At 43.2% G+C, this 288,358-nt stretch overlaps 6 protein-coding genes and 1 long non-coding RNA gene across 13 annotated transcripts; 6 read left to right on the forward strand and 1 right to left on the reverse strand.

Annotated features, from left to right (window-relative positions):
• The first annotated feature begins 225 nt into the window (after positions 1 to 225).
• Positions 226 to 22,482, forward strand: LOC124126033 (sushi, von Willebrand factor type A, EGF and pentraxin domain-containing protein 1-like). 3 transcript variants are annotated; one of them, XM_048392800.1, is made up of 13 exons: positions 227 to 365; positions 10,202 to 10,256; positions 10,828 to 10,986; positions 13,955 to 14,113; positions 15,486 to 15,653; positions 16,025 to 16,192; positions 17,074 to 17,238; positions 18,099 to 18,260; positions 18,409 to 18,676; positions 19,026 to 19,122; positions 20,112 to 20,202; positions 21,938 to 22,013; positions 22,345 to 22,482. In XM_048392800.1, coding segments are annotated over exons 1-13 (1,665 nt in total). In that variant the 5' UTR covers positions 227 to 269; the 3' UTR covers positions 22,346 to 22,482. The 3 variants fall into 3 exon arrangements, with proteins under 3 accessions (XP_046345417.2, XP_048248757.1, XP_048248758.1); XM_048392801.1 differs by lacking the exon at positions 22,345 to 22,482 and having other exon boundaries at positions 21,578 to 21,949; XM_046489461.2 differs by lacking the exon at positions 22,345 to 22,482 and having other exon boundaries at positions 226 to 365; positions 20,112 to 21,991.
• Positions 22,483 to 22,767: 285 nt separating this feature from the next.
• LOC124126034 lies at positions 22,768 to 24,515 on the forward strand. Its single transcript, XR_006859731.2, has 2 exons — positions 22,768 to 23,813; positions 24,130 to 24,515. It is a non-coding gene; the product is annotated as an uncharacterized LOC124126034 (long non-coding RNA).
• An 11,473-nt stretch (positions 24,516 to 35,988) lies between these two features.
• Positions 35,989 to 139,737, forward strand: LOC124126022. 3 transcript variants are annotated; one of them, XM_048392802.1, is made up of 68 exons: positions 35,989 to 36,109; positions 37,067 to 37,121; positions 40,738 to 40,819; positions 41,138 to 41,241; positions 41,790 to 41,939; positions 42,114 to 42,209; positions 42,820 to 42,944; positions 43,132 to 43,336; positions 43,461 to 43,612; positions 43,844 to 44,048; positions 44,483 to 44,664; positions 44,813 to 44,981; positions 45,555 to 45,746; positions 47,153 to 47,329; positions 47,658 to 47,843; positions 49,425 to 49,604; positions 51,633 to 51,755; positions 52,296 to 52,484; positions 53,134 to 53,313; positions 56,686 to 56,898; positions 57,667 to 57,864; positions 58,199 to 58,390; positions 68,785 to 69,030; positions 69,831 to 70,058; positions 70,908 to 71,108; positions 71,407 to 71,636; positions 73,179 to 73,407; positions 75,546 to 75,701; positions 75,947 to 76,105; positions 76,748 to 76,915; positions 86,951 to 87,040; positions 92,491 to 92,604; positions 93,000 to 93,245; positions 93,716 to 93,854; positions 99,537 to 99,670; positions 103,479 to 103,694; positions 104,069 to 104,302; positions 105,128 to 105,258; positions 106,818 to 107,011; positions 108,489 to 108,616; positions 110,359 to 110,475; positions 110,814 to 110,954; positions 111,128 to 111,275; positions 111,389 to 111,613; positions 111,961 to 112,220; positions 112,544 to 112,681; positions 113,181 to 113,276; positions 114,196 to 114,381; positions 114,706 to 114,934; positions 115,251 to 115,353; positions 115,764 to 115,851; positions 115,987 to 116,145; positions 117,296 to 117,451; positions 118,378 to 118,539; positions 119,298 to 119,456; positions 120,667 to 120,837; positions 121,325 to 121,480; positions 122,309 to 122,455; positions 122,618 to 122,782; positions 123,232 to 123,393; positions 124,380 to 124,541; positions 125,653 to 125,920; positions 126,066 to 126,162; positions 128,260 to 128,344; positions 129,018 to 129,179; positions 131,237 to 131,359; positions 136,557 to 136,653; positions 138,494 to 139,737. In XM_048392802.1, the coding sequence occupies exons 1-68, from the start codon at positions 36,056 to 36,058 to the stop codon at positions 138,669 to 138,671; spliced, it is 10,992 nt and encodes a 3,663-aa protein (XP_048248759.1). In that variant the 5' UTR covers positions 35,989 to 36,055; the 3' UTR covers positions 138,672 to 139,737. The 3 variants fall into 3 exon arrangements, with proteins under 3 accessions (XP_048248759.1, XP_048248760.1, XP_048248761.1); XM_048392803.1 differs by lacking the exon at positions 120,667 to 120,837; XM_048392804.1 differs by lacking the exons at positions 120,667 to 120,837; positions 121,325 to 121,480.
• A 6,618-nt stretch (positions 139,738 to 146,355) lies between these two features.
• LOC124126020 (chitotriosidase-1-like) lies at positions 146,356 to 156,262 on the forward strand. 2 transcript variants are annotated; one of them, XM_046489448.2, is made up of 10 exons: positions 146,356 to 146,650; positions 147,550 to 147,612; positions 147,906 to 148,082; positions 148,919 to 149,160; positions 150,628 to 150,752; positions 151,775 to 151,904; positions 153,531 to 153,716; positions 153,834 to 153,968; positions 154,661 to 155,591; positions 155,960 to 156,262. In XM_046489448.2, exons 2-10 carry the CDS (start codon positions 147,561 to 147,563, stop codon positions 156,145 to 156,147), a joined length of 2,166 nt encoding a protein of 721 aa, XP_046345404.2. In that variant the 5' UTR covers positions 146,356 to 146,650; positions 147,550 to 147,560; the 3' UTR covers positions 156,148 to 156,262. The 2 variants fall into 2 exon arrangements, with proteins under 2 accessions (XP_046345404.2, XP_048248762.1); XM_048392805.1 differs by lacking the exon at positions 146,356 to 146,650 and having other exon boundaries at positions 147,460 to 147,612.
• Positions 156,263 to 160,888: 4,626 nt separating this feature from the next.
• On the forward strand, positions 160,889 to 172,567 carry LOC124126021 (acidic mammalian chitinase-like). The gene is made up of 10 exons (XM_048392807.1): positions 160,889 to 160,950; positions 164,613 to 164,840; positions 165,010 to 165,183; positions 165,479 to 165,720; positions 166,394 to 166,518; positions 168,191 to 168,305; positions 169,515 to 169,700; positions 170,146 to 170,277; positions 171,054 to 171,771; positions 172,241 to 172,567. The coding sequence occupies exons 1-10, from the start codon at positions 160,890 to 160,892 to the stop codon at positions 172,420 to 172,422; spliced, it is 2,163 nt and encodes a 720-aa protein (XP_048248764.1). The 5' UTR covers position 160,889; the 3' UTR covers positions 172,423 to 172,567.
• A 1,897-nt stretch (positions 172,568 to 174,464) lies between these two features.
• On the forward strand, positions 174,465 to 200,141 carry LOC124126019. Of its 2 annotated transcripts, none has more exons than XM_048392808.1 (7): positions 174,465 to 174,682; positions 189,967 to 190,072; positions 190,850 to 190,980; positions 194,195 to 194,213; positions 194,626 to 194,650; positions 196,932 to 197,154; positions 198,646 to 200,141. In XM_048392808.1, exons 1-6 carry the CDS (start codon positions 174,625 to 174,627, stop codon positions 197,136 to 197,138), a joined length of 546 nt encoding a protein of 181 aa, XP_048248765.1. In that variant the 5' UTR covers positions 174,465 to 174,624; the 3' UTR covers positions 197,139 to 197,154; positions 198,646 to 200,141. The 2 variants fall into 2 exon arrangements, with proteins under 2 accessions (XP_048248765.1, XP_048248766.1); XM_048392809.1 differs by lacking the exon at positions 174,465 to 174,682 and adding an exon at positions 182,564 to 182,587.
• A 65,771-nt stretch (positions 200,142 to 265,912) lies between these two features.
• LOC125378133 (P cell-type agglutination protein map4-like) lies at positions 265,913 to 268,213 on the reverse strand. The gene is made up of 4 exons (XM_048392998.1): positions 268,115 to 268,213; positions 267,456 to 267,749; positions 266,545 to 267,036; positions 265,913 to 266,413 (listed from the first exon to the last, which is right to left on the reverse strand). The coding sequence occupies exons 1-4, from the start codon at positions 268,211 to 268,213 to the stop codon at positions 265,913 to 265,915; spliced, it is 1,386 nt and encodes a 461-aa protein (XP_048248955.1).
• Positions 268,214 to 288,358: the final 20,145 nt, after the last annotated feature.

Here is a 288,358-nt window from a genome sequence, read left to right on the forward strand (position 1 = left end):
CGCGGTGTAGTGGAGGTTGTTGTGTGCACCTGGTGTAGTGGAAGTTGTCGTATGCATCCTGTGTACGTAGTGGTGGTTGTTGTGTGCACCCGGTGTAGAGCGGGATTGTCGAGTACACCATAAAGCAGAGCACCACAAAAGACAGATCACACAAATATCGCAGTAAAGCTAACCTCAGTCAGTCACGGGTGGGAGAACCCCCTCGTTCCCTACACAGACTAAACTGAAACTCCTGTTGCCGCTCTGTCAACTCGAGGCAATAGGAAAGGATGTATCTGGATGGCTTGGCGGACAGATCCTTCCCAACCATGGAGAGCCGTACACGTCTTCTTCTACTGGTGCTGGGGATGTCAGTTTTCACTGCGGTAAGTAGATCAGTACTGATATGCTCCCTAGTTGTCTTCCTTTGTTTCTCTGAACGAGGAAGGTGGGCATTAATAGCCAGCTATTCTGCACTGTAAATAGGGAAAATGCATTAACTAAGTTATACATTTGATTTACTCTAGTTTGGAGTGCTCCAGACTGTTGTACCAACAGTGTAATGTACTCAAATGTGATGTACCCATGTGTCATGTTTTCCAGTGTACTCGAGTATGATGTACTCCATTGTGATGACCTCCAGTGTAATGTACTCGAGTATGATTTACTACAGAGTTATGTACTCCAGTGTAATGTACTCCATTGTAATATACTCTCATGGGATGTACTCCAGTGTGATGTACTCCATTGTGATATACTCTAATGGGATGTACTCCAGTGTGATGTACTCCATTGTGATATACTCTAATGGGATGTACTCCAGTGTGATGTACTCCATTGTGATATACTCTAATGGGATGTACTCCAGTTTGATGTACTCCATTGTGATATACTCTAATGGGATGTACTCCAGTTTGATGTACTCCATTGTGATATACTCTAATGGCATGTACTCAAGTGTGGTTTACTGCAGTGTGATGTATTCCAGTGTAATCTTTTCGTGTGTGATATACTTCTGTGAATCTATTCCGTCTTTTCGGAGATACCGCCTTTCTATAAATACCGGGTGTTAGGGATACCTTTCGGCGTGATACGAAGACAGCAATCTTATTTTGAAACTTATTTCGAATAAGCTATTCCTCAAATTATCTGCCAATCCTCCGCACACACAATCTTCACTACCGTAATCTTTTTCACAATATTTCACAAAAATTTCTTTCAATTATGTATGAGTTGTATGTCGTTTGGAAGACGACAAAACTCATCCCCTGCGCTGAGTGAGTGAGTGAGTGAGTTGGGTTTAACGCCGTTTTTAACAGTAATCCAGTTATATCGCGGCGCGCCAGCTTATTGTAGGATGAAAGCCCGAAGTGATGCAGGTCTCAGACGTTTACCTCTTCTGTGAAACCCACGAGCACGGGTATGGTGCTGACAAACACAGAAACATAATCGGGGCGAACCGGGATTCGAACCCACAATCATCGGTTCCTGGCTCGCCCGAGGGACGAAACCCTGCACAGCGAATCGGGTCACGAAACGTCTGGGCCACCCGTGCCCACCTGCGCTGTACCTGGTTATGTTGTTTTCAAAACCCAAACCACACATTCATCCACTGAATTCCTGGAATCTTCTGTTACTGTTCTGGTGCGTCTCAGTGAGATAAATCCCCAAAACATGACACGTTTGATCAAAATGAAATGGACTCTTTTCGTGATAAGGAAAACGTATCCAACACTCATTCAAGGTGGTCTACCAGAATGCATCTATGAATGCATGTTAATTAGCAGAAGTGTTCTTAAATTGAGCTCCATGTCGACGACGCCCAATATGGCCTTGGTGGTAGTATATAAGTTCTCAACAACACCCAAGATGGCTTTGGTGGTAATGTTGCAAACTACTACCGATGTCACATGTGTGATGTCGAGAACTGATATACTACCAGCAGTCATATTGGGCGTTGTCGACCTGGAGAACTGTCGTATTACCACCAATGTCACATGGAGTGTTGTCGAGAACTGATATTCTACAAGCACTCATATTGGGCGTTGTCGACCTGGAGAACTGTCATATGACCACCAATGTCACATTGAGTGTTGTCGAGAACGGATATACTACCAGCAGTCATATTGGGCGTTGTCGACCTGGAGAACTGTCGTATTACCACCAATGTCACATTGAGTGTTGTCGAGAACGGATATACTACAAGCACTCATATTGGGCGTTGTCGACCTGGAGAACTGTCATATGACCACCAATGTCACATTGAGTGTTGTCGAGAACTGATATACTACAAGCACTCATATTGGGCGTTGTCGACCTGGAGAACTGTAATATGACCACCAATGTCACATTGAGTGTTGTCGAGAACTGATATACTACCAGCAGTCATATTGGGCGTTGTCGACCTGGAGAACTGTCATATGACCACCAATGTCACATTGAGTGTTGTCGAGAACTGATATACTACAAGCACTCATATTGGGCGTTGTCGACCTGGAGAACTGTCATATTACCACCAATGTCACATTGAGTGTTGTCGAGAACTGATATACTACCAGCAGTCATATTGGGCGTTGTCGACCTGTAGAACTGCCATATTACCACCAATGTCACATTGAGTGTTGTCGAGAACGGATATACTACCAGCAGTCATATTGGGCGTTGTCGACCTGGAGAACTGTCGTATTACCACCAATGTCACATTGAGTGTTGTCGAGAACGGATATACTACAAGCACTCATATTGGGCGTTGTCGACCTGGAGAACTGTCATATGACCACCAATGTCACATTGAGTGTTGTCGAGAACTGATATACTACAAGCACTCATATTGGGCGTTGTCGACCTGGAGAACTGTAATATGACCACCAATGTCACATTGAGTGTTGTCGAGAACTGATATACTACCAGCAGTCATATTGGGCGTTGTCGACCTGGAGAACTGTCATATGACCACCAATGTCACATTGAGTGTTGTCGAGAACTGATATACTACAAGCACTCATATTGGGCGTTGTCGACCTGGAGAACTGTCATATTACCACCAATGTCACATTGAGTGTTGTCGAGAACTGATATACTACCAGCAGTCATATTGGGCGTTGTCGACCTGTAGAACTGCCATATTACCACCAATGTCACATTGAGTGTTGTCGAGAACGGATATACTACCAGCACTCATATTGGGCGTTGTCGACCTGTAGAACTGTCATATTACCACCAATGTCACATTGAGTGTTGTCGAGAACTGATATACTACAAGCACTCATATTGGGCGTTGTCGACCCGGAGAACTGTCATATGACCACCAATGTCACATTGAGTGTTGTCGAGAACGGATATACTACCAGCAGTCATATTGGGCGTTGTCGATCTGTAGAACTGTCATATTACCACCAATGTCACATTGAGTGCTGTCGAGAACTGAGATACTACCAGCACTCATATTGGGCGTTGCCGACCTGTAGAACTGTCATATTACCACCAATGTCACATTGAGTGTTGTCGAGAACTGAGATACTACCAGCAGTCATATTGGGCGTTGTCGACCTGGAGAACTGCCATATTACCACCAATGTCACATTGAGTGTTGTCGAGAACTGATATACTACCAGCAGTCATATTGGGCGTTGTCGATCTGTAGAACTGTCATATTACCACCAATGTCACATTGAGTGTTGTCGAGGACTGAGATACTACCAGCAGTCATATTGGGCGTTGTCGACCTGGAGAACTGCCATGTTACCACTGATGTCACATTGAGTGTTGTCGAGACACTAACACCGAAGTCATACTGAGACTTGGTGAGAACAGCGATATTACAACATAATCATCGTGGATGTTGTCACTGGAACTCCAATACTAACACCAAAGTCATAGAGGGTGTTGTGGAGGACTGCGATATTACCATGAGTCATGTTCTTGTGGTGGTGGTTTTACAGGTAATGACGACATCCAACACGACACTGATTGTAAAACAGATTGTGAGAACAACCATGTACCTGACAATACAGTCGTTCAGGTACAATCTGAAAGGTATATAAGGGTTTCAAAAATATACAACATTATATAGACAGAATTCCGTTACATTGTTGTATCTAGTGACAGGTAGTAAACTGGATACAAAAGCTGGAAATCATCAGAGCAGCACGAAAGGGATATTACCCACGTTACAACTCCCAGCTCTTACTGGTGCAACACGAGGTCAACACGACTCAGTCATAGTGCGGCATCGTGGTTAGCCCATGATATACCCATGTAACATAAAGTGCACTTATATTCTTACGACCCTAAACGGCGCAACAGACATGCACTAACTCAGATAAATCTACTGAATCACAAACGATGATCCAACTGTGTCAACAACGTGTTGAAATTTCTGGGAATAGAGTTGGTAGATAAGCATAGGGAGAGCACATTAACTCTCTTTGCCAGGCGCACCTTTGTCGTGCATAAACTTGATAGAGGTGGGGAGATTTCAGACAATAAGCTGTATCAGGTGGTCAGACAGGATTTCCACTCCCTTGAGTTTTATCTCCCCCTTTGTCCGTGAATGTTTTCTGCAGTCTACTATTACTCTTCCTGGTCAGAGCGATCGTATTTAGGCTAGAAGCATGACATTTGTCAAATGTTCAAGTGCTCGTTGTAAAGTATTGTTGGTTGGATATAAATGAGTGAGTGTGCTTTCACGCTGTATATTTGTTGGAGTCGTTGCCTCAAACCACACACGTACATGTGTTGGTTTAGTGTACAAATGTTCTAGTTGCAAGTATTGTTTTAGTGTACATGTGTTGTTTTAGTGTATATGTGATGTTTTAGTCTGCACGTTTTGGCATTAATCATTTTTGTTAACTGAAAACATTCAGAGGAATTACTGAAGCATTCTCAAAATAACAAGAAGACCCAGCAAGTCTACATGTCGATGGTATATGTTATAGTACCATGGGATGCATATTGGATAATTAATATGCAGCATGGCATGTAAACTAAGAATTACACAGATTAGAGATTTTACTTATTTTAAAATGTATCAGAAAATCAGTGATCAAGATGAAAAGGGGGTGATAATTTAGTGTGTAGTGAGCGGACTGATGAGTTGAAACGGAACACAGTCAAGGCCGGCAATTACGAACCATTCCCTTTGTTGTGAAAAAAATCATGCATGAAGATACCTAGTTTTACCTACCGGTTAGCAGATTACTGTGTCTGTAGCAGAGGCACGTCTTCCGATAGGTACAGAAATGCTTCTGACTCCATTACAATCATGGTGTGAGCTAATCAGACAAGAAGATGACTTTCAAAAACCAATATGAGGTAATGAACACGTATTTGCGGGATGTAGATAATAATGTTTAGCGACTAACTGCTAAGAGGGTTTCAGTAGTCCTATCTCTGAATATATGTATTTGAGTGCAGCTGGATCTAAAACACCAGTGCCTTTTGTGTGGGTAAAAAGCAGATGATAGCAAGCATTGGAACATGTCTCAAAGGTGAAGACTTAAACAAGAGTAAAGTGGAACACAGTGGCCAAGTTGTACATTCGCTGAGTAGAGTGCCTGAAACTATGGTCGTTGATTCTAATCCCAAGTTCACCCTGATTACGTTTGTTTTGACAATACTCTTGCACGGAGGTGTCACCGAAGAGATAACTCACGCATTGCAGAGAAAGCATACGCCACCATGTACAGTGTTTTGAGAGCCTGAACATCTGTCGCACTGTCTGATAGCAAGCTTGTCTGGAGCTCAGATGGCAACTCGGCGGTTCGTTGTGGTGGCTTTTAACCTTGGGGAGACGCACATACACAGTTCCTCATTCCCAGAACGAAATGGACACAGTGATAGCCAACACACTATACGTGGACTCAGTGAAATCACTTGTAAACATGAGTGTCACTCCATCCGACATCACATGTGGGGATAGTTGTATGATAATTCCAAGGATATTGCTATAATTTCAATACCTTCTTTGTGATCACATCGCGCATATGTAATCCCGATATGGACCTTCCAACTTTAGAATTAGATCAAATTGATAAACTGTTAGCAAATGTAATTTTGATGGAACATGAAGTTTGAGATATACTACTGTCCGTGGAAACCACAAAGGCAACTGGCCCTGATGACGTTGGGTATAAGATACTTAAAAGTACAGCTTACGGAATAGCGCCAATCCTTTCTAAACTATTCAATTTCTCTCTTCAACCCGCAAGATATTCTAATCACTATGGAAAAAACTTGAATCTTTCATATTCATAAAAACAACAGCGTCAATGAATGTACAATGTATGTAATCATAGCAGATCCTGATATAGCGGCTCGTGATTTCAATAATGACTTGGACAGAATTTCAGAATGGGCTGCCATATGGCAAGTTAAATTTAGTCCCCAAAAAACTGAATCTATTCAATTTACCCGTAACGTAAACCCTAGTCGTAAACCTAACTTAAATATGAATGGTACAGAAATCGAAGATGTACAATGTCATAAGCATCTTCGTATGACGGGGGGGACTTCCTTTTTGAGCGCAGTCAGCGTCGGGTGACAATATCCCCCATCAAGCCGCTCGCCGAAGCGTAAAGTCACGATTGGCGGAGCTTGGCAAATGAAAGGCCCTGGATTTGAACACAAACTGCTTGTTAAAGAAATCACGTGAAGGACATGTTATCGTCAAATCAACGAAAATGACAAAAGCTGAATTTACTTCGTGGTATTTAATATTGTGAAGTGTAGTGGACATGTTTACTTCTGCGCAGATGTATTAACATGGCGCGTGTTCCCCGTGACCGACTTCAGTGATCTTGTTAGCACACACTCACATAGAAAGGACAAGGTTGTTGGAACATTGTTTACTTCAAATGAAAAAGAACACCGCTCTTGTATTTAATCACCTCCCGCCTTTCTCCCCGCCGTCTGTCCCACCCATCTCTGCCCCACCCATCGCTGCCCCACCAAACCCTAAACCACCCACCCCTGCCTCACCCATCGCTGCCCCACCAAACCCTAAACCACCCACCCCTGCCTCACCCATCGCTGCCCCACCAAACCCTAAACCACCCACCCCTGCCTCACCTATCGCTGCCCCACCAAACCCTAAACCACCCACCCCTGCCTCACCCATCGCTGCCCCACCAAACCCTAAACCACCTGTCCCTGCCTCGACCATCGCTGCCCCACCATACCCTAAACCACCAATCCCTGCCTCACCCATCGCTGCCCCACCAAACCCTAAACCACCCACCCCTGCCTCACCCATCGCTGCCCCACCAAACCTTAAACCACCCATCCCTGCCTCACCCATCGCTGCCCCACCAAACCCTAAACCACCCACCCCTGCCTCACCCATCGCTGCCCCACCAAACCCTAAACCACCCACCCCTGCCTCACCCATCGCCGCCCAACCATACCCTAAACCACCCATCCCTGCCTCACCCATCGATGCCCCACCAAACTCTAAACCACCTGTCCTTGCCTCACCCATCGCTGCCCCACCAAACCCTAAACCATCCACCCCTGCCTCACCCATCGCTGCCCCACGAAACCCTAAACCACCCATTCCTGCCTTACCCATTGCTGCCCCACCAAACCCTAAACCACACATCCCTGCCTCACCCATCGCTGCCCCATCCATCCCCAAACCACCTGTCCCTGCCTCACCCATTGCTGCCCCACCAAACCCTTCACCACCAATCTCTACCCTACCCATCTCTACACCACCCGTCTCTAATCCAGCTATCCCTACACCACCCATCTCTACACCACCCGTCTCTACCCCACACATTCTTACACCACCCAACCCTATCCCAACTATCTCTAACTAAGCTATCCCTACACCACCCATCTCTACCCCACCCATTTCTACATCACCCATCTCTAACCTAGCCATCCCTACACCACCCATCTCTACCCCACCCATTTCTACACCACCCACCTCTACTCAACCATCTCTACACCACCCATCTCTAAACCAGCCATTCCTACCCCACCCAACTCTAACCCACCCGCTCATACTCCACCCAACTCGACACCTCCTCCCTCTTACCAAGCTATCCCTACACCACACAACTCTACACCTCCCATATCTAAACCAGCCATTCCTACACCAACCAACTCTAACCCACCCGCTCATACAACACCCAACTCGACACCACCTCTCTCCTACCCAGCTATCCCTACACCACCCATCTTTAACCCACCCATTCCTGCACCACACAACTCTACACCTCCCATCTCTAACCCACCCATTCCCTCACCACCCAACTTTATACTACCTATCTCTAAATACACAAGAAAGCAATGCGGCCATCATCCAGTTGCCCACCCAGTTGCCCATCTCTTACCCACCAAGCCTGACACCACCTAACTCTACACCACCAATCTCTAAACCACCCATTCCTACACCACCCAACTCTACGCCACCTATCTCTAAATACACAAGAAAGCAATGCGGCCAACACCCAGAAACACGCCCTCCCAGTTGTTATCTGGAGAATAGCAAGACAGCTGATAAACACCCCACTGAATTCCACTCCGCTGGAGTTGATTAACACAGTGTGTCTGCTGGGAGGGATTTCATTGTTTGATTTCAGAAGATACCAAGTTTTCTGTTTATTTTTATCATGGTGGGAAAGCGTGGTTAATTGCGGGCAGGAGCTCCCTCAACATCTTAGCGCCCATCACCGTCATACAGCTGCAGTACACTGAGCACGACGTCCACGGTAACTGTTTTCATATACACCACAACCTGTCAAATGGATGGTGAAGTGCCGATGAGAAGTTGGCATGCCGAACAAGAGAGACAGTGCTATGGATACACAACTTCTTTAAAGCAATGAATGCGACTTTGTGTAGATACTAACCCGTTATTAAGCATGTACTAGTATCTACACAGGAATGTCGCATTCATTGAAATAAAATAATCATATGTCCACAGAACTATCTCCCATACTTGATGGCGGAGTTGAATTTAATATCTCAATGTGAAAGTGAGTCAGGGTGTGCTCCAGATATACTGAGGTTACCGTTATATGTTGATGCCAGACACTTATATCCCTTCTTACAAATGAACTCATCCGCCTTCTTCTGTTCTTTATACAACTTGTTTGGTTTAGGCCAGTAGAAAAATTGAAACACCTAGACATTTTTGATAACAGACAAATTTTATGTTAAAATGAATCATATACATATTCTGTCACACCATACCAAACCCAACCAAAATCAACCTCTGGCAAATATATTTTTAGCCATTTTATTTATTGGGGAAAATATGGTAGAAAAAGGGGAAAATGATTTCTTCATGCAGGCTTAAATCAGGATGTTGGTGATTATTTGCCATATTTGGTGAACAAATACAGATTATGATGATAGAAAATTGAATTGGGATTAATTATTGGGAAAATTAACAATTAACGAGGTGATGTGTGGCAACGCCATACTTGAGTTGTCTCCCTTTAAACATACTTGCATCAACTGTCAAATATGTTGGTATTCTTCATTCCTACTTTTTTTTTGAGGGGGGGTGGGGGGGACGGGTGGCCCAGTCGCTTAAGGCGCCGCGATTCGCTGTGCAGAGTTGCGTCCCCTGGGCACGCCAGAAAACTATAATTGTGGGTTCGAATCCATGTTCGCCCCTATTATGTTTCTAGGTTTGTCAGCACCATACCCGTGCTCGTGGGTTTCACCGAAGTGGTAAACGTCTGAGACCTTCATCACTTCGGGCTTTCCTCCCACATTACGCTGACACGCCCTGATGTGACTGGAATACTGTTAAAAGCGGCATTAAATCCAACTCACTCACTCATTCCTACTTGAATGTTTACTTCAACTTAATGATTTAAGTAAATATCTAGAAACAGCATAAGGTCCATTCCAAATTAAGTCAAGTTGACATATCCATTTTCAGGTAGACATGCTCCCATAATCATAAAAATGTCAATTCTTTTTATCAGTTTTGATGATCAAAATGAAATGTCCACCATAGAGTAGTTGGTAACAACTTGATATCTCTTCCAACAGTTTCACAATCTGTGCATGTATAAATGCTGTTCACACTTCCTGTTGTAGCAGATGGAACTGTTAATCAATTATAGACTATCATCAACAGGAATTCACGCACTTTGCAATGTCTAGGTGTAATTAATTTAGGGGATTTTCCTACTGGCCTAGTCTGTATGTTCACGAAATAATGCAGTCAATAACAATCATATCATACTTGTCTATATTTCAGAGTCGCGGCCAGACTACCCAGAAAATAGGCAACCTGACGCTCGTCTGTCCTCCAGGTGAGTAAGTGAGTGAGTTAGTATGGTTTTACGCCGCTGTTAGCAATATTCCGGCAATATCACGGCAGGGGACACCAGAAATGGGCTTTATACATTGTACCCGGTGACCAATAGTTATGAGAGTGAGAGGAGTGGGCTACTTCTTGCCATCTAACCGGATCGGGTGGTCAGGCTCGCTGACTTGGTTGATGCATGTCATCGTATCCCAATTCCATGGATCGATGCTCAATATATCAATCACTGGATTGTTTTGTCCAGACTCGATTATTTACAGGCCGCCGATATCTAGCTGGAATACTGCTTAGTGCGGCGTTAAACAGCAAACAAACAAAAAAGGTAAAACATTCCTTGTTGATATGACAATTGATATATCAGCCACGAACAGTAATCATTCAGTGCGTGCGTGCGTGCGTGCGTGCGTGCGTGTGTGTGTGTGTGTTTTGTGTATGTGCATGTGCACACGTGTATTAGTAGGTTATGGGATGTGATCCTGAAATATTATCATTATGGAGTCAAGGTCGATATTTATACAAACAGGATGAGACTTATGGCAGGTGTTGGTGTATTTCAGCGGTGTGTCCTGCTGGGCAGTACCGGTCAGCGGACAACACCTGCCAGATGTGTGCAGTCGGGGAGTACCAGCCGGCGTCAGGGCAGACAAACTGTACAACATGTGACACTGGATTTACCACAAAAGCGACAGGATCAAATATGGCAACAGATTGCTTAAGTATGTGTCAGAGATATACGCCAGTAGAGGTTCCGCCATATTCCTTCTGTGGTTTTATTATCACAGAGAGCGTCATTATCCTGCAGAGCGCCATTATCATGTTACTGACTGACTGACTGACTGACTATGGTTTTACGCCGCTTTTAGCAATATTCCAGCAATATCATGGCGGGGGACACAAGAAATGGGCTTCACACATTGTAACCTTGTCAGGAATCGACATTATCATGTTAAGTGTCATTATTATGAAGAATGCCATTATCATGTATCATGATTATCATACAGAGATAATGCCATTATCCTGTATCATGATTATCATACAGAGATAATACCATTATCCTGTATCATGATTATCATACAGAGTGTCATTATCATGAACCATGACAGTATCCTGCACAGCGTCATTATTAGTTAGAGCGCCGATTTCTTGTAGAATGTCATTATCATGAGGAGCATCATTATCATGTACAATGTCATGAAGAGCGTCATTATCATATAGAGCGTCATTAGCATATAGAGCGTCATTATCATATAGAGCGTCATTATCACCTAGAACGTCATAATCATGTAGAGCATCATAATCATGTAGACTATCATTTTAATGTAGGGCGTCATCCCCATGTAGAATATCATTATCAGGTAGCGCGTCATTATCATCTTAAGCCTCCTAATCATATAGACCGTCAATATCATGTAGAGCGTCATTATCATATAGAGCGTCATTATCATGTAGAACATCATTATCATATAGAGCGCCATTACCATTTAGAGCATCATTATCATATAGAGCGCCATTACCATGTAGAGCATCATTATCATGTTAAGTGTCATTAGCATATAGAGCGTCATTATCATGTAGAACATCATTATCATATAGAGCGTCATTATCATGTAGAACATCATTATCATATAGAGCGTCATTATCATGTAGAGCATCATTATCATGTTAAGTGTCATTAGCATATAGAGCGTCATTATCATGTAGAGCATCATTATCATATAGAGCGCCATTACCACGTAAAGCGTGATTACCATGTAGAGCGTCATTATCATGTAGGGCATCATAATCAGGTAGAGTGTCATTATCATGTGATTGTCATTATCATGGAGAGCATCATTATCGTATAGAGCGTCATAATCATATAGAGCGTAATCCCCATGTAGAGCATCATTATCATATAGAGCGTCATAACCATGTAGAGCATCAGAATCAGGTAGAGCGTCATTATCATGTAGAATGTTATTACCATAAAGAGCATCATGATGATGTATGGCGTCATAATCATGAAGAGAGTCATTATCATTTTAAGTTTCATTATCATATAGAGCGCCATTATCAAGTAGAGCATCATTATTATATAGAGCGTCATTACCATGTAGAGCATCATCATAATGTATGGCGTCATAATCATGAAGAGAGTCATTATCATGTAGAATGCCATTATCACCTGAAGCGTCATAATCATGTAGAGCATCATTATCATGTAGAATATCATTATCAGGTAGAGCGTCATTATCATGTAGAATGTCATTATCATTGAGAGCATCATTTTCTTGTAGAGCGTCATTACCACGTAGAGCATCATCATAATGTATGGCGTCATAATCATGAAGAGAGTCATTATCATGTAGAATATCATTATCAGGTAGAGCGTCATTATCATGTAGAATGTCATTATCATTGAGAGCATCATTTTCTTGTAGAGCGTCATTACCACGTAGAGCATCATCATAATGTATGGCGTCATAATCATGAAGAGAGTCATTATCATGTAGAATGTCATTATCATTGAGAGCATCATGTTCGTGTAGAGCGTCATTACCATGTAGAGCATCATCATAATGTACATGTATGGCGTCATAATCATGAAGAGAGTCATTATCATGTAGAAATTATCATTATCAGGTAGAACGTCATTATCACATGAAGCTTCATAATCATGTAGAGCATCATTATCATGTAGGGTATCATTATCAGGTAGAGCGTCATTATCATGTAGAATGTCATTATCATTGAGAGCATCATTTTCTTGTAGAGCGTCATTACCACGTAGAGCATCATCATACTGTATGGCGTCATAATCATGAAGAGAGTCATTATCATGTAGAATGTCATTATCATTGAGAGCATCATTTTCGTGTAGAGCGTCATTACCATGTAGAGCATCATCATAATGTACATGTATGGCGTCATAATCATGAAGAGAGTCATTATCATGTAGAAATTATCATTATCAGGTAGAATGTCATTATCACCTGAAGCGTCATAATCATGTAGAGCATCATTATCATGTAGGGTATCATTATCAGGTAGAGCATCATTATCATGTAGAATGTCATTATCATTGAGAGTATCATTTTCTTGTAGAGCGTCATTACCACGTAGAGCATCATCATAACGTATGGCGTCATAATCATGAAGAGAGTCATTATCATGTAGAATATCATTATCAGGTAGAAATCATTATCATGTAGAATGTCATTATCATGGAGAGCATCATTTTCGTGTCGAGCGTCATTATCATATAGAGCGTAATCCCCATGTAGAGCATCATTATCATAAAGAGCGTCATAACCATGTAGGGCGTTATAATCAGGTAGAACGTCATTATCATTGAGAGCATCATTATCATGTAGAGCGTCATAATCATGAAGAGAGTCGTTTTCATGTAGAGCATCATTATCATGTAGGGCGTCATTATCAGGTAGAGCTTCATTATCAGGTAGAGCGTCATGATCATGAAGAGAGTCGTTTTCATGTAGAGCGTCATTATCACCTGAAGCGTCATTATCATGTAGAACGTCATTTTCATGTAGGGCGTCATTATCGGGTAGAGCTTCATTATCAGGTAGAGCATCGTGGAGAGTGTCACGGTGCATTATTTAGTAAACCATTGCAGACTCAAGTCACTTACAATAATGGTATCCTGACAATGTCAAAACGATGTTCACCAATGTGCTGTTGCAGTCGTGTGTTCCGCGGGGAAGTATCGGAGTTCCCGCACTGTCTGCAGCGTCTGTGACGTAGGAACATACCAGCCCAACACCGGGGCCGAGTCCTGCATCAACTGTACCACTGGCTTCATCACCTCCAACAACGCCTCGACGGCGGAAAGTGACTGTTATAGTAAGTAGAACATGCAGCCACCGCTCCACCCACCTTTTCCCGCGCACCGGAAAGGTTGTTGTTGTTGTTGTTTAACGCTGGACTCAGCAATATTCCAGCTATGTGACGGCGGCCTGTAAATAAGCCTAGACCACACAATCCAGTGATTGATATAATGAGCATCAAACCATGAAATTGGGACACGATGGCATGCATCAACCACGTCAGCGACCCTGACTACTCGATCCCACTTGTTGCCTCTAACGACTAGCGTGGGTTGCTAAAGACCTATTCTTACCCGGATCTTCACAGGTCGCACGTGGAAGGATATACGTAGGAATATAATAATGGCAAATCGATCAAATGTTATGAACCACGACACTAAAAAAAGATACGCATTTCCAAACCACACAAATATCGTCTCATTCATGAATAAGTTTACTTCATGGCCAATTATTTATTGAGTGAATAAACACAGATGTTGGCATTCTCACCTGGCAGGTGTAAAACAAACACCCTGAATGCATTACTGGTACAGTCCGAAACTAACGGTGCCCAATGAAGGTCTGTCTTTGTACCACAGGTGATTGATCGCTTACGTAGCCTGGTGCATGGGCCGTCTGCCCAGAGAGTGATTGAACGCTTACGTAGCCTGGTGCATGGGCCGCCTGCCCAGAGAGTGATTGATCGCTTACGTAGCCTGGTGCATGGGCCGCCTGCCCAGAGAGTGATTGATCGCTTACGTAGCCTGGCTCATGGGCCGCCTGCCCAGAGAGTGATTGATCGCTTACGTAGCCTGGTGCATGGGCCGCCTGCCCAGAGAGTGATTGATCGCTTACGTAGCCTGGTGCATGGGCCGCCTGCCCAGAGAGTGATTGAACGCTTACGTAGCCTGGTGCATGGGCCGCCTGCCCAGAGAGTGATTGATCGCTTACGTAGCCTGGTGCATGGTGCCCAGAGAGTGGTAGATCGGTGGTTCGATCCCCGTACCGAAAGATGTTAAAAATAATATTTTCTCCCTAGGCGTTAAGGGGATAAAACAAGTACTGGTCGGCTCAGAGTCAGCATACTTTCTCTGAGTATTGTATTCATGTCAAACTGCGGCATGGTATCTGAGTGGGATAGTACTATGAATCCGTCATTAACTGGTACAAGCAACCACACACACAAGTGCATGCACGTCGATGATATAAGTGCAATAATCCCGAACACGACGTAAAATCCCATTTCACCTCAACTCCATACACTTGCCTTCATTTCAAACGTTTTATTACACAATTATGTACGCATCGTTTGGTGGCAGATCGTGTGATAATGTCAGTGATGACAGCTTTGTCTTCATCGGATGATAATACATCTTTGTCATGTCTTAATCTTTGTCAATTGCTTCCAGGGCTGTGTCCGGCTGGTCAGTACCGTCCAGCCAGTGACCGCAGAGCGTGCAATGAATGTATGCTGGGCACCTACCAGCCGTCAAGTGGCAAGACGAGGTGCATCACCTGCACGCCCGCTGGTTATATCACATTACAGAATGCCTCTACCAAGGCGGACGACTGCATGCGTGAGTGTTTCTCCTCCAACTGTGCAGCAGTCGTATAATTTGTATAAGTTGTAGTCATGGTGTATGAGAAGCATACGGGATATATTTTAACAAAGTGAAACTTTAGAAAAAATATTGTTATAACTATCTTCTCCTATAGACAAAGAGCTGGTAAGTACGTCATTCACATATATAGCATTACACATTTTGATATAAGCACAAGGAAATTTCGTTTTCATCAATAAATGTCGTTATGTCAAAATAGTTTTGTAGGACATGTTTAAATACTAACACAGCCATTCACAAACCTTGATTGACACTTTTCAAGATCAAATGTTGAAAAAAAATGTATGATGAATCAATTGCCCAAATCCATTGTGATGTCCTTCCAGCTTCGTGTGGCGCAGGGAAATACCTTAATGTGACGTCACGCTCGTGTATCCCGTGTCCCCTTGGCACCTTCTTGCCCACAGCAGGAACCACCACTCAGTGTCGCCTGTGCCCCACCGGCAGGACAACGACCTTGACGGGTGCAACTCAAGAAGCCAACTGTGACCTTGGTACATCCCCATCAATCAATACTTGCTTCATATTATGGCATCATCCAATAACGTTGATCGACCAGAACATTTACAAAATGTGCCACAAATGTAACATATGTTATATTCGGGGTAACACTTTCCTGGTAAAATACACATTCTCGTCCTTGTTTTGTGTTGAGTCCAGTCCGGGATTCGAAACCACACCGCCAGAGTGAAGCACCTAATCGCACACAAAGTCAGCGATCTAACCCACTAAGCCACTGAGGCTTCCACAAAAAATTAAAGTCCGACAACTGGTAGTCTAGATCAGTACTCAGTACTCAGTACCTACCAACCATCAGGACTTCACAAAAGGAAAACTCCCAGAAGCTTTAAAAATACGTTGTCACAAACCGTCGATCAGCAGAGATCAAGGGTATTACACATCGTATGCCTGTGAAGAGCTTATCAAGCAATAGGCCTTTGTAATCAGCTTGTCTTGTTAATCCTTATCCTAACTGTACATCTGGTTTCATTACCTGTCTGTTACTCGTTAAGCAGTTATTAACGTCAATCTACTGCTGACCACAACTTCTTTTGATTAGTGTATATTGTCCTCTTTTCATAAAATTAAAAAATAAACATTTATTTTGGATTGTGTAACTATTCTTTGTAGCCAAAACAAAGTTATATGACAAGAAATACATAAGGATGTTTATGTCGCCTGTTTATCTGCATGATAATACGAGTGGCATGCGGAGTACTCTTGTAGCTCCATCTACTTGCTTGAAAATGCAGAGCAATAAAGTCTCAGTTTTATTAAATATTATATTATCAAAGGTATGGTACTTATCCTTCAAGTATTAGAAGGACGCATTTGCCATATATTGCCACATATCGAATGTTTTGTTCTGTTTTAGTTGACTGTCAGCCAGGTTACTTCAGGAAAGAGAACCAGGGTTGTCAGACATGCGGCAAGGGGTTCTACCAGCCGACCAGAGGACAGACATCTTGTATAAAGTGTGACGTGAACACGACTACATTTCTCTCTGTTACTAATGCCACAGACAAAGCCCAGTGTATCGGTAAGAAGTAACCACATGTATCCCTTGTAGATATATAAGTATTCACTGAAGAGGATTTCGAACTGTCGAGTTCTGTTATTGATATATTGTTTGAAGCGACCGTTAGTTTCATTTGTTATTGCAATGTTATGATCACAGTGTCATTTCTAGTTTTTAGTATTTCTGTAGCTGTCAACATATGATCACACTGCCCTCATACTGACTATGGCATAATGCAATATTGCTGCCTGTATTGTCCAATTTTCCATGATCTTACCCTCTCAGATTGACACCCTCTTGGGGGTCACTCGCCCTCATATAGTGGTTTGTTTGTTTGTTGTTTAACGCCGCAATCAGCAATATTCCAGCTATATGACGTGGTCTGTAAATAATCGAGTCTGGACCAGACAATCCAGTGACTGACATAATGAGCATCGATCATATAGTGGTACTTCCGGTATACAACAAGCAGGTGGTCTCGAGATCTTGTAATTACGGTTCATTGTTTACAAAGCTGTATCTTAATATGTTCTTATATTTTGCCAATTCCATTGCAAAACAAGCTTTGATGAACATCAAGACAGATGTTATATTTCGCTCATGAAGATACTTGTGCATCTTCCATAAAACATATTGGCAATTCCATCCCCTTGGCTGTGTCATTAATGTAAGCTCCTTTCATCTGACCCTTCAATCCCGCTGTGAAAGGTTGTACTTCAGTCACTTTGTAAATTAATGTCTAGAATTTCACATATATTATACAATCATAATCAGGATTATGTTTGAAAAAATCTACTAAACATTTAGTTCCTATATTTCATTAAACACAATGTCAAATAAGCCCCAAACTCACCATATCATCACGACGGTCTGTTCTTCAGCTGACTGCGCTGAGGGAACTGGATATAATCGACTAACAAAAGCATGTGACTCCTGCCCAATCGGTCAGATCCGGAAACCCAACATCAGCGACTACTGCTACTTCTGTCCTACTGGTCAGACTACGGCATTTGCAGGATCAAAGACATGCTTGGACTTCCAAGGTGAGATATGGAAGTTGGCTCTACACATTGAAATTTCCTTAGATGTGACATAGAGTGTTTAGCTTCTCCATCAAGTTCTATTTTCTTACACTATTTTCTTTATCGTATTGTGTATACTGTCGTAATCTGTGTTTTCTTCCTCTTGAAGCTACTACACGGGCACCTGTGTTCAAGACAGTGACAGTACGGATGTCATTCTTTGTAACGTCATGCCAGAACCCGACTTTGATTCATAACACGATCACAGCACAGATCAGGTTCTTAATCACAATCCGTGCAAGCGTGTTCCCGGGCCTCTGTCAGGGCAGTTCCTGTGGTAACATTGCGATCATCATCATAGTTCCGTGCGGAGGGACCCGCAGGAAGAGGCAAACAGGAGAAACAATCACTGCTGAAGTAAAAGCGTCAAATCTCCCGTAAGTGAAAAACACTCAACCTCCAATTATTATTTTTGCAAATGTATGAGGACAATTGTAAATATCCAATAACTCTACGGCTTTGAATAGATATTATGTCATGTCCTTTTTCATATAACACGTGAGTTCCACAGCAACACATGCTTGTCATAAGAGGCGATTAAATGGATCGTTGTTCAAGCTCGGTGACTTTGTTGATTGTGCAGTAAAGCATCCCTGTAGCATGAATCGATGCCTGTGATGTCAGTCGCTGACAGAATCGATTATTTACAGCCATCCGTCATGTAGCTGTTGCGTTGCTGAAACCGACAGACAAACAAACAATAATATAGTTGTATTTTGGTGACAGAGAGCAAATACCCAACACAGACAACACTCTTTCAAGAAGTCCTGAATCGCTGCTGGTGCAGGCTCTGGACGATAACGCTGCTGCCACCCCAGTCCTGGTAAGTCTGTACATGTTTCAGGTTCAGTGATCACCTTGGTGTGTGAGACCGTCGTGCATTCATGAGAATCTGTCTCATCGCATTGCATGCAAGATAATTTATCAACCTTCAGGGACAAATATTCTTTATAAGTTTGTAATGTACCAGGCTTAAATATGTAAATAAAAGCCATAAAACGTTTTCCAAAATCAGAGTCCAGTGTGCGAGTGGATTATCACTACCTACTATCACTAATGTGGTTGAAGCTGTCACAGACTCAATTCAGTACGTAGAAACTGCAGTGTTTTATGAACTCACATGTTGGTCTGGTGCTTCAATGTAAAAAGTTGAATGTTTTGGCCTTTAATACTCCAAATTTTTTGATTGCTACTTTGATAAACAGATGACAAGTAAAAGGTAATATTACTCACAGATACCCAGCTATTGTCTTACTGTTCTAACTGATAAATTATATTTGTTGCTTCCTGAGGATTAGCGTGTTCGGGACTGTTGTTCTCTCATTGATTCATTGTGCCGGATGCCATAGGTGTCGTTATGTTAAAACAACAGATGCGCTTACCATATCGTCCCCCTTTGCTATTCTGATGTTATGATCCGACTGTGCAATTTAGAGAGTGACCGACCCTGTTGGGACTTACGTGTTGTCCGTACGACAGGTCCTCTCCTTCACATTTCCCAAAATAATTCCACGATAATCTGTAAATCCTCGTATTTTCAGAATGTAAAAAAAATGGTTTCAGTCACGTGTTGGTTAGCTCAGTACTCAAGTACTCAAATGCCTTTGTCATTCTTTCAAATATATGACCAGAAAGAATCCCGGATGCATGATATCAAGTGACTAAAAATGTTGGAGGCAATGGTGGGTAATAAAGTGGAGTAAGGACAGTGCATGTACCCATGAGATAGGGGTGTAAGTGTATATCAGTGTAAAGGGATGATATACATACATTGTAGCAGAATTACCTCCTGACCTCTGTATTGTGTTTTAGGCTCCGACTGGCATAACATCCGGTCCGATCAATCTTGAAGGTTCATCGACGTCGTGCGCACCGGGCTCAGTGTTGAAGTCTGGATCTTGTGGTCAGTACACATCAAAACTGTATATTCCAGACACAGTGGTGCCTGAAGATTTCAGGACATCTATTTCACCTTATCATACAAATTACTTACCTTATCCCATTTCCAAAGGTAGTGGAAAAGTCTTTTGCTGTGTTCCCGGAGAAGAGAAACATATATCTCACCCAAATGCACCCCGAGCTGCACATGCAAACATGAACCACGTCACTTTGCCGATAACTCGTCTCTCTTTTATTTTCGCGGCAACGGAATAATTAGGAATGTTTGCTTGGTGCTCTGTCATCCGAGAGATCGTGTCGAAATTAACCGTTTGAAAAAAATACATTTAAGAAGTTCGATCTTAAGTGTTCATCACAATCTTCGTCATCCTCATGACGTGAGGTAACACCAATGCCTCCTTCAGAGGAAGCGGGGGGCACGGGTGGCCCAGTCGTCCAAGGTGCCGCGATTCGCTGTGCAGAGTTGCGTCCCTTGGGCACGCCAGAAACCTATAATTGTGGGTTCGAATCCCGGTTCGACTTCTCCCAGTTGAACACTGTACCATTTATTCCCATGGTCAACTGATTACAAGTAATAGTAACACAGTAACATTTCCCAATTACTGACTGGCAGTGAATCAAGTTCTTCTCCTCCAGTATAGCGTACCTGGCAGATACATAGTGGGCATGGTTTAATAAGAATATTCGAAACTATCATATTTTAACAAGCTTTATTCTTGTTTTATCGAAAATATATTATCGAAAATGTGCAGTTTAATGTGTTTGTAACTCAAGATGAATAGCACTAGCAAGTGAGAAATTATTCAAATATTCATTATTGGACTCAAATGAATGCTTTAAATCAATATGGTGACGAGAGCGTGTCGTGAGAGTGATGGGAACGTGATGGAAGGGTGAGGGATTTGCCTTGCTTTGCTTTGCTTTGCTTTGCTTTGCTTTCCTTTGCTTGCTCAATACCTTTGGACTTTACACATACTTGTTATGGAACACTTCTGCTTTTCGAGCACTGCACATCAGGCCTAATGGCAATAAGAACTTCGGGATAGAATGACATGTTATGTTTACCGCATGTGTTTTCTCCATATGAAAACAATAAGTGTTTGAATGTGTTAATCTCCAGATAATTGTTGTATTATTATTGATAAAGTGTGATCTTAACATGATAACCTTAAACTATATATACATTAAAGCGACAATGTACAATGTCCATAATTATACAAAATCTCCATTAAAAGCAGAGTCCATTTTATGATTCTGACTACATCATAAGCAAGTGTTTATGAATCACGATATAAAGTTTGGAAAACAGCTATAATTCTTATATTAACAATCTCATTTGTTACCCAAATCTGGTCAATATGTAATATTCCATGTTGCAGATGGCTGTTCTGGCACCATGTTGCAGGACGATTCATCTTTTTACAAAGTATTCGTCAATCTGTATTCCATGTAGCAAAGTGCTGTCCTTCTGGCACTCAGTTGCAGGCGGATGTCATTTACTTCCAAGTATTGGTCAATGTGTATTCCATGTAGCAAAGTGCTGTCCTTCTAGCACCGAGATGCAGGACGATTCCATAATTATACGAAATCTCCACTAAAAGCAGAGTCCATTATATGATTACAACTACATCATAAGCATGTGTTAATGAATCACTATTAAAGTTTGCGAAACAGCTCTTATTCTTGTTAATATCAGTTGTTACCCACATCTGGTCAATATGTAATAATCGATGTTGCAGATAGCTGTCCTTCTGGCAGTCAGCTGTTTTGTCTGTCTCAAATGAAAAAATTACTAGATGACCAAGGATTGGAGTGGTGCGTATGAGGAGACCTACTACTTGCCAAAATGTCCAATCTTCAATTTCACACTAAGGTTATCAATGAGGAAGTCCAGAATTCTTCATATTGTTTTCTTAAAATATTTCATATAACATTTGCTTTCATTTTCAACAAATTGTCCGGAACCTTTGACGAAAGAGAACTACATCTATGGTTGCAGTGTTAAGTCTGACTGTAGATGTTGAAGGAATGTTGTTGTCATGTATTGTTGGTGTGTTAAAGGGAGACAGGTGAGCACGACAAAGAACCCCTTTACTTCTCCTCTGTTTGCATGCTGCTGAGCACAGGAACTTTTAATGTTTTCCAGACAAATGTCCAGCTGGTCAGTACTTTCAAGACAGCAGCTGTAGCCCATGTCCACGTGACAAGTACCAGGAGGAAGAGGGCCAGGCCCCTGCTCAAGATAACAAAGGAGAACGGCATCAATAATGCAACTAAATGTTTCAGTGAGTAGAGTTCAATGTAAAATCAACCTGTATCTAAGGGCCCTGTAAGTTCATTGTGTTTATTTGTGCAGAAGAAACACAGATTTCAGTAATCGCTGCGGACAAAAGTATGTGTTTTAACAACACAGTATATATTGATATCTGAACTTATTAACACACCACTTTAAATATGCACACCAAACTCACTTACATTGGCCAAAGACAATGTGATTTATTTTCATAGGAAAATGATTAATTTTTGTAGTAGATGTTGATTTTAGAAAATTTCATAAACTAACTGATAGTTTACAGGCCAATGATGATGTTGAAGCTGATGTGAGTGCCCAGGCTGATCCCAAGATGACATTGTTATTCCTCTACCTCCCAGACTGTAATCTACATGCTCTACATGATTGACCGTGTGCAAACGAATCTTTGAACTTATAAGCCATTAGAAGACCAAACCAATTCAACAAAAGTATGTGGAAACATTGGAAAAGCAAGCCGATCTCACCCAGACACATGCACAGTCCTTACAAGAAAATATAAGACATTTGGCAGCAGAAGTATCTGAGCTAAAAATCATAACAACAGAGTTTGCTGTTTCATTAACATGGTCAAAAATCCAAACAAAGTGTCCTAAACAGGTCTTCAAAACCGTGATGTATGCCGAGACATTTTAAGTGAAACTTCACATCATGAAGACAAAGTTAGCTATTTTCTGAGGATGAACTACTACTTACTCTGATGAAACTCAGGAGTATCTTGTGTATGCAAGTTGTAGCTTTCAGATTTGGAAAATCAAAATGATCATTCAAGTCTTGTGCATTCAACTGGGAGGCCTTGTCTAGTGGCCAGAATCAATGGACATTAGCTTACCGACAGCATTTCACAAGACATTCCGAAGAGAAAGGTGTAAAACTGACTGTAACGTGGTCTTCAATGAAAGGCCAAGCAACAACACTGCCAGGTCACAGACACTCCGGGTACAACACAACACAGTCAGGTTTCTGATAGAGCCGTCATCTTCCTTTCTCTCGTTTGTTTGTGTGTTTGTTTGTTATTTAACGCTGCACTCAGCAATATTCCAGCTATATGACAGCGGTCTGTAAATAGTCGAGTCTGGACCAGACAGTCCAGTGATTGATCATCGATCCACGCGATTGGGATACGAGGACATGCATCAACAAAGTGAGCGAGACAAGCATAGTCGCCTTTGACGGCAAGCATGGGTTGCTGAAGACCTATTCTATCCAGGATCTTCACGGGGACCTTTCTCTTGTGTGGGGTGGACGAGTCAGTGACAAGGTCGTCTCTCTTCAAAATGACATCATTGAGAAATTTGTACCAGGTAATACAGATACCCATCTGTTTTATCGTATTGTGTAAAACGGGCGTCAGAATAGCTCAATGGATAACGTGTCGGACTAATGTGTGACAGGCCCAGATTCGGGTAGTCAGCACATTTGTCTGAGCTGAATTTAGTTACTAGGTGACATCAGATTTAAAACTACTTTTCACTCACATACTCATTATAGTCTCAGTGTAAGATCCACAGTGAATTTATTTTCAGAATTGCTATCCACTTGAATTCAGTCGCATAGGATATCCACCCAAATTGACCTTATTTCTGTATTTTTACAACTAAATCACTAATTTATCTGCAGGTGGTGTAGTTTTGGCTGACCGAGGCTTCTTCATCAACACTGAATTGGCAACTGGGGCTGCAAAGCTATACTCCAAAAGAAGAATCTCATGGCAAGAAGTAGAAACATCAAGGATGTCAAGGACACTGGTTGCGAGTCATGGTCACTGGTTGCAAATCATCAGCTTCCTCAAGGACAGGGCTGTTGTAAAGTGTCTCCTGTCTATCAGTCTTGTCAAGAGAATGAAGAACTCTATGAAATGCACTGTGGGCAAGATAGTACACGTGCGTGTTGCCTTGGTGAACCTATGTCCTCCAATCATTGAGTAATTACGGCAATTGCAAATTGTACAAGGATTAGACAAGGAACAAGACCAGTGTTCATCAAATAAATTGTACTTAATCGTCTCCTGTTGATAACTACAATATACTTTTAAACTTAATTGAAAAATAACAGGGTATATATGCATAGATCAGAAATGAAAATAAAAAAACTGACAGAAACAAGATAAATTATTTTGCAAAATTATCTCCCCTTGACCAACTATTAACTTGAATACTTGCAACTGTAGCAACTAGAATATACATAAACATCTATTACGATTAGATTAATCTTAAAACGTGAAAAAGATGCTTGAAATGGATGATTGTAAGTGTATCTGTAATTACACAATACAGCATATGTAAATACAATTTTCAACACTCAATGCATTAGCAGTGTTTTGACTCATACATGAGTTTGTTGCTTTTATCTGCTCTTGCTCAACTGACTTCCACTCCCTACTCAGATTGTAACCACGTGATGAAAACTCAATGATGGTGCTTATCGTTAGCAAAGTGGATATTTCTCGTGCAGTACTCTTCGCAATTTCTTAAATCCATCTCAATAAATCATTTAGGAGCCGATGGTCGCATGACAGGGCTTATACTAGTCCTGACTAATACTGGTTTCATAGTGCTGGTCGACCGAGATACTACAGCTTAACGTGGACACCATATGCATGCTCACATACTGCTTTAAGGTGCAGTGCTAACCCATGGATTCCTGCCCAGCCAGTACATAAGTGTAAAAGCAAGCACATACCCAGCTCACACGAACATGTCATAAAAACATCCCTAAAAACATTTCACGAAATGTTCCGGAAAAGTTTTTAAAAACGTTTTGTTCACGTGGTTTTATATGGTTCCAGAAACGTATTAGAAACATTTTCCGGAAACATTTGGTCATAACTTTTCTAAAATGTTTTGATAAAATATTCCAGAAATGCATTTAAAAACTGTTTTATTTACGTGATTTTGTATGGTTCCAGAAACGTGTTAGAAACATTTACTGTAAACATTTGATTATAACATTTCTAAAATGTTTTTGTAAAATATCCCAGACATGTTTTTAAAAACGTTTTAATCACGTGAATTTTTATGGTTCCGGAAACGTTTTAGCAACATTTTCTGTGAACATTTGGTCATAACGTTTCCTAAATGTTTTTAAAACGAACCAGGGCGTCAGAAAAGTTCAGTGTTTTGCTGCCAATATTCAAAACGTACAACACCAACTGTTAACACGATACAAATGATTATGACAAATGTCAGGGACAGTACCCCTTCAGAGATGTACTGCATAAAACACAATATCAATGACCAAAACTAATCCATGCCATGTCTTCAACATTCAGTCAACAAAGAACATCAAGACTCAGTTCTGTGGAGATTTTAATATTTTTAGAAAACTATTACATCTTTCGAAATTATTGATTGTCAGAATCGGCTTCTAAAGACGGTTTTTCAAATATATAGTTAAATATATATATATTTATATATATTTGTAGGTGTTTGGTTGAAACATATTCTAATATTCATTCAAAAACATATAATTGCTTGCGGTCACTATAATAGAATAATAGTGTCATGCATCACATTGAATATAAAAGGTGGTACACCAGGAACTCACATAATGGTCATTGGCTGAGTGCAGATATAAATTCAATTCTTACCATTCATTTATAGCCACAAAACCATCAAAAAATACTCGATCCAGTAGCTCATGGTATTTAACAACAGTTTCTGCACTTCCGTTTCCATCATTCACAGCCCCTGGTGTATTCCTCAATACATCCAACATTTCCGTGTGTATCTCCTGGAATGCTGGTGTCTCCTTTACCCACTAGCTGCAGCGAAAACAATGTTCCACATTATAACGAAGTAATAACTTTAACTATATTCAGATAGCATTATATAGTTAACCGAAAGATGAAATATATTATATAGGTTCATAACATTGTTGGGGAAAAACATTTGTGCACATTTAATATCTACAGAAATAACATCAGCATAAATAACATAACGTCTTCGAATAACATCAGCCTTCAGATAAGTACTGTACTATAATTAAGAAATAATTTAACATTTTGTTTCCACATCATACTCCAAGTCGCCCGAAGTATGGGCGAGGCAAACCAGTGACTGACTGTGAGCAACATCCTAGGAACTCGAGGCACCAAGACACACAATCAATCCAGCCATCTTGTCACCCCTTGGCTTACGATAAACATGGATTAGGGTCTGGAGAATTATTCTAAACTGATATCCAAACGGGAAAAGATGTATCAAACACCCATCGTAACCTAGCAACGAATCAAGCGGTCATCGCGGAACAGTTTATATATTGAGAGCAATTTCGTAGCATTATAACCAGCTGGTAACCAGATTCGTTCAGTCTTTCTTCTTTTTTCCTCTCATTGTTAAAAACAGTGAATGAAGTATATGAACTTTATTTGGTCCAATATTTACTGAACAGAGCCAAATCAAGTTCAATATAATTCTGTATCATGACAAAACATGGTGATCGAATACTGTTGCAATCATTTTTAATGAATCATTGATTTTATAAGCCTAAATTGTGTACCCCAATTTCCTTGTTACAAAAGCATTTACGATCACTATTTTGATGAACGATAACAAACTCACTGAAAATAAATATAGTGTGATACCTTTTGACAACTGACACCCGGTTAGAGCGTGCACGTTACAGCGCCTGATACGTTTTAATTGGAAGGGAAATATATCCGAAATGATGAATTGATTATGTTTGGGGAATATTATAAATACACAGTGTAATCACCTTGCTTCAATGTAACTGCAGCAATACAGTTTAGAGGGCGCAGCTTCGCACGCAACCAGCAGCTCAATATTACCGACTGTGTCGCTATACCGTTACCGCGGCTCACGCTCGACCGCATTTATAAATAAAACAACCTGAAGATCGACATATAGTTCAGTCAGTGCCAACTCACAAGAATGTGTCTCTTATTTCTTCTCGAAAATACGGGTTTATTAACCTAATATTACGCTTAAGACGTTGACAGTAACTAGTAGCCTACAGTACTAGTCGACCGGAAAGTATTTCCTTTGTTTTGACTGTTCCTCTTCGAATCAACTCGAATATTTCCCACGGACTGGAACGAGCGAAATTGCTGATTGTTTCAAAAGAATCAAAGTTAGTATTACAGTAAACTCTAAATAATACACTTTAAAAATAACAAGGACGAAATGGCGATTGTAGTGGCTGGTAGGCCGTTACGCTATACACTTACGATCGAAAACCGAACACCCACAATACAGCCTAATGACCGGCAAAGTACAAAGTTTCTTTCATAAAAAACGGACCCAAGGACACGAAACATTGATATATTCGAAGCATGCGATCCATTGACGTCACAATGACGTTTGACAATCGTCCTGATAAGCTCTGATAGATGTGGAAGTTCTTCTCCAATACTTACGGAATGGTGACAACAAGAATTGCTTGCGAAATGAATCATATTTCTCAGAACGTTGGACAAATGTGAACGTCAGATTAACAGATTTTAAACCAAGATGAAATATGTCTTGGCACTTACTCACTTATGACGGGGATGTTCGCAATAAGTTTCATCAATCTAAAATAGGATGTTATTGTCCTACGTGATCCGGTCTTACACAGGGATGAAGACAGATGTGAATGAAAAATCACAGAACGTAGACATTACATGGTCATGTGACTTGTGATTACACATTCCTCGGTAGTTCGAATGCTAACGTGACTGTACTGAAGTAATGTATTCACGTAATCTCTAGCACCAGCTACCGTCGAGAGTTGCTGGGTTAGATCGAGGGTCAGAGGGTCAGATGTCAATAGCAGGCACCCGAGTCCCTTTTTTAGGGGCCATCATCTGCAGCAGGAAGTTGACAAGGTCTTGGTTGTCCTTGCAGATGTTATACAGAACAACGTTTTGGAGTGGAAAGTCGTCATGACTGGGACATCTAAGTCCGAACCAGGGTACCCAGGGTAACCAACCATCAATTTCGGGTGTACCCACCTGAGATCTGCAGCGTAGTGGTTGTCGCAGATGTTGTAGATAAATTGATTCCTGATGCTGGCACCTCCGTGCAGGATCATGTTGACCTGACTTAACCCGTCAATGTCCAGCTGGCTGGAGTGTCCCCCTGCTATGTCCAGTAACGTAGGATACCAGTCCACAGCATGGAGCATGTCAGGGTGGGTGTAGTCTGTCTTCTTCAGTAGAGTTTTGCTGTAGAAGAAGCCCACTTCACTGGTACCTCCCATAGTGTGACTTATCCGCCCCTCAGTGGCCAGTTATTAGCGCCGTGCGTAGGAGGTCCACGATTGTGTGTTGTAAATACAAGAGGTAGGTTGTCCATGAATTCAAGGTCCTCGATGACAGTAATTTGTCAACCATCATATTTATTTCATGAATGCGTCTGTATCGGCTTAGCGGGCACCTGCAGTGGTCCATGTACAGCTTGGAACGGCAGATATAGATACATCGGCTTGGATTTGTCATGGTTCATTATGATATCAATGGCTCTCTTCGCAAACATATGTGTAGAGTACTCTCCTTGGGCGCCCTTGTACACATCTGTCATGTTCCTGAAGTCATAACCATAGTAATCAGCCACCTCGTCCCTGACATGTGTGAAGTAGTCCTCCATACCTGCATAGTAGCCAATGAAGGTGTCAAAGCCTCAGTAGGTGGGCGTGTACTTCCAATCACAGAAGCCTAGGTGCCATTTGCCGACCATGTGGGTATCATACCCGAGGGTCTTCAGCCTCTGTGGGATGGTGTTCAGATCAGCTGGCATGTACTTGGGCTGTTATATGAAGACCACACCATCCTGGAGCCCTGTGTGGTAGGAGAACTTGGCAGACATGAAGCAGTCTCTGCAGCGGCTGGACGTAAGAGGAGTTTAGGATGAGGATGAGGCGGTCAAGTGTCGGTGTCTGGATGTCAGGTTGATCCAGCCGACGCGTTCCAGCCAAGGCCATCTGCCACGATGAATAATATGTGTGGTTTGTCTGCAGCAGTGCTGATCTTTAAACACGAAACGACCATAACAGCGAGGACAGCTTTAAGGAAGTAATGCCAGTGAGTGTAACGATATGATAGGTATACCTAATGAAATGGCCTGATGTGTTTGATCAGGTCATGCTACATGTGCAAGGTTACGTTCTTCTCATATTCTTACTGAGCGTTGACATCACAGGTAACACATATATAAGACATGTATCATTGCAGTACGTGTAACAGCAACACAACACTTTTAACACGTGTAACAACAACAACAACATAACGCACCTAGCATCACTTGTTTTGTTTCAAGAGGGGGAACACAGCGGCTGGACGTAAGAGGAGTTGAGGATGACGCCGCTATGGGCGAGGCGGTCAAGTGTCGGTGTCTGGATGTCGGGGTTGATCCAGCCGACGTCGTTCCAGTCAAGGTCATCTACAACGATGAAGACGGTGTGAGATTTGTCAGCAGACGTGCATAAGTTTAAACAATAAACGACCATAACAGCAAGAGCAACAGAAAGTTCAATTTTATGAAGTAATACCTGTACATGTAATGAGCTGGTATTGCCTGATTTACTTATCCTTCAGCGTTAAGGTAAATGTCTTTCTCAGTCTTATCAGGTCACGTTACATGTGCAAGGCTACATTCTTGTCGTTACTTTGTTACTGAGTGTTTAACAGAGAAAACGTACGACCATGAAATTGTTTCTCAAATGTTATAAACGTGTGTGTGTGTGTGTGTGTGTTTGTGTGTGTGTTTGTGTGTGTTTGTGCGTGTGTATTCTGTAACCGAGAAAACACAGTTTCATAAACATAAGCAATCTCTTAGGGAGTCCATCTTACAATTCCGAGTGTGTGTTTATGAATCAATAAACGGGGCTTTTATTACAAAACATGGTGACCACAGATACAGTTCAGAGGTTCAGGAAATTTTGTTGAAAACAAAATGAAAATATATATCGTCAATGCATTAGAATAACCGGCCTAGATTTTCTGCCAAACACCAGGTGTTCACGAAAAGGTAATATATCCTGCCCTACCGGTAGCATCCATCATTCATACAATCTGCATTAAAAAGTAAGTATTTACCAGACAATCCATTGACATCAATCTCATTAAAATCAGATTTAAATTGTTGCTGCCGCTAAACACAGATCTCAGGACATCAGCCAATTAGAAAGCAGCTTTCTCGAGCTTTACAGCACTCGTTTAAACCTGGCGACTTCTATTTCAGACAACGCTTGAAAAATATGCTGACACAGTTCTCGAATAATATTGTGAAACTGAACAAATGAACCTTCTTGAATGTCTAGTATTTGGTTGCGATTGTATTGCAGTGCTTCTCACGTACTGTGCATCCCCTCCTCCGTTTAAATATTTATCCAGTGGAGGCGAGAGACGAAAGTTTTGACAGAAGTCTAGGGCCGTAAGTGTCGTTCGGAATACCCCGTGTTAACGTTTTCGAGGTTGCATGATTAGAAAACACATTCCGACTGTCACTTTCATGATCTGGTAAGTGATTGGTCGGATAAAAATGTCGTTCTGACTTGTCCCGTTATGGGATGTCCTCAGATCTTTGTTTTGCGATAGCATGAACTAAGATCTGATTTTATTGCTGACTTTGTTGATACTGATGAAAGCGGTATGTTAATTTTAAATTACATCTGCTGTGTGCAAGTGCAGAGGTTTGGCTGCTTTTGATTAAAGAAAAACGTAAAGAAGGTAATCTTTTTGCAACACATTGGCGGGCCGTGTTAATGTCTGGGCACAAACTTTTCATATATATTAACTCTGCTGATGCTAGTGACCTTATAATGAAACTCAGGAACATCAGCCGACCAAGTAAACATAAATTGTCAATGCAAGATTTTGTCTGTTGTTAAACGCCGCACTATTCAAGCTATATGATGACGGTTGTGTAAATAATCGGGTCTGGACCAGACAATCCACGTAATTGGGATACGATGACATGAATCGACCAAGTCAGCAGGCCTGTACACCTGATCCTGTTTGTTGCCTCTTACGACAAGCATTGGTTGCTAAAGACCTATTCCACCCCGGATCTTCACGGGTGATCACAAGAGAAAAAACAGCCTCAATTTTTTTGCCGAAACAGATTCCACTTGACCTAAAGGGCAACTACCTGTGGAAATGATATGAATGGACCACTGAAAATAAGGGATGACACCAGGTGTTCGCAAAAACGGAACGCATGTCCTGCCCTACCGGTAGCACCCGCCAAGTTTGAATGAAAAAGTGAGTATTTATTTCTTCCTGACGCAGCACAGCAGTACCCCTGTCTTGTGACGTCAGCCCGTAAACAAACCTGACAATCAAGTGATTGATGAACCAGAAAATCTAGTGACACGAGTGTACCATTACTGATTTTAATAACAACGTATGTCATTTTGAATTAGTTCTGATGTGTACAAGAGCATCTGAAGTTTACTGAGAAAACAATATGTGAAATGCTGGACTTCTTCCTTGATAAAGGTTATTCATATTTTGGGGGAAAGACATTTAAGCAAGAAGTAGGCATCCCTGTGGGCACCGATTGTGCACTCCTTCTTGCTGATCTGTTTATTGATGCACTTATAATAGAAGGAGACCCGTGTGACCTCATCGGTTTCCTATTTAGATGCATGCATATCATTTTAGAGTGACAAACAGTGACTCTCCACAAGACTGTATGACAAGAGGGATGACTTCAACTTTCCAATTGTCAACTTTCCCTTTGATTTCAAGAGATCGCCAGGATGACCCAAATTGTACTTTAGATGGTTCAGAACGTTGCAAGATTTTCCGGATAAAGAACATATATAGACAAACCAAGAGTGATATGGACAGGCTGATAAACCGTTACAAATGAAACTGTGTTCCAAATGGAAACTGAATAGGGATCAGAGCCCATTTTGACCACTTGGAATAAAATTGAATCTTAATCTTCATGATAAGATAGATATAACGTTAACGATACGCTGAGACAATGAGAGTCGCTGATGTCCATCTGGTGAACTGCTAACCTATCACCTCTTGGCAGAATCATTCTTCTTAAATCGCTTATCATTCCATTTGCAGCACCCCAGTGATACATACAATATCCCAACCCCGAGTTTAATGAGGCCTACGACTTCTATAATTCAGGGGGCAGATTTTCAGACCAATAGAGTGATTCGACCTCTCTATACATATTTCTTGCTGCGTCATCCTGCTATTGTATTTAATACATACGTGTGTATACATACGCTAGTGTAATGTTCGTTTTCAGTTTACTTATTCTGTCAATATAACTGCCAAACCTTGATTATGATGGAAAATAAATACACTTTAGAGGCTGAGAGTCACTGCAGGCACTGCGTGTAGCTGTACACATACGTCCATCAGTCACTACATACTGTCATTGTAGATAACATGCAAGTATATATACCCATGATGCCTCCCATATAGCATTACTCACGTATGTTCCATTGATATATCCTATAGAATAATCTTGATACAAATAGGATAATAGCCTGACTGGCTGGTAATACAGCCAACGTCTGTCTAATCGTTGTTATTGTATACAATCAATGACAGAAATGAGTCTGCCAGGCGCTCGGTAGCCATCTGTATATTTGCAACATACAACCATATACCATGCAATGACGTCTATTGATCCTTTAATCCCCTGTTTGTGTATAATGTCATTATATTTGAAAGGGTACATATATATTCAGTTTATGTTGTTTCTCTTTTTTCGAGGTATTAACATACGTTTTGTGGAATTTTAACCTAGCCCTTGAATTTTCCAACTGGGCATATTGCAATTTCATTGTAGGGATGTATATGTGTTGTTCTTTGCTGTTACAAAGCCTGCATATTTGATAAAAAATTATAAAGAAGTTACATATGTTGTTCTGGCACAGTGTTTGTTTTACTTTATTACCATAGCAATGTGTAGTTAAGTCCTGTATCCACTAGTAGGCTTCTATAAGTGCCATGAGCTGCCAGGCCCACGTTCTGAAGTACGACTCTATAATTTAACAACTTGTACAAAATGGTGTTCGTATAGAAAACTTTAACTGTTCCTTAAATTTGCTTATTGTGGAACATTTTAGGAAAATGATTTTTGTCTCATAATGTTATGGCATCTATTCTCTTTTATTTTCAAATTTCAAATTAACGAACATGCAGCAGTCTTTGCCTGATTAAGGCAGTCTGTTCTCGTTTGGTCAAACGTTTCAAAGTGCTAGCCTATCCTCTCAAGTATAGTAACAGACTTATACTCTACAGTCGACAGTGTTAGCTCCATCAATCAGCACAAGTTGCTGGAGGCGCCAGATTTCTTTCATGACACAGTGTATCGTCTTGATCTCACTTTGTGCTGTCCCAATGGTTCCTGAAGGAAAGGCAACAAATCATCCGAATGAATGGTACAAAATGTAATATTTGGAATGACACTTTCTTAGTACAAATTCTAGTACTCTTATTGGGGGGATGAGTCCAATCTGGGATTCCAGCCCACACTCTCAGTGTGAGGCACCTACAAGCCAGCACACGAAATCAGGGATCTAACCCACTCAGCCACAAAAACGGAATTCTGACAACTGGTAGTCTAGATCAGTACATTGTGTGCCCCCCTGACAAGTGGAATGGTATCATTTGATCTTCATCCTGACATGTTAAATGTTGTGTTTCTTGCAGTGAATGTAATTTACAACACACGAGATAATAAATACGTCAATGGTCAACGATCCCATTGTGTCAAGCAATATCCCAGCATCGTGTGTATACCTACATGTATCATATTTGTTTAGGTACAATTAAGCATGCTCGTAATGCGAGGATTTCAAAGAAGACAATATGAAGACGGGGAAAAGACTATATTTATTCAATACTCCCCGACTGCTAACGAATTCACGCTTGATAATGTTATAATTGTATCCTATGATTTTAACAGGGGCGTAGCTGAGACTAAATACTTGAGAAGGCACCACCCACTTGAATACCGTTAATATGAGACGTCAGTGCCTGAGTTAACTAGGGGGATCTGGGGGCATCTATTTCTCTCGCAAGAGCCTAATCAATGGGATATTCATTTATAATGTAGGTATGCGACCGTCGCTAATCATAAGCATAAATACTGTACAACTCGGAGAGTATATATTAGTTACAATATGCTTCTCCCATAAGTAATGGGACATTCCTCGTTCCGGAATGCAGCAAGTATTTGAGTATATAAGGCGTTTTGAATGAACTATCAGTGTTTCCTTAATTCAAATCAGTTCTCTGGATATTACGTGAAACCTCACCCCACGCGTTCCGATCCAAATTAGTGTTAACATAGCTATACATTGCAAACACGGTATGGTGGGAACATCACCACGGTTGTAGAAAGTGAGTGATTGTGGTTTAACGCCGCTTTGAACTGAACAGTATTCTAGTTATATCCCGGCGTGTCAGCTAAATGTGGGAGGAAAGCCAAAAGTGATTCAGGTCTCACCCGTTTATCACTTTAGCGAAACCCACAACCATCGGTACGGTAAGGAGGAGAATTTACGGATGTCAACTTCTTTATTATGAGGAACACAACGTTTCGAAGTGTATGCTTACTCCCCCACCAGGTGAATGAATGCTATAAAACAGAGAACATAAACATGTATCTGTAACAACACATGTAATACGGTAACAGAGGTGGAACATTTACAAGGGAAGCCAACAGTTGATTTGCGCCGATATAGGTGATTAGCAATGAACAAATCCTCTTCCTTATAAGTCTCACTCAAAGACATGGGTATGGTGCTGATAAACCTAGAAACTTAATCGGGGTGAACCGGGATTCGAACCAACGCTCCTAGGTTTCTGGCGTGCCCAAGGGACGCGACTCTGCACAGCTTATTGTACAGCCCCGCCCCCCCCCCACCCCCCCCCCACACACACACACACACCCTCACCTTCACCCCCTACACACACACTAACATACACTAACACACCACCCCCTGCCAGCAAGATCAGAATTCAGAATTGACTTAAATGTGCTTTTGCGCGTAACCCAACATTAGCAACTTCACAGATTGATCACTGAATCAATTACGTATATATATATCATGCATGATAACATTACGAAATCAGTGGCATTTGTTCAACGCAATAATTCAACACACGCCCCGCCCATTCTAGTATCAGCCAATCAGGAAACTGTAATGAGTTACTGGGCGTGGCTGAGTATATTTTCTACTTATGAAATTGCTTCGTTAGCCAGTCAATCAAATACCACTGTATCACTAGCAAATTTAAATATTCTAGAATAACCATCTATAGTAACTATAGCAACTATTCTTCAGTTGGCTGTAGGTAGAGTGGGAATTCACAGTGAGAGGTATTCTACACTGCCGTGACCTGTTGTACCCTACTATACTTCATGCTCATGTGGTCTTGCCATAAGTCGGTCATATTCATTTTTGAGTCAGCAGATTATATTTCGGTTCCCCTTGAGGCTGTGTGCTCTTCAGGGAGAACACCCTCAATCCGGCGTTTATGACACGGGCGTGACTGAAATCAGACTGCCCCTGCTGTCACCTCGACGGTCTGGTCTCCCGCAGGTTCACTCTCGTCACCACCATGGACGGTCATATACGTCTTCTTATCACCGTGGGGATGTCAATTATCGCTACGGTTAGTACAATCATTGTAGATCGGCTCTATGTGTTTGCTTAATGACGTTTTTTCCGATCTCCAATGAATGAAGTATTGGTGTTTTTTTTATGAAGATCAGTTTATTAAGGGGTGGGATTTATCAAGCTATTTGTTGACCATCAAGTATTGTAAGCATATGATGTGACATGTCTGGTACAGCAAACGCGGGGTGGCTGCTAATGTCGAGGTGACATGATTTATCGACGTTTAGATTTACTACAAACCATCATACATTGATATAGAATTGATGGTTCGCTAGCGGGTGGGTCGGGTGGGTGGCTAAGCTGTGGCCGGGTGGCTGGATGTCTGGATGGGCGGATGGCTAGGTGGTCGGGTGGTCGGGAAGATACGAGATGGTCGGGTGCCCGGGTAGTAGGGTGGCCAGGTGGTCGGCTAGCATTGTGGTCGGGTGGTTGGTTGGTCGAGTTGCATGATGACCGGGTGGTCGGGTAGTCGGGGATTAAGATGGCCGGGTAACATGGTGGTCGGGTCGCATGGTGGTCGGGTGGTAGGGTGGTAGGGTGGCCGTGTGTTCGGGTAGCTGGGTTGTCGAGTTGTAGGGTGGTCAGCTGGCATTGAAGTCGGGTGGTCGGGTAGTCGGGGATTAAGATGGCCGGGTTACATGGTGGTCGGGTGTCATGGTGATCGGGTAGTAGGGTGGCTGTATAACCGGGTGGTCAGGCAGTAGGGTAGCTCAGTGGTGGGGTGGTCTGCTGGGCGGGTGAACGGGTCATCGGGTGGTGTGTGATAGGTGGATTGGTGATTGGGTGGTCGACTGGTGAGCTAGGAAGGGTAACTGTGTGTGCTCATCCTCATCACAAGGTGTCATGTCGACGTGAAAGAACGACGCATTGTCTTCCCACAACTGACTCCACTTCGTATGCGACTTCGTATTGACGTTTAATCCTGATTTGGTTTTACTTATTTCTATTTTAGAGTCACGGACAAACAACGAAGACATTAGGCAATCTCACGCTTGTCTGTCCTCCGGGTGAGTAGCTGGTATTCTGCAGATCACACTCACAGTTGTGTGTGTTTTTTGCTGTTGGTTTGAAATTAATATTGTTTAAACTAACTGGTAACAAAGAGTTTAACATCCGTTGTGTACAATGTCAATGGCAAGAAAATGTGTTTCTGAATGAGTGTGTCAATGAGTATGGTTTTACGCCGCTTTTAGCAATATTCCAGCAATATCACGGCGCGGGACACCAGATATGGGCTTCACACATTGTAACCATGTGGGGAATCGAACCCGGGCCTTCGGCGTGACGAGCGAACGCTTTAAACACTAGGCTACCCGACCGCCCCGTCTCTGAATGACAAATCCAATGGTTTTGAAAAAGTGCAATGGATACTATCTTCCATGGTTATGTCGAGGCCAATGTTGTATTACAGAGATACCTGAGGTATACGCTTTCACAAGACCGGTTAAACAAACGAATATTGAAGGCATGCAGATGTCGTGAAACAATATTTACTTACAAAAATGTACGTTACATGATCTCCAGATGTGTGGAGTTTTATTGATCCATGTTTTGTTATATCTAAAATCGTGGTCCAATATTTGTTTTCGTTTCTGAGCTGATTAATAAGTGCTTCGTCATATGTGCGAAGGAAGGTTACACTTTGTCAATAGAGGACACGCCTAGACTATGTATCACAGCGCATTTTAGCGTGTGTGCAATATACACGGTGCCGCTGTTAACATGTCAAGAATTAATGTCAATATTTGTTGTATTATAATCCTTCCCCGACATAGTATTTTTGTTTGTTTGACGTCGCCCTCACCTATAGTCCAGCATATGGCGGCAGTCTGTAAATATTCGAGCTTGCATCAGTCAATCCAGTGGATGATATAATGAGCATGGATCCACGTAATTGGGATACGATGACATGCATCAACCATGTCAGCGAGCCTGATCATCCGACCCCGTTAGTCGCCTCTTATGTCAAGCAGCGTCGCATCTTGTGACAAGCAGAGATTGCTGAAGACCTTTTCTCACCCGGGTCTTCACGGGCCGACGTACCCGTGTGACGGGCCGTCTTACGCGGGTCTTCAGGGGCCGACTTACCCGTGTGACGGGCCGTCTTACCCGGGTCTTCAGGGGCCGACTTACCCGGGTCTTCAGGGGCCGACTTACCCGTGTGACGCGTGTATACTTATGCCATGAGGCACAGCCTATTGTTGTTTACGTATACGGCTACGAAACCGCCGAAAAAGTGGAAAAATAACTATTGTCGAGCTACAGTAGGAAAATGATTTCTCACTTTGTACACATGTATGGCATGTTCATCTGACTGACGCAAAGTTTTCAATATACTAAAACAGTAAAAAAAAAATATCTCCACTACATCGGATAACCACGCGCAGAGTCGTTGTCGTAGCGCGGAGAGAGTGGTTTGTGTGGCACTGAGAGAGTGGGTTGTTTAGCGCGGAGAGAGTGGTTTGTGTAGCGCGGGGAGAGTGGGCGGTTTAGCGTGGAGAGAGTGGTTTGTGTACCGCGGGGAGAGTGGGTGGTTTAGCGCGGAGAGAGTGGTTTGTGTATCGTGCGGAAAGTGGGTGGCTTAGCGCGGAGAGAGTGGTTTCTTTAGCGCGGGGAGAGTGGGTGGTTATAGCGCAGAGAGATGTTAGTTATAGAGCGGAGAGAGCGGTTGGTTAAAGCGTGGAGAGAGTTGTTAGTTATAGCGCAGAGAGAGTGGTTGGTTATAGCGCGGAGAGAGCGGTTAGTTATAGTGCTGGTTGGTGTATTATCAGCAGTGCGGGACATCCCGGTCAACCCTGTTAACCCCAGATGTAGGATGTTTCAGCGGTCTCACTTTTCCTGTAAGTTGTTCTGAATTGATTTCTTACCACAAAACCACCTAGCGCACAAGCGTTCTCTAACACATATGTGATGCACTAACCTATTAAAATCGAGAAAAAAATAAATTACTCAGCTATTTACGCATTTCAAAAAACACAACCCGTCGAAATACTGACAACCTTTGGAAAAAAATACTGTGTTTCCTAGATATACCTGACATAGGCTGACAGAAATACTTATATTAGTTGTAAATCATACCTTACTCAGTGCAGTTATAGGACTTCCTTTGTTATCTTCGTAGGAGCAATCGTGTTGTATTTTTGCAATGTTACTAAGATACACAGGGCGGTGATATGAAAAGCAGGTTCTAGTGTTACGGATAGACTGACTGTATTATTTACGGCACATTGAGGTATGAATCGAACCACCGATGTGCAAACTGTATGAATCATTCAATTTTCTGTCGAAGTGTAAACACTAGGTTTTATGGTTTATGCCTCGATACATGTTCTGTCTGTCCTCCTGCTCGTGAATCATAGTTTAGGTTTTCTGTTTGTGAATGCCAATTCCAGTCCGAGGCTGAGATCACGTTGGCATCGAGAAGTGCTAAAGAGTGCATTCCTGTCCATTAAACACCGGAGAATCATCTCATTGATTGCATGTCCGTGCTATTCCCTTTGCTGTTGTATCTGGTTGGCTGCTCAATGAGAACACTCTGACCAGAACTGCCATGCAGTATTTCCTCCTCCGATACAAGGAGTAAACGAATGGAACACCCCAGTTACTTTCCCTTTCCGTGTTACAATGACTGATTTCCGAGACGTGTCCTGGATTCAAACTCGAGTTCATGCTTTTCTGTGTCTTCTGTGCACCGTGAAAGTTCCTCATCCGCCCTAACTATTGTGACAGTGACAACTGATTGCAAGCTCGTGACATACTGCCGGGGTGAATGAAGTGATTCCTGTCTCTGTATTGTAAAATACAATGAAAAGAAATCGACTCTAATGGGCAAGCGTGTGCATATGGTCGTTATCACGTCATTGTACCTAGTTGCGGCTCAGTGTCAGGACGTCATTAGTCCGACTCCAGCATCTTCCTGGATGAGACGCAGAGAAACTTTATGTAAGACAGTTGCAGCTGGAACTTACCCCCCAAACCCCCCAGTGACACGGTGATTTGTCATTGTAATGTTTTAATGCTGTGGTTCTGTTGACCTCTACAGTTTTTTAAATCTTCCATACTGATGTAAGAAAGATCATTGCCGAGATAAGCAGGAGCAATGGGGATCAGGAAGGTATCTGGATACATTTGTACAGAATGATATGAACTCTAAACCTTTAACATGGACCTACCATGGTTGTTGCGCCAAGTATGCTGTAAAACGCAAACACCATCGACGAATCCAGATTATCCGCCGATACATTTGGTACAACAGACAAAACTCATTTAAATTTAACATAGATTTGTAACAGTTCCTGTGATAAAACTGTTTGGTGGCTGGATAGTGACAATAGTAATATTAATGATAACAGTTACTGATAGTTGATATCATTGATATTTACTTCCCAATATCCAACAAGTGCGTATACTATATGGAAAACTAACAATACTGCTCCCGCCACATGAGCAGTGGAGAAGAGTTCTAATTCTGTCCAGGCTGTTCACGTGAGGCTGGAGTTACAGTACATGGCGTCTGAGTTTCAGTGCAGAAAGCGAAAACTGTTTTTAATGGTTGTATCACAAGCATTATGTCATTCAACACCCGTTGTCTAAAAATATTATTTAATATGTTCTGTCTTGCAGGATGGACCTTTTATGGAGCCAGCTGTTACCTCAAAGTATCAAAGGCGATGGAATGGGAGGAGGCAAAGGAACTCTGTGAAAGGTAGACTGAGGGATGTTTTCAACTTTAGAAATATTTATATAGGCTTTGCCCTAAAACACTTTGACCTATCTCAGGCTTCTAGCGTCGTCCTGGGGTGTATGTGACGGTATGTATGTAGTTGTGCTGTAAATGCAATATATTGTAAACATTATTGCAGACACATTGTCTCAGTTGCATAACACATTATACGAGACCAGTCGAAACAACATCAAGGACAGGGAGGTGTTGACACATGTGTTTTCAACAGAGAACAGTAAGGTTTTGACATACTTGTTTTACAACAGAACAAGAGGTTTTGACATATGTGCTTTATAACAGAGAACAGGGAATGCCTTTGGAGATACACGATGAGGTAGAAAACAAAGCTTTGGTTGATATGGCTGCCGACTGGGACATGTTTTGGGTCGGAGAAAAGATTAATGGTAAGCAACAGCAAGTGTAATTGTCACTTATCAATGTTCTTTACAGATCAAGTAAACCATGTGTTAGATAGTATCCTGTCTTGTGTTTCAATGGTGTGTTGGTATAGCTTTCTGATTAGCCTGCTTCGAATACGAGAACAAAAAACATAAGATTACAGTATGATCTGACACATTAACGATCTGTGATGCTGGTATAATCGCGTGAACGACTTTAAAACATTGAAATGTACAAGTTGCCATCAGCAGAAATGCAGATATGTTAGAACAAGTAAAAATTGGAAATGAATTTCTCCTGATCCAAGATTACTGTAGTTAAGGGCTATTGAGAAGTTAACATGATGACGTGTTTCTCCTGAGATCAGATTCCTGTCAGGGCTACGGGGAGGTTTAGTAAACATGGGTAACGTGTTTCTCCTGATCTCAGATTCCTGTACGGGCTACTGGGACGTTTAGTAAACATGGATAACGTGTTTCTCCTGACCTCAGATCCCTGTCAGGGCTATTGGGAGGTTAAGTAAACATGGTTAACGTGTTTCCCCTGACCTCAGATTCCTGTAAGGGCTACTGGGAGGTTAACGAGCCCCCAGCCAGTGTCAGGGCAGGAGATTGTGCAGCTGTACAGAAGAACGGTCGCTGGAAGGTTGTCCCATGTCAGAGACGTCTTCCTTTCTTTTGCAAGAATCCATCATGTTTAGAAGGTATGTTTCCTTCCGTACTTAAACAATACAACATTTGTTCTCTCTATTAACGTATACCCTCTAATCCAAAACACTTTTCCAACACATAACCATAGACATGTCTGCAAGTCTGGTCAATGAGCGGTCAAACTCCATTCTAGGAATATAGGCTAAGGTGTTTTGTGTAAATTGCAGGTTCTTTCGATTGTGGACGTGGCAGCTGCCTGAACAACAAGTGGAAGTGTGACGGCATCAGTGACTGCGACAACAACAGGGACGAAATGAACTGCAGTAAGTGACACTAACTGTAGATACATAAAAAATAATCCCTTGACGTTCCTAGAGATTGTATGTTTTGATGTATCGTGCAGGGTGTTGTGTGAAGCAAGAGTTGGCCATGGAGTCCACCTGTTGCGCCCCTCCCTGCGTCTTCCATTGTCTCACAACATTATCTGTTTCACCAGCATAAACACATCAATAAGCAGACATAATTTACACTTGTGGTAATGACACAGAGGCAAATGTGGTCGTGATTGGGCTGCAATGCAAGTATGTGTTTTCCGCTATTCATCAGAGACATAATAAATTTGAAACATGTCAACAGGAAACCTGCAGGCACCATGAACAGAATGTACTGCAACTACGTCAGGTGTTACATATATCCACTTAGCATAGATGCAGTGCCACTCACTAGACGCCTGGACACATCTTCGAATTTATGCACGTCATGTGACAGACTCTTTAGGAACAATATGTTCTGATAACTGATATAACACATTGTAAGGTTTTCCTTTGTAAGGCTTACAATAAACTAGTTTTCTTTCACTGTTACATTATACAATAAAAAATGTTAGTTTCTTATGAGGTAACATTTTGTGACATTTCATCGATTATGTTGTAGGTTCCAAATGTACATTTACAAACACCGGCACTAGTGGCAGCATCAACTATTTCAGTGGCTACGCCAACAACGCTTACTGCATGTGGACCATCATCTCTCCTCCTGGAACACAGATTGGTGTCACGGTAGGCAAGAGTTTGTAGTCAATGCTGGTGGTGAACTCAGTGCATGTTCTTTAATGCTCTTGTTATGAAATATGGTGAACATGTTGGTGCAGTGTGCAGCTTAGAATCGCCAGGTACCTTTTGTAATCAGGCAAAGTGGAGATGCATGGCATGAGTGATTTGCATCCTGGTGTGTTTCATCCTTCAGTTCCGCTCTGTGCGCCTGGAAGACAAGGTGGATTTGCTGGAAGTGAGGGTTGGAGGCCACACGATTCAGGATACCCGAGTGTTGGAGACACTGACAGGCAGTCTGGACAACAAGGTCATCTACAGCACCAACAACATGATGCTGCTGCGTCTTACATCTGACTCTTCCGTTACAAACTTTGGTTTCGACCTCACCTGGTCCTCGTGTAAGTCTTGTGTGGATAATACGTCAAGGATTTGTGCAGCAATGTGTATAGCATTCACACTACCTAATGATTTATGAAATACTTGCGAGATCAACTGTACCAGAATTCTGAATTCTGTTCGCAGCAACCAGTGCCCTCTCTACGGACGTCCGCCCTATCACAGCTGGGTCATCGTGGACAGACTTGACGTCCCCATTCTTCCCCAGCACCCCGCCCAGCGGCTTCCGACTGGAGTGGTTGGTGTCCAGCTCAGACAATACCATTGTCACTCTCATGGTAAAGTTGATCACATACACAACAAAATCATCAACGTAATATGTAAACAGTGTGTACGTCGGTGGTTTACGCTCAAGTTATTTCAAAAGGAAATGATGAAGCACAGTTGTATCATTTTGGATAAGAAAATAAACAATATCTATTTCAGCATGATATTGGTGAACAAGTTCGTCTGAAGGAAATCAAGGACATTATTGAAAATGATATATATATATAAATTGTTTTGTTCAGGTGGAGGAAGTTGACCTCGCCCCTGACTGGATGTTGATGGTGTACAATGGTGAAGGGTATGACGATACTCTGCTGATGGCCTCCAGGCGTGCGGATCTCTCTTCACCAGCCATCTATTTCTCCACCGCTAGTAAAATACGGATTATCCTGAAAGGGAAAGACACATCTGGTGGAGGAAGTGGCATCAAACTAAGGGTTAAGAATGGTAGGTTGTGTCCAGGGTCACATTAAACATTGTGTGCATATCAGTGAGTAGAGTAGGCGTATACTACATTCACGACCATTGAATCTATTATCTACTCTATATCCGTATTCTGCAGGATGCATGGTTGAGACGCGAGCAGCTAGTGGCACAATAGACACAGCATTGATTCAGATTCTAACCAAGAAGTAAACTCTAAATCTATGTGACATTCATCTGCAGGGTGCTACGTTGAGATACGAGCAGCTAGTGGTACAATAGACACAGCATTGATTCAGTCATGTTCTAACCAAGAAGGAAACTCTAAATCTATGTGACATTCATCTGCATATGCGAGGTTGAGACACAAGCAGCTAGTGGTACAATAGACACATAATTGATTCAGTCATGTTCTAACCAAGAGGTAAACTCTTAATCTATGTGTCATTCATCTACAGGATGCAACGTTGATATACGAGCAGCTAGTGGCACAGTGACCTCACCTGGATTCAGCAGGAAGAGGTACCCGACCTCACTGACCTGTTCCTGGAAGATTCAGGCCCCGAGTGATGCAAACAGGAACCTCATGGTCAAGTTCCTCTACCTTGTTCTGGAGACCGTTGGCAAGGATCTAATCGAGGTACGCCCTTCTTATATTGAAATTGATTTCACTTTGGAAATAGCAAATATTGTAAAACTATAACTGCACAATGATACATGTTTTGTGAACATGGATGGGACGTATGTACTTTTTCAAAACCATAATGAAAGTTCTCACTATACGCCAGATATACAATGGTTCCAACGCCTCGGCTGGATTCCTCCATACGGGCAGCGGGTACACAGGGGATCTAACGTCATCTCTTCCCAGCGTCAACGGAGGCAACACTCTCTACATCAGGTTCAAGTCTAGCCTCATTCAGGACAAGGGAGGATTCCAGTTTGAGTTCTCTATAGGTGAGCATCATTTACAAACATTACGTTTCTTACACACCTGATGGCGAGAAACACATTTGGGAGAGCTGGTGAGAAACATGTGTGAGATGTCTGTGATTGGCTACTCCATGGTGATGACCTAGGTCAGATAATGACGAACTACTTTCCTGAAAGTAATACATTGATACGTTGCTCTTGCTCCAGTCAAATTCAGGTACCTCTATTTACTTATTTATCATCATCACCTTGATCATTTTCAGATGTTTTCACAACGATCTTGAGATTAGACAGAATATCGATTCGATACTAAAATGGTGCGATTTCAATTAATTGTCCCGCACATTCTTGAAGACAATATTTATGCTTTAGAATGTTGAATTGCCTGCTACTAAAATACATTGTAGCAAATATATTAATGCTCATAGTTACAAATAATAAAATAATCTGCTTTTGTAGCTGCAGCTGAAGAATCATATATTTAATCTCTACCTTGCGTTCCCCAGGACTGTGCATGCATTCCCCACAGTGTGAATCACATACCAAGTTTTGGAGATTTCTTTAAACATCATTGACCCTTAATTTGTATTTTGCTAGATTGCCTGGCTGTCCCTGATTCGGAAAATATGGTAAAAACATCATCCGCTACATCCTATCTCAGCTCCGTGACTGTCAACTGCATCACTGGATACTCGTTCCAACAGGAGGAATATTATCAAAAAGATACTGTTTCTTTCGTATGTGAGAAAGGAGGAAAATGGGACAAACCAAGATACCCCACCTGTCAGGGTAAGTAACACTGTTGGGGTAAGTAACACTGTGGTGTGAGTGTAGGTAACCCTATAACACATAGTACCTGTCAGAGTTGGTAACCCTATAACACATGGTACCTGTCAGAGTTGGTAACCCTATAACACATAGTACCTGTCAGAGTTGGTAGCTCTATAACACATGGTACCTGTCAGAGTTGGTAACCCTATAACACATGGTACCTGTCAGAGTTGGTAGCTCTATAACACATAGTACCTGTCAGAGTTGGTAACCCTATAACACATAGTACCTGTCAGAGTTGGTAGCTCTATAACACATGGTACCTGTTCAGAGTTGGTAACCCTATAACACATAGTACCTGTCAGAGTTGGTAGCTCTATAACACATGGTACCTGTCAGAGTTGGTAACCCTATAACACATAGTACCTGTCAGAGTTGGTAGCTCTATAACACATAGTACCTGTCAGAGTTGGTAACCCTATAACACATAGTACCTGTCAGAGTTGGTAACCCTATAACACATGGTACCTGTCAGAGTTGGTAGCTCTATAACACATGGTACCTGTCAGAGTTGGTAACCCTATAACACATAGTACCTGTCAGAGTTGGTAACCCTATAACACATGGTACCTGTCAGAGTTGGTAACCCTATAACACATGGTACCTGTCAGAGTTGGTAGCTCTATGAGACATTACCTATCGGGGAAGGCAGCCGTATCACACATTATATCTGTCAGAATAGATATCTCTATGACACATGGTGTCTATCAGAGTAGGATTCAGCAACACATGATTGTCGTAATAGGCGAATGATTGGATTGGGTGGTCAGGTTCGTTGACTTGGTTCATGCAAGTCATCGCATCCAAATTGCATGGTTCGATGCTCATGACGTAAATTTCTTGATTGTCTGGTCCAGACTCGATTATTTACACACTGCGTCATATAGCTGGAATATTGCTGAGTGAGTTGTTAAACAAAAAAATACCAAAACAAACCAAGCAGCGTAGGCAGTTCCATGCCGTTCCTAATGTATGCTATTCACCAAACGGAAATTTGCAAGAATTAGATGTCCTGTAGTGTCAGCCTTAACCCTGTCGAAGTTAGAGATGTATTTAATTTACTGAATTTACTTTCGAAACTGAACTGGAATACGATACTTGACTACATCGCCCCATTTACAATTACATGCAAAATTGTTTGCAACCCTCTTTCTGTATGTAGTAGAAGTTTACAAAACGTAGTTCCTGCTTGGAGACCTCCATTGCACATTTTGTTACCAATGTATCTGATTGGTGTGTCGCATCAATAACACTTTTGATGAATTGGTAAATTGTCTCATTCGCGTCAGCATGTCTTGACGTCTGCAAGATATCTCCCCCCCCCCCCCTCCCCCCCTAATGTTTGTTGACTGGGTCTATTGCAGTGGTATACTGTGAAGCCCCGGATGCCATTGAGTTTGGGTTCGTGAAGAACTACAGTGGCGACGTTATTTATAACAGTACAGCTGTCTATGAATGCTACAATGGCTTCACGATGAATGGGACACCGGAAGTGACGTGCAGTACATCCGGAAAGTGGATGACGCTACCCACGTGTGAATGTACGTATCTGTCGAAATGATACATAATGTTTGACTAATAACAACAAATCTTTGTTTGACACATCTTTGCACATCCTTCTACAGTTAGGTGACATTTGGTTGTAAATATTGGCATCTATACGAATACCATTCATTGACACATTCATTGAAATGGTACCTACTTCAATTCTACAGGTTGACAGGGTAGTATCGTTACAATAGTGTACACAACATTGACATATATAATTTCATAATACATAACTGATGCAGCATGTTCAAGCCCGGTTGCTACACCTTAACCTATTGACGCCACTCACTACAATACAAATGATCCTGTGTTCCCCCTCAGCCGCCAAGTGTGGTCCAGCTCCTCCTGTGACGGATGCTACGTCCAACATCATCACCAGCACAGAAGCAACCTCCTACGGGGCAATCGTGGAATACACGTGCAGGGCCGGCTTTGAGATTAAAGGATCATCCCGCAGACTCTGCAACACCACCAACACGTGGACCAATACCGCCCCCACTTGTGAGAGTAAGTACAGAGTATATCAATACTACCCCCACTTGTGTGAGTAAGTACAGAGTATATATCTATACCGCCACCACTTGTGACATTAAGTATGGAGTATAGCAATACCGCCCCCACTTGTGAGAGTAAGTACAGAGTACATCAATACCGCCCCCACTTGTGAGAGTAAGTAAGTGTATATCAATACTGCCTCCACTTATGAAAGTAAGCATATCGGAAGCGTCCCTACATGGGAACGTACTATTGACTATGTCGACAGACAAATACTGGAACTTTCACGTCAAGCCGTGTCAGTATTTACCGCTGGTGTGTATAGATAATGACATTTTAACACCATCTGAAGCTGCAGTATGAATATCTCCCCATATCTTATGCAAGTACGTGTTCCCAAGGGATTTCCAAATTGAGAAAAACTGAATAGTGACATTAGTAAACGACTACAGAGGTTCAATGAATAATATATATATATATATATATATATAAAATTGAAACTATTTTGAAATTGAGTTTCGAATCTAAAAGGCAACAACACAATGGTTACAATAAGTGGTAGCAACAGTAAGTAACAAGACCTCATATTAACAATGTAAGTGCACTCACGACTTTTGTCTCCGTGGATGTTTTGAAACAGCCTTGAGTCCGGTATAGTGTTGGGAACTGGCAGGAACTTAGAGTTTTCAAAGACGTATCTATTCCGAACTTGGCAAGAAGAGAAGATAAGATCCTTCGAATCGCCCTCTTCTTACACTTGTATGGGTACAGCCAGCCTTCTAGAAACAATCTCATCCTGAAACTTCTCAAATGATTAAGGCTGCCATATCCATGTATACAAGAGTGGTGACTCTAAACTCTAAACTCGTTACGTAGAGAGCACACGTAATTTTATAAGCACTTCAACCATTTGTTGCGATTGATACTTACTACAATACATTTACCACAGTCTCTACTGCCACCTTTGTTATCTTTGATAATACCCATAGACCAGTTTGTAAGTATTTAAGGGTAGTGGGATAGTGATCACTGGTGAAGCCAAAACAATAGCTTCAGCATATAAACACCAAGCATTGTCACGTGTCAACAGGTGCGAGTTTATCAACTGCGCAATGATGCCAAATCAAATGGAACCAACTAAATCAGAACCACATTATCAATACAGCTGTTTTGATGTACGTGATCAGTAAAAACAAACCACGGAGTAAAGAAGAGAGGTTAAGCTTCCGAGAAAGGTCAAGGCAGGGAATCTAGGGCGAAAAATGACCTTCACACGAAAGTTGTTCTTGGTGAAATGTAATATGAGCGATACGAGAGGCACATCACAATATCATCTAAAACTTCTTCACCACTGTTTATAATAAACAGTACTACATTCCTGACAACTAATCATTGTCCAGATACAATGCAGTTGGCTTCTAGCGAATCTCAACAGGAACAAGGTAATACAGTTGCAATCATTGTTTAACAATACAATGCCATATAACGCTAATCACCGAATATTGGTCATTTCCAATACATTTAGACATGCCACACGTTGTCACAATCTGATTATTGATGTAAATCAAGGTATATCTTATATCTGTTTTTCAGGGATAAAATGTCCTCTTCCACAAGTTACAATGGGATCACTGAAAGTGGAACAGCCAGCTGATTTCGACGACAATGTGACCTTGACGTGTTCCACTGGCTACTGGGCCTCCACGACAAACACAACCACCGCCCTCCTTACCTGTAACGCAAACGGCGCGTTTGATGACGTCACGTGTGTGGGTGTGTATGGAGGATACCGTTATCTTGTGACAGTGGTTCTGATGAAAACAAAAATAACATCTGTGTTCATCCATATTAAGTTACACGGGAAAGCGAATATTCCAACAAGCAGACAGGCACACATATTTGAACGTACTGAAACAAGATGCAACGCAAATATAAAAACCACTGAATCAAAATCAAGGGACCAATGATCGAACACATACTGTCTGAAGCACAAACATATATTTATTACATCCTATTAGAAAGATATATATATACTCCGTACGATGTTTTTGTTCCCACAAATGCTTGGTCAGAAGTTAAGAATACCTACCCACATTATTACTCCTCATTCCTCGGACAGTTACGGAATCACACTATATATCAACACTTACAACCCGTATCTGTCAACAAAGGTAGTTATTGCATGTGCGGCCTCCGTTCCACATACAAAAGAGTTACAAATAAGTAGTTTTACACATTTGGATACATACTCATGTTTAACAATTTGTTTCTGAGGGAAATTGCATTTTTAACATATATAGCCAGTTTTAATATGACAGCATCATCTTTCGAAGAAAGAAGAGAAATAAAAGCAGATAGCGTTCTGGTATAAACTTTCTTCTTAGATCACAACAATAAGGACATACAAAAGTAAAATTAATTTCATTTTCAATAGCTAAATGACATAATGGGCACAGCCTCTTCGACTTTTCAGTGGAAATTTTTCTTCCTTATTTGATCATAAGATATAACAATCCGTCACGGTGCCTAAATTGAATAAATGTACTTCGAACGGTTCTTGATGTTAATGTAGATAAGTATTTTTCTGGTTGAATAAGAATCTTAAAGGTTCTATACAAGTCATACGTTGAACTGGTTTCTAAAGTAGAATGCCATTCCTGATAAAACATATTTATAGATTGTTCACGAAATTGTTTGACATCACCAACTGTTTGGTTTAACCATACAAAGCCGGGATGTGATGCCCATGTGATGCCCATGTCGTCTAAATGTTCAAACATATTACATTCTGCAATTCTACATGTTCTTTCACAAAGCGTCTTTTTCCTAATTAGGTGAGCGAGTTTAATGTCATTGGAACACTACGTCAGTTATATTACAACGTGTCAGATGATGAGTGTGTTGAGGAGGGGGAAAGAGGGAGGACAGGGAGTGGGGAGGGCGTGATGAAGCTCTTGAACGTTTACCACTTTGGTAAAAAGAACAGACCTGTGATGACGAATCCAGAAACATATGTTCGTTCACAGGTGTCTTGCATTGCTAAGGGACACAACCCTTCCTGATTACAGAGCTCCTATAAAATGTGACAAGCAGACCTTGCACAGAGACATCAGTTATTTTTTATCGTGAACTCTTTCTGCACATCATTTATATTGTATCGTGCAGAAGCTGGCCATCAGGGAAACCGACCCGATTCTAGACATGCGTAAAAACTTATTTAATCCTAAATAAACAGAAAGAAAATGTTGGAAAAAATGTTTTGTCAGTTCTCAGCTATACCAAGAAGACTCTATGCCTTGCTGATTTGTCAAGGGCATCACACATTCCTCACCAGAGTATACGTATGTCAGTACCTTCGGACAAAGATTTCTCCGAATCATCCCATTGTGTCAAAACTAGCAGACACAACGTCAATTCAGCACAACAAAGCATTCATACATACAAACTCTACATCTCTTCTGCAATCCATCAACTTAAGGTATATGTATGTTCCTACGCCTTGCAGAAAACCTGCTGACCCCGAGTCCATTGTACAATTCCGATTATGTCATTAAGTAATTGTGTATGAGTCCCCAGCAAATAGTGATGAGACCAGGTATTCGCAAAAGACACCAGGAATTCTGGAACAAGAACGCAGTGAAAATGTATATATATACACACATGTGCGGAAACATAACATTTTCGTCTCTAATATTTCTATACATGTCTTTCACGGGATGACATTTTTTGTTCAAAGGGGATATTAATGTTCATTGCCTTTTTCGAAACAGCATAATTCCATTTGTGACCTGTTCACTTCAGATGCTGATGAGTGTACTACGTCTCCTTGTGATGCCTCCTCCCAGAGGTGTGAGAACACTGTCGGCTCCTACAGGTGTGTGTGCAGGCAGGGCTACAGGCCTGGAGACAGAATACTATGTGAAGGTTCGTGCACATTTAGGAATGTACATAATTTAGTTACTTCGTTACCATTGAAGGTTTTTGAAAACATTGCTATTTAGTGGACATGTGTAAATGTGAGTCTCAAACATTTCAACCGTGTTTCATTTCAAGCATTTGCTGCTTATATGTGAAACCAACATGTCTTCATTTTTCCATTTCCTTGACCGAATGTGTTATTGTCACCGACAGTGAATACATGCTGCGTGTGTGGGTATGTATCCTAGTGTCCAAAGTCCTACAGATTCAACGTCCTTGGACTACTACAACAATACCAGTACGAGCCTAGGAGTCCAAGACTGGACTGCGTGGCCTGCTACACTATGTACACCTTGTCCAAGTCGTTAAGTACTATTAGCAACGTCAACACTGACACTATGTTGCATTATTATCATGTATATGTTTTAGCGTGTCACTGTAAGATGATGAATATCATGCATTTTGCCCATATGGTATTAGTCATAAGTAGTTAGGTACTGGCCTTTAATAACACATGTGACAGTGTCTGCTCCCCGTCCTCGTCAGATATCAACGAGTGCAGTGACGGTAATGGCGGCTGCCAGCACGACTGCCAGAACGCCGCCGGCTCCTACACCTGTACCTGCAACCCCGGATTCAAACTGTTTGAAAATGGAACCAACTTGGTGTACATCGTGGAGGGCGAGACAGGCCTCAGGCGACAAGACGTGTACCGTGTTGGCCACTCCTGTGTCCGTAAGTAGCTTCTCTGGCTGTCCATGCAATGCTCGATCGTGATTGGAAGAATCACAATATGGGAGCAATGGAAGATTCACACGATTTATTAATGCATCTGATGGTCATGCATCGATAGCGAGTTAAAACCTCAATAGTTATCGGCAATGGTGTCCTGTGTTAACGAAAGTATTGGTGGAAGGTTATAAGGTATTGCTGGACAGTATACAGTATTGCTTGACGTTATAAAGTATTGTTGGATGTTATGAAGTTTCTGGTCGTTATAAAGTACTGTTGGACGGTTACCAAGGAATTTCCGGATGTTATATAGTATTGCTGGACGTTACAAAGTATTTCCGGATGTTATATAGTATTGCTGGACGTTATAACGTATTGACGGATGTTGTGAGGTGTTGACGGACGTCAAAAAAGTATTGATTGACGTTATAAAGCACTTTTTACTTTTCAGTTTGTTGGATCTAATACCCAGTGTCATTGATAAAGTGAAATTAAGAAAATGTTAATATTTTATGTATAGCAATATGATTAAATTAATTCCATCAATTCCCTCGAAATGTCTTCTGATCAACATATTTAAGAAAACATGTACAAGTGATATCAGCAATGGCGTCATACACACATTTTTATGTCCACATCATCCGTGTTTCAGGGAACCCATGTCCCCGTCCAAGTGATATCAGCAATGGCGTCATACACACTTTGAAGCAGACCTTCTTCTACGAGGATGAGATCATGTACAGCTGCAAGCTGGGCTTCTCCTTGGGCGGCAATGAGAAGAGGACATGTCAAGCAACTGGCACCTGGTCTGGATCTGATCCTACTTGCAATGGTGAGTAGTTGGTATAGCTGTCTCTGCACCAAAATAGTCAGGTAACATATTGACATAGAAACCCTGATGATAGACTAAAATATATTTGTTTATGGTAGAAGACAAGTGTTTAAATTTATGCCGAACATAATGTCAGTCGTTTTCACATGTAGGGATATTGTATATAATAGTGTACTCTCATCCTTACAGCTATCACATGCCTGATGTAATGATATACATTAATTGTTTATTGTTAGGCAAGTTTATCTCTGCAGCCGTTGTACTATCCCAGCCGACTCGTCTCGCATTAAAAGCCGGACTGTGTACTCGCGGGCAGATGACCACGGAGTACGCGTATCACTGTGTCGGATTAACGATTTCGTTAATTCATTGCAAATTAGGTGTGTCGGAGTCGGGGTGGGAGACTGTCGGATTAACGGGTTAAAATAGCACTGATTTAATCGGTTCCAATCATTAGTGCCGGATAAATCTGATGGTCGTATTAACGAGACTTGACTGTAGTATATGTCAGTCAGCTCTCATCCTTACAGCTCATCATCGTGATCATCAATATCATCAGCATCTTTATTCATCATGGATGTCGGCCACAGGCCCATACAACATCAGTTACAATGCAGAAACTAACAGTTGGTGTTTGACATGTGAACACTTTTGTATCTTACTTGTATTGCATAGAATATAAATATTGCCAAATGTCTAACAATATCAATGTTATCAGCAGACATAAATGCATAATAATTAACGTAGGATGAATTTAGTATTCCTTAGGAAGCCTATATATCAAATATATAAAGACAGTATAGAAAGATGATTTAAACTATGACTAGGACAATGTTTTTGTCCCACCCTTTAGTGAAGCTTGTCAGTCTACTTCATCTATTCATTTTAATCGTGGCTTCAACTCTGTTATAAAACAACCAATAGGCTGTCGCTGCTGATTATCCAAAATTTCACCAAAACCTACCCCAAGGGACATTTTTGTAAGTTTTGAAACCCAATTAATTTTACCTTGGGTTATGTCCAACAGCATCATATTATAACATTTTTGGGACAAACGTAATTCCTCCATACATAAAATGAACGTGAACGTCTTCTAGGTTCTAGCAGTTTATCAATCCAACACAGAAAGGCACAGTCCAAATATTGGACAAAAATGAGATTCCATGTTCAAACTTTATTACCTTTGTGCACGTCAGTGTGTCTGTACAGGAAAATCTGCATGGATGTATTTGGTAAAAGCCTTCGGCAAGAAAACAAAAAAACAATTACTCCTCATGCAAAACACACATGTACGAGTGTTCTTTTATCACCGTGTGATAGACTATAACTTTGTGTACAATCATCCAAATCAAACAGCAAACATCGTGGGAATTTTACAGGCTCATCATAAAATTTACACATTGTTTCGGATACTACATTACACTACAATTTTCACATTCTGAATAAACACAAAATACAGCATAATTTACATTCAATACATATTAAAAAAGGCTCTGCACGATGTAATTGATAAACGTACACTATGGATGGCTGAGATTCGACCTGATATCTGATGCAATGCTACAAAAACCCACAAAACCAATGTCTCTGTTGCAACAGACAAACGTAGAACGAACGTTCTAAAACTATGAGTGCATATCACTAATTAAAATATTCCTGTTACTAGTTAACGGTACACCGATATTTGATACTACGTTTATAAGAATAAATGTATACTGCGTATCTTCGACATTCGCCACGACAAAGATGGTTAGAAGTGGACATTTTAATACAAAGAAAGGACTTGCTGCAACCATATTAACAATTTCTAGTTTTGAATTATATTTGAAACCAATGCCCGTGCCTCAGCACGTTGCAATATTAGTGGACGGACTTTGTTATAAAAAACCTTGAAGAAAACAGCATGTGGCAAAGGTGTAAAGTTTCATAAACTTCTTAAAATACTAAATCACGATGTTTTGGTTGGAAAATAGCACTGTTAAAGTTGTTATTCTAGTGAAGGTTATAAATATCTATACCAGTTAACACATTCAATAGGAATTTTCCTAAAATACCACATCTCCCATGAGGAAGGACACATACATTTTTGAAAACAACAATCTTACTTTTATCTAGATTAACACTAAGATTATATTTATTGCAGTGTTCCTGTAATGCGTCTTTGAAGACGTGTTACAGCATCAAAAATAAAAACACATATCATCGACAAAGAACAAAAGAAAAAGATGAGATAAATCAGGATGCAACTGAATATATTTGAAAATATTGAAAACCTAAAGGGACTTAATACACATCCCTGACGAACAGACAAACATAAATTCATAAATAGCCTTAAGACCCTGTAACATTTTTGGGGAGACTCCTCTCTGTTCTATGACGAACCATAATTTAGACCTATTAACCATATCGAATACATCAGATAAATAAAAAAAATCAGAAACGTTACCCTCTTTCTACCCCAAAAGGCGGTTTATTACAGACTGAAAAAATAAATACATTATCCTCGGTAGCATAACTATGGCGAAAACTATGAGTGAAACATTTCCGAAAACACCACACCAAAGGTTTAATCTTGTATTCAAGACCGATATATTAAGTCTGCTTAAGTATATGTCTCCATTATTATTTGTAAATCTCTCTTTCTATGTAATGTGACAATCAAATCAAGAGATAAAGACGTAGGGAAACCACCACAATCGAACAACCTGTTGAATATTAATGTGAGAAAAGGCAACAGAACATTTCCTGAATGTTTCAAGAACTGAATTCAAACTATTCTTATTTTATCTTGAAATCCAAAATTCCTGCAGAAAATGAGTCAATAGTATGAGTACTATATCCGAAAGTATCAATATAATCAGATTTATAGTGGGAAATATATATACTTTGGAAAAAGATCTTCCATTCCTGTAATGTTCTGTTAGATTTGATAACAGCTGGTGTACCCCTAAATCTCTTCACAGTATAAACGACCTACTATTATATGGATCAGCCATCATATTCATATACACGCGCCTCTTTTCTCTTACAGTACATGTAAAACGATTTCTTGTTGATAGACAATACTGTAAAAAATATCACTTCTATATTTTCTAAAGAGTTTAAAATAAGAAGTCTTTCACGTTCTTAGCAAACATAATAATTCACAATCCTTGATCAAACCATGGCTGGGATCCGGGACAATAGATTTCATACAGTCAGCAGCATTAGAAATGTCAGTCAATGACAACATTATTATCACTCATCATTGCCTCTTCTTTTTCCAAAAAACTAAATATATTATCTGAAAACAATTTTGGTAGACAGACATACACAATACCCTCACATCAGCAATGTGATACTGTATATCTCTGTCTGCTCTCATCATCACAGCTGCCACTTGTCCAGGACAGACAAGACAGGGAACTGACGTCCAGAAGCAGAGGGTTGTTCGCATTCATCCGGATACTGCAGTGGCGTTCAAGGAGAAGGTGGTTGTAGAGTGTAGGAAGGAGGGTGACTCCACCTTCAACAAGACCCTCTACTGTGCTTATGACAGCAAGACGAAGAATTATACCTTACAAGGCGACTCACCCATCTGCCCAGGTGAGATATAGTATGACCGTGAGACGAAAACATATGCCTAACAAAATGATTTCCAAAACTGTTTAAGTGAGATGGAGTATAGCATATTTTTTTCGCTGTGACAGCCCTGTAACATAGGCGGTTGTCAGTGACCTTTGGCAATTGGACAAAGTTGAGGAACAATGTTGTGATGACCGACCGGTGAATGACTCGTCATATTGTCAGTTCAAGAGGCATTCCCAGGATAAAGTATATTCCATTATCACATACACTTTGACACAGAAGCAAGAATCAGCTCGTTGAGTTCCAAAGCTTCTGACATCTCATCAAAAACGCAACAGGCACAACATGTTCCGTGATAATCTATCTCTCTTTGAAGATGATCCAGGTAGGTTCTTGCAACGATTTGTGACTCTGGATGAAACCTGGGGTCACCACCATCAACAATCAAAGCAGTGGAAAGTTTTGACACCCTTCATGATGGACCATCTTGCAGAAGGCCATGCAATGAGCGGAGCATATTATGATGCACTTATAGAGAACATAGAAAAAATAGAGAACCTGCTCACGCGAATGATCGTGAAGTGATGGTGATGACACCAGGTGTTCGGAAATAACAGTGAATTAATGGCAATGACCTCATGTCGTCGCAAATCACTGAATATCTTGCCCTCCTTGTGGTGAGTGGAGTTTGAGTTAACAACAGTCGGCCCTGATCAAGTCAAGAGGATAGTTTTCTCGTAAGTAAAGGTAACAATATACATGAATGCATGTTTATTCATGTTTCAGTTGTTGACTGTGGACCTGTGGACGACATCGCTGGATTTCAGAAACCAGACCTTGCTACGATAGGATCAACGTTCGGGATATCCTTTGAGTTCAGTTGCAGTACAGGGGCGACAGCATCAGGAATATCGACTGACAATAACAACACTGTGAGGTGTTTGCAGAATGGTCGGTGGGGGTTTGGTAATCTCACCTGCAAAGGTAAGTTCTCCCCACTGATGCGTTGATTATATCTGGTAGTGCAGTAACTGAAAAATAGTCATACGAAAATATACCTATGGAATTCAGACTGATTTGTTTCTCCGTGTCGGCGTTTTCATTTTAGCTCTTTATGAAAAAAGAAAACTTCTTGGGATACAAATAAATCTGTTCAAGTGTTAAAGTCGTGGAATTTATTACATTCTTACTGAATTGTATATGTGTTCGAGACTGTTCATTAGTGGAATACGCATGTGCTTGACATGTCCCCCGAGATCTAATAGTTCCTACATGTAGCTAGGCACAACACATCTGACTGTCTTATTTGATTCAACAGCTGCGAAGTGCCCGGATCCAGGCACCCCCAGGGGATCGGAGCAGATATTTGACAGCTACGAGCAGGGGAAGGTTCTGGCTTACAGGTGCACAAGACCTGGATTCACACCTGTTCCTGCTGACAACCGTACCTGTGTCTACTCAGCCGCCACCAGGTCGGCATCTTGGAGTGGAAGTGTTCCTGTATGTGAAGGTAATCACTGAGTGGAAGTGTTCCTGTATGTGAAGGTAATCACTGAGTGGAAGTGTTCCTGTATGTGAAGGTAATCACTGGGTGGAAGTGTCCCTGTATGTGAAGGTAATCACTGGGTGGAGGTGTTCCTGTATGTGAAGGTAATCACTGGGTGGAAGTGTTCCTGTATGTGAAGGTAATCACTGGGTGGAAGTGTCCCTGTATGTGAAGGTAATCACTGGGTGGAAGTGTTCCTGTATGTGAAGGTAATCACAGGGTGGAAGTATTCCTGTATGTGAAGGTAATCACTGGATGGAAGTGTTCCTGTATGTGAAGGTAATCACTGGGTGGAAGTGTCCCTGTATGTGAAGGTAATCACTGGGTGGAAGTATTCCTGTATGTGAAGGTAATCACAGGGTGGAAGTATTCCTGTATGTGAAGGTAATCACTGGGTGGAAGTGTTCCTGTATGTGAAGGTAATCACTGGGTGGAAATGTTCCTGTATGTGAAGGTAACCACTGGGTGGAAGTGTTCCTGTATGTGAAGGTAATCACTGGGTGGAAGTGTCCTGGGTGGGAGTGTTCCTGTATGTGAAGGTTATCACTGGGTGGAAGTGTTCCTGTATGTGAAGGTAATCGCTGGGTGGAAGTGTTCCTGTGTGTGAAGGTAACCACTGTGTGGAAATGTTCCTGTATGTGAAGGTTGCCACTTGGTGGAACTGGTTCTGTATGTGAAGGTAATCACTGGGTGGAAGTGTTCCTGTATGTGAAGGTAATCACTGGGTGGAGGTGTTCCTGTATGTGAAGGTAACCGCTGGGTGGAGGTGTTCCTGTGTGTGACGGGAATCAATGGGTGGAAGTGTTCCTGTAGACGAGTTACGCCCCTTTGGAAACACACCATCGTCTAGAATCTGATCATTTACCTTTGGAATTGACCTGTAAGTTCCCTCATATGAATCAAACACATACCAAATTAAAATATGAGGGTGTCACTGAGAAGAAACTAATATGGAATGACGAACTTTTCGAACAACTTTCTAAGCAAACTACAAGAAAGTATAACATATTTTAAACAGTTACTTCTAGATAAACTTGATAACAATATTGAGGAGGCAATTGATGACTTTGTTGAAATTATGCTAACTTCAGCAGCTTGTATAAGAAAAAAATTAAAACTGAACATGGATAAAACTAAAACTTTTAATACTGGATGTAGAATTGCAAGGCGTAACGCCCGCAAAGCGCTGCGAAGATTTAGAACAACCCGTACTAGTATTGACAGAAAAAAAATATTGCGAAAGAAGGAATAAATATAAAAGTTGCTGTTGGAAATACAAATTCGATATGCGTAGACATAGACAAGACAAACTGAAAAAGTCTATTAACGACCCTTCTGCGTTCTGGAAACAAGTACGATCTCTTCAGAATAGATCTTCTGCTACAGATGACATAACAAAGTCGCAGTGGCTTAGTCATTTTAAGAAGGTTTTTTCAAATGATGCAATATTCACTATGGCAACTGATGATATGCAAAATTATTTTAGTGAATGCTACACGGATGTTGATGAAGTTCTGTTTGATTCACCCATTGTTGAAAACGAAATATTAGATGCGATAAATCACCTCAAGAAGGAACAGCAGCTGGTCCTGATGATGTAGTAATCGAAATGTTGAAGTGTTCTAAGTTTGAAGTTATGCCTTTTCTTTGCAAATGTTTTAACAAGCTATTTCAAAATGGAGTTTTCCCAAGCAATTGGTCATGTTCTATAATAATCCCCCTGCATAAAATAGGAGACAGGAGTGACCCAGATAACTATAGACGTATTTCATTAATAAGCATTTTAGGAAAAGTATTTACTACAATATTAAACAATATAATTTCAAAATGGGCGACCCTGCGTGATAAGATTCCTGAATTTCAAGCTGGCTTCAGAAAAAGTTATTCCACCGTAGATCATGTATTTACACTTTATGCACTTATTCAAAAAACCTTGTCACGGCGTAAGCATAAACTGTATGTAGCATTTGTAGATTTTAAAAAGGCTTTTCATTCTGTCAATGGCTTTAAGCTATGGGTGGGTCTACGAAAAGCTGGTTTACGTGGGAAAATGTTTACTATTATAAAATCAATGTATTCTAATGTGAGACCATGTGTTCGTTGTGGGGATAGTTTAACAGATTTCTTTGATTGTCCTTTGGGCCTATATTTTGAGTCCGATCTTATTTTCATTTTTCATTGATGAATTATATTACGAAATAGCTGCCAGTAGTAAACATGGTATCCAAATGTTCCCAGATTGGATAGAAATATTAATGCTACTTTTCGCAGATGATGTCATTCTAGTGTCAGATACTGTTATTGGTCTTCAAAGGCAATTAAATATTTTAAGTACGTACACCAAAGAATGGAAATTATCAATAAACTTGGAAAAACTAAAATTGTGATCTTCAGAAAAGGTGGTCCAATAACGTCGAAAGAGAGATGGTCATTCGATGGTCAGTTAGTCAATATAGTAGATCACTACTCATATTTAGGAATCTGGTTCTCACACACAATGAATTAGAAAAAATGTGCCCTTGACTTGTCCTTGACTTGACTTGTCCCAAAGAAAGCTTTAATAAGTGTAATGTCTATTTCTCATAAAGTGGGATCGATGTTACCTAATATTTTCTTTAAGCTTCTTGATACCAAGATACAACCAATTTTATTGTATGGTTCTGAAGTATGGGGATTTCAACGTTATGACTGTTTAGAGAAGGTTCATTTATTAGCATGTAAAAAGTTTCTTTGTGTTGGATCTTCTACACCAAATTGCATGGTTTATGGTGAATGTGGTAGATACCCATTATATATTAATTCTCAGATCAGATGTTTAAAATACTGGTTTAAAATTCTTCATATGCATGAACAACGTCTCCCCAAATTAGCTTATAACATGCTTCTACATTTAGATAACATGGGAAAGAATACTTGGACATCGCATATAACAAATCTTTTATTTTCGCATGGTTTTGGTTTTATATGGCTATGTGAGTCAGTTGGAAATGTAAATATGTTTCTTAATGAATTTCGGAATCGGTCTATAAATATGTTCTACCAAGAATGGCACTCCACTTTAGAGCATAGTTCACGTTATGAATATTACAAAACTTTCAAGACTTTACTTCAACCAGAAATAAATTTATCAGTACTCACTACGGAAAACTTAAGAAAACAGTTAATTAAATAGCGACTTGGTTTGCTAGACCTACATGTATTTGTAAATGAAGGAAGAAAACTGTCCATTGAAAAAATGAAAAGAATTTGTCCATTGTGTAATCTAGAGATAGAAAATGAAATTCATTTTGTGTTTGTCTGTCCATTTTACAATGATCTCCGAAAGAAATATATAAAAGATTATTTAATAGCAATGTCACCGATAAACGCCTTTGTAGTTATGCTGACGACAAAGAACGAATCAAATATATTAAGTTTTTCTCTTTATATTAAGCATGCATTAGCCGAATGAAATGAATTAATCAAACAACGTTAACGTGTATATCCCAATGTGTAACAAATATAACTAGTAACTGGGTGGAAGTGTTTCTGTATGTGAAGGTAATCACTGGGTTGAAGTGTTCCTGTATGTGAAGGTAATCACTGGGTTGAAGTGTTCCTGTATGTGAAGGTAATCGCTGTGTGGAAGTGTTCCTGTATGTGAAGGTAATCACTGGGTGGAGGTGTTCCTGTATGTGAAGGTAATCACTAGGTGGAAGTGTTCCTGTATGTGAAGGTAACCACTGGGTTGAAGTGTTCCTGTATGTGAAGGTAACCACTGGGTGGAAGTGTTCCTGTATGTGAAGGTAATCACTGGGTGGAGGTGTTCCTGTATGTGAAGGTAACCACTGGGTGGAAGTGTTCCTGTATGTGAAGGTAATCACTGGGTGGAGGTGTTCCTGTATGTGAAGGTAATCACTGGGTGGAAGTGTTCCTGTATGTGAAGGTAACCACTGGGTTGAAGTGTTCCTGTATGTGAAGGTAACCACTGGGTGGAAGTGTTCCTGTATGTGAAGGTAATCACTGGGTGGAGGTGTTCCTGTATGTGAAGGTAACCACTGGGTGGAAGTGTTCCTGTATGTGAAGGTAATCACTGGGTGGAGGTGTTCCTGTATGTGAAGGTAATCACTGGGTGGAAGTGTTCCTGTATGTGAAGGTAACCACTGGGTGGAAGTGTTCCTGTATGTGAAGGTAACCACTGGGTGGAAGTGTTCCTGTATGTGAAGGTAATCACTGGGTGGAGGTGTTCCTGTATGTGAAGGTAACCACTGGGTGGAAGTGTTCCTGTATGTGAAGGTAATCACTGGGTGGAGGTGTTCCTGTATGTGAAGGTAACCGCTGGGTGGAGGTGTTCCTGTATGTGAAGGTAATCGCTGGGTGAGGTGTTCCTCTATGTGAAGGTAACCACTGGGTGGAAGTGTTCCTGTATGTGAAGGTAATCACTGGGTGGAAGTGTTCCTGTATGTGAAGGTAATCACTTGGTAGAAGTGTTCCTGTATGTGAAGGTAATCACTGGGTGGAGGTGTTCCTGTATGTGAAGGTAACCACTGGGTGGAGGTGTTCCTGTATGTGAAGGTTATCACTGGGTGGAGGTGTTCCTCCATGTGAAGGTAACCACTGGGTGGAAGTGTTCCTGTATGTGAAGGTAATCGCTGGGTGAGGTGTTCCTCTATGTGAAGGTAACCACTGGGTGGAAGTGTTCCTGTATGTGACGGTAATCAATGGGTGGAAGTGTTCCTGTTTATGAAGGTAATCACTGGTTGGAAGTGTTCCTGTATGTGAAGGTAATCACTGAGTGGAAATGTTCCTGTATGTGAAGGTAATCAATGGGTGGAGGTGTTCCTGTATGTGAAGGTAACCACTGGGTGGAAGTGTTCCCGTATGTGAAGGTAATCACTGAGTGGAAGTGTTCCTGTATGTGAAGGTAATCACTGGGTGGAGGTGTTCCTGTATGTGAAGGTAATCACTGGGTGGAAGTGTTCCTGTATGTGAAGGTAATCACTGGGTGGAAGTGTTCCTGTATGTGAAGGTAACCACTGGGTGGAAGTGTTCCTGTATGTGAAGGTTATCACTAGATTGAAGTGTTCCTGTATGTGAAGGTAATCACTGGGTGGAGGTGTTCCTGTATGTGAAGGTAATCACTGGGTGGAAGTGTTCCTGTATGTGAAGGTAATCACTGGGTGGAAGTGTTCCTGTATGTGAAGGTAACCACTGGGTGGAAGTGTTCCTGTATGTGAAGGTTATCACTAGATTGAAGTGTTCCTGTATGTGAAGGTAATCACTGGGTGGAGGTGTTCCTGTATGTGAAGGTAATCACTGGGTGGAAGTGTTCCTGTATGTGAAGGTAATCACTGGGTGGAAGTGTTCCTGTATGTGAAGGTAATCACTGGGTGGAAGTGTTCCTGTATGTGAAGGTAAACACTGGGTGGAAGTGTTCCTGTATGTGAAGGTAGCCACTGGGTAAAAGTGTCCCTGTATGTGAAGGTAATCACTAGGTGGAAGTGTTCCTGTATGTGAAGGTAATCACTGGGTGGAAGTGTTCCTGTATGTGAAGTAAGTAACTGGGTGGAAGTGTTTCTGTATGTGAAGGTAACCACTGGGTGGAAGTGTTCCTGTATGTGACGGTAATCACTGGGTGGAAGTGTTCCTGTTTATGAAGGTAATCACTGGTTGGAAGTGTTCCTGTATGTGAAGGTAACCACTGGGTGGAAGTGTTCCTGTATGTGAAGGTTATCACTAGATTGAAGTGTTCCTGTATGTGAAGGTAATCACTGGGTGGAGGTGTTCCTGTATGTGAAGGTAATCACTGAGTGGAAGTGTTCCTGTATGTGAAGGTAATCACTGGGTGGAGGTGTTCCTGTATGTGAAGGTAATCACTGGGTGGAAGTGTTCCTGTATGTGAAGGTAATCACTGGGTGGAAGTGTTCCTGTATGTGAAGGTAATCACTGGGTGGAAGTGTTCCTGTATGTGAAGGTAAACACTGGGTGGAAGTGTTCCTGTATGTGAAGGTAGCCACTGGGTAAAAGTGTCCCTGTATGTGAAGGTAATCACTAGGTGGAAGTGTTCCTGTATGTGAAGGTAATCACTGGGTGGAAGTGTTCCTGTATGTGAAGTAAGTAACTGGGTGGAAGTGTTTCTGTATGTGAAGGTAACCACTGGGTGGAAGTGTTCCTGTATGTGACGGTAATCACTGGGTGGAAGTGTTCCTGTTTATGAAGGTAATCACTGGTTGGAAGTGTTCCTGTATGTGAAGGTTATCACTAGATTGAAGTGTTCCTGTATGTGAAGGTAATCACTGGGTGGAGGTGTTCCTGTATGTGAAGGTAATCACTGGGTGGAAGTGTTCCTGTATGTGAAGGTAATCACTGGGTGGAGGTGTTCCTGTATGTGAAGGTAATCACTGGGTGGAAGTGTTCCTGTATGTGAAGGTAATCACTGGGTGGAAGTGTTCCTGTATGTGAAGGTAATCACTGGGTGGAAGTGATCCTGTATGTGAAGGTAAACACTGGGTGGAAGTGTTCCTGTATGTGAAGGTAGCCACTGGGTGGAAGTGTTCCTGTATGTGACGGTAATCACTGGGTGGAAGTGTTCCTGTTTATGAAGGTAATCACTGGTTGGAAGTGTTCCTGTATGTGAAGGTAATCACTGAGTGGAAATGTTCCTGTATGTGAAGGTAATCAATGGGTGGAGGTGTTCCTGTATGTGAAGGTAACCACTGGGTGGAAGTGTTCCCGTATGTGAAGGTAATCACTGGGTGGAAGTGTTCCTGTATGTGAAGGTAACCACTGGGTGGAAGTGTTCCCGTATGTGAAGGTAATCACTGGGTGGAAGTGTTCCCGTATGTGAAGGTAATCACTGGGTGGAAGTGTTCCCGTATGTGAAGGTAATCACTGGGTGGAAGTGTTCCTGTATGTGAAGGTAATCACTGGGTGGAAGTGTTCCTGTATGTGACGGTAATCACTGGGTGGAAGTGTTCCTGTATGTGAAGTAAGTAACTGGGTGGAAGTGTTCCTGTATGTGAAGGTAAACACTGGGTGGAAGTGTTCCTGTATGTGAAGGTAGCCACTGGGTAAAAGTGTCCCTGTATGTGAAGGTTATCACTAGATTGAAGTGTTCCTGTATGTGAAGTAAGTAACTGGGTGGAAGTGTTCCTGTATGTGACGATAATCACTGGGTGGAAGTGTTCCTGTTTATGAAGGTAATCACTGGTTGGAAGTGTTCCTGTATGTGAAGTTAGTAACTGGGTGGAAGTGTTCCTGTATGTGAAGGTAATCACTGGGTGGAGGTGTTCCTGTATGTGAAGGTATTCACTGAGTGGAAATGTTCCTGTATGTGAAGGTAATCAATGGGTGGAGGTGTTCCTGTATGTGAAGGTAACCACTGGGTGGAAGTGTTCCCGTATGTGAAGGTAATCACTGGGTGGAAGTGTTCCTGTATGTGAAGGTAATCACTGGGTGGAAGTGTTTCTCTATGTGAAGGTATTCACTGGGTGGAAGTGTTCCTGTATGTGAAGGTAATCACTGGGTGGAAGTGTTTCTCTATGTGAAGGTATTCACTGGGTGGAAGTGTTTCTCTATGTGAAGGTATTCACTGGGTGGAAGTGTTCCTGTATGTGAAGGTATTCACTGGGTGGAAGTGTTCCTGTATGTGAAGGTATTCACTGGGTGGAAATGTTCCTGTATGTGAAGGTAATCACTGAGTGGAAGTGTTTCTCTATGTGAAGGTATTCACTGGGTGGAAGTGTTTCTCTATGTGAAGGTATTCACTAGGTGGAAGTGTTCCTGTATGTGAAGGTATTCACTGGGTGGAAGTGTTCCTGTATGTGAAGGTAATCACTGGGTGGAAGTGTTCCTGTATGTGAAGGTAATCACTGGGTGGAAGTGTTTCTCTATGTGAAGGTATTCACTGGGTGGAAGTGTTCCTGTATGTGAAGGTAATCACTGGGTGGAAGTGTTCCTGTATGTGAAGGTAATCACTGGGTGGAAGTGTTTCTCTATGTGAAGGTATTCACTGGGTGGAAGTGTTTCTCTATGTGAAGGTATTCACTGGGTGGAAGTGTTCCTGTATGTGAAGGTAATCACTGAGTGGAAATGTTCCTGTATGTGAAGGTAATCAATGGGTGGAGGTGTTCCTGTATGTGAAGGTAACCACTGGGTGGAAGTGTTCCCGTATGTGAAGGTAATCACTGGGTGGAAGTGTTCCTGTATGTGAAGGTAATCACTGGGTGGAAGTGTTCCTGTATGTGAAGGTAATCACTGGATGGAAGTGTTCCTGTATGTGAAGGTATTCACTGGGTGGAAGTGTTCCTGTATGTGAAGGTAAACACTGGGTGGAAGTGTTCCTCTATGTGAAGGTAAACACTGGGTGGAAGTGTTCCTGTATGTGAAGGTAATCACTGGGTGGAAGTGTTCCTGTATGTGAAGGAAATCACTGGGTGGAGGTGTTCCTGTATGTGAAGGTAATCACTGGATGGAAGTGTTCCTGTATGTGAAGGTAATCACTGGGTGGAGGTGTTCCTGTATGTGAAGGTAAACACTGGGTGGAAGTGTTCCTCTATGTGAAGGTAAACACTTGGGTGGAAGTGTTCCTGTATGTGAAGGTAATCACTGGGTGGAAGTGTTCCTGTATGTGATGTTAGTAACTGGGTGGAAGTGTTCCTGTATGTGAAGTTAGTAACTGGGTGGGAGTGTTCCTGTATGTGAAGGTAATCACTGGGTGGAAGTGTTCCTGTGTGTGAAGGTAATCACTGGGTGGAAGTGTTCCTGTATGTGAAGGTAATCACTGGGTGGAAGTGTTCCTGTATGTGATGGAAATCACTGGGTGGAGGTGTTCCTGTATGTGAAGGTAATCACTGGATGGAAGTGTTCCTGTATGTGAAGGTAATGACTGGGTGGAAATGTTCCTGTATGTGAAGGTAATCACTGGGTGGAAGTGTTTCTCTATGTGAAGGTAATCACTGGATGGAAGTGTTCCTGTATGTGAAGGTATTCACTGGGTGGAAGTGTTCCTGTATGTGAAGGTAAACACTGGGTGGAAGTGTTCCTCTATGTGAAGGTAAACACTGGGTGGAAGTGTTCCTGTATGTGAAGGTAATCACTGGGTGGAAGTGTTCCTGTATGTGAAGGAAATCACTGGGTGGAGGTGTTCCTGTATGTGAAGGTAATCACTGGATGGAAGTGTTCCTGTATGTGAAGGTAATCACTGGGTGGAGGTGTTCCTGTATGTGAAGGTAAACACTGGGTGGAAGTGTTCCTCTATGTGAAGGTAAACACTGGGTGGAAGTGTTCCTGTATGTGAAGGTAATCACTGGGTGGAAGTGTTCCTGTATGTGATGTTAGTAACTGGGTGGAAGTGTTCCTGTATGTGAAGTTAGTAACTGGGTGGGAGTGTTCCTGTATGTGAAGGTAATCACTGGGTGGAAGTGTTCCTGTGTGTGAAGGTAATCACTGGGTGGAAGTGTTCCTGTATGTGAAGGTAATCACTGGGTGGAAGTGTTCCTGTATGTGATGGAAATCACTGGGTGGAGGTGTTCCTGTATGTGAAGGTAATCACTGGATGGAAGTGTTCCTGTATGTGAAGGTAATCACTGGGTGGAAATGTTCCTGTATGTGAAGGTAATCACTGGGTGGAAGTGTTCCTGTGTGTGAAGGTAATCACTGGGTGGAAGTGTTCCTGTATGTGAAGGTAATCACTGGGTGGAGGTGTTCCTGTATGTGATGGAAATCACTGGGTGGAGGTGTTCCTGTATGTGAAGGTAATCACTGGATGGAAGTGTTCCTCTATGTGAAGGTAATCAATGGGTGGAGGTGTTCCTGTATGTGAAGGTAATCACTGGGTGGAAGTGTTCCTGTATGTGAAGGTAATCACTGGGTGGAAGTGTTCCTGTATGTGAAGGTAATCACTGGGTGGAAGTGTTCCTGTATGTGAAGGTAATCAGTGGGTGGAAGTGATCCTGTATGTGAAGGTGATCACTGGGTGGAAGTGTTTCTCTATGTGAAGGTAATCACTGGTTGGAAGTGTTCCTGTATGTGAAGGTGATCACTGAAATGAAGTGTTCCTGTATGTGAAGGTAATCAATGGATGGATTTGTTAAAGTCATATTGTATATTAAATTATTGTACTTTTGATGCAGATACCTAATGCAAACCGGATTACTGTTTATTGTCATACAGATACACACTCAAAGTCCAAGTATGTATTGACTAACTGTATGATGTAATGCAGATATAAACTTCAAATCCTGACATATTGAATTACTGTATGTTGTAAAACAGTCACACACGTCGCTCCCTGATGCATATAGAATTATTATATATTGTTATACAGTCACACACGTGATGTCCTATTGCATATTGAATTACTGTTTATTGTTTTACAGATACAAGTCCCCCGGTGTTTACCAACTGTGACGGTGACAGGACCATTACTATAGACAAGATGCAGGCACCAAGCATCACCATCCCCTCTGTTCAAGACAACTCAGGTTTTCTGAGCATGACAGGTTTCACCATCCCCACCGGCTTCAATCCTGCAGACCCAGTGTTCAGGAACACGGAAGTGACGTATGAAGTAACCGATGGCGCTGGTCGACATGCTCAGTGCAAGTTCCAGATCAATGTCAGAGGTAGAATGTCAAGGAGCTCTCCATCAAACACAGTTATCACTTATACACGGATCTCTCGAGTTCAGTGTGTTCCTTCAGTGTTAAATACGCATTTCACGCACCCTGAAAAAACACACACACTCACACACCCACACACTCACACACACTCACAAACTCACAATATCAACAGCACTCTTTTGTTTGCTCAGCTTTAAATATCCATGATAACGTACATACATTTAAACACACACTCATACACACAGATTTACACTCACACACATACTCACACAACCACAATCAGAAACACACACACACCACTTAATGTAACAAATGTTATATTTGGGATAACACTTTTTGAGGAAGGTACAATTTCGAGTCCTTTTTTGCGTTAAGTCGGGGTTTGAAGTCCAAATGTTACTAGAATCTGTACAGTGATTACAAGAACATGTTATCCCAAACGTAAAATGTGTCACATTTGAGCACTTTCTAAATGGCATTGTGTGTTCCTAGCTTTTGGCCATGGGAGCCGTGCTAATTTACACTTGTCAGAGGGGAAGATAGTTGTCGGAATTTTAGTTTACCCGGCAAGGACTCAACCCCAAAATGTACTAGTGTCTTTACTTTTAATACTAAGAAAAGAGCTATCTCAAAAATAACATTTTTTTACATTTGATAGCTTTCTAAATGACATTGTATGTTCCTAATCACCAAATGTGTTCTTTCTTACACTAATATGTAAGACGAAGGTAGATGTAAGTTATATTTTCATAAACTAGTTATTAAAGTTGAAAGGTTAATCAAAATATCTTATGACTTTTCAGAAAGAGGTTCCATCACTCTGGACTGTCCTAATGTGACATACAATGTGACAACAACATCTACAACTCACAAGATCACCGACATCATCAGCCACTCTGGCGGAACACTGACCTCCGACCCTACAATCACCGCCAGTTTGTCCAATGTGGGGACATTCCATGACTACAGAGTGACGCTACGCACCGACCAGGGATTTGAAGAAACATGTGCCTTCCAAGTTCTAATCAAAGGTATACTCCCATTATTCTCAAGCTCGTGCTTTATTCTTCGACAAAACGTTTAAACTCGAAACAATTGTTTGTGTCTGATAAGAGTGTTGTTTAAGAGGATAATATTATTCAAATATAATGCACACACACTTTCCTTCAGAAGCGTTGTGGACTCAGAACAATAAATACATATTTCAAGTAGGATTTCTATTGATAGCGCTAATCATACTAATATATGTACCAATCCCTAGCAATGACAGAGCACGAACAGGATAGTAGGTGTTTAAGAGGACTTGCAAGTGATTGTTGGGAATTAAAGCCACAAAAAAAACATGTCCATTATCATCAGAAATCTCTACTAAATGCAGAGTTCATTCCACGACTCCGACTACATCATAAGCATGCGTTAATGACTCACTATCAGTTAGTGATGGCACCAGGTGTTGGCACAAGGGTGAGCGTATCCTGCCAGTCACAAACACATGCAAAGACAAGTCTATTGTTAAACCGAAAACACACGGGATTATATGGTGCAAGTCAACATAAGGAATTGCATCTGACATACTGTCATTCACTGATCCGTCAAATTTGAAACTATCCTCCACGGTTCTACCATAGAGATGTTTGAAAGCTTTACTGGGGCCTACGATATTGTAATCCTGATCAAACAACTTTGGTGCAAGTGTTGTGTGACGCTATTTGAAATCATTGACGAAAGAGCATGTTCGATTCAATTGTACCTCAAAAGTTGTGAACTGTGCACGTCAAAGGCTGCAACTGCTGGAATATTGCTTGACTTAATAAAGAGAAAGTTGATATAGGAAAATGGAAGTCTTGTCACACATTTAGTGCTTGCCTTTCTTGTTTAAGCTGGACAATGTTTCCGTGAATTGACCAACACTCCACAGAACGCCGACATTACTCGCTCCAACAACACCGACGGCAGCATCCTCTCCTACGTCGTCACCTGCAACAGTGAACATGCGTTTGCTGACGGCTCCACAAGTCGGACATACAACTGTTCGGGCGGAAATGTCTGGTCACCATCCCTCCCCCTAGAGGACTGTTTACGTAGGTGGAACTGCTACTGGATAACAGTGACTAGACCATAAACCAAGTTTTATAACCTGAAGGGTTTAGTACACATTTCTTTCTTGAAATTTACACTTACCGGTTTTTACAGGCTAAAGACGAATCTTTCTCCTATTTTCTCTCTTTCTCTCTCTCCCCCTCTATCCCTCCCCCTCTCTCTCTATATATCTCTTTCGCTCTCTCTCTCTCCCCCTCCCCCTCCCTCTCTCTCTATCTCTTTCTCTCTGTGTATATGTTCATGTTGACATTTCCACATCTTGTATACCTTCTCCTGCAGCCACCACAACAACTGAGTACACGTACAGTGTCAGCTTGGATCTGAAGAGTGATGGTCCGGTTCCCTCAAACACTGCATGCCGTGACAACCTGAACCAGTTTTACAACGATGTGATATCCCCTGCATCATCCGGCATCAACAGTCTGTGTCCGATTCAGGGACAGCTGCGCGACTATTACCGCTTCACTGTCGCCGAGGCCATCTTTGTTGGTGCTCTCAGTCTCTTTGATGTACGTGAACATGTCTACAGGGATTTTATTCTGTGTTCAAGTATTGAATCGGTATATGCTCTAGCGGTGGGGCTACAAAGTGATAGCATTGCAATCGGAGTTTGTAAACTAAGTTAATTAATATTCAATTATCATTAATATTAGAAATAGAAAAGATCCTGACAAACACAGTTGCCACGAATAAAGTGTTCTTTTAATACCCCTGATTCTTGAAACCTCGTATCAATTAATTTCAGTCCCCTGATGCTTTCACGGTGTACAGTGTGCAGTACATGTTCAGTACACTGATGCTATCACGGTGTACAATATGAAGTACATGTTCAGTACACTGATGCATTCACGGTGTACAATGTGAAGTACATGTTCAGTACACTGATGCTATCACGGTGTACAGTGTGAAGTACATGTTCAGTACACTGATGCTATCACGGTGTACAGTGTGAAGTACATGTTCAGTACACTGATGCTATCACGGTGTACAATGTGAAGTACATGTTCAGTACACTGATGCTATCACGGTGTACAATGTGAAGTACATGTTCAGTGCACTGATGCTATCACGGTGTATAGTGTGGAGTACATGTTCAGTCCCCTGATGCTTTCACGCTGTACATCGTGAAGTACATGTTCAGTATACTGATGCTTTCACGGTATACAATGTGAAGTACATGTTCAGTATACTGATGCTTTCACGGTGTACAGTGTGAAGTACATGTTCAGTACACTGATGCTATCACGATGTACAATGTGAAGTACATGTTCAGTATACTGATGCTATCACGGTGTACAGTGTGAAGTACATGTTCAGTATACTGATGCTATCACGATGTACAATGTGAAGTACATGTTCAGTATACTGATGCTATCACAGTGTACAGTGTGAAGTACATGTTAAGCATACTGATGCTATCACAGTGTACAGTGTGAAGTACATGTTCAGTACACTGATGCTTACGCGATGTACAAGGTGAAGTACATGTTCAGTATACTGATGCTATCACAGTGTACAGTGTGAAGTACATGTTCAGTACACTGATGCTATCACGATGTACAATGTGAAGTACATGTTTAGTATACTGATGCTATCACGATGTACAGTGTGAAGTACATGTTCAGTACACTGATGCTATCACGGTGTACAGTGTGAAGTACATGTTCAGTACAATCATGCTATCACGGTGTTCAGTGTGAAGTACATGTTCAGTACACTGATGCTATCACAGTGTACAATGTTCAGTACATGTTCAGTACACTGATGCTATCACGGTGTACAATGTGAAGTACATGTTCAGTACACTGATGCTATCACGGTGTACAATGTGAAGTACATGTTCAGTACACTGATGCTATCACGGTGTTCAATGTGAAGTACATGTTCAGTACACTGATGCTATCACGATGTACAATGTGAAGTACATGTTCAGTACACTGATGCTATCACGGTGTACAATGTGAAGTACATGTTCAGTACAATCATGCTTTGACGGTGTACAATGTGTGTGTCCAGTACACTAATGCTACCAAACCATGTCTCCCTTTCAGCACAAGGTGGAACTGACACTCAAACTGGAGAATAACGATGGCCGGATTACAGCTCTGGAACATTGCGCCGGCACAATCAACCTGCAGAAGAAAGTGTTGTTTGGACTGGTAGCCGGAGGATGTAACTTCACTGTGCAGGACACTTCCACGGGCGTTAATCTCACTCGGTCCGGACAATCGTGTAGTGTTGGATACCAGCTGAGGGACGTCGGGGGAAGCAAGAAGTGTTGTAAGTGTGCTGGTTTACTGGACTTAGGATGGAGGGTGTCTTGCTTCCGTTGTCCCTCCTGCAGTTATGCTATGACGTCAACGATAAGATCTTGTCTGTTCGCATAGTAGGTCATAATCCTTATAACCTACTAATAACAGCCCATACTGCCACAGTCACAGCTTTAACCATCAGTCATAATACTATTACCTCACTATGAGGACCTTAAAAATCTGTAGGGGGCACGGGTGGCCCAGTCGTCTAAGGCGCCGCGATTGGCTGTGCAGAGTTGCGTCCCTTGGACAGGCCAGAAACCTATGATTGTGGGTTCGATTCCCACTTCGCCCCGATTATGTTTCTAGGTTTGTTAGCACCATACCCGTGCTCGTGGGTTTCACCGAAGTGGTAAACGTCTGAGACCTGCATCACTTCGGGATTTCCTCCCACATAAAGCTGACACGCCGCGATATAACTGGAATATTGTTAAAAGCGGCGTTAAACCCAATTCACTCACCCACTAAGAATTTGTAAACTATATTACTAGACGAGGCTTCGAATGTCACTGTTCCCATTTTGAGCTTAGGTTAATGTTGTTGATATCACAATAAATACGCAAATAGGGTACTGTCACTGGAATAGAGATAACTGTACGACTGTCTGTCAGAAACCATTCATCTTACAACGAGTGAATGAACTCGTACATTCTACTCTTTGTCTCGATGACGACATTCTACTAGCTTGTAGCTATATCAAGAGATCGAGGACTGTTTCATTCTTTCACGATAGGGTGACATTCCGTTTGATGACGCTCATTCTAGTATACATCTGAAGATATCAACCCCGACTACATTCCACCTAGCTGGCATTCCTAAAGAATTCCAAATAGCTGGAATTCCCAAGGAATTCCTCAACTATGACATTTTTTAACAAAGGCCGCATTCTTCACATTTTAACAAAGGCCGCATTCTTCACATTCTTAACATGTATGCATAATGACGCCGTTTTCTTTGTGACGTCCTACAGTCTATTACCATAACAATAGGCTCATGAATATTCATAGGGCACCTTCCGCGGAAGGTGCTGGACATCAACATTTACTCCCACTAACATGTAAATGCATTTGTTGTATGTTACATTGGTAGTGAAACTCTCGGGGGCTGTCAGTATATTTGAAGTTTTGATGTTGATTGGGCCATGTATTTTGACCACGATCTTAGTTCTCATTTTCATTTCGAACACTGACACTGGAATTCGTTGACTTGAGAAATGAAACTTCAAATGGTTTTTCACCAAGTGATGAGACCTGACTGTGTTTTAGTCAATGTGACAGGAGTTAAAGTTACCTTAGCTCTCATTGGTCATTTCTCGGCCATTATTGTTTAAAATGAAATAGCATTCGGTTTGTATATAGTGGTAGGCCTAGGCACATCGGTTCGGTGTTTCAAGGTATTTAAAGGTTTGACCGTGTTTATAAATCTTTATAAAATGCATGTTCCTCAACACCATATTTATCAATTAGCCCTCTCTATCTAAGCCATGGGGAACAGCCGCCTTCCCTGATCATCACGTTTGGATGTTTTTGTATTTGTATCTTAGTTCACAGTCAGATAGACGAGTCATGTTGAAGTACCTTGCCACTGTTCAGATATAGATATGTGTTGTCTACCAAATACACGTTGTCACTAATGCACACCACCACGTCTCAACATTTGATCCTGACATGTGTTGACTTTGTATGCGCGCTATTTCAAATGTACTGACAGTAAAGGTTATTTCCATTTACCTTTCATTGATTAATTATTCGTTTCCATCAATATATGATTCTACTTATCAGTTATTGTATCTAAGTAACAGGTGTTTCTATCTAAAGGGTTCTACTCACCAGATATATAATAATGCTGATAATATAGTGAGCGTGGCGGGACCAAAGTCAAGTGTCTACATATGAGGATTTCCCAATTTAAAGGTTTCGCCTTAGTGAGAATTCACTGTGTGTCTGTCTGCTTCAGTACTGTGCTACTGTCTATCGCTACATATGTCTCTCTACTAAATGTCCTTTCTGCTATGATAAAACGACTGAACAATCTGCAATTGAACAGGCCAGGATGAATTTCTACAATGCCTTATTTCAAAACACACTATTTGTATACATGTTTCAGTACCATGCCCCTACGGATACTCGTCCTCTCCCAGTGGAGGTTGTGTTGAATGCCCTGACGGTCAGTATCAGGACCAGTCCGGACAACCCTCTTGTAAGAACTGTGGAGCCAACATGTACTCATTGACCCCGCGGTCCAGCAGAGCAAGATGTGTCAGTAAGTGCTTTTTTATTGTGGAATGTCTTTAATATACCACACATCATTGAAAACGTTTTTCGTGATACTTCCCTAGATACTAACATGTTTATAATTGTGTTACACACAGCGAGGACTTATTGTTTCAGGCAAGTGCCAGTGAGTGTATTTTGAATACGCCAACACCAGTAGTTATGGTGCATGCTTGATGTGATTGTGGTGGTTATATGATTGTGTGTTCAAGTGATGTAACTGTATTGTTTCAGGCAAGTGTCGCCCTGGGTTTCGGTCTTCAACAGGACAACAACCATGCGACAAGTGCCCTGTCAACCATTACTGGGTGAACTCTTCCCACTGTGAGCCTTGCCCAGGTGATGGCTCCACTCTTTATGTAGAGGGATCCACGAACATCTCTGCATGTAGAGGTGAATACAAAGTGTTCCACTTGCTTGGTGTTTCAGTGCATGTATAGGTGCATATTCACCTTTGAAGATCTGGGTAAGAATAGGTCTTCAGCAACCCATGCTTGACGTAAGAGGAGACTAACGGGATCGGGAGGTCAGGCTTGCTGACTTGGTTGCTGTATGTCATCAAATACCAATTGCTTGATCGATGCTCTGGATTGTCAATCACTGAATGTCTTGTCCAGACGCGATTATTTACAGACCGCCGTCATATAGTTGTAATATTGCTGAGTGCGGCAATACAATGAACTCATTTAGCAATAATCACTTATCCTGTTAAATTGGCTTCATGTCCAATTGGCTTCCATCAATATGCTCTCTGTCCATCATGGTGTGACGGTAATAGCCTTCTGTTGTCATTACCTACTCATATTATCCCACTCACGAGGGACACGATTGTGTCCTCTCTCTGTTTCAGCACCATGTCCTATTGGCCAGTATCCCATGTGAGACTCCATAGTGTTCTCTCTCTATGTTTCAGCACCATGTCCTATTGGTCAGTATCCAATGTGAGACTCCATAGTGTCCTCTCTCTGTTTCAGCTCCATGTCCTATTGGTCAGTATTCCATGTGAGACTCCATAGTGTCCTCTCTCCCTTTCAGCACCATGTCCTATTGGTCAGTATTCAGTGACCGGCTACTTCCCGTGTACAGCGTGTCCTCTCCATTTCTACCAAAACTCCACGGCACAGGACCACTGCAAGGAGTGCAACACAGACCAGATCACAGAACAAACAGGCTCAACGAATTCAAGCGACTGTAAACCTGGAAGTAAGACAACGTTATTTTGACAGACGGTATTACACACTGATAACAGTAGACTATAAAGATAATCCCAATTTCTGATGTTGTTATCCATGTTTCCTCCAAGACAAAAACAGTTGGATTCAGTGGAGAATATTAGACCTTGTCATTTGTTGACAAGATCTTATAATTTTTTAATTTGAAGTTTACACGATATACAGCTTTTCCATTGGACGAGAGGTCGGTCACGTGACCGCGAAATTGACGTTCATAAGTGTATGAACGACACAATTTGACGTTCATACGTTTTTCACGAGACCGTGTTCTTGAAATGACGTAAACACTGACGGACTACTTCCACATTCCGGGGGAAACCGCTGGGAATTCCCTAGCACGGAAATATACATAAGCGTTCTTTCTGATCATTTAGAACCTTTATTCTTGGTGACAGCGTTTCAGTATACATTGAGAAATGTCAGAGAGCGCGACTGCATGATTGTTCATGAATATCCTCGCTGCGGCCTATCCTAATGAACAAACGAAGAAAGGCACATCTAAACTATCGTATTATTGACTCGATCCGTGTCTGGGCTGACACTGACCGTCTCCAGCAATCTAGGAATTTACCTTCGTGTCTGTTTGACGCATTTTTATTAACCTTTCAATGATCGGCCAGTTGATCAATGATGACTAACACATGTAACCGCCACAGGTTCATTAACAACTTCGGAAATCTCTCCCGTCACGTTTATCGTGTCGGCCATTTTGACGTCTTGTACTTGATGTAAATGTATTACGACGCGCTGTCATTGTGCCTGACTGAGGAAGTTCTTTACAGAACTTTCTCATCTAATGAGGATATGATTTGAATACATGTGCTGCGTAGGATGTTTGTGAAGAGCAAGTTGTGCATCCACATCCATTGGCAAGTTGTGAAGGCCAAATATTGTATGAACGTCGGAGCAAGCTCCGACGTTCATACAGTTTTGCCCTCAGTCTATGAAGGTTCACACTCCAATGAACTCACACAAAGTGAAGGTCAATTCTTAAATGATCAGCATTTTGTAAACTGAAATGTGTTTGACTGAACATTCGATATATCGCCTTTCTTCCCATGGAATTAATGTAGTAGCGGGTAGGGCTCCGGTAAAGAGCTACTGGGGTGCAAGGTGGCAGCTGTATCTTTATACGCAGTTGATAATGCACATACGCAGTTGGTTCTAGCTCTAGTTTGTTGTTTAACGCATTCAACAAAACACGTCCCATTTTAATTCTGGAAACCCAAAAGTCCAGAAACTCTACGCTCTTTGCCCAGTCTCGGTTAAAGGTATTTACAAAATTAAACATGCCGTTTTCATGGGAACATACCAAGGAAGAAAAAATGAAAAAAAAATTGTTTAAAAACTCAATATTTAGACTATGTCGCCCATGGGCCTGCCCATGGGCGAAGTGTGGCCCATGGGCCTGCCCATGGGCGAAGTCTGGCCCATGGGCAGGCCCATGGGCAGGCCCATGGGCGAGAATATGTTCCTTTACTTAAAACTCATGTTTTTGTTTCGCAAATACATTTAATGTATTCATTGAAGTATCATGACACAAAATTTAACTCATTTTAACTTAATTCAACTATTTTATAGCGATATTGAAATATTTCGCCCATGGGCGAGAAAAGGTTTGGCCCATGGGCAGGCCAATGGGCGAGAACATGTTCCTTTACTTAAAACTCATGTTTTTGTTTCGCAAATACATTTAATGTATTCATTGAAGTATCATGACACAAAATTTAACTCATTTTAACTTAATTCAACTATTTTATAGCGATATTGAAATATTTCGCCCATGGGCGAGAAAAAGGTTTGGCCCATGGGTAGGCCCATGGGTAGGCCCATGGGCGAGAATATGTTCCTTTACTTAAAACTCATGTTTTTGTTTCGCAAATACATTTAATGTATTCATTCAAGTACCATGACACCAAATTTAACTCATTTTAACTTAATTCAACGATTTTATAGCGATATTGAAATATTTCGCCCATGGGCGAGAAAAGGTTTGGCCCATGGGCAGGCCCATGGGCGAGAACATGTTCCTTAACTTAAAACTCATGTTTTTGTTTCGCAAATACATTAAATGTATTTATTCAAGTATCATGACACAATATTTAACTAATTTTTACTTAATTCAACTATTTTACGGCGTTATTAAAATATTTCGCCCATGTTTTCGTCAGTCCCTTTCAAGCATCAACTAACTGTTTGCAAAGTATATTGTATCATGTGAAATATACTTTATATTATATCATTACATTACTATTTAAAAAGGGCATTTGGTTGGATGTTTCCTTTAGTTCTACAAATTTCACCTGTTTTACATATTGCAGCAATCTTTAATGAACCCGGCCTTACCTCTCAAAACGTTTTGACAGTTTATCATACGAATTCATGTGCGTGTACTCCAATTCATTGGAGTTGTTTTCCACAACATTAAATTTTAGTTAGTTTCTATTTCATTTCCCGTTTTTTATGTCCCGTTGATACATCACACTGGGCAATTACGTGACACTAGGTATGCAATATACAGGTACGCGTGCGCGTATTTTAATGAAAAAAACTATTCGTCTTTTATTGCATAACGTTTGGCTGAATATCTTACATTCTAACGAAATCTCGAAATAATTATTTAATTACATGCGGTTTCGAACTGACCAGTGGGAATTATGTTTTAATGCGATTGAGGAAAACGTGAGTGAATATTGTGACACTAAAGCAAATTTTAACTGCATTGTCACTTTTGGTATGAAAATGGTAACAGTTCAGAAAAAACAACAGCCTTCTTATGATAATTCTCATTAGTACGTTGTATCTAATTACAGTGTCGGCCTTATTTACAGGTGATTCTACAATACCTGCTCTCGGTCAATTACGATCTACCACACCACGCGTGAATAAACAGTTCTGCAGGTGTTGCGGTGGGCAAATACCTAGCCTGAAAATGTTTATTTTTTTTAGGATACATGTTTTACAAATGTTCGTTGATATGTGGATATATTAAGCACAAAGACAAAAAAATGTTTATGAAAGATGAATTAGTGCCTTGATATATTCATCGAGATGTGTATCATCGTTTAATGGGGTCATTCAATAAACGTATGTTTGGAGGAGATATCAAAGGAGCCGCCCAATATACACAGTGTCGTCCGGTGAACTACCAACCCACCCTGTCCATTAGAGTTATGTAATCGGTACACAAATATATTTGATGCGGTGTCAGTGCGGAAGGAGTTTGAATTACGTCCGCCACTTGCCACAGAAATCCTCAAAGTATAGAAACAATAAACAAGGTCAATCCGTACTAATTACCTAGTGACGCACGTAACAACGACTGTCAATAGGGAAAATGGTGAAAACAAATTGAAATAGATTTTAATAAAACATTATTGTACTAAATAACTCGCAAAAGCGGTGCCTAAAATTGTTTGACCGTGTTATGTGTGTTGTAAACTGACGAATAGCAAGTAATTGTCATGCTGTACGCATGGTTCCATATGCAAATTCAGTTATACAACCGGTATGAAACTGAGAACTGAGATACCAAGTACAACCTGCATTCACACACGGAAGCAATATACTTGTGTGTATGCCCTCTCCTCTACAAAATCTATCACTAAAGTATCTGCATTGTAATAAATATAGTAATGATAAAACTTGGTAATTTGGTAGGTCTCCTACAGATATGATTTTCATTTTTTTTACACCTTTGATTGATACGGATTACGTACCTGTAGTCTAGTCACTGTCTCTAATGTATCTGCTTGTTAGAAATTTCAAATGTCTTGTTGTAGCACTGTTCCTAAAATACGGCAGTTTCTTTTATCGGGTATAAATAGTTGATTCGTCTTGTCACGCAGTCATTTTTACTTGATCGAATGATTTCCACAAAAAAATTACGGCAGAGAGTTTTGTATTTTATTATATTTTTAGAAGATTTTAGAAGATGCTTACATCACTGTATCTCAGAACGTAAAACTGATAACATTCAAACATGTAATTAGTACACAGTTAATTGTTACATATAATTTCCTGCATATTCCTTTTTGAACAAAAAGCCTACATGTATACTGATATCGGTGTCCACTGTTAAAAGGGTATTAGTGCAGTCAGCCATGGTAAATAGAGAGACAATAATAAGGTGATTAATTATAGTCTGTTGCAGAATATGCGGTATAAGTGTAGTCATTGATACATATACACATTACACATATACAGATGAAATACACGATATGATGCAGTGCAAGAACAAATTAAGATACGGTTTCTATTAAAAATGATTATACGATTTTGGATTTAATTAGCATGTTTAAATTTTCAGGCCAACACGGCTGAGATACAGCATCGGCATACTCAACTGGAGTTGTGTTCTGCCGGTCGTAAGTTCATTGTTTGACTGAGCACACTCGTGTCGGGGTTGCGCTATTTTCTTCTCTTTGTTGGCAGCCTGCCACCGGTCTGAATTTTGAGAAAGGTCTCAGCATGGGACTGTTAATTACTTCTTAATGATGTCTATAAGCTTACAAACTTGTAGATGTTGGGTGCGGTTAGGACCAAACTTTTTCAGCTCAGAGTGTTAGTGGTCCTGGAACCCATAGTGTCAAACAGGTTCTGCACAAAACGTCCATCACATTCTACTGTTCAGCAACATTGTCACTGAATTTCAGAACTCTGGCATGATATAATAATCAAGGATTTCGAAGGTGAACGAGGGGAAAGGCAGTCGCACGTGGATTTACCCTCAGGTTATTATTGTCTGGAGTTCACATTTTGGGGCATTTCATATACTAATTGAACAGAGTTCACCTGCACATGTCCACTTTAGTGATACAGACTGTAACCAAAAATGCAATGAGCCGTAGCTCTTAATCCCTTATAACAACGGTAACAACAACCAGGGTGAGGACACAGCAAGGTTAAACCGTGTCCAACAGACAAACTGAGGTGGCTATCTCCCATCAAGTCAGCTCTGTTTTTAAGCGCATAGTTATGTTTTTACATATTGAAATAAAAGGAATTTAAAAAATCATATTTAACAAACCTACACATTACCAAATACAAAACTTTATAACCCTTTCTAGACTTCGTTCCAATTAACCTGGATCATTCAACTCGCTCGCGAAGGTCGTATGCGACTTTAAAGTTAATACGTCTACAGTGTACAAGTAACTTTTAACTGTATCATATATACTCACGAGAAGCAATTATTTTCGTTCCTAATTCGAATGAGCACATTCTGAGGCTAAATCTGCAAAAGGACAGATAAAATATTTCTTTGTACAATGCAAACGATCGGACGTAGCGGCTGATAATAGAGACAATGATTTAATAATCTGCAATATATCAAGTGTTCTCGTTCAATCTATTGTACATATTGAAGTGATTGCAAAGTTTCAAGGAGTACTAAAATGTTGTGGTATTATGAATGTATTTAGAATATGAATAGCGAAAAACAGTCACCATATCGGATGTACATGTATAACTTGTCTTCCAACACCACGCTTGTGCCGAGGCCCATGGTCATAAAACTAATCGGTCCCATAAAAGGAGCAAATAGTTTCGCAGATACTTCTTGCTATGGTTCACTCCCAATTGTCAGACGACCTAATCATCAGTCAGACCAGTCAAGTGTGACCAGCGTACCTGTCTGGTTTTGGCTCCTAATTACTGAACTGCCCAATACTGTCATACTGTGGGCAGAGTAAGCGGCCTCGTTGAGTGATACAGACTAACCAGATTATGATTGTGTTTGTAAGTTGCGTTTAATCTGTGTCGGGTTGCAGTTGTTTTATTAGTCAAGACTAGGGGTAGTTTTTTCAATGAAACCTTTTAGCCGTTGAGTTTATTTTGCATTCATTTCATTAAATACATTGTTAGGTAGAATAATAACACGTTATATGGATTAAACATCTCCCTAATCTGAGTATAATCTCACATGTACTCTAAGTACCGTACTATATTACTTTGCGGAGACACTGAGTATAATTTTTAGGTGGCATTGTATGCTGTCTGATGACTTTATACAAATCCCTGCATTCAATAGACCCGTGAAGATCTTCAACAAACCATTCTTGGCGTAAAAGGGCGACAGCGCTTGTCGTAAGAAGCGACTACCGGGATCGGGTGGTCAGGCTCGCTGACTTGGTTGATGCATGTCATCGTATCCCAATTGCGTGGATCGATGCACATGATGTCAATCACTGGATTGTCTGGTCCAGACCCGATTATTTACAGACCGCCGTCATACAGCTGAAATATTGCTAAGTGTGGCGTTATACAACTAACAAACAAACAAAACACAAAAAGAGAAAGTGTATGAGTACTAAAACTTGCAATAGATATGCGTACGCTACGTACACACATGAGTCCCATTCGACAGTCTACAACACACGAATAACTGTCAAACAAGTTTGGGTACCCCTTCTGTTCAGGCAAGTTATTTAGTTCGATTAATTTTGTATTAAAATCCTTTTCAATTTGTTTTCATCCTTTGTCCCTATTCCATGCATGTTTATGTTGCTACATCTTATTGCTCATGTTTCCAAGTATTGTAAAACACTTTAATGTTTCTCCTTCTTAATCTAACGTTATAACATTTCCGGTCATTGCCATCATCTAATACACAAGAGATGATACCAAGACATATTTTGTTCCGTTTTATGGTCTATGCGGTCTTACAATTGATTTTATTAGTCTTTAAATCTTATGTCTAGTAAATATTTTCACAAACAGGGCTGTTAACTGATATAAGGAATGTGACATCCAGTTGAGGACTGAATACGACGTACGTTAGTCTGGTAACGACATTTCTACAATAATTTGTTGAATAAACCGTTAATACGCCAGTTGTGACAGGGATGATGGTATGGTAGATGTAGCAGACATATTGACAGCCGTTGTTACGAGAGTCACTAGGTTATTAGTACGGCATTGGCCTTGTTGATTGGTACTATACTTTCTGTGGCCACTGGCGGACGTAATTCAAACTCCTTCCACACTGACATCGCACCAAATATATTTGTGTACCGATTACATAACTCTTACTGACAGGGTAGGGTGGTAGTTCACGCGAAACGGACGACACTGTGTATATTGAGCGGCTCCTTTGATATCGCCTCACAACATACTTTTAATGAAAGACCAATTAAACGATGATACACATCAGGATCGCGGAGAAAATACAAGCATCGTTCGCGTTGAATATATATATCAAGGCACAAATTCATCTTTCATAAACTTTTTGTGTCTTGGTGCTTAATATATCCACATATCAACGAAAATATGTAATACATGTATCCACAAAAATATACATGTACAGGCTAGGTATTTGCCCACAGCAACACCTGCATAACTGTTTATTCACGCGTGGTGTGGCAGATTGTAATTGACTGACAACAAGTATTGTAGAATCACCTGTAAATAAGGCCGACACTGTAATTAGACACAACGTACTAATGAGAATATGAGAATTATCATAAGAAGGCTGTTACGTTTTTCTTAACTATTTCCATTTTCATACCAAAAGTGACAATGCAGTTAAAAGTTGCTTTAGTGTCACAATATTCACTCACGTTTTCCTCAATCGCATTGAAACATAATTCCTACTGGTCAGTTCGACACTGCTTGTAATTAAATAATTATTTCGAGATTTCGTTAGAATGTAAGATATTCAGCCAAACGTTATGCAATAAAAGACGAATAGTTTTTTTCATTAAAATACGCGCACGCGTACCTGTATATTGCATACCTAGTGTCACGTAATTGCCCAGTGTGATGTATCAACGGGACATAAAAAACGGGAAATGAAATAGAAACTAACTAAAATTTAATGTTGTGGAAAATAACTCCAATGAATTGGAGTACACGCACATGAATTCGTATGATAAACTGTCAAAACGTTTTGAGAGGTAAGGCCGGGTTCATTAAAGATCGCTACAAAAACATGAGTTTTGAGTAAAGGAACATGTTCTCGCCCATGGGCCTGCCCATGGGCCAAACCTTTTTCTCGCCCATGGGCGAAATATTTCAATATCGCTATAAAATAGTTCAATTAAGTTAAAATGAGTTAAATTTTGTGTCATGATACTTCAATAAATACATTTAATGTATTTGCGAAACAAAATCCTGAGTTTTAAGTAAAGGAACATATTCTCGCCCATGGGGCAAACCTTTTTCTCGCCCATGGGCGAAATATTTCAATATCGCTATAAAATCGTTGAATTAAGTTAAAATGAGTTAAATTTTGTGTCATGATACTTCAATAAATACATTAAATGTATTTGCGAAACAAAATCATGAGTTTTAAGTAAAGGAACATATTCTCGCCCATGGGCCAAACCTTTTTCTCGCCCATGGGCGAAATATTTCAATATCGCTATAAAATCGTTGAATTAAGTTAAAATGAGTTAAATTTTGTGTCATGATACTTCAATAAATACATTAAATGTATTTGCGAAACAAAATCATGAGTTTTAAGTAAAGGAACATATTCTCGCCCATGGGCCTGCCCATGGGCCTACCCATGGGCCAAACCTTTTTCTCGCCCATGGGCGAAATATTTTAATATCGCTATAAAATAGTTGAATTAAGTTAAAATGAGTTAAATTTTGTGTCATGATACTTCAATAAATACATTAAATGTATTTGCGAAACAAAATCATGAGTTTTAAGTAAAGGAACATATTCTCGCCCATGGGCCAAACCTTTTTCTCGCCCATGGGCGAAATATTTCAATATCGCTATAAAATCGTTGAATTAAGTTAAAATGAGTTAAATTTTGTGTCATGATACTTCAATAAATACATTAAATGTATTTGCGAAACAAAATCATGAGTTTTAAGTAAAGGAACATGGGCCTGCCCATGGGCCTGCCCATGGGCCTACCCATGGGCCTACCCATGGGCCAAACCTTTTTCTCGCCCATGGGCGAAATATTTCAATATCGCTATAAAATCGTTGAATTAAGTTAAAATGAGTTAAATTTTGTGTCATGATACTTCAATAAATACATTTAATGTATTTGCGAAACAAAATCATGAGTTTTAAGTAAAGGAACATATTCTCGCCCATGGGCCAAACCTTTTTCTCGCCCATGGGCGAAATATTTCAATATCGCTATAAAATAGTTGAATTAAGTTAAAATGAGTTAAATTTTGTGTCATGACACTTCAATAAATACATTAAATGTATTTGCGAAACAAAAACATGAGTTTTAAGTAAAGGAACATATTCTCGCCCATGGACCTGCCCATGGGCCTACCCATGGGCCAGACTTCGCCCATGGGCAGGCCCATGGGCCACACTTCGCCCATGGGCAGGCCCATGGGCGACATAATCTAAATATTGAGTTTTTAAACAATTTTTTTTTCATTTTTTCTTCCTTGGTATGTTCCCATGAAAACGGAATGTTTAATTTTGTAAATACCTTTAACCGAGACTGGGGAAAGAGCGTAGAGTTTCTGGACTTTTGGGTTTCCAGAATTAAAATGGGACGTGTTACAATGTTCCAACTATATGACGGCGATCTGTAAATAATCAAGTCTGGACCAGACAATCCAGTGAATGACATCATGAGCATCCATCCATGCAATTGGGATAGGGTGACATGCATCAACCAAGTCAGCGAGCCTGACCACCCCATCCCGTTTGTCGCCTCTTTCGACAAGCATAGTCGTCTTTTTCCGGCAAGCATGGGTTGCTGAAGATCTATTCTACCCCAGATCTTCACGGGGCGGTTACAATATTAAAGGCCCCAGTAAACTTTCAAATATTTTTCTGATAGAATTATGGATGATATGTTCCCCGGATCTTCACGGGTCTACTTATTGTTACCAGGCTCATCCAATCTAACATGCTAGGTACGTAATGTGTACCTTCCCGTAGATTAACATGTTATTACAGGTTGTACTAGATATGTGTTTGCTGCGGGATATACTCGTAATTCACAGTCGCAAAGCTTCGTTGCCTACCCGTCCTGGGGAATATTTGTATTGAAGGTATATACTTGTCTATCTTGTAGATACAACGATGTGTTCTGGAGTCTGTTCTGAAAATGGCACAGGAAGCTGTTCCTACATGTACCACCGACTCGTGTGTTCCTGTAATCAAGGTGAGTTGTTTATGGATATTTCATAGACGGGTGTACTTGTAAACGAAGTGAGTTGTTTATGGATATTTCATAGACGGGTGTACTTGTAAACGAAGTGAGTTGTTTATGGATATTTCATAGACGGGTGTACTTGTAAACGAAGTGAGTTGTTTATGGATATTTCATAGACGGGTGTACTTGTAAACGAAGTGAGTTGTTTATGGGTATTTCATAGACGGGTGTACTTGTAAACGAAGTGAGTTGTTTATGGATATTTCATAGACGGGTGTACTTGTAAACGAAGTGAGTTGTTTATCGATGTTTCATTGACGGGTGTACTTGTATACACATTAAGTGGTTTATTAATATTTCATAGACGGGTGTACTTGTATACACATTAAGTGGTTTATTAATATTTCATAGACGGGTGTACTTGTAAACGAAGTGAGTTGTTTATGGATATTTCATAGACGGGTGTACTTGTAAACGAAGTGAGTTGTTTATGGATGTTTCATTGACGGGTGTACTTGTATACACATTAAGTGGTTTATTAATATTTCATAGACGGGTGTACTTGTAAACGAAGTGAGTTGTTTATTAATATTTCATAGACGGGTGTACTTGTAAACGAAGTGAGTTGTTTATGGATGTTTCATAGACGGGTGTACTTGTAAACGAAGTGAGTTGTTTATGGATATTTCATATACGGGTGTACTTGTAAACAAATTAAGTTGTTTATGGATGTTTCATAGACGGGTGTACTTGTAAACGAAGTGAGTTGTTTATGGATATTTCATAGACGGGTGTACTTGTAAACAAATTAAGTTGTTTATGGATGTTTCATAGACGTGTGTTCCTGTAAACGAAGTGAGTTGTTTATGGATATTTCATAGACGGGTGTACTTGTAAACGAAGTGAGTTGTTTATGGATGTTTCATTGACGGGTGTACTTGTATACACATTAAGTGGTTTATTAATATTTCATTGACGGGTGTACTTGTATACACATTAAGTGGTTTATTAATATTTCATAGACGGGTGTACTTGTAAACGAAGTGAGTTGTTAATGGATGTTTCATAGACGGGTGAACTTGTAAACAAATTAAGTTGTTTATGGATATTTCATAGACGGGTGTACTTGTAAACAAATTAGGTGGTTTATTGATGTTTCATTGACGGGTGTACTTGTAAACGAAGTGAGTTGTTTATGCATGTTTCATTGACGGGTGTACTTGTATACACATTAAGTGGTTTATTAATATTTCATAGACGGGTGTACTTGTAAACGAAGTGAGTCGTTTATGGATATTTCATAGACGGGTGTACTTGTAAACGAAGTGAGTTGTTTATTAATATTTCATAGACGGGTGTACGTGTAAACGAAGTGAGTTGTTTATGGATGTTTCATTGACGGGTGTACTTGTAAACGAAGTGAGTTGTTTATGGATATTTCATATACGGGTGTACTTGTAAACAAATTAAGTTGTTTATTGATGTTTCATAGACGAATGTACCTGCTATACAGAGGCTGGATAACCAAACACGAGTCGTCCCCTCTTAAGCATATAATTACGTCATAGGGTATTGTCACATGTTTGAAGAAATTGTGGTACTGTATTCTAAAGGTATAGAATACAGTACCACAACTTCTCGTGAGGACGATCTCTGCCGTAGGTCAAATGTCTCAAAGACAAGCAAACCAGTTATTGTGAGAATCCGTCAGACGCGAACTCGCGACCTTCGGATTGTTAGCCCGACAGCTATCCGACTGAGCTACGTCCACACTGTGAAACAAAGTGCAAATTAACCTAGTCATGCCTACGACGTTACGGAACTGAACGAAAAGGGTCGAATAGGTGACGGACCCTTACGAAGGTTGGCCTACCTTTAGAATACAGTACCACAAACTTTTCAAACACGTGATCATACCCTATGACGTAATTTGTAGTATTTTGTTGCCAGTCACACCGGCGAAACAATGCCCTGTGACGTCAGGGGTCATCGAGTGTGCATAACCTCCTCCTAGTGATCTATCATCTCTACACGAAATGTCATTGAATACGCCAAGCGCTGTGGAGAGTTTTGAATATTTGTTTACTGAATATAGCCTGCGGCGGCGTATTTTATAGCAAGCGCTAGTTTACGAAAGCACATTTATTTTTTATAAAATTTTTATTTCGTTTTTCTCGTTATTCAAGTGGCTAAAAGGGTTATAAATGGGAACTAATATACATATATTATTTTTCGGTGCATTAATTTTCATTATTATGCACAATAATGTAGTTTGTTAGGGATATTTAGTGGTGCTGAACACATCCAAATGTCGCCAGTGTCATTAGGGTTAGGAACCCGTTTAGTGGCTATTAGATTACCGTAAGTCTATCCTTAACCCTTGGATCCCCTGTACGATCAATCACCCCTTTACGATCATTAGGGTTAGGGGCTAGGTACTCGTTTAGTGGCTATTATAGATTATATAGCGGCTCCTTATATTCTTCCCACAAAAACGTCGAGTAAAAAGAATGAAATGGTTTTGTGTCGAATATTTTGGCTACTGGAAACTGTCCTGGAACATTCACACAAGCCACTTTCACCGGCTACATTTTTCAGTACTGATTCAAAAGCGAACTCACCGTTGTGTCGTCACTAGTCATGCTTATTCCTCCATCGTTCCTTACTATTATCCACATCATCCTTACAGTGTTCCCTACCACACTTTTCTGTCACAAAAATCACCCGACGAATTATTAAATACCATATCATTCATGCGCACTCGCTAGTTCGACGTCTGACGTCTGACGCCTGGAGCCGTTTTCAGTTCGCGGCATATCGGCTCATTCCTCACCACTCGGTATCTTGTAGATTACGGAATGGGACGACTGTGCCAAATGGCATCGGGATCATTCGTAAGTGTCCGTAGACTAAAGTCACGAGACACCACGCCTACCCGTAACCTTCGTAAGTGTCCGTCACCTATTCGACCCTTTTCGTTCAGTTCCGTAACGTCATAGGCATGATAAGGTAAATTTGCACTAAGTTTAACAGTGTGGACGTAGCTCAGTCGGTTAGCTGTCAGGCTAACAATCCGAAGGTCGCGGATTCGCGTCCGACGGATTCTCACTAAAACTGGTTGCTTGTCTTGTGACATGTGACCTACGGCAGAGATCGTCCTCACGAGAAGTTGTGGTACTGTATTCTAAAGGTGCTCCCGAAGGTTACGAGTAGGCATGGTGTCTCGTGACTTTAGCCTATCGACACTTACAAATTATCCCGATGCCATTTGGCACGCTCATCCCATTCCGTAATCTACAAGATACCGAGTGGCGAGGAATGATCCGATATGGCGCGAAACGAAAACGGCTCCAAGCGTCAGAGGTCAGACGTTGAACTCGCGAGTACGCATGAATGACGTGTTATTTAATAATTCGTTGGGTGGATTTTGTGACAGAAAAGTGTGGTAGGGAACAATGTAAGGATGATGTGGATAATAGTAAGGAACGAGGGAGGCATGTGCAAGGCTAGTGACGACACAACGGTGAGTTCGCTTTTGAATCAGTACTGAAAGAATGTAGCCGGTGAATGTGGCTTGTGTGAATGTTCCAGGACAGTTTTCAGTAGAATCTAACCAAAGTATTCGACACAAAACCATTTCATTCTTTTTACTCGATGTTTTTGTGTGAAGAATATTAGGAGCCGCTATAGAATCTATAATAGAAACTAAACAGGTGGATTTACCGAACCCTATATGATCGTAAAGGGGTGATTGATCGTAAAGGGGATCCTAGGGCTAAGGACAGAGTTCGGGTAATCTAAAAGCCACTAAACGGGTACCTAACCCTAATGATCAAAAAGGGGTGATTGATCGTAAAGGGGATCCAAGGGCTTAGGATAGAGTTCGGGGTAACCTACCCTAACACTAGTGATATTTGTATGTGTTCAGCGCCAATATACTACATTCTTGTGCACAATAATGAAAATGTATGCACCGAAAAAATAATATATGTATATAAGTTCCCATTTATAACCCTTTTAGCCACTTGAATTACGAGAAAAACGAAATAAAATTTTTATAAAAAATAAAAGTGCTTTCGTAAACTAGCGCTTGCTATAAAATGCGCCGCCGCAGGCTATATTCAGTAAACAAATATTCAAAACTCTCCACAGCGCTTGGCGTATTCAATGACATTTCATGTAGAGATGATAGATCACTAGGAGGAGGTTATGCACACTCGATGACCCCTGACGTCACAGGGCATTGTTTCGCCGGTGTGACTGGCAACAAAATACTACAAATTAAGTCATAGTGTATTAACACGTGTTTGAAAAAAAATTGTGGTACTGTATTCGAAAGGTAGGCCCAGAAACACTTCAGAATTATTAACAAGGATGAGCTGGTGTTCACAATTGGTTGATGTGTTCTCGTGTTGACTTTAGTCACAGAAAATGCTGTCTTCATGGGACAGAAGCAAGTATATGATTCGCTTTTTTTACCCATTTGTTAGCAACTGAACCTTCGTGTAAGATCCATTACGTCTCACCAGGATTTACACATGCCTCTCAGTTCAAATACCTAGGTCACATGTCCTTGTTTCTCACCACATCTCACCTATATTTACATGTGTCTTGTGTGACTATGTGTTGACCTGAGACACGTTTCCTGCAATACTTGTGCCTGGATAATATCTGTGGCATTGAAACACTATTCCCTGCAATATTAGTCCCTGGACAATATGTGTGGCACTGAAACACTATTCCCTGCAATATTAGTCCCTGGACAATATATGGGGCACTGAAACACTATTCCCTGCAATATTAGTCCCTGGACAATATGTGTGGCACTGAAACACTATTCCCTGCAATATTAGTCCCTGGACAATATGTGTGGCACTGAAACACTATTTCCTGCAATATTAGTCCTTGGACAATATGTGTGGCACTTAAACACTATTCCCTGCAATATTAGTCCCTGGACAATATATGTGGCACTGAAACACTATTCCCTGCAATATTAGTCCCTGGACAATATGTGTGGCACTGAAACATTATTCCCTGCAATATTAGTCCTAGGACAACATCTATAGCACTGAGGTACTGTTCTCTGCAATTTTACTTCTTGAGCAATATGTACAGCATCGATACGCCGTTCCCTGACACATGTGCCTGTCAAGCAGCTCAGATGTACAGTCGCTGATTTCTCAAAATGTGCCAGAATTGATGTATCTACACACATACATACAACTGTTCCATTGTTTTCAAGTGCTAGAAACATTTCTCCTACATTTACTAAACATGCCGCTCTTCCAAAGGCCATATCGGTTGATCAATATTGACCTTGCCCCTAACTGAACCTCACCAACATAAGTATTACAGTCCTGTCCTTGACGTCTTTGATAGGCAATTTAGAAGTTTTAAGAACGTGAATGCATAAAAAAGTATTTCACGTATTCAAAGTATTCGCTCTGTATTTGCAGGCTATACCGGGGACGGGTGCGAGTCTGAGATCGACTACTGCAGATCTAACCCCTGTCTGAATGGTGCCACCTGCAAACCCAAACTTGGGGGATTCGACTGTGAATGTATCGCTGGTGAGTGGCCCAATTATGTTGATGTATTAATAGCGGATTCATTGCTTGGACAGGCGTCACGTTACCATACGTTTTAAAACAAACATGAATGCTAATGTCCACTGAGTCTCGTGCTTGTGTCTGAGAAAACAGAGATTTTTTAACAAGACATTGATCGTGCTTCAACTCTTTATCCGGACCACGTACCACATTCAACGGACAGAGGGACAACGTACCATAGCCATAGCACCAGTGTTTTAATCTCATAGTCAGTAAAACCTATTCTGCAACACCACGACCCCAATCATCGTGTAACAGTAAATAACGGGGAACCAAAGAGAAAAGTACCTATGTCTTGATACAATAGTAATACCGATGAAGGTGTATGCGAACTTCACAACAATTATATGTTTAAGCCACGGAATGCAAGATGGAAAGGAGCGAAACAGACTTCAATCCTGGTGCTGAGTACATCGCATACTTGCCCAGCACTACTGTGGCTGCCTGCAGTGCTGAATGTATAAGTAACTCAGCCTGTGTTGCCATGGCGTTTTACACGCACAACAACGCGTGTATCTTACTCAATGAAGAACAAGCTGGAATGAAAAATACAACCGGCGCAACTGAGTCATACTATGAAAAGCTGTGCGACAGAAAGCCATGTATGTATCTAATATGTTCACGCATGTCCACTGTCCACTTTGGCCGTGTCTAATACAGGTGTAACTAAACAATACAGGTGTAACTAAACAATACAGGTATAACTTAACAATACAGGTATAGTGGTGCACCAGGCTACAGATACGAAGGTTGTGAGTTCGATTCTTGGTAATGTAATGAAAACATTTGTCATTTGATTTTACATTTCATTACATTGTGTTCACATGCAAAATAAAGTACTAGCGATAAACATTTATATTCTACAATCTAAACGGACGTATTTATAAAAAATCTTGGGATACAATGTAAGGTCCCAGAGATATTGTAACGTCCCTGTTTATGATATTTAACCCAACTGGAGAACAGAAGGATGATGGCACTGCAGGTTTATAAGTGACATAGGTAACAATAAACGACTCTGATTGTAGAATTGCCGGTCTAATGTTATTGTGCATGCACATGTTTACCACAGACTTCAACGGCACATATTGCCAGACGGACCTGAGGAATGACTGTTCAACCAATGACTGCCGAGGCGACAGCGTGTGCCGGGATCTGATTGGTGGACACGAGTGTGTGTGTCCCTCTGGCGGCCAGTACACACAACCACAGTAGGTCACATGTAACACTATTCTTGCGTGTGATGGGGGAACTGAAGGGAGAACGTATGGGGAACAGATGGGGGAACTGAAGGGGGAGCAGATGGGGGAACTGATGGGGGAACTGGAGGGGAAACTGATGGGGGAACTGAGGGAGAACTGATAGGGGAACTGATGGGGGAACTGAAGGGGAACTGATTGGGGAACTGATGGGGGAACGGATGGGGAACTGAAGGGGGAACTGATGGTGGAACTGATGAAGGAACTGACGGGGAACTGATGGGGGAACTGATGGGGAACTGATGGGGGAACTGATGGGGGAACTGAAGGGTGAACTGATGGGTGAACTGAAGGGGAACTGATGGGGGAACTGATGAAGGAACTGATGGGGAACTGATGGGGGAACTGATGGGGAACTGATGGGGGAACTGATGGGGAACTGAAGGGTGAACTGATGGTTGAACCGAAGGGAGTACTGAAGGAGAACTGGTGGGGGAACTAATGGGGGAACTGTAACATGCGTCTTGCGAATGCATTTTCCGTTTTAATAAGTTACAGTAATAACCACCAGGTGCTGGTTTACAGAAAGGAGCAGCGTGTTACAATAGACGAACCTAAATAAAATTAGCTGTTCATTCATCAGATGTATCATAAACTAATGGCATTTTTGTTCATATCCGAAATCACCTACACTTAATTTCTAAACATGAAGGAAAGGACGAAACGAAGGTGAACTGATGGGTGAACTGATTTGTGAACTGATGGAGGAACTGAAGGGTGAACTGAAGGGGGAACTGATGGAGCAACTGAAGGGGGAACTGATGGAGGAACTGATGGGGAACTGATGGGAAACTGATGGGGAACTGATGGGAAACTGATGGGGGAACTGATTGGGGAACTGATGGGGGAACTGATGGAGGAACTGATGGGGCAACTGAAGGTGAACTGATGGGTGAACTGATTGGGGAACTGATGGGTGAACTGATGGAGGAACTGATGGAGGAACTGATTGGTGAACTGATGGGGGAACTGATGGGGCAACCCGGAGGGGAACTGATGGGGGAACTGATGAAGGAACTGATGGGGAAAAGAAGGGTGAACTGATGGAAGAACTGAAGGGTGAACTGATGGGGGAATTGATTGGGGAACTGATGGTGAACTGATTGGGAAACTCATGGGGGAACTGATGGGGGAACTGAAGGAGGAACTGAAGGGTGAACTGATGGAAGAACTGAAGGGTGAACTGATGGGGGAATTGATTAGGGAACTGATGGGGAACTGATGGGGAAACTGATGGGGGAACTGATGGGGGAACTGATGGGGAACTGATGGGGAATTGATGGGGGAATTGATGGGGGAACTGATGGGGAACTGATGGGGGAACTGATGGGGAACTGATGGGGGAACTGAAGGGGAACTGATGGGTGATCTGATGGGTGATCTGTTGGGGGAACTGATGGGGGAACTGATGGGGAACTGAAGGGGAACTGATGGGTGATCTGATGGTGGAACTGATGGGGAACTGATGGGTAATTGATGGTGGAACTGATGAAGGAACTGATGGGGGAACTGATGGGGCACTGATGGGGGAACTGATGGGGGAACTGATGGGGAACTGATGGGGAACTGATGGGAAACTGATGGGGGAACTGATGGGGGAACTGATGGGGAACTGATGGAGGAACTGATGGGGCAACTGAAGGTGAACTGATGGGTGAACTGATTGGGGAACTGATGGGTGAACTGATGGAGGAACTGATTGGTGAACTGATGGGGGAACTGATGGGGCAACCCGGAGGGGAACTGATTGGGGAACTGATGAAGGAACTGATGGGGGAAAGAAGGGTGAACTGATGGAAGAACTGAAGGGTGAACTGATGGGGGAATTGATTGGGGAACTGATGGGGAACTGATGGGGGAACTGAAGGGGAACTGATGGGTGATCTGATTGGGGAACTGATGGGGAACTGATGGGGAATTGATGGTGGAACTGATGAAGGAACTGATGGGGGAACTGATGGGGCACTGATGGGGGAACTGATGGGGGAACTGATGGGGGAACTGAACGGGGAACTGATGGGGGAACTGATTGGGGAACTGATGGGGGAACTGATGGGGAACTGAACGGGGAACTGATGGGGGAACTGAACGGGGAACTGATGGGGGAACTGATGGAGGAACTGATGGGGAACTGGTGGGGGAACTTATTGGGGAACTGATTGGGGAACTGATGGGGGATCTGAGGGGTGAACTGATGGAGGAACTAAAGGGTGAACTGAAGGGGGAACTGATGGGGGAACTGATGGGGAACTGATGGGGCAATTGAAGGCGAACTCATGGGGGAACTGATGAAGGAACTGATGGGGAACTGATGTGGTAACTTAAGGCGAACTCATGGGGGAACTGATGAAAGAACTGATGGGGCAACTTGAGGGGAAACTGATGAGGGAACTGAAGGGAGAACTGATGGGGGAACTGATGGGTGAACTGTTGGAGGATCTGATGGATGAACTGACGGAGGAACTGATGGGGAACCGATGGGGGAACTGATTGGGGAACTGATGGGGGAACTGATGGAGGAACTGATGGGGGAACTGAAGGGGAACTGATGGGGGAACTGATTGATGAACTGATGGAGGAACTGATGGGGATCTGACGGGGGAACTGATGGGGAACTGATGGGGGAACTGAAGAGTGAACTGATGAGTGAACTGATGGGGAACTGATGTGGGAATTGATGGGGGAACTGATGAAGGAACTGATGGGGGAACTGATGGGGAACTGAAGCAGCGTGTTACAATAGACGAACCTAAATAAAATTAGCTGTTCATTCATCAGATGTATCATAAACTAATGGCATTTTTGTTCATATCCGAAATTACCTACACTTAATTTCTAAACATGAAGGAAAGGACGAAACGAAGGTGAACTGATGGGTAAACTGATTGGGGAACTGATGGAGGAACTGAAGGGTGACCTGAAGGGGGAACTGATGGAGTAACTGAAGGGGGAACTGATGGAGGAACTGATGGGGGAACTGATGGGGAACTGATGGGAAACTGATGGGGGAACTGATGGGGGAGCGATGGGGGAACTGATGGAGGAACTGATGGGGCAACTGAAGGTGAACTGATGGGTGAACTGATTGGGGAACTGATGGGTGAACTGATGGAGGAACTGATGGGTGAACTGATGGGGCAACCCGGAGGGGAACTGATGGGGGAACTGATGAAGGAACTTATGGGGAAAAGAAGGGTGAACTGATGGAAGAACTGAAGGGTGAACTGATGGGGGAATTGATTGGGGAACTGATGGGGAACTGATGTGAAAACTCATGGGGGAACTGATGGGGGAACTGAAGGAGGAACTGAAGGGTGAACTGATGGAAGAACTGAAGGGTGAACTGATGGGGGAATCGATGGGGGAACTGATGGGGAACTGATGGGGAATTGATGGGGGAACTGATGGTGAACTGATGGGGGAATTGATGGGGGAACTGAAGGGGGAACTGATGGGGGAACTGAAGGGGAACTGATGGGTGATCTGATGAAGGAACTGATGGGGGAACTGATAGGGCACTGATGGGGGAACTGATGGGGGAACTGAACGGGGAACTGATGGGGGAACTGATTGGGGAACTGATGGGGGAACTGATGGAGGAACTGATGGGGGAACTAATGGGGGAACTGAACGGGGAACTGATGGGGGAACTGATGGAGGAACTGATTGGGAACTGGTGGGGGAACTGATGGGGGAACTGATTGGGGAACTGATGGGGGATCTGAGGGGTGAACTGATGGAGGACGAAAGGGTGAACTGAAGGGGGAACTGATGGGGGAACTAAAGGGTGAACTGAAGGGGGAACTGATGGGGGAACTGATGGGGAACTGATGTGGCAACTGAAGGCGAACTCATGGGGGAACTTATGAAGGAACTGATGGGGAACTGATGTGGCAACTTAAGGCGAACTCATGGGGGAACTGATGAAGGAACTGATGGGGCAACTTAAGGCGAACTCATGGGGGAACTGATGAAGGAACTGATGGGTGAACTGATGGGTGAACTGAAGTGTGAACTGATGGGGGAACTGGAGGGGAAACTGATGGGGGAACTGAAGGGAGAACTGATGGGGGAACTGATGGGGGAACTGTTGGAGGAACTGATGGATGAACTGACGGAGGAACTGATGGGGAACTGATGGGGGAACTGATTGGGGAACTGATGGGGGAACTGATTGGTGAACTGATGGAGGAACTGATGGGGAACTGATGGGGGAACTGATGGGGCACTGATGGGGGAACTGATGGGGGAACTGAACGGGGAACTGATGGGGGAACTGATTGGGGAACTGATGGGGGAACTGATGGAGGAACTGATGGGGGAACTAATGGGGGAACTGAACGGGGAACTGATGGGGGAACTGATGGAGGAACTGATTGGGAACTGGTGGGGGAACTGATGGGGGAACTGATTGGGGAACTGATGGGGGATCTGAGGGGTGAACTGATGGAGGACGAAAGGGTGAACTGAAGGGGGAACTGATGGGGGAACTAAAGGGTGAACTGAAGGGGGAACTGATGGGGGAACTGATGGGGAACTGATGTGGCAACTGAAGGCGAACTCATGGGGGAACTTATGAAGGAACTGATGGGGAACTGATGTGGCAACTTAAGGCGAACTCATGGGGGAACTGATGAAGGAACTGATGGGGCAACTTAAGGCGAACTCATGGGGGAACTGATGAAGGAACTGATGGGTGAACTGATGGGTGAACTGAAGTGTGAACTGATGGGGGAACTGGAGGGGAAACTGATGGGGGAACTGAAGGGAGAACTGATGGGGGAACTGATGGGGGAACTGTTGGAGGAACTGATGGATGAACTGACGGAGGAACTGATGGGGAACTGATGGGGGAACTGATTGGGGAACTGATGGGGGAACTGATTGGTGAACTGATGGAGGAACTGATGGGGAACTGATGGGGGAACTGATGGGGAACTGATGGGGGAACTGAAGACTGAACTGATGATTAAACTGATGAGTGAACTGATGGGGAACTGATGTGGGAATTGATGGGGGAACTGATGAAGGAAATGATGGGGGAACTGATGGGGAACTGATGGGGACCTGAAGGGGGAACTGATGGGGAACTGATTTGGGAACTGATGGGTGAACTGATGGGTGAACTTATGGAGGAACTGAAGGGTGAACTGAAGGATGAACTGATGGGGAACTGATGGGAGAACTGATGGGTGAACTGATGGGTGAACTGATGGGTGAACTGATGGGTGAACTGATGGGTGAACTGATGGGGAACTGATGGGAGAACTGATGGGTGAACTGATGGGTGAACTGATGGGTGAACTGATGGGTGAACTGATGGGTGAACTGATGGGTGAACTGAAGGGGGAACTGAAGGGAGTTCTGAAGGGAGAACTGATGGGGGAACTGAAGGAGGAACTGATGTGGGAACTGTTGGGGGGAACTGATTGGGGAACTGATGGAGGAACTGAAGGGGGAACTCATGGGGGAACTGATGGGGGAACTGATGGGGAAAACCTGCAGTGAACATTCACATTCATATATCAGACTTTTTGACCCATCGGTGCAAGAATTGTGACAATCGTTGATCAGTTGGACAATCTCAACGCTTATTGGCTGAAATGCTGTGACAGGTAATTATTCTCCTTATAGTTGCGAAAGTAAGAACAACTCCTGCAGTGAGGACCCGTGCAAGAACGGTGGCACCTGCAACTCCTGGGGGGATGTTCGGTATCAGTGCACCTGTCGCCCTGGCTTCACAGGGGTTAACTGTGAGACTGACGTGGGTAAGTCATGTGTAGACAGTGTAGTAACATGTATATGGGGTGTTAACTGTGAGACTGCCGTGGGTAAGTCGTGTGTAGACAGTGTAGTAACATGTATATGGGGTGTAAACTGTGAGACTGCCGTGGGTAAGTCATGTGTAGACAGTGTAGTAACATGTATATGGGGTGTTAACTGTGAGACTGACGTGGGTAAGTCATGTGTAGACAGTGTAGTAACATGTATATGGGGTGTTAACTGTGAGACTACCGTGGGTAAGTCGTATGTAGGCAGTGTAGTTACATGTATATAGGGTGTTAACTGTGAGACTGACGTGGGTAAGTCGTGTGTAGACAGTGTAGCTACATGTATATAGGGTGTTAACTGTGAGGCTGCCGTGGGTAAGTCGTGTCTAGACCGTGTAGTAACATGTATACAGGGTGTTAACTGTGAGACTGACTTGGGTAAGTCGTATGTAGGCAGTGTAGTTACATGTATATAGGGTGTTAACTGTGAGACTGACGTGGGTAAGTCATGTGTAGACAGTGTAGCTACATGTATATAGGGTGTTAACTGTGAGGCTGCCGTGGGTAAGTCGTGTCTAGACAGTGTAGTTACATGTATATAGGATGTTAACTGTAAGACTGCTGTAGGTAAGTCGTGTGTAGACAGTGTAGTTACATGTATATAGGGTGTTAACTGTGAGACTGCCGTGGGTAAGTCGTGAGTAGACAGTGTAGCTACATGTATATAGGGTGTTAACTGTGAGGCTGCCGTGGGTAAGTCGTGTGTAGACAGTGTAGCTACATGTATATAGGGTGTTAACTGTGAGGCTGCCGTGGGTAAGTCGTGTGTAGACAGTGTAGTAACATGTATATGGGGTGTTAACTGTGAGACTGACGTGGGTAAGTCATGTGTAGACAGTGTAGTAACATGTATATGGGGTGTTAACTGTGAGACTACCGTGGGTAAGTCGTATGTAGGCAGTGTAGTTACATGTATATAGGGTGTTAACTGTGAGACTGACGTGGGTAAGTCATGTGTAGACAGTGTAGCTACATGTATATAGGGTGTTAACTGTGAGGCTGCCGTGGGTAAGTCGTGTCTAGACAGTGTAGTTACATGTATATAGGATGTTAACTGTAAGACTGCTGTAGGTAAGTCGTGTGTAGGCAGTGTAGTTACATGTATATAGGGTGATAACTGTGAGACTGACGTGGGTAAATCGTGTGTAGACAGTGTAGCTACATGTATATAGGGTGTTAACTGTGAGGCTGCCGTGGGTAAGTCGTGTGTAGACAGTGTAGTTACATGTATATAGGATGATAACTGTGAGACTGCTGTAGGTAAGTCGTGTGTAGATAGTGTAGTTATAGGTATTTAGGATTATAACTGTGAGACTGCTGTAGGTAAGTGGTGTGTAGATAGTGTAGTTATAGGTATATAGGATTATAACTGCGAGACTGCTGTGGGTAAGTCGTGTGTAGACAGTGTAGTTACATGTATATAGGGTGTGAACTGTGAGACTGCCGTGGGTAAGTCGTGTGTAGACAGTGTAGTTACATGTATATAGGGTGCTAACTGTGAGACTGCCGTGGGTAAGTCATGTGTAGACAGTGTAGTTACATGCATATTGGGTGTTAACTGTGAGACTGCCGTGGGTAAGTCGTGTGTAGACAGTGTAGTTACATGCATATAGGGTGTTAACTGCGAGACTGCTGTGGGTAAGTCGTGTGTAGACAGTGTAGTTACATGTATATAGGATGATAACTGTTAGACTGACGTGGGTAAGTCGTATGTAGACAGTGTAGTTACATGTATATAGGGTGATAACTGTGAGACTGCCGTGGGTAAGTCGTGTGTAGACAGTGTAGTTACATGTATATAGGGTGATAACTGCGAGACTGCCGTGGGCAAGTCGCGTGTCAAGACAGTGTAGTGACATGTATATAGGGTGATAACTGTGAGACTGCCGTGGGTAAGTCGTGTGTAGACAGTGTAGTTACATGCATATTGGGTGTGAACTGTGAGACTGCCGTGGGTAAGTCGTGTCTAGACAGTGTAGTTACATGTATATAGGGTGTGAACTGTGAGACTGCCGTGGGTAAGTCGTGTGTAGACAGTGTAGTTACATGTATATAGGGTGCTAACTGTGAGACTGCCGTGGGTAAGTCATGTGTAGACAGTATAGTTACATGCATATTGGGTGTTAACTGTGAGACTGCCGTGGGTAAGTCGTGTGTAGACAGTGTAATTACATGTATATAGGGTGTTAACTGTGAGACTGTCGTGGGTAAGTCGTGTGTGGACAGTGTAGCTACATGTATATAGGGTGTTAACTGTTAGGCTGCCGTGGGTAAGTCGTGTGTAGACAGTGTAGTTACATGTATATAGGATGTTAACTGTGAGACTGCTGTAGGTAAGTCGTGTGTAGACAGTGTAGTTACATGTATATAGGGTGTTAACTGCGAGACTGCCGTGGGTACGTCGTGTGTAGACAGTGTAGTTACATGTATATAGGGTGTTAACTGTGAGACTGCCGTGAGCAAGTCGTGTGTAGACAGTGTAGTTACATGTTTATAGGGTGTTAACTGTGAGACTGCCGTGAGGAAGTCGTGTGTAGACAGTGTAGTTACATGTTTATAGGGTGTTAACTGTGAGACTGCCGTGAGCAAGTCGTGTGTAGACAGTGTAGTTACATGTATATAGGGTTTTAACTGTGAGGCTGCCGTGGGTAAGTCGTGTGTAGACAGTGTAGTTACATGTATATAGGATGCTAACTGTGAGACTGCTGTAGGTAAGTCGTGTGTAGACAGTGTAGTTACATGTATATAGGATTATAACTGCGAGACTGCCGTGGGTAAGTCGTGTGTAGACAGTGTAGTTACATGTATATAGGATGATAACTGTGAGACTGCTGTGGGTAAGTCGTGTGTAGACAGTGTAGTTACATGTATATAGGATGATAACTGCGAGACTGCTGTAGGTAAGTCGTGTGTAGACAGTGTAGTTACATGTATATAGGGTGTTAACTGTGAGACTACCGTGAGTAAGCCGTGTGTAGACAGTGTAGTTACATGTATATAGGGTGTTAACTGTGAGACTGACGTAGGTAAGTCGTGTCTAGACAGTGTAGTTACATGTATATAGGATGATAACTGCGAGACTGCTGTAGGTAAATCGTGTGTAGACAGTGTAGTTACATGTATATAGGGTGTTAACTGTGAGACTACCGTGAGTAAGCCGTGTGTAGACAGTGTAGTTACATGTATATAGGGTGTTAACTGTGAGACTGCCGTGGGTACGTCGTGTCTAGACAGTGTAGTTACATGTATATAGGGTGTTAACTGTGAGACTGACGTGGGTAAGTCGTGTGTAGACAGTGTAGTTACATGTATATAGGGTGTTAACTGTGAGACTGACGTGGGTAAGTCGTGTGTAGACAGTGTAGTTACATGTATATAGGTTGTTAACTGTGAGACTGCCGTGGGTAAGTCGTGTGTAGACAGTGTAGTAACATGTATATAGGGTGTTAACTGTGAGACTGCCGTGGGTAAGTCGTGTCTAGACAGTGTAGCTACATGTATATAGGGTGTTAACTGTGAGACTGCCGTGGGTAAGTCGTGTGTTGACAGTGTAGTAACATGTATATAGGGTGTTAACTGTAGTAACACGTTGATGGATTGTCACCAATGAAAGTGACGTTTTTGTCTTGAATACTGTTTGTTTACATCTACATCTAGTGTTAACCGGCTCTGTGAAGTCCATCGATTTTTTTAATAAAATTTGGTATCGTCATTGATTATCACTTGTCGCTCTATGTCCCCACAGATGAGTGTGAGCAGAACCCGGATGGCTGTCTGTACGGCGGCAGGTGTGTCGATGGCTCCGACTCCTACTCCTGCTCGTGCAAACCCGGCTTCGGAGACGACCACTGCCAGAATGAGGCGATTTTGTGTACAGCAGGACGCTGCAGCAACGGCCTCTGTATCAGCAATTACGACAACGTCACCGCTGACTGCATCTGCGAGGATCCCTTTGAACAATGTAAATTGAGCTGTTGATTTCCAGTGTATTAATATGGGGGAATTGTGAAGCACGGTTTTTAATAAACACGTTCCCCATACAGATGATAGGCTTCAGATGCACCAAGTACCCTATGTTTGTGGTAGGAGCCGAGTGTTTGATGGTTTTAATGTATGAACTATTTGATTGTATGTTATGGTATAGGCAATGACTTGTCTGTGCCTGACCTGCTCACTCGATGGCCACAGTGTCGCTAAATCTTCTTATACTCCTGATTAAAAGGTTATCCTCTATGCTTTTTTCAATGAATATATATCAGCTATAATCACTAGAATGCAGGTGGGCCATAGAAACCTAATACAGGGAAAGTCTAAACTGAACAACTGCTTCTCCAGCTTCCAATGGCGAGTGTACCAGGATCAACTTCTGTTCCTCATCCCCCTGCACCACCAACAACACTGAACGCTGTGAGAATCTGTCAGACGGCTACCGCTGTGTGTGCATGTCCGGCTACGAGGGATCACTGTGTCAGCACAACATCGACGACTGTGCCAGCAGCCCGTGTGTGCATGGAACCTGTACAGACAAACTGACCACGTTCTCATGCCAGTGTGACGCAGGCTGGACAGGTAAACTGACCACGTTCTCCTGACAGTGTGACGCTGGCTGGACAGGTAAACTGACCACGTTCTCCTGCCAGTGTGACGCTGGCCCTGACAGGTAAACTGACCACGTTCTCCTGTCAGTGTGACGCAGGCTGGACAGGTAAACTGACCACGTTCTCCTGCCAGTGTGACGCTGGCCCTGACAGGTAAACTGACCACGTTCTCATGCCAGTGTGACGCAGGCTGGACAGGTAAACTGACCACGTTCTCCAGTCAGTGTGACGCTGGCTGGACAGGTAAATTGACCATGTTCTCCTGCCAGTGTGACGCTGGTTGGACAGGTAAACTGACCACGTTCTCCTGTCAGTGTGACGCTGGCTGGACAGGTAAACTGACCCTGTTCTCCTGCCAGTGTGACGCTGGCTGGACAGGTAAACTGACCCTGTTCTCCTGACAGTGTGACGTTGAATGGGCAGGTAAACTGACCACGTGATCCTGTCAGCATTGGGTAGATGTATTTCAGATAAAACAGAAAGGCTTTTGTAACTACATATCGAACTGTACAGTCTCGTCATGTCAATCAGCATTAGATAGATGTGTACAACATTTAAGATTATTGTACTGATATAGCGAGGTGCATGCAGTATATTGCCAGCCCAGTGAGATACCATGCTACAGTGTAACAGCAGAAAGGCCCTTGAAACTGCATATAACACTACGAAGGAGCTCCGCGAGTCAAGAAGAATGAGTATGTTTAAACATTGAAGTTGCTTCATCCGCCAATAGATATGCTGTGAAATGATTGAGACCTATTGGAAAGCTTAGTCTTGTGCATTGGTTGTTTGTCAGGTACAACATGTGAGTCTGACGTCGTGGACTGCACAGATCAATGTCACCAAGAGCAAACAGATCGCTGTGTGGATCTGAACCAGGACTACAGGTGTGAGTGTAAGACTGAATACACCGGTAAAAACTGTACAGTAAGTACTGATCTTAAATCGATAACAGCCTTCTACCACTGTACACATTACACTATCCTGTCACACCCGTTTTGTACACATCACAGTATCATATCACACCCGTGTTGTACACATCACACTATCCTACCACATCCGTGTTGTACACATCATACTACCCTACCACACCCGTGTTGTACACATCATACTATCCTATCACACCCGTGCTGTACACATCATACTATCCTATCACACCCGTGCTGTACACATCATACTATCCTATCACACCCGTGTTGTACACATCATACTATCCTTTCATACCCGTGTTGTACACATCATACTATCCTATCACACCCGTGTTGTACACATCATACTATCCTATCACACCCGTGTTGTACACCTCATACTATCCTATCACACCCGTGTTGTACACCTCATACTATCCTATCACACCCGTGTTGTACACATCACACTATCCTGTCACACCCGTGTTGTACACATCATAATATCCTATCACACCCGTGTTGTACACATCATACTATCCTATCACACCTGTGTTGTACACATCATACTATCCTATCACACCCGTGCTGTACACATCATACTATCCTATCACACCCGTGTTGTACACATCATACTATCCTTTCATACCCGTGTTGTACACATCATACTATCCTATCACACCCGTGTTGTACACATCATACTATCCTATCACACCCGTGTTGTACACATCATACTATCCTATCACACCCGTGTTGTACACCTCATACTATCCTATCACACCCGTGTTGTACACACACCCGTGTTGTACACATCATACTATCCTATCATACCCGTGTTGGACACATCATACTATACTATCACACCCGTGTTGTACACATCATACTATCCTATCATACCCGTGTTGTACACATCATACTATCCTATCAAACCCGTGTTGTACACATCATACTATCCTATCACACCCGTGTTGTACACCTCATACTATCCTATCACACCCGTGTTGTACACACACCCGTGTTGGACACATCATACTATACTATCACACCCGTGTTGTACACATCATACTATCCTATCACACCCGTGTTGTACACCTCATACTGTCCTATCACACCCGTGTTGTACACATCATACTATCCTATCACACCCGTGTTGTACACATCATACTATCCTTTCATACCCGTGTTGTACACATCATACTATCCTATCACACCCGTGTTGTACACCTCATACTATCCTATCACACCCGTGTTGTACACCTCATACTATCCTATCACACCCGTGTTGTACACACACCCGTGTTGTACACATCATACTATCCTATCATACCCGTGTTGGACACATCACACTATACTATCACACCCGTGTTATACCAGACTCTGGTAGTCGACTTCATCACTGACCCTTCCAGTTTTAATCCCCTGTGATGTTTCTGCTACTCTGTGTGTTTCTGTTACTTGTCTGTATGTCTACGTCCTACCAAATGTAACACCTGCTGGATAGAGGGTTAAGGATATTGAATAATGTCTTTATTATACAATATCTCTATTTCTGATAAAACTGTGAGTGTAATAATTCCCTAGGAGCTGATCAACGAGTGCGACTCCCTGCCCTGCATGCATGGTGGCACCTGTGTCGACCAACTGGCTGACTACTCGTGTAACTGTACTCCTGGCTGGGAGGGCAAGAACTGCCAGAACATTAGCAACACGTGTACCGGCATCTCGTGTCAGAATGATGCCACCTGCTACCCTGTGTTTGAGGACTACTTCTGCAGGTGCGTGATGGCGCAGTAATGTTGATCTTGGTCATAACACAAATATGACTTTGTTTGACCGTTTAGATTAAGAACGGATAGATTAGGACATGTGCTAGATGTATGCATAGTTTGGGTAAGTTACATTATCCAGAATATATTGTAGGGAGGTATTTCCAAATAGGTACGTTGAAGGTAACCCTTTTAAACTATGTATGAAATGGAAGCAAACAAAAATGAGACGGTTGTGTCAAATGTGCACATTCCATTTGTCATTTTAGGGCAATAACTTGTAAACATAACCACATACAAGTGATACACGAAACAGGGAACACGTAACAGCTGTGAATTACTGTGGTGATTGACCAGCAAGTAAGGACGGACAGAAACGTCGTGAAGAGCCCCTGCTGGAATCAATCTGACGGTGACAGGTTTACAGATAGTGACCAATAAAGATGAAGCAAAAATGATTGATCATCTCAGAATATCCTGTGGTGTTGTCGCTGGTTTTCAGTGATCCATTCGTGTGGTGTTATCGCTGGTTTTCAGTGATCCATTCGTGTGGTGTAATCTCTGGTTTTCAGTGATCCATCCGTGTGGTGTTGTCGCTGGTTTTCAGTGATCCATCCGTGTGGTGTTGTCGCTGGCTTTCAGTGATCCATTCGTGTGGTGTTGTCGCTGGTTTTCAGTGATCCATTCGTGTGGTGTTGTCGCTGGTTTTCAGTGATCATTCGTGTGGTGTAATCTCTGGTTTTCAGTGATCCATTCGTGTGGTGTTGTCGCCGGTTTTCAGTGATCCATTCGTGTGGTGTTGTCGCTGGTTTTCAGTGATCCATTCGTGTGGTGTTGTCGCTGGTTTTCAGTGATCCATTCGTGTGATGTAATCTCTGGTTTTCAGTGATCCATTCTTGTGGTGTTGTCGCTGGTTTTCAGTGATCCATTCGTATGGTGTTGTCGCTGGTTTTCAGTGATCCATTCGTGTGGTGTTGTCGCTGGTTTTCAGTGATCCATTCGTGCGATGTAATCTCTCGTTTTCAGTGATCCATTCGTGTGATGTTCGCCGCTGGCATGCGCCCAGTGGGATATGCTTCGGCAAGGGTCAAGGCTGGTTAGCCGGCTTTTTTTGATGTGATGACCAATCCTTGAACCTGGAGACTAATTGATTATTTCGAACAATACTGAAAGGTTCAAAATGAGTGAGTGAGTGAGTTACACCTGCATTTCGCAATATTCCAGAAGTATCACGGCGGTGGACACCACTTATTCAACCTATGTGGGGAATCCAACCCGGGATTTCGGCGTAACGAGCGAACGCTTTAACCACTAGGCTATCCCACCATCCCCGAAGAGGTCAAAGGATATCAGAGGGTAGATAATTGTTTGATGAATATCGATCTTGGCAAAATGTAATGTGTAGCTTGTTGACAACACATGAACAGTTTTAGCACTAATTAGCTTTCCGGTGTCGGGGCACTAATTGTAATTTCACTGACTTCAGCTGCCAGAAGGGGACCCAGGGACGTATGTGTGAAAACACACCCACAGTGTGTGATCTGGTCAAGCCGTGTACCACCCAGGGTACATGCCAGCAGTCGGGCGGGTCAGCAACATGCAACTGTCAATCATGTAAGTGTCTGGTATCAGTTGTAGTCCACATATTACCTCAGTGTCTGATGGCAGCTGTAGCCGATATTACCTCAGTGTCTGGTGGCAGTTGTAGCCGATATTACCTCAGTGTCTGGTGGCAGTTATAGTCGATATTACCCCAGTGTCTGGTGGTATCTGTAGTCGATATTACCTCAGCGTCTGATGGCATCTGAAGCCGATATTTCCTCAGTGTCTGATGGCGTCTATAGACCATACTACGTCAGTGTCTGGTGGCAGCTGTAATCAATATTACCTCAGTGTCTGATGGCAGCTGTTGCCGATATTACCTTAGTGTCCAGGGTCAGCTATAGTCGATCATACCTTAGTGTCCGGCGGCATCTGTAGCCGATATTACCCTAGTGCCTGATGGCAGCTGTAGTCAATATTACCTCAGTGTCTGATGGCAGCTGTAGCCAATATTCCCTCAGTGTCCGGGGTCAGCTGTTTTCGATCATACCTTAGTGTCTGGTGGCAGCTATAGTCGATATTACCTCAGTGTCTGGTAGATTCGTTTGTCAATATTACCTGAGAGTCCGGATATTACCTTAGTGCATGATGGCAGCTGTAGTCAATATAACCTCAGTGTCTGATGGCAACTGTAGCCGATATATATTACCTCAGGGTCTGGTGGATTATTTTGCTAATATTACCTCAGTGTCCGGCGGCATCTGTAGCCGATATTACCGTAGTGACTGATGACAGCTGTAGTCAATATAACCTCAGTGTCCGGTGTCAGCTGTAGTCGATCATACCTTAGTGTCTGTTGTCAGCTGTAGTCGATATTTCCTCAGTGTCTGGTGGTATCTGCAGTCGCTATTACTTCAGTGTCTGGTGGCAGCTGTAGTCGATATTACCTCAGTGTCTGGTGGTATCTGTAGTTGATATTACCCCAGTGTCTGGTGGTATCTGTAGTCGATATTACCTCAGTGTCTGGTGGCGTCTATAGTCGATATTACCTCAGTGTCTGGTGGCAGTTGTAGTCGATATTACCTCAGTGTCTGGTTGCAGCTATAGTCGATATTACCTCAGTGTCCGGTGGCAGCTGTAATCGATATTACCTCAGTGTCTGGTGGTATCTGTAGTCGATATTACCTCAGCGCCTAATGGCATCTGTAGTCGATATTACCTCAGTGTCTGGTGGTATCTGTAGTCAATATTACCCCAGTGTCTGGTGGTATCTGTAGTCGATATTACCTCAGTGTCTGGTGGCGTCTATAGTCGATATTACCTCAGTGTCTGGTGGCAGTTGTAGTCGATATTACCTCAGTGTCTGGTTGCAGCTATAGTCGATATTACCTCAGTGTCCGGTGGCAGCTGTAGTCGATATTACCTCAGTGTCTGGTGGTATATGTAGTCGATATTACCTCAGCGCCTAATGGCATCTGTAGTCGATATTACCTCAGTGTCTGGTGGTATCTGTAGTTGATATTACCCCAGTGTCTGGTGGTATCTGTAGTCGATATTACCTCAGTGTCTGGTGGCGTCTATAGTCGATATTACCTCAGTGTCTGGTGGCGTCTATAGTCGATATTACCTCAGAGTCTGGTGGCAGTTGTAGTCGATATTACCTCAGTGTCTGGTTGCAGCTATAGTTGATATTACCTCAGTGTCTGGTGGCGGCTGTAGTCGATATTACCTTAGTGTCTGGTGGCAGCCATAGTCGATGAAACCTGAACAAATTCTACTTCTGATGTGTGTATGTTTATATTTCTGTGTTCTAGTATACAGTGGGGTGTCCTGTGAGCTGATCAAGGATGGTTGTTCCGACAATGTGTGTAGCAATGGTGGCAACTGTTCTCTCCTCGAGCCAATTGGATACAGTTGTGCCTGCCCAGAAGGTGGGTTTACTGACCCTCACTGTATAATGGGACCAGATCTCTGTTAACATTGGGCACCTCTGCTACAACCGACACCTTCTAACCATTTAAATGGACGTATATGTCACTGAACACTTGCCTTTCCATTCTACACTAATACTGCCAATTTAAGTCATCCTAGATGGACCCAAATCTCTCAAGACATTGGGCACCCCTGAAAAATGTTACACATGCAAGGCCACTGAATCATATACACTTATACACAAGTCAGTCAAGGTGGCACCAACTTCACTCATTTTTGGTTGCTCTGCGATAGTCTGATTTTCCTTGTATCCTTTACTCTCTCCATATCTGTCCAGGATTCAGCGGTGATAATTGCGAGAATGAGGACGATATTTGCCAGAACAAGTGTCCATCTGGCATTAACTGTGTTAAAGAGGGACGCAAGGCGTTCTGCCTGTGTCCGCCACCAAAGATTCTCTCGGGACCAACATGTAAAGGTAAGAATATAAGGTGAAACTAGAATTAAATTAAACATTTGACATTTGACTGATTACTTTATATCTTTATTATTGTGTTCATCTATATGGTGATTTCCGATATAATTAGACATCTTCTGCAATTAATTTGTTCACGTTTTCACCCAGATCAAACATAAATGTTCGGTTCACAGACACATCTCCTGACTTTGACCTGTACCTTGACAACCGTTTCGCTTCCACCGTCGAGTCGTACAGCCCGTTCCAGCTATCAGGCGACCTCTCCATCATGTTGTGGATTGGCTACCTCAACTCCGGCAGATCGGTCGTCATATCTAACCTGTAAGACTTTCTGCTTCTTGTGTATGAACATTATATGTAATGCCTCCTGATTTCGTGATCATTCATGTTCTGGTTTCCCGTCAGTTTCCTTATTGTGAGGGTGTCTCTTGCAGTGACGGCAGTGAAAAGTATTTCGAGCTGTTCCAAGACCGTATCCAGTTTTCTGCCGCTGGACAGGTGGTCAATAAGACGCTAGACAAAGCAGATCTGGAGACAGTCAAGGGTCAATGGGATCACGTGGCAGCCACGTGGACAAGAAACGGATCAATCAGTGTGTATGTTAACGGAATCAAAGTCACATCAGGAGATATTAACGTCAATCTCACAGGCAGTAACAGGTAGGTTAAATATACTCGATGTTGAACATGTTGTGTGGTGTGCTCGTGTGTTGACAATACGTCGGTAATGATGGGGGTTATAGAAGCAGGCAGTAAACTACATAACACCCGATTTCCTTTGATCTGTTCGTCGAGGTTTAGGATAAGATAGATACGAGGATACACTTATTTGCATCGACCTTTGAAGGAGTTGTTGGATGACTGGAGAGTTACTGGATGCTCTGCAGTAATTTACGTACTGACATGGTTACAGAATATGTCTATACATCCAGTTACTGAGGTACACTGCCGTTCCATACTGCTGTCATTAATACTTTGTATTGTGTGTGGTACACCCGTACTTTCAGCCTGAAGATTGTCTGGTTCGACCCCAACTTCAAAGGTTACATCTCCCGCCTTACTGTGTGGAGAAGCATCCTAACCCACAGTGATGTGTCCAGTGTTTTGGGGAACTTGAACTACCAACCTACTGGTGACCTTGCCCTTGGCTGGAACCTCTACAAGATGGCGGGAGGAAGTAGAACGTACTCCCCAAGCAAGGCAGGTCCCGGTGTTACACTGTGCGAGTCGGGACGTGTCATGGCGGAAACATGCACTGGACAGCCAGGTAACAAAATATCTGATAATAGAATTACAAGTTCAAGGATACATAGAACCCAAAGATGATGACATTGCATAAATATAAAGGATATACCACTGATGTTCATAGTAGTTCGTCCTTAAGTATACCTTCGAAAATAAAAATTGCGTCTATGCTCTCCCGACACATGAACAGTATGTTCTGGGAATGACTTCTGGGAGTATTGGTGACATGAGTTTGTTTTCGGTAAAGACTTTACTGTCAACAAATGCTCACCTTTTGTAATTATACGATTATCTTGACGCCTGTTGTTTGTGACATCTTTAGGTGTTATGTGTCATCTTCCACAGACAAGAAGACGCCCAATTTGTACAACTGCCCAACCAATAACATCGTGTACAACTCGAGCACGCGAGTCGTGGAGGCCATTGCCGTCTTCACAGCGCCCTCTACAGACGGTAACGCCACAGTAGCAAGTACATTCACAGGTGAATGATATGGTTATTAAACAGTCCATACACACATGGTGCATTCTGTCAGACTGTTTCTTTAGAGGAGTCTCCCATGACAAATACAATGTCAAACACGGGTACAGAGGTCCACATATACATGAATTGTATGTATGCAGAACAGGTGTACATGCAGGTGTGTGTGCAGGTGTATGTGCAGGTGTATGTGCAGCTGTGTTTGCAGGTTTATGTGCAGGTGTATGCGCAGCTGTGTGTGCAGGTGTACGTGCAAGAGTATGTGCAGCCATGTGTGCAGGTGTATGTGCAGGTGCATCTGCAGGTGTGTGTGTGTGCAGGTATGTGTGCAGATATGTTCAGGTGTGTGTGCAGATATTTACAGACGTGTGTTTTGGTGTGTGTAGGTGTAAGTGCAGGTGTATGTACAATGTCTGTACATTATATTTGACGGAAATTTCAAATTTCTGTTTCAAATGAAATAATTTTCGGATCATTAACAATATTGAATGACATGTTCCAGATGAACTCATGATGCGAGGCAGGTATGATGTTGTTTATGCCACCATGGACACCGAAGGAAACACTGAACTTTGCAGATTCAAGGTCTATATTACAGGTGAGGTATTAACGCCCATTCCACTGTCATATGTAACTTGAATAATTCAAGGGAAATTGAATATTTTAAACTTTAAAGAGATGAGCGCGTCACGGTTGCCTTCAATCAGTTTTATTACAACGAAATAATTCAAAACGTATCTAGCAAATGATTATTAGATGTACAGTTGTACCAAACACAGACTACATTAGAGACGTCACACATCGTATGGGCATTATCACAAACGTAAAGTTCCCAGCCAGTGACGGTGGTGAATAGGCTGTTCATGTCTACCCGAACGAAGACAAGTGATCATATGTTTCTTTTAATAAAAGGCGTGGTGTGTCCTGTTACATCATCTGTTTCGTGAATCTCTGAAACCTTCGGACTTCGTAAAATGTCCCAATTTTGGTATTATGTCAATACACTGTTGAGTTGCCGTCCTCAAAAGAATCATGCTCGTATCCACATCAGTTGCTACTAAGCGCGATACGATTCTTGCGCCACATCTGTTTTGGTTTCAACAGTCAAGGCCTTCGCAAATTGTGCAAAATAGTTTGTGGTAGTCATGTGGAGTATAGTTCCAAACTTGACACATATATCGGTTTTCTTTTAGGTGAACAGTTGACTTGCATTTGCATGTGTGACGGGTAGCACCGATAGGGCATGATACGCTCACCTGGTATCATCACTATTTGATAGTGGTTCATAAACCGATGACTCATGATAGAGTCGGACTCGTACAATCGACTCTGCTTTTTAGCAGAGATTTTCTTATGAATTTGGAAATGGGTTTTGTCGCTTGTATTTAATTCTACGAGTGAGTTATGATGAAATCAGTGGTGGCTGTATTTATTACTGATGAATACGGGTGACAATGATTCCATCATGCTAATCCAATCACATTGACTGGCTCATTGTTACCCAATGATTCTTGCAGGATCAAGCACGTGCAGCACAGAGGGCTTCCTGAATACCGCTCATTGTGGCGCGACTGCTATTCGTGACTTCTGCCCCGCCGGCCAAGCCCCTTCCATCCCAACGCCAAATATTCTTCGTTGTGGTAAACTTGGTTCTTACAATCTGGACAGTCCCTTGGATCTGTACACAGCGCCTGCTTGTGGAGGTAGGGCTACATAGAGGGAGGGATAGGATTTGATGTTTGTTTGTTGTTTAACGCTGCACTCAGCTGTATTCCACCTGTATGGCGGAAGTCTGTTATTAATCGAGTCTGGACCAGACAATCCAGTGATTGACATCATGGGCATCGATCCAAGCAATCGGGATACGATGACATGCGTGTCGCCTCTTACGGCAAGAATGCGTCGCTGAAGACCTATTCTTCCCCGGATCTTCAATGGTCTGCATTTGAAGTGTATTACACAAGAGAGACTCTATCGTATATATCTTGTAAATTGTGAGGTTTGATCATACGTTGCAATATTTTCAGCAACATCGGCGCAAAAGTATTCATTGGAGTTCACCCTCACCTACAACATGACTTTAACCTGTTCCAACTTCCTGAAGGACAGCTTGTTGAGGGAGTTGAGTAGCAAGTTTGTGAATACCCTCTCTGTGAGGTGGCCGGGGCTGTGTGTTGACGGCTGCACAAACTTGGTTACTTCAGGACGTTGCGAGGCGAGACAAATAGTTGTCAGTGCCACGTTGACAAAACTTGAGTGAGTGCGAGCATGAACACTAATGTACCATATACTAACTAATGCAATATATATTGACATGCCAAGCCAGTCATAAGAAGTCTAAAATTAATCTGCTTTCGTTAATTTATTATTCCAACCACAGTGAGTTTTGATAATTCTGTTAGGAGCAGGATTGGTAAGACATGTGGAATGTGAAGAACAACGTGTGAATCATTCAGTTCAAACCCAGATGTGTTTGCTTTATTGGAGGAGAAACGCTTTATTGTAAGAGATAAGTGACAAAGAAAGAAGAGAGAAAAGCATTATTATTGGAAGCGCACCCCTCTATTGACAGAGAGACGATAACCAGACAGGATAATAGTATGACACTGTCGCCGGATGAGATCATCAAGATTACAGCGATTGAGGGTGATGATCTGAGTGACGAGGCCTTCACGGTGAGTAAATACAGGCGACAAAATCCTTTCCATATTCATAAGAAATACCTGCCCAAAGCAGTTGATTGTACAATTTTGACTATATAACATGTGCTTACGAAATCATTATCAAACAGGTATTCGCGAAAAGATGAGCGTATCCTGCATCATTGGTGCCACCCGTCTCAAACACATGCCAATGCAATCAAATCAATTGTTCTCCTGAAAGAAAACGGGAATTATGGTACATGTCAAATTAAGGATTTGCATCGGACATCATTTGGAGAACATCTATGGTGTTTCTGAGGACATCGGTAAGTGTGGTACTTGACTGTGGTGTTATTTGTAGGACATCGGTCAGTGTGGTACTTGACTGTGGTGTTATTTGTAGGACATTGGTCAGTGTAGTACTCAACTCTTGTGTTTTTCAGGACATCGGTCAGAGTGTGCTACAGAAGGACCTGGTGGTTGTTGTCCTCAAGGCATCCTGTGATGAAGCAGTCGGTACCAACAACTGTGGTGAGTAGCTGCATTGCATGTCTGTACCATTCTTAGCATCTGGTAGGGGAGAATGATCTAACTCCCACCTTATATTTGCTATTTGCGGGTTGCACGTAAGTAGAGAATGAACTGACCACCTGTTGTAACTTCCAGTTGCCTGTGGTCCTGGGTCCTTCTTCAACTCCTCCCTCGGCATGTGTGTGCTGTGTCCAGTAGGCTCTTACTCAGACATGTCGTCACAGACCTCCTGCAAGTCCTGTGGAGGAAAGACCACTCTCCGACCCGGTGCAAGGACGCTGGCCAGCTGTGTCGGTAAGTACGTGAAGTGTGTGAAGACAATACCACCTAAAGACACGATTGAAGGACGCTGGCTAGCTGTGTCGGTAAGTATAAGAGTAAGGTCACCCCTGCCCCAAGTCCGATACAAGAGCACTAGCTAGCCAGCGATATCCGTACATCAAAACCCACCACAAGTTCCATTGAAAAGATCCGATGCTGAGCTGTGTCAAACATTCTTTGAAGTACCCACCAACTCTCACATTTTAGGGGCAAGACGATCCAGGTTAAATTGGTCTTCAACAACCCATGTTTGTCAAACGGAATCGGGTGTTCGGGCCTGCTGATTTGGTTGGTGCTTGTCGCCGTGTTCCAGTTATATAGATCGGTGCTCATGATGTCAATCTGGATTGTCTGGTCCAGGATCGATTATTTACAGACCCCCCTCATATGGCTGTTATATTGCTAACAACAATAGACTGACAAACAAATCCAGCAATAGGTTCACATTATAATATCAATATATACAGAAAGTGGGGCATCGGACAGGCATCCTTGCCAACATGTCCAATCCCCATATTTCACACGGAGGAAACCCAGTATTTCACATATTGTTTCCTCAAGATACTAAATGTGACATTTGCTTTCATTTTCAACAAACTGCCCAGAATCTATGAAGAAAGAGTCGTAACTATATCTAGGGTTACCGCGTCTTGTAACAATCCCCATAAACCGGGGAATGAAGTTTTCCTTACTTTTGTCGAGTAGAATGTTTAGAAATCAAATTGACAAAATTTAACTTGGTCCTTTTCCAAGACTGCAAAACTGTGGGAGCATCTGCTGCATCCAGCAATATTATCACTTTGAACAGATGTGTATGGAGCTATGGAATCCAATACAAAAGTGTCATGGACATATCTGCGTGGTTTAGAGTCAAGCCAAAAGTCTTGTAACATTCAATTATGGGTTTCTTTTGGAGCATTCATCTCTCATCTTATCCACAAACATTCTACTTTAGTTTGGATTACATTGCACAACACTGGTGTGTATGACTGTGGATGTTGAAGGAATGCTGTTGTCATGTATTGTTGGTGTGTTAACGGAGGACAGGTGAGCTCGACAAAGCCCCCCTTTACCTCTGATCTGTTTGCATGATGCTGACCACAGGAATATTTTGTATTTCCAGACAAATGTCCAGCTGGTCAGTACTTCCAAGGCAGCAGCTGTAGCCCATGTCCACGTGACTACTACCAGGAGAAGGATGGCCAGTCGTTCTGCTACCCATGTCCTCCGCTCAAGAGAACCAGCGTGGAGGGAACAGACAATGCAGCTCACTGTGTCGGTGAGCTTAATGTGGACGTTTGCTGTGTTGATGCAGGAATGAGGCTGTCATGTTTGGTATAAGAAGGAAATTGAAACCCGATTGACGTTTATACGTAGTGTAGGAGTATACTCTGTGACGTGTTGTGGTTGTGATAGTGTCGTGAACTTGGTCTATGTCACCAATCATAGTTTAAGAAGAAAATTGGAAACCTATTATCATTCTCCCGTCTTAATGCTTGTTTTATGCTGCGCGGGGAACGCAGACCTTAGGTTTCCCCCAAACTACGGATTATGTTTGTGGGTTAATGTGTTTATAACGTCAGATCGGTAGCGTGTGCATGTGAGAATTATTCAACTCAAGTATATGCTGTTAACAAGATGGTGACGATAGAACGTCGTGAGAGTGGCGGAAACATGATGGAAAGGTGAAGGGTTTTGCCTTGCTTTGCTTTGCTTGCTCAATACCTTTGTACTTTACGCACACATGTAATTGAACACTTCCGTTTGTCGAGCACTGCATATCAGGTATAATGGAAATAAGAGCTTCGAGATAGATTTACATGTTGTGTTTACCGCATGCGTTTTTTCATGTGAAAACAATAAGTGTTATAATGTGTTAATCTCTCGATGATTGTTATTGATGTCAGTGTGATCTAAATATGACATTAACATATATGTACATATATATTTAATGAAGCCACAACGCCATTTACATAATTATACGAACTCTCTACTAGAAGCAAAGTCAACTGTATGATTCCGACTTCATCATAAGTATGCGTTTATTAATATTAATCACAATGAAAAGCTTGCGAAACGATTCTTAACAATGTCACTAGTTAACCAAATCTGGTCCATATGTGATATTCCGTGTCCTCCTGGCACCAAGTTGCAAGAGATACCATTTACTTCCAAGCATTGGTCAATGTGTATTCCATGTTGCAGATGGCTGTCCTTCTGGCACTGTGCTGCAGGATGATGGATCATGCAAGGATTGTGCTCAAGGCTACTACAGAACGCGCAATTTACAAGACAACTGTACGAAATGTCCGCCTGGAAAAAACACTAGAGGAACCAAGACAACCTCGTCGTCCGGCTGTAGCTTACGTCAGTAATACGTTGTGATGGAAATTGTACTCCACGATCTTTATACTACTACTACTACTACTACTACTACTACTACTACTACCACTACTACTACTACTACTACTAATAATAATAATAATAAAACTAACAATACGAACATAAGCACTACTACTACTACTACTACTACTGCTACTGCTACTGCTACTGCTACTGCTACTACTACTACTACTACTACTGCTGCTACTACTTCTACTACTACAACTACTACTACTAATAATAATAACATGACTCACATAAGCACCACCTGAACATTACTGGGCATCAATTATTCTCAACATATGAATAGTGGTAATCTGTCTGTCAAACGAGTCGAGTTCGTATTGTTGGCTGTCATGCATCACGTCAGATGTACTCCCCGCCATGGTGCTGAATAGTAAGTGATCAAGAACAGTGCGACAGGATTGACCGGAAGTTGCCTCAACTGTAAAGATATTCAGTCTGTATAAAAGTAATCACATTAAAACACAAATAGGCAAAAACATTATTTTAATGTTGAATATGTGTACTCACACGGCGAATGTGATAGTGACAGGAATACCATATCTGGGAGGAAATTTCCACTTACCTCAAAAATATTATCTAAAATATACCGATCTATTGGCAAAAGACAAAATTAATCTGACACATTTGCTTTGAGTTTGAAATGTGATACCATTTTTAGTCAAATCATAATTTACCGGTTCATTCATGAATATGAGATTAATATTTTTGCTTGCTAGCCGAGTGTCCCCCTGGTAGGTACATCAATGACAGCGACGTGTGCACGACGTGTCCTGTAGGGACGTTCCAGTCGAGACAGCTGCAGAGACATTGCATCAAGTGTGAGGACGGCTACACAACTGAAGCTGAAGAATCCACAAACGCTTCTGACTGTAAAGGTAACTGGCGGGATGTTGTGTACTCATGTCATCCAGTGAATCCTGTAAGATGTTCCTACCTGTGTGGGGGCACGGGTGGCCCAGTCGTCTAAGGTGCCGCGATTCGCTGTGCAGAGTTGCGTCCCTTGGGCACGCCAGAAACCTATGATTGTGGGTTTGAATCCCGGTTCGCCCCGATTATGTTTCTAGGTTTGTCAGCACCATACCCGTGCTCGTGGGTTTCACCGAAGTGGTAAACGTCGGAGACCTGCATCACTTCGTCCTTTCCTCCCACATTAAGCTGACACGCCGCGATATAACTGGAATATTGTTAAAAGCGGCGTTAAACCCAACTCACTCACTCACTCACTCACTCCTACCTGTGTGTCACTGACATGCATTCACCATCAATGGTAGGATATACGGAATAAGAAATGCAGTGACCTCTACCTGAAATGCGACCATGTGGAGACTGTTGCTAACACCTGACTAATGTATATACTGTCCTGGTGCTCGTAGTGCTTCACCTGACAGGTTCGTGTTACTTAACGTTACAGCCGATGTCCATAGATCGCCAGGGCAGGCTGTCAACATTTGCCATACAGGAGGCAGGCGTACTGTGATATGTCATCGGTGTGATTGTGAGACATACTGATCTCAGAGCCATCATGAAAGTCATTTGCTTTCAGTTAGTGTATTTGCTGTACTTTGTATGTATGCAACGTCTTGGTCGTATTAACGCAGTCTGATCCAAGATCCCTTTCTATATTGGTTTCATATAAGTAGGAAGTTCGTCACTTCTGTTGTTTTCTCGTATCCTGCTGACATACTGTCTAGGATGTTCGTCACTTCTGTTGTTTCCCCGTATCCTGCTGACATACTGTCGAGGATGTTCGTCACTTCTGTTGTTTCCCCGTATCCTGCTGACATACTGTCGAGGATGTTCGTCACTTCTGTTGTTTCCCCGTATCCTGCTGACATACTGTCGAGGATGTTCGTCACTTCTGTTGTTTCCCCGTATCCTGCTGACATACTGTCGAGGATGTTCGTCACTTCTGTTGTTTCCCCGTATCCTGCTGACATACTGTCGAGGATGTTCGTCACTTCTGTTGTTTCCCCGTATCCTGCTGACATACTGTCGAGGATATTCGTCACTTCTGTTGTTTCCCCGTATCCTGCTGACATACGTCAATCTACTCACACACTCTCGTCCCTATGTTTATCTCACCAGCATTCTGTGCTGCGGGCCAGCAGGTCAATGGCACTCAATGTGAGCAATGTCCTAGAGGGACCTGGAACGATGGGTCATCTCTGATGAAGTTCTTGCCATGTGAAGCCTGTTCTGATGCCAACTACACTACCCCCGCAGCTGGTGCAAATCACTCCAGCCAATGCACACTGAGTGAGTTCCGTTCAGGGGACACGTTTATCGGTCAAATAATAGAGATAATTATAATTCCCTGGGGAATATACAAACCAAGCGCTAGGAGGTTAACAGTGACATTACCATGTCATCCTACTGAGTACCCATTCATCCTCACAAGGAACAGAGACATGTGCTTTTCTCATGCATATACATATTATAATCGAACTTGTTGAGGATTATACAAAGCTTCAAATATATAATAGTTGATTTCAAGCGAAGGTCGACTATTACACGTTCATAAATCAGACGATGCGAGGTCGACTCACGACGAGGACACTGTTTATTGACTTAATTATGAGTAAACATTCTCATGAGTGACAAAGTAAAGAAAATAGTTCCTTCTAGTCCAAGGTGCACTAATTAAAAAAGTCCATATGTGACAAAATTGAATTGTTTAAAAAAGTATTTTACGTCACAGGTGTTTCAATAGTCATAATGGTCAATGTGTTTTCTTTGCCTCAAGGAAACTGTTCACCTGGATACCAAATTAATGGAAGCAGCTGTGAACCTTGTGGACATGGAGAGTATCAGCCTCTTCCGGCACAGGACACATGCGAGCCTTGTGGCCCTGACCAAAATACATCAACAACCGCCTCTACGTCCAGAGATCAGTGTACAAGTACGTGGCATCCACTGTTAATAAAACAAAACCTGTTTCATTTTCAAAAGAAACTACTGCCAAAAGCAATCGACTGTACGATTCCGACTATATGATGAGCATGTGTTTACGAGTCAATGTCGACTGGTGCTACTATCAGGTGTTCCCGAAAAAGTGATTACATTCTGCCCCATCAGTGGCACTCATCACAAACACATGCAAAGGTAAGTCAATTTTTCACCTGAAAAAAACCACACTGGAACATATGAAAGCTTTACTGGGGCCTTGAATGTTGTTACCTTGATCAAACAACTTCTGAGCAAGAGTCGTATGACGCTCTTTGAAATAATGATAGAAAGAGCATGCTTGATTTGTACCTCAAACGTTAATCACTTAACAGCAGAAGCTATAACTTTTGATTTCTTAGAACAACATGGTCGCATGTTACACGGCCAATCCTTCAACAGGCTGGTGTAGAACAATATTTTACGGTAATCCCTATCGGTTATTGAGTGATATCGAATCGGCTACATGTACAGGTGATGATGTTGTTATGCGATGTTCCAATGGAGTAGGCAAACGGGATGTTGTATTTTGACGTTGATGGTGCAGATCACTGAAGTATACATTGTAAGTGTAATTTCTCTGATTGCCAATTATTTTGATTCACCAATTTAAACTGATTTCATTTCCCTGCTCGATGTAGAAAGTAAAGCTGTTAGATCGACACCTTCTTCCGCTATGGCTACACTGATAATGATGGGTGGACGTTATCGATTAGATATCGAAGAGTTATGAATGCCACATTTAATTAAACGTCAACGCATCAATTTACCATTTTTTGTTCAGTTTCTTGTGGTCCCGGGCAACAGGGACAGAATGGCACGTGCTCCCCTTGTCCCGAAGACACATTCAAAGACCAGTCTGGGCACTCCGTCTGCACGGCTTGTGCCGGCAACGTCACGTCTGTCGCGCCGAGAACCAGTTGCAACGTCAGTACGTAGGTCACTCCATACCCGTCAGAATGGCGGTGTTCACTACGTCATGAACGGCAGTTACAGACGATCGTCTGGTCAGAAACAACGTTCCGTACAGTTAAAATTGTAGTTGACGACAGCCGATTGTAGTTCTGGTCAAAACTATACCGTCATGTTTCAGTGTTCTGTGACAGTGGTGTTGGTTATGACTCGGTCGAGATGACGTGCACTGTCTGTTCCAAGGGCTTCTACAAGGACACCAGAGGCAACACCTCCTGTACGCCTTGTCCAAGGAACTACACCACAGCGGCCACTTATACTGGAGATGTAAAAGACTGTAATCAAAGTATGTATGCAATAGTCAGTCTATAAATGTCTAGAGGTGTACTGTAAGGATTTCAGTTTAAACCCGTCGTGTGTTGTCATCTAGCTGTTACTCTGCTACACTTCATTTAGACACACCCTGTTGCTTCTTTGAGAGGCACTTAGAAGTTTGAGTACTAAGTAAGGATAAGATATATGGATGAACAACTTCATCACTTGATTGAACCTACAGCGAAACGTCGCTCCAGTTGTAATACAGTTGTTCATCCATATATCTTATCCTTACATAGTACATCCTGTTGTGGCTATATATCCAGTTCCCAGGTCCTGATAGTGATCAGTGTACATTAAAAAGCCGTTGTTTGATAGTTTGATTCTAATTTGGACGCATGTACCTTCAGTATTGTCTACAGAACACTATTTACACATTGATGACCCTACCTGAGAGTATGCGTGCTGTTTACCCTCCAGTGAACTGTGAGCCGGGATTCTTCGCCCATAATACAGACACGTGCACACCATGTCCTAGAGGTTACTACAAGGCCAGTATTGGCACAGAGAACTGCACCAAGTGTGATGCTGACAAGACCACACAAGCAGAAGCTTCCACTAGCCAGAGCGCCTGTAATCTGAGTAAGTGATATGTTAGAGTGGTCAGAGGTTTTTCTTGTACTTATGTACTGAAAATATTTACCATCCAGTAGTGCTTGTCATATTCATGATGCTCCCCACCTTGTATATTACAATCTCTCAAAAGACAAAATGCATCCGCACTTTATATTTCATTATAAACTGTCGATTTTTATCGATAAAATATATGTAGTATTTTTAATAACCCGTGAAGATCCGGGGAAGAATAGGTCTTTATCAACCCATGCTTAATGTAAAAGGCGACTATGCTTGTCGTAAGAGGCGACTAACGGGATCGGGTGGTCAGACTCGCTGACTTGGTTCATGCATGTCATCGTATCCCAATTGGATTAATGTCCTGGATTGTCAATCACTGGATTATCTGGTCCAGACCGTCGTCACACAGCTGTAATATGTCATGCGGCGTTAAACAACAAACAAACCAACAAGACATTTCATCATTATTTGCATTATCGCTTTGTGATAAGTATAAATGCCTCATGAAAAGATAAGCTAGACAATGAACCGTGTACTTAAAGTCAGCCCTACTTCGTTCCAAATGCTTCTGGTTTCCGATGCTTTGAATATCCAAAGCAATGTTCACTCACGAACACAAAGAAAAGCCACACAGATGTAAACACCATGCCACCGTAGAAGCGAGCAGCTCAAAGTGTACTTTAGGCCATGAGATATATGATGGAAAGTAGGGAAGTCAACTAAACTGTTCTGTATAGTGATGTCTCGCTGTGCATCGATTACTTCCTCAAATTACGCCATTATGGAAAAAAAACTCGGCAAAACCATTTCCATAATTATTAGCAGTCTCTGATAAAAAAAACATTGACCATTTAACGATCCCGACAATATCATAAGCATATGGGGGTGAAACACTAGCAAATGCATATGGTGATGGTACCAGGTTGTTTTTGAAAATGTGGGCATGTCCTGCAACTGATGAGATTGTAAGTGAATGAATGTTGATTTCTCAGTTGACTGTCCCGAGGGAAACAGCTACAATCTGCTCAATGACACGTGTTACCCATGTCCAATCGGTCAGATTCGGGAACCAAGCGTCAGCGACTTCTGCTACTTCTGCCCCTCTGGTCAGACTACGGCATCTACAGGATCAAAGACATGCTTAGACTTCCCAGGTGAGTGAGCGTTGCATGCAGGTGTGTAGGTGACGTCCCAGGTAAGTGTTGTTTAAAGGTGTGTAGGTAACGTCCCAGGTGAGTGTTGTATGCAGGTGTGTAGGTAACGTCCCAGGTGAGTGTTGTATGCAGGTGTGTAGGTGACGTTCCAAGTGAGTGCTGTATGCAGGTGTGTAGGTGGCGTTCCAGGTGAGTGTTGTATGCAGGTGTGTAGGTGACGTTCCAGGTGAGTGTTGTATGCAGGTGTGTAGGTGGCGTTCCAGGTGAGTGTTGTATGCAGGTGTGTAGGTGACGTTCCAGGTGAGTGTTGTATGCAGGTGTGTAGGTGACGTTCCAGGTGAGTGTTGTATGCAGGTGTGTAGGTGACGTTCCAGGTGAGTGTTGTATGCAGGTGTGTAGGTAATGTCCCAGGTGAGTGTTGTATGCAGGTGTGTAGGTGACGTTCCAGGTGAGTGTTGTATGCAGGTGTGTAGGTAATGTCCCAGGTTAGTGTTGTATGCAGGTGTGTAGGTGGCGTTCCAGGTGAGTGTTGTATGCAGGTGTGTAGGTGACGTTCCAGGTGAGTGTTGTATGCAGGTGTGTAGGTGACGTTCCAGGTTAGTGTTGTATGCAGGTGTGTAGGTGACGTTCCAGGTGAGTATTGTATGCAGGTGTGTAGGTGACGTTCCAGGTGAGTGTTGTATGCAGGTGTGTAGGTAATGTCCCAGGTGAGTGTTGTATGCAGGTGTGTAGGTGGCGTTCCAGGTGAGTGTTGTATGCAGGTGTGTAGGTGACGTTCCAGGTGAGTGTTGTATGCAGGTGTGTAGGTGACGTTCCAGGTGAGTGTTGTATGCAGGTGTGTAGGTGACGTTCCAGGTGAGTGTTGTATGCAGGTGTGTAGGTGACGATCAAGGTGAGTGCTGCATGCAGGTGTGTAGTTATGACCCAGGTGAGTGCTGTATGCAGGTGTGTAGGTGATGCAGCACACAAGGCACGCACAAGGCGGCCGACGGCCTACAGTCATACAGAGCTTGTGATGTAAAGCATTTAGCAGACTACACTCCTGATCCAACTGTGTTACATAATGGCGTTCTACTGTGTTACTACAGAGTGTTGCCTTGTTTTGCTTCAGGTACTACCCCCGCGCCAGCTCAGGTGACAGTGAAGTTGCAGATTATGTTCACAGTAGCAGACTGCGTCAACACGGCCTTAATACATGACACGATCCTTCTCCAGATTAATGTCTTAGTTCTCGCCCGGGACAACGAGTTCCCGGACCTCTGCCAGGACAGTTCCTGTGCCAACATTGCTGTCAGCATCCTTGTTCCGTGTGGAGGGACCCGCAGGAAGAGACAAACAGGAGAAACAGTCACTGCTCTCGTAACAGCGTCAAATCTACCGTTGGTGCCAATTCTCTTCATTCTGATATCCGGTCAAAATGGCAAAATGTGCAGAACTGTTCAGATATTGTCTGTAACTGGTAACTATTTACATTTTGTTGTTGTCATGTTGATATGGTGTCGACAATCGGTGTTCCTTTTACAGGGAGAAACTTCCCAATAAGGACAACTCTTTGAGTAGAAGTCCAGAATCTGTGTTGTCGCAGGCCCTAGCTGATAATGATGCTGTCACTCCAACACTGGTGAGTACATCTGAAAACAACGTTCTTGAAGTCGATCTGGCACGCTTTTTCTGTAGTAGATCTAGACACATAGTTCTAGTTGTAGACCAAGACACTGTTATAGTAGTACACTCTTCAAAAAAAAGAAACGCATAGGTGTTTTGAGAATTCCAATAAGATTTTTTTCACCAGCAATCGTCATAAAGACAATTCTTATGTTTGATTCCCGTTGATCATGTCATCTTAAAATGTTTATTGTAAATGTTTATCAGGAAAAGTGAAAAGGATGCACGGAAATTGCTTTCAGAAAACGTTTTCAGCACAATGCACGTGCAAAGTGTTGGAAACAAGAGTAGAGACACTGACAATAAAAGCCCGTACAAAATTCATCAGTTCATTACGAATTTTCCCAAGTGAACGGAGATCGAAAAATGCCAATGTTAACTGCAGCTGACCGCAATATCGCCATTGGACGTTTTGAAGCAGGGAAGTCCCAGTCTGCCGTTGCAAGACACTTCAACGTTCACCAAAGCACCATATCTCGACTGTGGGATCGATATACCCGCACTTATTCGACTCAAGATCATCCCAGAAGTGGAAGACCAAGCATGACCACCCCTGCTCAGGATCGGTATATCCGGTTGCATCACCTTCGGAATCGATTTGCTACAGCAATGGACACTGCAGGAAAAGTGCCTGGTATGTGAAGAATTTCCAACCAAACGAACAGAAATCGTCTGAGGGAAGTGGGAATTCGAGAGAGACGACCAAAAGTTGGACCTGTCTTGCGACGTCTACACCGTCAACGACGTGTCTGGTGGTGCAACAGAGTACAGGTATGGGATCTCAGGAACAGGCGACGCGTTTGGTTCAGCGATGAGTCACGTTTTCTTCTTCAACGACGGGATGGAAGACAACGTGTATACCGACGTCGACATGAACGTTTTGCGCCGAACAGCGTTCGACAGATGGACCGATTTGGTGGAGGAAGTGTCATGGTGTGGGGAGCCATATCCTACACGGGTAGCTCACAGTTAGTGGTTGTCCAGGACAATTTTACAGTAAACCGATACATAGACCAAATTCTGCGTCCTCACCTCCTCCCAACTTTGGACCGCCAGAGGGAGCTGTTCCAACATGACAACGCTCGGCACGTGCAACAGTTAATTTCCTTGTTAATGAGAGCATCACTGTCCTTCCATGGCCATCCAAATCGCCTGATCTCAACCCGATTGAACATTTGTGGGACGAACTTGATTGACGCGTCCGTCAACGTCACCAGTGTCCCCACACACTAACACAACTCGCCAACGCCTTACAGGAGGAATGGCGAAAAAATCCCCACGAAAACATCCGACGACTTGTGCTATCTGTGCCAAGGAGGTGTCAAGCAGTGACGGCTGCAATAGGTGGTGTGACCAGGTACTGACTATGACGCCCCCTTGTGGCTACACATGTGCAATGACTGGACTGAATTAATGCTGACAATGTGAAAATGCTTTTGTCGATCACTGTGTCTAATTTCATTTGATTGTGTTCACGCATATTCTATCAGCTTCCGGGATAGGCCTAGGCAAGGAGTCCGGGATGATGAGTGATCTTCACAAGAAAGCTGATCTTGATTTAATGAAATGTGTGAGAGATACGAGAGACACGCCCTCATTTACAGTTTGACTAGCTACTAGACATTTCCACATTGTGCCATCACAACACATCCATATGTTTCTATACCACTCCATCAAGTCCATGAAGACTTCCATTAAACAGTACTTCATTCCTGACAACTAATCACTGTCCAAAAACAATGCTATGAGCTTCTACCGAGTCTTAACAGAGACACTGAAATACAGTTACAATCACTGTTCAGCAATAAAATACACTGCCACAAACACATTTGACACACTGTTCTGTCGTGTCGTATTTTAACAAGGTCACGTCGACCAATCAGATCTCATTCTGAAATGGAGGTATAGAAAATAGATTTTTCAATCCCACCTCGGCCATTGAGACACAAAGTTACAGTTAGGACTATGTATCCCACAAGTGCTAGTAACAGCAGCAGGCTGACCTCCTTTCATAGATGTTGTGTTATAGTGTGTGTACATTCATGTATTGTAGGTTGCGGCTGGGATTAGGTACCACTCAATCACTTCCCTGACAATATCATGTGCATCTGGCTTTGTGATGAAGTCCGGAATTTGTGGTAAGTGATCGCCAAATATATCTAGTGATATGAGTGGCACATGGCATTAACACGAAGCAGGCCCACGTGCTAGGATCTCCCTGTCATGATTAATCTGAGACATTGACGAGGTATCGCAGTAAAGTGAGTGAGTAAGTGAGTATGGTTTCACGCCGCATTTAGCAATATTCCAGCAATATCACGGCGGGGACACCAGAAATGGGCTTCACACATTGTACCCATGTCGGGAATCGAACCCTGGTCTTCGGCGTGACGAGCCAACGCTTTAACCACTAGGCTACCCGACCGCCCCCTATCGCATTAAAGATCATTAGCATGTAAAAGGCAACATTACGACCATACAATCCCTTATAAAAGCGAGCGATGTGTCCTCCACGATCATTAACGGGTGACTTTTTCTCCTTCGAAAGATACAATACAGCCATTATGAAAATGTCATCAGAAGGCGACTCGTTTAGTGATCCATGCTACTTCACGTCACTGAATTGTAAGGGATGATGTGGTCGCCTCATACATTTTCACAGTTTTTAATTCACAATAGTTGGCACGATCTTACAACATACTTGTACCCTCCAGGACCACGTGACAGGCCTAATTGGTCGTAGTGAGTGCAGGCTTAGTAGACATGTCCCGACTTAATGAATAACAGTCGTATCCTCTGTGGTTACTACAGAGCCCTGCCCAGCCGGCACAAGACACAACACAGCCACGGACGCCTGCCAGGACTGTGACATCGGTCAGTACCAGGACCAGACAGGGAAGACATCTTGTAAGGTCTGTCTTGGTGTGCGCTCCACAGACACCACCAGGAGCACCAACATCTCGGATTGCGTTTGTGAGTAGATCTGTATTTCTTTTTAATTCAATGGCTACAATAGATTGGTATTTGTGTACATAATTGACGTATAATCACCGAACATGCTTATGATATCATTCACTTATTTCTCATGTCCATTATTGATTATTTACATATATTATATATAAAATAATTCTGTACATACATAATATATATATATATATATATATATATATATAAAACACTTGCAATGTATGAAATACTACAGGAATATCCAATGTATGAAATGTGCATATTCTATTTTTGAAACGTTATTTTGAAATTTATTTTGTCTTTATATATCTTGTTGATTGAGCATTGTAGGTACAAAACCGGTACTTCTGGTCGGAACCGATGCATATTATATATATATATATATATATATATATATATATGTGTGTGTGTGTGTGTGTGTGTGTGTGTGTGTGTGTGTGTGTGTGTGTGTGTGTGTGAGAGAGAGAATAGACTTTGACTTTATATGCTTTCATTGGAGTATGAACCTTCATAGAGTGAGGGCAAACGGAACGTCATCCTGCTTTAATAGTTACTTCAGGGCAAAACTATACTTTATCATAATACACATGGGGGTCGAGCAAACTGTGTAGGAAGGGGGAGAGAGCGAGGGGTGGAGAGGACAAATAGACGTTTGTAACACACGCACATTGAAGACTGTTACATCCGTGGACGTCACCTCCGCAACCGCCTTATCTCCGGGACAGTAACGGCCTCAACGGAATTTGGACATCATGTCGCCCACAGACAGTGTTAACGAGATTGAGGGAACATGGTTGGCAGGTCCGAGAGTGGGGAAAAGTCCTGCCCTCAAACGCCTTTTTCGAGCTGTACAGCGTGTGTACAGACGCCAAGGTGAAAGCCTTACGCAGAACTGTTCCAGACCAGGAAGTTCAACCCTTTGGAAATGGTTGTGGCGTGGTCCGGAAAGGAATCTGTGGAAACATGAAAACCATACTGGTTAATACTCAAGGCAATGTTACTGCGCAGAGATGTCAGGATGAAGTTTTGTGCCATTTATCCAACAACAGCCATACGGTATAGTCAGTATGATAACGCTTGATAGCCAAACTGCAAGTATTTCATGAACAACATGAACGTTAATGTTTTGCCATGGCCTGCATTGCTTCCTGACATGAACCCAATCGAGCATTTGGGGGATCATCTTGAAATAAAACCCGGAAGCCGACCAGAACCACCAGTCCACCACCAGGACCTGGAGCGACGTCATCCCTGCTAACTTCAACGGGCATTTGACGTCATCGGTGACGCAAGGGATGGGGCCTGCACTGATGCACGGAATGGACATACTCAATATAAAGCCGACGATTTACGATTATGTAGTGACTAACAAGTTTATTATTATCCCCCACACAACAAAGTTGGCGGGGGATATAGAAACGGGCTCCGTCCGTCAGTCCGTTCGTCCGTCCGTCACGTTTCGTTTCCGGAACATAACTCATACACCGTTCAATATATTTTTTCATCAAACGTTGCAGGTCTGTCAGGTACATGCTGAACTGGTGCCTTTTGCTATTTAGAAATTTTAGAAATTTATATTTTTTACGTTTCCATGGCAACAAGATTGACGTAGGTTCCAAACTCTTCTTTTTTTTACAAGTTCCATGACAAGTTCCACCTCGGTTAAAAAAGGTTAGGGTTTGTTTAGATTTAATTATGTTTTAAATTCTGCAACAGGGTCGGGGGGTATAGCCACGTAAGTGGCAAACTCTTGTTTCACCTGTGTTTTGACAAGGACAACGTGAATAATCTCTCTGTGACCCCTATATGTTTGTGTCATTGTTACTAGTAAAAGTCTGCTACTTTTAGTGTGCCATTGTGTTCATATGATACCGAAACGCCAAACGCCATATATTGAATGTATGTAATAATGCTAGCATTCTCAAGCTTTGTTTCAGTCGCTCCCAAAGTCTTTCGGACTTTCTTTTGTACGTCAACAAATGCTTATACCAATCACGCAACGTATACTTAGTTCTGTAACACAATAACAATAAATGTCACAGACTTTTCTATACTCTTTGCAGCCAAGTGTAAACTGGACGAAGGATATTGTAAAAATAGCGGCGTTTGTAGGGACGGTACAGATGGATTAGTTATCTGCGACTGCAATGAATACTACACCGGTGACACCTGCACTGTCCGGCGATGTGAGTAACTGTTGAACACACCACACATAGAACATACCACACTGGTGACACCTGCACTGTCCGGCGATGTGAGTAACTGTTGAACACACCACACATAGAACATACTACACTGGTGATACCTGCACTGTCCGGCGATGTGAGTAACTGTTGAACACACCACACATAGAACATACTACACTGGTGATACCTGCACTGTCCGGCGATGTGAGTAACTGTTGAACACACCACACATAGAACATACTACACCGGTGACACCTGCACTGTCTGGCGATGTGAGTAACTGTTGAACACACCACACATAGAACATACTACACTGGTGACACCTGCACTGTCCGGTGTTGTGAGTAACTGTTGAACACACCACACATAGAACATACTACACATAGAACATACTACACATAGAACACACCACACATAGAACATACTACACCGGTGACACCTGCACTGTCTGGCGATGTGAGTAACTGTTGAACACACCACACAAAGAACATACTACACCAGTGACACATGCACTGTCCGGTCATGTGAGTAACTGTTGAACACACCACACATAGAACACACCACACATAGAACACACCACACATATAACACACCACACATAGAACACACCGCACATAGAACATACTACACCGGTGACACCTGCACTGTCTGGCGATGTGAGTAACTGTTGAACACACCACACAAAGAACATACTACACCAGTGACACATGCACTGTCCGGTCATGTGAGTAACTGTTGAACACACCACACATAGAACACACCACACATAGAACACACCACACATATAACACACCACACATAGAACACACCGCACATAGAACATACTACACCGGTGACACCTGCACTGTCCGGCGATGTGAGTAACTTTTGAACACACCACACATAGAACATACTACACATAGAACATACTACACCGGTGACACCTGCACTGTCCGGCGATGTGAGTAACTGTTGAACACACCACACATAGAACATACTACACTGGTGACACCTGCACTGTCCGGCGATGTGAGTAACTGTTGAACACACCACACATAGAACATACTACACCAGTGACACCTGCACTGTCTGGCGATGTGAGTAACTGTTGAACACACCACGCATAGAACATACTACACCAGTGACACATGCACTGTCCGGCGATGTGAGTAACTGTTGAACACACTGCACATAGAACATACTACACTGGTGACACCTGCACTGTCCGGCGATGTGAGTAACTGTTGAACACACCACACAAAGAACATACTACACTGGTGACACCTGCACTGTCCGGCGATGTGAGTAACTGTTGAACACACCACACATAGAACATACTACACGGGTGACACCTGCACTGTCCGGTGATGTGAGTAACTGTTGAACACATCACACATAGAACATACTACACTGGTGACACCTGCACTGTCTGGCGATGAGAGTAACTGTTGATCACACCACACACAGAACATACTACACCAGTGACACATGCACTGTCCGGTCATGTGAGTAACTGTTGAACACACCACACATAGAACATACTACACTGGTGATACCTGCACTGTCCGGCGATGTGAGTAACTGTTGAACACACCACACATAGAACATACTACACCGGTGACACCTGCACTGTCTGGCGATGTGAGTAACTGTTGAACACACCACACATAGAACATACTACACCAGTGACACATGCACTGTCCGGTCATGTGAGTAACTGTTGAACACACCACACATAGAACATACTACACTGGTGATACCTGCACTGTCCGGCGATGTGAGTAACTGTTGAACACACCACACATAGAACATACTACACCGGTTACACCTGCACTGTCTGGCGATGTGAGTAACTGTTGAACACACCACACATAGAACATACTACACCAGTGACACATGCACTGTCCGGTCATGTGAGTAACTGTTGAACACACCACACATAGAACATACTACACTGGTGATACCTGCACTGTCCGGCGATGTGAGTAACTGTTGAACACACCACACATAGAACATACTACACTGGTGATACCTGCACTGTCCGGCGATGTGAGTAACTGTTGAACACACCACACATAGAACATACTACACCGGTGACACCTGCACTGTCTGGCGATGTGAGTAACTGTTGAACACACCACACATAGAACATACTACACCAGTGACACATGCACTGTCCGGTCATGTGAGTAACTGTTGAACACACCACACATAGAACATACTACACTGGTGATACCTGCACTGTCCGGCGATGTGAGTAACTGTTGAACACACCACACATAGAACATACTACACCGGTGACACCTGCACTGTCCGGTGTTGTGAGTAACTGTTGAACACACCGCACATAGAACATACTACACATAGAACATACTACACATAGAACACACCACACATAGAACATACTACACCGGTGACACCTGCACTGTCCGGCGATGTGAGTAACTGTTGATCACACCACACACAGAACATACTACACATAGAACACACCACACATAGAACATACTACACCGGTGACACCTGCACTGTCCGGCGATGTGAGTAACTGTTGAACACATCACACATAGAACATACTACACTGGTGACACCTGCACTGTCCGGTGTTGTGAGTAACTGTTGAACACACCGCACATAGAACATACTACACATAGAACATACTACACATAGAACACACCACACATAGAACATACTACACCGGTGACACCTGCACTGTCTGGCGATGTGAGTAACTGTTGATCACACCACACACAGAACATACTACACATAGAACACACCACACATAGAACATACTACACCGGTGACACCTGCACTGTCCGGCGATGTGAGTAACTGTTGAACACATCACACATAGAACATACTACACTGGTGACACCTGCACAGTCTGGCGATGTGAGTAACTGTTGAACACACCACACATAGAACATACTACACTGGTGACACCTGCACTGTCCGGTGATGTGAGTAACTGTTGAACACACCGCACATAGAACATACTACACTGGTGACACCTGCACTGTCTGGCGATGTGAGTAACTGTTGAACACACCACACATAGAACACACCGCACATAGAACATACTACACTGGTGACACCTGCACTGTCCGGTGATGTGAGTAACTGTTGAACACACCGCACATAGAACATACTACACTGGTGACACCTGCACTGTCTGGCGATGTGAGTAACTGTTGAACACACCACACATAGAACACACCGCACATAGAACATACTACACTGGTGACACCTGCACTGTCCGGTGATGTGAGTAACTGTTGAACACACCACACATAGAACATACTACACCGGTGACACCTGCACTGTCCGGCGATGTGAGTAACTGTTGAACACACCACACATAGAACATACTACACCAGTGACACATGCACTGTCCGGTCATGTGAGTAACTGTTGAACACACCACACATAGAACATACTACACTGGTGATACCTGCACTGTCCGGCGATGTGAGTAACTGTTGAACACACCACACATAGAACATACTACACCGGTTACACCTGCACTGTCTGGCGATGTGAGTAACTGTTGAACACACCACACATAGAACATACTACACCAGTGACACATGCACTGTCCGGTCATGTGAGTAACTGTTGAACACACCACACATAGAACATACTACACTGGTGATACCTGCACTGTCCGGCGATGTGAGTAACTGTTGAACACACCACACATAGAACATACTACACTGGTGATACCTGCACTGTCCGGCGATGTGAGTAACTGTTGAACACACCACACATAGAACATACTACACCGGTGACACCTGCACTGTCTGGCGATGTGAGTAACTGTTGAACACACCACACATAGAACATACTACACCAGTGACACATGCACTGTCCGGTCATGTGAGTAACTGTTGAACACACCACACATAGAACATACTACACTGGTGATACCTGCACTGTCCGGCGATGTGAGTAACTGTTGAACACACCACACATAGAACATACTACACTGGTGATACCTGCACTGTCCGGCGATGTGAGTAACTGTTGAACACACCACACATAGAACATACTACACCGGTGACACCTACACTGTCCGGTGTTGTGAGTAACTGTTGAACACACCGCACATAGAACATACTACACATAGAACATACTACACATAGAACACACCACACATAGAACATACTACACCGGTGACACCTGCACTGTCCGGCGATGTGAGTAACTGTTGAACACATCACACATAGAACATACTACACTGGTGACACCTGCACAGTCTGGCGATGTGAGTAACTGTTGAACACACCACACATAGAACATACTACACTGGTGACACCTGCACTGTCCGGTGATGTGAGTAACTGTTGAACACACCGCACATAGAACATACTACACTGGTGACACCTGCACTGTCTGGCGATGTGAGTAACTGTTGAACACACCACACATAGAACACACCGCACATAGAACATACTACACTGGTGACACCTGCACTGTCCGGTGATGTGAGTAAATGTTGAACACACCGCACATAGAACATACTACACTGGTGACACCTGCACTGTCTGGCGATGTGAGTAACTGTTGAACACACCACACATAGAACACACCGCACATAGAACATACTACACCGGTGACACTTGCACTGTCCGGCGATGTGAGTAACTGTTGAACACACCACACATAGAACATACTACACATAGAACATACTACACCGGTGACACCTGCACTGTCCGGCGATGTGAGTAACTGTTGAACACACCACACATAGAACATACTACACCGGTGACACCTGCACTGTCCGGCGATGTGAGTAACTGTTGAACACACCACACATAGAACATACTACACTGGTCACACCTGCACTGTCTGGCGATGAGAGTAACTGTTGATCACACCACACACAGAACATACTACACCGGTGACACCTGCACTGTCCGGCGTTGACCGGGCATCACCATGGCTGCTATGGCAGTTGAATGTTGCATGTGTTTCAAGTTGTATCCACTTCATGTTAACCAAATACTTTACTGGTTCTCGATGTTAGAGGACCTTGTTTTGTTTCTCATGGTACTGGCTTCTCCTAACTGTTAACATGTTGATGCTGGTCTGGCCTCATCACTATACTGCTCTCTCAGACTGAATCGGGCAATGTGTGGTGGAAATATGCGGTTTTTCTGGGGACTTGGGGGTTGACAAGTTTGTCGTATCCTTTAACTGTTCATGGTTCCCCTTCTCACAGCTGTTGAGTCAAACCTGCCTTGGGTCATCGTCGGCGTCTCTGTCGGCCTCTTCGTCCTGCTTATCGCCGGCCTGGCTATAGGCTGTTACTGCCACAGGTAGGTGTCTGTGGTGGAACAACGTTGTTGTGCTTGCTGTATATTGTAATGTTAGGCTTCTTAATACTTCAGGATGTTAGGAGTAAACACGAGGGTAACTCCGCGTGTAGGTATAGTTTAGGCTTTATTCGTAGCTGCCCAGGGCCGAAATTCCATAAAAATGTCAAGGGAGAAGGAGTGGGATAGTGGGATGTGTGAGATCAGAAGTACATTAGAACAAATTATGAATATGTCTAAGTATTCATCCGATGATAGGACATCAACCTCACGGTAATCGGATTCCTTTCAAAATAAAATCTATAATCAAATACAGTCATTGTTTTCAGAGTGAGTGAGTCAGTTGGGTTTAACGCCGCTTTTAACAGTATTCCAGTCATATCGCGGCGTGTCAGCTTAATGTGGGAGGAAAGCCCGAAGTGATGCAGGCCTCAGACGTTTACCAATTCGGTGAAACCCACGAGCACGGGTATGGTACTGTCAAACCTAGAAACATAATTTGGGCGAACCGGGATACGAACCCGCAATCATAGGTTTCTGGCGTGTCCAAGGGACGCAACTCTGCACAGCGAATCGCGGCGCCTTTGACGACTGGGCCACCCGTGCCCCCCATTGTTTTCAGAAACCACTAAGCCTGGGATATTAAAACGCTTGTTAAATGGTTGAAAGTTAACCCTATAAATGTTTAAATATCTGCTATGAAACCACATAACTTAGACAGTTGACACAGTTTGAAGCGAGGTGGGTTTTTTATACTTGAAGATGAATTGTGTTTCAATTTCACTCTAAAAACATTAAAATGGTTGAAATATCTAAAACTAGTTTTCTAAGAAATCGCATGTGGTGATATTTCGGCTGATTCACAGCCTTAAGATTAGTGGTGAACTTCTCTCCTTAAATAGACAGGAATATAACAAAATGTGTCTTTAAATCTTAATTACTTAATGCCATGCTAACCTTTCACATCATGCCATGAATCACTCCACTGGGGAGTACAGTCGACTGGCCCGTTTACCAGCTGCTTTCCTCGCATTGGAAACAGAAGCACTAAAACAAGTCTTTCTGGCAATAAGAAATATTACAGTAAGGAATAAAAGTACAAAGTGCACTTGTTGCGATAAACATCATCATTGAGATTTCATCACGTGGTTACAATCCGTGTTCGGATCGGAAGTCAGGTGACTGCGGGTGAGTTAGCAGTTAGCAGTGAGTGCTTCTCGAACTAACCAAATCGATATTTTGTTTCAAAAGCGCACTTTGCATTTTTTGTCATACATATAAGTAATATTAGGTATTGCCGAAATGAACTGTTTTTACTATACAAGTAATACTACACATGCAGCTATCTTCGTTATCTTGGTAGGATTCTTAGATACGTAGATATAAAGACCTACTTTTAATAACTACAGGGTTCGCTGATGCGAGAAGTTGGGATAAGTTATTAATGGAAGGATTAATATAATAATAGGGCGGCAACAACATTTCTCTACTTGACTGAAAATAAGGACATTCCAAGATAAAATGAAACTCATCATCAATAGAACGTGTAGTACACAACAACATAAGGCGTTAGTGGACGCCTAAACATTGTCTTTCACAGCATGCGGAATGTGATTTGTGAGCATCAGTTCGATTGGCGCTAGTTTTTGTTTGATAAACACATTATAAATTCAAGAGTGACAAAATCAATAAAAGTTGTATGGAACTAGTAGTGTTTATTCAAAACCAAACGCTTTATCCTCGCTCTCAATATGTGAGAATCAGTCTCTCCATGAGCAGAGAAATGTCCGTTGCTGCAGAGATGCTGTTGCTGATGTCGTTACTTGTGCCTGTTTCCTCTCAGACGTTCACGAGCCAGCGTCGACAAGGACAAACACTCCGCCATGGACAGGACATCCACCTACCCCGACTACCCGAGGTCGCCATACACCGTGTACAGGGGCTACACGCAGTACCAAAACCCCGGGTTTAATGAGGCGTACGACTTTTACAGATCAGAGGACAGATATTCAGACGACTAGAGAAGCTTTGTCTAACTGTGTCCCCTCGTCAAGTTCAAATACGTATTCATTTCTCGGACCTCCCTAAATATAATGTATTTATTCCAGTACTCGCAGTATTTTATCTGAAACTATATGGTTCATCAGCTGTAAAATCAGGCTGTGATATGAGATACAAGCTAAGTGTGCACATCTATCTCTGTGGGGATGTTGGAACATCCCTATGCAGAATGCACAGGAACCTGTCTTCACATGCACATGCACATGCACATGCACCACACTCGTCAAAATATGAACAACCGGTCTACGTGTAGCTAACATTCCTTCCCAATTTTCCAGAAAATATATAGAGTTGATTATACAAGCATGTGTGTCATACATGTGCTTCGAATGAATATTTACGAAACTCGTGTAAGAATTCATGTCTTACCATTGCTCGTAACCTTGCTCTTGAAATACAAGTTTTCTGGCACTCTTTTCTTAAAATCAGTGAGACATGCATGCTCCTGTACCATTATCCATATACGGATCACGTGTAGTATTGGCTTCACACGTCCTACGGCATTGATATTCAGACCATTGCTGACGTTATGTATAGTGACGTACAGTAATAATGGCGTCACAACGTATCAGTGTCAGTTCATGTTGCCGTTACATTGTAGCTCGAGGTGTTCATCAGTGACGTCACCATGACCTCGCTACAGGAACATATGTAGTATGGTGATCAGGGAATTACTACATTCATGTTCAAGTGTGTTCCTCCATAGTTATCTTCAGCTCGAGGTGGCTGGGGTAAAACAAGAGGCAGACACTCGGCTGGAAACATCAGTGACTCGGTTTATTTTGTGTCTTCGGCGACGCGGAACTTTGCTTATGATATCATTCACTAATTTCTCATGTCCATTATTGATTATTTGCATACATTATGTATAAAATAATTATGTACATACATATATATATATATAAAACACTTGCAATGTATGAAATTATACAGGAACTGCAATGTATGAAATGTGCACATTCTATTTTTGAAACATTATTTTGAGATTTATTTTGTCTTTTTAAAGACATGAAACACCCAATTGTTCATAGCGTTATGTTGTTTGTAAATATATCTTGTTAATTGAGCATTGTAGGTACAAAACCGGTACTTCTGGTCGGAACCGATGAATAATATATATATATATATAAATATATTTATGTATGTATGTATGTGTGTGTGTGTGTGTGTGTGTGTGTGTGTGTGTGTGTGTGTGTGTGTGTGTGTGTGTGTAAAAGGCGAAAGAGGATTGTTGATGCATGTCATCGTATCCCAACTGTGTGGATCGATGCTCATGATGTCAATCACTGGATTGTCAAGTCCAGACTGGATTATTTACAGACCGCCGTCATATAGCTGGCATATTGCTGAGTGCTTCGTTAAACAACAAACAAACAAACCTTTGGTACCATGTAAAGCCTCGGTCTGTTTCAATCTGGAGTTGCACTGCCAGAAAACATCCCTAACCCCACACTATGGCGCCAACAATGCAGTGTGTGTCCAGAAATAATTGATGACGACATACTGCCTCCAAATAGAACAACACCACGCGGGGTGATGTGTGATGAGCAGCTTCACATGGCTGTCAGGGTATACCTACACAAGGTGAAGAAGGAGAGGTACATTCATATCCTTACTCTGCATGTAATCATTACAAGTGAGAGAACATTAACATCACATATGACCTTTAGTTTGGCGGAATATAAAAAAAACATAAACCCATGGTCGATGCCACGCCATTCCAAAGAGGCAAAACCAAGTTCACAAGCTTCCTTGATGTTTGAGCCACCTCCCTAGTCAAATGGATAGTGCGGAGAGCGGAAGGTAGGTGGTTCGATTCCGAGCCTCGTTATACCAAAACACGTCAAAGATGGTACTTGTTGTTTCCCATCTTCCCGAGGCATGTGTGTCCACTAGCCTTATAATCAAATATCATATTTCCACCTCTTCCAAATCTCCCCTGCTAACGCGGCGTTAAACAACAAACAAACACATTCCTTTGGTAATTATAATCGGACTATTACACATCTTTTTTTCCAGAATATATATATATATATATATATATATATATATATATATATATATATATATATATATATAGATAGATATATAGATATATATATCAATGTTATAAATTAATACATTTATTATTGTTTATATTTTTCTAATCGTTATCACTTGTGCACGCGTGTTATTTTTCAAAACTACCATTGTATACAAGCGTAAACGTTATGTTGGTCATAACAAATTTGGCTACTCGTCTGATGAATGTTTTATCATAACTAAATTGATCTACGAAAACCACCCTTGGTTACAGAAGGACCGACACACCCTAACTTAGGAGTGGTGACACAACTCGATTAACGGTGTCAGTAACAGGTGTGACCACCGTTTACGTTGATACAGGCGGCGGCTGTGCCTTGAAGACACCAGATGATAGAAAACAGCCTCGGGGATGTTGTTCGAAATGTCAACCATAGGTAGGCCCAACTGAGCAAGCGTTACCGGCTGGTTCTAGTTCTGTCGTAAGCGTCGTTCTTTCTCATCCCATACATGATCTGTGAGAGAGGGGTCTCGATAAACAGCCGGTCATAGCAGTACAGCAATGTTAAGCTGCCTTAAAACGTTTGTTACAACACGTGCAACATGCGGGCAACGTGACGTTACGTCCCTGCATTTGCACAAAGGGTCGAACACGATCACGAACGATGTTGTCCCGGCAACGTACTCCATTCAAATTTCCATTGTGTTCTTACACGGGTTGTTATGCCACCCCATACCGTTACACTTCGCTAAGACGTTCTCCAGGACGCCGGTAGACCCATGCATGAGCATCAGAGGTGCCCAGTTTAAACCTGAACTCCTCTGCAAACAGTATACTATCCAAGTCTTGTTTTCGGAATCTCAGAAGCTGCCTACACCGAGCTAGGTGTGACTGACGGTGATGTGGACGCAATATTGGGCGTATGGCTGGACGTCGAGGTCAGGGGCGCATGTTCAGGGGGCGGGAGATCGCGCGAGCGTACAGCGAGGCAATACGAGTCCTTGCTGAGCTGAGAGTGCTGGCTCTCACGGCACAGCATCCATAATGGCGTCGCCAGATCGATTGATAGATAGATTGTCTTTATTTCCTCCAGTATTGAAGATGCATTATTTAAGATAGATACATGAATATTGATTAAAACTGAACAATGTAGTTACATGTCATAGTGGAGGGGGTATGAACACATGCTGCAACTTGTTAACATAGTGAGAGACTAGTTACATAGTTTGGTCCCATATGTCAGGCTCAAGGTTTTTCATGCAATCAGGCAGGCCACCTCAGAGGAAAGACATGATAACATCATCATAATTGGACCAAAGGTCAACAAAGCATTTCGCATCTGTGATATCAAAGATATTTTCGAACATTTCATTTCTTTCCTTCATATTAATAGTACATGACATAAAAATGTGTTTGACTATGTCAGGGGCTACAGTTTAGTAATGACATTCTCGCGATTCTATCCCGGAACATCCTTTTTTCACCATATCAGACAGAACATAAAACTTTGAAGGAAAGCGTAGCGAAAATTGCCGAATTCTGTGTTGACCTTCTGATCTGATTCTAATATATCTAAACAGGTCATGTCCGTTTGTTTCACAAGCATTACAGAATCTACATTTCTTATTTTTTCATTCACAAGACTAGTCCATTTACATTTACTGGGAACATTACAATTAGTTATGTAATCATTCAAGACGTCGAACAAGGCGCCGCATGTTGAAACAGGGAGAGTTATAACATCTTTTGTCAAATCTGGTTGTCATTTGTACTGCCCAAGTCTGCCAATAAATAGCTATAGTTGTTTGAAATAGAAGTCACAGAAGTTCACACATTTAGTATGATGTCATACTTTGATGTTCACGATAACGCCGCACCCAGCAATGTTCCAGCTATATGACGGCGGTCTATATATAATCAAGTCTTGAACAGACAATCCAGTGATTGATACCATGAGCATCGATCTAGGCAAGTGGGACATGATGACATGCATCAACCAAGTCAACGAGCCTGACCACCCTATCCCCTTACTCACCTCTTACAACAAACATGGGTTGCTGAAGATCTATTCTCTGTCCAGATATTCAAGGTTCACTATATTAAAAAGACAATTAAGATTTTATAGATTTGTCTTTAGACATCAGTTCGATTCCGGTTAAAGGCAAACATTTGTTCAATGTGCCACCCATCTTGGATTACAAGGCGAACTACCTCCCGGGCTTGATCGCGAGTATACATTTTGCTGACGTGACGTCACACGTGGGCGACACGCGCAATGCCCCCAACAAACAGCAGACATCCAAAATGTGTTTCGTGCATTCATATGCACGTGCAAATTGTGAATCACGACGGTAAAGTCGGAGAGATGTCTTCATGAATATGTATTGGAAGAGGCATCATTTCATTTGATAACAAATGTCTTTAACCTATAGGAAGCACGGCGTCTCTTGGTCATGCCGCCGTGGTCAATCTGTAATACTTATTTGAAAAATACGATAGGACATGCTGGTTTCTGGGTAGTTGTACTGGAATTATTTTTTTAATTTCGCCTACTATTGTCTGGCACGTATGTTTTACATGTCTCCCCTGTGTTGTTAGTCGTTCAGTCTTATATTAAACGAAACCCCCATATTCATAACATGTGTGCAGAACACGTCACATTTGGTCTGGTAGTTCTAAAAATTCTCGATATGTTTTAGTTTTAGTTAAACCCTGAAATGTATGACATATGTCAGGACGATTACCGCAATACTGAGAGGGACACAGTGAGTGAGGCTGCCAACCCCCTCTTGGTACGTGGGATTCGGTTGTATATATTCTCTCACTCACTCACTCACTCACCCAAATCCCATTCACCCACTCACTCACTCACTCACTCACTCACTCACTCGTTTGTCCCACAGCCGTTCGAGTCTCAGTTTCCCCCCGATTATCATCTTTGGTCTTTCGGCCCGTGAAGATCCGGCGTAGAATTGGTCTTCAGCAACCCTTGCTTGCAGTAGAAGGCGACCATGCTTGTCGTAAGAGGTGACTAACGGGATTGGGTGGTCAGACTCGTTGATTGTGGCTGATGCATGTCATCGTATCCCAGTTGTGTGGATCGATGCTCATGATGTCAATCACTGGATTGTCTTGTCCAGACTCGAGTATATACAGACCGCCGTCATATAGCTGGAATATTGCTGAGTGCGGCGTTAAACAACAAACAGACAAACAAACAAACAAACAATCCTTTGTCTTTCCGAACTTCCCCAGGTTTCACCAGAACGCGGAAAGTCTACGATCTGAAGGAGCTTTGGGCTATCCGACATGCCATCATATACTTCTTGTAAAGGCGTGAGTTGGGTTTAATTCCTCTGAACAATATTCCAGTTATATCGCGGCGTGTCAGCTTAATGTGAGAGGAAAGCTCGAAGTGATGCAGGTCTCAGACGTTTATCACTTTGGTGAAATCCAGGAACACAGGTAGTGGTGCTGACAAACTTAGAAACATAATCGGGGCGAACCGGGGCGAACACAGTCATAGTATGTGTGTGTGTCTGTACTATTCCGGACGTATACTGGGTACAAGTCGTGAAACACATTTCTGGAGTGCCTTAGCGGTCTTATTGCTGGAATATTGCTAAAAGCAGCGTAAACTCATACCCACTCAATCACTCACCGGACGTATGCTTATTTTATAGTGCTAGACCCCCGAGAAACCATGCCGCGGTGTTGACGTGAATACCCCACCGAGACACAGTGTACCACCGACCACAGATCGAACAACGACCTTCCGCTCTTTCCAGGCAGACGCTCAATCTACTGGACCACGTGTTAATTGAAGTTGATGTCTGACTGATTAGATGCCGGTGCACGTGTAGCAATAGCATGTTTGTTGTGTTCCCCCGCCCTTAATAACAGTATCTCGACATACGGGTGGATGCCAACCACACCCAGATAACGTCGCTAGCTGTTCCCCCGCCCTTAATAACAGCATCTCGACATACGGGTGGATGCCAACCACGCCCAGATAACGTCGCTAGCTGTTCCCCCGCCCTTAATAACAGCATCTCGACATACGGGTGGATGCCAACCACACCCAGATAACGTCGCTAGCTGTTCCCCCGCCCTTAATAACAGCATCTCGACATACGGGTGGATGCCAACCACGCCCAGATAACGTCGCTAGCTGTTCCCCCGCCCTTAATAACAGCATCTCGACATACGGGTGGATGCCAACCACACCCAGATAACGTCGCTAGCTGTTCCCCCGCCCTTAATAACAGCATCTCGACATACGGGTGGATGCCAACCACGCCCAGATAACGTCGCTAGCTGTTCCCCCGCCCTTAATAACAGCATCTCGACATACGGGTGGATGCCAACCACACCCAGATAACGTCGCTAGCTGTTCCCCCGCCCTTAATAACAGCATCTCGACATACGGGTGGATGCCAACCACGCCCAGATAACGTCGCTAGCTGTTCCCCCGCCCTTAATAACAGCATCTCGACATACGGGTGGATGCCAACCACACCCAGATAACGTCGCTAGCTGTTCCCCCGCCCTTAATAACAGCATCTCGACATACGGGTGGATGCCAACCACGCCCAGATAACGTCGCTAGCTGTTCCCCCGCCCTTAATAACAGCATCTCGACATACGGGTGGATGCCAACCACGCCCAGATAACGTCGCTAGCTGTTCCCCCGCCCTTAATAACAGCATCTCGACATACGGGTGGATGCCAACCACACCCAGATAACGTCGCTAGCTGTTCCCCCGCCCTTAATAACAGCATCTCGACATACGGGTGGATGCCAACCACGCCCAGATAACGTCGCTAGCTGTTCCCCCGCCCTTAATAACAGCATCTCGACATACGGGTGGATGCCAACCACACCCAGATAACGTCGCTAGCTGTTCCCCCGCCCTTAATAACAGCATCTCGACATACGGGTGGATGCCAACCACGCCCAGATAACGTCGCTAGCTGTTCCCCCGCCCTTAATAACAGCATCTCGACATACGGGTGGATGCCAACCACACCCAGATAACGTCGCTAGCTGTTCCCCCGCCCTTAATAACAGCATCTCGACATACGGGTGGATGCCAACCACGCCCAGATAACTCCACAACCTATATATTAAATACAATGTGCACGGGGGTCGACTCGTACAAAGTCAAGGGTTTGTTATGTCACGCGCAAAATTACTATGGATGTGTTTTTGTTGCCTATTAACACTGTCATCTCGGAGTGTCGTCGTGCTGTTTGTGTTCTGGCGTCACTCCATGTAACTATAGCGTCGAGACGGTGAGAGCTTCTTCACAGCAACATGCGCTTCACGCTCATACTGCAAGTCAGCGCGTCAGATATCCATATAGTCAGTTGTGTAATTAAGAAATTTTTCACGTATGATAGATATTCTGAGTAGACAGTTAGAAATCGCGATCCATCACATTAACTTCAGCGAACTGAAACAAGAAAATGTAAATGTGAAAGAGAAGACAAAACTAAATCTATTAACATTACCCACGCTGGCTAATATTACATATTTACATGACTGATAGGGTATGACATTTGTCATCTTTCAATATCGTAAGAAATGATGGTGTCTTATCTGCGATCTACATTGTTTATAAAGAGGCTGGGCTATACATGCTGTAACTCTGGTGATGCTGCTGTCGATAACAAGCGCCATAACAGTGTAGCCTGATTGCATTACCTGTTCATTCTACCCTGTAACACCCCTGGGGGTGGCTCTCCGGCCAGGGACGCGAGTGACCAACTGCCCAGGGGGAGAAGTTGACCAGTGATGTACCTCTGCGTGAGATAAGGGTGCCATGCCTCGGGTAGATGGCGGGATGTGGGTATATAAGTAAGACGAAACAACTTTCTGGATACGTTCAGCTTTTGCGACTAGACTCCTCACAGGTAAGTTGAACAGTGCACACATTGCACCATTGTTTATGTATGTTTATTTGGTATTTGTTGAAGTGGAATACTTTCATTAATTGAAATTTGTTACATGTTGGTTTCATGATGTGTATATATAAAGGAATGAGAGTCCTCACTTCTTCAATTTATTCAGTACTTGTGGGCCACGGGCCTTTTTGTTCAGTGAGAAGGAGTGCAGGGCGATATTTCCGTGTATGTAGGCCGCGTTCTGGGATAACGTCAGAATCGGGAACCAGGTTGTCCATATCACCAGGATCCGGAAACGCTTCACACTACCTGTACTGGGTGCTAGAATATCGACTAAACCGACTGGGGAAAGAAAGTACACACTCATGTTTGATGTTGGCTCAAAAGTGAAACAAACATAAAATGGTATAATACGTGAGTCATTGTTGGGTTTGGGACCTTACGTTGGCATTGTTACGATGACTGGTTTCAGCCTTGTAACGTTTGAGTAACGTGTATAATGTTTTGTCAATTCCAATTATAAGTGTACACTTTCAATTACCTGGCAGTTTGTGATCTTACTCGTTGCCGTACGGGGGGCACGGGTGGCCCAGTCGTCTAAGGCGCCGCGATTCGCTGTGCAGAGTTGCGTCCCTTGGGCACGCCAAAAACCTATGATTGTGGGTTCGAATCCCGGTTCGCCACGATTATGTTTCTAGGTTTGTCAGCACCATACCCGGGCTCGTGGGTTTCACCGAAGTGGTAAACGTCTGACACCTGCATCACTTCGTCCTTTCCTCCCACATTAAGCTGACACGCCGCGATATAACTGGAATACTGTTAAAAGCGGCGTTAAACCAAACTCACTCACTTACGTTGCGGTACGTCATATATACATGCAAGCTTATTGGTAATTTGTTTTGTTTCAGACTTCTACAGAATGTTGTATAAAGCTCTACTGGTGTTTTGGGCCACATTGTCTCTTACAGCAGGTGCGTGTATATTTCAAGACTTAATATCTTACGGCCCTTTCCCAGGGCAGTGCCCTCGCATTTCTCTGTATCTCGTTCATCAAATGGAAACTTGGCCACTATAAGCAGCACGGATACATTGTAATCCATGGTGTTTTATTTGTTCAGGTAATATCTGTATTTGCAAAACTATTACGACCTTCGAAGTATTACCTTGAAACTGAAAATACAAATACAATTGAATAATGTTGTCGGTTGACATTATTGCATAACATCATGTTAAAACCGTCGTCTCGTCGTCTGTGTTGAAACAGGTACGTGTGATCTGAAGCGATTGTGCTACTTCACCAACTGGGCTCAGTATCGCACGGGGACTTCCAAGTTCAACCCGTCTGACATCGACCCGACGTTATGCACACACATCATCTACGCCTTCGCCAGGATCGACGTCAACACCTTCGACGTCATCACATACGAATGGAATGACATAAGTAGGTTGGCAGTAGCTCCAGTGGTTTAGTGGATGGGAGACATGGAGAGACGTTATTGAGTGAGTGAGTGCGTGAGTGAATGAGTGAGTGAGTGAGCGAGTGAGTGAATGCAGAAGAGCGTTCGACAATTGCAAGTACTAGTCTGTGTTAGTAAATAAGTCAGCACAGGTGAGAGTTCGTTAATCTCAAGTACTAGTCTGTGTTAGTGAATAAGTCAGCACAGGTGAGAGTTCGTTAATCTCAAGTACTAGTCTGTGTTAGTAAATAAGTCAGCACAGGTGAGAGTTCGTTAATCTCAAGTACTAGTCTGTGTTAGTGAATAAGTCAGCACAGGTGAGAGTTCGTTAATCTCAAGTACTAGTCTGTGTTAGTGAATAAGTCAGCACAGGTGAGAGTTCGTTAATCTCAAGTACTAGTCTGTGTTAGTAAATAAGTCAGCACAGGTGAGAATTCGTTAATCTCAAGTACTAGTCTGTGTTAGTGAATAAGTAAGCACAGGTGAGAGTTCGTTAATCTCAAGTACTAGTCTGTGTTAGTGAATAAGTCAGCACAGGTGAGAGTTCGTTAATCTCAAGTACTAGTCTGTGTTAGTGAATAAGTAAGCACAGGTGAGAGTTCGTTAATCTCAAGTACTAGTCTGTGTTAGTGAATAAGTAAGCACAGGTGAGAGTTCGTTAATCTCAAGTACTAGTCTGTGTTAGTGAATAAGTTAGCACAGGTGAGAGTTCGTTAATCTCAAGTACTAGTCTGTGTTAGTGAATAAGTAAGCACAGGTGAGAGTTCGTTAATCTCAAGTACTAGTCTGTGTTAGTGAATGAGTGATTTGTCTTGCGCAGCGCTGTACGGCGAGATCATGGACATTAAGAGAACTAACCCGGACGTAAAGATCCTCCTAGCTGTGGGAGGTTATGGCGTGTCGTGGCAATTCAACGCCCTCGTCACAAGCGACGGCAACATCCAAACATTCGCCGACAAAGCTATCACCTTCGCGAGGCAATATGGATTTGACGGCATCGACATAGACTGGGAGTTCCCGTCCGACTCCGGGTTGTCCGCCAGATTTACGTCACTGATGCAGGTGAGTAGTGCAGCCACCATGTCATTGCCGTAGTAGTGGTGTTGTATTCAGTGTTGGTAGGCCGTCGCCAGTACTAGTATAGGAACACACAATGTCAATTAGAAAGTGGTCTTATGTAAACAAATCTTATATTTGGAGTACACAAAGTAAGTGATCTAGACTACAAGTTGTCGGTTCTTCCTGTTGTGGAAACCTCGGTGGCTTCACAATATTTCATAATATTTAACACATTCTTAACTTGGCATATATACTTATTTCTTAACATTTTCTTTGTTGTTTAACGCCGCTATTTCTTAACAACACAGACAGAAATATTTTGTAAAGTATACCAACATAGTTTGTGCATTTCACTGTCCACTCAGACATTATTATTTTAGTAGACGTTACTTATCAGTAAGTATGTTCTTGAGTAGGCGGCCTATCGTCAACTATAAGCTGGTTAAGTAGTAACCAGATATACTTTCATTGTCAGCGTCCTGTTTGAGAGAATTACCGTTAGGCGCAAAGAAACAGCACATTTTTAACACAAAGATTGTTTTACCTCGGTCGGATTTGAACCTGCAACCTCTGAATTTGTAGTCCGTCAATCTACCACTTACGGGGTCTGTTGTCGTCACGGGTGTCATACTTTCTAGTCACCAGAAGCTTGGTTTATTTGTACAGTTTTATGTTAATGTTAGACCAAGTTTGTTATAAGTCTTGGTAGTATCTATGGTTATGCAAGTGCCTGTGAATCTATATTATACATTTCATCCATATTTTACTTATAGCTTGATAAGATGCACTCTTTTATGCATGTTTTAATTTTAAACATGTTAAAGGTGTTCATATTCTACACATGTTTAAAAGTATTTATATTCTAAACATGTTAAAGGTATTTATATTCTAAACATATTAAGGTGTATGAATTCTAAACATGTTTGGATTATGGGGATGTTGTGTTCAGGTAGTGTTTAGGCAATGAGGCGATAGCTCATTTCATGTGTTTAGACCCTAAACGTGTTTAGATAGAACCAAATGTTCACACTGTTTAGGATTGAACAAACCAATCACTTTCCTTCCACAATCGTCATACACACCATGACATCCTGAATATAGTCCTGTACCACAAACACCAATCACTTTCCTTCCACAATCGTCATACACACCATCACATCCTGAATATAGTCCATATCTTCCACACTTGGTATACACCTGTTACAATCATTCAAAATATCGTCAATCAAACGTCCATGTCGTGCGTTATAATCGCCACGTAGTATGGTGTCACAATCGGCATTTTCATGCAAACGATTGAAATACTACTCTCTCAATAATTGTTAGGTTTAGCGTGTGTTACAACGGAAGTGGTAGTGATATGATAGTGTCAGTATAAGCAGTGGTGGTAGTAGTTGGAGCGTGTCGTAAAGATAAAAAACAACAACTATTTTTTATTAGAAAAAAATAACTCAATTGTTTATCATTCAGATACTGAGGACAACGATTGACGCGGAGGTGCTGACGGTAGGTCAGAACAAGCTGATGTTGATCATCGCCGTCTCCGCCGGCAAGATCAATATCGATGGCTCGTACGACATCCCCACCGTGTCTAGGTAAGTCAGCTACAACATCCCTATCATCTCAAGTAAATTGGTTACAACATCCAGGCTGTCTAGGTAAGTCAGCTATAATATCCCTGCCATCACGAGTAAGATAGCTACAACATCCCGACTGTGTCTAATACGCAACCTACAACATCCTATCGTATCTACAAAAGAAAGCTGCAACGTCTTGTCAGTGTCCAGTATCTCAGCTTCAACATCCCACCGTGTCTAATACGCTAGCTACAACATCCTGCCCTCTTTAATAAATCGGCGACAACGTCAGGCCATGTCTAGTAAATCCGCTAGAATCAACATCCTTCTCTGCTAGTAACGCAACTACATCATCTAGGCTGAGTCACGTAGGCTAGCTACAACATCCCGCCGTCTCCAGTGAGTTAACTGCAATATTCCTGTAGTGTCTACTCAGAGAGCTACAACATCCCGCCGTCTCCAGTGAGTTAGCTGCAATATTCCTGTAGTGTCTACTCAGAGAGCTACAACATCCCGCCGTCTCCAGTGAGTTAGCTGCAATATTCCTGTAGTGTCTACTCAGAGAGCTACAACATCCCGCCGTCTCCAGTGAGTTAGCTGCAATATTCCTGTAGTGTCTACTCGGAGAGCTACAACATCCCGCCGTCTCCAGTGAGTTAGCTGCAATATTCCTGTAGTGTCTACTCAGAGAGCTACAACATCCTGCCGTCTCCAGTGAGTTAGCTGCAATATTCCTGTAGTGTCTACTCAGAGAGCTACAACATCCCGCCGTCTCCAGTGAGTTAGCTGCAATATTCCTGTAGTGTCTACTCAGAGAGCTACAACATCCTGCCGTCTCCAGTGAGTTAGCTGCAATATTCCTGTAGTGTCTACTCAGAGAGCTACAACATCCTCGCCGTGCCTAGTAAGTCAGCTACAGCACCCTTCTCATTTCCAATGATACCTTCCTTGTTGCAATCCGTAGCAGACAAACCAACAGAGTACTTTAGTATTTTCGATTCACCTATATCCTGAATTTATCTCGTGTTCTTTTCTTCCAGTCTTGTGGATCTGATCAATGTGATGACATATGACTTGTCTGGCACATGGAACAATCCCCAGGTGGTTGGGCACCACAGTCCTTTGTACCCCCAGGCAGGAGACGTGTCCCCTAACGCCCAGTTCAATGTGGTAAGTGCACAAGCTTTTACTCTGTCATTGGTACATAATTAGCTATTTCCCCTCCCCTTTTACTTCCATGTCTCAGTGGTACATGATTAGCTATTTCCCCTCCCCTTTTACTCCATGTCTCAGTGGTACATGATTAGCTATTTCCCCTCCCCTTTTACTCCCATGTCTCAGTGTTACATGATTAGCTATTTCCCCTCCCCTTTTACTCCATGTCTCAGTGGTACATGATTAGCTATTTCCCCTCCCCTTTTACTCCCATGTTTCATTGGTACATGATTAGCTATTTCCCCTCCTCTTTTACACCATGTGCCATTGGTACATGGTTAGCTATTTCCCCTCCCCTTTTACTTCCATGTCTCAGTGGTACATGATCAGCTATTTCCCCTCCTCTTTTACTTCCATGTCTCAGTGGTACATGATTAGCTATTTCCCCTCCCCTTTTACTCCCATGTTTCATTGGTACATGATTAGCTATTTCCCCTCCTCTTTTACACCATGTGCCATTGGTACATGGTTAGCTATTCCCCCTCCCCTTTTACTTCCATGTCTCAGTGGTACATGATTAGCTATTTCCCCTCCTCTTTTACTCCCATGTTTCATTGGTACATGATTAGCTATTTCCCCTCCCCTTTTACTTCCATGTCTCAGTGGTACATGATTAGCTATTTCCCCTCCTCTTTTACACCATGTGCCATTGGTACATGGTTAGCTATTTCCCCTCCCCTTTTACTTCCATGTCTCAGTGGTACATGATCAGCTATTTCCCCTCCTCTTTTACTTCCATGTCTCAGTGGTACACGATTAGCTATTTCCCCTCCCCTTTTACTTCCATGTCTCAGTGGTACATGATTAGCTATTTCCCCTCCCCTTTTACTTCCATGTCTCAGTGGTACATGATTAGCTATTTCCCCTCCCCTTTTACTCCCATGTCTCAGTGCTACATGATTAGCTATTTTCCCTCCTCTTTTACTCCATGTGCCATTGGTACATGGTTAGCTATTTCCCCTCCCCTTTTACTTCCATGTCTCAGTGGTACATGATTAGCTATTTCCCCTCCCCTTTTACTTCCATGTTTCATTGGTACATGATTAGCTATTTTCCCTCCTCTTTTACTCCATGTGCCATTGGTACATGGTTAGCTATTTCCCCTCCCCTTTTACTTCCATGTTTCATTGGTACATGATTAGCTATTTTCCCTCCTCTTTTACTCCATGTGCCATTGGTACATGGTTAGCTATTTCCCCTCCCCTTTTACTTCCATGTCTCAGTGGTACATGATTAGCTATTTCCCCTCCCCTATTACTTCCATGTTTCATTGGTACATGATTAGCTATTTTCCCTCCTCTTTTACTTCCATGTGCCATTGGTACATGGTTAGCTATTTCCCCTTCCCTTTTACTTCCATGTATCAGTGGTACATGATTAGGTATTTCCCCTCCCCTTTTACTCCCTGTGCCATTGGTACATGATTAGGTATTTCCCCTCCCCTTTTACTCCATGTGTCATTGGTACATGATTAGGTATTTCCCCTCCCCTTTTACTCCATGTGTCATTGGTACATGATTAGGTATTTCCTCTCTCCTATTACTCCCATGTGGTACATACAATGTCATTGTTTCTACCCAGGACTGGGCCATGCGGTACTGGCGAGATGGTGGCGCCGACCCCCAGAAGCTCATCCTTGGCCTGGCTTCATACGGTCGCTCGTTCACCCTCTCGAACCCATCCAACACCAATTACGGGGCGCCTTTCTCGGGAGCGGGATCAGGTGGAACCTACACCAGATCCAACGGCTTTCTTGGGTACATGGAGGTAAGAACGCACAACAGAAACCAAACTTACTCTATAGACTAAGATCCATTGACCAAGAAACAATCCTCACTTTTAGAGGAGTATCAAATTGTGATACTTTTCTGCCTCTTTCTTCAGATTTGTCAGCTGATCGAGAGGGATGGTTGGACGAGAGTCAGGATGGCGGACATGAAGGTCCCCTACGCCTTCGGGCCCAAGGACGGCTCAACTCAATGGGTGGGCTACGACGACAGTCAGAGTTTCCGTGAAAAGGTAACCGGGGAATGCTACACAAACATTTCAGCTGACACTGACTTTAATGTCTGTTTATTTCTTACTGCATTTGAAGATCGTGTAGTTGCAACTCTCGATACAGCTTCGGTATGTGGTAGAATGTCTGGTACCTGTTCTTTACTCAAATTAAAGATATTGTTAGTGCAGCTGTTCCTCTACTGTGAAGATATTGTTAGTGCAACTGTTCCTCTACTTTGAAGATATTGTTAGTGCAGCTGTTCCTCTACTTTGAAGATATTGTTAGTGCAGCTGTTCCTCTACTTTGAAGATATTGTTAGTGCAGCTGTTCATCTACTTTGAAGATATTGTTAGTGCAGCTGTTCCTCTACTTTGAAGATATTGTTAGTGCAGCTGTTCCTCTACTTTGAAGATATTGTTAGTGCAGCTGTTCCTCTACTTTGAAGATATTGTTAGTGCAGCTGTTCCTCTACTTTGAAGATATTGTTAGTGCAGCTGTTCATCTACTTTGAAGATATTGTTAGTGCAGCTGTTCATCTACTTTGAAGATATTGTTAGTGCAGCTGTTCATCTACTTTGAAGATATTGTTAGTGCAGCTGTTCCTCTACTTTGAAGATATTGTTCGTGCAGCTGTTCCTCTTCTTTGAAGATATTGTTTGTGCAGCTGTTCCTCTACTTTGAAGATATTGTTTGTGCAACTGTTCCTCTACAGCTTCAGTACGTGGTGGACAATGGCTACGGCGGTGCCATGGTCTGGTCTTACAGCTTCGATGACTTCGATGGCTCCTTCTGTAACGCGGCTGTCAGCTTCCCTCTCATATCACAGATGAAAGACGTCCTCAACTGTTCCCTCATCACGGCTCCAACATCACCGACATCTCCAACATCACCAACATCTCCGACTTCCCCAACATCACCGACATCTCCAACGTCACCGACATCTCCAACGTCACCAACATCTCCGACTTCCCCAACATCTCCGACATCTCCAACATCACCGACATCTCCAACGTCACCAACATCACCGACATCTCCAACGTCACCGACATCACCGACATCTCCAACGTCACCAACATCACCGACATCTCCAACTTCCCCAACATCTCCGACATCTCCAACATCACCAACTTCTCCCACATCACCGACATCTCCAACGTCACCCACATCACCGACATCTCCAACGTCACCCACATCACCGACATCTCCAACATCTCCAACTTCCCCCACATCACCGACATCTCCAACGTCCCCGACATCTCCAACATCTCCAACTTCTCCAACATCACCGACATCTCCAACGTCACCCACATCACCGACATCTCCAACGTCACCAACATCACCGACATCTCCAACATCTCCAACTTCCCCCACATCACCGACATCTCCAACGTCTCCCACATCACCGACATCTCCAACATCTCCAACTTCCCCCACATCACCGACATCTCCAACGTCCCCGACATCTCCAACATCTCCAACTTCTCCAACATCACCGACATCTCCAACTTCCCCCACATCACCGACATCTCCAACGTCTCCCACATCACCGACATCTCCAACGTCACCCACATCACCGACATCTCCAACATCACCTACTTCTCCTACTTCCCAAAAATCGCCAACGTCACCCATGGATGAAGCAGGTTTGTTGTTTTTCGTTTCGTTGACTGTCAAGCTTGTTTGATGAAACCGCCCGGGTCAAATGCACACTGTCACATATATGAAAATAAAACCTATTGATTCATTTGCGCTCTCATGATTGTGGCTGATTGAACACAGAATCTGATGCCTTTTTATATTAATATTAGGGAACAGGAAAAATAATTTCACATCAATTTTCGAATTTGTTGTTTTGTGTGCTAAATCGCATCCTAAGCCGATCATATTGTTAGGATCTATCACTTTGAAAAGGATGGTGAGCGTATCGTTGTATCGCCACAACGATGCTCACCTTCGAAGAGTTATTTTATGTATCTATTATATTCATCTCAACCTGTGTTTCCCTCATCAGCCTTGCAGACCACGTGTGTTGAGGGTTCCTGGACGTACGCCGGCCTTAGCGCCAACTGCACCATGTTCTACATGTGCAGCAACGGCATCCTCAGCTCCTTCGAGTGTCCTCCCGGCCTGGCCTACGACACCAGATACTCAGTGTGCAACTGGGCATTCCTCGTTCCCGAGTGCAATAACAAACGGTAGAGTCGTCTCCCACAGAAAACCTCCGCTTTCTTGAGACTATATGGACAATTTGTACTATATTTATATACCATATGTACTATTTTCTATATGTTGTTTAATAAATCACGATGCAGAATATGTGTTCCGACTCAGTCTTCCATTGGCCTAGACGTCTGAGGAGCCTTTTGCGGCGAGGTGGCCCAGTGGTTCAAGCGTACGCTCGTCACGCCGAAGACCCGGGTTCGAGTCTCCATATGGGTACAATGTGTGAAGCCCATTTGTGGTGTCCCCAGCCGTTCGTCACAGGTCTTCATTTGGAAAGTTGAAGTCTAGCACACCTATTCGTCACATACAGTAGACATGTTTGATTCCATATATGGTGAGGTGAGGTGAAATGGGGTTTAACGTCGCGTCTAAGATTATTGCACTTATATAGCGACGTGCATGCACGTGTATGTATGTGTGTGGCTGCTTGTTCTAGTCCGGACTGATGCCGATTTATAGTGCTAGCACACTGAGATACCATGCCGCAGAATACCCCACTTAGACACAGTATACTGACTCCGAGCCGACCAGTCATTTTTTTAGCCCCTAATGCCGAGCGCCAGACAGGGTAACAACAAGTACCATCTTTTTACGTCTTTTGGTATGACGCGGTCGGGGATCGAACCTCGGACCTTCCGCTCTCCGGGCAGACGCTCTACCATTAGACCACGGAGGCGGTCCCATATATGGAAATCCATGCCGTGACGGAGTGAAGCCCTCGGTGGGAACCACTGTTGAACTAAAGGATTCGCACAAACGAAGGTCAAGCGTTGACCTGTAATGGCCAAACTCGCCCGGTTCAACCTTTTAGCTTAAACGTCTTGACCAGCCAGTATCGAACTATCAAGGGTCCACTCTTCAGGTCCGGTCTGACAAGCAAACAATATATAAATATAAATGATGATATACATGTATTGTACATGACGGGTGTAATGTCAGCGATGTTGCACTTTGCTTGGTCGCTTTTCAGTGACCTGTACACGTTTGAAAAAATAAAGGTGGATGAACCTAGCTGTTGTCATCAAAAGTAGCGAACAGTAGCGAAATAGAATATAGCCCGCAATACCTTAAGGCACAATGGTATATATGTAAGATTTTGTACTTGAGCTTCGATAACATCAGCCTTGAGCACCGACTTCACCTGGACGGAGTATGCTGAAGGGCGCGTGTTTTATTGCGTCTGTGTGGTGTGAAATCGTCATTAGTATTCCGGGGAGACATGCAGCTGATTATGATCGACAGCGGGGAATGTGGTCGACAAAAAGCGAGTCCTCGTTCACAAGACACGCATCTCTGTCCAGCACACTAACTGAAGGTAATGTTGTATTTTTTCGTTTTAGACTACATCCTAGATATTAATGTGTCAAACGCGTTTTTGTTCAAGACTCCCTTCTGGCAACTAGAAAAGAGAAACTTGTTCTGCAGCGTAGTCGATTTATTAAATTATATATGAAAGATTTCACGGTCCATATCAATATTAGAATCCTAATGATCTGTCGATAGGTACAAGTTTAAACAGTGAGCGGCAGAATGGCTGGTTATATGTACCTAACAAAGTAACATGACATTATTCAAAACATGTATCAATAAAATGACTAGGGTTTACAGTAATGAAGGGAGTATATCTCGTGAAGCGGTAATGAATAGTCCTCTATTTCAGCTATATTCATTTCAAGTGACATGTCTTCAATAGTATAGGCATTACATGAAAGGTATATGTGACATCGACCAACTGCCTCAATCAATCATCTTTGTCAGTATTAATGTTTTAGGCCAATGTCAAATTAACACAAAGAAGACATTTTGAACATGCTTCATCAGCAAATATTTGCACTTATGAATATCGAAGATTGACGGCATCGTTAATGTAGTTTGTTAAATGTTTAAGAACGTTCACTTCAGAGGACTACAACATTGTTAAATGTTTAAGAACGTTCACTTCAGAGGACTGCAACATTGTTAAATGTTTTAGAACGTTCACTTCAGAGGACTGCAACATTGTTAAATGTTTTAGAACGTTCACTTCAGAGGACTGCAACATTGTTAAATGTTTTAGAACGTTCACTTCAGAGGATTGCAACGTTGTTATCAAACATTCTTTCGATTAGAAATAGTATGGAAACTGAAGAATGGAAATATTTTGAACGAATATTAATAAATGCGAGACATATCAATACAATATGAATTTCATATTCAATTACGTGTATGTTACATGATGGACAAAACCGCAGTGTCTTCTCGGTGGCTGCTCTCCTCCCTATTCCTGTATTTCCCGTTTACCAGTTCTTAATATGTAAGCATATTTCTTTTAAAAGTAGACTTAAGAATTTATTAACAAAGAAGTTTTGAACTCGACATCGCAGAATACCATGTTGTGTATGACAATCTTCAGATAAATTCAGAACCATTCCGTATTACCCTGAGATTCACAATCAAACCTAAACCAAAAGAAAATAATGTATTCGTCATATTTGAAGCCTATGTGTTTCTTCCGACTGCATCTACGTTAAGAATCGGAATACTAAGGAGTATGCTGCTGCGCCCCTCATGGCGCATTCTCCCTGCAGTGTTTTATTGTACGATAAACAATTTCCACTCGTTTATTTCTTAAATTGTATATACACATACACATTTATATAATAATAACAAGGTATAAAACCGGATTTCCACATAACATGTATATTCTTATAAACTATGAACTATTCATATAGTTAAGTAAATATAAATACATTTTCCATCAGAGTTAAACTTGTGCATGACTTAAGCACTATTTATTTCCAACGTAAATAATTACGAATATACGCAAAGTGTGAACACCGTTGATAACTTCATAAACGCAAAAAAGATATCGAAGTGAATTCGTTGAAATAAATACACGAACCATAATAGCTTCATAAACAAAACAAAAAAACGACAAAAACTGTAGACAATACGAAATCAGTGACATCCTTGAGCTTAAACATGCAAAACAAAGCCCGCCCTTTCTGTTGTGAGCTAGTTATAGTTGCCATGTGCCAACGGAAAGTCTTCTGAAGATGTATTGCTGGTAGCACATTGGAACCTTGTCATTTGCTCAACATTGCAACATACATATTGGTCTTATTAAATAGTTTTTGTTCAGACTCTAGATATATACTTATTGAAATTTGAAAGTAGAATAACTATTTGTAAACGTTGTTTTGTGGATTTAACTAGCCAGTTTTCAGTTTCAGTATCTTTGCATCTTTGCGTCAAAAAAAAGAAACGCAAAGAGAGATTTTGGTGAGGAAGGAAAATATATTTATACGAGGAACCGTACAAGGTAGTGAGCCAAAACGTTGTGGAGAGGACACTTCGTGATTGTAGTCTTTCCAGTTATCAGTTCAAAGGTGAAGGTCAGCTATCATCAATAACGCGTATGTCCCCCATTGGAATCGATAGCGGCCTGACATCTCATGCCCATGGAAGAGAGGAGTATGCGAGTCACACCCTGGGGAATGGTAGCCCACTCGGCCTTCAACGCAAAAGCCAACTGCTGTAACGTCTGGGGATGTAGTTGACGTCGGCGTCGCCGTCTATCCAAGTCATCCCACAGGTGTTCTATAGGGTTCGAATCCAGGGATCTGGAGGGCCAGGGCAGAACATCAACGTTGTTGTGTAGACAGGCTCTTGTGATCCGTGCTGTATGTGGTCGAGCGTTTTCCTGCTGGAATACACCGTTGCCGTTGGCTGCAATTGGGTGGACGTGTGGTAGGATAATTTCGTTAATGTATCGTTGAGTCGTAAGATTGCCCTGGATAAGGACCGAACCTAGTCGTTGATGACGATGTTGTCGACTCAATATGACGCGTCCAACAGGACGTTTTGCTCGTAGATCTGCTGCTCTTAAACCGTTTCGTACGGTCTGGTCGGAGATTCTGCGTAGTCCGGGTATTTGCGATGCGGTTGAAGTGGCTGTGGTCGTCCTTTCACGTAGGTGGCGCAGTGGGATGTAGCGATCTTGGGCGGGGGAGGTTCCTCTTGGTCGTCTCGACCCTAGCCGATCACGTGTTGATCCATGATGTTGAAACCGATCCCATAGCCTTGTCATGGTGCTGGGCGCTACATTGAAAACCCTGGCTACACCTGATCGGGATTCCCATGCCTGCAAGCGGCCCATGACGTTGTATCGTTGCACTTCTGTTAATCTTGGCATGTTGTTGGACTGTCACTGTTCGATTGACGCAGATGCCAGCCAGGCAATTCAAAACCCTGCATTTTAATACCTGCACCTTAATAGTGCTGCTGCACGTGCAGACCGTTCAGCTCCCTGGCCCTTTTGTTAATGCACTGGACGCGTTTGTCCCAATCGTACCTGTTTCCCGACTAATGGTTTGCATGTCCTTGTTGTGATCACTTTGATCCGGGAAATATGTCACTGACACAATAACACATTAAACTTCTTCATTTTGCACCTCTTGGGCCGCTAATGATGCTTTTATGGCCAAAAATGTCCGTATTGCGTTTCACTTTTTGGAGAGTATATATCAATATAGTATAGAGCATATTTTATTTTAAAGCGATTTCATAGGGTAAACACTTGCTTTGTGTGCTTCGTGGTAGCTACGCCACTGGACCTCTGAATGTTTCTTGTATCGTTGTGTGCCTCGTGGTAGCTACGCCACTGGACCTCTGAATGTTTCTTGTATCGTTGTGTGCATGTTTGAAACCCTCATGTGATGTTCCAGGTGGTGATGAGGATGCCACGTGCTGTTGCTGTGCTCGCTGTTGCTGTGCTGTGTTTCCTCCCGCTGTGTTCAGGTAGGGCAGTCCGCCTTAGAATCACCAGCACATATGGTATATCTATCTCTTGATGACTTCCACTTGACCTGGCGCGGTCACGTAGCCTAGTAGCCTAGTGGTTGAAGCGTTCTCTCGTCACGTCATAGACCCGCGTTCGGCTCAATGGGGAATAACCCCGAGCAATGTTTGTCGATCTGACTGTGGATGACCTAAATGAAGACCACTTTGGATGGTGTACGTCAAGTTGGAGTTAACAATGGTCCACTATGGATGATCTGGGTCACGATTAACGAAGGTCCCCAGTTGAGGATGAAGGTCAACGCGACTATGGATGATGAAGTCAACTACGATCAACTGTCACTGTGTCGAGACTAACGCAGGCACACGATGGATCATCTAGGTCAACTGCGGTCTTCTTTCCATGAACTAGGTCAAGGCCACTGTGGATGGTTTAGGTCGGGACCACTGCTGATGGACTAGATCAAACCCAGCATGATTCGCTGTGGAGTAACTAGGACATGGCAAGGTGTGGTGATCCAGTTCGGTAACCACTGATGATGGATTAGAACAGCGCTATCGGGGACAATTGGCAGGTCAAGGCTAACTGGGTCTATTGTGGATGTGTTTGTTCAAGGCTAACAGGGTCCACTTTGGATGCGTTTGTTCATGGCTAACAGGGTCCACTGTTGATGCGTTTGTCCACGGCTAGAAGGGTCCACTGTGGATGCGTTTGTTCATGGCTAACAGGGTCCACTGTGGAAGCGTTCGTTCATGGCTAACAGGTTCTTCTGTGGATCTGTTTGTTCATGGCCAACATGGTCAAGTGTGGATGTGTTTGTTCATGGCTAACAGGGTCCACTGTGGATGCGTTTGTTCATGGCTAACATGGTCAAGTGTGGATGTGTTGGTTCATGGCCAACATAGTCAAGTGTGGATATGTTTGTTCATGGCCAACATGGTCCACTGTGGATGTGTTTGTTCATGGCAAACAGGGTCCACTGTGGATGTGTTTGTTCATGGCTAACAGGGTCCACTGTGGATGTGTTTGTTCATGGCAAACAGGGTCCACTGTGGATGTGTTTGTTCAAGGCTAACAGGGTCCACTGTGGATGCGTTTGTTCAAGGCTAACAGGATCCAATGTAGATGTTTTTGTTCATGGCTAACAAGATCAACTTTGGATGTGTCTGTTTATGGCTAACAGGGTCCACTGTTGATGCGTTTGTTCAAGGTTAGCAGGGTCTTCTGTGGGTGTGTTTGTTCATGGCTAACAGGGTCAGCTAACAGTCAAACCGCCTTGGCTGTGATCAGATCTTGTGATGATAACCTCTATAACTGTTCTTTTTCTTGTGCAATATCGACATAGGAATCTCCCGCCCTGCGGTCATACAACGGTGTATGCATACGTTCCGCTGACAGATGAACATGAGATAATTTACAGAAAAAGTATTTATTTTACTGCTCCATGTAAATTTTTATTTTTATTTATTTATATATCTAGGAAGCATTAACTTTGAACGCGTCCTACTATTTATCACCGACAGGGTCACCAGAAAGAAAGCAATGACATTTTATTTATTTTTAGATGGATTAATTGATTAAATGCATACTGAATACAGAAAAATGTTGACGTCCTCTTCAACAACTTTATAACCAGTTGCTGTATTACCACCCAAAACCACTTGGATCAGAACCCAAACCACTTGGATCAGAACCCAAACCACTTGGATCAGAACCCAAACCACTTGGATCAGAACCCAAACCACTTTGATCAGAACCCAAACCACTTGGATCAGAAATACAAAGTGATGGTTCTACACAGGGGTCTGCAATAAACGGTTCTACACAGGGGGCTGCAATACACAGTGTTAGTTCTTCTCAGGGGTCTGCAATACACAGTGTTAGTTCTACACGGGGGACTGCAATACACAGTGTTAGTTCTTCTCAGGGTTCTGCAATGCACAGTGTTAGTTCTACTCAGGGGTCTGCAATAAACGGTTCTACACAGGGGTCTGCAATACACAGTGTTAGTTCTTCTCAGGGGTCTGCAATACACACTGTTAGTTCTACTCAGGGGTCTGCGATAAATGGTTTTACACAGGGTTGTGCAATACACAGTGTTAGTTTTTCTCAGGGGTCTGCAATATACAGTGTAAGTTCTTCTCAGGGGTCTGCAATAAACTGTTCTACACAGGGTTTTGCAATACACAGTGTTAGTTCTTCTCAGGGGTCTGCAATACGCAGTGTTAGTTCTTCTCAGGGGTCTGCAATATATAGTGTTAGCTCTAAACAGGGGTCTGCAATACACAGTGTTAGTTCTACTCAGGGTTCTGCAATACACAGTTTTAGTTCTTCTCAGGGTTCTGCAATACACAGTATCTGTTCTTCTCAGGGGTCTGCGATAAACGGTTCTACACAGGGGTCTGTTATTCGCAGTGTTACTTCTTCTGAGGGGTCTGCAATACACAGTGTTAGTTCTTCTCAGGGGTCTGCAATACACAGTATCTGTTCTTCTCAGGGGTCTGCAATAAACGGTTCTACACAGGGGTCTGCAATACACTGTGTTTGTTTTTCTCAGGGGTCTGCAATACACAGTGTTAGTTCTTCTCAGGGGTCTGCAATAAACGGTTCTACACAGGGGTCTGCAGGACACAGTGTTCGTTCTTCTCAGGGGTCTGCAAAACACAGTGTTAGTTCTTTTCAGGGGTCTGCAGGACACAGTGTTAGTTCTTCTCAGGGGTCTGCAATATACAGTGTTAGCTCTACACAGGGGACTGCATTGCACAGTGTTAGATCTTCTCAGGGGTCTGCAATACACAGTATATGTTCTTCTCACGGGTCTGCGATAAACGGTTCTACACAGGGGTCTGCAATACGCAGTGTTAGTTCTCCTCAGGGGTCTGCAATACACAGTGTTAGTTCTTCTCAGGGGTCTGCAAGACACAGTGTTAGTTCTTCTCAGGGGTCTGCAATAAACGGTTATACACAGGGGTCTGCAATACACAGTATTTGTTCTTCTCAGGGGTCTGCAATACACAGTGTTAGTTCTACTCATTGGTCTGCAATATACAGTGTTAGTTCTACTAAATGGCCTACAATACACAGTGTTGGTTCTTCGAAAGGATCTGCAATACACAGTGTTTGTTCTACTCAGGAGTCTGCATTACACAGTGTTCGTTCTACTCAGGGGTGTGCAATACTGTTTAAAGTCATCGCTCTACTCTAGCGGACTGTGAAAGTGTAAATGATAGGCAATAAAGTATTTGTGCAGCATATTACATTTAGCAAACAATAGGCAACGAAAACATTGGTATGTAATGTTAAAACCTTTGGGTGATGTAGGTCGTAATACATGGGCATGACAAACGTTATGTTTACATTTGGGTTTGGCTTTGTCGTGATTAGTAAGGAGATAGGAAGCCAAGCAGCCTTCATTGCACTTATTAAGCTAAAATTACATGATAATACCGTTCAGTCATGACAAGCATACTTACATGCAAATCATGTGTTTTTACTATAATCCGTTTACATCCCTTCTAACTATTGAAAATTATTTTGAGCATGGGTGACCTTCCTCAACATTTGAGAACATCCTAGCTATATGTTTCAATTTCAAGCTTAGTCTTGCGACTGGCAGATATGAAATATACCTGTATCTTGTAGTGAAACTGTCTGTCGGTAGGGGGCTGCACCTACACGGAACAAGCCGACACGGCGGGAGATCAATCTGACTGGGCTGACTTTAAAACAGTGGCTTCCACACAAGAGTGCAAGGACTTCTGTGATGAGACTGCCGGGTGCCTTGCCGCCGAGATACGTGGCAGCAGCTGCTACACCTACGTCGTGAACACCGCCACGGGCCCTAAGGAAGGCAACACCTTCTTGGCTAAAACCTGCACGAGTAATGAAGGTAAGTCGACTGGTTGTATTATTAGAAGTACGAACACGTCACTGCCTGAGTTACGGCATTGAAGGAAAAATGACAATGAGAAGTAAAATATAAAGTTTGTTGTTCTATGCTATAGTAACCGCAACTCTGTGAGTGAACTTAAAGCCTGCAAGTGTCTGCCTGTTCACAGAGTGCAGCTACATGCGGGTGTGCTACTGCACCAACTGGTCCCAGTACCGACCAGCTCCTGCACGTTTCACTCCAAGCAACATCGACGCCACACTCTGCACACACATCCTCTACGCCTTCCTCGACATCGACGGAAGCTCCAAGACCATTGTTTACAGAGAGTGGAACGACTATGGTAAGCACACGGAGCTCGTACCTCCCGTCTCGCCTTGCTGTGGGGACATGTAACAGGGGGGTTCGGTGTTGGATAGTCTTTGGAAGCCTGATTCACAGAAACTGTCAGGTTCGGTGGTGTGTCCTTCGTTTTTCCTCTGTAACACAATGCGGTGTTCTTCGTGTCTGTAACACAATACTGTGTTCTTCGTGTCTGTAACACAATGGTGTGTGTTATATATCCGTAGCACAGTGGGACGTTCTTTAATCCAGGAGCGGCGTAAAACCATACTCACTCTCTTTTTTATCTTCGGCAGCTATGTTACAGCAGTTACGTGGCCTCAGACAGATCAACCCTGACCTGAAGCTTCTCGCCGTGTTGGGAGGCTGGCAACGTATACAAGGCTTCATAGACATCACCCAGTCTGAAGCTGATATGCAAGCCTTTGCCGTCAACGCAATCGACTTCATACGCGACAACGGCTTGGACGGCCTGGACATAGACTGGGAGTACCCGTCAATGACAGGTCACAAGACTCAACACACAAAAATGATGGAGGTATGTTTGTCTTGGAGTAAAACATCGTAATATTTATGATTTTTTTATGATAAAGTTGTCAGTAGACTTGATATTCTGTCACATTGCCATAATCAGATGTTGAAATGATGTTTTTTTTATCATAACATAACACAAGTTGGTATTTGCCGTTGTTCATCTTTTTCACACGGAACAGGAACCGCTATAGATGTATGCTATAGAACATCTTTCCAAAAGAAAGTTAACTGACTGCAAAAGTTCAGCTTCAACACTTGCCGAACTAGGCTGGAATGTCGTGGCCATCAATGGTGATAACGAGTTATGTCCCTTCTATGTCACCATCTGCTTACAAAAAGTGGCGGCGCCCAGTCAAGACGATCTGATCGATAATCAAGGCCTTTATTGTGATAAAACGGGTCTTACCTCGCGAAGTACATAAAATCACTCTGTAAATCCTACAGTCGAACCAAATCTGCAAGGCAGTCGCCTGTTTACTGAACAAATGTTGATTTCGTAACGCGATTTTGATTGGAATTTGCGTAGACTCGTTAGTCCAGCCAAAATATAACACCATAATTCCGGCCTAATTCGGCAAGGGTGGAAACTGGACATTTATCGTCCCTTCCCTCGGGAAGATAGGTATTGAACTGCAGGCGAAGACTGAATGTTTAATAAAGTGTATTTTTTCTTTAAGACTCTACGTACCAAGTTTGATCAAGAAGTTCTAACTGGGGACCGGAAGCGCCTCATACTTGCCGCCGCGGTGTCTGCCGGTCAGCCCATCGTCGACGGCTCGTACAGCATACCTCTGTTGTCTAGGTCAGCTGGTAACACCATGCACTATGCCTCTGAACATTGTCTATGTCAGATGGTAACGTCATACACTATACCTCTGTTGTCTAGGTCAGCTGGTAACGTCATACACTATACCTCTGTTGTCTAGGTCAGCTGGTAACACCATGCACGATACCTCTGAACATTGTCTATGTCAGATGGTAACGTCATACACTATACCTCTGTTGTCTAGGTCAGCTGGTAACGTCATACACTATACCTCTGTTGTCTAGGTCAGCTGGTAACGTCATACACTATACCTCTGTTGTCTATGTCAGCTGGTAACACCATACACTATACCTCTGTTGTCTAGGTCAGCTGGTAACACCATGCACGATACCTCTGAACATTGTCTATGTCAGATGGTAACGTCATACACTATACCTCTGTTGTCTAGGTCAGCTGGTAACACCATACACTATACCTCTGTTGTCTAGGTCAGCTGGTAACGTCATACACTATACCTCTGTTGTCTATGTCAGCTGGTAACACCATACACTATACCTCTGTTGTCTAGGTCAGCTGGTAACACCATACACTATACCTCTGTTGTCTATGTCAGCTGGTAACACCATACACTATACCTCTGTTATCTAGGTCAGCTGGTAACACCATACACTATACCTCTGTTGTCTAGGTCAGCTGGAAACACCATACACGATACCTCTGTCGTCTAGGTCAGCTGGTAACACCATACACTATACCTCTGTTGTCTAGGTCAGCTGGTAACACCATACAATATACCTCTGTTGTCCATGTCAGCTGGAAACACCATACACTATACCTCTGTTGTCTAGGTCAGCTGGAAACACCATACACTATACCTCTGTCGTCTAGGTCAGCTGGTAACACCATACACTGTACCTCTGTTGTCTAGGTCAGATGGTAACACCATACACTATGCCTCTGTTGTCTAAGTATGTCTGGCATACGATATTTGGCATTGATTAACGAAATAGTGTTTTTCATGTTGGCTGATAGGGTATTATGGGTAATTCTAAGTGAATGTGTTACACAGTCGTATGGCAAGGTATTATGACCGGGGTGTATCCAGTGTCGTCACTGTGATGTGTTTTGTTTGTTTGTTTGTTTGTTTGTCTGTATGTCTGATGTTCAACGCTGTATTCAGCAGTATTCCAGCTATATGACGGCGATATGTAAATAATCGAGTCTGGACTAGACAATCCAGGTATTGATATCACCAGCATCGATCTACGCATTTGGTATTCAATGACATGCATCAACCTAATCAGCGAGCCTGACCACCGGATCCCGTTAGTCGCCTCTTACAACAAGCATGGGTTGCTGAAGACCTTTTCTAACCCGGATCTTCACGGGATGTGTTTTGTTTGTTTGTTTGTTTGTCTGTATGTCTGATGTTCAACGCTGTATTCAGCAGTATTCCAGCTATATGACGGCGATATGTAAATAATCGAGTCTGGACTAGACAATCCAGGTATTGATATCACCAGCATCGATCTACGCATTTGGTAATCAATGACATGCATCAACCTAATCAGCGAGCCTGACCACCGGATCCCGTTAGTCGCCTCTTACAACAAGCATGGGTTGCTGAAGACCTTTTCTAACCCGGATCTTCACGGGACACGGGTTGTCACGTGAAGTCACGTGTTGACATGTGTTGTCGCTGTTTCAGCTACGTGGACTTCCTGAGCATCATGACATACGACTTCCAGGGAGCCTGGACGTTCCCCCGTCAGGTGGACCACCACACCCCGCTCTACAACCCCAACAGCGCCATCTACTACACGGTGCGTCCCCCCCCCCCCCTCTAAATAAGATAACTGCCTCACCACTGCTTATATTAAATCGTAGTGACAATCCTGACAACTAATCATTATCAATATGCACTGCAATAAACTTCTACTGAATCTCAACAGCACCATGCAATACAGTTACAATCATTGCTTATCAATAAATTAAACTGCCTTAAAATGTTGACAGGACTAAGCCAAGCCGTACTGACACAGTGTCATTGTCTCGGGGGGTGTTGAATGTTGACAGGACTATGCCATGCGGTACTGACACAGTGTCATTGTCTCGGGGGCTGTTGAATGTTGACAGGACTATGCCATGCGGTACTGACACAGTGTCATTGTCTCGGGGTGTGTTGAATGTTGACAGTACTATGCCTTGCGGTACTGACACAGTGTCATTGTCTCGGGGGGTGTTGAATGTTGACAGGACTATGTCATGCGGTACTGACACAGTGTCATTGTCTCGGGGGGTGTTGAATGTTGACAGGACTATGTCATGCGGTACTGACACAGTGTCGTTGTCTCGGGGGCTGTTGAATGTTGACAGGACTATGCCATGCGGTACTGACACAGTGTCATTGTCTCATGGGGTGTTGAATGTTGACAGGGCTATGTCTTGCGGTACTGGCACAGTGTCATTGTTTCGGGGGGTGTTGAATGTTGACAGTACTATGCCATGCGGTACTGGCACAGTGTCATTGTCTCGGGGTTGTTGAATGTTGACAGGACTATGTCATGCGGTACTGACACAGTGTCATTGTCTCGGGGGTGTTGAATGTTGACAGTACTATGCAATGCGGTACTGACACAGTGTCATTGTCTCGGGGGGTGTTGAATGTTGACAGGACTATGCCATGCGGTACTGACACAGTGTCATTGTCTCGGGGGGTGTTGAATGTTGACAGGACTATGCCATGCGGTACTGACACAGTGTCATTGTCTCGGGGATGTTGAATGTTGACAGGACTATGCAATGCGGTACTGACACAGTGTCATTGTCTCGGGGGTGTTGAATGTTGACAGTACTATGTCATGCGGTACTGACACAGTGTCATTGTCTCGGGGGGTGTTGAATGTTGACAGGACTATGCCATGCGGTACTGACACAGTGTCATTGTCTCGGGGTTTGTTGAATGTTGACAGGACTATGCCATGCGGTACTGACACAGTGTCATTGTCTCGGGGTGTGTTGAATGTTGACAGGACTATGCCATGCGGTACTGGCGGGACCAGGGAGCAGATCCCAAGAAGCTGCTGATGGGAATGCCCACCTACGGGAGACACTTCCGTCTGTCAGATCCGTCCCAAACATCTATCAGGTCTCCCTTCACTGCAGCAGGATCCGCTGGGCTCTATACCCGCTCGACGGGCACGCTTAGCTACTATGAGGTATGTCGGAGGTACATTGTCCTGCTCTGGATGAATTTTTGTTGTTACGGTGTCTCATGCGACGGTACTATGAGCATGAGTGTGAAGATCCGGGTTAGAATACGTCTTCAGCAACCAATGCTTGTAATAGGATAGTAACGGGATCGGGATCGCCGACTTGGTTGATGCATGTCATCGTATTCCAGTTGCATAGATCGATGCTCATGACATCAGTTTCTGTTTGGTCTGGTCCAGACACGATTATTTACAGACCGCCTACATAAAAATGGAATATTGCTGAGTACGGCGTTAAACAAAAAACAAACACAACTATGAGCATGCACAGTGTGAAGGAGATGCTGATGTGCGACTGTACAGTAAGGTTGAGGTGAATGCTTGGTGCAAATGAAACTGTATTTGAATTGTACCGAGACCTGCACTACCTGCCTGTTACACGCTTTTTTAGATATGCCAGCTGCTTGATGATGGCTTCAGCAGAGTTCGCCTGGGGTCTATGGGTGTCCCCTACGCGTACGGCCGGAGGAACGGACACACCGAGTGGGTGGGCTACGATGACGTGGAAAGCTACCGTCTAAAGGTATTCTCATTTCTCACATAGCCTGTGTCCACTGGTGTTACCCACACCCGTTGTCTCTGCTTGCATGGTCTTAGGTTGAAGAAGAATCAGAGTATTGACGAACGTAGACCGTTTCTATATTATGTCTTCTATAACAGATACCCTAAACCATGTTCTACCATAACGCTACAGAGAACCATTCAATAAATAACTCACGTAAGCTGGGTTCTGTGCCACGCAAGTCACAGGACAGGTGAAAATAGGGACTTCACTTCCCAAACGAGTGAGTGACGGATAGGTTCCGGGTATGTATGGATGTACGATGGTGATAACGTACGCTGGATACTCGAGGGTTATGCTGGTATTTTACAGTGGCATAATTCAGGTAATACCATCTTAAAGAATCTCGCTTCCCCTCTTAAACTCCACTTACAACTCCTAACAAGGAGTATCAATCTATAAAGTTGACGCCATGTCCGCTTTGATGCCTGCGGACCTATGCTGCCTGGTAGTGTATTTGGTCCACATGCAGTTGATCAGCATGGTGAATGTTGTACTTTATACGTGCACACTGTAGAGGGTGTATCATGCGTCCTTCGTAGTGAGTCTCAAAACGTTTCAGCCACCCCTCGTATATATTACCCATACGTTCTCTGCTTAAACTACAGATATGTATCCTTTCCAATGACTGAGTATGGTTAAACGGCGTTGTGACCAGTATTTAGTTAGGTGAGTTTCCTTTGGGACGTTACCCGAGTGCAGCGGCGTTCAATCTCTTCACATTTTCTCCCGACCAGCTCCAGTACATCAAAGACAACGGCTACGGCGGTGCTATGGTCTGGTCTCTGGACATGGATGATTTTACAGGAGGATTCTGTGGCCAGGAATACCCACTGGTGTCACAACTTCGTGCAGCTTTGACATGCCAATCTACGTCGCCAACCACTACACCTGCTACATCCCCTACTGTTACATCTGCTACGACATCGCCAACAACCACATCTGCTACAACATCCCCAACAACCACATCTGTTACGACATCCCCTACAACAACATCTGCTACGACATCCCCAACAACCACATCTGCTACGACATCCCCAACAACCACATCTGCTACGACATCCCCAACTACATCAGTTACGACATCCCCTACAACCACATCTGCAACGACATCCCCAACAACCACATCTGCTACGACATCCCCAACTACATCAGTTACGACATCCCCTACAACCACATCTGCTTCGACATCCCCAACCACATCCCCTACAACAACATCCGTTACGACATCCCCGACAACCACATCTGCCAGGACATCACTGACAACCACATCTGCCAGGACATCACTGACAACCACATCTGCTACTACATCACCGACCACAATATCTCCAACGACTACATCTGCTACGACATCTCCTACCACAACAACATCTCCAACGACTACATCTGCTACGACCTCCACTTCAGCCACAACTGACCCAACATCGCTGACAACAACAGCCGGCAATTATAATGGTAGGTAGTATGTGCGTGCGTGTGTGCATGTGTGTTTGTGTGTGTCTGTGTGTGTGTGTGTGTGTATGAGGTGTGTGGGTGCGTGCGTGTGTGTGTATGTGTATATGTGCAATGTATCTGTGTGTGGTGTTTGTAAAGTGTGTGTGTGTGTCTGTGCGTGCTGTTTGTCTTTTTTGTGCGTGTGTGTGTATGTGTGTTTATGTGTGTGTATGTGATGTGTGTGTCTGTGCGTGTGTGTGTATGTGTGTCTATGTGATGTGTGTGTCTGTGCGTGTGTGTGTGTGAATGTGTGTGTTTGTTTGTGTTTCTTCACGGGTCTTCTGTACAAGTATAAACATGATTATGACATACATAACCTAACTGTAATATATATATTTTCATCGGCAAAAATTATTGCAAAATCTGTTTTATCTATCGACTCGTACAATAACTTCATTTCAGCAAAATAAATATCACATGTTTTCTACAGGTATTGTATCTGAGTGTGTGTCGGGGACGTCGGCAGACTGGCGTCGGAGCGACGTGGACTGCGCTGTGTTCTACCGTTGTGTACAGGGAAAGGTCTACACCTACAGCTGCCCCGCACCCCTCGTGTTTGACCTCGCCCACAGCACGTGCAACTGGGAGTGGGCAGTGTCCAGCTGCCCTTGACCAATTCGCCCTGCGCTATGGAGTTCACCATTCGTAACAATAAAACCTGTGGCAAACTGCGGAATGTTTCTTTTTGAAAAAAGTCTTGTATTTGATATAACGTTTCAAACGGTCACAGGTGTTCATTAAAGGGAGACCACTCCTCGCAAACTATAAGAATAATGTGCACTTATAATGCGCTGGCCTCCATGTAGCATTTCATGCTCAAAGTGCTGTGTGTGTGTGTGTGTGTGTGTGTGTGTGTGTGTGTGTGTGTGTGTGTGTGTGTGTGTGTGTGCGTGCGTGCGTGCGCGCGCGCGCGCGCGCGTGTGTGCGTGCGTGCGTGCGTGCGTGCGTGCATGCGTGCGTGCGTGTGTGTGTGTGTGTGTGTGTGTGTGAGTTTGTTGTTTAACGCCACATTCAGCAATATCCCTGTTCTTTGCGGCAAACCGCTAATGTATCGTATGACTAAAAGTCCCACTGTCAGGATGCGATGGCTAGCAATGAACCGAGGCACTGTGCGTGAGCCCCGGTCCATGGAGACGCCTCGTATGACAGGCGTAGGTTCCTTTAGACCGTTCCCACCCGGAATCACGGATTGATGCAGATTGGTCTGCATATCATGTTGTGTTTCCTACAGAATGACCGGGATGTTCTGCAATCACACTTCCGTTATATACCGCCTCCGTAAAACAAACGAATCTGACAAACACTCAGAAGACGTTTCGTGATCTAGAAGCCACCATCAACCTAAAGAGAAGTATCGGTTTTGTTTGTTGTACTTGGCAATATTCCAGCTATAGGACGGCGTTCTGTGACTACCCGGCATGGACCAGTCAATCCAGTGATTGATGTTGTGCTCAACGATCACATCGGGGTAAGTTGAGGCGCGATCAACCAATTCACCGAGCCTGAACACCCGATCCATTTTGTCTCCAGAATAGGGCCGGAGAGGACAAAGGAGGACTTGGGAGGACCAGAGAGGACTGATCGAGGACATACACATAAAGTTTGTTGACAAGACATTTCAACCCATACATGACACATATCACAATTATGAACGTGTTAATGAACCCAAGAAATGGTATCATCGCTTTTCTCTGAGAAACTTAAAAACAATGATAAGTCGTGTCACAACTGACAAATCAAGTGTACTATTTAGTCGACACCTCTATGATGGTACACCAGAGGTTATCATTAAAATCAAACCGGGATTTAAATCACTTTAATTTTTGAAAATTTTCCTGAACAAAAAGACGGACGCAAAATGGACTCAAATACCACTACCCTGCTACAGTTACAGAAATGAAAGATCAGTTTCAGGTGCGCCGCGACAATAAACCCGCCATTGTGGTGTACGTGTATATGCGTTACGTCATTATCTGTACAATACATCACGTGACACGTGACATCAGCTGTCGACAGTCATCAACTCAACCACAAGCAGACAGGCAAAGAAGAGGTGCAACAAAATGTGTCCGAATAAACTTCTCACAATACATAGGGTTGTATATTAAGGAAATTTATTTTTAAACAAAGTAAACTAAACTACGAACACACATACACTGGATACCAGATATCACAAACAATCCAGCATACGTAATTATTTTCTAATGATTATCAATACCTAAATCGTGTTTCTTGTTTGTTTGTTGTTTAACGCCGCACTCAGCAATATTCCAGCTATATGACGGCGGTCTGAAAATAATCGATTACAGGACCAGTCAATCCAGTGATTGATATCATGAGCATCGATCCACGCAATGGGGATACGATGACATGCATCAACCAAGTTAGCGAGCCTGACCACTCGATCCCGTTAGTCGCCTGTTACGACAAACATAGTCGCCTTTTACGACAAGGATGGGATGCTGAAGATCTTCACGGGTGCAATGCCGATTAACGTCCATATAGACAACGTAAATTTTACAAATGATTTAATTATTCAAATAATGTGATTAAAATATATAAATAAAGTTCAATATTTCCAAGTCCATGAATGGGTAGACCAATCACCCCGATCCCCCGACACACCCGTAACAACCCGGGGACAGGTAACCACGCAGCGCCTGTGAGACTGGTAACCCAACCCCACAGCCCGCGCCGACCACTCTATTGTGACTGCGGTGTGAGCTGTACGGCAGTGATCTAAGTGCCTGCATCAGACACGGACGGAGTACGGGCCGGGTGGCGATATCTCAATCTAGGATTATACCCGGGGTGATGAAAATGGCATCTCTACTGTGTGAGACGGTGTTGGTCTTCCTCGCCTTGATACCAGGTTCGTGGTGTTTTGTTTATCGACGTTTATCAATGTTTATTATTCCTAATATCAACCAGGTTGTAGGTTTCAGTGACAGTCGCGGTACGACGTCCTATCAACATAGCATACTACACATACCACAATAGGTATAGTAACTTACTGAACTGTTCACTCATACAAATATGACGGCTAGTGACGTGCGTTGAGGTGGTGAAACGCAGAGAATGTGTGTATCTTCACCAGGATAACAGACGACTGTCAACATTTAACCCGACAGTAACATGACCTATATATATTATTCACGGCCCACTTGAAATACCGATTACGTCAACTGTAAAATGTTTAATATTTTAACTTTCTCCTTTTTAAAAGTTGTCTTTAAAGGAAATATGTCCCTTACTGTTATACCGACCTCGTTGTAGCGCTAAACTCCTCCGTTATAACCTGAATGCAATTGTTTCCTATTGTGTTAGGGCAGTGATAGGGAACGGGTAACCGGTTTCGCTGTAGGCGAGGCCCTGTGCCGACGTTCTTGACTCACATCTACACCGCCCTGTTGTTGGGGTCCGGTTATTGATGTACACATGCCATCCTACAAACACGGTTCGGTTTATAGGGTGCGCACACTTTAGAGTGCGTGTTTTACACACACTACAGCAATAACTGCCACGAATCGTGATTCCCCCGTGACGGCTGTCAGCGCCTCGACGTGTAGGGGATCCGTCACGCTGGACTAAACAAGGAAGGAGTCCATTCACTAACGAGCGTAGACTTGCGTGACACCACCTACTGATATACTCCGAGTCTTAATAGCAGTGCTGACACGATCGCTGTGAACTTTACCTCGACAACGAAATACAACTGAAATATTTCAACCACATTGGCAATTGTTTTCTCACACAAGAATAGTAATCGTTGGCGAAACACGTGCTGTGATGTTTGTGTAATAATATTGTGGATTTATGACAATGAACATGTCTTTGTCTGCAAGTACTGTATATATCTAGGTACCAATGAATGAGTGAATTCTTAAGTATATACCTGACAATGTGTTTGTCTGCATGTACTGTATATATCTACCACGAATGAGTATTAAGTATATACCTGACAATGTGTTTGTCTGTAAGATGCTGTACATATCTACCAGTGAATGAGTGAATGTTTAAGTATATACCTGACAATGTGTTTGTCTGCATGTACTGTATATATCTACCACGAATGAGTATTAAGTATATACCTGACAATGTGTTTGTCTGTAAGATGCTGTACATATCTACCAGTGAATGAGTGAATGTTTAAGTATATACCTGACAATGTGTTTGTCTGCAAGTACTGTATATATCTACCAATGAATGAGTATTGAATATATACCTGACAATGTGTTTGTCTGCAAGTACTGTATATATCTACCAATGAATGAGGGATTAATATTGTTATGTATTTACCGGACAATATGTAGGAAACAGTAACTAATCTACAATAACAAGCCCTGATTTGACAAGAGACCCGTAGTCTGTGTATAATTAGTCTATGGGTCACATGGAATTTTCCTATTGATGCCACTGACTTACCACTCCGATACAGCAGTTGTTATTTTCCTTTGATACATATAGACGTGTTTGATGAAGCGCGACCACTACAAAGACGTTTTAAGATAAAGGATCATTGCCCGCGGCGGGGATTTGACAGACATTCCTGCATAACAAGTCCTTACTTGACCTCTGAGTCCATGCACCTAACTGTTTACGACCTACCAATATCTGAAAACCATTGTTTCATTATTATGAGGACACCTTCAGTCAAACCCATATTACATTCATTGTATTGTCATCAACCAATGTATGTACATCTATTTTCTGCATATAAGAAAGTACTCTTATATATTCCCATGTTAAAGATCAATAACAAAATATGAGATATATTTTTCAATGTGTGATATCTTGTTTGAAATTGATACGAAATATTTCAGTTTTGTCATAGAGCACAATCACGTACACATTCCACTCCCGGGAGGTTTACATTGCTTATCTATGAGAAAGTCACTTTGGTGACATGCCAGGAGATGTTCGTCCACAGCATGATCAAAAGCTGACCTACATATACACTATTAGGGCTGTAGATCCGACCGATCGGGTTCTGACAGACGGCCATGGTTTAGCCGTCCCCTCCACCGCGACCTGTACGCCCAAATGACGGTACACACTTCATATACTTGTGTACACAACATGATTAGAGCTTTCAAAACTTCACCGGGCGTGATATATAAATTTTCATGTCCTGAAATATGAACCTTTGAACAAATATAGGGATGAATCTATAGACAAATGCCTCCTGAGAAGTGCTAGCGTCTTGTCTCTGCAGGAAGGCCAGTACCGGGTAAAAACGTACCCTGAGTGTATTTCTATATTCAGTGTACCTCGCCTAGGTCATAGCCTGTTGTGTTCGACGTCCAAGGAATAGACGTGATAATGAAGTGATTTCTTATACACTAAAATAAATGATGACAATTCGATAAGATATATTTTACATAAAAATAGTCAACTTTGATAGTAAGTATTTGTTTCCGCCCACCTTTGGCTGGTATTGATGAAGACAATGTTGCCCTTTACTTTACAGTATCAAGTGATAACGCTGACATGTACCTTCCTACCGAAACCACGATGTAGTCTCAGTTGTGTGTTTACTTAAGAAATTGACGACCAGTGGGAGTTGTTTATCGCGCAATAGGTGAGGTGAAATTGGGTTTAACGTCGCGTCCAAGATTATTGTACTTATATAGCGACGTGCATGCACGTGTGTGTGTGTGTGGCTGCTTGTACTAGTCCGGACTGATGCCGATTTATAGTGCTAGCTCACTGAGATACCATGCCGCAGTTTAACATGAATACCCCACTCAGACACAGTATACTGACTCCGAGCCGACCAGTCCTTGTTTTAGCCCCTTAATGCCGAGCGCCAGACAGGGTAACAACAAGTACCATATTTTAACGTCTTTTGGTATGACTCGGTCGGGGATCAAACCCCGGACCTTCCGCTCTCCGGGCGGGCGCTCTACCACAAGACCACGGAGGCGGCTTATCGTGCAATAAAACACTAAAGGGAGAATAAACCATGATGTTGAGATATCAATATTTTGTACTCCTCTTTAAGGATGTCAATAAATTGTACAAGCATTAAAAACATTTACCCGTATCTACATAATGATGACTCCCCGAATACAGTCCGACCTCATCTTCCCGAGGCAAGAGAGTTAACTGACTATAAAAGTCCAGTTTCTACCCTTGCCGAACTAGGCTGGTATTATGGAGTTACATTTTGGCTGGACTAACGAGTCCATGCACAGTCCAATCAAAATCTCGCAACGAAATCGAAATCCGGTTCCTTAACTGTCGTGCAGATTTCGGTCGATTGCAGGATTTGCCAAGCATGTGCACCGCCAACTCGTTGTCAACAGATATTTTCCAAACCTTTTCATTTTTTTAATCAAGGTACTCGCTTGATTTGATGCACTTCGCGATGTAAGACCCGTTTTATCACAATATAGATCTTGATTATCGATCAGATCGTCTTGACTGTAAGCCGCCATTTTGTTTGAAACAAATGCGAGTGATTGAATCGGATTGGTCAATAGGAGAGGCTCAGAAGGGACATAACTCATAAAAACCTCTGGTGACGCTACGATCGAGCCCAGGAATTCCAGCCTAGTTCAGCAAGGGTGGGAACTGGACTTTTAAAAGTCAGTAAACTCTCTTGTCTCGGGAAGACGGTCCGACCTCGGCAACTCCATTTCATGAACAGGGGGGTTAAGTTGGGTATTCTCAAACTTTTCATGTCGAATATCTGCACCTTTTTCCCAATATCGATTGTCATATCTCACCCACTTCCGGGTGCGATCGTTCGGCTATTGCGTTTATTTGCGCTGTCCAGCTCATCTATGGGGAATAATTCAATAGACATTTCCCTCTCAAAAATAACGTCGTCCTATTTAGGACGTCATCTAGATGCGATCACATGTTCGAATCTCCAGAAATGACGTCATGATAGAACAATGTGTTATCGTGTTATAAACCACGCTTCGTTCTTCATTGTTCTTTGCCACTTATCGTGCACAATGAAATAGACGATAGAATTCAATTCATGATCGTGGCTGTATATAACTACGCAGAATATAATGGATCCTGAGCATGAACCTATATACTCCTTAGACTATACTGGATCCAAAGCATGCCCTATATACTCATTAGACTATACTGGATCCTAAGCATGCCCTATATGCTCATTAGACTATACTGGATCCTAAGCATGCCCTATATGCTCATTAGACTATACTGGATCCTAAGCATACCCTATATACTCATTAGACTATACTGGATCCAAAGCATGCCCTATATACTCATAAGACTATACTGGATCCTTAACATGCCCTAGATACTCATTAGACTATACTGGATCGAAAGCATGCCCTACATACTCATTAGACTATACTGGATCCAAAGCATGCCCTATATATTCATTAGACTATACTGGATCCTTAGCATGCCCTAGATACTCATTACTGGATCCTTAGCATGCCCTAGATACTCATTAGACTATACTGGATCCAAAACATGCCCTACATACTCATTAGGCTATACTGGATCGAAAGCATGCCTTAGATACTCATTAGACTATACTGGATCCAAAACATGCCCTACATACTCATTAGACTATACTGGATCGAAAGCATGCCCTACATACTCATTAGACTATACTGGATCCAAAGCATGCCCTAGATACTCATTAGACTATACTGGATCTAAAGCATGCCCTACATACTCATTAGACTATACTGGATCCAAAGCATGCCCTAGATACTCATTAGACTATACAGGATCCAAAGCATGCCCTAGATACTCATTAGACTATACTGGATCCAAAGCATGCCCTAGGTACTCATTAGACTATACAGGATCCAAAGCATGCCCTAGATACTCATTAGACTAAACAGGATCCAAAGCATGCCCTACATACTCATTAGACTATACTGGATCCAAAGCATGCCCTACATACTCATTAGACTAAACTGGATCCAAAGCATGCCCTACATACTCATTAGACTAAACTGGATCCAAAGCATGCCCTACATACTCATTAGACTAAACTGGATCCAAAGCATGCCCTATATACTTCTAAGACTATAGCCAGACACACTAGACTCTAGATCGGGTGGCCCACTGGCCCAGGTTAACGGGATCCGCTGATCGTAGGTTTGAACGCGATCCTTGGTCGTATATCATCATTCGTGTCTGCTTTGATACATAATGTTACTTTCACGTAAACAGTTCAGAGGACGATGATACGTACTGACTACTGAGACTGTCAATACTGTAGAAACGACACATGGAGACACGTGTCCGCTAGAGCTCCGGATACACTATGACCCCCAGCAACGTGCGTGTAACATATTGTATTTAATTCCTGATGTGGTCCGCCTGGATGTTCCTGGAACATTGGTAAAAGCGTTGTTACACATAACTTACATGAAGCGTATAAAAAACAACAAGAACATTCGTTGAGTGCGCAGTGCGATTAGCAATAAAATTCTGATACGTTTAAGGGTATCTTTCATATACTGACCGCGACAAATATAGAAACAGTGACAAACGTTCCATCGCGCGGGTTAGAAGTTATTTTTTGAATGCTAAAGTATTACTAGGCCTATATGACAGGTCATATATGATTCATGGGGTGAGTATGTGATGGGAGCGTATGTCATTGTCAGTAGCAACGATTGTTAACCTTTACCTGTAGTCCATACCCAGCGTCCTCAACTCCTAATCTCCTTGTTGGTATTATTTTATCATAAACGACTACCCACGGCAAGAGCAAACATATGATAAAACTAGCTTTCCTTAAGAACGTTGTCAGCTTCAACGCACTGAACACATAACTGATTCCCCATGTCGGTGACCAACTGTAAGTTTTCTACAACCTGCACGCACGACGGGTGTTAGGTGCAACGTGGCGAAAATATCCCCCTGCAGCGTCAACACCGGGTGTCATGTCAGTAGTGTGACGTCATTCCGGAATTAGGTTTGTTGATTCCACTTTCTGTGTTGTTTGAGTTTATCCCAGTGCTCCCCAACACGTCTGACGGACGTGACAGTGATGGACTGGATCAGACTGCGATGTGAGGAGCTGTGGAATGTCATGTGCCTGTCCCCGGAGGAAATAAGGCGTATTTGTAATGTGATTGCCCTGATATTGACCTTCACTGAAGCCATGTATGGTTTCGTTCAGATGTTTGAACGTCTATTGTATGGGACATTATCCAGTATAATATAATGTAACCTCACACGCTGCATCATACTACCGTAAAATACTGCATCACCGGGGCCTTTCAATACCGTAAATTATATAATAAGCCACATCACCGTGGATTCACTGAGGCCTTATAATATCCTGATATGCTGCCTCACCGCGACCTCAGAATACCGTAACGGGCTGTACCAGTCTCGTCACACTATACGGTGATGTTGCTTCACTCTATCGTAATGTACTGCAGTACCCCGGAACAATCCCAGCTGATCGCCAGAAACAGCCCCCTGAGATGACAAACATCACTTTGTTGCCCCTTATTGTACGTGAAATACCTTCAACATTTAGAAAGATTATATGCTGTCAGTGCTCCCTTTATGAAAGACAAAATAATGACTCCCAAGTCCCCACAATGCGGCACAATGCGCAGCTATTGGCGGCCAGCCGGCTTCTCGAATTCGCTGCGCCTTTTTCAGCCACAACCAGGAAGTGCAGCCCTATCTGTTCGTGTAACCTGATTCAGTTCCCTGTTGGCCCTGACAATAGCTGGGCGAAGGTAAGCTTGACTGCCCCCAACTACTGTGCAAGATATACATTTCTAAAACTCTGAACAAATACTCCAGAAACTCGTTTGGCCGCCACTTACTGTGTCCTGCGGTGAACGTCATATGCCCGTGCCATGTGGTTTATGCACTTGTCAATTACGTGGTCAAACCCGTTAATTTTTCTCGTGGTCAGACCCCGTCACTTTTCTAGTTGTCAATCTCAGGCACCTTTCTAGTTGTAAATTCCGGGCACCTGTCTAGTTGTCAGACCCGGGCACCTTTCTACTGGTCACACCATGGCACTTGCCTTTTGCCAAACACGGGCACTTTTAAGTGGTCAGACTATGGAACTTTCTATTTGTAAATCTCGGGCACCTGTCAAGTTGTCAGACCGGGGCACCTGTCTTATTGTCAGATTGGGGCACCTTTCTAGTGGTCAGACTGGGGTACCTTTCTCGTTGTAAATCTCGGGCACCTGTCTTGTTGTCAGACCCGGGCAACTGTCTTATTGTCAGACCCGCGCACCTTTCTACTGGTCAGACCTGGGCACCTTTCTACTGGTCAGACCCGGGCACCTTTCTAGTGGTCAGACCCAGGTACTTATCTAGTTGTCAGACCTCGGAACCTGTCTTGTGGTCAGACTTCACCAGTATAACACACACCAAAAGACGTTATTATCCTGATTAATATGCAAACATCGTGTTGATGTCATACGAGGTATCATTCCAAATCCCGACACACCTTCATCACAACATCCACCCAATATCAGTTTGTACTCCAACACGTTCTATGAGGTATGCGTCTGTGGAAACTAATATGGGTACCTATATCGCATAACACCTCACGGCAGGCCACACACGTGGGGTCCTATGGCAACCAATACTGAGGCTGCTGGTGCAGGAGTTCGTTGTCCTCGGACAGTATCTCGAAGGGTAGGATTTTCTTACGATTAGGAATGCGCTTGACGTGCCAGGCACCATGACAGTGGCGAGTACACGTCTCCATGCCATGGGTCCCCAAGGACGTCATCTCTGCCGAGTGTCGTGATTCAACATTGTAACGACCTTGCTGCTTCACATGGGTAGGTTACGACATGCACACATGTTTAATGTTGACGTCGTCACTGTCAAGTACGTGTCGGAAGACCTGTGGTGTCGGGTCATGCACGACTGGTTGTTGGGACGGATATGGCATGTACATGTAGGATTGACCTGCAGACAACGATCTGTCACAGATCGGGATCAGGGTGACATATCCTGTTTGACTGCACAGAATTATTAAGGGCTATAGTTAACACCTGCAGTTTATGACTTTAGGTAACATCTCTTCTTACCACTGCCTGCTTTCGCGGTGTCAATTAGGCAGGTAAATAATCGTGATAAAACATTAAAATGAAAAAGAGAATTGCTTGTCCAAACTCGTCCGATACTGATAGACAACTTGTCAAGATGTCAGCAACAATTTCTGATTGCCAAGACTTGAATAACGTTAAAAAACTTCACCAAGCTATCGATCTGGCTACTTATGATGGAAGACGGGCCGCTCCTAGAAACGCAAACCTTTGCTTCATTAATATTTCACCATGGAGAAGACATTAGTGCACCTAGTTTGTGTGCTCACTGACACTCTGACAGCTGGAGACATACAGACAGACACATTGGACCTCTTTAATCCGGTCATTGCTGTGTAATGACTGGATGAACGAGTACGTAGAAATATCTCTTCAGTTTCACATGGAGTTGGCTCGAATTACGGGGTGTGCGGACAAACAGGTTTTTACTGTTCTGATTGGCTTGACAAGCGTCGGTCAGCAGGTCAGCAGGTCAGATAGTATGCGACGGATTAATTTTTCAGTAAACCCTTGAAGACATACATCCGCTTCCTGGTCCAGTGGACAGAGCGTCTGCCGGAGAGCGGTGGATCGATCCCCAGTATCGTCATACCATCAAAACATGGTGCTTGTTGTTACTCTGCCTGGCAGTAAGGAGATAAGACAAGGACTGGTCGGCTTGGAGGCAGACAACTGCGTCTGTGACATCCATGTGGAACTGCAGTTCACCCTGAAATATGTTTAGATCCTAAACACAAACATAAACACGTTCCTTGTCCGTATATTTTGACGTGCTTAGGGTCTAAATGTGTGAAAGATCCTACACTTGTTTAGCAATAATACCATTAATGTGTATTCCGTTTAGGATTTTAACACATCACTAAACATGTCTTGTATGTGTATTTTGATCACGAGTTCACAGTGTTGAAGGCAGAAGGCGCAGCGCACGCACCTCTGTGTATGTCGTATTGTCAAATATGGTATATCTACAAAAAAGAACGAAGCGTTGTTTATTTCACGATAAAACATTCTTCTATCATGACGTCATTTCTGGGGATTCGAATATGCATTTACAACTTGATGACGTCATATATCGAACGACGTCAGTTTTAGGAGGGAAGTGTCCAGTAAGTTGTTCCCCATAGATGCAGCTGGGCTACGCAGATAAACGCAGTTGCCGAGCGATCGCATCCCAAAGAGGAGGACATATGACAAGCGGTGTCAGGAGAAATGGTACAAGTAATCAACGTGAGGATTGTGAGAATATGCGGGAAATACCAAACCAAACCATTCTATTCAGGGAGTCATCATTATTACAATTTTGGTAAATATTTTTCAACGTTGTTAAACAGTGTGGTTAAGATTGATATCTCCTGATCGTTGTTCATCGTACAATAAAACAGCAGGTAGAATAAACTACTCGGGGATGCACACCTCATGTATACAGATACAACAATACATCATTGTAATCCTGCATCCAGACAAATACAACAATACATCATTGAAATCCTGCATCCAGACAAATACAACAATACATCATTGTAATCCTGCATCCAGACAGATACAACAATACATCATTGTAATCCTGCATCCAGACAGATACAACAATACATCATTGTAATCCTGCATCCAGACAGATACAACAATACATCATTGTAATCCTGCATCCAGACAGATACAACAATACATCATTGTAATCCTCAAGCCAGACAAATACAACAATACAACATTGTAATCCTGCAGCTAGACAGATACAACAATACATCATTGTAATCCTGCATCCAGACAGATACAACAATACATCATTGTAATCCTGCATCCAGACAGATAAAACAATACATCATTGTAATCCTGCATCCAGACAGATACAACAATACGTCATTGTTATCCTGCATCCAGACAAATACAACAATACATCATTGTAATCCTGCATCCAGACAGATACAACAATACATCATTGTAATCCTGCATCCAGACAGATACAACAATACAACATTGTAATCCTGCATCCAGACAGATACAACAATACATCATTGTAATCCTGCATCCAGACAAATACAACAATACATCATTGTAATCCTGCAGCCAGACAAATACAACAATACATCATTGTAATCCTGCAGCCAGACAGATACAACAATACATCATTGTAATCCTGCATCCAGACAATTACAACAATACATCATTGTAATCCTGAAGACAGACAGATAAAACAATACAACATTGTAATCCTGCATCCAGACAGATACAACAATACATCATTGTAATCCTGAAGCCATACAAATACAACAATACAACATTGTAATCCTGCATCCAGACAGATAAAACAAGACAACATTGTAATCCTGCATCCAGACAGATAAAACAAGACAACATTGTAATCCTGCATCCAGACAGATACAACAATACAGCTTTGCATCGGGGTGTTGTCAGCTGACAGTAGGAGTGCCCGTACGTCACTAGTCAGGTTACCGTAGGTTTAGCAATATCCTTTTCCTATTACTTAATCGCAATTGATTTATTTTAAAATGCTGTAATTAATAGAGGCTTAATCATTGATTTTCTCGTTCAGGTTGACACTGGCATTGTTAACATCATAAACAACAATATACGAGGTTTGATTGATCATCAGCCTCAGATAGAGGGAATTGCGAAATAGTGAAATCCTTTGTTGTGGCCATCACATGATGCCATAGGGGTATATCAGCAAAACGTGAGGCATTTGAAAAATTGCCACGCCTGGTGTCGATGAAAATAATAACTTGATACAATCACCCTTGTTAAAGTCTCAACATGTAATTGCCGTGAATAATACACTAGCTGGGAGGGGGATGGGTGAGTTGGTCGAGGCGGTAAAATAGATGAGTAATCCAGTAATACGTTCACGATAATCAGCGTGCTGTCTTCGTCACGGACGTCATTGCGGTCTGGCACGATGGTGTAACGACGATAACCAATCATATTCTACTGCTTCGTCAACACCCATGATGCACTACAGGTGGGACAAGACACTGAATATGGGACAATACACTACAGGTAGGACAATACACTACAGGTGGGACAATACACTACAGGTGGGACAAGACACTACAGGTGGGACAATACACTGAATATGGGACAAGACACTACAGGTGGGACAATACACTGAATATGGGACAAGACACTACAGGTGGGACAATACACTACATGTGGGACAAGACACTACATGTGGGACAAGACACTACAGGTGGGACAAGACACTGAATATGGGACAAGACACTACAGGTGGGACAAGACACTACAGGTGGGACAATACACTAAAGGTGGGACAAGACACTGAATATGGGACAATACACTACATGTGGGACAAGACACTACAGGTGGGACAATACACTACAGGTGGGACAATACACTACATGTGGGACAATACACTACAGGTGGGACAATACACTGAATATGGGACAATACACTACAGGTGCGACAATACACTACAGGTGGGACAAGACACTACAGGTGGGACAATACACTGAATATGGGACAAGACACTACAGGTGGGATAATACACTACAGGTGGGACAAGACACTACAGGTGGGACAATACACTGAATATGGGACAAGACACTACAGGTGGGACAATACACTGAATATGGGACAATACACTACATGTGGGACAAGACACTACAGGTGGGACAATACACTGAATATGGGACAAGACACTACAGGTGGGATAATACACTACAGGTGGGACAAGACACTACAGGTGGGACAATACACTGAATATGGGACAAGACACTACAGGTGGGACAAGACACTACAGGTGGGACAATACACTGAATATGGGACAAGACACTACAGGTGGGACAAGACACTACAGGTGGGACAAGACACTACAGGTGGGACAAGACACTACAGGTGGGATAATACACTACAGGTGGGACAATACACTACAGGTGGGACAATACACTGAATATGGGACAATACACTACAGGTGGGACAATACACTACAGGTGGGACAAGACACTGAATATGGGACAAGACACTACAGGTGGGACAAGACACTACAGGTGGGACAAGACACTACAGGTGGGACAATACACTACAGGTGGGACAATACACTGAATATGGGACAAGACACTACAGGTGGGACAATACACTACAGGTGGGACAAGACACTGAATATGGGACAAGACACTACAGGTGGGACAAGACACTACAGGTGGGACAAGACACTACAGGTGGGACAATACAATGAACAATGTGTGTGATGTAGATCCCGTCTTACATCTGTGGGGCACCTGACGGCTCAGTGATTAGCATGACGTGTATCTGAATACATGCTTGTTGTCAGACTTCCATATTGCAGCAACAACCCAGCAACAACACCTGACTACACGGCTGGCAATCAGTGTCAAGCTATGCCCCCTGCCTCTCTAAAGTACATACCCATGACCCATGTCCCGGTGTCGAGAGTCGATAATCGTATGTAAGAAACGGACATGGTTATTGTGCAACCTATTCCTAATCCCATTCACTATTGTGAATAAAGCATGACTGTTGAATGTCTTGGTTTGACTGGGCATGTAGGCGTTATTGTTCATGTATTCAACTGGGAAATACCTCCTGGGTATCAGTGTTTATACATGACGGTTGTATACTATAACCTACTGAAGGAATAACAAACACATATCTTTAAGTCATTCATCGACGAATATTCACTTAATGATTACTTTGTTATAATATCGTGAATTATTTGACTCTGCGTCTGTATGTGTGAGAGGGGCCTGTTAGCAACACATCGCACTGCCCGTGTGAGACATTTTGTGTGAGACATTCTGCGTATGACATCCCACGTGTGACAGTTAGGACAGTTGACAGGGCAGGATATAGCTTGTACCTTGTTGTACACACACCCACACAGTCATCAAACATGACACGTGTCCATAAACATAGCATAAACAGCGGCCCGTACATCCTTGTCTACAGTTACTGAGTGGACTCAGTGGGCCTATAGTTTAACATCATGTGTTATTCCTCATTACTGATATCAGTGGGACTATAGTTTAATATCATGTGTTATTCCTCATTACTGATCTCATTGGGACTATAGTTTAACATCATGTGTTATTCCTCATTCCTCATTACTGATATCAGCAGGACTATAGTTTAATATCATGTGTTATTCCTCATTACTGATCTCAGTAGGACTATAGTTTAACATCATGTTTTATTCCTCATTACTGATCTCAGTGGGACTATAGTTTAACATCGTGTGTTATTCCTCATTCCTCATTACTGATCTCAGTAGGACTATAGTTTAACACCATGTGTTATTCCTCATTACTGATCTCAGTAGAACTATAGTTTAACATCATGTGTTAATTCCTCATTACTGATCTCAGTAGGACTATAGTTTAACATCATGTGTTAATCCTCATTACTGATCTCAGTGGGACTATAGTTTAACATCATGTGTTATTCCTCATAACTGATCTCAGTGGGACTATAGTTTAACATCATGTGTTATTCCTCATTACTGATCTCAGTGGGACTATAGTTTAACATCATGTGTTATTCCTCATTACTGATCTCATTGGGACTATAGTTTAACATCATGTGTTATTCCTCATTACTGATCTCAGTAGGACTATAGTTTAACACCATGTGTTATTCCTCATTACTGATCTCAGTAGGACTGTAGTTTAACATCACGTGTTATTCATCGGTATTGTGCCAAGTTGGACTATAGTTTAACTTGTTATTCCTCAGTACTGAGCTCAGTTGGACTATAGTTAAACTTGTTATTCCTCAGTACTGAGCTCAGTGGGAACACACAACTACACAAATGAAATGTTGTTTTTGTATCCCCTCACCATGTTCCACTATACAGCCACCCTGACAGCCGGCAGACACACGCTATTGAGCACACCTGTCTGTAATACACCGTTATGCTACACAATACGTGGCACAACAGAGATCTCAGAAGTTGTAATAGGACTTGATCATGGTTCAATCACAGGCAACACGCCCACGATGCAGGGCGTGTCCGCCCGGGTGGACTATGTTGGGGTTTCTACTGTATGTATTGGCTGAATGGTTAACACTGTATTGGCTGAATGGTAAATCTAATTTTAGACGTATACACATAAGATATTTTGTGAGAGGGCGAGGCACATGTTATCTTGTTTAGGTTCAGGGCCCGTCACTTCTTCCCACACTCTACTGCTGCAATAAAACGTTGTTAATCACAAACTGATATTCGACTCCCCTTTATTAAGTTAACCCACTCCACAGTTAAACGAACCGAAAATGTAACGTGATGGGCTCTGTGAATGTTGCTGTTAAAGGGACAGAATGACCAGAGGATGTCCTTCTACAAGAGGATGTATAGATACAGGTTTAATCATGTCTTGAAATACGTAGTTGACTACGTATGGTAAGTTTGAAGTGAACACAATTAAAATAATAGTGCCATATGTTCGTAGAAAATTCTACCATGACAGTGAAGAATGCCTGATTCTGATTAGTTAACAAGAGGATTCTTTTTAGCTACGGAAACCCCCTTTAAATATAGTGAGTCCTTTCACACAAACAACGTGTGCATGAATACATCGATAGCCTACATATCGATTCATAAAAATGGCTGCCGATCGATCACCAATAGGAACTGTAAAACATCGATATTTTCTCTATTGCACCCTTGGTCGCTAATAGTGCTCGGTTTCAAATTAGAATAAGAGGTATCTACTCTACAGTGGGACTACATCAAATTTCAAACACAGTAGGTTTATCCCCAAATTGAACCCGCATGTATAAATCCATGCCGTTCGTCATGTGTCTGTGGATATGTACTAGAGATGCACCTGTCTGATATCTGGGAACCTGTCAATGACCATGTAGACAGTAATCACTTCACTCAAGATCTGTGTATTCACGTGCAGTGACCTATGATCCTTCTTGACTGACGCACCATGGTAGGCATTGGTGTAAACGCGATGTTGGACAGTTTCAGATTGACGTATAATCCTACTATGTGAGCATACACCAATACCGACACAACGTGTGTGACAGTGTCTGCCGCTCGTACCATGTACACCGTCACTGAACAGATGGACGCACAAACACAACCCTTCAACAATGTGAATCTGTTTCAGGAATCACAGCGCAAACCAGTGATGTCAACTTCCTCATCGCCAGCTGCACAGTGGCCATCCTCCTCTTCATCATCTGTATAGTAATGGGAATCATCTTTTACAACTGGTAAGTGTCCCGCAGCCCTGGTAGTCACTGCGGCATACATTGCATCCCGGGCGTATGTTCAATTTGTTTGTTTGTTTGTTTTTTGACGCCACAATAAGCAATATTCCTGCTATATGACGGCCTTCGGTAAATAATCGAGTCTGGACCAGACAATTCAATGATCGATATATTGGGCATCGATCCACGCAATTAGGTTACGATGACATGCATCTACCAAGTCAGCAAGCCTGACCACCCGATCCCGTTAGTCACCCCTTACGACAAGCATAGTCGCCTTTTACGACAAGCATGGGTTGCTGAAGACCTATTCTACCCCGGATGTTCACGGGTCCAGACAGCATGTAAATGAATGTGGCATGATTACACTATGCATACGAACACACACCCTGATGGCTTCACCTGTTTATTGCAGTAAAAAGGTGTATATTACATATATTTAACAATTCCTGTTAAAACAGACAAACACGTAGGTTATATTATGAGCAACAATTCACCACGTCATGACCCAGTCAAAAGACCCAGTGCCTTGAAAACACCTATATTAGTGGTGGAAAACAGAACAAATGCTGGCCAATAGTATCTGTGATTTTTTTAGTTCGCCCCCACTCAATGGTACCTGCCAGGATACACATCCAGTCATCACTACTATCCTGTGTCTCAACTTTACTTTGAATACCAAAATCGCGTGAAAGAAGATTCAATACAGAAGATGTACATGTAGGATATCATATGTTTACGCATTCAGGTTGCCTGTAAAATACTCTTTCTTTTTGGCAGTGGCGCAATTTACAAATCCTTTGGATATGAAAAAATACCAAAGCATGAACTGAAGAGAATCGAAGTGATGAAGAAATTGAGCCGCCATTCGTCCGAGCAATACCTGAGTCCCCAGATCATCACAGACAGAGGTTGGTGTTCCTCCCCGTGTACCTGGCTGACATATTGACCCATGTTTTCCTTCCCGTGTATCTTGCTGACATATTGATCCGTGTGTTCCTTCCCGTGTACCTAGCTGACATATTGATCCGTGTGTTCCTCCCCGTGCATCTTGCTGACATATTGACCCGTGTGTTCCTCCCCGTCTATCTTGCTGACATATTGACCCGTGTGTTCCTTCCCGTGTACCTAGCTGACATATTGATCCGTGTGTTCCTCCCCGTGCATCTTGCTGACATATTGACCCGTGTGTTCCTCCCCGTGTATCTTGCTGACATATTGACCCGTGTGTTCCTCCCCGTGTACCTAGCTGACATATTGACCCGTGTGTTCCTCCCCATGTACCTGGCTGACATATTGACCCGTGTGTTCCTCCCCATGTACCTGGCTGACATATTGACCCGTGTGTTCCTCCCCGTGTACCTTGCTGACATATTGACCCGTGTGTTCCTCCCCGTGTATCTTGCTGACATATTGACCCGTGTGTTCCTCCCCATGTACCTGGCTGACATATTGACCCGTGTGTTCCTCCCCGTGTACCTTGCTGACATATTGACCCGTGTGTTCTTCCCCGTGCATCTTGCTGACATATTGACCCGTGTGTTCCTCCCCGTGTACCTTGCTGACATATTGACCCATGTTTTCCTCCCCGTGTATCTTGCTGACATATTGACCCGTGTGTTCCTCCCCATGTACCTTGCTGACATATTGACCCGTGTGTTCCTCCCCGTGCATCTTGCTGACATATTGACCCGTGTGTTCCTCCCCGTGTATCTTGCTGACATATTGACCCGTGTGTTCCTCCCCGTGTACCTTGCTGACATATTGACCCGTGTGTTCCTCCCCATGTACCTTGCTGACATATTGACCCATGTTTTCCTCCCCGTTCATCTTGCTGACATATTGACCCGTGTGTTCCTCCCCATGAACCTTGCTGACATATTGACCCGTGTGTTCCTCCCCGTGTACCTTGCTGACATATTGACCCGTGTGTTCCACCTCGTGTACCTTGCTGGTATATTGACCCGTGTATTCCTCCCCGTGTACCTTGCTGACATATTGACCCGTGTGTTCCTCCCCGTGTACCTTGCTGACATATTGACCCGTGTGTTCTTCCCCGTGCATCTTGCTGACATATTGACCCGTGTGTTCCTCCCCGTGTACCTTGCTGACATATTGACCCATGTTTTCCTCCCCGTGCATCTTGCTGACATATTGACCCGTGTGTTCCTCCCCATGTACCTTGCTGACATATTGACCCGTGTGTTCCTCCCCGTGTACCTTGCTGACATATTGACCCGTGTGTTCCTCCCCGTGTACCTTGCTGACATATTGACCCGTGTGTTCTTCCCCGTGCATCTTGCTGACATATTGACCCGTGTGTTCCTCCCCGTGTACCTTGCTGACATATTGACCCGTGTGTTCCTCCCCGTGCATCTTGCTGACATATTGACCCGTGTGTTCCTCCCCGTGTACCTTGCTGACATATTGACCCGTGTGTTCTTCCCCGTGCATCTTGATGACATATTGACCCGTGTGTTCCTCCCCGTGCATCTTGCTGACATATTGACCCGTGTGTTCCTCCCCGTGCATCTTGATGACATATTGACCCGTGTGTTCTTCCCCGTGCATCTTGATGACATATTGACCCGTGTGTTCTTCCCCGTGCATCTTGCTGACATATTGACCCGTGTGTTCCTCCCCGTGTACCTAGCTGACATATTGACCCGTGTGTTCCTCCCCGTGCATCTTGCTGACATATTGACCCGTGTGTTCCTCCCCGTGTACCTTGCTGACATATTGACCCGTGTGTTCTTCCCCGTGCATCTTGATGACATATTGACCCGTGTGTTCCTCCCCGTGCATCTTGCTGACATATTGACCCGTGTGTTCTTCCCCGTGCATCTTAATGACATATTGACCCGTGTGTTCCTCCCCGTGCATCTTAATGACATATTGACCCGTGTGTTCCTCCCCATGTACCTTGCTGACATATTGACCCGTGTGTTCCTCCCCGTGTATCTTGCTGACATATTGACCCATGTTTTCCTCCCCGTGCATCTTAATGACATATTGACCCGTGTGTTCCTCCCCATGTACCTTGCTGACATATTGACCCGTGTGTTCCTCCCCGTGCATCTTGCTGACATATTGACCCGTGTGTTCCTCCCCGTGCATCTTGCTGAAATATTGACCCGTGTGTTCTTCCCCGTGTACCTTGCTGACATATTGACCCGTGTGTTCCTCCCCGTGTACCTTGCTGACATATTGACCCGTGTTTTCCTCCCCGTGCATCTTGCTGACATATTGACCCGTGTGTTCCTCCCCATGTACCTTGCTGACATATTGACCCGTGTGTTCCTCCCCGTGCATCTTGATGACATATTGACCCGTGTGTTCCTCCCCGTGTACCTAGCTGACATATTGACCCGTGTGTTCCACCTCGTGTACCTTGCTGGTATATTGACCCGTGTATTCCTCCCCGTGTACCTTGCTGACATATTGACCCGTGTGTTCCTCCCCATGTACCTGCCTGACATATTGACCCGTGTGTTCCTCCCCATGTACCTTGCTGATATATTGATCCGTGTGTTCCTCCCCGTGTACCTTGCTGACATATTGACCCGTGTGTTCCTCCCCATGTACCTGGCTGGTATATTGATCCGTGTGTTCCTCACCGTGTCCCAGGCGGATATATGTCAATTTTTGTCACATATAACTGTAAGGCCACAGGCCGATAGTACAGAATACATGATAATGTGGAAGCCGTTAAAATGTTACAAGGACTCATTTCTTAATAACATGGCATGATACATATAAAGAGATAGATTTTGTATAGCCATTTTGCTCACATGTGAGCTTGTAACTTGTATTTATTTGGTTGTACATTGTATATTTGTCAATATATTTGTCCTTAAATTAATCGTCGACGACATTTAAGGAATATTGTCTGCATAATCTTAAATATTTTGTTATTTTGTGTGCATGCCAACTACAACCATTAACCTGTGTGAGCTGCATCTTATTTGTGTTAATGGTATTCTGCATCATTAACAGGTGGATATACTGACACGTGTGTTCCTCATTTGTTTTCAATATCTTGTAAATAAATGTTTCTGTGTTGATGTATACTATCTGAGCTACCTGATTCAAATGTGACGTAATCATTGTGTGTTTCACTTTCAGGTTCCTGGATTCAAAGATGGTACGTATTGATACGCCTTGCACGTTCATTTACTGTCAGGCCAAACCACTGCACGGAGTGTTAGCTGAGCTGACAGATAGTGATTTGCCGTACGCTTCTACTCGCACGGATACAAACATAATCCACTGAAAGACTGGCAAATAATCAGCAGGGGGAACATAACGCGCATGCGTGACCTATAGACCCAAGGGAGGGTATGGGCTGGTTTGTTTTCAAAAAGGGCTTTTGTTTCTTGTACGAAACACAAACAAATTTATAAGCAGCACAAAGGTATAGATGTAAGGTCATTAAATCTATAATTAATTGTATGGAACATCTATGTAAAGCGACCTTCTCTAATGTGTGACGCTGACGCCTCTTTTAGGGACAGAGGAATCGTGCAACGATATAACCATGGTCTTTTGTTTTACAGGAGTGATGATCACGTAGAAGAGAGGGTAAGAAATCAGACGCGTCACTGATGTGTCTCACCCTCATCGACGTGCACATGTAGCTTGTAATAACTCACCCTCATCGGCGTGCACATGGAGCTTGTCATAACTCACCCTCATCCACATGCACATGTAGCTTGTCATACCTCACCCTCATCCACGTGAACATGTAGCTTGTCATACCTCACCCTCATCCACGTGCACCTGTTGTCATAACTCACCCTCATCCACGTGCACATGCAGCTTGTCATAACTCACCCTCATCCACATGCACATGTAGCTTGTCATACCTCACCCTCATCCACGTGCACATGTAGCTTGTCATACCTACCCCTCATCCACGTGCACCTGTTGTCATACCTCTCTCTCATCCACGTGCACATGTAGCTTGTTATAGCTCACACTCATCCACGTGACCTGTTGTTATAGCTCACTCTCATCCACGTGACCTGTTGTTATAGCTCACACTCATCCACATGCACATGTGGCGTGTCATACCTAACCCTTATCCACGTGCACCTGTTGTCATACCTAACCCTAATCCACGTGGACATGTAGCTTGTCATACCTCACCCTCATCCACGTGCACATGCAGCTTGTCATACCTCACCCTCATCCACGTGCACATGTAGCTTGTCATACCTAACCCTCATCCACGTGCACATGTAGCTTGTCATACCTAACCCTCATCCACGTGCACATGTAGCTTGTCATACCTCACCCTCATCCACATGCACATGTAGCTTGTCATAACTCACCCTCATCCACGTGCACATGTAGCATGTCATACCTCACCCTCATCCACGTGCACATGTAGCTTGTCATACCTTACCCTCATCCACGTGCACATGTAGCATGTCATACCTCACCCTCATCCACGTGCACATGTAGCTTGTCATAACTCACCCTCATCCACGTGCACATGTAGCTTGTCATACCTTACCCTCATCCACGTGCACATGTAGCTTGTCATAACTCACCCTCATCCACGTGCACATGTAGCTTGTCATACCTTACCCTCATCCACGTGCACATGTAGCTTGTCATAACTCACCCTCATCCACGTGCACATGTTGCTTGTTATAGCTCACACTCATCCACGTGACCTGTTGTTATAGCTCACCCTCATCCACGTGCACATGTAGCTTGTCATACCTAACCCTCATCCACATGCACATGTAGCTTGTCATACCTCACCCTCATCCACGTGGACATGTAGCTTGTCATATCTCACCCTCATCCACGTGCACATGTAGCTTGTTATACAAAACCCTCGCCCACGTGACCTGCTGTTATAGCTCACACTCATCCACGTGACCTGTTGTTATAGCTCACCGTCATCCTTGTGCACATGTAGCCTGTATTCCCCCCCCCTATACCCGCGTCCACTTGATGACGTCCACATCCCTACTACTTTACTTTCGCGGAATTGAGCGGAGGCTAACTCAAGGGAGGTAATTCTGATAAGTTTACGAACACTGAATGCCGAGTTATAGAGGTGTTCTCAAAATCTACACATTCCTCTTCCTTACGGAAACCTTTGAGGGCCATTTGTTTTTTTAATTGTTTCTTGAAATTGCAAGATACTAACTTGAAAGTTAAATATGTTTAAATTTCAAAACACTTAGTTGAAATTTCAAGATAATGACACCAACATAACATTTTGAAATTTCAACTTGATATCTTGAAAATTCAAGAAGAAAAAAGAAAAAGAAACTAATGGCCCTAAAATGCTTCCGTTCTTTCTATAAAAGGTCACAGACAAGAATTCCTCTACTTACTGAACCGACAATTGATGGAATCAATCGCCTCTCAGTTGTTGCAGAAACGGCGGCGGGGGACATAAGTTATCTGACTGTCTGCAGTCATAACAAACTACTTCCCTTTTCCTTCGTTGTGAATACATGGAACCAACTCTTATAAAGTCAACGTTGAGTTCCATGAAGACATGAGGCAACTAAAAGGATCGTGTGGTCAGGCTCGCTGACCTGGCTGATGCATGTCATCGTATCCCAATTGCGTGGATCGATGCTCATGATATCAAGCACTGGATTGTCTTGTCCAGATTCGATTATGTACAGACCGCCGTCATATAGCTGGAATATTGCTGAGTGCGGCGTTAAACAACAAACAAACAAAACAGATGGCTGACTGTTGAGGTGTGTACGTGCAGAGAGGTCTGTCATGATGCAAGGGTCATTGACCTACAAGTGTCGGTTTAAAAATTGAATTTAAATTTAGTACAATGCACAGATTGTAGTGATGGATCTCCCTCTGTTGTGGGCAGGATGCGGTGATGCAGTTAGGACCTGAAGCTCCGGAGCCTGAATATCGGATCGAGACGACACTGGAGGACAGCGTCACCGATATCGACGTCCCCGAAGGCCTTTACGCCAGCGTTAACAAGTCCGGCATCGTACGACAGTCATCGTCCAGTGGAAATGAAGCTGCCACCGGCAGCGCCGTCCTGAGAGACTGCACGGCACTGCTGTGATCCGGAGCCGACCAGGGTAGGAGTGTTGTAGAGTCACCTATCACTGTTGGGTGTGACAAGACTAAGCAATGAGGTCACTCAGTCAGGGAATGTAGGAGGGACGCTGGGTTAAATATAAAATAAGTTAAAAAAACCAACAACTTTTTTCATGGTCATGGCGATGTTTAAACAGAACCGTTTTTTAATGTCCCCTTTACCATTCGTTATCTGGCTGTAGAAACACAGAGGAAGCTGACCATTACAACAAACTAGACCCAACTTTTCACAGCCCTTAAATAGGTCAGCGATGGAAATGGTATTTCACACAGCCCTTTGATCTTTTCACTGATGTACTTTAGAGAGGCCCAGACGATACACACAAAGCGCCCGTACAATCTCCAGATTGTGCGTAGCTTCACGTTGACAGATGCGGCTTCACATGACAACAGTGCAATCCGTTTACACCTATAAATGCTGTGTTTAGCTGTATTAATGCAATAGAAGACCAGTTGTCGGAATGTTAAGAAGTGTATGTCAGTCCCCGAGGAACTGTATGTTGTTTAAGGGCTTTCTTCAACACAGTACGCAGACGCACTGACAATGTAAATCGCATTGTGTGGAGGGTCTCAGCGCTCATCAAACAAAATTGACCCGGGCTTGTTTTTTTTAATCTTGGTGTCTGAACGCAACAGGATACCGTGGCTGGGCCTTATAAACCTACTGCTATCTTTGTCTGTTGTATTGCAGGTCCTATGTTTCTATCCGGAAAAAACTCACGGGAGGTTTTATATATTCCTAATAGAACCTCATTCCGGGTATGAGGTTTTACTTTTTACCAGTAAGACCTGGTATGAGTTTGTTTGTGTTTCACGTTTTGCTTGTAAGACCTGATGATTTGAGTAGCAGATATAATTTGGACTTCGTGTTTAAAACGTCCATTTTTCTAATCTCGAAGACATTAAATGAAAGTTTTTCATAATGGGTGACGATTATAGAGCCTTCAACCTCACATATAATGTTAAGTTTTATACCCCGCTGTTTTCCCACTGAGCTGCTGGGGCAGATGATGAGAGAATGTTCAATTTTAGATATCATGACTTAGCTTTGTCAGTGCTGCACGTGTTCTTTCTCTCGCACGCTTTGATCGCATTCCTTTTATACCGCGACACCCTGTATTATTTCACTAAAAGATATATCGATGTTTTCTTATATTTTCTGGTATTTCTCGCATTTAGACGGTTTATAAGTGAGATAAAGCACTTTTCCTCGGTTATGGTCGAGACAGTGAGACCTCGACAGTCGGGTATCGGCAATGTAAGACCTCGGAACTTCGCATCCTGGCTGATGGTGATCAGTAGTATTGTTGCCGTAGTGTTTCTCTGGCATCTAGTAGTAGGACTGACCTTCTCAGTGGATGGTCCGTCCCGTGATTAACAGCCACTCTCTCTGTCGTTAATTTGTTGAAGCCAGGAACACAAATGTTGGAGCTAAGGAATCAATTTCTTTAACATTTTTATTTTCGTTTCAGCTTGAGGTCATTGTCACAATGTCACGTGCATCATTAGCCAAGCATCGTGAAAGAAACATATCTCCTGACCACCACCGTCCAGCCTTTACTGTACCGCTGACGTCACTTTGTCACCAGCTGCTGGGAAAGTACTGGATCCTACCCGATATGTGCTGACGGGTGGAGCTTAGTTTTCTGGAAATGTTTTCAAAGTTTTTTCTTCCATTGATTATACATATGTACATATGGTTGCCATATACATGCGGGATAGCGTACTCTTTGATTGTCATGGTGGTTCGTAGATACGTTACATATTCTCTGACTATAATCATGTTTACATATGAATATTGATGCATGTACGACGGACGTCACACAGTGCCAAATAGATAACTGTACCGTCAATGTAGAACGTCATCTCTCCTGACTGTACTTGGTAAACCTTCGTCTGTAGGTGAGCAGTTTGTGCCAATCTATCGATAATGGCTTCTATTTAAACAGCATTACGCGTGACCTAAAACAAGAACGGTTCTCTGTTCTTTTCTCAGTTCAACGCCAGACGGTATCCTCACAAAGGTGTTGAGATTGCTTTTCTGGGGGTGGGGATGGGGTTCGGGGGTGGGGGAGGGTTGGGATGCTCACGAGCTTTGGACTACTACGTCACAGCACTACATGCGCGTGGTAATGTCACGCTGTTTCCATATACGCAATAAAGCAATAGAGTCAGTGACACATTTTGTATTTTGTTTTAGATAAGAATGTATAATATATTTCCGTTGACGACCACGTCGGTTTATCCTGTTGATAGGTCAGTGAATATGTTTGTTATGCTGACGCTGAACGTATCAACAGGTCAAAACAGTATTCGTTGTATGTGATAAGATGCTGCATTCTGTCCGGATGCCTGTCTGTGAAGGAGACATGACGTGTGTGACTACATTGGACAGATCCTCTACTGCAGCGAGGGACACGGCTGTAATAACAATACGTATTGCTTGCAACAGTCTCTACCGTTTGTGAACAGTCCATGTGGACATTGTAAACAGATTGTGTACATTTTGTGTACGGATTGTAAACAGTTTATGTACGGATTGTAAACAGTTTATGTACGGATTGTAAACAGTTTATGTACGGATTGTAAACATTTTGTGTACGGATTGTAAACAGTTTATGTACGGATTGTAAACAGTTTATGTACGGATTGTAAACAGTTTATGTACGGATTGTAAACAGTTTATGTACGGATTGTAAACAGTTTGTGTACGGATTGTACAGTTTTTGTACGGATTGTAAACAGTTTATGTACGGATTGTACAGTTTGTGTACGGATTGTAAACAGTTTATGTACGGATTATAAACAGTTTATGTACGGATTGTAAACAGTTTATGTACGGATTGTAAACATTTTGTGTACGGATTGTAAACAGTTTGTGTACGGATTGTAAACAGTTTATGTACGGATTGTAAACAGTTTATGTACGGATTGTAAACAGTTTATGTACGGATTGTAAACAGTTTATGTACGGATTGTAAACAGTTTGTGTACGGATTGTACAGTTTTTGTACGGATTGTAAACAGTTTATGTACGGATTGTACAGTTTGTGTACGGATTGTAAACAGTTTATGTACGGATTGTAAACAGTTTATGTACGGATTGTAAGGATTGTAAACAGTTTATGTACGGATTGTAAACAGTTTGTGTACGGATTGTACAGTTTTTGTACGGATTGTAAACAGTTTATGTACGGATTGTACAGTTTGTGTACGGATTGTAAACAGTTTATGTACGGATTGTAAACAGTTTATGTACGGATTGTAAACAGTTTATGTACGGATTGTAAACAGTTTGTGTACGGATTGTAAGCAGTTTATGTACGGATTGTACAGTTTGTGTACGGATTGTAAACAGTTTATGTACGGATTGTACAGTTTGTGTACGGATTGTACAGTTTATGTACGGATTGTAAACAGTTTATGTACGGATTGTACAGTTTGTATACGGATTGTAAACAGTTTGTGTACGGATTGTAAACAGTTTATGTACGGATTGTAAACAGTTTATGTACAGATTGTAAACAGTTTGTGTACGGATTGTACAGTTTTTGTACGGATTGTACATTTTGTGGACGGATTGTAAACAGTTTTTGTACGGATTGTACATTTTGTGTACGGATTGTGTAGAGACAGTCCACTGTTATATAGGGATTAAGTTCAGTGTGTGTACATTAATGGAAATATTACTTCCCTCGCTATGGTACCCACCTTCCATCCAAACATGGCGACTGTCTACATTTCATGCGATGTTGATTTTTGTACGTTTCGAAAACATTTATGTATATATCATTTTCAAATAAACTATGCAATTCTTTGAGTGCAAGTGTCTATTTGACTAGTTCCTGAAACTATAAGCCTTGAAGCGTATTTTGTTATTACTAACCAGTCGCAGATGAAGGCGTTGCTAGCCACTCGTAGATAGCGGCGTAGCTAAAGAGTCGTAGATGAAGGTGTGACTAACCAGGCGTAGATGAAGGCGTAACTAGCCAGTCGTAGACGAAGGCGTAACTAGCCAGTCGTAGACGAAGGCGTAGCTAACCATTCGTAGATGACGGCGTAGCTAAAGAGTCGTAGACGAAGGCGTCACTATCCTGTCAAAGATGACTGCGGCACATGAAACAAGTCTGCTACATGTATGTATCTCCACTATACATCCAGACACCAGTCTGCTACATATATGTATTTCCTCTATATATCAAGACATCAGTCTGCTACATGAATGTATCTCCACTATACACCCAGACACCAGTCTCCTATAAGTATGTATTTCCTCTATACATCCAGACATCAGTCTGCTACATGTATGTATCTCCTCTATACATCCAGACACCAGTCTGCTATAAGTATGTATCGCCTCTATACACCCAGACACCAGTCTGCTACATGTATGTATCTCCTCTATACATCCAGACACCAGTCTTCTACATGTATGTATCTCCTCTATACACCCAGACACCAGTCTGCTACATGTATGTATCTCCTCTATACATCCAGACACCAGTCTGCTACATGTATGTATTTCCTCTATATATCAAGACACCAGTCTGCTACATGTATGTATCTCCTCTTTACACCCAGACACCAGACTGCTTCATGTATGTATCTCCTCTATACACCCAGACACCAGTCTGCTTCATGTATGTATCGCCTCTATACATCCAGACACCAGTCTGCTATAAGTATGTATCGCCTGTATACATCCAGACACCAGTCTACTACATGTATGTATCTCCTCTATACATCCAGACACCAGTCTGCTACATGTATGTATCTCTTCTATACATCCAGACACCAGTCTGCTACATGAATGTATCTCCTCTATACATCCAGACACCAGTCTGTTATATGTATGTATCTCCTCTATACATCCAGACACCAGTCTGCTACATGTATGTATTTCCTCTATATATCAATACACCAGTCTGCTACATGAATGTATCTCCTCTATACATCCAGACACCAGTCTGCTACATGTATGTATCTCCTCTATACACCCAGACACCAGTCTGCTACATGTATGTATCTCCTCTATACATCCAGACATCAGTCTGCTACATGTATGTATCTCCTCTATACATCCAGACACCAGTCTTCTACATGTATGTATCTCCTCTATACACCCAGACACCAGTCTGCTACATGAATGTATCTCCTCTATACATCCAGACACCAGTCTGCTACATGTATGTATATCCTCTATATATCAATACACCAGTCTGCTACATGTATGTATCTCTTCTATACACCCAGACACCAGTCTGCTACATGTATGGATCTCCTCTATACACCAAGACACCACTCTGCTATATGTATGTATCTCCTCTATACATCCAGACATCAGTCTGCTACATGTATGTATCTCCTCTATACATCCAGACACCAGTCTGCTATATGTATGTATCTCCTCTATACATGCAGACATCAGTCTGCTACATGTATGTATCTCCTCTATACATCCAGACACCAGTCTGCTATATGTATGTATCTCCTCTATACATGCAGACATCAGTCTGCTACATGTATGTATCTCCTCTATACATCCAGACACCAGTTTTCTACATGTATGTATCGCCTCTATACATCCAGACACCAGTCTGCTACATGTATGTATCTCCTCTATACATCCAGACACCAGTCTGCTTCATGTATGTATCTCCTCTATACACCAAGACACCAGTCTGCTACATGTATGTATCTCCTCTATACATCCAGACATCAGTCTGCTACATGTATGTATCTCCTCTATACATCCAGACACCAGTCTGCTATATGTATGTATCTCCTCTATACATGCAGACATCAGTCTGCTACATGTATGTATCTCCTCTATACATCCAGACACCAGTTTGCTACATGTATATATTTCCTCTATATATCCAGACACCAGTCTGCTATATGTATGTATCTCCTCTATACATCCAGGCACCACTCTGCTACATGTATGTATCTCCTCCATATGTCAATACACCAGTCTGCTACATGTATGTATCGCCTCTACACATCCAGCCACCAGTTTTCTACATGAATGTATATCCTCTATACATCCAGACACCAGTCTGCTACATGTATGTATATCCTCTATACATCCAGACACCAGTCTGCTACATGTATGTATCTCCTATATACATCCAGACACCAGTCTGCTACATGTATATATATCCTCTATACATCCAAACACCAGTCTGCTATAAGTATGTATCTCCTCTATATGTCAATACACCAGTCTGCTACATGTATGTATCGCCTCTATACATCCAGACACCAGTCTGCTACATGTATGTATTTCCTCTATACATCCAGCCACCAGTTTTCTACATGTATGTATATCCTCTATACATCGAGACACCAGTCTGCTACATGTATGTATATCCTATATACATCCAGACACCAGTTTGCTATTTTAAAGCCATTCTAATGAATTCTCCTGTTCGCCAAGCACCAAATTTGAAAAGTCTTTGAAATTGGCAGCAGCTGCTGGTGACAATGGTGGTGGAGCCGTACGGTTGCAGGTAGACGCGTCAGACGTTGATCATTCGCGAAATTTGACCAACATCAGAGAAAGTATCCCATCATTGAAAAAGAAACTATTACTCTATTGTTAGCTTTGCAAGAATTTGAAATGTACTTGGGTACGACTTTTTTCCTATTCAAGTGTCTGCTGATCACAATCCACTGACTTTACTTCATAGAATGTAAAACAATAATAAACAACGCCTAATGCTAGAGATTGCCTTTGCAAGAATTTGGTTTAGATGTCAAGTATATCAAAGGCAAAGGCAATGCTATTGCTGATGCATTGCCTCGAGTTAAGTGAATTTGATCAGTTCTGACACTGCAAACACGATTTGCCTTTTTTGTAAACATTTCTCATCATAATTATCATGCATAATGCTTAATATTATTTCCTGTACTTAGCAGTCTCTTGCACTTTGTACCGCAAAGAAAGTTCTCACTTTGCTCCAACCGGTTTGTTGTGTGTATAAGTCTCCTTCAAGCATCTCGGTCACCAGTCTCATACATCAGAGATCAAGCGTTACTACTGAAATCCATAGGATTAATCTTTATCATTGTGACCAATCCCGGAATTGACTAAGTCCATATCGATCTCGTAGTTAGCCATTGAGTAATAGATAGGAGGTAATTGCTATGACTGACTGACCAGTTACTACTGGTCACACAGACAAAGGTAGATCGGGCGTCTGACTGGACTGGTTCGTTTGCTGGACACGGGGTAATGAAATTGCTTGATGAAATTAAAGTTATCATGAAAAGGCCAGCAGGGAATTAATGAAGTGTTCGGTGGAGGAGCAGAATGTCTATCTCGTGATTAGGTTGTCTTGATAACTCGCATCAGATATGTATACGGGAATGACTGACTGACCGCTACTCGTGCAAAGGGCGACTGACCCCGAACAGGAAGTGCCTATGATTTACATGGCATCCAAAGCAAGGTGGTATTTATTGTACTTTTATGGGTGTATGGATGTGTGGGAACTGCATCCCCGATTCATGTGAACTTTGATCCGTCATGGCCTTGTGTTTAGGGATTGCAGAGATACTATTTCCCTGGCCGATAACTGTAATTGCCGTCGTTGATAAGTATAATTAACTTGATGTAGTTGTACGTACATCTATAAGCGGAACTGTAGCGCCATCTAGGAAGGTATGGTTGTATAGTTAGTAGAATGAGAACAACTACGTGTTTGGTGTATTCTATTTATAAACGGTTTCGCGATAATGGAGACTAACAATACAAATCATTGCAGAACCTTTAAAGAACAACATTGTGTTCCACGGCGGCTGAGAATACACCCGACTGTCGTGCACGCAGTGAGGGACAAGGCGGTGGATGATTTGCAATGTGGTGGCCATGTGTCATGTGGCGGTGATGTGGTGGTCATGTAGTGGCCATGTGCTATGTTGTGGCCATGTGGTGGCCATGTGCCATGTGGCGGTCATGTGTCATGTGGTGGTAATGTGGTGGTCATGTGGTGGCCATGTGCTATGTTGTGGCCATGTGGCGGTCATGTGTCATGTGGTGGTAATGTAGTGGTCATGTGGCGGCCATGTGCTATGTGATGGCCATGTGGCGGTCATGTGGTGGTCATGTGGTAGTCATATGGTAGTCATATGGTGGTCAAATGTCATATGGCGGTCATGTGTCATGTGGCGGTCATGTGCCATGTTGTGGTCATGTGTCATATGGCGGTCATGTGGTGTTCATGTGGCGGTCATGTGCCATGTGGCGGTCATGTGTCATGTGGCGGTCATGTGACGGTCATGTGTCATGTGGCGGTCATGTGCCATGTGGCGGTTATGTGGTGGCCATGTGACGGTCATGTGTCATGTGGCGGTAATGTGTCATGTGGCGGCAATGTGTCGTGTGGCGGTCATGTGCCGTGTGGCGGTCATGTGTCATGTGGCGATCATGTGCCATTCGGCGGTCATGTGTCATGCGGCGGTTATGTGTCATGTGGCGGTCATGTGTCATGTGGCGGTCATGTGTCATGTGACGGTCATGTGTCATGTTACGGGCAGCTGCCATGTGGCGGCCATGTGTCATGTGTCGGTAATGTAGTGGTCATGTGGCGGTAATGTGGCGGTAATGTGTCATGTGGCGGTTATGTGGTGGTCATGTGGCGGTCATGTGTCATGTGGCGGTAATGTGTCATGTGGCGGTCATGTGTCATTTGGCGGCCATGTGTCGTGTGGCGGTCGTGTGTCGTGTGGCGGTCATGTGTCATGTGGCGGTCATGTGCCATGTGGCGGTCATGTGTCATGTGGCGGTCATGTGTAATGTGGCGGTTATGTGTCAGGTGGCGGTCATGTGTCATGTGGCGGTCATGTGTCATGTGACGGTCATGTGTCATGTTACGGTAATCTGCCATGTGGCGGCCATGTGTCATGTGTCGGTAATGTGTCGGTAATGTAGTGATCATGTGGCGGTCATGTGTCATGTGGCGGTAATGTGTCATGTGGCGGTCATGTGTCATGTGGCGTTCATGTGTCATGTGGCGGTAATGTGGTGGTGATGTGGAGGTAATGTGTCGTGTGGCGGTCATGTGTCATGTAGTGGTCATGTGGCAGTCATGTGTCATGTGGCGGGTATGTTACATGTGGCGGTAATGTGGTGGTCATGTGGCGGTTATGTGTCATGTGGCGGTCATGTGTCATGTGGCGGTCATGTGTCATGTGACGGTCATGTGTTATGTGGCGGTCATATATCATGTGGTGGTCATGTATCATGTGGCGGTAATGTGGTGGTCATGTGGCGGTAATGTGTCATGTGGCGGTCATGTGTCATGTGGCGGTCTTGTGTCATGTGGCGGTAATGTGTCATATGGCGGTCATGTGTCATGTGATGGTCATGTGTCATGTGACGGTAATGTGTCATGTGACCGTAATGTGTCATGTGGCGGTCATGTGTCATGTGACGGTCATGTGTTATGTGGCGGTCATATATCATGTGGCGGTAATGTGGTGATCATGTGACGGTAATGTGTCATGTGGCGGTCACGTGTCATGTGGCGGTCTTGTGTCATGTGGCGGTAATGTGTCATGTTGCGGTCATGTGTCATGTGACGGTCATGTGTCATGTGACGGTAATGTGTCATGTGACGGTCATGTGTCATGTGGCGGTAATGTGTCACGTGGTGGTCATGTGGCGGTCATGTGTCATGTGACGGTCATCTGCCATGTGGCGGCAATGTGTCATGTGGCGGTCATGTGTCAAGTGACGGTAATGTGTCATGTGGCGGTAATGTGTCATGTGGTGGTCATGTGTCATGTGGCGGTAATATGGTGGTCATGTGGCGGTCATGTGGCGGTCATGTGGCGGTCATGTGTCATGTGACGGTCATCTGCCATGTGGCGGTAATATGTCTTGTGGCGGTCATGTGGCGGTAATGTGCCATGTGGCGGTCATGTGTCATGTGGCGGTAATGTGGCTTTAATGTGGTGGTCATGTCGCGGTAATGTGCCATGTTGCGGCCATGTGTCATGTGACGGTCATGTGGCGGTCATGTGTCATGTGACGGTCATGTGTCATGTGGCAGTCATGTGTCATGTGGTGTGACGCAGGCCCCATGCTCTTACAGGCATTGTGTTATACAGCAGGAATGCCATAATTTGACGGACTCTGACTTTACTATCAGATGCGCTTACTTACTTACTGTTGGAGATGCACTTTCCGACATTATGCGTATTTGGCATAAGCGGATCAGCTGCGCGTTGGTACGAGTGCTTTTATGCCAGTGGGAGTTCATGCGTGCGCGCGCATGCTTCAGAGGTTCGGGCATCCATTGGATGACCCCCTTCTTGACCACTGCACGGAAGGAAGATAAGAATGTTGCAGTAAAATGACGTTACACTTCGCAGACACTGAAACAATATTTGCAATAGTTTTAGACGAGGAACCCATAGACATTCATGTTAACGTTATTCATCGATAATGGACTCTTTGATACGAAAGATAAGCCAAACGGTTTCCATTGTTCAAATGAGGCAGCAATGGATTGTTCCAATTCATTATCATCGAGACTTTCTCATTAACCTTTGTCTTCACTGTGTAAATCCGGTACAGCACGTCTGACAAACAGCATCCGTCCGAGGAAACCTCCTGTTGGCGTTCCCGGGACCAGCAAGGCGTCAGACACAGTTCACTGACAGGGATTTGGCGTTCCCGGGACCAGTCAGGCGTCAGACACAGTCCACTGACAGGGATTTGGCGTTCCCGGGACCACTCAGGCGTCAGACACAGTTCACTGACAGGGATTTGGCGTTCCCGGGACCAGTCAGGCGTCAGACACAGTTCACTGACAGGGATTTGGCGTTCCCGGGACCAGTAAGGCGTCAGACACAGTTCACTGACAGGGATTTGGCGTTCCGGTACCAGTCAGGCGTCAGACACAGTTCACTGACAGGGATTTGGCGTTCCGGTACCAGACAAATAAAACGAGAACAACGGAGTACCGCTCATCACTTTCATTACCGTATTTATGCATGTTAGGTTTTCATGCTTAAAATGTTAAAATGAACATATGCATATCAAAGTTCAGAACAGGTGAAGAAGTTCCAAAAGGTCAATGTTTAATTAATGTATGTTAAGTTAAAATGTTTATTATGTTAAAATGTACATATTCATATCAATCCATCAATGTTCAATCCAAGTGATGAAGCTCCGACACATGGTCAGTGTCGTCAATGTCAGACTTCAAGTTGAACAGCGTTTGAAGGGAAGTCAAAGTTCAGGTCATGTGCCTTCCCATGCAAACTTTGCCATGTTTGTGGTTTTATTGAGGAAGACGAGACTAATATAGCATGTCTGTTTACTCAGAGTTATATCGATGTTAGATCGGCATATGAAAGCTTTTCGGTATGTTTGATGCGCTTTATCTGAAAACACACCCGCATCCTGAGAAGATTCACTATCTGCAGTGGTAAACACAATGGATAAATCTTCAGTTGTTTTGATAACACATTCGCATCGCACCACATCTTGTGATCTGTTTAATTAAAATAAAATATGTAAATCCTGTGCCATATATTTGAGAATGATTTTTAGCCTACGGGTGAGCACTGAAGGCACCTGAAGTGTCTGTTTTAGTATTGATTTAATTTATTTAGTCGCGGGCATGTGTCAGATAGTATCACAGCGATCGTACAATTTCAAAAACCAACCACGCGTGTAGGCCCAATTCGCCACCAGCAGTGCTGTGTACGAGATAATCCCGGTGTAGGAGGCTCAAATGACTCCCCAGGCTCAGACGACTCGAGAGTTATTTGAGCCTAGGGTCAGATGACTCCCCTAAGGCCCAAACGACTACACCGTCGTAGGCTCAGATAACTCCCCAGGCTCAAATGACTCCCACATTTGTTTTGAAGAATACAAATGTTTTGACACTAATTGTGCAACAGTCTGTCATACACAAATAATGTGTTCTCTGTGACAAAGCACAGTAGTTCCGATGACTGCACCCCATTTGGTTTACATATTGTGAAATTAAATTATAGGTTAAGAAAAGTATAGTGATTTAAGAGAGACACCTGGAGTTTTTCCAAATAAAGTTTAGTAAATACATAAGTAGAAATATGCTTTATGATACCATAATTAACTAATATTAACTAATTTAAACAAATCACAAGATACCACAAAAATGGCAAAATGTGCGTGAGAAGGCACATGACCTGAACTTTGACTTCATTCTAAAGGTTGTTCAACTTGAAATGTGACATTGACGACACTGACCACGTGTCGAAACGTCCTATAACCTCGGCGTGTCCGGGGCAATACTGACCACAGCAGAGCTGGTCACCTCACGTACAACTGGAGGAAACGGACTCAACGACTTCTGATGTATTCTGTGACAGTAGCGGTGTTTCCTATAGACTGTCTGAGAGGTTCACAGGAGGGGCAGCTCATTAAACCGGACTAAGTGGCAACATTTGTCCTCATCGATTCCACCTCTGCTCAGAGTCTCTGGGCTATAATAAAACACAGAAGACAGGGACTGAAAGTGATCCTTTTAAAATGCTGAGTTGAAGCTGTCTGCAGGTATGAAAGGGAATGGTGACACTTTGTGGGGTCTGTGAAGAATCCTGCATCTTATTCAAAGCACACTAACTCATACAACAATGACACCATTTATGTAAACCGGGAAGTATATTACATTCGACAAATCAGTGGGTAAAGAATGTAAATGAGTGTTCAGACAGGGTGTTCAGACAGGGTGTTCAGGCAGGGTGTTCAGACAGGGTGTTCAGACAGGGTGTTCAGACAGGGTGTTTAGGCGGGATGTTCAGACATTCTTATATCCTGACGTCAGGGCGCGTATTAAGAATATTGTTATAGCCTATGTCCGTTCAGACACTGTGTGAGACATTGTTTTAGTCTGTGTTCAGGGACGGTGTTGTCCCTGTTATAACCTCTGGTCAGGCAGGACGTTCAGACACTGTGTGAGACATTGTTTTAGTCTGTGTTCAGGGATGGTGTTGTCACTGTTATAACCTCTGGTCAGGCAGGACGTTCAGACACTGTGTGAGACATTGTTTTAGTCTGTGTTCAGGGATGGTGTTGTCACTGTTATAACCTCTGGTCAGGCAGGACGTTCAGACACTGTGTGAGACATTGTTTTAGTCTGTGTTCAGGGACGGTGTTGTCACTGTTATAACCTCTGGTCAGGCAGGACGTCCAGACACTGTGTGAGACATTGTTTTAGTCTGTGTTCAGGGATGGTGTTGTCACTGTTATAACCTCTGGTCAGGCAGGACGTTCAGACACTGTGTGAGACATTGTTTTAGTCTGTGTTCAGGGATGGTGTTGTCACTGTTATAACCTCTGGTCAGGCAGGACGTTCAGACACTGTGTGAGACATTGTTTTAGTCTGTGTTCAGGGACGGTGTTGTCACTGTTATAACCTCTGGTCAGGCAGGACGTTCAGACACTGTGTGAGACATTGTTTTAGTCTGTGTTCAGGGACGGTGTTGTCACTGTTATAACCTCTGGTCAGGCAGGACGTCCAGACACTGTGTGAGACATTGTTTTAGTCTGTGTTCAGGGATGGTGTTGTCACTGTTATAACCTCTGGTCAGGCAGGACGTTCAGACACTGTGTGAGACATTGTTTTAGTCTGTGTTCAGGGATGGTGTTGTCACTGTTATAACCTCTGGTCAGGCAGGACGTTCAGACACTGTGTGAGACATTGTTTTAGTCTGTGTTCAGGGACGGTGTTGTCACTGTTATAACCTCTGGTCAGTCAGGACGTTCAGACACTGTGTGAGACATTGTTTTAGTCTGTGTTCAGGGACGGTGTTGTCACTGTTATAACCTCTGGTCAGGCAGGACGTCCAGACACTGTGTGAGACATTGTTTTAGTCTGTGTTCAGGGATGGTGTTGTCACTGTTATAACCTCTGGTCAGGCAGGACGTTCAGACACTGTGTGAGACATTGTTTTAGTCTGTGTTCAGGGATGGTGTTGTCACTGTTATAACCTCTGGTCAGGCAGGACGTTCAGACACTGTGTGAGACATTGTTTTAGTCTGTGTTCAGGGATGGTGTTGTCACTGTTATAACCTCTGGTCAGGCAGGACGTTCAGACACTGTGTGAGACATTGTTTTAGTCTGTGTTCAGGGATGGTGTTGTCACTGTTATAACCTCTGGTCAGGCAGGACGTTCAGACACTGTGTGAGACATTGTTTTAGTCTGTGTTCAGGGACGGTGTTGTCCCTGTTATAACCTCTGGTCAGGCAGGACGTTCAGACACTGTGTGAGACATTGTTTTAGTCTGTGTTCAGGGACGGTGTTGTCACTGTTATAACCTCTGGTCAGGCAGGACGTTCAGACACTGTGTGAGACATTGTTTTAGTCTGTGTTCAGGGACGGTGTTGTCACTGTTTTATCATCCAAAACTGGCTCCCACAGGAGATATCGCTTGGATGAGATCAAGCGATATCTACATTGTAGGGATGCGTTGCAAAGCGCTAATCGCTTGTAAGCGATGTACAGCGATTCGCCTTACAACAGTGCGGCTTACTTTGACAGCGGAACAAGGAATTCTTGACTGGATCAACGAGAAAATGAGCAAAGTTAGCTAACACACCATCATCCTCAGTCTGCTCCACATCTTCAAAGTAGTTATGAATTTCATCAGCTCGTCATCGAGCCTCTTCTATTACGTTCTTCATTACGCGGATGGTCAGGCTCGCTGACTTGGTTGATGCATGTCATCGTATCCCAATTACGTGGATAGATGCTCATGATGTCAATGACTGGATTGTCTGGTCCAGACTCGATTATTTACAAACCGCCGTCATATAGCTGGAAGATTGCTGAGAGCGGCGTTAAACAACAAACCAAACAAACGTCAAGGCAACCAAGCGGTAGTTGCGCCGCCATTTTGGAAGAGTACGCAAGCGCTTCGAACTGTTCGGACCCGAAGTTGAGCGATGAATTTGCTTTCTCTAAGCGATTAGTGGCTTGCAACGCGCCCTAGATATCGCTGCAATGAAATTACATCACAATGCTTTTGGGACCATTGTGATGTCACTGGTTACCATGACATCACAATCAAATGACATCACTAATGGCTCTGCTACTGAAGCTGTTAGCAGTACTCTTTACACTGAAGACACTGCTTAAAACTGTCTACAAACTGAAAAAGTTGGAAGAATGATGTTGGATGAGAAAAAAATCTCACCCTCGGGTCTTTTGACATCAAATATATCAACCCTCGTTGATAAAAGTGGCAAAAATCCTCGGCAAGCCTCGGAATGTTTCCACTTTTATCAACTCGTGTTGATATATTTGATATCAAAAGACACTCTGGGGAGATTCTCTATATAATCTCTGGTCAGGCAGGACGTTCAGACAGTTCAGGCAGAATGTTGCGACGCTTCATAGCACTGACAAAGAAATGGTTCAGGTATGAGTGATGAGATATTGTGTTATCCAGGCCACGGTGATGATGCATTGTGTTATCCAGGTCACGGTAATGAGGCATTGTGTTATCCAGGTCACGGTGATGAGACATTGTGTTATCCAGGTCACGGTGATGAGACATTGTATTATCCAGGGCACGGTGACGAGACATTGTGTTATCTAGGACTTCTAAAGCTGTTACCTAATACTCCCCTTCTAGAAATTACAAGAATGAAGCAGCTGTGACTCTCTGTCAACTGGTAATGTTTATGGTCACGTTAATGGGTGAATACAACTAAAACAGTTTGAAAGTCTTTTCAATTTTGTGTTGTTCTGTATTTATTTACAGAATACTTCTGAAAATATTATATTAATCGTAAATTTACTTTTAACATCCTTATACATCGATGTTATAGGTTCCACATATATTGTTGGTATTCATTCCAAAGAGTGAACACGTGTCCAGCTTATCAATATCCCCATCAATGACGACGCATGATGTAAGCGTGATTACACAAAACCCCGAGTGTTAATGCTGAGCCAACCCCGTAACCATGTAACACTATAGTCGTGGCAGTGACTATACGCCCATAGTGAGTGAATATGGTTTTACGCGGCTTTTAGCAGTATTCCTGCTTTTCCACGGCCGGGGACACCAGAAATGGGCTTCACAAATTGCACCCATGTGGGAATCGAACCTGGGCCTTCGGCGTGACGAGCGAATGCTTGAACCACTAGGCTACCCAACCGCCCCGAATATCCGCCCATAACAGTTGACGACATACATTTTTACTGCAGAATAAACACTTTAATTGGCAAGTGCTGGTAATGGCAAGAATTACATCAAATCGACATTTTGAATGCATTGCAAAGTTGCAAATGAAGATTTGCATTTGTTTTGCATTTTTGTAAGAAGATCACTGATCTAGATATAGCATACGTTCTGTAGGTTTACAATATTGAGTATCATGATGTGCAGGCAATAACTGGGCTGACTGACTGTAACAGCTACACTCGCCAAAGACTGGCTCGCTGTTGGGTGTGAGACGTTTTATTCAGACGGTTCCCAGACAGAGCCGCGTGGCCATATATCACATTTGGTCGATTGTTCAATTACTTGGTTGATGATATGATATGACTCTGAAAACATTACGGTAAAGATTTGTATCACAATGCATTGCAGTTTTAGCTATATATAATACATATCACAACATTAACACCTCCCTATTCAATAAACAGAAAATAACATACAACCAGACAGGATAGGAACATTCCCAGCATATGCCAGGGTTCTTTTAAACATACAACAACAGCATGCAAAAGAGGCTCACCATTTTTTGGAATAAGACCATACGGATAGCAATAGTCCTGACGCCATGACGCTTATGTGCCCTGCGTGCCCTGAAAATAACATGTCAAACAGCCGTGAAAGATGACTATGCTTGTCGTATCAGGCGATTTAAGGGATCGGGTGGTCAGGCTCGCTGATGCTTGTCATCGTATCCTAATTGCGTGGATCGATGCTCATGATTACAATCACTGGATTGTCTGGTACAGACGCGATTATCTACAGACCGCCGCGAACGAAGAAGCGTCACGAAAACCTCCGGCCACACAGAACAAAGCGAAAGCAAGCGCTTCACACGTAACATCTAATCCAGAATAGCCGAACCGGTTTAGCGGGTAGATAGCGATGGGTAGACCACCACGTGGTCAAGGGAGGAGCTCTACTCACGTGCAGTTACAGGTGTACTTCAGGGTAGATAGCGATCGGTAGACCACCACGTGGTCAAGGGAGGAGCTCTACTCACGTGCAGTTACAGGTGTACTTCATGGTAGATAGCGATGGGTAGACCACCACGTGGTCAAGGGAGGAGCTCTACTCACGTGCAGTTACAGGTGTACTTCATGGTAGATAGCGATGTATAGACCAGCACGTGGTCAAGGGAGGAGCTCTACTCACGTGCAGTTACAGGTGTACTTCAGGGTAGATAGCGATCGGTAGACCACCACGTGGTCAAGGGAGGAGCTCTACTCACGTGCAGTTACAGGTGTACTTCATGGTATATAGCGATCGGTAGACCAGCACGTGGTCAAGGGAGGAGCTCTACTCACGTGCAGTTACAGGTGTACTTCATGGTATATAGCGATCGGTAGACCAGCACGTGGTCAAGGGAGGAGCTCTACTCACGTGCAGTTACAGGTGTACTTCATGGTATATAGCGATCGGTAGACCAGCACGTGGTCAAGGGAGGAGCTCTACTCACGTGCAGTTACAGGTGTACTTCATGGTATATAGCGATCGGTAGACCAGCACGTGGTCAAGGGAGGAGCTCTTCTCACGTGCAGTTACAGGTGTACTTCATGGTATATAGCGATCGGTAGACCAGCACGTGGTCAAGGGAGGAGCTCTACTCACGTGCAGTTACAGGTGTACTTCATGGTATATAGCGATCGGTAGACCAGCACGTGGTCAAGGGAGGAGCTCTACTCACGTGCAGTTACAGGTGTACTTCATGGTATATAGCGATCGGTAGACCACCACGTGGTCAAGGGAGGAGCTCTACTCACGTGCAGTTACAGGTGTACTTCATGGTATATAGCGATCGGTAGACCACCACGTGGTCAAGGGAGGAGCTCTACTCACGTGCAGTTACAGGTGTACTTCATGGTATATAGCGATCGGTAGACCAGCACGTGGTCAAGGGAGGAGCTCTACTCACGTGCAGTTACAGGTGTACTTCATGGTATATAGCGATCGGTAGACCAGCACGTGGTCAAGGGAGGAGCTCTACTCACGTGCAGTTACAGGTGTACTTCATGGTATATAGCGATCGGTAGACCAGCACGTGGTCAAGGGAGGAGCTCTACTCACGTGCAGTTACAGGTGTACTTCATGGTATATAGCGATCGGTAGACCAGCACGTGGTCAAGGGAGGAGCTCTACTCACGTGCAGTTACAGGTGTACTTCATGGTAGATAGCGATGTATAGACCGCCACGTGGTCAAGGGAGGAGCTCTACTCACGTGCAGTTACAGGTGTACTTCATGGTATATAGCGATCGGTAGACCAGCACGTGGTCAAGGGAGGAGCTCTACTCACGTGCAGTTACAGGTGTACTTCATGGTATATAGCGATCGGTAGACCACCACGTGGTCAAGGGAGGAGCTCTACTCACGTGCAGTTACAGGTGTACTTCATGGTATATAGCGATCGGTAGACCAGCACGTGGTCAAGGGAGGAGCTCTACTCACGTGCAGTTACAGGTGTACTTCATGGTATATAGCGATCGGTAGACCACCACGTGGTCAAGGGAGGAGCTCTACTCACGTGCAGTTACAGGTGTACTTCATGGTATATAGCGATCGGTAGACCACCACGTGGTCAAGGGAGGAGCTCTACTCACGTGCAGTTACAGGTGTACTTCATGGTATATAGCGATCGGTAGACCAGCACGTGGTCAAGGGAGGAGCTCTACTCACGTGCAGTTACAGGTGTACTTCATGGTAGATAGCGATGTATAGACCGCCACGTGGTCAAGGGAGGAGCTCTACTCACGTGCAGTTACAGGTGTACTTCATGGTATATAGCGATCGGTAGACCAGCACGTGGTCAAGGGAGGAGCTCTACTCACGTGCAGTTACAGGTGTACTTCATGGTATATAGCGATCGGTAGACCAGCACGTGGTCAAGGGAGGAGCTCTACTCACGTGCAGTTACAGGTGTACTTCATGGTATATAGCGATCGGTAGACCACCACGTGGTCAAGGGAGGAGCTCTACTCACGTGCAGTTACAGGTGTACTTCATGGTATATAGCGATCGGTAGACCAGCACGTGGTCAAGGGAGGAGCTCTACTCACGTGCAGTTACAGGTGTACTTCATGGTATATAGCGATCGGTAGACCAGCACGTGGTCAAGGGAGGAGCTCTACTCACGTGCAGTTACAGGTGTACTTCATGGTATATAGCGATCGGTAGACCAGCACGTGGTCAAGGGAGGAGCTCTACTCACGTGCAGTTACAGGTGTACTTCATGGTATATAGCGATCGGTAGACCACCACGTGGTCAAGGGAGGAGCTCTACTCACGTGCAGTTACAGGTGTACTTCATGGTATATAGCGATCGGTAGACCACCACGTGGTCAAGGGAGGAGCTCTACTCACGTGCAGTTACAGGTGTACTTCATGGTATATAGCGATCGGTAGACCAGCACGTGGTCAAGGGAGGAGCTCTACTCACGTGCAGTTACAGGTGTACTTCATGGTATATAGCGATCGGTAGACCAGCACGTGGTCAAGGGAGGAGCTCTACTCACGTGCAGTTACAGGTGTACTTCATGGTATATAGCGATCGGTAGACCAGCACGTGGTCAAGGGAGGAGCTCTACTCACGTGCAGTTACAGGTGTACTTCATGGTAGATAGCGATGTATAGACCGCCACGTGGTCAAGGGAGGAGCTCTACTCACGTGCAGTTACAGGTGTACTTCATGGTATATAGCGATCGGTAGACCAGCACGTGGTCAAGGGAGGAGCTCTACTCACGTGCAGTTACAGGTGTACTTCATGGTATATAGCGATCGGTAGACCAGCACGTGGTCAAGGGAGGAGCTCTACTCACGTGCAGTTACAGGTGTACTTCATGGTATATAGCGATCGGTAGACCAGCACGTGGTCAAGGGAGGAGCTCTACTCACGTGCAGTTACAGGTGTACTTCATGGTAGATAGCGATGTATAGACCGCCACGTGGTCAAGGGAGGAGCTCTACTCACGTGCAGTTACAGGTGTACTTCATGGTATATAGCGATCGGTAGACCAGCACGTGGTCAAGGGAGGAGCTCTACTCACGTGCAGTTACAGGTGTACTTCATGGTACATAGCGATGTATAGACCACCACGTGGTCAAGGGAGGAGCTCTACTCACATGCAGTTACAGTTGTACCTTGTGTGGGACATCACGAGGTAGGCCTACAGTGGAAATTCTGAGCAGAGAAATGCACTTTATCAACTATTGCTATAAATAATCTTAGCTAATCACAATTTCTCACATCGCTTGGCTTGCAGTTAGATATTTGACAGCAAACATCAGACGTTCCAAATACCAACTGTCTATCTAGCTCAAAACAAATTACTTCAGCGTTTTGAGCTCAAGTCGAAAAATCAATAACCAATTTTTTTCATGTCGGTTTAAGTCCTTTCAATGAAACCTATATCACAGTTACACAGTGGAAGTCCTTTCAATGAAACCTATATCACAGTTACACAGTGGAAGTCCTTACAATATAAGCTGTATCACAGTGTAACTGTGATATATAATACAGTGTAAGGACTTCCACTGTGTAACTGTGATATAGGTTACAGTGTAAGGACTTCCACTGTGTAACTGTGATATAGGTTACAGTGTAAGGACTTCCACTGTGTAACTGTGATATAGGTTACAGTGTAAGGACTTCCACTGTGTAACTGTGATATAGGTTACAGTGTAAGGACTTCCACTGTGTAAGTCTTTACAATGAAATTTATATCACAGTTACACAGTGGAAGTCCTTACAATATAATTTATATCACGGTTACACAGTGGAAGTCCTTACAATATAATTTATATCACAGTTACACAGTTAAAGTCATTACAGTGAAACCTATATCAATGTTACACAGTTGAAGTCCTCACAATAAAACCTATATTAATGTTACAAAGTTGAAGTTCTCACATTGAATTCTATATCAATGCTACACAGTGAAGTCCTTACAATGAAACCTATATCACAGTTACACAGTTGAAGTCCTCACAATGAAATCTATATCAATGCTACACAGTGAAGTCCTTACAATGAAACCTATATCACAGTTACACAGTGGAAGTCCTTACAATATAACCTATATCACAGTTACACAGTTGAGGTCCTTACAATATAACCTATATCACAGTTACACATTTGAAGTCCTTACAATGAAACAAGTATGAAAGTTATAAGTCTTTCCAAGGCGTTCCTCTGCTACGACTCGACTACACAGGCAACTGTCTTCGCTTCAAGCTCGTATGCACGCGACACACTGCACTAATGACGTTTGTTCTGGAGGGAATGTATTCTAGTCGATGTTAGGTTCAACCTTACAGTGACCATTTACAAATTTACAAATTTACACAATCAAATCACAGATGAATTACCGTCAGTCGTATACCTTTGTATTCCCAGTAGCTGCGCCGATCTGAACCGTTCTCCCCCTTCAACAATACAAATGCACACTACTGTCCTAATGAACAAGTACTCGTCTTAAAGTCCCCTGTCCATGAAAACCATCACGTTCAGCCCATGGTGTGTACATGTCACGGTTGCTTGGGTACTGTCGGGCAAACGTGAATTATTCACAGGTTACCAAAAAGACACATTTGGCCTACATGCTTGTTTACTGTTTTTCAAGGAAAACAAACAACAATACCTTTAAAGAGCTAATCTGTCGACAAACATACTAACATATTCAAAGAAAACGCGCAAGTAATAACAAGTGACTTGATAAGAATAAAGGACAATTTAAAAAAGCATATTTACAATAAAATACTTACGAATTAAGTGAAATCACAGGGGAGATCAATTATCATATTTACATACAGAGCAATTGCCATTGGGCCTGAGTTCCGAGGAAGCCAGCAGAAATCAATATATAGTTCAACTTTTCGAAAATCATTCGGCAGAAATTCCAGACTCCGGAGGCATCACATGCAAATGAATTTATCCCGAGTTGAGATGTTTTTTACCGGAGTGATTTCCGCGGGGAACTTCCTGCTTTAAGGAAAAGGTCAATTGCATCAAATTTTGAATGTGCGCGGGAGAAGAAACTTGGTAAATAATAATTAACTGTTCCGGTGTTAAATTCTTTAAGCGATTACATAAAGGTTGTTAGCCTCGAGTAAAGACAAGAAGCACGGGAAAGGCATATCGTGGTCATTATAAACAAATATTACGGCCTGTATTAACAATTTTCTTTTCAAGTTTGTTATGCTTGACTTTTCACAAAAGTGAGGTCAGGTGAAATAGGGTTTAATGTCGCGTCCAAGATTATTGCACTACTATAGCGACGTCTATTTGTGTGTGTGTGTGGCTGCTTGTACTAGTCCGGACTGATGCCGATTTATAGTGCTAGCTCACTGAGATACCATGCCGCAGTTAACATGAATACCCCACTCAGATACTGTATACTTACTCCGAGCCAGCCAGTCCTGGTTTTAGCCCCTTAATGCCCAGCGTCAGCCAGGGTAACAACAAGCACCGTCTTTTAACGTCTTTTGGTATGACGCAGCCGGGGATCAAGACCCGGACCTTCTGTCATAAAAGTGCAACAATGCAGTTTACCGGGCGCAGCCCAAGCTCTACCATCTGCTCAATTACCGCGCTATAGTGCCATCGCTGTCTCGCTATACCGTTACCGTGCCTCACGCTCCGATGACTCTCGCCTCACGATTCCACACCCCTTTTTCCTTTTAGGGAAACTTACACGTCTTTACGATCCAACACCCCTTTTCGGTCCTTAGGGTTAGCTCGCTTAGGGCAAGGGTTAGCCATAAATTCTTACCTTTTCAAGCGTTAATCCGGTTAATCCGATTGGTTTACATAAACAATGGCGGGTGTGGTGTGAATTACGCATGCATGTTAATTGGGATTTTAATGACCCGTTAAACGAGCACTGATTATATGTAATAGCGCCCGTGGCCCAGTGGTAGAGCGTCGGCACAGCGCTAACTGGATCTGAAAAAGTGCGCCCGGTAAAGTGCACTACTCCCTATTAATATTTAATCGTACAATATGCGCGGGAATTGGCTATGCTCCAAGTGATACACAACACACGTTCTCCATTAAATCAAGCAAATACCTCTGCAAAGTTGTTTGGAACAGAAGTAAAAAAGGTATATTGGTTTCTGCAAATGTTTTTTTATAGTTTGATCACTTAATGACAGCGTACTCCTCCAAAAACTACGAGGACAGCCTGTCGGTCATGTCGCGAGTCGTAGAATTCAGAGTTGGTTTCAAAACGTAAACAAACTGTTGGGTCACGTGATATTTTAGACGTTCTAAGAAAGCCTATTGATGCCCGAGTCGTGGTACAGGCTTCAGATTGAATCAGTAAATGAACTTGCGAACATGTTATCAAATTTAAAACATTTATCGGAAAGAAGCTGGAAATATATTGATCGAGGTGAGTACCCCGTGGAACTAAAACCCGCGACCACTCAGCAGGATTTCTGATATTGTCGACATCGTATTCCACGATGAATAATTACAATTTTTATGTATTATTGAATATTGAGCATTGTCAAATGATAGTTAATACCGTTTTCATGAATAAATATGTATTTCTGTTCTTTGTCAAGTTTGGAAGATTATTCGCCAGTACAATAGATCGTACAGAAGATGTCCTTACTACGACCAACTGTTCATTTCGTCTGCCCAACCAACGGGAGACAACTCATCGTTATCAGAATCCTAGGTCTTCGACAAGCTTAGATCGTAAATGAATAACTTCAAAGTGAGAGGACATGTAATAGCTAATATTGTGAATACTGTCAAAATGATATTTTATAAAAGACGGAACTTTCGTCAATTTCGCTATTTCCGCAGGCTGCGTTTCCGCATCGAAGGAAATATTATTGAATTTTCAATTAATGCGTGGTAACAGTACATCATATATATTTATGAATATTTTCAAGGTTCCCTTTTCTTGTTTAATTGGTAGCATTTGAGTCATGAATTTCCCACAGAAGGCAGCGAGCGCGCAGCAGCCAGAAAATGTTGACGAGTAGAGTTTATGAATCACATTTTAATGTTTAAGTCACTTTTCAATTTTTGTTGATTAATCTCAAGGCATAATTCGAAGCACATTCTAACCTGTTGTCTAGAAACACGAACACTCGTTTTTCCGACTGGGGATCAACAATGTTACGTATGTTGTCAGCTGATGTCAGATTACATTCACTGAACAGGCGGGCAAGTAAATCCAGTCAAAACAACTTAACTTGGTAAACTAATGTTTTTCGATACCCTTGTTTTCATTTGGCGAATGTTGTTCTGCTCCGTATTTTCTCTTTTCTGGTACGTCTGGTGATCTCGTGCACAATAACACAATTACCTTTATCATGATCAGTTTCCGTCGTATTATTACCTGTGTTGATTGAACAAGTAAATGCATATAAGATCTTGAATTAGATATTAGATTTTTGCGGTTTCAGTTATGTTAGTTCTAAGACGATTGGCGCGAGACTTTCGAAGATATGAGGATTTTAGTGATGGTTTCTTATGCGAAAACTGCACAAAATTGTTACAATAGGTAAATTTTGTACATACACTTTGTAAAGTCAGTAAGTATTTAGAACATATCATTATGCAAGTTTAATTAAAATATAATTATTCAATCGACGTTCCACCACCCAGTTATTAAAATCGACGTTTGATCGACATCAAGTTAATTAAATATAAGCGCAAAACCCTTTCCATGCTGATTGAACGATTCCGACTTTGTGATGAGGATGTGTTATTAAATATTACATGGGATAAAAAGAAGACTGTATTATCCCATGGGCAATTCATATCGCACAGCTGATTTGCACTAAAAAATGAAAAAAAAGATATATATATATATATATATATATATATATATATATATATATATATATATATTAAGTTATGTACATCAGAAAATAATATAACCAGAGGTAAAACATCAAGTTTAAAATACGCCGTTAGAAATACTATCGCTTTTGGCCCTTTTTAGGTCCACCATAATGATGATACCAGTTGATCGCGAATCCTGTCCCACAGTTAACACCCATCATAAATGCATGCAAAGGCAAGTCAAGTGTTCACCTGAAAAACACGAGGACATATGGAACAAGTCAAAATAGAGAATAGTATCGGACATTATTTTCGTCACTGATGCGTCACATTTGGATATTTCCTCCACATGTATACCATAAAAAGTTTTGAAAGCTAGACTGAGGACTTGAATGTTGTAACCTTGATCAAACAACTTTGATTAGGAGTCAGAAGACCCTCACTGAAATCTTGGTAGAAAGAACATGCTGGATTGGACCTCAAGAGTTGTGAAATGTAGTCACAAAGGTCTGCAGGAATGTTGCTCGACATTAATGGAAAGTTGACAGTTGGAAAGTCAACCCTCTTGTCGCACAGTCTTGCGGAGAGTGTTGTGTTTTTACTGGCCTCACTGGTCCCTGTGTTTCTGGTTCTGGTGGGTAAAGGGAACCAGCTATCCGATGGCCTTTTTTTGTTATGGTGTCTTTAGTGGCCGTATACGGTGTCATATTAGGTAACGAGAAAAATATTGGGCGGGGCGTCAGCCGAGTATTTTTCTGCTAACCTGATAGCATGGTGTCTTTAGTGCGGCCACTAAAGACACCATAACGAATTTATTATGCCGGATGTTTTACACTGTTTGGATTCTTTATGGCTTTTGTCATGTCAAAACAAATATTAACCGAAATCCGCGGGCAACGTTTCTTGTTTGTGACGTCATCCTATATTATGCTCTATGACGTTGCTATTTGTAACTCAGTGACCTCCGTTGGAAGCTTTTTGTCGCTATACTTTTTTATTATTAAAGTCACAAACGTGGTTTCTTTAAACACTAATGTCTTCGCGAATCAATATTAATGACATTAAAACACAAAAAAGTGTCGAATAACGAATTTCTGTACCCGAATTTTCATGTAAAATATGTGAGGCGGGTGTTGCGAAAAAAAACCGGCTGCTACTGACGGTATACGGTCTTATATTAGGTCAGTGACAACCATCTTGGATTTGTACTGACAGTATAACGGCTCATATGGGGTTCGTAGTTGATTGGTCAATCTCTCTTAGAGGCATAATAATTAAACGATATCAATCATTGATATACCATAAGCTTAGTTAAACTCCTTGTCTGAATTACCTTGTTGTGACTTTGGCAATCCGAGGAGAGATGTCTCATGAATGACAAATGCCCTATGGATAAGGATGTTCATTACATGTATTTTGTGGTAGACATTCGGAGGAAGTTACTGAATGTGGCGCTTGTCGCCTGTCAATATGATGTTATTCCATGCTGTGACATGAACATGAAGTTTTCAAATCCTATTACTCACTGGCACCTTCATTTATATGCACATAGTGTGAGTGGCCGGTACTTCCTGTGTGTGAGTGGCCGGTACTTCCTGTGTGTGAGTGGCCGGTACTTCCGGAGTGTTCGTGGCCCGTACTTCCGGTGTGTTCGTGGCCGGTACTTCCGGTGTGTTCGTGGCCGGTACTTCCTGTGTGTTCGTGGCCGATACTTCCGGTATGTGAGTAACCGGTACTTCCGGAGTGTTCGTGGCCGGTACTTCCGGTGTGTGTGAGTGGCCGGTACTTCCGGTGTGTGAGTGGCCGGTACTTCCTAGCTGTGTGTGAGTGGCCGGTACTTCCTGTGTGTGAGTGGCCGGTACTTCCTGTGTGTGAGTGGCCGGTACTTCCTGTGTGTGAGTGGCCGGTACTTCCTGTGTGTGAGTGGCCGGTACTTCCTAGCTGTGTGTGAGTGGCCGGTACTTCCTAGCTGTGTGTGAGTGGCCGGTACTTCCTAGCTGTGTGTGAGTGGCCGGTACTTCCTGTGTGTGAGTGGCCGGAACTTCTGGTGTGTGATTGACAGGTAATTCAGGTGTGTGAGTGGCCGGAACTTCCGGTATGTGAGTGGCCGGTACTTCCTGTGTGTGAGTAGCCGGGACTTTTGTTGTGTGAGTGACATGTAATTCAGGTGTGTGAGTGGCCGGTACTTCCTAGCTGTGTGTGAGTGGCCGGTACTTCCGGTATGTGAGTGGCCGGTACTTCCTGTGTGTGAGTGGCCGGTACTTCCGGTATGTGAGTGACCGGTACTTGCGGAATGATCGTGGCCGGTACTTCCGGTGTGTGAGTGGCCGGTACTTCCGGTGTGTGAGTGGCCGGTACTTCCTGTGTGTGAGTGGCCGGTACTTCCGGTATGTGAGTGACCGGTACTTCCGGAATGATCGTGGCCGGTACTTCCGGTGTGTGAGTGGCCGGTACTTCCTGTGTGTGAGTGGCCGGTACTTCCGGTATGTGAGTGACCGGTACTTCCGGAATGTTCGTGGCCGGTACTTCCGGTGTGTGAGTGGCCAGTACTTCCGGTGTGTGAGTGGCCGGTACTTCCTGTGTGTGAGTGGCCGGTACTTCCTGTGTGCGAGTGGCCGGTACTTTCGGTGAGTAAGTGGCACTTCTGGTATGTAAGTGGCCGGTACTTCCGGTGTGTAAGTGGCCGGTACTTCCGGTGTGTGTGGCCGGCACTTCCGGAGTGGGAGTGGCCGGTACTTCCGGCAGAGCAAGACAGGCTTACCCAGCTGTCATCATTGATTGTCACCCATCCATTTATGTAATTGTCATCACTATTTATCCTTTTACGGCCTTATGAATCTGTCTTGATAGATATTCGAGGCTGACTAATATCTGACGTTGACGAATTGATGGCTGCCCCTTTTTCAAGGCATTGGTTTTTCACGATTTCATTTGAGAAAGAAAGATTATGTATCTGCATATCCAATATATCGGGAGAGAGCAAATGGAATGCCATGTTCGCCATGTATGACTCAGTTTGCGAGCAACTAACCAGGGTTTACTTTCTCCAGCAACTGATGCAGGTCGTCCAGGTGTCAGTGGGGCTGCTCAAGTGTCACAATTATGGTAACACTGATATAATAACCTGTCTCTTCCACTGCTTTCATCATGGAGGGTATCGTGCAAGACTCCTCACATGTACAATGAGGTCGATAAAGGGATGAAGGGCTTATCTGTAAGTTTGGCCGTGTTACCGTCAATCAGAGCCAACCCATGTTATTCGTATGCTGATACTGTTAAAAAGCACTTGAGATATATTGCTGAAACCTGCAAACAGTGACACAGATGAGAATGGTGTTTCACCACGTGTCAACACACCAAAGCTATCAGTTAGCCGTCGTGATACGATGTCAGACAATATTGCACTGGAGATGCCAGCGTTTCAAGAGGTGCTGTAGAGTATTGTTATTTGCCTAACTGTTGTTCAGCTCGAGGAAACTGACTGCTGATAAATTCTATAGACAATCTGAGACGACCACAAGGGGGACATCTAATCACTCGGGATTAAGTGGTAACGTGTGTAGTCGTCAATTGCTCCGAGGTCTCTCTCCAGACTGATAAAGATGCAAGGCTTCACGGCTCTACGGCTCCATGGCTCCAAGGCTATGAAGGGGGCTTGCATATGTACTGCCACCTTCCATGTCAGGTGTAACAGAATCCAAATTGACCCTCAGACGTGGACCAAACATAACTTAGTTTTCTTTGTGACAAAGAGTAAATGCACATCAGTTTGAAAGTAAGAAACATATGTGCATTAGAGATAGTCCTATACCCATCTCTACAGGCTTGGAAAATAATCTAACAAACGGAAGTTACACAAAGGGTTATTGCATTGTAGCTTGTTTGTAGCTAGCAAGATGAGACAAACGCGCTTTCCAGAACGGCCCGCCTCTAACTTACATACCCTGTGTGCTGTAGCCGTCGGTGTAAATGTGGAAGACACGACCTACCCAGACAGGAGAAGGATATAACTGGCTCTTGAGATCAGGGATCGTTAGGGATAAACGTGCTTGGGACCAATTACTCGCCAATTTAGTACTGGTGGATTAGGAGCCGCTGAGATTCCCTGTCAGTGGTGACTAATGTTCCCAGAAGGGCAGGGCATGCAGCGCATGAAGCCGTCCCCCGGTCATGTCTGGACTGGTCGCGTAATAGCATTTTGTTAACAGAGACCTTGATGTATTTTATTATTTTTCTACCGTTATGACAAGCCACTTTGAATTACTTGATACCGATGTATTAAGTATGCCAGATGTTCATACGGGACCATCATGTACGGTTGAACATAAATGGAATGATTTCTCGTCAATATATTATCTATATGTGAAATCCTCTGTTGTGGTATTTCATTATCACAGAAAGATCACAATATATCTCTCTGAAAGTTCAGTACAGCAAAAAAGAGCCCTGTTTCTCTACATTTCGGATATGTATAAATAAATCCATCCACTGCAGGAAACTGGGTATGTCATCGTATTGACTCTAGTATCATTTTTGGATAGCATTTTGACAGAAGTTCAGAAACGAGAGAGGTAATTTGATCAAAGCATTACCAGGGCTACAATGTAAGAACAATCACCTTGTCACAATAATGCTGTATAGATTTCTCAAAAAGACGAAACGATACAATACCTACTAATATCACTGTGTTAAGTAAATGTTCATGCGAGAAAACAATGTCAAATAACGATTTAAAAAATAATAATTCCATCTTGAATATGACGAAGTGAGATAGGTACCGCACAACAAGGTGTAAGTAATCCAGGGCAGAGGTTTCCATCTGATTAACCACAACAACCTCACGCGTGACTAAATCTACCTGATCCTGCAGGTTTGCAATACAACATCACAACAACCTCCCGCGTGACTAAATCTACCTGATCCTGCAGGTTTGCAATACAACATCACAACAACCTCACGCGTGACTAAATCTACCTGATCCTGCAGGTTTGCAATACAACATCACAACAACCTCCCGCGTGACTAAATCTACCTGATCCTGCAGGTTTGCAATACAACGTCACAACACCGAATGTGGGACCCAACACTAAATGTAAAAGCATGGAACTAATCTAAAATAACCTCGTGCTATGGAATTAAAATCATACAAACATATTCGGTTAACACCTGTACAAACATTAAAATGGACATGATGAAAGGAAAACATGCGCGGGTATTTTATGCAAGTTGTTATGCACTTTACATGTTGTACAGTAAAGGAATTGTGTTCCGTTTCATCAACAATAATCATACACAAGGGAAGACCTAATATTCATACACAATATTTGAAGATCCATCAATGCTAGTTGTTCTCACAATATGGGTCAAAATCAAAAACCGCTACAGATAGAAACATCCTGTATACTCGTGAACAATTATTTAGCTAGTGCCTACTCTTGAAAGACTGTTATTGTATTGTAAGACCTTGACAGCCATGAGAGTAATGTTTAAAGAAAGTCCAAGAAACAAGTCGTCAACTTAAATATGTACACGTCACGACAGGTAGAAGGTTGGAGTTTCAGGAGATTGACTATAATATTTGACAGCTGATACACCTGATTCACTAATCCAGTGATGGCTTGATTGACATGACCTGCATTTGGCAGAATATAGAACATGTGAAAACACGATGGCACCGATGGCTTGATTGACATGTCCGATAATTTGGCAGAATACACAACATGTGTATACCCATGTCCCGCGGGTAACACAACGACGAGGGTATAGACAAGCATCATCAGTTTCAGGTACATGATCGTGTAACTATACCTTAGATGTAAAGAAATCAAAGTTACGTTTCCTCTATCACATTACAAAGTTCTAAAATTCTCTCAGTTCTGCTGTGGACATATTCACTGAGATACTAGTATACTACAGTCACTGAGTGACATCCTGGCACAGGTACACTGCCGGTGTCAATTGTCCAAATGTGCAATCACCACCTTTTTCAAGATTGCTTCCGAGCAAAGGATGAGGGGAGTACATCACTGGTGAAACATTCCTGGATATTGCTCCATGGCGGTTAGCCGCCTCCCGACTGTGGGACAATGATCCCTGTGTGGACACTGATCTATGTGTGAAAAGGTCTTAAAACAAACTAGTTCACGCATCATGTTCAGTTACATATATAAATGCGGCTTGTATTTGCGTGCACGTGTGTATGTGTGCATGTGTATGTGCATACGTATGCGTATGCGTATGTGCATACGTGTGAATGTGTGCATATGTGTTTATGTATGTGTGTATGTGTGTGTGCATGCATGTGTGTATAGATGTGTATGTGTTTATATATGTGTGTATGTGCTTATATGTGTGTGTGTGTGTGAGAGAGAGAGAGTGTGTGTGTGTGCTTATGCACGTGTGTGTGCGTGTGTGCGTGCGTGTGTGTGTGCGTGTGGTGTGTGTGCGTGCGTGTGTGCGTGCGTGTGTGCGTGTGTGTGTGTGTGTGTGTGTGTGTGTGTGTGTGTGTGTGTGTGTGTGTGTGTGTGTGCGCACGTATGTGTGTGTTTGGGGATGTGTGTGTTGAGGGTGGGAGGATGGGTGGCAGACAGTAACCCTCTACGCTCCTCCATGGCTACGATTACCAAACGGAATCAGGAACAGTTGTGCCTGTATGTTCTTGTCTAGTCCTCACAAATAAATGTGGGCTATCAACGTTGATGTCACAGTACGCACACCACGCAGGCAGTGACTGCACTGTAAAAGCAGCCTCAGTTCCATTCGCTGACACACACTTGTTGTTTCAACACTTAATGACAGCTCACACAATATTGCTTCTGTACTTGTAAGCTTTGTACTTATCTTCCACCGAAATGCATTAATTTGAAACATACACTTTGCATAACGAATACGCTGCTTATTGACTGTCAGGATAACTTTTCATTTATAAAAGAAATGACATCTCTTCAATCATCACCCGTCATTGTACATGTGGTCACACATGAATATATCCAACAACACATGAGTATATCCAACAACACATGATATATCCAACAACACATGAATATATCCAACAACACATGAATACATCCAACAACACATGAATATATCCAACAACACATGAATATATCCAACAACACATGAATATATCCAACAACACATGAGTATATCCAACAACACATGAATATATCCAACAACACATGAATATATCCAACAACACATGAATATATCCAACAACACATGAATACATCCAACAACACATGAATATATCCAACAACACATGAATATATCCAACAACACATGAATACATCCAACAACACATGAATATATCCAACAACACATGAATATATCCAACAACACATGATATATCCAACAACACATGAATACATCCAACAACACATGAGTATATCCAACAACACATGAATATACCCAACAACACATGAATATATCCAACAACACATGAATACATCCAACAACACATGAATACATCCAACAACACATGAGTATATCCAACAACACATGAATATATCCAACAACACATGAATATATCCAACAACACATGAATATATCCAACAACACATGAATACATCCAACAGCACATGAGTATATCCAACAACACATGAATATATCCAACAACACATGAATATATCCAACAACACATGAATATATCCAACAACACATGAATATATCCAACAACACATGATATATCCAACAACACATGATATATCCAACAACACATGATATATCCAACAACACATGATATATCCAACAACACATGAATATATCCAACAACACATGTATATATCCAACAACACATGAATATATCCAACAACACATGATATATCCAACAACACATGATATATCCAACAACACATGTATATATCCAACAACACATGTATATATCCAACAACACGAGTGAGTAAATGGTGAGTAAATATAAAACGTCAACACCAGAGAAAAACAAGTCTCGATTATCCGTCGAAGCAGATTCCATTGCAAAATAGCGATGCGAATTTTTGAAAGTCATTGATGACACCAGGTTTTAGGGAAAGGAGTAAGCATGGCCTGCTCCACCAATAGGATTTACTGAGGTCGGAATTGTCGAAAAGTAGCTCTCTCAAATGTGACTGCTGTGGCAATGTGTGCTCCTGTATTAAGAGTGAGTGACATTCTGAAACGTTGGTTTAATACAGTGACGACACACAATCAAATCAACACCTATCATATGTCATGACTTTCCCAACATTCACGACAATTAGCAAGGCCATTCGGGGGTCATGTCAACAGTTTCCTTCAGAAGGTGTTGGCAGTATGGTCGCGAGCCTTCATACATGTAGCACCACATTAGATACATATTCCTTTCTGTTTGAAATACATACATCCATGTCTGTCCTTACAAACTGAATGTCATGTCACCGGACTAAAGTGCATATAACAGGAACGTGAGGCATGGGACTCTCTGTGTAACAGCTGTGCCGCACCAAAACTGGAAAGTCAAAAACTATCCAATGTGCACACAGCATTCTAATTCAGTTAGCCAGAGACATGTCGCGTTTCGGTTTCGCAAGAGCGAACTGGTTTTTTTCTGACATGCTATTTGGTCTTTATATGTAATGCATTTAATACAAACCAGAAGAGACCACGCTGTCTTCTCAGCTGTCGCATGACTTTCTGCATTCCAATATGCTGCAAGAGTTGCCCCTGCAGAACTGGCCAAAGAATTAATTAAAACAAGATATACTTTTTAAATTTTTTGTTTTGAATTAAAACATTTTTTTTACAAAAAGCTAAGGAGCTTGAGGTTTGCGCACTGTGAATTGTTTCTTTTTATTAAAACAAATAGCTGCTCTGCGAGTGGACTGTGATGCATCGCTGGAAGGGTCAGAGCCAACTGTAGCTATACTATCGGTGCACCACCGTTTATTATTGGAAATAATAAAAAAAACCCGCAAAAACAGCACGATTTTGCAAGAGAACAACATATCGATGTCAATGAAATATGAAAACATAAGAGAGTGTGAACAAATGTCGCCTGTAATCTTTAACCCTGACTAAAAGTGGCACGGGGACAATTGGCAGGTTGCCAGATCGTCATTTTATGCATACAGTTCAGTTTCGAGGTCATCATGGGTAACCATGACAACGAGTGTGTATATGTGATTACAATGCATATCATAATTAATGCACATTATAAGTAATATTATATTGCTCTTACCATTTCATTACGGTTACCATATTGGGACTTATGAAAGGTTGTGGATGTCATTGGCGAATTGTGCATGTTATCCACGATATCTCACTGATATTGAAAGAAGATTATGCGTACCATACACAACAGGGACTTCGTTGATGTAATTTACACATAATGTACAACTGGCGTCATACAATACTGTGAACTATCTTTTAGATAAGGATTAACATGTTCCACTGTTAGGAATACAAAAGAAATAAAACAAATCGTGTATGTGGTAACCTGTACCCGTTTGTTTGTTTTTTCAAGCTAAAGTAAAAACTGTCTAAGAATCTACATCGAAACCTCACCATATGCAATAAACCAGAAGTTGTTATCCATTGTTGTTAGTTGTCCTATTTACTCACCAACCTCTTGACTGCCAATCAAAGAGCTACAGGTGGGTACATCAGTGGAAGGGGGTACACTTCTTGGCTAAATGCCCTTGCTTCAACTTACCAATCCGAATATGTATGTTCTGAAGCTTTAAGTGATTTACAGACGCGTGTCTGTTGGTGTTCAGGAACCAGTACTCAAGAAGACAATGTCTGTTAGCGTTCAGGACCAAAATTGAAGAAAGATGTCTGTTAGTGTGCAGGAACCAGCATTCAAGGAAGATGTCTGTTAGCGTTCAGGAACCAGTACCCAAGACAAATGTCTGTTAGCGTTCAGGACCAAACATTAAAGAAAGATGTCTGTTAGTGTGCAGGAAAAGTACTCAAGGACAATGTTTTCTGTGCTGTCAGTGTGTTCCCCGTACAGCAGGAACATGGTCAAACACGCAAGGAGCAAACCCTCCTATTTTACAGGATCTCCAGCTCTCCATGTGTGTGGCTGTGAGTGTGAACTTGTACGTGCACGTGCATGTATGTGATGATGACGCAGCCCCACACTAACACTGAACACAGTGGAGGATTAAACATAACAGCACAGCGTTCCTCGCCTGAGTGGTCCTGAAGTGTTGGCTGGTAATTTGACATTCTGTCACGAAACACAAATCCGCAACGCCCTCACCTAAGTCACTTTCTATGTTTCGTAAACGTGCAATAAAAGCATGCAATACATGCTAACCAACCATCAGAATGTATATTCGAGTAATTGCCAAACAGCGCTAATAGCGTCTGTAATAACCAATTACATTGTGCATTAGTGGCGCGCGAAACATTACCACTGTACCTTTTCTAGCAACACATCTGCGTGGTTATCAAACTGTCTGTGTAAATGAAGATCTGTCTGTCTGTGTCAGTCTCGCATTATCAACTCTTTTTAGACAACAGATGACTTTCACTTTAACTCTAACTCAAATGTGAATAACATTTAACGTCTCAAAAACAATATTTGATAACTAACCTTCCGTCTTTAAAAGCATTAACTGCATCCTCATCTTGTGAAACTCAGCAAACGTCAGGACATCATGACACGTTCATACGCACACATCTCTAGACGAGTTTTCATTAATCATCGTGCGTGCGTGCGTGCGTGCGTGCGTGCGTCCGTGTATGCATGTGAACCGCCAAATAATTGAGCAAAAAACATTTCTGTCCAGAGAAAACTATCATTCAATTTGCCGACGTGAACAGGTCTTCAGCTACCCACGGGTTCGGGGGCTCAGGCTCCCTGACTTGCTTGATGCATATCATCGCATCCCAATTGTGGATCGATGCTCATGAGATCAATTACTGGATTTGTCTGGTCCAGACTCCATTATTTTCAGAGCGCCATCATATGGCTTGAATATTGTTGAGTGCGGCGTTAAACAACAACAAACAAACTGCATGATACGTCTTTAATACAGCTCACTTTGTATTCGAAAACAAGTTCTACCGTTTGAAGTTTAATTATGAACTGAATGTATGATTATTATCATAAGGAAACAGCATGTACAATGGTCACATACAATAGATACATCCTCAGAAGGACACTCCTCATTTGTAGCATTCATTCTTACCGCTTTTACCGAACATCTCATGTGGTCCGATTTGTAGACATGTACAAGACATAATTACTCTGAAATTGTCTGTTTCTTTGACTCTGAAGGGAACATAAACTACCAAGTGGACGTGTATATGTGCTCTAGTGTGAGATTTGCTTGTGTCTATCACGTTCTATTGCCATAAATGAGGACAGCAGGGTCGTCTCTGGAGACAGATTGATCGCCGTGCCACACTGGCTGGCGAGATCCTCTGCCGTCACTGCTGCTATCCACGATCTGGAGAGCTGTTTCGGTAGTATCACAGCATCCCATGCTGTATGCCATGGGGGTACAGGGAACGCACAGATACATTGACTATTCTATTACTATTCTCAAAATCACAACCAAGGTTGGAAACGAATAAAGGAACAATGAAATGTATAGGGAAATAACATATACTGACAGTTCATTTGGAATAGCGCGCTTACAAATTCAACACATGTGAGAATCAAATGTTAAGATGTGTTTGTGCACATTGTTTCCAATGTGTATTTGATAGACAAGGCTGGGAACCGGTGATAGCATATCATTCTACTGAGTCTAAAACTAGGTGTTCCATTATTCCGTATATATATACACACACAAAACAATATATAACATAATCGCAATGCCGGTTACGTAACTCATTTATTTAGTTTAGTACAATCTACAATTGCAATGCAGTTTGTCTATCACGGAAACAGTTTATAATACACAAAGGATTCTTGCATGAATACAAGTTAGTGCATTTATTGGAAGCAATATATTTAGATCCTGAGTTTACAAAGGTTTACATTCGAATAGACATGTACATAGAGGGCAAATCATTTCTTTACTTGTCTGGCCAATGGCCTGCCTCTAATTTAGTGAGTGAGTGAGTATGGTTTTACGCCGCTTTTAGCAATATTCCAGCAATATCACGGCGGGGGACACCAGAAATGGGCTTCACACATTGTACCCATGTCGTGAATCGAATCCGGGTCTTCGGCGTGACGAGGGAACGCTGTAACTACGAGGTTACCTGACCGCCCCCTGCCTCTAAGAGTAGTAGTGACTAGATGTTCAGGTGCCCTATCGCTGTGCCAGGATTAGATGAAGTGATTCTTATGGACTATTTCTACAGTAGAGATGCGCCATAGTCTTTGATAATTGAGTGCTCTGTTAAGTATTTATGAGAAACCAAAGTTGTCAAGTTGGGAAGTGAGTACTAGTCACTACCTTATAAGCAGCCTGACTCGGGGTACATTAGGTTTTGTGCGTCCTGCGTTAGATCTTACATGTACCCTGAGTCATCCTGCGTTAGATCTTACATGTACCCTGAGTCATCCTACGTTAGATCTTACATGTACCCTGAGTCATCCTGCGTTAGATCTTACATGTACCCTGAGTCATCCTGCGTTAGATCTTACATGTACCCTGCGTCGTCCTGCGTTAGATCTTACATGTACCCTGAGTCATCCTGCGTTAGATCTTACATGTACCCTGAGTCATCCTGCGTTAGATCTTACATGTACCCTGAGTCATCCTGCGTTAGATCTTACATGTACCCTGAGTCATCCTGCGTTAGATCTTACATGTACCCTGAGTCATCCTGCTACAACAAAGGGCATGTTTAATAGAACAAAACAAGTTGTGAAATGTAGACACCAAAGGTTTTGAGAATCCACATGGAAATACACTTGTCTCTAATACTTTCTGTGAATTTATAGAAAGTCTTTCCTTGATTGTATAAGGATTCTGGATTTATGGAGCTCTAGAATCTAGTACACAAGAGCAATGGGCATGTCTTCAATACTCGACAGTACAGACACATGGTTTCGGCAGAAGATTGCTCTCTCAGTAAACATACTAATCTTGATTGTAGCCTTTTTTATATATATCACTTATACGTATTTTGCTCAACCAATTAATGTAGTGATGTTTACATAAATCCACACACATTAGGACTGATAACTCTTTTTCTTTAAGGTTTTCATGTTATCCGAACCATTGTCTCTATCATTTACTGTTCACGTGTACATGAATGTATTCTATTGACATCACAGTCAACCCTATCTGACACAGTATACAAACACGTGAATTATCCACACAACCAGACTTTGTTTCCATTGTGACATACAGGATGAGTATGTACGTCATTACCTGGTGCGCCACAAGGGTGAACATCTTCAGGAGACATTGGTTCATACACATTGTCAACATGGATATCAAATAGAGTGAATGAAAAATGAACAGAATGTCAATATGACAAACACTGAGATCATGGTCCTGTTGACGAATGCAAGTCACAGCAACACCAACAACAGAGGAGTGAGTGGTTTCATAACAACTGACTGAGTCTTGGGTATTGTGAGGATCAGCATATGTATCGTTTGTCTTACAGTGTACTTGGGGCTCTCTGCAGGGTCGGTAGACATGCATCTTCCACAAGGTTGTGTACAAACAAAATGTCAACAACGTTTGCACGCTTACCCTTCTTCCTCAGAGGCATCCGAACGTCTCCTCCTTATCAAGCCACGCACTCAGGGATTTGTTCAGTAATGCTGTATGTTGTCTAACGTAACTCCTCTTAATTGCTTCCCTCTTTTTTATGAGACAACCTGGCGATCACATGGCGGGTCTTCACATCATCATTTTAACGCGAGATCAAGTTGTCACCCATTGGTCTTCAATGTCGATCAATCACTGACTTTCGTCTTTCAACTTTTAATTTCAGCCCATCCAAACATTCAAATGTGCTATATTGTAAACACACCTTGCATCCGAGTGCTCTGATGTTATAATAGGTCGGGCAAAACTATGCTTTATTGTGGGCACAGCAAACTTCATTTTTGCCGAATTTAAGACTAACTTTGAGTTTTATCTGAGATGTGTTAAAAATCAAATCTGTCTCAAGGGCTGACTTAAATTGAAAAACCTAGAGGAGGGCTAAGTAACGGACTGTTTCACGTTATGGTATGTACCCATACGTGACAAAAGACCTCCTAAGCATACTAACACACCACCAAAATGGATTTATGGTTAAGTAAGTCACTTTTTTATGATCCGTTCAGTGTGAGATTATCCACAGAGCGCTCTAATCCCATGCAGTAATAAAGAGGATTTAATTTTTAGTTTACACAATAATTTGCTTCAGTTTAGTCACGTGACTCGAAACGTGCCCCAAGTGAATTGTGGGGACGACCAGACACATGTTAACATAGCCGCAGTGAGAGGAGTCGCTGGCTAGTGTGAATTGAGGAGTTTAATTTCTGTTGTAAAATTTGCAACTTTGTTTCCACCACTTATGTTAGCAGATTGCACCAACTATTAGCCATGAAATAGGGTGCTTACCGAGTTGGCTGCACTGCATGATACGAAAACGACCTGAATCATTCACTACAGGCTGGGAACGATCGTGGAAACACACGTCAGTCAGTACCACGTGGACCAGTGTGACCTTCACATTGTCTCTTACTCCATATGAGTCACCTTAAGATGACCTTGATCAGTCGACTAATCCAGAGTACTTAACTGACTCTGATCAGACGAGCAACACCTCTCGTCCTAATCTGTCGAGACAAGTTTATTTTGAGAACACCTTGGTACAGGTGTTGATTGGAAACACCTTCCAAAATGTATGCACATCACTGTTCAGACGATCTAGACAAAGACTGTTGACACCCAAACGCTGAGACGACCGCACCTGTTCGACCAGTCGACACAGCATCACCAACTCTCTCCAATGTTGTCAGATACTTTCAGTGATAAGCTGGAACTGTATAGGCGTGTATAGTTAATGTATAATATCAGGAACAAAATGTCAATGTTAAAAGCAAATATTGAAGGGTAAATGGAGCAATACAAGACTTTCCTCAAACCATGGTTATTCTCAGGATGTAATATACGAGAACAACCTCGTGAATCTGCTAAACGAATTTAGAGGCTGAAGGTAATATTGTCAGTTTAGAAGTAGGCTTGATATCTGAATCATTGAACATCAAGTTTGCGATACGTTGCGTCCTTGTAAATCACAGTTCTTTCTTGTGTCGTACCCGACAAACATGAGATAAGAAGATAAAGTTACTGTAATTTCAGAACAGAGCAAAGTTAATGTCACTCCAGTTTACATTACTTACACAGAGATCGATTATTAAGAAGTCCATTATCATGCACATATTGAACAAAGTCCTCACTGCTCAGTTGTTGAGGTAAATGTTGGAAGTTGTGACGGTTGCTTTGTCAGTGGCCTGATGCTCCAATATTTTGCGGTGTCTATCCATGACTACTGCGTGTGTTGGCTAATAATGACTAATTGTCTGTCTCTAAATCAATAAAGTAAGGCACAGAGATCTTCACAGTTGGTTTACATGTCAGTGCAAAACTAAACTGCAAAAGTGTAACACTTGTTATTGCACTGTGATTGACATTACTTAGACATGTGGTAGTGTGGCCTACCTCGCCCAGTTCTGTGCAAACAAAGAGTATTGGACTTCGTCTATATCAGTGACAACATCGTGTGCTTTTGACGCAAGGGTTGAGTGTACGGTCTGCTATTGAGAGGTATGACTGCAGTTGTCTTTCTCATGCCAACCATGTCCATTACGGCGTCAGAACATAAAAAATCTGTCAGCAACGGTGCGTAACTATGTGTTTAGAGATTATTCGAACACGATCCCTCCTCGTGTGCGGAGGGAACAGAACACACCTGATGAACCTCACAAGGAGACACCAACACATGACCGATATGACCTCACAAGGAGACAGCAACACATGAGTGATATGACCTCACAAGGAGACAGCAACACATGAGTGATATGACCTCACAAGGAGACAGCAACACATGAGCGATATGACCTCACAAGGAGACACCAACACATGACCGATATAACCTCACAAGGAGACACCAACACATGACCGATATGACCTCACAAGGAGACACCAACACATGACCGATATAACCTCACAAGGAGACACCAACACATGACCGATATGACCTCACAAGGAGACACCAACACATGACCGATATGACCTCACAAGGAGACACCAACACATGACCGATATGACCTCACAAGGAGACACCAACACATGACCGATATGACCTCACAAGGAGACAGCAACACATGAGTGATATGACCTCACAAGGAGACAGCAACACATGAGTGATATGACCTCACAAGGAGACAGCAACACATGAGCGATATGACCTCACAAGGAGACACCAACACATGACCGATATAACCTCACAAGGAGACACCAACACATGACCGATATGACCTCACAAGGAGACACCAACACATGACCGATATAACCTCACAAGGAGACACCAACACATGACCGATATGACCTCACAAGGAGACAGCAACACATGACCGATATGACCTCACAAGGAGACACCAACACATGACCGATATGACCTCACAAGGAGACAGCAACACATGACCGATATGACCTCACAAGGAGACAGCAACACATGAGTGATATGACCTCACAAGGAGACAGCAACACATGAGCGATATGACCTCACAAGGAGACAGCAACACATGAGCGATATGACCTCACAAGGAGACACCAACACATGAGTGATATGACCTCACAAGGAGACACCAACACATGAGTGATATGACCTCACAAGGAGACATCAACACATGAGTGATATGACCTCACAAGGAGACACCAACACATGAGCGATATGACCTCACAAGGAGACACCAACACATGAGCGATATGACCTCACAAGGAGACAGCAACACATGAGCGATATGACCTCACAAGGAGACACCAACACATGGGCGATATGACCTCACAAGGAGACACCAACACATGACCGATATGACCTCACAAGGAGACATCAACACATGAGCGATATGACCTCACAAGGAGACACCAACACATGACCGATATGACCTCACAAGGAGACACCAACACATGAGTGATATGACCTCACAAGGAGACACCAACACATGACCGATATGACCTCACAAGGAGACACCAACACATGACCGATATGACCTCACAAGGAGACAGCAACACATGACCGATATGACCTCACAAGGAGACACCAACACATGAGCGATATGACCTCACAAGGAGACATCAACACATGAGCGATATGACCTCACAAGGAGACACCAACACATGACCGATATGACCTCACAAGGAGACACCAACACATGGGCGATATGACCTCACAAGGAGACATCAACACATGGGCGATATGACCTCATAAGGAGACATCAACACATGAGCGATATGACCTCACAAGGAGACACCAACACATGAGCGATATGACCTCACAAGGAGACAGCAACACATGAGCGATATGACCTCACAAGGAGACACCAACACATGAGCGATATGACCTCACAAGGAGACACCAACACATGAGCGATATGACCTCACAAGGAGACACCAACACATGAGGGATATGACCTCACAAGGAGACACCAACACATGACCGATATGACCTCACAAGGAGACAGCAACACATGGGCGATATGACCTCACAAGGAGACACCAACACATGACCGATATGACCTCACAAGGAGACAGCAACACATGAGCGATATGACCTCACAAGGAGACAGCAACACATGACCGATATGACCTCACAAGGAGACAGCAACACATGAGTGATATGACCTCACAAGGAGACAGCAACACATGAGCGATATGACCTCACAAGGAGACAGCAACACATGAGCGATATGACCTCACAAGGAGACACCAACACATGAGTGATATGACCTCACAAGGAGACACCAACACATGAGTGATATGACCTCACAAGGAGACATCAACACATGAGTGATATGACCTCACAAGGAGACACCAACACATGAGCGATATGACCTCACAAGGAGACACCAACACATGAGCGATATGACCTCACAAGGAGACAGCAACACATGAGCGATATGACCTCACAAGGAGACACCAACACATGGGCGATATAAACTCACAAGGAGACACCAACACATGACCGATATGACCTCACAAGGAGACATCAACACATGAGCGATATGACCTCACAAGGAGACACCAACACATGACCGATATGACCTCACAAGGAGACACCAACACATGAGTGATATGACCTCACAAGGAGACACCAACACATGACCGATATGACCTCACAAGGAGACACCAACACATGACCGATATGACCTCACAAGGAGACAGCAACACATGACCGATATGACCTCACAAGGAGACACCAACACATGAGCGATATGACCTCACAAGGAGACATCAACACATGAGCGATATGACCTCACAAGGAGACACCAACACATGACCGATATGACCTCACAAGGAGACACCAACACATGGGCGATATGACCTCACAAGGAGACATCAACACATGGGCGATATGACCTCATAAGGAGACATCAACACATGAGCGATATGACCTCACAAGGAGACACCAACACATGAGCGATATGACCTCACAAGGAGACAGCAACACATGAGCGATATGACCTCACAAGGAGACACCAACACATGAGCGATATGACCTCACAAGGAGACACCAACACATGAGCGATATGACCTCACAAGGAGACACCAACACATGAGGGATATGACCTCACAAGGAGACACCAACACATGACCGATATGACCTCACAAGGAGACAGCAACACATGGGCGATATGACCTCACAAGGAGACACCAACACATGACCGATATGACCTCACAAGGAGACAGCAACACATGAGCGATATGACCTCACAAGGAGACACCAACACATGAGCGATATGACCTCACAAGGAGACACCAACACATGAGCGATATGACCTCACAAGGAGACACCAACACATGAGTGATATGACCTCACAAGGAGACACCAACACATGACCGATATGACCTCACAAGGAGACACCAACACATGGGCGATATGACCTCACAAGGAGACACCAACACATGAGTGATATGACCTCACAAGGAGACACCAACACATGAGCGATATGACCTCACAAGGAGACACCAACACATGAGTGATATGACCTCACAAGGAGACAGCAACACATGAGCGATATGACCTTACAAGGAGACACCAACACATGAGTGATATGACCTCACAAGGAGACAGCAACACATGAGCGATATGACCTCACAAGGAGACACCAACACATGAGCGATATGACCTCACAAGGAGACACCAACACATGAGCGATATGACCTCACAAGGAGACACCAACACATGAGTGATATGACCTCACAAGGAGACACCAACACATGACCGATATGACCTCACAAGGAGACACCAACACATGGGCGATATGACCTCACAAGGAGACACCAACACATGAGCGATATGACCTCACAAGGAGACACCAACACATGGGCGATATGACCTCACAAGGAGACACCAACACATGACCGATATGACCTCACAAGGAGACACCAACACATGGGCGATATGACCTCACAAGGAGACACCAACACATGAGCGATATGACCTCACAAGGAGACACCAACACCTGGGCGATATGACCTCACAAGGAGACACCAACACATGAGTGATATGACCTCACAAGGAGACACCAACACATGACCGATATGACCTCACAAGGAGACAGCAACACATGAGCGATATGACCTCACAAGGAGACACCAACACATGGGCGATATGACCTCACAAGGAGACACCAACACATGCGTGATATGACCTCACAAGGAGACACCAACACATGAGTGATATGACCTCACAAGGAGACACCAACACATGACCGATATGACCTCACAAGGAGACACCAACACATGGGCGATATGACCTCACAAGGAGACACCAACACATGGGCGATATGACCTCACAAGGAGACACCAACACATGGGCGATATGACCTCACAAGGAGACACCAACACATGACCGATATGACCTCACAAGGAGACACCAACACATGAGCGATATGACCTCACAAGGAGACACCAACACATGAGCGATATGACCTCACAAGGAGACACCAACACATGGGCGATATGACCTCACAAGGAGACACCAACACATGACCGATATAACCGCAATGTGAGCCTACAGTTTACTCTGTTTGCTGTTCTGAATCTGGATGAAGCTAACCAGTTGTTCACCTTCAGTGGACCTTTTTATATCAGTTGGAATGATGCTGATCTTATCTGGAAGTTTGGCATTGGGGAAAAAGAAGTGAGCCCAACAGAGGTATGGACACCTAACCCCGTTTTTTCTAAATAACGCCAATGTGAAAGTGGACATAGCACTTCAAAGATATTTAACTTTATTTCAAGATGGTCAATTTGAGATGTTTTTGGCTGACTGCAACATTGATATTTATGACTTTCAGTATGATGAACAATTCTGTCAAATGACAATCATGCCCGCTCTGGATATAAGATGGCGCATCTCAACCGACTCCTCCGCGAGCCCTTGGAGACATACTGCGGGCAGTAGTGAATGGGAGATGGTTTCAGTCAATTCCTCTGAATCCAACATTACCTTCGTTACATTCCACTTGAGGCGCCGCAGCATCTTCTACACTGCCAACATCATCTTCCCCATGATCCTCTTTGTCCTACATGAACGCTTTATGGTATATATTTCAGCATGTCTGTGTTTCTGACCCTAGACTGTCGTGTATCAGAAGTGCTTAAAGTCAACATGTTAAAGTACAACAGTCGAACATTCCACGTTGGAGATGTAGATGATACAAATGGTTAAGTGAGTCTAGTTAGGACAGGCTGTGTATTGCTGACCGTGAATGTGAGCAGCAACACACCGTTCTTCCTACAGACTGTGACCTCACTCACATGTGTTACGCCACAACACTGCACGCGAGACATTGATGGAAATACGCAATGCGTCAATGCACTGTTGTCTCCAAATCCTCCATTGCCTCGTTTGTCCATGTCGATCCATGACTATTAAAATGCAACAAAAACTATCAATTATACTTTTATGTGAACCTCTAGAGACTGTGAGTTAGTTGCATATGCCTCTACAGTAAAGTAGGAAAATCCACCTGTTTTGTTTCAATTGGAAAGTTAGATTAAGTCATTAAGATCAAAATATCTTATAAAACCGTACATAGAACCAAGTGACAAACAGATGTCCAAAAGAAAGTTCACCGAGACTTTTTTGTTTAATTACTTTATGAAGTAAAGCATAGAAAAGAAATCTTGATGAAATATGTCGCACAAATACAAGCAAAGGTATTGGATAGAGTAAAGCATAAATTTTAATAACAAAAAATGCATTTGTCAAAAGGGGCGTCTGCACTTGTAGATGGGTGTTTTGAAACGTAGTGAAACACTATTATCATGTGTGTCTGCACTGAAGTTGTTTGATAAGCTTCCGTCACTGTTCTCTAGTTGGCCTTAACTGTATCAGTATAGTTGTAGAATATGGACATTCTGACTGGCATTGACTTCCCTGCCAATGGCACAGATTGATTATTGATCCCATTGTACATGCAGGTGTGTGTACGGACGGGAAACCTTTGATAAAATTACTAAATAAATAAGTCGTTCGTAATAAAATTGTGACTCCAGACTGGCTTTGTAATCGTGTCACGTGAATATAAAATTTTCAGTCCCAAGGATGTCTGGTTCTATGGAGAAATGTCGTACGCTGTCTGCTGAGAGTAATGGTTGTGCACACAAAATAGACTGATGTTGATAATTACATATACTTGTCATAGCCTTAACACATCCCTTCCTTCAAGTATAAATAAACTTACTCAATCAACCACACCATCGCCTCTCAACCCACCCACCCCTCTCCATACATAATAAACCATACTTTAGATTTATTAACAGTATATACTGAAACGCAAAAGAAACGTCACCCCAAGTAACATTGCATGAAAAGTTGTCATTTAAATATCTGGGTAATTTTTGTCAAAGTTTCTGAAGTGTAGCATTACCTGGTCACAAAAAAAATGAAATTTGATGATAAAAAAACCAAGCAGATGACAATAAAAACGATCGCCCAAACGCATCACGGCAACGGCCACGGTAACTCGATGCACATGAGTTCCATGCAAATTGAAATGCACATGCGTTCCCCTATTTCTTGCCCTATAAAAATCCACCCAGATCGGATAAAATTCATTCGTTATTGAATTGCTACCACATGTCAAGATTGACAAGAAATCAGCGACACCAAGCCCTTGGACGATTGAAAGCTGGACAAACCATCTGGTGAGTAGCCAATGCATTTCAAGTCCACGTAAAGACCATATACAGGCTCCGGCAACAGTACCAGAGCACCAACACTACAGATGACTGACCACGTAGTGGAAGACCAAGGGTCACCACCCGACGTCAGGATCGTCAGATTGTGCGACAGCATCTTCAAAATCGCTTTGGTAATGCGGAAACTGCTCGACAGACCATGGGGACACACCAGCGACACATTAGTGCGGACACCGTGCGTCGACGATTGACGAGCAGACACCTCCACTGTCACAGGCCACACCGAGGACCCATTTTGACACCACGTCATTGCCGGGACCGTCTTCAGTGGGCAACACAGCACCAGCATTGGCGCGACCAGCATTGGAGAAGATCCCTCTTCTCAGACAAGAGTCGTTACTGTATCTCAACAGCACATGGCAGACAGAGACTCTGGCGACGCCGTGGGGAACGTTATTCGGATGCTTGTGTTGTTGAGAGAGATTCACAGGGTGGTCCGAGCATCATGTTGTGTGTGGGGTGTAATTGCTATTTTCTCAGAGACTATTGTTGTGATTCACTTTAAGAACTTTTGACACTTTAATTTCAACCTTGATGATCAGTTTTGCCAAGTTTCAATTTTTTTGTTAATATGTCTTAAAGTATGTTTACAGTGTTTGGACAAATAAGGTTTCTCACATATCTATCAATGGTGACGTTTCTTTTGAGTGCTCGTACCCATAATGGTGCATGTGCATTTCCAGTCTTAGCCAATAAAATCCTTTAGCGGAATTCGTGTCTGTTGCGTTTGTGCGATTAATTTTACATGAGGTTGGAGCAATATTTCGTGTTCGAATCTAAATTCTCATCTATTTGACTTAGATATAGTTGTTTTTAGTGGTGTCAGTGTGTATATTTTCAAGGTGTACATGTCTGTGGCTGTTGTATGTTATGTATGTGGAGATGACACAGCTCACTACTTACACTGTACATCGTACACCGTGGAGGGGTACGGCTGCCATTAACTTGTAGCGTTCCTTACGTGAGTGGTCTTGAAGTGTTGATCGGTAGTGTTTGACATGTTGTTACAAAACACATAACTTAAATAACTAATGCTAAACATTCTTCCCCTTATTCATTTCCTACGTTATAGAGGCATGCAATACATGTTAAGGAACTGTCACAAATTTGTTCGAGTACTTGCCAACCGGCGCTAATAGCTGCTGTCATAACCAAGGCTTGTGTGCATTAGTGCCGCGCGATATATTCACACAAAACATCTCGAACATCATTCTGTGTGGTTGTCTGTGTTAATGAATAACAGCTTATCTCGATGGAATATATTACATTCACTCAGACGGTGAATTAATTTCAACATATCAAAAAACATTATTGTTAAACAATTTATCATTCGTTGTTTGAAGCACTAGCCATAACATTACAATTAGCACTGGCGAAATCCAGCAGACCTGACACACTTTAGCAGAAAGCGTGGAGCCGCAAACACAGTCTGATCCCTGTCAAGAGGTTATAGAAGACTAGCGCTCGACTTAGCGAAATGATTCACTATAACTACAATTGAATTAGAACTTGAAAATATGCTCTGCTGCTTTTCTTCTTATCACTATCTGTGTTAATGTGTGGTCATATGTTAACAGAAAACAGCCTGTACAATAATCACTATATACCAGCAGTAGCAATAATGATCCACCAGTCATTGCCAGACAACTCAAGTGTCTGTTGTAAAAGGACGGTCCAGGGCAGACAGTGTGCTTTCATCTTGCTGGCAGACTTACTGGTGTCTTCATCCCCGTCTGTCATCGCACACCTGGCTACATCCACAGTAGGATACTCCGCACTTCTAGAATTCATTCTTATACCGCTTTTACCGCACGTCTCATGTGGGCCTATTTGCGGACATGTACTAGACACAATTGTCTGTTTCATTGACTCTGAAGGGAAAATAAACTACCAAGTGGACGTGTATATGCGCCCTAGTGTGAGATTTGCTTGTATCTATCACGTTCTATTGCCATCAATGAGGACAGTAGGGTCGTCCCTGGAGACAGATTGATCGCCGTGCCACACTGGCTGGCGAGATCCTTTGCCGTCGATCCTACCCACGATCCAGTTAGCTGCTGTTACTGCCATCGCGCAATCACAGGCGTCGGACGAGGAGAGGGAACACGTACACACACGTACACACACACACACACACGTACACACACACGTACACACACACACACACACACACACACACACACACACACACACACACACACACACACACACACACACACACACACATTATTTTTGTTGTTACTATATTTCACAAGACACGTAAATACATTTTCTATGAATGACATTTTAGCAAATTCATGATTTCGATTCGATATGTTTTGCCTGTGAGTCAGTGGCCGTCATGGCATGTCAGTTTTGGCTTGTTTGATTGATTGTTTGTTTGTTTGTTTGTTTGTTGTGTAATGCCACACTCGGCAATATTCCAGCCACATGACGGCGGTCCGGAAATAATCGAGTCGGGACCAGACAATCCAGTGATTGACATCATGAGTTGGGATATGATGACATGGATCAAGCTTGTCAGCGAGCCTGACCACTCTATCCCGTTAGTCAAGCATGGGTTGTGAAGCTCGATTGTAGCCCGGATCTTCCCGGGTCTCTCACTTTGTAAAGCAAGTATGTAAAGTGTATGTACATGATTACACATTCGGAGATCTACAGACGTATACAATACAATTACACTGTTAGACGGCTGGTCAGGCACAGATGTTTATAATTACTCGGTTACACGGCCGGTCAAGCACAAGTGTTTATAATCACACGGTTTCACGGCCGGTCAAGCACAGATGTTTATAATTATTCGGTTACATAGCCCAACAAGCAAAGATGTTTATAATTACACTGTTGCCCGGCCGGTCAAACACAGATGTTTATTATTATTCGGTTACACGGCCGGTCGTGTACACATGTATACAATTACAGGGATACACATCCGGGATTGTATAGACTGCTATATGGCAGTGTATTTTATTGTTCGACAGTGATTGTAAATTAAAAGTGTTACATTTTTTCTGTTGAGATTCGGTAGACGCTCATGCATTGTGTTTGGACAGTGATCAGTCGTCAGGAAGTTACTATATTTCGATGCTAATGTGGGGTGTTAACTTCCGGTCCAGTATACCGTGGAGGGTGATAGTATGTTAAGGAAATGTCTTTAATGTTCTAGTACCAATGGATGGATGAGGACAGTGTGTGGAACTTTCCAGTGGCTTGGTAAGTTGTATACAAGAGTATCTTATACGTATAACGAATCTCTCGCGCATTTCATCGCTTTTGAACCAGCTTTCATGTGAGGATCGCTCATCATCCCTGATTCCCTGCGCAGCCTATCACGGAAGTTTGACCACTGTCGCCGCTGGGTGAATACATATATCATTGTCACTGATTGTTGCTATCACCACTGCGTTTTTGTATTTGATACTAACCACTGCCATCATATTATATATTGCCATTGATTATAGTACAACCGGTCTATTGTGTACTGTCATGTAATTCCTATGCAATAATTTGTATTGATTGGTAAACCTAATGAATTTTGGTAATAGTTGTGTTGATTGGATACCAATTGTGGGATGTTTGCTCTCATACAAAGTTCTTTTACGCACAGATTTCTCGGCTAACATATTGTTTTCAATTTTGGAGTCTACAAGTATGTTTGCAAAATTTGCAACTTTGTTTCCACCACTTATGCTAGCAAACTGCGGCAACTATAAGCCATGAAATATATATCCGTACTGGTATACAGAGATGAGAGGCTGTCCGTCTGGCAATCGACTCAGACTCGGGATTTACGGACTCGGGACTCACGGATTCGGGCTCACGGACTCGGGACTCACGGACTCACGGACTCGGGACTCACGGACTCACGGACTCGGGACTCACGGACTCACGGACTCGGAACTCAGGGACTCTCGGACTCGAAACTCATGGACTCGGAACTCACGGACTCGGGACTCTCAGACTCGGGACTCTCGGACTCACGGACTCGGAACTCAGGGACTCTCGGATTCGAGACTCATGGACTCGGAACTCAGGGACTCTCGGATTCGAGACTCATGGACTCGGAACTCACGGACTCGGGACTCTCAGACTCGGGAATCTCGGACTCACGGACTCGGAACTCCGGGACTCTCGGACTCGAGCCTCATGGACTCGGAACTCAGGGACTCGGGACTCTCGGACTCGGAACTCACGGACTCTCGGACTCGAGACTCACGGACTCGGAACTCAGGGACTCGGGACTCTCGGGACTCACGAACTTACGGACTCGAGACCCAAGGACTCGGAACTCAGAGACTCAAGGATTCGGACTCACGGACTCACGGACTCACGGACTCACGGTCAAACATGCACTCCAGTGTCCGGTAATAAAGGTTCCACAGGCAATAAGACTCATGTTCGATCTCATATGGTCAGTCTGTGAGTACGTCCTTACTACCTTAACTATACTTGGGAACAGTGTGTGGCTTACTGTCTCCTGCAAGTTGTGTGTGAAGCAGGGAAGGGATGAAGGACTTGCATATTGCAGTACACCACAGATGAAGTCTGATCACATGGGATGATGTGACGTCAGCCTCCAGCCTCCAGTCTTCACTCCAGCTTGTATCGAGGCATTGATACCAGTCAGAACATTTATTTTGTAAAAAAATTTGACCTCTTTTGTTATTCGATGAAGATATTGGTTTTATGTTATGTATAACCTTTTGAAAACATTGTTAGGAATTATAATCCGGAGACATGATGCCATGATATGAGAGTTCAGCGCTTTAATTTACACGTTGTATCGGGTTAATAGGAAATGCTCGTCTGTTTACACTTGGGCCTCGGCACGTCGGTCTAAATAACGTAATTCTTACCATGGAGGCTATTTCTATTCCACAGGGAGAGACCCCAGTAAGATCCTTATCCCGGAGTTCTTTGTGGAAATATATAACAACCAGAAGGGGAATTGAAAGTTGCAGGGGATAAGACACAAAACCTGCTTCCAGAAGACACGGTGTTGTAATGCAGGAGGGGGGTGAGATAACGGTCAAAACTATTTCCATTACCATGAGAAATACCTGCCGAAGAAGATTCCATTGTACGATTCCGACGATATAGTAAGCATGTGTTTATGAATCACTATCCAATAGTGATGACACCAGGTGTTCGCGAAAAGGCGTTCGCATCCTGCCGCTCCGGTGGCACGAAATGAATAAATCACTGGGTGTACGACCCATTTTGCAGGAAAATATCTTATAATTTGTAATGTGAAGTTTACACGATAAACGTGTTTTTCCATTGGACGAGAGGTCGGTCACATGGCCGCCAAATTGACGTTCATAAGTGTATGAAGGACGCAATTTGACATCACGTGACTGTATTCCTGAAATGACGTAAACACTGACGGAGTACTTCGACACTCCTGTCTAAACTCCTGGCAATTCCCAAGCACGGATACATACAGAATCGTTGTTTCTGTTTATTTATATCTTTTAATCTTGAACTCTCTGCTTTAGCATAACTCCTCGCTGAACAAATCGAAGAAATGTACATCCAAATTATCGTAGGATCGACCGAATCTAGAATGATAGTGACAGTCTGAAGCAATCTGGGAATTAAAATTAGTATCTATTTGACACATGTTAATAATCACCTTTCAATGATCGGCCCATTGATCAATGATGGCTAACACATGTAACCGTGAACAACTTCGGAAGTCTCTCCCGGCCATTTTGACGTCTTGTACTTGATACAAATGTATTACGACGCGCTGTCATTGTGACTGACTTTCTGACGTAGTTCTAAACAGATATTCTAATCCAATGGTGATATTGTTTGAATACATTTATATAAAACAAATGACAACATATGTACCTTAAGGGCCAGTTGCGCATAGATACGCTCATATCATTTCTCTGTTGGAGGAACTATTTTAATCTTCGATTCAGCTGGTTGTTGTGTGGCTGTCAGTGTAAACATGAAGTCACACGTACTAATTACAATTGTGTCTATAGATCTAGGCCTACGAGTCTACATCCTTCGAGGTAAAAAAAAAACAATATAAAAATTCAAAAGAATTGACTTGCACGTTGTGTGAGTTCATTGGAATTGGACGCTTCGTGAGAGTTAGGTGCAAACATTGTATAAACGCCGTCGCAAGCTCCGAATAATGCATTGCAAACGGCTTAACATCGAGGCAACACTCTCCACTAAACGATACGTCGGTCCTTGAATCTCCCAGGAGCAGCTGAGTGCAATAAAATCTAAGCTTTATATTATCGTCTCATGCTTAGCCCGCCCCATTCATTCATTCATTCATTCATTCATTCATTCATTCATTCATTCATTCATTCATTCATTCAGGCGCATTATAATCCAGATAGAGGTCATTACTGTTGGCAGCATTATGCCCATTGTACCTTTGCGAACATCGTACCAAGCACCGCTGTCGGCTTAGCCTGACCTCATAACGCAGTACAGTTGGACATCGGTCAGTTGTAAAACGACCCTTGTTACATCCTAACGGAAACACTAACAAGCCTCTTGTATGGCACTATCACCTGAACACAAAGGTCATCCAACTTATCAGCTCACACATTGCAGTTAACTACTAAACTAGGTTTGTACGCCCCCTGATTGAACCTTTCAGCTACACTCTTGAAACAGATCTGTGCATTCATTAGTCTCATTAGTTCACAATGGCTACCGGCTGTAAAACCTTGGACAGGAACCTTGACTAATTTGCTGGTAAAGGTTCTGGTTGTTGTTAAGGGAGGAGATGCAATTGTGTACTGGCTACTGATGCCTCCATGGCTTGACACACGCCACGCAGTGGCGAATTGTAGCTGGCTGTAACATGGTGCTAGATCATACATTCCATCACTGAGTCAGTTTGTATAGTGAGTGAGTGAGAGAGTGAGTTGGGTTTAACGCCGCTTTTAACAGTATTCCGGATATATCGCGGCGTGTCAGCTTAATGTGGGAGGAAAGTCCGAAGTGATGCAGGTCTCAGACGTTTACCACTCGGTGAAACCCATGAGCACGGGTATGGTGCTGACAAACCTAGAAACATAATCGGGGCGAACCGGGACAGTTTTATAGAGTTTGTCAGATAAGATAATCATTAACAACACAATGACGGACTAAACAATAACCATGTTCTACGAAAATGGAATGGAAACCTATTGTGTCCGGCGTCTTCGCAAATTGACATTGTTTTAGCCGTTTGTCAAATGTTCTTCTTCCTGATAATGGTGGTGAAGTGGAAGGACATTAATGTGTATGCTTAGACGAGATACTGTTATCCCCTTATGATAGGTGTCTGGTCGGTTTGTTTTGTCCTGATCAATGATAAATAGACTCACATATGTCAAATTCCATACAGTGCCTCTGTTGTCACTGTACTTGTGTTGATCATCATTATTCATAATGTATTATTTCTCCGTGTTTTTGCACCAGAGACAACACAATGACCAGACGCTCTCCAATACAACCATAAGCATCTGTAAGAATATGAAGATCGTGCACTTAAAACTCTCAAAGCTTTTGATTCAAGGACTAGGGGCAGATAATTCAAACTTAACTGAGTAAAAGCGACTTGGTCCAGCATCTATCGCAGAAACCAATAGTCTGATGACTTCCAAACTTGACATACGGGAGCAACATCTGATGCCCATCAATTTCGCCTCGACGTCCCATGACGCTGAATGACGTCAGATGGTCCAGGCTAGGTAAGGTCAGGACGCTAATATGTTCGAGCCAAGGGCATCGGATCAACCTGCTGATAAAGAGGGAATTCTTACATCTCCCGGGCTGCTTAAAAAGGTGCACCACCTCATATACATATGCAGACTATGATTGTTGAGTGTCCTTACCCACATTGCTTAGCTCTAAACACCACTGAGAAGAAAATAGAACATGAGCTATGTACAACAATAGGTTTCACCTCTCGGTCATCGCCGGCTCATCCAATAACTGCCAGACATGGCACAATTTATTATCATCAGATGCCAGTCACTTTTCATTTTTTCACTTAGAACATAGGTCATCTCGTCTGGGGGCCATTTTGGATTTAAGACTGCCTGGATGCATTAAGTCACTGGACATGAATCATCAGATATCTCAGAGGCATTTGGCCCAATAGCGTCCATATTTGACATGTGACACCGTCATTACGTGCTTATCAATTCTGAATGGTAGTGCCATAGTAATGGAGCGTCAAATAAAATATGGAAAATACCCATTTCAACTGTCTTTACGTCGATCAGAGAATCAGATGAAAATAAACCGAAAACATTGGTAATTTGCTTTAAAAAAAAAAAATATATATATATATATATATATATATATATATATATATATATATATATATATATATATATATATATATATATATATATATATATGTCCTACATCCTTGGTTCGTTTAAAAAACCTTGGGATGCCTTGATCATGAGTCTTGACATGCTTCACAAGAGCATCATCACACAAATAATGTGTGCAAAAATAACATGATGTCACGTGCCAAGACGTGGTAACTATAACCGATTGAGAGAAGTGCGAGGAAGGTTGGATTATTGTTATTATCATTGAGTTACTCATTATGATTAAGTGTTCAATGATTGTGATTGCCGTATATACAAGTTTGCTTTGTACAGGCTTTTTGGTTTTGGTTGTTGTTTTACGCCGCGCTCAGCAATATTCCAGCTATATGACAGCGGGCTGTAAAGAATCGACTTGGACCAGACAATCCAGTGATTGACACCAGGAGCATCGATCCACGCAAATGGAATCGATGACATACTTCAACCAAGTCAGCAAACCTGACCATCCGATCCCGTAAGTCACCTCTTACGACAAGCATTTCGCCTTTTACGGCAAGCATGGGTTGCTGAAGACCTGTTCTACCCCGGATCTTCACGGGTCCTTTGTACAGTTAGATATATACATACAAGAAGCACTATGCGCCAGGTCAGCACACACACGTAGAGGTTGAGATTGTTGTCTTGATGATGGTCTTGGTGCCCCAGGGCACCTACTCTAACCCTACCTAGGCTACTGGTAATACCTTCACTCTCTCTCTTTCATCTCTGGACCAAGGTTTACATAGCCAAGGTCGCCGGACACGGATCAAGTCATAAGTATGAAAACAGTAATTAGTCTGTGACATTGTGGCACATCTCGTTCAGGATGGAAGACAGTCAATGTACGATACAATGGGGAATTGTACGCAACGCGGAATTTGACGCTTATCTATGTCCGACTGTGATGTCTTTTTTTTTGCGTCACAATGACGGTATGACGTGATAGTAGTGACGTGCGGCCCAGAAATGAACATTTCAAGGATTGCTTATGGGCGTGCACATTTCACGAGTAGTTGGAAAGCCAAATGAAGAGTTTGTAATGAATTTGTCACGGTAAAATGTTCAAAATTCAATTATTACGGTTAAATCTCCACGTAACCTTTCTCTGCATCAAAATATACTTGTCTCAAAAATGAAATAACAGTGTTCACCCTATTTCTTAAATTTTACATTTATTTCATGGTTGCCTCTCACAAATGGATCTGGACGACAAACGAACATCGCTCGTCCTTACTGCAGTCGTCAAAGTTTCATATTTCTCTTTGAATGTATCAGTGGTCAGTCTATCACACGCTTTCCCAAGTACATCAGTCCCTATTGTCTGTCTACCACTTTCCCGGATTACCTCAGTCCGCCCTGTCATTGACCCACTTTCCCAGATTACATCAGTCCCCCATGTCTGTCACTCACTTTCCAAGATTACATCAGTCGGCCTTGTCTGTCACTAACTTTCCCAGTTACATCAGTCCCCCTTGTCTGTCACACACTTTCTCAGATTACATCAGTCGGCCTTGTCTGTCACCCACTTTCCCAGATACATCAGTCCGCCTTGTCTGTCAATAACTTTCCCAGTTACATCAGTCCGCCCTGTCTGTCACACACTTTCCCAGATTACATCAGTCCCCCTTGTCTGTCACCCACTTTCTCAGATTACATCAGTCCCCTTGTCTGTCACACACTTTCCCAGTTACATCAGTCCGCCTTGTCTGTCACACACTTTCCCAAATACATCAGCCCCCCTTGTCTGTCACACACTTTCCCAGATTACATAAGTCCCCTTGTCTGTCACACACTTTCCCAGATTACATAAGTCCCCCTTGTCTGTCACTCACTTTCCCAGATTACATAAGTCCCCCTTGTCTGTCACCCACTTTCCAAGATTACATCAGTCCCCCTTGTCTGTCACACACTTTCCCAGGTTACATCAGTCCCCCTTGTCTGTCACACACTTTCCCAGATTACACCAGTCCCCCTTGTCTGTCACACACTTTCCAAAATTACATAAGTCCCCCTTGTCTGTCACACACTTTCCCAGATTACATCAGTCCCCCTTGTCTGTCACACACTTTCCCAGATTACACCAGTCCCCCTTGTCTGTCACCCACTTTCCCAGATTACATCAGTCCCCCTTGTCTGTCACACACTTTCCCAGATTGCATCAGTCCCCCTTGTCTGTCACACACTTTCTCAGATTACATCAGTCCCCCTTGTCTGTCACTAACTTTCCCAGTTACATCAGTCCCCCTTGTCTGTCACACACTTTCCAAGTTACATAAGTCCCCCTTGTCTGTCACTCACTTTCCCAGATTACATCAGTCCCCCTTGTCTGTCACACACTTTCCAAGATTACATCAGTCCCCCTTGTCTGTCACACACTTTCCAAGATTACATAAGTCCCCCTTGTCTCTCACTCACTTTCCCAGATTACATAAGTCCGCCATGTCTGTCACACACTTTCCCAGATTACATCAGTCCCCCTTGTCTGTCACACACTTTCCAAGATTACATCAGTCCCCCTTGTCTGTCACATACTTTCCCAGATTACATCAGTCCCCCTTGTCTGTCACTCACTTTCCCAGATTACATCAGTCACCCACTATCCCAGATTACATCAGTCCCCCTTGTCTGTCACACACTTTCCCAGATTGCATCAGTCCCCCTTGTCTGTCACACACTTTCTCAGATTACATCAGTCCCCCTTGTCTGTCACTAACTTTCCCAGTTACATCAGTCCCCCTTGTCTGCCACTAACTTTCCAAGTTACATAAGTCCCCCTTGTCTGTCACTCACTTTCCCAGATTACATCAGTCCCCCTTGTCTGTCACACACTTTCCAAGATTACATCAGTCCCCCTTGTCTGTCACACACTTTCCAAGATTACATAAGTCCCCCTTGTCTCTCACTCACTTTCCCAGATTACATAAGTCCCCCTTGTCTGTCACACACTTTCCCAGATTACATCAGTCCCCCTTGTCTGTCACACACTTTCCAAGATTACATCAGTCCCCCTTGTCTGTCACATACTTTCCCAGATTACATCAGTCCCCCTTGTCTGTCACTCACTTTCCAAGATTACATCAGTCACCCACTATCCCAGATTACATCAGTCCCCCTTGTCTGTCACACACTTTCTCAGATTACATAAGTCCCCCTTGTCTGTCACTAACTTTCCCAGTTACATCAGTCCGCCATGTCTGTCACACACTTTCCCAGATTACATCAGTCCCCCTTGTCTGTCACTAACTTTCCCAGTTACATCAGTCCCCCTTGTCTGTCACACACTTTCCAAGTTACATAAGTCCCCCTTGTCTGTCACTCACTTTCCCAGATTACATCAGTCCCCCTTGTCTGTCACACACTTTCCAAGATTACATCAGTCCCCCTTGTCTGTCACACACTTTCCAAGATTACATCAGTCCCCCTTGTCTGTCACACACTTTCCAAGATTACATAAGTCCCCCTTGTCTGTCACTCACTTTCCCAGATTACATCAGTCACCCACTTTCCCAGATTACATAAGTCCCCCTTGTCTGTCACACACTTTCTCAGATTACATCAGTCCCCCTTGTCTGTCACACACTTTCTCAGATTACATCAGTCCCCCTTGTCTGTCACACACTTTCCAAGATTACATCAGTCCCCCTTGTCTGTCACACACTTTCCAAGATTACATAAGTCCCCCTTGTCTGTCACTCACTTTCCCAGATTACATCAGTCACCCACTTTCCAAGATTACATAAGTCCCCCTTGTCTGTCACACACTTTCTCAGATTACATCAGTCCCCCTTGTCTGTCACACACTTTCTCAGATTACATCAGTCCCCCTTGTCTGTCACACACTTTCCAAGATTACATCAGTCCCCCTTGTCTGTCACACACTTTCCAAGATTACATAAGTCCCCCTTGTCTGTCACTCACTTTCCCAGATTACATCAGTCACCCACTTTCCCAGATTACATAAGTCCCCCTTGTCTGTCACACACTTTCTCAGATTACATCAGTCCCCCTTGTCTGTCACACACTTTCTCAGATTACATCAGTCCCCCTTGTCTGTCACTAACTTTCCCAGTTACATCAGTCCGCCATGTCTGTCACACACTTTCCCAGATTACATCAGTCCCCCTTGTCTGTCACACACTTTCCAAGATTACATCAGTCCCCCTTGTCTGTCACACACTTTCCAAGATTACATAAGTCCCCCTTGTCTGTCACTCACTTTCCCAGATTACATCAGTCACACACTTTCCAAGATTACATAAGTCCCCCTTGTCTGTCACTAACTTTCCCAGTTACATCAGTCCGCCCTGTCTGTCACACACTTTCCCAGATTACATCAGTCCCCCTTGTCTGTCACCCACTTTCCCAGTTACATCAGTCCCCCTTGTCTGTCACACACTTTCCCAGTTACATCAGTCCCCCCTGTCTGTCACCCACTTTCCTAGGTACATCAGTCCATCTTGTCTGTCTACCACTTTCCCGGATTACCTCAGTCCGCCTTGTCATTGACCCACTTTCCCGGATTACATCAGTCCCCCTTGTCTGTCACCCACTTTCCCAGATACATCAGTCCGCCTTGTCTGTGACACACTTTCAGATGGCCCTGTCTACGGCGCCGCGATTCGCTGTGCAGAGTTGCGTCCCTTGGACACGCAAGAATCCTATGATTGTGTGTTCGATCCGTAAAGGTCCGAGACCGGCATCACTTCGGGCTTTCCTTCCACATTAAGCTGACACGCCGCGATATAACTGGAATACTGTTAAAAGCAGCGTTAACACAACTCACTCACTCGAGAAGGGTCTTGAAACTTGTTTTGGTTAATGTTTTTACTGAAATATATAGGATGACGATACTCTCCATACAGCTGTGTTGCCAGTCGTGGTCAGCACAATGTAGTCTCGCCAATACTTGCATGAAAGTAGACACCATGGACTTTGTACATGCAGACACAGTTGAAAGTGGGATCAAACTGAGTAAGTGGTATTCGACTGAGTTCTTCTGGGCCGCCGGTGTAGCGACTGATTTCTCCACAGCACCTCATGTTCCAGAGATTAATGTAGGCTTGTATCTATGCCGTCATACTGGCGATGCATCTGTCCAGTCTTCAGATCTCCCGGAGTCTTAATCATAACACGGAGTCTGCTAGTGACCCTGTGATTTTCTACCTGTGAGTAAATATGTTCTGACAGGCATGGTTCAACAAATTCACATATTGCCCAAATGTGTATTTTGTAAGAACGTGTCGATTGTAGTCTGACGCGTGCTCCTAATCGAAACGAGATTACACATTAAATGGCCAAACATATACTATAAACTCTGAACGCCTTGCAGGTTTCATGGTTGTCGCAATGATTTCTACAATATTCTGACATTTCTAAAACATCCGCTGTGATTAACCTCGAAGAAGCCAGCCTAGCATGATATCGGTCTATGGGAAATATAGAAACCGTAAATATAAAACCCGACCATGTTATTGCTAATAATATAGGATTCATCTTTTGAAGAACAATTCCCCAAACTCCTCTTGATATCGGATTACATATTCAAACAGCATGTGAGGTAGGTGACTCGCTCCCGAGTCGTGGGTGGCGGTAATCTTCATCTTCAACTCGCCCTGTGTCAGATCATTTGTGGACCTATTCCACATAGTTATAACGATATTTTGTGATTCTGGGAATCGACGGTCTTTCCAGCCAGGTACTGTGACGTTTTGTTCTTACTCTGCCGTATTGTGATATCAGATGTACTTCTGTTGCAAAGTTTGTGACATATCCTACTGACGGATCAGGGACGATGAAATTCATTTTTTACTTGCACCATATGTTCCCATGTTTTTTCATGTGAACAATTGACTTGCCCTTGCTTGTGTTTGTGACAGGTGCCACCGGTTGGGCGGGATACCCACGTCTTTCTGCTAACACCTGGTGTCATAACTATTTGATAGTGATTCATAAGCACATGCCCGTGATCGTGCTTGTAGCAGAGATTTTATTATTGACTTGTTTTTTGTCGCTTCTATTAATGTGGAGAAATGTATCGATGTATATGTCAGCAGTTTGTAGTAGAATCTTGAACGAACTCAAAATCATTTTTAAAAAGATCTTATTCTTGATTTTAAAAAAATGACAATTCTCCTTAGATAAAATGATTTCCTTCTTCTCGCGATGACATCCGGTTCAGATCCGGTCTGTTATCGATCGGAATTTGCAGAGTCTCCTTAGTTGATGCGTGGAGACGGATTTCTACATTGATTCTTAAAAAAATGTGTGTTTTGGACATATTGGTATTTGCAAGATGTGTTGCATGCTACGATCAATGTATACGTAATGTAGAGTAGGATAAAAACGTGATATACGTGACATATAACCTGTTGGCTGACAGTAACATTCCGATGAGGACCAATATCTGGATTAATATGTTTACTGTACTTTGTGTACGCATATCTGTATACATAAGACTGGCGGGGTGAGATTCAGATGCAACCTGGATGGGGCCGAGATGAGAAGAAGATGGGACCTTGAAGGACCTAGATGGGACCTGAATGCGTGTATCGAGACGATCAGTAAACTACATTGTCAGACGTCATCTGTCTCGGTGTGCTGGCGGCTCTCACGGCAATTACATCTGCCACCAAATACAGGAAGCCTTAGGTTTACACGAGAAATGCTATATTGACTGAATCTGAAGTGTACACCGATTAACGGTGCAACGAAAGGAAGTCAAGGCGTATCACTTCCCTTCTCCTTCCAGCAGCGGGTCAGTGTTCGCTGGGATTTGTGTGGTTTAACAGCGCCGTGGGTCAGTTATCGCTGGGATTTGTGTGGTTTAACAGCGACATGGGTTAGTGGTCACTGGGATTTGTGTGGTTTAACAGCGCCGTGGGTCAGTTATCGCTGGGATTTGTGTGGTTTAACAGCGACATGGGTTAGTGGTCGCTGGGATTTGTGTGGTTTAACAGCGCCGTGGGTCAGTTATCGCTGGGATTTGTGTGGTTTAACAGCGACATGGGTTAGTGGTCGCTGGGATTTGTGTGGTTTAACAGCGCCGTGGGTCAGTTATCGCTGGGATTTGTGTGGTTTAACAGCGACATGGGTCAGTGGTCGCTGGGATTTGTGTGGTTTAACAGCGACATGGGTCAGTTATCGGTGGGATTTGTGTGGTTTAACAGCGACATGGGTTAGTGGTCGCTGGGATTTGTGTGGTTTAACAGCGACATGGGTCAGTGGTCGCTGGGATTTGTGTGGTTTAACAGCGACATAGGTTAGTGGTCGCTGGGATTTGTGTGGTTTAACATCGACATGGGTCAGTGGTCGCTGGGATTCGTGTGGTTTAACAGCGACATGGGTCAGTGGTCGCTGGGATTTGTGTGGTTTAACAGCGACATGGGTTAGTGGTCGCTGGAATTTGTGTGGTTTAACAGCGACATGGGTCAGTGGTCGCTGGGATTTGTGTGGTTTAACAGCGCCGTGGGTCAGTTATCGCTGGGATTTGTGTGGTTTAACAGCGCCGTGGGTTAGTGGTCGCTGGGATTTGTGTGGTTTAACAGCGACGTGGGTCAGTTATCGGTGGGATTTGTGTGGTTTAACAGCGACATGGGTCAGTGGTCACTGGGATTTGTGTGGTTTAACAGCGCCGTGGGTCAGTTATCGCTGGGATTTGTGTGGTTTAACAGCGACATGGGTTAGTGGTCGCTGGGATTTGTGTGGTTTAACAGCGCCGTGGGTCAGTTATCGCTGGGATTTGTGTGGTTTAACAGCGACATGGGTTAGTGGTCGCTGGGATTTGTGTGGTTTAACAGCGCCGTGGGTCAGTTATCGCTGGGATTTGTGTGGTTTAACAGCGACATGGGTCAGTGGTCGCTGGGATTTGTGTGGTTTAACAGCGACATGGGTCAGTTATCGGTGGGATTTGTGTGGTTTAACAGCGACATGGGTTAGTGGTCGCTGGGATTTGTGTGGTTTAACAGCGACATGGGTCAGTGGTCGCTGGGATTTGTGTGGTTTAACAGCGACATAGGTTAGTGGTCGCTGGGATTTGTGTGGTTTAACATCGACATGGGTCAGTGGTCGCTGGGATTCGTGTGGTTTAACAGCGACATGGGTCAGTGGTCGCTGGGATTTGTGTGGTTTAACAGCGACATGGGTTAGTGGTCGCTGGAATTTGTGTGGTTTAACAGCGACATGGGTCAGTGGTCGCTGGGATTTGTGTGGTTTAACAGCGCCGTGGGTCAGTTATCGCTGGGATTTGTGTGGTTTAACAGCGCCGTGGGTTAGTGGTCGCTGGGATTTGTGTGGTTTAACAGCGACATGGGTCAGTTATCGGTGGGATTTGTGTGGTTTAACAGCGACATGGGTCAGTGGTCGCTGGGATTTGTGTGGTTTAACAGCGACATGGGTCAGTGGTCGCTGGGATTTGTGTGGTTTAACAGCGACATGGGTTAGTGGTCGCTGGGATTTGTGTGGTTTAACAGCGACATGGGTCAGTGGTCGCTGGGATTTGTGTGGTTTAACAGCGACATGGGTCAGTGGTCGCTGGGATTTGTGTGGTTTAACAGCGACATGGGTAAGTGGTCGCTGGAATTTGTGTGGTTTAACAGCGACATGGGTCAGTGGTCGCTGGGATTTGTGTGGTTTAACAGCGACATGGGTCAGTGGTCGCTGGGATTTGTGTGGTTTAACAGCGACATGGGTCAGTGGTCGCTTGGATTTGTGTGGTTTAACAGCGACATGGGTTAGTGGTCGCTGGGATTTGTGTGGTTTAACAGCGACATGGGTTAGTGGTCGCTTGGATTTGTGTGGTTTAACAGCGACATGGGTCAGTGGTCGCTGGGATTTGTGTGGTTTAACAGCGACATGGGTTAGTGGTCGCTGGGATTTGTGTGGTTTAACAGCGACATGGGTTAGTGGTCGCTGGGATTTGTGTGGTTTAACAGCGACATGGGTCAGTGGTCGCTGGGATTTGTGTGGTTTAACAGCGACATGGGTTAGTGGTCGCTGGGATTTGTGTGGTTTAACAGCGACATGGGTCAGTGGTCGCTGGGATTTGTGTGGTTTAACAGCGACATGGGTCAGTGGTCGCTGGGATTTGTGTGGTTTAACAGCGACATGGGTCAGTGGTCGCTGGGATTTGTGTGGTTTAACAGCGACATTTTTAACGAATGAAAACAAATTGGTTCATTCCAGATAGCTAAGTAGTCAGTTTAGCCTTGTGTTGTCTGAAGATCAAAGCGAACTTTCTGTAGGGCGCATGATTGATTGATTGATTGTTTGTTTGTTGATTAACGCCGCATTCAGCAATATTCCAGCTATATGACGGCGGGCTGGAAATAATCGAGTCTGGACAGGACAATCCTCGCCGCCCCCCTGAATGAACTAATGTTGTAGGCCTAACATACAGGTTTTGTTTGTCTGTGTTTTGTTAACGCCGCGATCAGTAATATGCCAGCTATATGACGGTGGTCTGTAAATCATCGACAATCCAGTGATTGACATTCTGAGCATCGATCCATGCAATTGGGATAATGTGACATGCATCAACCAAGTCAGCGAGCCTGACCACCCGATTCCGATCCGTTAGTCGCCTCTTACGACAAGCATAGTCGCCATTTACCGCAAGCATAGGTTACTGAAGACCTATTCTACCCCGGATCTTCACGGGTCGTAGGGCACATGACATTACTGACATGCCGTTGCAAACGGCGTTTAGACTGACTCATTGTACATTGAGTATACAGAACGAATACATGAACAATATGCTGAACAATGATCAGGACAAGTACGGTGTTCTTCGACATCCCTTCGCATTGTGCTCGGTCGCAATACCAGGTCAGTGACTCGCCATGTTGTGAAGAGTGTTTCAGTCACAATGCCACACACTGGACATCCCTTCGCATTGTGCTCGGTCGCATTACCAGGTCAGTGACTCGCCATGTTGTGAAGAGTGTTTCAGTCACAATGTCACACACTAGACATCCCTTCGCATTGTGCTCGGTCGCATTACCAGGTCAGTGACTCGCCATGTGGTGAAGAGTGTTTCAGTAACAATGCCACACACTGGACATCCCTTCGCATTGTGCTCGGTCGCATTACCAGGTCAGTGACTCGCCATGTTGTGAAGAGTGTTTCAGTCACAATGCCACACACTGGACATCCCTTCGCATTGTGCTCGGTCGCATTACCAGGTCAGTGACTCGCCATGTTGTGAAGAGTGTTTCAGTCACAATGCCACACACTGGACATCCCTTCGCATTGTGCTCGGTCGCATTACCAGGTCAGTGACTCGCCATGTTGTGAAGAGTGTTTCAGTCACAATGCCACACACTGGACATCCCTTCGCATTGTGCTCGGTCGCATTACCAGGTCAGTGACTCGCCATGTTGTGAAGAGTGTTTCAGTCACAATGCCACACACTGGACACATCCCTACGTCACTGGTTGTATAAATACCTGTGAGTTATTGTAATACAGCATAAACAATGATATACCGCAGATTGGAAGTGGTCCTGCCACTGACCAGACACCAACTCGCTCCTGAGACAGCTGTCATAGAGATGTATTCCCGCATCGTCGTGATGACTTTGACTGAAGTGTTTCGACGTTGCGTCCTGAAACGTGAAAAACGGATGTACTGTTATTTCCCATATTATGTATCGAGGCCTAACAAACACACGTGAAGAATGGATGTACTGTTATCTCCCATATTATGTATCGAGGCCTAACACACAAACGTGAAGAACGGATGTACTGTTATCTCCCATATTATGTATCGAGGCCTAACAAACACACGTGAAGAACGGATGTACTGTTATCTCCCATATTATGTATCGAGGCCTAACAAACAGACATGAGGTGTAGCATACACAGTTAGTAAAGCATCACGTTTCCATTGGGGGTTTGATTAGAAACTTAAAGTGACTGCTATGCACCTGTAGACTGAGTGAAGACAGGTGTAGTGTCCAATGTAAGCCATGTTTACAGATAAGGAGGGGTAAACGTTGTCCAGTTTAAGGCACGTCGACCTACTGATAGAAAGGCAATTTCATACTCTGTTCAGTGGACGTCGCGTGTACGGCAATCCTTACATTGTTCAGTGGACGTCGCGTCTACGGCAATCCTTACATTGTTCAGTGGACGTCGCGTCTACGGCAATCCTTACATTGTTCAGTGTACATAATAGCAGCCAAACTCTTTCCCTATTCATCAGAAATAGCTGCCAAAAGCAGAGTCGATTGTATATTCTGAATACATGAGCATGTGTTCGCGACACGGTAAGCGCATCATGGCCGGCCGGTGACACCCATCACAAACACACGGAAAGCCAAGTCAAATCTCACCAAAAAACAAAGGGGAATATGGTATACGTTACACTAGGTAATTGAATCGAACATCATTTTGTCATTTATTTTGTCATCAAATTTGGAAATGTCCACCACATGTTTTGAAAGATTTGATGAGGCCTTGAATATTTTAAGCTTGATAAAACAACTTTGACGCCCTTTGAAATCTTCGTGGAAAGAGGATGCTCGACTTTCTTCAGAATTTGGGAAAAGTAGACATGATTGAATATTGACATGAAGGGAAGGTTGACCATTTGAATGTTGTAGTCATCCCTCTTATTTTAAGTCTTTTTGTGAATCTGTACGCATCCATATAAATATGAAATTGATGAGGAAGTTTCACTGGTATCTTATATTTATAGTTCAGATGGGTAAATCAGAGACAGGGAAATGAATATGTGACTGTTATTGAACGATATGAGATCATTGATATACTTGAAGCTGAAGTAACGCCTTTGGGCCAAATTACAAATGGCACCTTACAAATGGAAGAGTAGAAGCGCTCTGACCTGACGAGGAGTCGACGGTGAACAAATTTACAGACTGTTGATAAATGTGCCCAGTCAACGTTACGATTGCACGCACCTCCACGCCTGAGTGCGACTGTGATTGGTAGACATTGTGCACAAATGCGATTCTTTGGATATCATTTTCATCACGTTTAAAAGTGTGTTGTGACCTTTTGATTAAGTGGCGTGTTTGGACGGCTGCTGAAAGAAATCTGTTTTGGGGGATGAAATTTCGAAAAGGATGCAACAGGTCATGATTGTGTACCGGTGGTAGAAATCCTGGGCTTCAGCTGACTTTTATTATGTAACCTCCCGGGATGATTTTTTTAACCCATCGATTGTGTTATTGTAATGTAATCACCAGATAGTTTCGCGACTTTGGCGACCGAACCCTAATGTAAAACCATGCTTTAAGCTGAAGATTTATTGGTGAATCTACAAACTGACATTCCCCAATTTGGGACATATCCCCATGAGAAATGACCTAGTGATGGGATGCGTTGTCAAGGCCAGGTTGTCTTGTTTTTGTCAACATGCCGTGACACACATTGTTGACTTTATGGCGTGCAAAATGTTAATATTCCGCTCATACGGTGGATCCCGACCCCCGAATTGTGTGTGTTCCCTGTACCTCCGGACTCCAGTATGTTCCGCTTGAGTGTGTGTGTGTGTGTGTGGGGGGGGGGGGGGGGGGGGGGGGGGGGGCTGAAGAAACTAGATCGTGGGTAGGTGTGACGGGTGGATAAGATTAAGATGGTGTCCGGCAATACAGACAGAAACAGGTTTGGCATAAAGGTGCCCAGCAATACAGATAGAAACAGGTTTGGCATAAAGGTGCCCAGCAATACAGACAGAGGCAATCGTTAGAGTGAACTCTGGGAGGGAAGAGGCAATCGTTAGAGTGAACTCGGGGAGGGAAGAGGCAATCGTTAGAGTGAACTCGGGGATGGAAGAGGCAATCGTTAGAGTGAACTCGGGGAGGGAAGAGGCAATCGTTAGAGTGAACTGGGAGGGAAGAGGCAATCGTTAGAGTGAACTCTGGGAGGGAAGAGGCAATCGTTAGAGTGAACTCGGGGAGGGAAGAGGCAATCGTTAGTGTGAACTCTGGGAGGGAAGAGGCAATCGTTAGAGTGAACTCGGGGAGGGAAGAGGCAATCGTTAGAGTGAACTGGGAGGGAAGAGGCAATCGTTAGAGTGAACTCTGGGAGGGAAGAGGCAATCGTTAGAGTGAACTCGGGGAGGGAAGAGGCAATCGTTAGAGTGAACTGGGAGGGAAGATGTAATCGTTAGAGTGAACTCTGGGAGGGAAGAGGCAATCGTTAGAGTGAACTCTGGGAGGGAAGAGGCAATCGTTAGAGTGAACTCTGGGAGGGAAGAGGCAATCGTTAGAGTGAACTCGGGGAGGGAAGAGGCAATCGTTAGAGTGAACTCGGGGAGGGAAGAGGCAAACGTTAGAGTGAACTCGGGGAGGGAAGAGGCAATCGTTAGAGTGAACTCGGGGAGGGAAGAGGCAATCGTTAGAGTGAACTCGGGGAGGGAAGAGGCAATCGTTAGAGTGAACTCGGGGAGGGAAGAGGCAATCGTTAGAGTGAACTCTGGGAGGGAAGAGGCAATCGTTAGAGTGAACTCGGGGAGGGAAGAGGCAATCGTTAGAGTGAACTGGGAGGGAAGAGGCAATCGTTAGAGTGAACTCTGGGAGGGAAGAGGCAATCGTTAGAGTGAATTCGGGGAGGGAAGAGGCAATCGTTAGAGTGAACTCGGGGAGGGAAGAGGCAATCGTTAGAGTGAACTCTGGGAGGGAAGAGGCAATCGTTAGAGTGAATTCGGGGAGGGAAGAGGCAATCGTTAGAGTGAACTCGGGGAGGGAGGAGGCAATCGTTAGAGTGAACTCGGGGAGGGAAGAGGCAATCGTTAGAGTGAACTCGGGGAGGGAAGAGGCAATCGTTAGAGTGAACTGGGAGGGAAGAGGCAATCGTTAGAGTGAACTCGGGGAGGGAAGAGGCAATCGTTAGAATGAACTCTGGGAGGGAAGAGGCAATCGTTAGAGTGAACTCTGGGAGGGAAGAGGCAATCGTTAGAGTGAACTCTGGGAGGGAAGAGGCAATCGTTAGAGTGAATTCGGGGAGGGAAGAGGCAATCGTTAGAGTGAACTCGAGGAGGGAAGAGGCAATCGTTAGAGTGAACTCTGGGAGGGAAGAGGCAATCGTTAGAGTGAACTCGGGGAGGGAAGAGGCAATCGTTAGAGTGAACTCGGGGAGGGAAGAGGCAATCGTTAGAGTGAACTGGGAGGGAAGAGGCAATCGTTAGATGAACTCGGGGAGGGAAGAGGCAATCGTTAGAGTGAACTCTGGGAGGGAAGAGGCAATCGTTAGAGTGAACTCGGGGAGGGAAGAGGCAATCGTTAGAGTGAACTCGGGGAGGGAAGAGGCAATCGTTAGAGTGAACTGGGAGGGAAGAGGCAATCGTTAGAGTGAACTCTGGGAGGGAAGAGGCAATCGTTAGAGTGAACTCGGGGAGGGAAGAGGCAATCGTTAGAGTGAACTGGGAGGGAAGATGCAATCGTTAGAGTGAACTGGGAGGGAAGAGGCAATCGTTAGAGTGAACTCGGGGAGGGAAGAGGCAATCGTTAGAGTGAACTCGGGGAGGGAAGAGGCAATCGTTAGAGTGAACTGGGAGGGAAGAGGCAATCGTTAGAGTGAACTCGGGGAGGGAAGAGGCAATCGTTAGAGTGAACTCGGGGAGGGAAGAGGCAATCGTTAGAGTGAACTCGGGGAGGGAAGAGGCAATCGTTAGAGTGAACTGGGAGGGAAGAGGCAATCGTTAGAGTGAACTCGGGGAGGGAAGAGGCAATCGTTAGAGTGAACTCGGGGAGGGAAGAGGCAATCGTTAGAGTGAACTCTGGGAGGGAAGAGGCAATCGTTAGAGTGAACTCGGGGAGGGAAGAGGCAATCGTTAGAGTGAACTCTGGGAGGGAAGAGGCAATCGTTAGAGTGAACTGGGAAGGAAGAGGCAATCGTTAGAGTGAACTCTGGGAGGGAAGAGGCAATCGTTAGAGTGAACTCGGGGAGGGAAGAGGCAATCGTTAGAGTGAACTCGGGGAGGGAAGAGGCAATCGTTAGAGTGAACTCTGGGAGGGAAGAGGCAATCGTTAGATTGAACTGGGAGGGAAGAGGCAATCGTTAGAGTGAACTCGGGGAGGGAAGAGGCAATCGTTAGAGTGAACTGGGAAAGTGATACAGCTACACCTATTGCTCATTGTCCTTAAGCTGCAGCGCGCTTGAACAGAGATCGACGTTCCCCTTGATTGCTTCCCCAAACTGGCGTTGTTATATAGCATGGTGTTGGCCATTATGGTTTGACCTCGTTGCAGATGGACTCAATCAGGATAATGACCATCATGACCGTGGACACTGACACGTTGTACTTCTTTCTTGTGGTGGCGAGTTCACCTATTTCCATAAGTTTTGACGTGATCAAAGAGAGATGGACCTAGGTCTTACCTGGGATACAAACGACAAATCGCATAGAAAGTCCTTCGGAATTTGCTGAAGCAAAGTCTAAGGTCCTTGTATGTTCAGTCGGGTAAGCTTCTGAGCTGGTGTCAACATACTGGGAACCCATCTTGCAGCCAGCGTGATCATGCGAAATGCGTCCGTTGAGACGGACTTTTACGGACGCCAAACTGATCCCAGTAGTGTCTGATAATATAAGTTGTTAACCCATCACAAGGGATATGTGGTGTGATGTACCTTGTGTGTGAGCCTATGTACCCCGAGCCGTCATTCATTTCTGCAGGGTCGGAATATATGTCCATAGTTTTACTGAGTTAGCAAATAAAGCGACAAAACGCTTCCAATATCCCATAGAAATCTCTACATAAAGCAGAATTGATCGTACGATTCCTGAACTTGTGTTTATGAATCACTATCAGATAGTAATGAACCCAGGCGTTCGCAACAAGGTGAGCGTATCCTGTCCCACCGGTGGCACCCCTCACAAACACATGCAAAAGAAAGGCAATTGTTCACCTGAAAAGACACGCAGCAATCGACGCAAACAAATCTAGTTACTTCTCGTTACCCAATGCATTCGGTTAAACATCCGTTCATTTCAGCTCAACGATACATGTTCGAGATATGCATGTTACCTACGATGTGTTCCGAGCGGGCTACATGGAAAATAATTGCTCTCTCCTTAACCAATCAGAAGCTAGTATTGTAACATGAGATGAGATATACTGCATTGTAACACGTCGGTCAGCCTGAACCGTGCTCTGGGCGTCCAGTTTCAGACGTGGCAGCATTAGAACGACCAGACCGCTTAAATTCAGCAGCAATTTCTTAACAGTTGAATATGTGAGCGTGCTTTTCTTCTTCGTGTGTTATCTTTGGTGACAGGCCTTTTTTATGAAGGTACTAAATTACAGCTTCTTTCACATTTTCCCCACCCGTGAAGATTCCGGGGTAGAATAGGTCTTCAGTAACCCATGCTTGCCGTAAAAGGTGACTATGCTTGTCGTAAAAGGCGACTAACGGGATCGGGTGGTCAGGCTCGCTGACTTGGTTGATGCATGTCATCGATCCCAATGGCGTGGATCGATGCTCATGACATTAACCACTGGGTAGTCTGGTCCAGACTCGATTATTTACAGACCGCCCTCATATAGCTGGAATATTGCTGAGTGCGGCGTAAAACAACCAACCAACCAACATTTTCCCCATTATCGCAGTTTCTCTCAATCCTTCCACATTCCCCAGTTGACTTCTCGAAAACAGATGCAGTTATAAGTAGCTTGGTGCTTTAAGAGAAATTGATATTACTCTCGTTAATTGTTATAACACCAATGGTGATTTGTATTTCACATCCGGGTACAAGGTGCACGATGCAACATAACGTTCATAAAGTATGCTAGATCCGCTCTTTTTGGTCACGTGAAGTTTCTATTTATCACAAGAACACCAGATGTACGTGGGGTTTGGAGGCGGACAAATACAGTGCTGCTGTATCTTAATCTGTCGTCTTTATGTTATTTACCTAACTTTCAAAACTGGCTTCCAAAGGAGACACCACTTTGGTGAAATCAAGTGACATCTCGTACAGTGTATTGCTACAATGAAATTGCAGCACAATGCTTTCCAGACCATGGTGAAATAAGCGGTCATCATGACGTCACAATCAAATGACGTCACTAATTACTCTTCCACTGAAGTTGGCTAACTGTACTTGTTACTCAAGGCCCTGGGTGTTACTGTTTATAGACTAAAAACGTTGGAAGAATCATTGTTGATGCTAAATAGAATCTCTTTTGACATCAAGTATCTCAATACTCGACGCAAGCCTCGGAGGTTTAGACTTGCTCCAGCTAGATAGATAGGCATTTTTTAGGTCGATAGATTAATATCAAAAGACATTCGGAGGAGATATTTTATGCACCAGCCTTTCTTTGAACATGATTTATTACATTAAACCGATAGTTTGATTGAAACAGTATCCGTAAACATTACTAAACACAATGACATTTGAATTTCCGAAATCATCACGTCAGATGACAAAGTAGCGAATATTATGCTTTTAACATAAATGGATTGTATGAGATCACGATGTGCCAGAAGCACGTTCAAGCTCAGCCGTTGTTGCTTCTTCATATATTGATAACATGTTTTCAATCCGAATTGCCATTGCTTGCAACAATGTTACTAATTGACTAAAAACATTGCATTTGCTTAAAAAGCACTTGTATGAGTCTTTCTCATAGTCACAAAGTAAACAGGAAGAAATCAGTTTGTACACCTCGGATCCTGATATCTAGTGCTATCAAAAATCCTAATAGACGTTTCGAGCAATAGACAAACGATGGCAAGTTAGGAAGCAGCCTCAGTGTCTGAGCGGTACTTTTAAATTTGTACACGCCTTTACTATATTATCCTGTCATAAGAAACCGAACAGTTGACAGTTTAGACAAAATGGCAGCGTGAATTTGAAATACGCCAAATAATATGACACAACAGCATTCAGCTTGACTGACAAAACCAGGCCTTCAGTTTCAGCCCCGTGTACTCCACCCCTGGTAACACACTGGTAAGGGGAGAGGGCTGGTTCCAGTGATGCGGTCCAGGGCAAATTGTTTTGAAAGTATCACCATGACAAATAAAAGCAGCAACAGGTGTTCGCCCCACTCAACACACCACTTACCATAGTAACCCACGTGTCAGCACTTACAACGTAGTAAATGTGTCTGTAAGGGAGAACACACACTCCATACACACTGTTACTTGCAGGAACTGGCCGTCAACCTGTGCCAATCACCATGGTGTTGGGAAATGTCTACTGAAGCCGGGATATAAACCCATCGTGGTGAAACACCGGTGTCTGCATCATATTGTCGTGTATATAACTGACAAACAATCTTCTATGAAGAATTGAGCTCTAAAACACTTGATTTGTATTGCCTTAATTCATATTTAGCATTAATCATGTCCTAGAATCAGGGCAGAATCCACAGTCATTCTGAGATGCAATAATACATCCTTTGCATTGGAGTGGTAATATATCAGACCCCAATAATTCCAGGCAAATTTGCCTTTTAAACGCTTTATAGAGTATATAATAAAAGTATTTATCGAAGAAGAAATGCCGTATGTATGTACTTGTTGTTTGATTCAGTACAGCACTTTCTGTTCAGTGCTGGACGATATCAGGGTTGTATGGTGAGCCCTACATTATTTATTTTGTTTTTAAATGTCTTTATTATAATGATCAAACAGTCTGAGACTGAAGAGGTATACATGTAGGTAATATTTGAGAACATTTTACTACCTTATTTTTTGCATTGCACAGTGTCATTAGTGTAGAGCTTTCATCATCATTGGTATAATGCATACTGTGTGGCCTTGTTATAGGTCATGTATAATGCATACTGTGTGGCCTTGTTATAGGTCATGTATAATGCATACTGTGTGTCCTTGTTATAGGTCATGTATAATGCATACAGTGTGGCCTTGTTATAGGTCATGTATAATGCATACTGTGTGGCCTTGTTATAGGTCATGTATAATGCATACTGTGTGTCCTTGTTATAGGTCATGTATAATGCATACAGTGTGGCCTTATTAAAGGTCATGTATAATGCATACTGTGTGGCCTTGTTATAGGTCATGTATAATGCATACTGTGTGGCCTTGTTATAGGTCATGTATAATGCATACTGTGTGGCCTTGTTATAGGTCATGTGTCATGCATACTGTGTGGCCTTGTTATAGGTCATGTATAATGCATGCTGTGTGGCCTTGTAATAGGTCATGTATAATGCATACTGTCTGTCCTTGTTATAGGTCATGTATAATGCATACTGTGTGGCCTTGTTATAGGTCATGTATAATGCATACTGTGTGGCCTCGTCTAGGTCATGTATAATGACTCCGCTCTTTGTACCCGGCCCGTAATGACTATTGTTAATGTACAATGCCGTATGTTACCTTATGGAAACATACTTTAACAACGATATCGTAGATAGGAGATGCAGATTCTCACCTCGAATCTTTCAGTGAAAGTGAAATGCCCTTTCCATAATTATAACCAAAAGAAGTCTCCTCTGAAAGCAGCAAGTAATAGTTTGTATGAAGCACAGGCACATTTACTACTTTGTAAGTGCTGACACGTGGGTTGCTGTGGTAAGTACTGTATTGAGTGGGGCGAACACCTGTTGTTGCTTTAATTGGAATGTTTGGAACATTTATATTTCCGAAATGTAGGCAACCCGGCCCATAATTTACAAACAATTCACAAACAATATATTGGTGAAAGGTTCGCCTTTGTACATGTAATACATTTCTATCAATATATATCATCAACAAATGGTAGTCATTCACGTCAAAGTGTTTTTCAATCCATTGTTTTCTCACACTGAAACCATATAATATGTATGCACCTATGGTTGCATGTGATTCATTTGATAATGATTGAGAAAAAAATTGAAAATAGTTGCGGGCTTCCAACACCCTGATTTAACCAGACGAATACATACCCATGTTCAAACAAAATATTGCTAACAAATCCGACCCATGTTTGCCTTCCGGCGTGATTAAACAAAATATACAACCAACTCCGGGGGGCGTACGGCGTGGCCTTGGCAACAGTTGTGTCCGGTAGCATATACATTTCCTAACATACAATAGATCTAACGGGTACCTTTTACACGTTCCATGTTAATGTCCCTACAGAGGCGTAGATGAAAATAGGTGCAATCACTCTGTCAAACAGAAACATTGATGTATTTACATTGACCTAATAACGCTTAATAAACCTTAAAAGACAAAATGTGGCTTTCTTAGCTTGGGTAGACAGGTTTTCCCCCAGTTCAGTGTAGGTGTGAAATAGATAGCAGTTTAGAAAATATATCCTTCATAGTTGTCTTTTCAGTTGCCCACCTCGTCAAAATACGATGATTTTAATTTTTTGTCTATTCACTTTCATGCAATATTTATTGCAAATCGCACATGAAATAACAATTTGTGTCTGTAATCTATACACGCTATGCGGCATTCACCATGTATGCATTATACATGACCTATAACAAGGCCACACAGTATGCATTATACCAATGATGATGAAAGCTCTACACTAATGACACTGTGGTGGAGGGTTTGGAGACTGGTCATCAGGTCATATGTTAAAGGTGTGGAAGTAGCGGTCTGTGCAGTAGCACCTTTCGCAATGTCACATGGAAATTGAGACACAATAGATCCATAGAGAGAAGGAGTGTGATTGAGTAGGTGAGTGCGTTGGGTTTAAAACAGCTTTGAACACTACCCCGGCTTTGTCAGGGCGTGTCTGCCTAATGTATTTGGAAAGCCCGAAATGATGCAGGTCTCAGACATTTGCCACTTTGGTGAAGCCCACGAGCACGTGTATGGTGCTGACAAACCTAAGAACAGAAACGGGGCGAGCCGGGATTCAAACCAACGATCATATATTTCGAGCGTGCCCAAAGCGAATTGCGGCGTCTTAGACGACTGCACATCAAACACACACATCCCCCCCCACACACTAACAACCCGTGCTAGGTGTTGACCTACATGTCCCCCGTGCTAGGTGTTGACTAATATGTCCCCCGTGCTGGGTGTTGAGTTACATGTTCCCCGTGCTGGGTGTAAACTAACGTCCCCATGCTGGGTGTAGACTAACATCTCCCCCTGTGCTGGGTGTAAACTAAAATGTCGCCCGTGCTGGATGTTGACTAACATGTTCCCTTTGCTGGGTGTAAACTAACGTCCCCATGCTGGGTGTAGACTAACATGTCCCCCATGCTGGGTGTAGACTAAAATGTCGCCAGTGCTGGGTGTTGACTAACATGTTCCCTTTGCTGGGTGTAAACTAACGTCCCCATGCTGGGTGTAGACTAACATGTCCCCCATGCTGGGTGTAGACTAACATGTCCCCCATGCTGGGTGTAGACTAACATGTACCCCGTGCTGGGTGTTGACTAACATGTCCCCCGTGCTGGGTGTTGACTAACATGTCCCCCGTGCTGGGTGTTGACTAACATGTCCCCCGTGCTGGGTGTTGACTAACATGTCACCCGTGCTGGGTGTTGACTAACATGTCCCCCGTGCTGGGTGTTGACTAACATGTCACCCGTGCTGGGTGTGAACTAACATGTCCCCGTGCTGGGTGTTGACTAACATGTCCCCAATGCTGGGTGTAGACTAACATGTCCCCCGTGCAGGGTGTAGACTAGCATGTCCCCCGTGCTAGGTGTAGACTGACATGTCCCCTGTGCCGGGTGTTGACTAACATGGCTCCCGTGCTGGGTGTTGACTAACATGTCCCCTGTGCAGGGTGTAGACTAAGATGTCCCCCGTGCTGGGTGTTGACTAACATGTCCCCTGTGCTGGGTGTTGACTAACATGTCCCCTGTGCAGGGTGTAGACTAACATGTGACCCGTGCTGGGTGTTGACTAACATGTCCCCCGTGCTGGGTGTTGACTAACATGTCCCCCGTGCTGGGTGTAGACTAACATGTCCCCCGTGCAGGGTGTTGACTAACATGTCCCCTGTGCTGGGTGTTGACTAACATGTCACCCGTGCTGGGTGTGAACTAACATGTCCCCCGTGCTGGGTGTAGACTAACATGTCCCCCATGCTGGGTGTTGACTAACATGTCCCCCGTGCTGGGTGTTGACTAACATGTCCCCAATGCTGGGTGTAGACTAACATGTCCCCCGTGCTGGGTGTAGACTAACATGTCCCCCGTGCTGGGTGTTGACTAACATGTCCCCCGTGCTGGGTGTTGACTAACATGTCCCCCGTGCTGGGTGTAGACTAACATGTCCCCTGTGCGGGGTGTAGACTAACATGTCCCCCGTGCTGGGTGTTGACTAACATGTCACCCGTGCTGGGTGTGAACTAACATGTCACCCGTGCTGGGTGTTGACCAACATGTCACCCGTGCTGGGTGTTGACTAACATGTCACCCGTGCTGGGTCTGATCTGAACTAACATGTCCCCGTGCTGGGTGTTGACTAACATGTCCCCCGTGCTGGGTGTAGACTAACATGTCACCCGTGCTGGGTGTGAACTAACATGTCCCCGTGCTGGGTGTTGACTAACATGTCCCCCATGCTGGGTGTAGACTAACATGTCCCCCGTGCAGGGTGTAGACTAACATGTCCCCCGTGCTGGGTGTTGACTAACATGTCCCCGTGCTGGGTGTTGACTAACATGTCCCCCGTGCTGGGTGTTGACTAACATGTCCCCCATGCTGGGTGTAGACTAACATGTCCCCCATGCTGGGTGTTGACTAACATGTCCCCTGTGCTGGGTGTTGACTAACATGTCCCCCGTGCTGGGTGTTGACTAACATGTCCCCCGTGCTGGGTGTAGACTAACATGTCCCCGTGCAGGGTGTAGACTAACATGTCCCCCGTGCTGGGTGTTGACTAACATGTCCCCCGTGCTGGGCGTTGACCAACATGTCCCCCGTGCAGGGTGTAGACTAACATGTCCCCCGTGCTGGGTGTTGACTAACATGTCCCCCGTGCTGGGTGTAGACTAACATGTCCCCCGTGCTGGGTGTGGACTAACATGTCCCCCGTGCTGGGTGTAGACTAACATGTCCCCCGTGCTAAGTGTAGACTAACATGTCCCCCGTGCTGGGTGTTGACTAACATGTCACCCGTGCTGGGTGTAGACTAACATGTTCCCCGTGCTGGGTGTAGACTAACATGTCCCCCGTGCTGGGTGTAGACTAACATGTCCCCCATGCTGGGTGTAGACTAACATGTCCCCTGTGCAGGGTGTTGACTAACATGTCACCCGTGCTGGGTGTAGACTAACATGTTCCCCGTGCTGGGTGTAGACTCACATGTCCCCCGTGCTGGGTGTAGACTAACATGTCCCCCATGCTGGGTGTAGACTAACATGTACCCTGTGCAGGGTGTTGACTAACATGTCCACTGTGCTGGGTGTAGACTAACATGTCCCCTGTGCAGGTTGTTGACTAACATGTCCCCTGTGCAGGGTGTAGACTAACATGTCCCCTGTGCAGGGTGTTGACTAACATGTCCCCTGTGCAGGGTGTTGACTAACATGTACCCTGTGCAGGGTGTTGACTAACATGTACCCTGTGCAGGGTGTAGACTAACATGTACCCTGTGCAGGGTGTAGACTAACATGTCCCCCGTGCAGGGTGTTGACTAACATGTCCCCTGTGCAGGGTGTTGACTAACATGTACCCTGTGCAGGGTGTTGACTAACATGTCCACTGTGCTGGGTGTAGACTAACATGTCCCCCATGCTGGGTGTAGACTAACATGTCCCCTGTGCAGGGTGTTGACTAACATGTACCCTGTGCAGGGTGTAGACTAACATGTCCCCTGTGCTGGGTGTGAACTAACATGTCCCCCGTGCAGGGTGTTGACTAACATGTCCCCCGTGCAGGGCCTCGTTATAGGTCATGTATAATGACTCCGCTCTTGTACCCGGCCCGTAATGACTATTGTTAATGTACAATGCCGTATGTTACCTTATGGAAACATACTTTAACAACGATATCGTAGATAGGAGATGCACAGATTCTCACCTCGAATCTTCCAGTGAAAGTGAAATGCCCTTTCCATAATTATAACCAAAAGAAGTCTCCTCTGAAAGCAGCAAGTAATAGTTTGTATGAAGCACAGGCACATTTACTACTTTGTAAGTGCTGACACGTGGGTTGCTGTGGTAAGTACTGTATTGAGTGGGGCGAACACCTGTTGTTGCTTTAATTGGAATGTTTGGAACATTTATATTTCCGAAATGTAGGCAACCCGGCCCATAATTTACAAACAATTCACAAACAATATATTGGTGAAAGGTTCGCCTTTGTACATGTAATACATTTCTATCAATATATATCATCAACAAATGGTAGTCATTCACGTCAAAGTGTTTTTCAATCCATTGTTTTCTCACACTGAAACCATATAATATGTATGCACCTATGGTTGCATGTGATTCATTTGATAATGATTGAGAAGAAACTGAAAATAGTTGCGGGCTTCCAACACCCTGATTTAACCAGACGAATACATACCCATGTTCAAACAAAATATTGCTAACAAATCCGACCCATGTTTGCCTTCCGGCGTGATTAAACAAAATATACAACCAACTCCGGGGGGCGTACGGCGTGGCCTTGGCAACAGTTGTGTCCAGTAGCATATACATTTCCTAACATACAATAGATCTAACGGGTACCTTTTACACGTTCCATGTTAATGTCCCTACAGAGGCGTAGATGAAAATAGGTGCAATCACTCTGTCAAACAGAAACATTGATGTATTTACATTGACCTAATAACGCTTAATAAACCTTAAAAGACAAAATGTGGCTTTCTTAGCTTGGGTAGACAGGTTTTCCCCCAGTTCAGTGTAGGTGTGAAATAGATAGCAGTTTAGAAAATATATCCTTCATAGTTGTCTTTTCAGTTGCCCACCTCGTCAAAATACGATGATTTTAATCTTTTGTCTATTCACTTTCATGCAATATTTATTGCAAATCGCACATGAAATAACAATTTGTGTCTGTAATCTATACACGCTATGCGGCATTCACCATGTATGCATTATACATGACCTATAACAAGGCCACACAGTATGCATTATACCAATGATGATGAAAGCTCTTCACTAATGACACTGTGGTGGAGGGTTTGGAAGTAACGGCCTGTGCAGTAGCACCTTTCGCAATGTCACATGGAAATTGAGACACAATAGATCCATAGAGAGAAGGAGTGTGATTGAGTAGGTGAGTGCGTTGGGTTTAAAACAGCTTTGAACACTACCCCGGCTTTGTCAGGGCGTGTCTGCCTAATGTATTTGGAAAGCCCGAAATGATGCAGGTCTCAGACATTTGCCACTTTGATGAAGCCCACAAGCACTTGAATGGTGCTGACAAACCTAAGAACAGAAACGGGGCGAGCCGGGATTCAAACCAACGATCATATATTTCGAGCGTGCCCAAAGCGAATTGCGGCGTCTTAGACGACTGCAGATCAAACACACACATCCCCCCCACACACTAACAACCCGTGCTAGGTGTTGACCTACATGTCCCCCGTGCTGGGTGTTGAGTAACATGTTCCCCGTGCTGGGTGTAAACTAAAATGTCCCCCGTGCTGGATGTAGACTAACATGTCCCCCGTGCTGGGTGTAAACTAACGTCCCCATGGTGGATGTAGACTAACATGTCCCCCGTGCTGGGTGTAAACTAAAATGTCCCCCGTGCTGGATGTAGACTAACATGTCCCCCGTGCTGGGTGTAAACTAACGTCCCCATGCTGGGTGTAGACTAACATGTCCCCTGTGCTGGGTGTGAACTAACATGTCCCCCTGTGCTGGGTGTAAACTAAAATGTCCCCCGTGCTGGATGTTGACTAACATGTCCCCCATGCTGGGTGTAAACTAACGTCCCCATGCTGGGTGTAGACTAACATGTCCCCTGTGCTGGGTGTGAACTAACATGTCCCCCTGTGCTGGGTGTAAACTAACGTCCCCATGCTGGGTGTAGACTAACATGTCCCCCTGTGCTGGTTGTAAACTAAAATGTCACCCGTGCTGGGTGTAGACTAACTTGTCCCCCATGCTGGGTGTTGACTAACATGACCCCGTGCTGGGTGTTGACTAACATGTCCCCTGTGCTGGGTGTAGACTAACATGTCCCCCGTGCTGGGCGTTGACTAACATGTCCCCCGTGCTAGGTGTAGACTAACATGTCCCCCGTGCTGGGTGTTGACTAACATGTCCCCTGTGCTGGGTGTAGACTAACATGTCCCCTGTGCTGGGTGTAGACTAACATGTCCCCCGTGCTGGGTGTTGACTAACATGTCCCCTGTGCTGGGTGTAGACTAACATGTCCCCCGTGCTAGGTGTTGACTAACATGTCCCCCGTGCTGGTTGTAGACTAACATGTCCCCTGTGCTGGGTGTTGACTAACATGTCCCCCGTGCTAGGTGTAGACTAACATGTCCCCCGTGCTGGGTGTAGACTAACATGTCCCCCGTGCTGGGCGTTGACTAACATATCCCCCGTGCCGGGTGTGAACTAACATGTCCCCCGTGCAGGGTGTGAACTAACATGTCCCCCGTGCAGGGTGTTGACTAACTTGGCATGTTCGTCCACGACTATACCTGTGTCAAGGCAATTCAACTTCCATACCGTCTGGTAATATTTTATAGCCATTAAGCATCACTGTGAACATACATATCTCTCCCCTTTTTTCTTTTGAAACATCAATATGATCAAAGGAGTTCACGTGCATCTAAGGGAAAAGTGCCGTTTTCGGGTATTTTATTTGAATACTTACATCACTGGGATAGAACATACTTGTTATTATGTTACAGGGTTTTGTCATAATGTATAATATCATGCTTACGTTATAGGCGGAATCGCACAATCGACTGAGCTTTCGGCAGATCTATCTCATAAATATGGAAAGGGTTTTGTCCTTTATAATAAAATGACATATCAGTGACGATTCATACAATTCATATTGTCATGACTACTTTAGTCTTGTCATCACAGCAAGGAAAAGAACAATATGTCATCTGTATATGAAGAGGTTTAAGCAATGTAATAGCAGCATGAGTGTGTTGTTTGTTTTAGTATAAGTTTAGCCATATCCGGGCAGTAGTCTACACCGTGTGTGGTATCGAACTCGGGATCCGGCATGACGAGCTAATGGGTTAACCACCAGGCTTCACCTACACAAGGATAAAAATATATATTCATGCTCATATGTGTTTTGAGCTGCCGAGATGCTTGTTGTAAATACTTTGAAGTTTTGAGTACATTTTTCGTTTAGAATAAGACACAATAATGTACAATTATTGTGAAGAGAAAATAATGAAGAAAGTGTTCACTTTACAACTGGATTTCACCAAAATGTTACAAACGTTATCACAGCGTTACTAGACTGAAAACAGTCTCTGCAGCAGTGCAAACTTAAAGCCCGAAACACAACTAACATACCAAATAAAATTCATCTGCATAAAAAAACAAGTTGTACATGTTTGGCCACTATCAAAAATAGTTGTACACTTTCTTTTGTCCAGCAGGTTAGCTCCTCATGTTGTTGCGCAATGGTTTGCCTGAACTATGGTCGAGTATATTTGTGGCCATACTACTCAAAGTTTACAAAGGATAACGACTTTTGAAGGTAAGGACTTCATTAATGAACTTAAGTCCGTTGTCCGTTGTCATGTGCAAAACAATGTCAACAAACAACATGTGACCAGTAATCAGTCAGATCACCCGTCAAAAACATCAAAACTCAAACGTCACGAACAAAAGTTTATTGTCTAGTTAAAACAACTCTCAGTAGTGCATGTGTGACCAAAGTGATGCAATCACAGCCCTGCGCCGTAGTCTCATTCTCCCAACACGTATCTGGAGGGTTGCTAATGGAAGATTGTTCCACTCTTCAGAAAGAGAACTTCCGAGTTCCTGTAGAGTTGCCTAAAGGACAGCGCGTCATGAGAGGGCGAACTGCAAGTCGTTCCACGTACGCGTGTGTTCTTATTTCAGGGCTTGCCACTTCATATGGACAATGGTCTCCTGCTCTAAATAGGCATCAATAACCTTGGCACGATAAGGACCGTTTTCCTTATCAACCTCACACTCGGGAAACATGATTTGTGAAGTTCAAAAGGTATCTCGATTCATCAGTGCAAAGTACTGGAACCCAGTCCTGGACTGTCCATTGATATGAGGCTTGGCCAAATCTAAACATCCCTCTGTGGACAGAAAACTGTCTGAGTAAAAACGTTGACGCCACTGGCGCTCCTGCAGGTTATTTCTGAGTTAGGAGGTAGTCACAAAGTGAGGACGCCTTGCTGCAATCAGGAGACACCTGTCTTCCTACTGTGTGGTGAAACGCTGTCGACCACAGGTATGTCGCAGGGTAGCTGATCCAAACGTCTGTTATCGATTCCTTGCTCTGCTGATCACTCTCCAAAGACGTTTGCCATGTGGCGTTGTAGTGATCCAGTTTCAAGCAAGCCTATGCATCTGCCCAATTCTGCCTATTTATTTGATACTAAGGCATAAGGGTACTTAGTTGTTGCAATCCTCAGTAGCAAACTCTGAGTAGCATATGTCTAAAAGCATAAACAAAGAAATGACAAAGAAAGGTACTGCGTCATCAACGCTTGCTTTTCTCTAAGATAATTTATTCAAGCATGAAACGTTTCAATTCGTCTCGTTCGACTAACATAAGATGAGAATGAGCAACATCAGCTTGAAACAGATGACTAACCTTATGAAATCAAAACATAGCTTTTTTACTCATGTAGAAGAAATATTAAAGGGCTTTCGTGGCAGAAAGAGATGAAGATTTGGCGTCGATGTCACACACCTAGATCTCAGTGTGTTGAGGTCAGGAAACGTGAAGCGCTCATTCCAAGTTTAGAAATCAGGGTCGAAGCTAATACAACACCGACATGTTCGAAACGGTTTAATGAAGAAATCCGTGGTTTGATTTTACGGGAAGGTGAATCTTTGGTTACATGAAAGAAACGATCAACTGTCAATTCAAAAAGATTAGATTCTGCAATTCCTTTGAAACGTTTTATTGGATATTTTTAGCAAGCAGACTTATATTTCATATCATTTTCTCCCGGGAATTTAATAAATATCAGTGACCGTTATTTGGGTACTTTTGATAGAAACGTAAATTGTGAACTTACAAATTATGATCAGTGCTAGTTCTGTTAAGTTTTCATTAGGAAATGCAATTTATCAATCTATTCAGACAAAATACGCTGACATGCCGTTATTGATCTCTGTATAGTGTAGCAAGCCTCTTGCTGACTGAAGCCGGACTCTGTGATCTGAATCAATTCAAGCGATATGGCCACCACACTAACTATATATTAAACTGACCAGGATAGTGTACAGTCAACTACTGTGAACTGGGACACACACACCAACTTAAAGTCTGACCAATCAGAAATGTTTATGTGGCTGCACCTGCTCTTTGCGTTTAACATATCATCTCCTATGAGGCTCTGACACCTGGCATAATGTGTTCTGTAATGTCATGACACATATGTGTGTTCTGTAACGTCAGGAAGCTTGTAAGTATGTGTTCTGTAACACCTTTCACTATATGTTCTACAATGTCATGACACCTGTAAGTAAGTGTTAAGTACCTTCATGAGAGCTGCAAAGCTGTGATCTATAACGTCGTGAGACCTGTGTTTTGTTTGCTGTAACTTCATAACACGTGTATGTATGTGTTATCCTTTGACGTAGGTAATACGGTTGCAGGAATGTGTAGGAATTACGGTTGCAGCAATATGTTGGTATTACGGTTGCAGCAATGTGTAGGTAGTACCGTTGCAGCAATGTTCAAACATCCTTCCCTGAACTGTGTTAATTGTAACACATGGAATTTAACGATGGATGCAATCAGACCGCACCAAGGAGCTGCAGTGTACATTTTCAATGTAAGTTTTATCGGGTCTAAATACACACCAGCTGCAGACATGGGCCGACGTTACATGGCCCCTCTGGTTGATGGCAGTTATGTGGCGTTTCCTGATAAATGAGCACTCCCTGCCAACGAGCAGTTCTAATCCAACGCTGCTCTTAGAAGTCAGGAACTAAAATCTTAATATCTGCATGATGAGTTAGAGTTGACGGTCTGTCATACATTGGACCATTCTCAGCTTCAAGGCTGCCTATAGAGTTAATGTACCTGCGTGTTACTGTCTGCTTCACGAGATACAATGCGTTTTATACCAGTATGTTGCAGGTCATACTTTAACAGAACTACAAGAATCCATTGTATGTTCATGTCACCACTATGATGGTTTGGTGTGTGGATAATCTGGTGATTACTCTGAAAACAAGGGTTTAGTTCCCCACCGTCTCATTGGTTCAGTACTAACAGCCCTCAAAATCTTATGTGGCTCTCTTATCAGAATGCAGATTTTCACATCCGTCATATGCTATACAACTTCAAGATCTCGAATGGTTGGCAAGTTGTATTGATTCATCTGAATGAACCGACTGTAAAGGGGTATTTGCTACCTCAGCACTGCTTGCCTCAGACTATATACAGACTACACCTTACATCCTGCACAAACCTGCCAATACCATGTACACTCACGACTTTGAACATCAAAAAGAGGCAAAATGCTATCAGTAACTATGTTAATGAAACCGAGAGACAGAGGGTTAAAGACCTCTTAATGGAGTAGCGATTGCGTGCACGTGTTTCTATGGTTATAAAAGATGCAGTTACCGTGCTAGTGATGATCTACTTCTCCCGATCGCATCATTGTAACCCGGATGAGGGTCAGTTAAAACTCACAAACGTATCCTCAGGCAACAGGCTTTAGGGATAGAGTCTGACCTCAAGATTGCTTTGAAGATGTGTTTTACTACCCGACAAGCATGAGCGTCGGTAGGTGAGGTGGACATACCCAACACCTGCGTACAAACAATTACATCATTATCTGGATCAGGAAACACCATCACATCAGAACGTAACTTGCAACAAGTTCCTAATTGACCAAATCTTTGAAACCTTCAGACCGGAAACTGGTATCACAAGGGATTGTGAACACCTTATCTTGCTTATCAGAATTGTGAGACAATCCGTCATCGGATCAGAAAACAAACATTGGATTTGTCTGTCTGCCCGTTATTTGGTATACGACACCCACATTGTGGAGGGTACAATATCATTCCAGGAACATACAACTGAATTCGATGTGTGATTCAAATGTTGACTGAATCCATGGAGCACTGGTCATTAGAGCTGGCTGACTGATCTGATCTGCGACACAGATATTCAGTTTTACCACATGGTCAGAGAACGAACAAGACGGTTTCTGTCTTCCGTTGTGTCACAGTTTCATAGATTACAAAATACAAGTGAACTGAAACCACCATGTACGTGAACATGGCTAATATAGGGGTTAATGTTCAATATTACTTCATTTATATAGCGACATGCATGAATATGGTTTTTGTGTGTGGGTGAAGGGTTTGTAGTTCTGGTTTATGCCGGTTTTATTGTGCTGGCCCAGTGAGATAACATGCTTTAACATAGGTATCACACTCAGACACAGTATACTGACTCCAAGCCGACCAATCCTTTTATCCCAAGGCAGTGAAACAATACGAACCATCTTACAACGTATTTTGGGTGGTCGGGTAGCCTAGTGGTAACGCCGAAGACCAGGGTTCGATTTCCATCATGGGTACAATGTGTGAAGCCGACTTCTGGTGTCCCCCGCCGTGATATTGCTGGAATGTTCCTAAAAGCGGCGTAAAACCATACTAACTCACTCACTTACAATGTGCTTTGGTATGATACGGCCGGGGATCAGACCCCTGACCTTCCGCTCTATCCGATCCACTATAACATAGAGGCAGTAATGACAGATTAAACAACAATTTAGAATATCCAGAGACTCTCGAATAATCCCATCGATCTTATAATATCTGAAAAATTAGTATTTACGGGATTCATTGAGGTGCTTTAATTGGCAATCAGACACTAGAATATCCTCTCACTGACAACAGAATCCCAATACGCCAGGTCTAGTGGAGTATTGTGGTCTGTAAGCTTCACTCAGTACTTCCGGTCCGTGTTGGTTCAGACAGGGTGGAGGTGTGTGTATGTAGAGGAGTGGGGTATAATCGCGCCCATAACGCCTCTCTGAGCATGTGACCGCACAGTCAACCTTTTAGAGATATCTCTGACAACCCAATTTCTCTTGTCGCAATTGTAAGACAGAAGGTCCACCAGTAATCCTGATAGCACCCAAACAATTAACTCTTAGCGACTGCATCTGATGGAGATCATCCGCTCACACTGCAGTTTTACCGCGAGTAATGCAAGCAGCTGATGCCATTACGCAAATAGAAATAAGTCGGATTCTTTACAAAACTGAATATCTGATTTGCCATTGAAATAAACAGTGGTGGACTGCACCAGTAGTCCAAGTGGACAGAGGTCAGAACGAGAGGATCCAATTAAGCTAGAAACCTAGTTCTCGTGCTGAATGTTGGCAGCCCATTCAAAAGCAACTTGTTTCCATGTAAATGTACTGATTGGCAGCATTACCACCATTAATAATCGCAGAAAGACTTGTGCTACCGCAGATTCTATTATAACTGCAGATCGTTACACCTTGAAACATGGTGTAGGATAATGAAATGAGACATAAAGTGGGCTGTATAAGGACATTACCACAGTGCATCTGTGACTTCTGTGACCACATCGCAATGGTTTTCTCCCTCTCCCCGCCTTTACTATGAACTCACGGCAGTGACCGCCTTCTAAGGAGTGATGTTGAAATTGGAGGTGGGGTGAGTTGAAATGGGGTTTAACGTAGCTTCAAAGATTATTGTACTTATATAGCGCCGAGAAAGCATGTGTGTGTGGGTGTTTTTGTGTGTGATTGTGGCTGCTTGTATCATTGAGTGTGGACGGGCTTCTCGCAGCGATATTTCATCTCCATCGGGTTGTTGGGGTTATTGAGTGCGCACGTACACGTGTGGCGGACGGGCTCCACACGAGTGACCAACGGGGTGCACACGGGCTGCGTCACGCGTTGCCCATGCCTGTAAGGGGAATAACTTCTTGGCAGCAGTCCCCCGTGCTAGGTCTTGACTAAAATGTACCCCGTGCTGGGTATCCCCCATGCTTGGTGCTGAGTAACATGTCCCCCGGCCCGAGCGGTATCTTATCTCGCATTTCTAAACACTGTATCTATCTATTTACGAATTATTCAGCAACAAAATTGTATTAGAGCGGTGGATGCAGTACACAGACAGTGGTGACATCCGGACAGTCACCAAATATGTATTGATAAATAATTAGGTAAACTGTTAATTCCTAAAATGTACACGTAAGCATAATGTTCTTTATATTGCCCACTGAGCAAATAATTCAATGACTTTCTTTGATCGCCCCGAAGTGTTGTGCATTCAGCGTCTGCCCTGAGAGTGGAAGGTCAGTTGGCAAGCATTTCATAACCGGCATTAGTCCGAACTAGTACAAGCAGCCACTCACACATACATGCATGCACTTCTCTATAACAAGTGTTCGCCCCACTCAACACCCCACTTACCATAGTAACCCACGTGTCCGCACTTACAACGTAGTAAATGTGTCTGTAAGGAAGAACACAAACACCATACAGACTGTTACCTGCAGGAACTGGCCGTCAACCTGTGCCAATCACCATGGAGTTGGGTAATGTCTCCTGAAGCAGGAATATAAACCCATCGTGGTACAACACTGGTGTCTGCATCATGTCATCTTTATGGGAAAAAAGTGTCGTGTATATAGATGCCAAACAATCTTCCAGGAAGTATTGAGCCATAAAATTAATGATTGGTTTACACACACTTACCCGTGCATTATCATATCCCCAGCGAGAAGAAAGTCCGAGCAGGTTGTTCATAGGTTAAACTCAGAGTGACAACAGTTAACATGATGTACATGGGGGGCAGTCATCACGAGTGTTTATATTGGAAATATCAATCTTAGTTAATCGGTATTTGTGGCGAGGCAAATACTGATGAAAGGGACGAGCTTGATATGTCCCATATTGAAATAAAACAGAAGTAGTGAATTCTTTTTATTATTTTCATTTAATTTGTCTCATTTAGAAATAAATACACCGGCATTGATGAAATGGTTGATGATGCGTAGAGTTAATTTCATTCTTCGGAAAATCCATTCGTTGAAAAACAAAAATATAATTTAACGATGTGTTGTAGCATATATAAAACTGTGTGGCGGTAATTGCAAGAATAACGATTCATACTGTGGGATTTTATTATATTTGTAATTTCAAAACTTTAGCTTAACCAAGCCGTGTCATGTGAAATGTCACGCGGGCTTTAAAACAGCACTTTTAGCCGGTGTCACCATTACTTTGATGAACACCAGGTCTCGTTTGACTGGAACTGGACTTGGAGATGTAACAATTTTAATCGCCATGGGGTTGACTGTAACATAAAACTCCATACCGAATGTTACCTGCAGGAACAGGCCGTGAACCTGTACCAATCACCATGGTGTTGGGAAATGTCTACTGAAGCCGGGATATAACCCATCATGGTGAAACATCGGTGTCTGTGTTGAACCATAAATACGTGCATATGTAGCCAAAACATAATTACACGGGCAAGGGTGCGAGGTCTGTTTATTTAATTTCCTGTGTTGATAAACTGACACCCAGGGACACTGAATACAATAATAAACAAACAATTATCCTGTACATTAAAACCGAAGCAGATTAGATGATAATCTACTACACTTACAAGCTGTTGTATCATTTACAACTGTTCATAATTATAAGCTCAGATATGTAAATGTAATGGATTTACACATTTAATATAAATATGCTACAATAAATATAATATTATATTATTGTATAACAAGACATGTTTATTTACACATATGGACATTACATCTAAACTTTGTTCAATTTATTAATCCACAATACAAGTTACTGAATACGCAAATGTCCTAGATTAACACAGACACACATCTAGTGAAATGAAATATACCTAGTATACTTACACTCCCCATGCACACACTAATACCAGAAAATGTGACATGTTTAAATATAATTAAGGATATATACAGACATTTATTTAACTAAAGTGATTTACATAATTATACTGGCATAAATTAGAATTATAACTATAACTACTAACCTTTATATAAGTATATCCTTACTCTCAGTCCAGTGCACAGTGAAGTGAATATGTACTTTTACTTTTACCGGTAAAATTATGATAAACTGAAAAAATATTCGTGTGTTGTCATGCATGTATGAAATGGCCTATTACCTGAGGTAATTACCTTACACCTGTCCCGAGGTGATGACCTCACGCCGTCCCGTGCATTCTCCCAGGTGCAAATGTTTAGAGTGGTCTGTAATTGACATGTGTTGATGGGGTAGCAATTTAGGATACGTACTGAATTATGTTTGCTTGGAAACATGATTTACTGGTTAATATTAGTGGTAGTATTGACATTGTAAACAAGGTTTTATGGTTTAATAACAACATTCAGATAGGAGGAAAGTCCAT

Source organism: Haliotis rufescens, unplaced genomic scaffold, assembly GCF_023055435.1.
Source record: "Haliotis rufescens isolate VD_foot unplaced genomic scaffold, xgHalRufe1.0.p SCAF_11, whole genome shotgun sequence".
NCBI classification, from domain to species: Eukaryota; Metazoa; Mollusca; class Gastropoda; order Lepetellida; family Haliotidae; genus Haliotis; species Haliotis rufescens.

Coding starts and splice junctions, on each gene's coding strand:
- LOC124126033 (XM_046489461.2), top strand. CDS start 270: ATGTATCTGGATGGCTTGGCGGACAGATCCTTCCCAACCATGGAGAGC. Junction 16,193..17,073: donor AGAAGCCAACTGTGACCTTG/GTACATCCCCAT, acceptor GTTCTGTTTTAG/TTGACTGTCAGCCAGGTTAC. Junction 18,677..19,025: donor GTAAAAGCGTCAAATCTCCC/GTAAGTGAAAAA, acceptor TTTTGGTGACAG/AGAGCAAATACCCAACACAG.
- LOC124126022 (XM_048392802.1), top strand. CDS start 36,056: ATGGACGGTCATATACGTCTTCTTATCACCGTGGGGATGTCAATTATC. Junction 76,916..86,950: donor AAGCGACTGTAAACCTGGAA/GTAAGACAACGT, acceptor TCTATCTTGTAG/ATACAACGATGTGTTCTGGA. Junction 103,695..104,068: donor CGAGGATCCCTTTGAACAAT/GTAAATTGAGCT, acceptor CTGCTTCTCCAG/CTTCCAATGGCGAGTGTACC.
- LOC124126020 (XM_046489448.2), top strand. CDS start 147,561: ATGTTGTATAAAGCTCTACTGGTGTTTTGGGCCACATTGTCTCTTACA. Junction 148,083..148,918: donor ATACGAATGGAATGACATAA/GTAGGTTGGCAG, acceptor TGTCTTGCGCAG/CGCTGTACGGCGAGATCATG. Junction 153,717..153,833: donor GCTTTCTTGGGTACATGGAG/GTAAGAACGCAC, acceptor CTCTTTCTTCAG/ATTTGTCAGCTGATCGAGAG.
- LOC124126021 (XM_048392807.1), top strand. CDS start 160,890: ATGCCACGTGCTGTTGCTGTGCTCGCTGTTGCTGTGCTGTGTTTCCTC. Junction 160,951..164,612: donor TTTCCTCCCGCTGTGTTCAG/GTAGGGCAGTCC, acceptor GTCTGTCGGTAG/GGGGCTGCACCTACACGGAA. Junction 169,701..170,145: donor GCACGCTTAGCTACTATGAG/GTATGTCGGAGG, acceptor ACGCTTTTTTAG/ATATGCCAGCTGCTTGATGA.
- LOC124126019 (XM_048392808.1), top strand. CDS start 174,625: ATGAAAATGGCATCTCTACTGTGTGAGACGGTGTTGGTCTTCCTCGCC. Junction 190,073..190,849: donor GGAATCATCTTTTACAACTG/GTAAGTGTCCCG, acceptor TCTTTTTGGCAG/TGGCGCAATTTACAAATCCT. Junction 194,651..196,931: donor ATGATCACGTAGAAGAGAGG/GTAAGAAATCAG, acceptor TGTTGTGGGCAG/GATGCGGTGATGCAGTTAGG.
- LOC125378133 (XM_048392998.1), bottom strand. CDS start 268,213: ATGGAAATAGGTGAACTCGCCACCACAAGAAAGAAGTACAACGTGTCA. Junction 267,037..267,455: donor ATTGCCTCTTCCCTCCCCGA/GTTCACTCTAAC, acceptor CTTCCCTCCCAG/TTCACTCTAACGATTGCCTC. Junction 266,414..266,544: donor ATTGCCTCTTCCCTCCCAGA/GTTCACTCTAAC, acceptor CTTCCCTCCCAG/TTCACTCTAACGATTGCCTC.